The sequence below is a fragment of the Phocoena sinus genome, chromosome 1 (assembly GCF_008692025.1).
Source record: "Phocoena sinus isolate mPhoSin1 chromosome 1, mPhoSin1.pri, whole genome shotgun sequence".
In the NCBI taxonomy this organism is placed as follows: Eukaryota; Metazoa; Chordata; class Mammalia; order Artiodactyla; family Phocoenidae; genus Phocoena; species Phocoena sinus.
The window spans coordinates 145,963,022-146,191,449 of NC_045763.1; the positions used below are offsets into that span (position 1 = coordinate 145,963,022).

The window sequence follows — 228,428 nt, forward strand, 5'->3', positions numbered from 1 at the left end:
AAAAAATGAAAAGGTAACCTATGAGATGGGAGAAAATATTTGCAATTAATGTATCAGATAAAGGGTTAATATCCTGCAAAGAGTTCCTCCTGGACCCAATTCCAACGTATGTGTGTGTGTGTTGTGTGTTGTGTGTGTGTGTGTGTGTGTGTGTGTGTGTAGGCTTCCCCACACCAACAAGCAATTCTCAGATGCCAGGAGAGTGTCCAAAAATTCAACTCAGTTCTGACACTATCTACTCGGAGATAGGATCAGAAAGCACAGGTGAAGGGCTCAGTCCCACAAGGCCGCTGCCCTCCATTTCAGTTGTTACCTGTACTGCTGACCTACTGGCTATAAATAAGAGGTTCTCACGACCGTCTCCTTGGGCTTGATTAATTTGTTAGAATGGCTCACAGAACTCAGGAAAACCTGTTTACTCACTATATTACCAATTTATTATAAAAGGAAAATAAAGAATATGAATCAACAGCCAAATGCAGAGATACAAAGAGCGAGGTCCTGAACAAAGGAGCTTCTGTCCTCATGGAACATGGGGCCTGACATGGTGGCACATGGAAGTGTTCTGGTTCCCCAGTGTGGAAGCTCAACAAAAAGGACAAAAAAGCTGTCCTCAGAGACATGATTGACTAAATTGTTGGCCAATGGTGTTTGGTTTAACCTCAAACAGCTCTCTCATTTCTGGAAATCAGGGGGTGGGACTGAAAGGTCCAACCGTCTAATCACAGGGTTGGTTTTCCTGGCAACCAGTCTCCACCCTTAGGTGCTTCTAAAAGTCACCTCTTTCACATAACAAAAAACACTTTTATCACTCTCAACACTTAGGAAATCCCAAGAGTTTTGAGAACTGTGAGTCAGGAACTATAGATGAAGACCAAATATATATGAGAACTATATTTTGGTCTTCTGAATAACCAAATGTATATTTCTTAGAAATCATAATATCACAATCCAAAATACATAAAGAATTCACAAAACTGAATAGCAAAAACCGAAACAATCCGATCAAAAAATGGTCAGGGACTTCCCTGGTGACACAGTGGTTAAGAATCCTCCTGCCAAAGCAGGGGACACGGGTTCAAGCCCAGGCCCAGGAAGATCCCACATGCAGTGGAGCAACTAAGCCTGTGCACCACAACTACTAAGCCTGCGCTCTAGAGCTTGCGTGCTACAAATACTGAGCCTGTGTGCCACAACTACTGAAGCCCACACACCTAGAGCCCATGCTCCACAACAGGAGAAGCCTGCACACTGCAACGAAGAGTAGCCCCCGCTCACCGTAACCAGAGAAAGCCCGTGCACAGCAACAATGACCCAACATAGCCAAAAATAAAAAATAAATAAATTAAAAAAAAATGGGCAGAGGAACTGAACAGACATTTTTTCCAAAGAAGACATACAGATGGGCCAACAGGTACATAAAAACATGCTCAGTATCACTAATCATCATGGAAATGCAAATCAAAACCATAAGGTGACATTACTTCATACCGTTACTGTTGAATGACTATCTTCAAAATAAGAGATAACAACTGTTGGGGAAGACTTGGAGAAAAGAGAACACTTGTACACTGTTGGTGGGAATGTAAATTGGTGCAGCCACTATAGAAAACAATATAGAAGTTCCTCAAAAAACTAAAAATACAATTACCATATGATCCAGCAATCCCAGTTCTGGGTATATATCCAAAAGAAATGAAAACAGGTTCTTAAAGATATATTTGCATGCATTATTCACAATAGCCAAGATATGGAAACAACCTAAGTGTCCATCTACAGATGAATGGACAAAGAAGATGTGACACATATATACAATGGAATATTATTCAGCCATGAGAAAGAAGGAAATCCTGCCATTTCCAACAATATGGATGGACTTTGAGGGCACGATGCTAAGTGAAATAAGACAGACAGAGAAAAACAAATACTATATGGTACCATTTATATGTGGCAACTTAAAAACAAAGTCAGACTTATAGAAATAGAGAGTAGAAAAGTGGTTGCCGGGGTCTGAGGAGGGAGGGAATACGGGGAGATTGGTAAAAGGGCACAAAGTTGCAACTATAGGATTAATAAGGTCTGAGGATCTAATGTACAATGTGATCACTATACTTGATAATGCTGCACTGTAAAAATGAAATTTGCTAAGAGACTGGAACTTACATGTTATATTAAAAAAGACAAATATGTGAGGTGATAGATGTGTCAATTAAGTAGATGGGGGAAATCATTTCACAATGTATATATATATATATATCAAATCAATGTGCTGTACATTTTAAATATCTTATATATGTCTATTATACCTCAATAAAATTGAAATTTAAAAAAGTATAAACTATAACATGCTCCTAATCAGAAGGCATTCCTTTTTCTATCAATAAAAAAGTTTTTAATTAGAAACAAATTTTTAAAAAAATTTATGACCCAAACAAACAAAAGACTAGACAGATTGTCCATGTAAGGTATTTAGCATAATGCCTAACACCTAGTTAGTACTCCATAATAATCCCTTTCCCATCCTGACCCCCAAAGAAGCCCAGAATGTGATTCCAGATTAGGGAGGGCTGGGGACAGTTGGCCTGGTCTGATATGACCCTGGCTTAATGCAAGGTCACCCAATTGAAAGCCTAAGGTCGTGTGTATGTAGGACCTGCCGTGGCAGGAGTAGAAGGAGCACAGCATTGTCTAGGCCTAAAGGTGAGCTCTGCTTTCTCAGGGAAAAGCTCCAGGTGCAGGTGGAGTCAGATCAGGATGAGAGAAAGTCTGCATGTAAGTGACAGAATGTCAGGCAGTGAGGACAAGGGGGAGCAAGGTCGTGGGGTACACAGGGTAGGATCAGAACACTTGCTCAAGCACATGAAAGAGCTAGTTCTGCCTACATTTAATACGGGACTGTGGCTGCCTTTTTGAGTTTTAGGCGTTTAGTTCTCATATTTAGCCAGACTTTTAGAGTTGTTCTATTCCAGACTCACATGCTCACCCAGGATGAGTCTAGAAACGAACTGGCCATAGATGGTATAGCACCTTAAAATTACCTCCCTCCAACTCAATTCACAATATGAAAAAGACCTTGAAGCCACGGCCAATGGAATCCCTGAGTGTGTGGACAGCATCTGAATCGATATCTGTGGGCAGTGAGAAAAATAGTGTCATAAAAGGGGATGTTGGCACCAATTGTGTGTGTGTGCTAATACTACGTTAAGGAAAGCTTGAGCCTTATGGTAAACAGTACCTAGCAGGGTGCCTGGCACATAATGCACATTAGATATACATTTTTTGATAACTGAATAAATGAACAGATGCATGATAGACAGTTAATACTGACTGCCTATCTTGGTTCATGTGTTTAAAAATGAGGAAACTATTGTCATGTGTTTTCCTCCATATATAAAATTATATCCCTGATTCACCATTAAAAGACCATTCACAGTATTATGTGGTGTGGCCTGGGCTCTAGTCCTAGCACTATAACTGCCATGTGACCTTAAGTAAATGACTAATTTTCTCTGTGTGTGTTTTTTTTTTCTTTTTAATGTATAAAAAGAGGAGGTTGAACTGAGCACACGCTAAACCTCCTTCCAGGTCTGAACTTTAGAGATTATTCTGTGGTTCTGAGATAAGAGCTCCTGTGTGTAAAGTCAACTCATCCACAGAGGGACTAAACCTGTGAACTCTCTTACACTAGTGTTGGGCTGGAGCTGAACTGCCTTACAGTAGCTTGAGCCAGGCATCCTTAAACACAAGACCTGCAGAGCCCCTGAGTTCCATCAGTGGGCTTCATAGGGTCTGTAAACTTGCAGCCCCACCTCCACTCTTATAAGCAACATTTTGTGTATAAGTATCTTGTGAATTTTTCTGGGGTGCGTGTCCCTAGATTTCAGATTCCCCAAAATGTGGATAAGCCCCAAGTGGTTAAGAAATCCTTGAGCTTTTCAGAGAACAAGTGTAGAAACTTATGCTCCCAACACTATAGCATTTAATCTGATAAATGATTAAGTCCTGGTTGTAGCCACAGAAAACTAATGAAATTCAGAACAAAGGTCTGAGCATTTCTATGCACGAGACAGTCATTCTGACTACAGGTGGGTCATTGACAGATCAATGACAAGAAAAAACCATCAGAAGCCATGACTGCAGGACAATAATATTTGAGCTGGGTAGAATTCCACCCAGGTAGGGTTATCACAGAAAGGTATGTGTCAGAAAGTTTTCCAGTGTAATGATAATCTCTACCTGATGTAGTGATGTCCAAGACTGTCCCAGAGAGACAGGTGGCAGTGTTGCAGAAGGGGCGCATGCCTGTAGCCATCCATAGCTTGGTTCTTACACTGGCACAAACCAGAGGTAAGCAGGTGCGGGGCGGGCCAACTGAAAGAGGCAGGGACCCTGCTGAGCTCTAACCACTGCTGTGCTGTAGAGTTATGATTCAGTGCAAACCACTCAACCCTGCTGGATCCCAATTCCTTTATTTCATAGGGCTATTTAATATGAGAAGAGAGAACTTGAATTCCTAAGAAGAAATCCCAGAGAATTAACAGAGTTTACTTTTTAAGAAAAGGAGGAAGTATATAGGAAGTCAAGATAGGGGATTCACCTAGAGTCCAGACTTGGAGTCCCTGAATGGATCTAAGGGAGTTTGGGGGTTTAAGGTAACTAAAGACCTACTATCATAGAACCACGAGTGTCCCCAGGGCAGAGTCTTTGGAGCTATGCATTCCGCAGCAACTAATCCAAAGGCTTGTCCCAGAGGCTCGGAGGGCCAGTTAGCTCAAGATGCCATGGGGTCAGAGATTTGATCTTTGTGTTTATGTGACTGTTTCCACATTAGACTGAGCCCTAGTCCCAACCAGCAGAGTCACACATGTGCATTACTGGGGACACACAGAGGACTGGCTGCGAGAGTGTAGCTGGCATCCCCACCTTTGGAAACTAGCTCAAATACACTCTAACTCAAACTACACACCTTGACCCCTAAGGTTTAGAACAGCATATCTGTAAGTATCTTGCAGGTCATGGTCATTTTGCAGTCATTTTAAAGAACGTGTGAGCAGGGAGAGAAAACAGGGTTCACTCCTGAGGGCCTTAGGCTGAGGCACTAGCCTCGTTGTATTGACCAACTGGATTGACTGTTGATCTCCTTCAGGAAGTAAGTACTCAAAATTCCCTGTCTTTGGGGAAACCATAGAGCTTTTCTTTTTTTACAGGGCCTTTCTCTCTCAGCACCTCTCCCTCTGAGCAGGGCTGGTCATCTAGGCTCCAAGTGAGAACTGTAGAGGAGTGTCAGACACACAAACCAGAGGGCTGGGCCTTTGACGACAGCTCCCAAAATAAGGTGCCAAGCCCTACTTCTCACTTTCCCCTTGTGCCCTATGAGATGCTGGCACTGCCTCTGGAGCCATTACTCAGCAGGCTGAATGTACAGAAATAGGTCAGCTCTTCCCTCTGGCAGGGTCCTGTCCTGGCGTGGTGGGCCCAGGCAGGGCTGTGTGGGGACATCTCTTGGCCTCCCAGTCTCTCTTCCTGTCAGGCAGTAATCCTATTACAAGACGGAGCTTCACTTAACTGTTCCTAGGCCTTTGAAGTGTCTCCTTGCCCCTAGGCTATAGAGTACCAGTTAGCTGGTGAAGGCACTTCCTCACCTCCTCCATCTTTTCAATACATACGCTTTCCATCTTCTTATCCTAATGGAAACATGGCCTGCCCTGCTCTCTGGCCCTCTGCGGAGCAGGCAGCTTCTCTCCCGCACCTGGGTCTCGGGGTCAGGAGAACAGGCTGGCATTCTCTGAGCTGCTGGTATTTCTCCAGGTCATGGCTCCCCAACACCTTGTGGGCAGACCATCTTATCTTACAGGCTGCCCTGTCCATTTGATTGTCTCCTGATCTCCAGCACTCTCTTATCCTCCTCAGTGGCTTAACACCAGCCTCTCAGCTTTCCTGGCCACTTCATCCCAGGCACCTGTTTTTTGATCCTTCTGATACTCTGGCTTCACCATCATTTTGAAAAACTACAAATTTGACCCTAAATTCTGCCAACCTGTCACTCACTGTGATGAACGTAACCTGGGTACGGCATCAAAATGGACCATGGCATCTCAAATTCTCATAACCCTACTCTGACCACAACCTACTTAACTCTTTCTACCTGTCAAGGTATTTCACTCCTCACCTACTCACCCTTCCCAGAAACTCTTGCTTCCTCCACATCCAGCCTGGACCTCGTGGCCTGCTGCCTCCAGGCTGCTCACGGATCCCGCATTCTTTATTCTTCGCTGGGTCCTTCCTTGTTGACTCCCCATCTCAGGTAATCCCTAACTCAGATTTCTTTGCCTCTGCTCCCAGATTGCTGAGCTATGCTGGAAATTTACAAGCTTTCTGTGGTGTTTGAGCTCTCACAAACCATTCCACTGAGACCATGTGTGTCTTCAAATGAATTTATCTACGAAACAGAAACAGACTGACAGATATGGAGAACAGACTTGAAGTTGCCAAGGGGGAGGGGGGTGGGGGAAGGATGGATAGGGAGCTTGGGATTAGCAAATGCAAACTAATTATATATAGAATGGATAAACAACAATGTCCAACTGTATAGCACAGAGAACTATATTCAGTATCCTGTAATAAACCATAATGGAAAAGAATATGAAAAAGAATATATACATATACATATATATAACTGAATCACTTTGCTGTACAGCAGAAATTAACACAACATTGTAAATCAACTATACTTCAATAAAAAAAAAAGACCATGTGTATCTGACTCTCTTCCCTACTATTTGCTCTTCAAGGTAGGAATTTTGGCCCCTCAGGGCAACTGTAAAAAGTTAAAACTTAGCACTTGCCTGGCACTTGTCTGAGGACTTTATACTTACTAACTCATTAAATTCTCCAATGACAATGCAAGAATTACTGTTATTACTTTTCTCATTTTTTTGATGAGGAAACCGAGGCTCAGAGAGATTAAGTAAATTGCGTAAGGTCACAGAGTTACTAAGGGGTAGAGTTAAGATTAGAATCTCGGTGAGACATTATATTATGTCACATCATAAGATGATCATAAACTCTAGGAAAAGTCTGTTGACTTTCATCAGAGCTCCTTCTGTAGTTCAACAATCTTTTAAATCATCCCTTGTTCACTCTTAATTGGAGGTATATATATTTCAATTCTGATTCTATCATTTTTGGTCAGTTGAGACCAGAGACCAAAGGCATTGCTTCAGGAGTCCTGGTGAGCATCTAGAATCTTGGGGTATTCTTCCATTCTCTTCTGCCTCGTGTCTGACTGAATCAGTGCCCACGTGAGCTTCCCTCAGGACTCCATATACCATAACCCCAGATCCCTCCAACTTTTAGCTGGGCCACAGTGTCCTAGTCTCCATTCTCTAGGGAAGGGAGAAGATACTGCAATTCTCATAGTGGTTATTTAAAGCCATTTCCATGTGATCTGGCTTTGGAGGCCAGGACTTAAAATTCTCCTCCACTACTCACTAGCTTCCGTGGGAGAATGGTTTAAACTCAAAGAGGTTTAGTTTCTTTATCTGTAAAATAGGAATAATAACAATCCCCTTAGTAGGGTTGTACTTATTGAAGCGCCTAGCACAGACTGGGGCACAAACAGGCACATATTAGTTCCTTTCTTTCTCTTCCCCACACCCATTTGTTTCTTCATCCTCTGCAGATGACTCTGAAACTTTCCTTTTTAAAAATTTTTTTAATTTTAATTTTATTTATTTTTGCTTGTGTTGGGTCTTAGTTGTGGCTGGCGGGTTCCTTAGTTGCGGCTTGCTGGCTCCTTTAGCTGGGGAACGTGTGCTCCTTAGTTGCAGCTCGTGGGCTCCATAGTTGTGGCACATGTGCTCCTTAGTTGCGGCCAGCGGGCTTCTTAGCTATGGCTCACTGGCTCCTTAGTTGCAGCACGTGTGCTCCTTAGTTGTGGCATGCGAACTCTTAGTTATGGCACGCATGTGGGATCTAGTTCCCTGATCAGGGATCGAACCCACATTCACTGCATTGGGAGGCAGATTCTTAACCACTGCGCCACCAGGGAAGTCCTGACATTTTCTTTTTGAGTGAATTTCCTCAGTTTCCCTTATATCTGTATCAGAAATTTCTCATTCAAAGTGCAACTTTCCCAAAAATGAGTTGGCACTTTTAAGGTAAGGGCCTTAATGTTTTTCAGACCCTTTGTCATAGTAATCCCACCTCTAGGAATCATTTATGAAGAAGTAGTGGAAATGTGTATATGTATTCTATATAAGATTCTATGTTTTTACACACACGCAAACATGTCTATTGTGGAAATGGGACTTCCCTGGTGGTGCAGTGGTTAAGAATCTGCCTGCCAATGCAGGGGACACTAGCTCGAGCACTGGTCCGGGAAGATCCCACATGCCGTGGAGCAACTAAGCCCATGAGCCACAACTACTGAGCCCGTGTGCCACAACTACTGAAGCCCATGCGCCTAGAGCCTGTGCTCTGCAGCAAGGGAAGCCACTGCAATGAAAAGCCCGCACACCACAACAAAGAGTAGCCTCTGCTTGCCACAACTAGAGAAACCCCACAGCAACGAAGACCCAATGCAGCCAAAAAGTAAATATAAATAAATGAATAAATAAATTTATTAAAACAAACAAAAAAAGATGTTTGTTGTGGAATTATTTACCCTCGGGGGGAAAGATACAAGGCTTCTCTGTATTTTTGCTCATTATTTCTTCCTTCCCTTTTGCTTCTGAGAAACAAGTAACTCTTTTCCTCCCTAGATTCAACGAAAAAGTATTTTGTAAAGTAACTTAAAAAAAATTACAAAACTAACATATGCTTGTAGAAAAATCTAGAAAATAAATCAATCACTTGTGAGTCCACTCTCCAGTGCTGACTACTACTACAGTACCTTTATATTCAAATTCGTTTATACCTGTAAGAACAAAATTAGATATTATACCTATTATTTGGTAATATATTATTTCCTATCTTTTTTCTATCATTACAATAACATCTTTCCTAACACTCATATCTTAATTTATCTAACCAACATCCAATGATCGTTGGAAAATCTATTTTATTTTTTTAAACTTTAAAAAAATTGAGGTATAGTCGATGTACAATATTATATAAGTTTCAGGTTTACAACATAGTGAATCACAATTTTGAAAGTTATACTGTTTATAGTTATTATAAAATATTGGCTATTGTCCTGAGTTATTCAATATATATTTGAGCTAATTTATTTTATATATAGTAGTTTATACCTCTTAATTCTCTATGCCTCTCCTGCCCCACCCGCTTCTCTCTTCCCACTGGTAACCACTAGTTTGCTCTCTGAGTCTATTTCTTTTTTGTTATATTCACCAGTTTATGTTTTAGATTCCACATATAAGTGATATCATACAGTGTTTGTCTTTCTCTGACTTATTTCTCTTAGCATAATACCCTCCAAATCCATCCATGTTGCTGCAAATTTTCATTCTTTTTTATGGCTGAGTAATATTCCATTATATACATATCATATATATTCCACTTTATATGTGTGAGATATATATATATATATATATATATATCACATCTTCTTTATCCATTCATCTGTTGACGGTGCTTAGCTTGCTTCCATATCTTGGCTATTGTAAATAATGCTGCTGCAAACATTGGGATGCATGTATCTTTTCGAATTAGTGTTTTTGATTTTTTTTGGATTAAACTATTTTTTTTTCAAGTTTATACATAGGACTGTGGTGACTGCAGCTGCATCTTTGGACACTTCCTAAATTATATCCTTGCCTGTCTTTGTTTCTGATGCCATCCCTCCAAGCCTCCATTTCCGGGACCCTGAGCCATAGCATAGGTCCTTGCCTCTGGGCAGGCCCCTTCCCGTTGGCTTACAGATATTACAAACCTACTCCAGCACATCTAGGCTTCAAAACTCCCCCCCTTGATTCTTCTGGCCTTTCCCTGCATCCTGAAGGCTCCTCTGGCCTCACAGGTAGGGCTTCTTCCTCCTCCTTAAGGCGAAGTTCCCTGTGTTCTGGATTCCCTTCCTTCCTGTTATCCCCACTCCTGCCTGTAAACACTTCTTTCCTGCCTCCTTTCTCCTAGCCCACACATGTACTTAGTCTTTCCCAACCACAGGTCCTCGCCTGACCATGACCCTCCCCCGCCCCCAGTGTCCATCCCTTCTCACTTCTCTTCTCAGCCAAACCCCTTGGAAGTGGAAACTGCGTTTGCCATCTCCCCTCTCCTCCCTGACATGACCACCTGGCTCCAGTATTACCTTCTAAATTGTCAAATGCAATTGGCATTATTTGTTCTTCGTCTTGCCCAACATTGTTCAGATTTACTCCTTGAAACTCTGTCCTGGGCCATCTCTTCCTAAAATGGTTCCTTCTTAGTCACTCCTGTCAGCTCTTCTTTCTCTAATCACTCTGAAATGCTGGCTTCTCTCCACACTAACGGTCCTCAAAGTGTGGTTCCCAGACCAGCACCATCAACATGGCCTGAGAATTTGTTAGAGATGCAGCTTTTCAGGTCCCACCTCTGACCTCCCTCCTGAATTAAAAACTAGTGGAGTGTCCACTCAAGTTTGAGAACCACTGCACTACACATTCTCCCTGGCCCATCTCCTCTTTAACTATTCTTTTCACACCTAATACTCCTAAAATTCTTTCCACCTCAGACTGCTCTCCGGAGCTCCAGTTCTATACATATAACTACCTATAGGGCATCTCTACTCTCCCATCAGGGGTTTACAGGGAAAATAATTTCCTCCTGTAATCCTGTCATTTCTACTGTATCCCTTTCCCCCCCAGATGATACCACCATCTACCCAGTTGCCAGTGTCAGATCCTTGGATTTGATTCTTCTCTCGTTTACTTACCTAAAAAAAACACTAGTTTGCCATTTCAGGAGCATCTCTTAAATTGACACTATCCTCTAGTCTGCACTGCCATTGCTTCCTTCAGGTCCACTGCCTTTAGTGCTGGGATTACTGCAATCACCTCCTAACGGGGTCGACTGCCTGAAGCCTGGTTCCTTACCAATCTACTTCCCACACTGCTACCAGAATCATCTTTCTAAAATAAAAACCAGATCGTGTTTATCTCCTGCCTAGTCATTCAGTGGCTGTCTAGTGCCTTCCAGATAAAGTCCAAACTCCCTATAGTGGCACAGTGGGGGCTTTTATGCCCCGACCCCTGCTTACCTCCACTGCTACATCTCCTGCTGTTCTTTATGTGCTCCCTGTGCTCCAGCCCTAGGGGGAAACTGGAATCATCGATACTTACAGTTCCTCCAAAGGGCACTCTTTCTCACACCCTCAAACCATTGTTCGTGCTATTGTGCTACTTCCTTTATGAGGAATGCCCTTCCTTCACTTACCATCTGGAAATTTTCTTTCTTCTCTAGGGCTCAGCTCAGAGTCAGCTTCTGTATAAAACCTTCCTTGGATGCCCAGGCTCAGCTGGATGCGCCCCCACAGTCCGCACATCATGCCTTGATCAGAGACCTTATCACGTTGTGTTTTGTTCTCTTGTTGTCTGCCTGAGGAGTCTGCGAGTAGCTTGAGGACAGGTCCTGTCGTCGTTTAGTGCAATGCCCAACACACAGTAGGTGTTTAGCACATAGCTGTTTAATAGGAGAAAGACTGCTTTCTCTTTTCTTGAATCTACCCTTACTACCTATTTCCTAACCACCCCTATTTTTTCATTCCCAGCCATCTTTCGTCCCTATCATGCCACTGAAATAGCTCTGGAGAACAAAGATGTGCTGGCCTTATCATAAACTTCTGAGCAGCAGTTAGCTACCCAGTTCTCAAAGACTTCTCTTCCCTGGGCTACTGAGCAGACGCTTTTTGAATTCTCTTTACATTTCGGTCTGCACTTTCACTGGTTCCCTTCCTCATGCTTTTTGCAACTGCTCTACTGGGCACTATAGCAAGCACAGGGGTTGATGGCAACGGTGGGAAATGGGGCCCGGATGTGCTGATAAGCTGGCTCTCTGGGGAAAAAAAAGGCCCTGATTTGTAGCTTTTGTCTATTCCATGGTATAAATACTCTCACCAGACTGATTTCAGGCTACCAACATTTTAACAACCAGCTCACAAAATTCTTGAATATCTAATAATTGGCTTTCATGAGTATGAGCCAGCTCTAGCATACCACTGGGTATGCAGAAATGAGTAAGGCCAGTTTGACAACTAGGAGGGGATAATCTAGTGGTGGAAACATAGGAATATTGATTGGGTTGGCCAAAAAAGTTCGTTCGGGTGTTTCTGTAACATCTTATGGAAAAACCCAAACGAACTTTTTGGCCAACCCAATAATTCTAAGACAAATGTGATAAGCACCATTTAGTGTTTAAACAGGCACTATGGGGTTGAATGGAAGGAAGGTTTAATTAGGAAAATCTGTGAATACTTCCTATAGGAAGAGAGGGGTGTCTGAACTAGACCTTAAAAAATGAGGACTTTAAAGGCAGACATAAGGGGTTAAAAACTATTCCAGGCAGAGGAGACGCCTTGAACAAAGGCAGGATAGTACATTATTTGGAGGAATAGCTGAGTAGGACTGGGATGCAAAGAAAGTGGGACACCAGAATGGATTCTGACACTATCTAGTTTTGTGATGTTGGTCAAACTGGTTAACTTCCCCAGGCCAGTTTCTACACCTTTAAAATAAGAATCTGATTTCTATGGCCCATTTCTGTCTTGATTTGATGACCCACCTTGGGAAGAGAAAGAAAATACAAGAGTGGGAAAGAAGGAGAAAGGAAGAAATGTATATAGCGTGGAGTTTTTAGGTGGCTAAAGGCTGCAGTGCTGGCAATGCTGCAGGATTCCCTCCCACTGCCAGCTCCCCCCGCTAACTTTTGGCTTAATCCCAGTTATGAAAACCCCGACCCCATGTCTGAGCCATTGCACTGTTAGCTGAAGGCTCAGTTCTTTTCTTTTAAACTGAATGAATATACTGAATCCTGACAGTATATGTAGAAGCAATTTAGTTCATCCTTCTGCTTTGAGGGAACAGGGGATTTTCCTTTTTCCATAGAAAGTATCAAGAAGATCCCACAGGCTCCTCTAGTAACTCATTCCCTTTGAATAACTGTTATTATTGTTATTATCCAGTCTATCTAGAATTTCTCCATCCCCACCTCTTGCCTGTCTTCTCTAGAGATCTCATCTTCATTCCTTTAAACATTGTGAATCATAAAACATATACAGAAAAGTACATAAAACATAAATGCAAGGTATAATCAGAGCAGATAAGCATGTCACCACCAAGAGCAAGAGACAGAGACTTGCCATAACCTAGGAAGCCCCCCATGTATTATTTCCCAAGCACAACCCTCCAGAGGGAACCACTGTCTTGACCTAATGTAATAATCATCTTTGTTTTGCCTCTTACCATCCATATATGTATCCCTCAAATACTAGTTCCGTATCCCGTTTTTTAACACTTGATTTGAAAGGAATCATACTGTATGCATTCCTTTGTTCTTGCTTCTTTTGTTCAACATTCTAACATTCATTCACATTGTCATGTGTAGCTAGTTCATTCTTTTTCATAGTCTTCCATTATGAGTATCCCAGTTTATCCATTCTACTGTAGATGGACACTTGGGTTGTTTCCAGCCTTTGGCCAGTATAAACAATGCTGCTATGAACATCCCTGTACACATGCCCAGTGCATGTGAGTTCCCCTAGGGCACAGGGGTAGAATTGTTGGGTCATAGGCTCCGTGTATCCTCATCTTCATCCTTCATTCTCTCCCTTATATTCGTGGGCAAGCTTTATTCCACTTTTTCTTTCCTAAAGAATTTTAACTTCTGTGCCTTTGTTCCTGTTTTTCTAGCTTTTGATCCTGTTTGTCAGTCTTCTTGTGTTCTTATAACGTTATCAGTATTGGTTCAAGCTTCTCGACCTGTATATCACCTTCCTCCTGTAGTTAAGAATGATTTCCTCTCCCAAAGAGTAATTTTTTTATTACTCAAGTAGGAAATGTCTTTGGAGTATTCTGAGAGTTCTCTTTCAAACGTGCACAAAATGAAAAGCATATATATATATATGTATATATATACATACATATATATATATATATTTGCGGTATGTGGGCCTCTCACTGTTGTGGCCTATCCCGTTGCGGAGCACAGGCTCCGGACGCGCAGGCTCAGCGGCCATGGCTCACGGGCCCAGCCGCTCCGCGGCATGTGGGATCTTCCCGGACCGGGGCACGAACCCGTGTCCCCTGCATCGGCAGGCGGACTCTCAGCCACTGCGCCACCAGGGAAGCCCGAAAAGCATATATTTGATTAATAGAGGGCCAGAGACAGGCTTCTTTCTGTGAGTTATTATAGTATGGGAATTAGTACTGTGGGCTTTTGAGTCAGACCAATCCACAAGCTGCCACTTGTTGGCTATGTGTCCTTGGGCAAGCTACTGAACTTTCATGCTTTAGTTTCTGTCTAAATGTGGATCTGTCAAAATGTAGATAACAACTATAGTCACTTATTGGGTTATTGTGTGTATTACATGAAAGAATCTATAAGTTTGATTAAAAGAGGTTTATAAACTTGGTCATAAGATAGGGAGAAGTGAGCAAAGACAGGAATTCAGAATGCCTTCAGGATGTGTGTAGTGAGGGTACATACTATGAGTTTGTTTATACTGAGCCTAAGCACTCTAGCCACCCCTCTGTGGGGTGGCTTGCTAGGGGAGGCATGTGACAGGCTGCCTGTGGCCACAGAACAGAGTGAAGTGAATAGGCCATTTGGGAATCCAACTCACAACCCTGGCTTCATTTACTGTTCAGCTGGCCAAAATACCATGAAAAAGTGAATGGGATTAGAAATGCTGTCAAAGTAAACAGGAAGGCATGAGGACACCACAGGATAACTCGAGTTAACAAGCTGCTCTAAACAGCATCCTCTCTTTGTGCAATTTATTGTACAGGAGAGTTGTCTGGAATAGAAACCATTCTTAATCATTAAAAAACCACATTCTAATTTTCCTGGCTCTGCAGGCATTCCATGTATAATTCCAGACTTTTGTTGCTTACATTTCTTAGTTTTAGGAGGTAGTTTTCCAAAACCAGATACTTAATTATAGCTGCAACACTTAAAAGCCAATACCTCATTACCTAACTAGGAAGCTGAGAAATGTTTATCATTTCTCTTCCCCACTCAAAGGTTATTAATATTCATTTGGACTTGTCTGCTAGTCAACCTCTTTGTGAAGACATTGAGTTTTGGACTTGGAATCGTACTCCCACATAAAGCTAGAAAAATCTAGTAAGGCTTTTATGGAAGTAGCATTTCCAACTTGACACTAACTGTTGGACCAAATATTGACCCATTACCAGGGCAACAATGCCTACTGGATTTTAACTTTTCAGTTCCTATACCGCTATTATTTCAGTTACACTTCATAAATCCTATTATGCTTCTTTTCAAATAATTCTTGGAAAGTTGTGTTTGAGTGTACTGTAGGTGATGGGGAAAAGGTGGAAGAGAAATTAAAAAGAGGAAAAGACTGGTGCTGAATGATTATCGAGTGACGTATGACAGTATGTGCTAACTTCGTATCAGCATAGCAAGGCCAGGTGGTTTATTACACTTCATAAATCCTATTATGCTTCTTTTCAAATAATTCTTGGAAAGTTGTGTTTGAGTGTACTGTAGGTGATGGGGAAAAGGTGGAAGAGAAATTAAAAAGAGGAAAAGACTGGTGCTGAATGATTATCGAGTGACGTATGACAGTATGTGCTAACTTCGTATCAGCATAGCAAGGCCAGATGGTTTATTTATAGTTTGTTATTTCAATAACATATGTTATCTGGTAATATAATAGGGAAGGGCCCACTTGTGTATAATTACTTTTAAACTCTGGATTTAAAAGTAAGGCTGTTAACAGAAAGAAAAAAAAAAATCAGCCCTTTACATCTTCACCTGAATTGATAACTCTGGCACAAACTGATGAAGGGGTCCAACATGGAGGACTGTTCGGAGAGGAAGGTGCCAACTCCTAATAAGAGAATGCTACATTCTATAAGTTCTCGTAATTGGAAATCACGGTCTTGAACAGCAGCAGTGGCAACACAGATGCCAACTGAAACCTCAATGTTGGGTTTGTCCACCAAAATGTCAAACCTTCATGGCTGGTATTTTGGCACTGATGAAATAAAGGCACTAAGTATTATTGGCATTGAAAAAGAGCTCAGGGAAGAATCTCACTGAAGTGAGGGAAAAGAATCTAGAGACTTACACAGTACTCCTCAACCAAATGTTTGACTCTAAGTTTCTTACAAAATCAGAGCTACTAATACAGCAGTATAGCCTGTTTTGAGCTTTACCTCTTATGTGCCTACTCACTGGCGAGGGAACACAATAGCCCAACAAATGATCAAGACTTGGCTCTAAATGTCCCCCAGCAGCAGCTTCCTCCCTAAAGGTGAACACATCTTAAACAATGTAGCACAGCTGGGGGCAGCGGTCAGGAAATGGGAGGGTGGGCTTTGTGTGAGCAAAGTCTTTGGCTTACTTGAGAGTCCAGGCAGGGTGGGCTTTGTGTGAGCAACGTCTTTGGCTTACTTGAGAGTCCAGGATATAGATTTGCAAACCACAGCCTCTTAAAACAGTGGTTGAGGCTATATATGAAATAACCTCTGTAATTTTCATGTACACCTAGTGAGAAAGAGTCATGAATCTCAAACACCTGAGGAAATAGAGATTTTTTTTTCCTCAGGGGCCCATTTGCTCCTTTTGAAAAGTGCTAAGACTGGAGGACCAGGCGGAGCTTCCCAGGTGATTCTGATTTAGTTCCCCTAACTGAGGATCACAACTGTAGTGGAACAGGAATGTCAGAAGAACTGAAGTTACTTAAACCTTTATGTCCATTTATCAAATATGGTTAACAACCCCTGCCCTCCCTACCTTATGAGAATAATAGCTAACAGTAATCGTTCAATAAATGTAAGCTATTACGTGCTATTAGGCACTGTCCTAAGAACTGTACATGTAATAACCACACATCTCATGGAAACTGATTCACAGAGAGGTTAAGGAACTTGCCAAAGGTCATACAGCTAGGGCTGGAATTCAAAGCTATGTAGTCTAGAGATGTTTTTAACTGTTATTTACAGTGTTGTAAAGAATATATGAAACATGCATGAGGAAAGCATCTTACTTTGAAAAGTTAAGGGTGCTTTAAGTGGCAGTTGAATGAAGTTCCTGGAGGGAAGAGTCTGCATCTAGCCAGCACTTGCTACATTGTAGCTGCTCACAACTTCATTCAAAGGACCTGAAAATCTGATCTTTGCCTGTTTCCCTCAAATGCTGACTTTAGCCTATTGAAGCGCCACAGATAAAGTGACTCCTTTGACTACTGAAAATAAAGGGAGGAACTCTGCAGACCAGGTGCTTCACACAGGGCTTGGCAGGAGTGAATAAATAAGTGTTGGCTGAATTGAACATCTTCCAGGTGATGGATGTGTTGGCTGAATTGAATGTCTTCCAATCAAAGGCATTTGAAATGTGCTATTCATATTCTACAAAATGGCTTGAATTATTTAGAATGTCAAAACGGGAAAGGGCAAGTGGCAAGTTAAGGAAATTAAAGAGAAATGGGGTATAAATGGAATATTAAACCTTTGAAATTCAAAATTAAGAACCTGGTTATATATCCTTGAAGTCCTCTTTCTTGGCTTAGCAGGGAAGTGGGAGGGATGAGCTTCAGGGATGGAATAAGCCTATGCTTTAATACTGTAACACCTCTCATTTGTGTTGTACATACTGCTGTAGGCATACTGATCCAAACAAGCTGCCTAATGTTTTTTTTAAAGGCTGACTTGACTTTTCATAATTCTATAACAACCCTTACACTTTGTAGCATGTGCTCAAATGTAGCTCAGAAATAATACAGGTTTTTCTACCCCTTTAGATGACAAAGTGGGTCCTTATGGCAAGCTGGGCTTGTATTCCTGGCATTGGAGCTAATGAAGAATTTGACTCACTTCACATCCAACAAAATGTTGTTTGGCTTGCTTATAACGTGCAAACAATCTCTAAAGAGCACATTCACAATGCAGGTTTTTCCACAATTCCTAGGAATCTGATGCGTAACCGGTTAATCCGTGATGTGGCATGATCCGAACCGAGGGCAGGCAAAGGATCTCCTATGGAGACCTGTGTGGGAAGCGGTGTGATGCTCAACGGGGCCAGCATTCAGCCCTGTATGTAATTACAAAGCAGACACCTGTGCTGAACTGCCACAAGGAGGACAAGAACTCAGGTTCTCTAGTACGACACCCTCACCCAGTTTCTCTTCTGATGCACATCTGTAAAATGTTGCCCACACCACCTAGCTGTGAAACGGATTCTCTCTGTGAGACTGCTCGTCCTTTGCTTTAAGAGCAGTGTGAGAGGAAGTCCTGTCCCTTTTGGGACTAGGAAAAGCAGAAGACCAGACCTAAGAGCAGCAGTGTGTCGGCTACAACAGGCTCTCAAAAAGCATATGTTAAACTGCTGTGACCTATACAAGATCATTGCCACTGGCTAATTTCAACGTGAGGGTTAAAGCAACTCACACACACACACACACACACACACACACACACACACACTTAAAAAGAAAAAAGTAATGTGTAGACATGCATATTGCACAGTTGAGGTTTTAAAAAATGCCTCCTACACAGGGTGTCCCAAAAATCTTAAAGTTTTAAGTTATTAAGGCTGGGGATAGGGATGGTGGGCTGAACCTGCCTTCTGCCACCCCAACGGGGTAAGCTACACATGATTCTGATTTATCACCAACTGAAAGTGCAGCCTAGATTAAGAGACATTTTAAAGGACTAATTAGTCAACCCTTGCAAAAGTAAATTAAGGGCCTGTGTTGAAACAGCTAAACGGAAACTCTGATACAGCTTTGTAGCAAAAGCGCTTGGAGTGTATTCAAATAGAAAACCTTGGGCTGGAAATACTTGTTTCTAAAAAGAATTACACCACCCCACCCTCCTTTATCAAGTAATCCAAGCCACCTTAAACACTCAAGGTCTGATCAAGCAAGACATATTTTATGAAAACCTCTTTCAGCCTGAACTAGATCATGTCCTTGGGAATAAACAAATTTTATTCAATGAGCAAGTAGAAGGGATTCTTGATTACTGCTATAGTTCTTTTGTGTAGACAGACTGCTTCTAGGTTAATGCAAAAGCTCAGAAAAGAACATCAGATAAGGTAAAAGGCTTTATTATTCAGGAGCAGCTCAAAGTCTGACACTGACACAAGCAGGGATAATTATTATCTCATTACATTTGACCTTTGGCACCCATTTGAAGTACTAGTTTTCCAAGTGGGAATGTTACACTCAGTAGACTCTCAGCACAGTTTCTGACAGCCACATTTATCCCCAATTTTACTCAGCAGAAACTGTCAGATGAGCAGGGATACAAAGAAGAAAACCGCCTACTTTAGTTCTCTTTTTCATGGATCCTTTTCCCCACTGGCTTTCAGATCAAGAAAGATAGATTGCATTATTGGCAGGTATTGGTCATAAATAACACCTTCCCACAAACACACAAAAATCAAACATCAAATATAAGTAGAGTTCTTAAATATTCAGTTAATGCTACGGCATACTTTGTTTCGAAAATAGCATTTCTGTGGCTTTCCTTTATTTACCTTTCTCCTTGGATAAAACCAGGAGAACCCATGCTTAACTGACCCATGCAGTTCTTGTTACACCTTCGTTTATAAGAATCAAAGGAATTAAAGAGTTATCATTAAGAATAGATTTTAAAATGATGACAAAAGTATGAATAAAGTCTACACAGTCCTCAGGGATGTGGATAAAATGAATCAAGTTTCATGACTGGAAGGGGACTCCCTTCCAAGGACATAGTACATAGAAGTACACGGAGCTTGTTTCCATGAGGTTACAAAGGGCTAAAATATAAAACAATGGTTCATTTGAAGCTGATTGATACGTAACTGTTAAGGTAAGGGATACTCAAGATATTTTGCACACTATTAACTGAGAGTCAGTCTGTACACTCTCTCTATTAAATACCTAGAGAAAATTCTACGATGTTTGGCTCAGGGCTCTACTAGAAGATCATTGCTTTTTCGTATATAAAGAGAATCCAAAAAATCAAGTTAAAGTCAAGATTTACTCTTTAGGTTCTGGATTTTCAGTTAAGAACTACCTACTTTTATAAAAATATCAATAAAAAATCATTACTTTTTCTTAAAATCTGATGACTTCTTTTTTAAAAAAGTAGCAGCCCCTAGAGAACTGAAGACTGAATTCAAACTCCAGCTTCAGTGACTACTGATTCTATAAACATCTTCCTCCAGTAAATGGCAAAAACTATAACCTCTTCTAGAACGTGATGTTGGGTTGGAAACAGGTTGCTTGGTAAAAATATGAGAACCTTAGATCTCATGTGGGAGATATATACGGGGGGAAAAAAGACAAACATTTCTAGTGTTCTCCAAGTTTCTCCAACGAGCTGATATTTATCACTGCTTTTAAAATAAAGATGATTTTAACTTGAGATTGTATTTTAACACTGAATCAATATAAATTTGCTTATCTAAACATCACATTTTACCACATACTTAAAAAACCCCACAAAAATGTAGTGAAAAGATTATATATATTATATATGAAACTGTATTTGTTGGAAGCAGCAGAGACCCAGGGTCCTCTTCAGCAGCTGACCTTCACAGACAGGCCTCCTGCTGTGGCCTGCAGATACTTTCCACTGTGCCCAGAAAGTTTCAGAGTAACGAGAGACAACACTTGTTTTTTTGCCTCTATGACATGGGATGTCATTATTGTAGGGAGGATGCATAATTTAAAAAGTAAAGACTACTCATTCAAAATGTTACACAGTGACAAACTTACTTTATGAAATTTAAACACAGCATTCATTCCGAGGAAGCTGCACGGTACACCATGGCAGTAGAACCAGGCTAGGTAAATTTCGGAGTTGAAAGGATTTTCTCTAAAAAGGAAAAAAACGGTAGCTTTCTTAAAACCAGAGTTACAGAGTCACTCTGTTGAATTTTTTATCTTGTTTTAATGGGTCAAAGTTCAGTTAACTCACTCAGATGAGAATCTATAATTCTGTTGACTGTTCTGGACTACAGTAGCCATCTTGGGACTTTCTATGGAAATATGTACAGATTTTCCGCATGGAGCTGGGAGTAATGGTGACCTAGAAGAAGAAAGTTTAGATTCTAAAGATTTTCTAAGACAAAGTTCAGCTGTTACCTCAGCAAGTTATCACTAAGGGTATTTTAAGTTAGGATGCCTAGAAATTTGCTTATTTAGTCAGATAGATTTCAGTCTCAAATACTTTGATGGCAATGTCTCTTTCGGTTGATTTGTACTAAATACAGAAAAATTTAAGGCAGCATGCAAGGAAGGAGGAAACAGATTTTTCATGTGAACAGAAAATATTGCCAGTTAAGCCTCGTAATAGGAACCAAAGAGGTTACAATTACCATTCTCTTTGAAATACGTGAGTAAATCACCCTCCCAAATTTACAAACGAGATAGGTATTCAAATGGCAGATACTACCCTTTTCTGAAGTCTACATTATCAACATGTACATAAAGAAAAAAATTATTTTAAAGAAACGTAAGCTTCAAAGATTGAAATTATAAAGCCAGAAATATCTTGGACCAGCACACTATTCTTTAAAGCCTTTAAGGTGTACACATTCATGAAAACAATTTTTTATTGAAATTGCTTTTCTGCTAACACATAGCTCGGACTAGCTCCCTGAAATAAAATTCCTATAATAATAGGAATTTTAGCTAGGGGCAAAGATCAACTACAGGGATAATTTTGAGAGAAAAAAGGAAAGACTACTTATAGTTTGTTTTTTTTTTTAATATTCTGTAGCAGGTCTTGGAATTTGTGTTTGAAGTAATCTTTAAAATATTTCTACCTCCACCATATGATGATATAGCAATAAGACAACTCATCTGCAAGCCAAGAAATGGACCCTCACCAGGATGAGAATAGCACCTTGATCTTGGACTTCCCAGCTTCCAGAACTGTGAGAAATAAATGTCTGTTGTTTAAGCCAAAAAAAAAAAACCTTCTAGTTTATCTTTCCTAAAATTATGGGATAGGCTTCATGACAGTAGGAGGGGGATATGAACACTTATTAAACTAGAACTGGCCTAAGGTTATCTAGCTTCTGCCCTTTAAATGGGCAGATGTTACTGATCACGACTCCTAAATTGGGTTTCAATCGTTCTTCCACCTTCTCCCTAACACAGAGAAAGAGCTACTATGAACTACAGGAGAAACTTCCTTAACCCACCTCCATCCTTAACTTGCAAACTGAGTAGCAGAAGCTTTCTATTCCCTTTGAGTGGTACCCATAGCTCACCCAATGCTCACAGCTACTTCTGCCTCCACCATGAGTCACTTGGTTTTCAAGGTTCACAAAGCTATTTCTGCCAGCAATATCTGTTTTTGAAATTATCTAAGTTAAATAAAAAGATAAGTAAAGTTAAACTGAATGTTTAAAAAAAGGCAGATACAGGTGAGTTGCCAAAAATACCGGTGTGAGCAAGATGATCGTAAAAGGCTGGGGAAAAATCATAAAAATCTAGAAGGATTCTTCACTTAAATTGCTTTGTAAGTATCTTAATTTTGCTTTAAGTAATTATAAGCTGTAATTACATATTGAAAATCTATTTATGGATGTTGGCAACTTGTCCATGAATTACAGTTTGTCTATAAAAAGGGGAGAGAATCTATAAAAAGAGGCTGCAGGGGCTGGGGGGTAGGGGAGGGAATAATGTCAAACAAAGGAGAGGGAAGATATTTTTGAATTGACATCCTGGAGGATGAAGAAGGCTTTGATGAATCAGGCAATGGGGCTGAGGGGTATGGACCTTGACAGATGGGATTTTTTTTTTTTTGTGGTACGCGGGCCTCTCTCACTGTTGTGGCCTCTCCTGTTGCAGAGCACAGGCTCCGGACGCGCAGGCTCAGCGGCCATGGCTCACGGGCCTAGTTGCTCCGTGGCATGTGGGATCCTCCCGGACTGGGGCACGAATCCGTGTCCCCTGCATAGGCAGGCAGACTCTCAACCACTGCGCCACCAGGGAAGCCCGACAGATGGGATTTTAATGGAAGTAAATAGGGTTGCCAGATAAAATACAGGACACACCCAGCTACATTTGAATTTCAAGCAACAAATAACTTTTAGTATGAAAAACTTTTAGTATAAATATGTCCCACAAATATTTGTCCTGCATTTTTATGTGCTAAATCTGGCAATCCTAGGAATAAATAGATTTACTTTAAAAAAAAAAAAAAAAAAAAGCATTCTGACTTTTGAGACGAGATCTGTGCCTGCCCTGGCCAAGTTGGGAAATGCAACTTCTACCACTGCCAACTTACCGGGCCTGGAGAAGTCTTTCCACTCTGCCTCCTAGGGTTGGGGGTCTGGGATGATGGACTTCGTGGAGACGAATTCTCAGCCTTCCGTTTGGCTGCCATGGCCAATAACCAGTTTTTATTCTCTGGGGAGCTATTCTCTTTGCCTACCACTTCAGAGCCTTCTCCACAAGATCCCAAAGGAAGAGGTAGCGTTCCACAGCCTTCTGAAGCATAAGGACTGGCAGGAGAAGGAGGCTCTGTGACACTCATACTAGTCCCTTCAATCTTGCTTGGTTTGGTAGGACCTAGAGAGTCCTTACCAAGGTCTTCCTGGTTACCAGCAAGGCAGCACAGATCCAAATGAAGTTTTTCAACTGGGTCATCAAGCTCAGTCACACAGTTGCAACTCTTTACACACTTTTGTTTCACATTCTCCAGACAACTTGAGTCTAGCCTCCTCTTTACTCTATTTCTAGACTCAGAGCAAGTCACTGCTTGGGATGATTTCAGGCTCACAGGTATAAGGGCTTTTCTTGGAGACGTGATCTTGGTCTCAGAAGCAGGTGGAGTCATGGGTGGTGATAAGGAAGGTGTCCGGGTCATCCAGTTCCTAATGGACATCTTGAAAGATGAGGGTGGCTTGGGAGAGACAGAGGACATGGAGCCTCTTCTGCTGATGGGAGATCGGGTCTTGGCAGGAGGGGTTTTAAGAGAGAATGTGGCAGTATTTGAAGGAAGAGGGAGGTCTCCAGCACAGCTTGGAGCACAAGCTGCTGATGATGGGGAGGAAATGCATGGACTGCTCTTTACTCTGGGGGCTTTGGCAGGAGTACTCTGGCTACTTGTCACTGTTACTGAAAAAGAAAAGAGGGTCACAAAAATCAGAAGTGAAAGCCATAGAATACCTCCAAGTTCTCATCAAGGAAAATTATAGCTAACTTAATCATCCAGGGGTTGATTTCCCAGTGAGCAGATCACATAAGTCATTTGATTCTTACTGGACCCTTTTAGCATTTTCCTTCCCTTTTCCTAACTGCCAGCCCCCCAAACACCCTGCTGTAAAACACATACTTGTAAAAATCTAGAAATTACAGAAAAATTTAACAGCATCCAAGTGAACCACTTTTAATGTTTTTTCTATACTTGTGCATGTGATATAATACATCTCTTTTTTCTACACAAAAATGGGACCATGATGTACCAAATATTTAGTAACCTGCTTCACAACATATCATGAACATTTCCCACATTAATACAGATTTACATCACTTTTAACAGCTACAAAGTATCCTAAGGTAACAGTAAGACATTAGGGTTGTTAATGATATTTTGTTTTCATAAGTAAAGTTGCCATTAGCATTCCTGTGTATACTTCTGAGCACAGGGCAGAGAGGCACCGCACACTAAGGAGCATACAGGTCTACAATCTGGCACAATCACTATGTGACTTGGTACAACCGTTCACCTCTGCCTCGGTTTCCGTATCTATTAAATGGAGATAGTTTTTAATCTCCATAAGAAGTAATTCCATCAATTACTTGTTATCAGGCCTCATGTGGCTTTCCACCTTAATTTACAATTTATGATTTTCCACAAGCCAAAGAATGTCAAAGAACATTTCAGAAACTCAATGCACGCTCTCTGTAAAGCAAATCAAATAGTGGATAGAACTCTTCTCTATGTGTCCTGTCCCTTGTTTACAGGCAATGACAAATACTTCAGGCAAATTCTTATAAACTGGGACTTTCCTGGTGGCGCAGTGGTTAAGAATCCGCCTGCCAATGCAGGGGACACGGGTTTGAGCCCTGGTTCGGGAAGATCCCACATTCTGTGGAGCAACTAAGTCCTTACACCACAACTACTGAGCCTGAGCTCTAGTGCTTGCGAGCCACAACTACTGAGCCCACGTGCCACAACTACTGAGACTGCACGCTAGAGTCTGTAAGCCACAACTACTGAGCCCGCATGCCACAACTACTGAAGCCCTTGCGCCTAGAGCCAGTGCTCTACAAAGAAGAACAGCCCCCACTCGCCGCAACTAGAGAAAGCCCGGGCGCAGCAACAGAGACACAACACAGCCAAAAATAAATTAAAAAGAAAGTTATAAAAGAAAAAGACTACAGCAAGCACTTGAGATAGAACAGGTAAGGTTTCCTTCTCTTTAAGATAATCATTTTTGTCACTTAGTAATACTTGACCAGAGGTTCTCAATCTGGCTGCATAGCAGACTTAATGTGGAGCTTTATTAATAATACAGGTACTTGGCCCCTACCCCAGGCCTACTGAACAATTTCTGGAGACAAACTTTTAAAAAGTTCCACAAGTGGCTATGATGCACAGACAAGGCAGAGAACCATTCGCCCTGACGGTGCTATGAAATCTCTGGCTGAAACAGTGGAAGAATAGTAAACAACAGAGCAGGTGCTGACTGCGAAAAGTAGGACAAGGTAAAAGGGGCCGTGCCTTGGGATTTAAAGCCTTCTAGTTACTAGGTTAAAAGGGCCAGAAGAGAAGACAGGCAGTCCAGGACAGCAGTGAAGGGTTGGGGTGGCAATTAGAGGCTTGTGAAAGCATAGGGACATAATTTTCAAAACGGCAGTGTGATTGCAGCAGCCAATCCATTGCTGCAGGTTGGCTTACAGGGCCGAATGGCCAGCGCACCAGCCTTTGGCCCTTGCGTCAGGTTGTTGCTCTGTAGTGCTCTTCAGAGTTAACTCTAGCATCACCCAGAGACAGAGAAATCTAGGTCTAGCTCCTGGTCCAGGCTTAGTTTGAACTTCGCTTTGCTGTGCTGGGTTAAAGGAGGCAGTACTGCAAGGTGTTTGCTAAACTCTAAAGCATGAGCTTTAGAATCAGACTGCAAGGGTCTGAACTCTGATTCTACTACAACTTCACAGCTGTGTGATCTTAGGCAAGCCTAAGTTCCTTGAGTTTCAGTTTCGGTTGTTTGGGGAATTAAACGAGATAATCCAAGTAGGTCCTTAGAACAACTGTATTAATATTCAATAATGGCTAAATGTTATTAGTATGGTACAAATTTGGTCAACGTATGTAACTTTTTTGTGACTTGACCTCTAAAACTAAGAATAATTAATGACACACTAAAAACACCTAGTTAGGGACTTCCCTGGTGGTCTAGTGATTAAGATTTCGCTTTCCATCGCGGGGGGTACAGGTTCGATCCCTGTTCAGGGAGCTAAGATCCCACATGCCTTGTGGCCAAAAAACCAAAAAACATAAAACAGAAGCAAAACTGTGACAAATTCAATAAAGACTTTAAAAATGGTCCATGTCAAAAAAATCTTAAAAAAACAAAAACACCTAGTTAAAAGAAACATAATTTTCATCAAAAATGTTATAATGTTTATAGCCATTAACGCAGAAATTCCACCTCTGGAATCTATTTTAATGGGAGATGGGGACCCTAAATTCAGAAAAAAATTTTTTCCCACAAAACATTGGAAATAAAATGTCCAACTACAAAAGAAAGAATAGCTAGGTAAACTGGAACATTTACCCAGGGGATGATTCAAAATGTTTTGCTAATAAGATAACACGGAAAGTGCTTAGAATATCATGTTCAGTGAAAAAAATCCTCAAGAAATCCAAATATATCTGTAGTATAACTATGACTGTTAACAAGAAAATCTCTATGGATAAGGGAGTAAAATCTCAAAAAATAACTCTAAATGTTAACTGAAATTTTGTGTGAGTGGTGGCAATGCTGATGGCTTTTTCCTCATATAATTCATTTTTGTTTTTCAAAATTAGGGAGCAAAAAATACATATAAAGACAAGGCAGCAGAGGGACTTCCCTGGTGGCACAGTGGTTAAGAATCCACCTGCCAAGGCAGGGTACACAGGTTTGAGCCCTGGTCCGGGAAGATGCCACGGAGCAACTAAGCCCATGCGCCACAACTACTGAGCCTGCATGCCCCAACTACTGAAGCCTGGGTGCCTAGAGCCTGTGAGCCTAGAGCTCATGCTCCATAACAAGAGAAGCCACCGCAATGAGAAGCCCACGCACCGCAACGAAGAGTAGCCCCTGCTCACCACAACTAGAGAAAGCCCGCGCGCAGCAACAAAGACCCAACGCAGCCAAAAATAAATAACATTAAATTACTGAAAAAAATTAAAAACAAACAAACAAACCATATGACTGGTTAAAACCAACTTTCCACCTACAGTGTACCTGTACCTGTGCAGCAGACGCACAACCATGCTGACTGCTCACTTTCAATGAGTGAGTGCTGGCCTTAGGTTGACTCTTATGCCCAACTTCATATTTCCCTGGTCCATTTACTCTTCTATTCTCTATATGACTATTCCAGACTTTCTTTTCTCTACTCAAATCTCTATCACTTCCACCTCTCATCCTTATTCTCAGTTGATGATCCTCATTCCTATCTAAGAAAATAGAAGCTGTCAGAACAGTTGGAAACTTCCACAAGTTCTGACCATCCCATTTATCTACCTACCTTCACTCTGCCTATATTTCTGCCTTCTGGTTACTATGGATGAACTATCCACACCCCTGACAAAGGACTACACTTCAGCATGTATATTAGATATCATCCCCTCACTCGAGGACACTGGTCCAGCAAACTTTCCTGCATCGATTTTCCCCTTCACTATAGGATCCTTTCAGTCACATAAAAAATGCTATATTCTCATTAAAAACAAAACAAGGGGCTTCCCTGGTGGCGCAGTGGTTGAGAGTCCGCCTGCCGATGCAGGGGACACGGGTTCGTGCCCCGGTCCGGGAAGATCCCACGTGCCACAGAGCGGCTGGGCCCGTGAGCCATGGCTGCTGAGCCTGCGCGTCCGGAGCCTGTGCTCCGCAACGGAAGAGGCCACAACAGTGATAGGCCCGCGTACCACAAAAAACAAAACAAAACAAAACAAAATCAAAACAAACTTCAACACAGCTTCCTCCTTCAGCTACCACTTCATCTCTCTTCTTTCCTTTCTAGGAAGACTCCTTGAAAGAGCCTTCTCTTCTCCCATCCTCCTGAACAACACTAATGAGGCCACCAACACACCACCAAAAACTGCTCTCACTAAGGTTGCCCGCACTGCCAAATCTAAAGGTCAGTTTTTAGCCTTCATCGTACATTGCATGCCAAAAACATCTGACCTCTCTTAGTTTACACAATACTCTCCTGGTTCTTCTTACTTCTCAGGTTGTACCTGCTCCTTCACCTCTCCAATTTCTAAATATTAGGATGTTCCAAGGCTCAGACCCCAGACCTATTCTCTTTTCCATCTATAGCTACCTTTTACCAATATGATGATGAATCCCAAATTTACAACTCCAGCCCTAAATTGCAGAATTAAACATCTAACTGCCTCTCTGACATCCCTACTTAGATGTCTAACAATATCAAACAACATACCCAGCTGTTCCCTCCCCCAAACCTGTTCCTCCTGCAGTGATTCCTATATAGGTTAACGGCAACTCCACCCTTCTAGCTTCTCAAGCCATAAATTCTGAAGTTATCCTTGATAACTCTCCCTTACGTCCCACAGCACATTCTGTTGGCTCCATCATGTAAATATATCCAGATTTTGAAGACTTTTTGTCCTACCATTTGCTACCTCTTTGGTCTAAGTCACCATCATTGCTTCCTGCGTTATTTCAATGAGTTTTTAAATTAGCTTGCAGCTTTTACCCTGATCCCCTTACAATTAGTTTTCAACACAGAAGTTAGAATGATCAAGTTAAGAAAAGTCAGATCATACACTTCTCAAAACCCTCCAACAAAAGTCAGATCATACACTTCTCAAAACCCTCCAACAGCTTTCTGTCTGTCAGAATAAAAGCCAAAATCATACAAGAACCTTATTTTCCACTACTATTCCCCTCTTCTCTTTTGCCCGCTTTAGCCACAGGGACTACAGCTACATTATCCTCTTTGAGGAACACAAAATATGCCAGGCCTGCTCCTGCTTCAGGGCCTTGGCATTTGCTGTTTTGTCTGCCTAGAACATTCTCTAAAATATCCATATGGCTTACTACTTCATTACTTCAACTTTTTTACTCAGATACTATCTTTTCATTGAGGTCTCCCTGGGTACCTAATTTCAAATTTTAACAGCATGCTTTGCTACTCTCTCATTCCTTCTTTCCTTTTTCCCTAACCACATATTGTTATCTGACAAATTTTACTTCTTTAACTTGTTTGCTGACTCTCACACTAATATGTAAGCTTCATTTACATCTTTGGGATTTTGAATCTTTTGTTTATTGCAGAATCCCCAGGAACTTAGAACAGTGCCTAGAACATAGTAGATGTTCAACAAATACTTAAAAAATAAATCTACTGGTGTATTCCAGTGCCTTGTGTAGATGATAAACATAGTAGTGTTCAGAAAACATATATTAAAAAGAATGTCAATGAGACGGTGCTTTCCTCTGAAAACATACCAAAATAAGATCAAATCTAGCTCACCATCTGTACTACAGAACTAAATCAATCAAACCATTAAAAAACTTAGAAAAATGCATGGGATCCTTACCTAGGTCGGCTCTCGCCTCTCTCTTCTTCTGAGAGGCCCAGCCCACTACGGAGAGTTTATCTCCTCCTGATTTCTCTTCTAAGTCTCTATTCAAGCGCCAGACTTTCAGTGTATTGTCATCAGAGCAGGTAGCAATCTACAGAGAACCAGGAAGGGAGTTAATAAGTTTCAATCAAAGATTCACAACAAAGTAAAAAACAGGTATGTCTTAAGGGCTGATGATTAGAGAATTATTCTGCCTGATGTAACAGGATGTAGAAAATGTTATCTGAAAGGTCAGATACTTTCATTCCTTGCTTTCAGGAATCATTCCAGATTTCCAAAGTAGTGAATCCTTTAGCTTCTTCTTTATATACATTCTGCTGGTATGACTTTTGTGACCAGTGGTTTCTTAGCTACCTAAAGCTCTACTATAAAACCAGGTTCATTTCATTTTATTCTCAAGAAGTTGGGCAAGTCATTATCTTTATCACCTTCTGTGTAACTACAAAACATGTAATTTAATTAAGATGTCATTTTTACTCTTTCTCTTAAAAGATCAGTCAGTGTATGTCACTGACATTTAATTTGTATGACTTTCCTCTGACTTCCTCAAGTTCTGGCTTATTGTTAAAGTAATGGGATTATTCCCAAGATCTGATTTAGTCCATGACTCTAGTATGCTGTGGCAAGTAGAATGAAACCTTTCCCTAAGATTATTTTTCAGATAGGTAAAGGAGCAATCTGGGAAAACGACACGTTCACTAGACTGAAAAAAGTTAAAAATAACTTTTGCCCCTTTAAAAATATCTAACCATTCCTGATCTTGGTCCCAAGCCTTTTATGGCAGAGAAAGTCCAGCTTGAAGAGCTTGTGGCAAATGGCCACTGGTACCAGAGCTATTCCCCAGCATTTGTTTATATAATTTCTCTATTTCAGTAACTAAAGAGAGAGGAAAAAAAAGAACACACGTTCTCTTAAGTCTTGGTCCCCAAGAAGCTGGCAGCTTTTTCCTTTCCTCACTGGGAGGCCAAAAGAAGACACACATATTTAACTGCTCAAAAGAAATGCCTGGAATTCCCAGTTATTCTATAGTCTATAAACAAGTTATTATTTACAGAGCAACTACTAAATCTGAGTGTCTGAAAATTTATGTTCTTTATCTTATTTAATTCTCACAATATAAAAAGGCTTATACTCAAATAACCTCATCTACAAAATGGGAATAAAGTTATTTGCCCAAGGTCACCACAATTAAGTGGCAGAGCTAGAATTTAAATCCAAGTTTTTCCAGTTTCAAAGTGTAAATCTTTTTTTTTTTTTTTTAAAGCAGTCTTTTATCTTCCTAATTCTAGGCTCGGGACAAAATTATTTTAAAGAACCTTTTAAAAAGGTGGTCGTCAAATTGGTATGAGTAAACAGCCCTGCTACTTCCTTTGAGTCTTTTCTGTGCAAAGAGATAATGGCAATATATGATGGATGGAAAAAGATGATAATTAACTGAATAATAAAAAAAAATCATCTCAGTAAGTTCTATGAAGATATAAAATTCCACATTAAAAGCAGACGTTTCACTGGAAATCACAGGGAATCTTTGAGGGAAAATGCCATTAGGGTGTAATTTTTGGTGATTAAAGCAATGATTTCAAAAAAAGTCTATCATGAAGCTCATCACAGAAATGGTTATATAGGGATATAGAAATAAAAGGAAATCCACAGCAGTACTGGAAAGCTAGCAGGGATGCCATGAGTAGATCAGACCATGAGAAGATTCCGGTAGATAAAAAAACAGATGGGAATAATAGGCAACAAACCTTCAAAACATAATAGATAAAAAGGAGCTCTCCACAGAAGGGACATTTCCTGCAAACCCAAAATAACCCAAAGACCAAAGGTAGGCCCTGGAGAAATGAGTGGAACTCGGGCCACTATTATATGAAATCCCTACATGTATGTGGAGTTTGTTTATGTTTCTGGGATTTCTACCTTTCAGGTTTTTTACTTGTTTTTAGTATCACTATTAAAAAAATTTTTAAGTGAGTATATTTTCTTCTCTTCAAAGTGTCTAAAATACTTTGGAGCTACTTCTTCTCTAGTTTAGTCACAGACAGCCTAACACGTTAAGACTTCACAATAAGCATTTTTCAGGCATGTGAGAACCCAAACTGGACTGTGAAGAACAGTCAAGGTGTTACCTTTAATACACCACATTGATAATATGTAGAAAGTTAGAAACACTAGTTTTCACCTTAGATTTTCTTTTTACCTTCGATTTAAAAATGAAATTTTATTAATGTTAAAAACTTAAATCCTATGTTTAGGAAAGGAATGACTCTAGGGAACTAAGAAATCCACTTATTCTTTAGTGCATAATACAGTTTATCTATTGGTATAAAAAATAGAATATGTGTGATTAATGATGATACAGATTCTGGATGGCCTCTAGATCTTTTAGATGTCTATATAAACATAAAAGTCTGTATTAACTCTCAAGCTAACCTTGGAAAAACCTACAAACCTGTGATCTACTTTTTAAACCAACCACAGATTCACCTACAAACCTTTGTGAAGTCTGATGGACACCAGCACACAGATGTGACCTCTTGAGAATGACCCAGGAGCACAGTAGGAGGATGCCAAGGTATGGAGACCTATCACAACATCAAAAAGAAAAAAACAAGTCAGCAGAGCAGTGGCAGGTCTCCCAGACAGAGGCTTCGAATCTCTCCACATCTGTACCTTAGAGAGCTTTAGGGTTGTTACCAAAAGCCCCTAGACATGCCTATTTATACCTCAGAAAAAGTCCCAATGGGCAATGAAAGTATTTCTGTCATTAATCTGAGAAAACAGAATGAAAATAGCCAAAATAAGTAAACAATATGAGCTTAGATACCAGGACAGGTCTTATTTCAAATCAGGACAACTTAGCTATACGTATTTTGACTAAAATTCAAGACTGAAAGGGTAAGGTTCAGCAACTAGGTAGTACACTTCAAGTGGAGCCTAGACAACTTTAGATCTTCTCTAGTCAGCTACTTCCAGGAACGCTGCACTTACTAAGTCCTGAAGGTACCTGAGACATGCTAGCAGATCTCTTGGGACAAGAGGACAGTCTTTCTTCCAAAAGAAGACTCACTGACTTTTAAGAAAGCCCAAAGTTATACTCCTTCATTTTGAAGGGGTATAAGCTATATTCTACATGGCACTTTTTATCCATTTTGGAAAAAAAATTCCTCTAAAATTTTATTTAAGTTCATTTGCTTAAAGAAATCTTGAATTTTCAAGTTAAGTATTGCCACATCTCAATACATTTTAATGTATAAAGAAGGGTCACATTGTGCAGTACTACACATGTGACTAAGAATATTTTCACGCTCATTTGATGCCATTAGTGATGTGCATTTGACAGCTGACTCATTCAAGAGCTGTCAATCCCTATCAGAGGCCATGGGCATTAATCAGCACAACATGGAGTACAAACTCACACAGCTATTACTAGCACATGTTTGAAAAAGAGAAATTATTCTCTTTTCATTTTCCTGAGGCTCTGAATCATTGCTCATTTGTATGAAGAAAGTGGAGGCATTCTGGGAAGAATATTTATGAGAATTACTAAGTAAGCTTAATGGACTCCTCAGACTGTAGTTAAAGAGATTCGACACACTGATTCATAAGGTTACCCAACTCAATTATTACTACTCCTCTCTTGGGTTAAATGGCACATATGTAATGATTCAAAAAGCCGAAGAAGACAAAGAGCAGAATCTAATTTGCCTTGATGGGCTTTTTCTTGAGATCTAAAAGGACCTCATTTGCTGCCTACTCCTACAATGCCAGAGAACAAAAGCTCATTCTTTCACAAGGTAGCATGTTTTAGAAAAGACTTTCAAGATAGTCTCTATCTCAAGTCACAGAAATTCTTTATGGCCCCAGCCCATAAAGTTTCTCTACCCAAGGCCCAAGGAGTACTGCAAGCAGCAAGTTAAAAGGAAGAGGAAATCCTCATGTCCTCCTGACCCTCCCTGGTAACAACACATTATTTTACTCCATTGGTTTACTTGCCTGTTGCTTCTAGCTCTTTATTTCATGATCCTGCCCCTTCCTCATTTTCCTAGGCATTAAAATACCTAGGAAAACCTGACTGCCTATACCAAAGATTAAAATTAATATCAAGAAAAAACAAATATCCACCAATAGAATGCATGTACATTTCTCCATTTATCTATAGGATTTAAAAGAAAAAAAACACAAAGGGTAGACCTGTTAGAAAACCTTTTTACAATTTGATAATAAGGCAGGAATAATAATAGTAACAAAAGTCAGCATTTATTGAAATGATTACCATGAGCCAGGTACTTTACACAGCATTAAAAGTGAGGGGAAGGTTCCTCAAACAGTTAAACACAGAATTAATTACCACATGACCCAGCAATTCTACTCTCAGGTATACACTCCCAGGAGAACTGAAGACATGTTCAAACAAAAATCTGTACATGAATGTTCATAGTAGCTTTGTTCATAAAGCCAAAAAGTGGAATAATTTAAATCTCCATCAACTGATGAATAAATAAGTAAAGCAAGGTCTATACATACAATGGAATATTCAGTCGTAAAGAGGAATGAAGTACTGATACATGCAACAACATGAATAAACCTTGAAAACATTAAGTGAAAGCAAAGCCAGGCATAAAAGATCATTTATAGGAAATGTTCAGAATAGTCAAATCCCTAGAGACAGAACATAGGTTAGTAGTTGCCAGAAGCTGAAAGTGACTCTTAAAGGGTATGGGGTGATGAAAATATTTGGGAATGAGACAGTGGGGATGGTTGCACAATACTGTGCTTATGTGAAAAAAAAAAAATCACTGAATTGTACACTTTAAGGTGACTACAATGGTGAATTTTACATTATACAAATTCTATCTCAACAAAAAAAAAGTGGAGGGAAGGGCATGTTGTGGGCTGGAATGAGAACTGATGTCCAACAAGTTTTTATGAACGTTAGTAACAAGTGCTTTCACAGTTGAGGACTATCCTAGTATGGTAAACTATACTTGGTGACTACTTCAAAGAAGATTAATTTCTTCTAATGAAACTCAGGTGACTTTTAAATCCTTCATTTTTATTCAAATAAGTTTTTATTTATTGTCACTTCATTATTATAAAAATATTATCACAGGGCTTCCCTGGTGGCGCAGTGGTTGAGAGTCTGCCTGCCGATGCGGGGGACACGGGTTCGTGCCCCGGTCTGGGAGGATCCCACATGCCGCGGAGCGGCTGGGACCGTGAGCCATGGCCGCTGGGCCTGCGCGTCCGGAGCCTGTCCTCCGCAACGGGAGGGGCCACAGCAGTGAGAGGCCCGCGTAACGCATAAAAAAAAAAAAAAAAAAAAAAAAAAAAAAAATATTATCACAATGATAATTTCATTTTTTAAAAACCTCCCTCTACTTTCAAACAAGAAGAGATGACTATTAAATCCAAGAGACATTTAAACATCTATGCATTCTGAGAATGGTCAAAACACAGAAAATTGTCCTCTCTTACAAATTTTAGTTGTTATAGAATAAAGACTAACTCAAGGCATGAGAAATTCCGAAGTTAAAGCTCCCAGAACTATGAAGTAACTGGCTCTAACCTACAGACTTCATAAAACATTTTGTATACTTGAACATGCAAAAAAGATCAGCACTTTTCCTCAAAAAACCTCCTTACTCTGCCCAGTTAGAAACCAAACCTAATCTTCATTTTTGCCATGAGATCATTTACACTTCCTAAAGTGTCAGGCTCAATGTTTTGCCAATCAGTGGTAGAATGATGGTGCCAAATCAGTTTATTTATAACCACTTCAATACTATTCAGTGGCTCTATCAGAAATGAACCAGGGAAGGGGAGGTGGGTAGGGGTGAGAGGAGGACAAGGGGTAGGAAATTTAAAAAGAAAAATAACATAATATTAAATCTTTTAATTCTTAAGTCTTAGGCCTCAGTGTCAGAAAGTCTAATTATGTTACACCTCCTCTTTGCTGGCCAGTGGTGAGGATTAAAAGGCCATTCTCTTCTGTCTTGAGATCTAAAACTCCCTTCTTTCACCCTGTTTTCTTGGGCCCATGGGCTTTTTTGGCATAGGAGAATCCTAACACCTGAGAGAATTCTGACCTAACAGCCTGAATACTCAGCTTGTGTGCAATTTTTTTAAAACTACACCCCTCCCACTTTTCCTTATCATGGAAAAGAGAAACTGAGCCACCTCACTAGGCACATTCAATTTTAGGAGCAGTAAGTTTGCCAGGATCTCAAATATCAGAACCTGCACACTGAGTTATGTGTGGACAGGCAGGAGAACATCATGTTTGAACCACATCATTCAGCACCGACATGTGACCCAGCCTAGAATTCAGAAAGGGTCACCCATGTGTGTGATACCTACTGACTGAATGTCTGAAAATGGGTTACTAATGAACCACCAAGTATCTTTACTTCACGTCTTTAAAGAGAGGAAGCATCCCTCAACCCTGATTTACTGAAACCAAGAAGGAAAAAAAAAAAAAAAAAAAAAAAAAAGCAAGCATTCGTACTACAGCTAGGGAGGAACTTTAAGGCTTGGCAATAAAAAGAAAAAAACAAAACACAGAAAACAAATTAAAGAATTGGCAATAAGACTATACACATACATAATATATAATTATATATATAATTAAGAAGCTGATTTTAAATGATTTAAAAAAATGATCAGTGCCTAAAGTTTTTTTGTTTTTGCATAATCCTTTATTATACTTTTTGGTATGTCTGAAATTTTGTTTTTAAGAAAAAACTTAAAAAGATACAGACCTTGGTAGGAATAAAATCCTCTAACTAAGTTGGGAACCAAAGTAGAGAAGGGAAATGTAGGTAAAACAGTGAGGGAAGGGGAAAGGGAAAACCAAAAGACAATAAATACACAGCATAAGACCAGATTATGAGGCAGAAACATTAGTGCTAGTCACATAAAGTCTAAAGCTCAAGTCAGAAGAATTTTATAGACAGGAAGCTATGCAAAAACTCTTACCATAAGAGGGGGTTCTCAACTGTATATTTTATAAGCAAATTTTTCATTTTAAAAATACAACAAATGTGCTTGAAGAAAAAGAGGTAAGGTCAACACAAAGGCATCTTGGATAGAACAATATCTCCACCTTGTGACCATCTAGGTTATTGTTACTAAAGCTTTTGATAAGGTAGTGTTGCATTTTTGCAACTAGAGTTGCAAACCTAGAGGTATATAGAAAAAGCATTTTTTAGTACCTCCCTCAGGACCAGATAAAATTAAGCTGAAGAATTATGCTTCATACCTGACAGGATCTACCCCGTCCTGCATTAAAGATATGACTTTCTAGAGATTGGCAGTACTAAGAATGATACAATTTCCTCCTGAGGAGGAATTTGATAATATTGCACCTATAGGTCTATGAAGTTTTAGACATTATGACTCTAAAATCCAAAATGTGTGAACTCTGATCATTCAATTCACCAATATCAAGGAAGTTTATGATATTATAGGGCAATCTGGAAGATAATAATTTCTAGCCCTAGGAAAACAATGCCTTAATGCTCTTATTCCTTCTCTGAACTCAGACATTTCTATAATTAATTATTCCACAAGAGACATTTTCCAGTGGTCAGCAAGTGCTACTTATATTTCAATTTTCTCCACTTGACTTCAAATTGATAGCATTAAGTTTCTTAGCCTAGAGTAGTCACTTTAGAACCACTGTTTATTTAAAATGTAAAAAAAGAAATTATAAATTTCTGTAACAGAAGTGGGAAATCTGTAAAATAAATAAATAAATGAATAAATAATGCTATTAAAGATATACAAAACTAACAAAGCAACCACATCTATTTCAATAGCCTGAAGATTGGCCACTTACAGGAGACTAAAGAACACAATTATTATATGAATATTTTTGAGTGAGTGTTTTTTGCAAGTGTGATTCGGGGGTAGGATTCTAGGATCCAAACACTGTGTTTTGAATGAGAGTTTGAAAACACAGGGCAGAAAGGCAGAACAGCATGTTTTTCCAGGAAGCAGGACAAAGTACTTAAGATTCTTTCCAGTCCTCTGAATTCTCAACTTCCTGATAATCTGTAAAACTGTTGGAGGATATGGATTGTCAATTTCTAAGAAGCTGACCATGAAAGTGTGATATCTTCTGTCAGAATCAGAGTGAAGTTTTGGCTATATTAAGAGGCAAGAAGCAATTTTTACTAAACATCTGATACAGAAAAGTTAAAGTATGTGTTTACATTAACCTTACCTCATCTTGGACAGAAGAAATATTTGCAAGAATACTTCAGCCTCACCTTTGTGGGGAAAGTTTGGTAACTTACCTTCCAGATGTAGGCAGCTTCATCACTTGAGCCACTGACTAAAAACTGGTCATCTGGACTAATACTGGACTTAACATAAAAGGTAGAGTTCTGATGTCCATTGAAGATAGCCACTGCCAGAGGAAAAAAAATCAAATTACTTGGCTCTTGTTATTTCCAGTTTTCAAATAAATGAGGAGTATACATGTTCTAACAAGTTTTATTAGTGTACTGATTACTGAAGCAGATGGTCAAGCTAGTCACCAAATAAAAAAGAACTGGACACTGGCAGGGAAAGAATGGAAATCCTAGAAAGAGGCTTTATATTACACCCAATCTCACAATCTAAGCCCAAATACTTGGTATGGAGCTGGCTGCAGAGAAGAAAGTGATGAAAAATATTCTTAAAGGACAAGAATGGAGCTGGGGTCCAATCCTTTAGTAAAACGCCTTTATTAGACCCTCTCTCCCCACCCTAGGCTAGGTTTCTTCCGTTGCATTAAACATTCGTCTTTCCTCCTCTTAGACTTATCTTAAGGATAAATTTCATAAATATCGTTTTCTTTCCTCACTAGACCTTATAATGCTTTGAACAGAGGAGATCTTCAAACATTTGTTGTATGAACAGGTAAAAATCAATGAAAGGAGAGTTGAGATTTATGGATCGCTTATCTGAGATGTGGTAACATTAAATCTAGCACTTTAAATAGGCTGAAGCGGGGTAAGCTATATATTCATTTGTAAGATACTCCAACTAGGTTAGGTTTAGACTTCTCACTATCCAATCTAGCATAACGTGCTTGACAAGTTCTTTTATCCTAAGGAGACCAAAACCTGAGGCCTCTGGCATCAGAATACTACTAGGAAATAAAAGAAAAAAATCTCAGTCATTAGAAAATTTAAGGATACATTTAGGCAGGAAAAAATATTTCACTCCAATCTTCTAATGGAGGGGGAAAAAAGAATTATTAAGGGACTTAACAGCTTTCTGTAAGTACTCACAAAAATCCCTTCCTTTTGCTAGAATAACACTGGAAAAAAACTTTGTATTTATAGGCCTTTAAGAAAAAGCCTGCACATCAAATACTATTACTGTGAAAGTTAAGCAGGATATGAATCAATTCAGATACACATATTATAGAGCTACTATGATAGATAAATCCCCACAAAATAAACAGGCTCCTTTATTCTGACTACAACTCCAAAACTACAATTGTTCATCTTTCTCAACTCTTAGCTACGAATGGAAAACTATAGACCAAATTTCCCACTAAACTCGTAAGTATTCATTGCCCTCTGCTGGTCTAGGAAAGCCAACATAAAGTACACAGTAAATGTTTCAAACCATGTGAAAAATCCTTCTAAAACCTATATTGGCTTTAATTAGTTTAATTTAATCTTTGACAGTTCGGGCTTTTAAAATGCTTCATTAAAGTGCTTCAGAGTCATCTTTATGAACATCACTTAGTGTAATAAAATTCTGTGAATTAAAAGTATAGGAGATCAAGTATTGAGTCCAGGACCCTTTCTAAAGTTTTGAAAAAGACGAGCAATTACCAGATGTGTCACACACACACACACACACACACACACACACACACACACGTCTTTCTTTCAATTTCTAAGGAACATACCTATGTATCTACCTACCTACCTATCTATATATGAGAGCCAATCAAATTATTTCAGGAGCACAAGAAAAAGGTTACTAAATTATTAGTAAAGTGGCCTTGGGCATATTTGTTTTAATGGCAGAAGGACAACTAAATTCAAAGCCCCTTTTGGTGCCACACTATAACAAAATGATACAGAAAGAGCTCTTGGACATCTGATAATATAATTAGGCTTTTATCTTTTAGGGAAAAATTTGAAAGAGTCTGTTTTATATGGCTAAATAAATTAGAAGTTGTCCAAGTTCTAATTCTATTCACGAAGACAGCAAGCAAAGTTATAAAACCTCTTCCCTTTTCCAAATACTCTTATTCTTGTTTAGACGACGTCAGACCTAACCCAGGGCACTGAAAATACCAATTGGGTAACTGCCACAGATACCAAAGTCCTAACCATGGCTAGGGGTCAGTCTTTAGAAACTTCTCTAAGAGCCCAGCTAAATTCTGTACAATTTTAAGATTTCTTTTTTATCAGCACATCTTACTTTACTGGGAACTGGGTAGCTCTAGGGATTGGTTATAGAATTCAAAGTCAGTTTCTGACAGAGCTATACCTGAGAAGTAGGTTACAAAATATGCAGCTTGCTTAAATAATTGATAATGTTCTTAAAATGATGAAATTCAAATAACCCTCTTAGAGTATGCTTGAAAAACTCTGATTTTTTAAAATGTTATTTATCAGCTTTAAAGTCAGATCCCACTTATAATTTTCTTGAAGAAAAATAAAAAGGTGAGGTTAGGGAAAACATCCAGAGGTCCCCTAATTTTAATGAACAGCTCCCAAATAGGACAAAACCCGGGCAGAACAGCCTTCTCTATCCCACAAAAATTGAGATAATTTTAAGTATACCCAAAGGGGTATAATTTCGGGAGAGACTCACTATTAAGTTACCACACAGAGCAGGATTCTGTTCACTTGTAAAATCATCACAAGGTAAATACATCTATAAAAACATCACTGTAACTAATCGAAGACCCCAAAGTCCTTATATGTCTTCATAAATTTGGTACAGAAAAAAAAAAAAAAATCAACATTAAATTCTCATTAACAAAAAAAACCCTATTAGTTTCCAGGAAAGAGAATCTGAATGACTAAGCTCCTACCTGGAGAAGTCTTTAATCCAGTCATATTGAACATGTAGATGTTGTCATCTGTGCAGTTAGCAAATAAAGTAGAGCCAGTAGAATCCAAAATCAGACTTGAGTATCCTAGAAAAAGGAAACTTTAGTTAGCATGTGCTGATGAAGGAGAGTAGAACTGAGGTGAAAATTATCTTTTTAGATCATTTCACAAGAATCATCAGAATTCTTCTTCCCTAAAGTATATACAAACCAAAATTATTCTTAGGAGTTTCTATCTTTTGAACTTCAAAAAGATACTTCCATATATTAGTTTCTCAAGTCAACAGAGAATAATAGTTGCTGAAAACGAGCTTGATATTTACTTTAAAAATTTTAACAAAAACTTACATATCCAAAAAAGCCCTACAAAAAAGTCCTAATGAATACGCAAAGGCTTACCTAGTTTTCGAGTGCTGCTACCTGGGTACAGGAAAGACTTGGATGCTATGGGTTCTTGCCGATAAGCAGTATAATTCTTACGTAAATCCCATATTTTGATTACCCTAAAAACCAAGGTAAAGAAATAGTTATTTTATAGTCCTTCTCCAAGACCAATCAGTTTCAAGTACATATGAATGTGAAATGACTTTTAATCTAATTCCTCTGGCACATCAACCAGGTACAGTGAGGATATGTCATTGGGAAACAGACTGAACTATCTCATACTCTTGTCTCCAATGTCAGGCTAACAATTCTGGCAGACCGGAAACAGATGTGATCTGACCCACTGATGGGTTGCCCTGAGTTTACTTCAAGGGAGCGGAAAAGGAAGATGAAGGCTGACTGCTGATAGTCATTGTTTCATTGTTTTCAGAAAAAAGCACTTCCTAAGCCTTTAACATTCTGCATGTAACCTTTGACATCATTAAGTGTTAAGCTCTGTCCCTATGGTTATATCTCCATATATTAACTCCTTAAGTAATCTACTCTAAACAAATTTTCCTGTGAAATAAAGTATTTTTTCATTTCATCTATTGGAATAATTTTCTTAATTTTCTACATCTACTTTGTAGGCAACTTGAAAACACAAGCTTGGTTATAAAAGGGAAGTATCCTTGGAAGCAAAGCTTTCACAGCCATTTACAAATATAACTAATAACCTTTAGATAATTCTACATTTGTGCCTGAGAATTCAGTCCACAGAAGAGTTTAAGTGTCCAGAGGACACAATAGAAATTCTAGTTTATTAAGCCATCATATTTTAAAATTAAAACTTTTGAAGGGAGGGATGTCTTGGGAGATATGGGCAAAAACAGGGCAAAGAAGAGAATTTTAAAAAGAAAGAGCCCCTATACTCAATGAACTTAAATTCCAACAAAGCAAACAATCAAGAAGTATCACAAACTTATTTGGAAGCCAAAAATTCAGAGCAATCATAGAAGGAAAGTATATGAAAGTCTTTAGGCCTATCAATCTAGTTAGATTGCTCCCAGAAATGCCAGTTACATGTCCAGAATCATATTCCTCCTTTTAGGATATTACTAAACCAGAAAAGACAAAATCCAAAATACAGGCATACCTCATTTTACTGTGCTTTGCTTTATAGATATTGCGTTCTTTTATGAATTGAAGGTTTGTGGCAAGTCTATAGGTGCCATTTTTCCAAAAGCATCTTCTCACTTCATGTTTCTGTGCCACATTTTGCTAATTCTCCCAATGCTTCAAACTTTTTCATCATTATTATATTTGATATAGTGATCTGTGATTGGTGATCTTTGATGCTACTATTGTAATTATTTTGGCATTTTTTAGCAATCAAATATTTTTATATTAAGGTCTGTATATTGATTATTTTAGACATAATGCTATCACACACTTAGTAGACTATAATGTAAATATAATTATATAGTAATATAATAAACTATAATATACTAATATAAATACAGCATAATATAAATATAACTTTTATATATACTGGGAAACCAAAAAAGTTCATGTGACTCACTTTTTTGCGATATTAGCTTTATTGCAGTGGTCTGGAACCAAACCTGCAATATCTCTGATATATGCCTATAACAGAAATTCTGCTCCTCAAAATAAGAATCCTTGATTAAATTACACTGCAGAGGCAAGCAAGTTACCCAGCCAGCTTCTCTATAATAGCAGCAGCAGCCAACACTCCTCCTATGTGCTAGAAATGTGCTAAGTGTGATACATTATCTCATTTAATTATTTGAGCAAGAGTCCTAACTAGATATTTTCCAGTGTGATCTGTAATTCCTCTTCTCAGCTGGGTACTCACTATGTTGAAAGTTAAAAGCACACACATTGAATTATAATGGGTCTAGGTGACTTCCCCATCCCAGTTCATGAAAGACAGCTCACCAAAAGAACCAAGAAATAAAGACTCGTCTTACCCATCCACGGCTCCTGCTGAGACTAATGTATTCTCATCTTGAAAGAGGACCACAGTAACACTCTGCTGGAAATCCTACAGCACAAGGAAGAAAAAGAAAAGAAGGAAATCCTATTTTGGGTATAACAATCTTCACTATCAAGAGACCAAGGTGCTAAAATGATGGCTTTTTCCCCTAAACTGAGTATGACTAGATCTTGCCCTTCCAATAATCCTAGTCAGATATATATGCAGACCAAGAAGGAATTTTAGCAAGGAAGTGACCTAAATATCATGTTATATTACATAGTATGAACACTTTGACTCATACTCAAGAAAAAACTGGTGATTAACACAAGATTTTAGTACTTGTCTAAGTCTACTAGCTCTATTTGAAATCATCCCTACTGTCTACCCTTAGGAACCTCATTTAACCTGTACCTGTTTCATCTATAAAATGTTGCTGTCTATCCAGATTGTCATATACGAGTGTCTAAAGAATTGTGAATGAAAGATGGTTACATGCTATGAAAACTCTAAAGGAGCTAGTAGAGTTTTACCTCCTAATTGCTGTTAAGTTTTCTTGGCAAAGAATCTGATGAAAAGTCTGAAATGTTACTCATTTTAACTTCATCTGGCCTCCAAAAATCACATGCTAACCCTGTCAGTTTCCATTCATGCCCGTGTAATTTTAAGTCCTAATGTTCTAGCAACCACACGTCCCCAAAATATTAACTAAGACTCTACACACCAAGAATACTAGAAAAATAAACAAATTCAAGTAAAAACACTGGTGATTTTTCTTAAAGAAAAAAGCTGTATTATGGGCATTGTTTGAGCTTTGACTATAATATGCTAAAGAGGTACTATATTTTACCCCAATATTTCTCAAAATATTTTATAATCTTTTGCCAAATATTAAAAAACAAAAATAATAAAAAACCCATATCTTTTCTGCAGTTTGTATTATGAAAACAATAACAGGGATTCCTTTCCCCTACAGAATACTGTATCATGGTACTTAATATGCTTCTTCAAACTACCCATCTCCCTTTCCTAATGAATCACATCATACTGTAGATGATGTGTATGCAGGGAGATCTCTAGGGATGAGTCTCAGGAAACTGAAGTTTTAACATATTCCCCAAGTGACTCTGTTGCACACTAGAGTTTGAGTACCAGTACCATAGGTACTGAACTGGTATTAAGCAATAAGCCAGTGACATCAAGAGGAAATGAAGATTCTCATTCATTGACTGAATCTCTAGCTCCTATTTTATGCCCAACGAATTCCCTAAAGTGAGACTCTATGCTACTGTCAAGATCTGCACACATGTATACAGCTATAAAACCTTACCACAGAAGGAGCAAGCCCTTTTGAATTCTGTTTCTTCTTAGGTTTTGAAGGGGTTTGCTTGTCTAAGGTATTGTGAGCTCCACTGATTTGATTCACTTGCCTATAAAATCCATCTGAAAAATATTCCAAGGTAAATGGTTTAGGTTTCAGAACTTTATTCCCATGCTGAATGTAACATTTATATATAAGATGTCAAAATTAATTATATTCTTTATTAAATTAGTGAAATTAGAAGCCAGCAGGGCTACTGTACTACATCTCTTGTGGTGAGATTATGATGTATAAAAAGGAAATAAGCACATGGATATTTATAGCAGCTTTATTCATAACTGCCAAAACTTGGAAGCAACAAAGATATCCTTCAGTAGGGGAATGTATGAATAAAACTGTGGCATATGTAGACAATGATATATTATTCTGTGCTAAAAAAAAAATGAGATACCAAGCCATAAACAGACCTTAAATACGTATTACTAAGTGAGAGAAGGCAATCTGAAAAGGCTACATACTGTATGATTCCAATTATATGACATTCTGGGAAAGGCAAAACCATGGAGATAGTAAAAGATCAGTGATTGCTAGAGGTTAGGGGGGCATGCAGGATGAATAGGTAGAGCACAGAGGACTTTTAGGGCAGAGAAACTATTCTGTATGATACTATAATGGTAGGTATATGTCACTATACGTTTGTCACAACCAAGAGAATGTATAATACCAAGAGTGAACCATAATGTAAAGTACAGACGGACACTGGGTGATAATGATGTGTCAGAGTAGGTTCACCAATCGTAACAAATGTCCAACTCTGCCTGGACGTTGGACATGTCAACAGTGGGAGAGGCTGTGTAGGGACAGGAGGTATATCAGTACAGAGAGAACTCTTTGTACATTCTGTTCAATTTTGCTGTGTATCTAAAATTGCTCTAAAAAATAGTCTATTAAAAATAATGTTTTTAAAAAAAAGTGAAGCAAGGAGATGATCATTGCTTTCTGCTTAATGGCATCATGGGGCAATGTGAGTATAATTATATTTAATTTAATCCAATTCTTAAAAGTTCCCAAATTTTTAAAATTAAAATAAAAGATCATGTACTAATAATTTCAATTCCATCAATAATTTAGGTAAATGGCATTACAGTTCAGAAGACAATATGAGGTAAATATGGAGGGTAATACTTAAAACAATCACTAAGATCCTGAGAACTGAACAGAGCAGAATTGGGGTTTATGAACATGTGCCCCCTGGTGGTAATCAGGTGAAATAGTTGATTTTTCATTCAGAATTATTATGGGGCAATCCCACATATATCAAAATTAAAATGGAACTAGATTACCTTTTTTGTTGCACCTGGTGTCCCAGACCATAATGTTGCCATCTCTTCCACCTGTACAGAAGACAGCTGCAGACACATAAACAGTTTATCAAGAAGTTAACAAAACCAGTCAGTGACACATATACTTCAATTTAAATTTCCTAGAGTATCTATTATATGTTAGGTACTGTAATTGGCACTGGAGATTAAAAATGATAAAATATATAGCTCAACACAAATAAGAAAACAAAGCTGTGAAGGGAAAGGATTATAAAGAACTCAAAATGCTTATGTTGAGCAAAAACTTGATAGAATAATCCCTCTCTGTAAATTTTCTTTAAAACCACATGAAACACTATACTATAAAGTTGTAGTAAGAATAACGATAAACAAGCAATAACCAAAATATACTGAGTGCTTATTTTTAGACACTATCCTAAGTGCTTTTTTATAAATGACCTCAATCCTTGTTATCAACCTTATTAGGTGAGAATTATTATCCCCATTTTACAGATAAGCAAAACTAAGGCATAGGGAGGATATGTAACTTGCAAAGGTTATTATTTTTGGCAGTATGTATCCAGAGCCCATATTCCAAACCTCCAAGCTGTATTGTCTCAGTATAAAGATACAAACCAGATCCACATAAAGTTTGTGAAAGGCGTTGCCTCTGGCGATGGAAGGAGAGCGGTGAGATCAGGGGAGGGAACACAGGGGAACTCCAGTTTATCTGTCATACTTTATTCTTTAAAATTAAACCAAAAAATTCTGCTTCCTGTATGAAAGAGGGAGCAGTTATCAAATTGTAGGTGGATTAATTTGATAAGTGCTCTGGTCAAAATACAAAAAACAGCTACTTGAGGGTCATATAGAGATTGACCAAAACCATACAATTTTTGTAAGGGAGTCACACCTGAAGCAAGTGACTGGCCTAGGGTAAGTTCCTGATTTTTCGTGGTTTTACCTTGAGGGCAGCCACAGTTGTAGCATCAGAACCAGGCAGCCAAAGTGCCAACAAAAGGACCATCTTTCAAGCCAGAGGAACTAGGAAAAGAGGACAGGGGCAAGAAGAGCTGCCAGAGGAAGTGGGGAAGCCTGGAGACAGCAGAGAAAGGGAAACCCTAATTCTGTGTTTAAACTTAGCTCAAGTCTCTGGCTGACCCCCAAACCATATGTGCATAGGAAAGCTAAAAGCAGCTTCCAACTAAGGCTTAAATTAAAGAACTGAATTGAGATCCGATCTTCTGAACTGACTGCCTTCCCACAGGTTTGACTTTATGCTATTTGAGTCTAAATGATTTAACTGCCTGTTAAAACAAAAACACCAACTCTTTCCTGAGCAACATAACAGAATTCAGAGTCCAACACACCATTCCCAATGCCCAGGGTATGATCTTAAGTTACTTGCCATATACAGAGCCAGGAAAATGTGTCATTCTCAAGGGAAAAGAAATCAACAGAGGCCAGCCTCAAAACAACCCAGATGTTGATTTATCAGGTCTGGTTGTAAAAGAGATATTACTGTCAAGTGAAATAAAGAGACACTCATAATCAATGAAAACATGAGAAATCTCAGCAGAGTAACAAACAGAACTTATTGAAAACAAATGGAAATTTTAGAACCCAAGTCCACAACTTCTGAAATGATAAAATTCACTGGATAGGCTTAAGAGCAGAATGGAAAGAACAGAGGAAAACGTCTATGAACTTGAAGACAGATCAACAGAAATCATTCAATCTGAGGAAGAGAGAAAAATAAGATTGAACATTATGCTAAGCGAAAGAAGCCAACAACATATTGTGTGGTTCTACGTATACGAAGGTGCAGAAGAGGCAAATTATATAGAGAGAAAGCAGTCCAGTGGCTGTGTAGGGTTGGTAAGACGGAAAGTACTGCTAACAGGTTCTGGTTTCTTTTTGGGTTGATGGAAACATTCTAAACTTAGATTGTGGTGATGGCTGCAAAACTCTATAAGAAAATTAAAAACCAGTGAAATGTACACATTAAATGGGTGAATTTTATGGGGTGTTAATTATATCTCAAATTTAAGAAAATTGAAAAAGATGAAGAAAGTTTCAAGGATTCATGGGACAATTTCAAAAAGTCTAATACATGAGTAATTGGAGTCCCAGGAGAGAAAATTGGGCAGAAAAAAATATTTCAAGAAATCATGGCAGAAATATTCTCAGATTCAGTGACACATATTTGTAAATTTACAAATTCAAAAAGCTCAGCAAGCCTCAAACAGGATAATTTTGCAGGGAACCATGTCTAGACACATCACAGTCAAACTGCTGCAAACCAAGACAGAAAACCCCAAAGGCAGTCGGGAGAAACAACATAGTACATACAGGGAAAGGATTCAAATGACCAGAGTTCTCCACAGAAACCATGGAAGACACTGGAACAACACCTTCAAGTAATGAAAGGAAAAATCCCGTCAACCTGGATTTTATATCCAACAAAAATATCCTTTAATAGTGAAGAGGAAATAAAGGCATTTTCATTTTTCATATAAAGGAAAACAAAGGGGGTTAATTACAACCAGACTCGAACTGCAAGAAATGTTAAGGGACTTTCTTCAGGCTGAAGAGAAATGATTTCAGAGGACAGGGGAAAGATGGTGATGCTGAGGGAAATCATGAGTTCAGTTTTGGGTATGCTGAACTTGAAGTGCTTGTAGGAAAAGTGAAAGCTGGAAATACAATCTGGTTCAATATAAGTGGAGCAAAAAACAAAACAAAATTGGAATAAATGAAACTGTCCAGGGAGAAGGTACAGACTGAAAGGAGAAGATGGCCAAATACCAAATCTTGGGCCATGTCAACACTTCAGGTTAGGTAAAGAAGTGGAGTTCACAAAAGCAATTATGAAGGAATAAAGAGAAATACAGATAACCAGAGGGAGTGGTATCACAGATTCCAAGGAAGAAAACAATTTTCATGAATTTTAAAATAACTTGCCAGAAGTGTCAAATATTGAACAAGTAGAAGGCAGGGTGGTTTCAGGAAGGGAGATGGAATGGCTTGAACCAAACTGAGATGAGGACATTTAACCAGGTTTTGATTACTCTTAAGAAACTTAGAAGAGATAGGAAATAAGAAAGGATGATAGCTGGGCTTCCCTGGTGGCACAGTGGTTGAGAGTCCGCCTGCCAATGCAGGGGACACGGGTTCGTGCCCCAGTCTGGGAAGATCCCACATGCCGCGGAGCGACTAGGCCCATGAGCCATGGCCGCTGAGCCTGTGCGTCCCGCAACGGGAGAGGCCACAACAGTGAGAGGCCCGCGTCCCGCAAAAAAAAAAAAAGAAAGGATGATAGCTGAAGGAGAATACAAGGTTAAGATGTTTCTTTCTGGACAGGCCACAGATATGCTTGAGTTTTTCCTATGGAGAAAGAGCCAAGAGAAGGAAAGCTTGAAGACAGAGGAGCTGTGGGGATGTAAGTGATAGCATAAGGTCTTGGGGAGGATCAAGAATGTTTCTTAACCTTAGCTGCACACTGGAATTCCTTGAGGAATTTTAACAAAATAGACGCCTGGCCCACCCCCTAGAGATTCACACTTAATTGGTATTTTAAAAAACCTCCCCAATGTGTATAACTGAGTCACTTTGCTATACAGAAGAAATTAACACAACGTTGTAAATCAACTATATTTCAATCAAAACAAAACAAAACAAAACACCTCCCTAGGTGACTAATGAGTCAGGGTTGAGAACCAGTGCCCTAGGAAGAAGGATTCGCCTTAAACTGGAGAATGAAGAATGAGAAAGAAGGTGCAAATTTGAAGATAAGTTTGTAGGAGGGGAAATAGAAAAACACTTATAATTATTTTTAATTACTCACTAGAAGTTCTAACACCCATTTTATCACACAAAACACACATCTGTGAGCAACTGACAATTAGAGATGAAAACATTTTCCATGTTTTCAGGTGGTAGATATTTAGGGAAGGCAAATTCCACTAGTATAACTATGTCCTTTAGGATTATTTGTATCCTGCCCATGTAGGGCTGAAAGAACTGGATCGTGATCTTTCCTACCATGTTACCTACAAAAAACCACCCCCAAAAAAACCAACCCACTAAGCATTTATATGCTCCTCGGTTTTGTGTTTTGGTGTGTGTGCATTCACATCTCACTTCATTTTTTTTTTTTTCTGTACGCGGGCCTCTCACTGCTGTGGCCTCTCCCATTGCAGAGCACAGGCTCCGGACACGCAGGCTCAGCGGCCATGGCTCACGGGCCCAGCCGCTCCGCGGCATGTGGGATCCTCCCGGACTGGGGCACGAACCTGCATCCCCCGCATAGGCAGGCGGACTCTTAACCACTGCTCCACCAGGGAAGCCCCTCACTTCATTTTTATGCTTACAGTGTTTTTGTGAATTTGGAAATGAAGGTCCTGGGAGATAAAAATGACTTTGCCCAAGAATTTAAAGGCAGAAAGCAGAACAAAACACAGGGCTTCTATGTATGGCTGTAAAAGTATGTCCTGCACAAGAACACTTGGCTGAGGGGGTAAGGCCTAAAATCTGTGTTTTAGCAACCAAACGATGAGGCCTTGGGGGCAGTGTCCAACCAGACTAATTCACACTAGGGCACCTGTGAACTACTGGGAGCCATGATAAAGGTTACCACTTTTTCTACTAGACCACACTGGCATAGATTCAATGCACAGTTTTAAAAAGTAAGTAAAGGGACCGAAAGATATGGTGTTTCCCTTTTCTATTACCCTTTAAATAAACAAATTTACTTTAAGTACATTTTCATGACTTTAAATTATTTTTATAAATTTACAATAAACTCTGACACAGGAGTGTAGTAAACTAGAACACAAGCATACCTAACTTTATACAACAGATGTGTTAATGAAAAGTTATGCAGAGATAAAAACTATGTCATGTATTTCCTCTTCAAGGTTCCAGTCTCAACAGCAATCAACTGACCTTTTTTTAAAGTCCAAACCAGCTCAACAACTCAGTTTAGTACTCCTGAGTGCTCAGGTGAATAAACAAAAACATTCCTTTTAAAAATAGAATATTTTTTAATGATAAAGGGAACTATACTGTTTATTTCTATTATTCCGAGATTAAAATCAGATTGATCAGCCACTTCTTTGAGATGAATGTTTGCTGTCTCACTCTTATTTAGTGAGAAACAAATGGAGGAAGGAGAAAAGAAAACAAAAAAAACAGAAATGAAGAGCTCATTCAGATACCCCTGCTAAGTTTTTCCCCGGCTACTATAGTACTGTTCTGTATTATAGCCCTCTTTCTTATAATCTTCCTTCTCCATTATAATAGTTAAATAAATATAGAAAGATTGTGAGTAAATAACAGTTGAAAACATACCAGGGAACTGGGCCATTTAAAGTAATTACGTGGTAAATTTTTTAGGTAAAGAATCATGTCCAGTTTATCAGGTTTCCCACCCAGCCTCATACTCCATTTAAATTTTACAAGTAGAGTTAAAGTAACTATTTTACAAATGGAGTTAATCAGTGTCCAGTACAGGCTTTGACCTCAAAGGCCACTCAAAGTTGAACAGAGGAATTGTGGCTATTTGTGAATTTTTACCTTATCTGCAAGATTACAGAAAAAAATTATCTGAAGACACTTGACTTTCAGAGACAAGCTGGAGATAATATCCATTAGAATGGGACTAAAATCCAACTTAATTTCATTGAGGTTTCCAAGTCATATTAAGAATCTCAAACATCTATGTAGGTAAAGGAGCAACTTTGACAGGGGAAAGGGTGGAAACAATTACAGCTTATTATTACTTCACCATGAAAGAGGTTAAGGAGATGAAAGAGGGTAAGCATATACCTACCTTTCTCAAACTTAGAAAAGGCAACTGACTTTAGGCTGCACTGATGACCTTTGCATGTTCCAATCAGCTCACCAGCTTTTACATCCCAAAATTTGGCTGTTTGATCACCTGCTGCTGTAACCTTTCAAAAATAAGGTTTCACAGTTTAATAAAGCAACCCTTTACCAGTGTTTACCCAGATCCCAATAAAATGAAAGTCACTTACAAGCTTAAGTTCACCAGGGACCCAGGCCAGGTCAAAGACAGCATTCCAGTGAGCCATCCATTCTAAACAAAGAAAATGGTGAATGTGAACTGTCTAAACTATGTCTTGTGGTAGCTATACCAATAGCTGTTGAAGTGCCTTGAAAGCTGTAGTGAAAAGATCAGTGGTCAGCACACTCAGATCCATAGGCCAAAGAGAATTTGTGGACTTGCACACATAGCACATTTCCTTCATTACCCCATAAAACTACCGTTTGATATCAGATTGTTTTCCATGAGGGTATATATTCTCTAAAATGGAATCTTTATGAAACATTCTCAAAAATCTTCATCATGCTCTCTGTATGGAGTTTAAAATACTTTGGTTTGACATTCAAAATTCTGCTTGCTTCGGCCGTATCTCTTACTGTTCTCTGTATATCCTATTCCAAAAAAACTGGAGCGCTCCCTATATGCTCATTATATCCTATGGTTTCCTATCTCTAGGCCTTTACTAATGCTTTTCCCTCCACCTGGAGTGTCCTATTCCACCTCCACGGGTCTAAATACCACAGTCTGCCTCAAATGTCCCATCCTTCATGAAAAATTTTCCTCACCTTCTTTGATACATAAGAGCTCTTTGTGACACCTGCGGCGTTTTCTTTGTATTTCCTCTACATCATCTATAGCCTTTGTTTTACTTTAGTTATCTCAACACTTGACTTACTAGTTCCAGATTATTACCTTCCTAAGGTCAGTGGAACTTTGCCTTATGTATGTCAGATGTTTGTTCAATATAAATATTTTAAAGCAACATTTCCCCACATTCAGTATAATATAACAAATTTTAATTTTTTTAAAAGAAAAACTGTTTTTAATCCTAAAATGTATTTTTCTTAACTTTCAGTAAAGGCTTTGCTGCCGTTAACAGTTATCGACAGAAAGGCAGTCCACCATTTACTTTCAGCCTGGCCCCTAAACAGGCTTAATCAGAAGTGAGTATCACTGAGAATTTATTCAAATAGTAACTTCCTTGAGGCTTTATGAATTAAAAATGTTCAGACAGATATTTTAGACCCCGACTTACCTTTGACGCACTTCTTTCTACTGGTTTGTGATTCTGTGTTATATAACCTAACGAAGCCTTCTTCATTGGCAACTGCTAGTATATGCTCCATATTGGGAGCTAAATAAGAAATAAAGAATAAAATATATAAAGAGTAACAAAAAAATTTAAAGCTGAGTTTAAATCTATATAAACAACAAAATATAAATTAACTGAACAGCTACAATCTATTTGAAAAGGGGTAAGATGATTCTACCCAAATAGCACCTGCTATGGTAGAGAGGTTTTTCTGAATTAAAGATGGCTGAGGGATTCCCTGGTGGCGCAGTGGTTGAGAGTCCGCCTGCCAACGCAAGGAACACGGGTTCGTCCCTCGGTCCGGGAAGATCCCACATGCCGCGGAGCCGCTAGGCCCGTGAGCCATGGCCACTAAGCCTGCGCGTCTGGAGTCTGTGCTCCGCAACAGGAGAGGCCCGCGTACCACACACAAAAAAAAAGATGGCTGAAAATTTGCCATAATACCTAATTAAGTAAGTGACTCAAAAACACCAATCCTCAGGTTTCCCTGGTGGTGCAGTGGTTGAGAGTCCTCAGATAATCTCTTATTTAAAGAAGGGCTGAATCAAGCATGGTAATTAAACAAGACAAAAGTGGTACTGGCCAATAGCAAATAAAAGCATATGATATAGGCATGGCAAATAAAAGCATACGATACAAGCCACCAGCAGGCTGAACCTATTAATTTTATATTCCCTTTTCACAATTTTTTACTTTTCTTTTCTTAAACTTTTAACAGCAGGGACAAGTACTCTATTTCTGTTAATATGTTCCCCAATGCATTGTAGAAAGAGATAGATTCAAACAGGTCAAAAGGGGCAAAAATTTTCATGATGGCTGAACCTTTGCAACCCTTTCCGGATATGAGTTATAAAAACAAACAAACAAACAAGCAAACAAAAATGGTGCTATAAGAATCTTATCCCTTAGCAGAAATATGTAATTATGCATAGAGATTAAGAAAAGTCTATTTCATAAATCAGGGGAGAACAGTTATTAGAAAAACTCTATCATCTATCTAATTTACTTTTTCTTGAAAGGGAGACACCCCAAAATATTTCCCCTCTGAAGAGTGAAATAGATCATTTCTGACCAAGCCTAGCTTATACAGTAGTTCCCTTACCAGAAGAGAAGGTGCATCCAAAAGGAGGAACTGGGGCTCCTGTTTCTCCATAAGAAGTGTGCTCATCATTATAGTTGCACTGATAACCAGTAAGAAGGGACTGTAGAGGGTATTGTGAAGACCATCCTAAGGTAAGACAAAATTCCTTATAGAGTTCCAATATATCACATTTCAGTACTTTTAACAAATGCAGAGGTTATAAATTCATTTCTAAAAACTTTATATACTTAAGTATAGATCCACTCATTATCCATGGCCCTCTAGAACACAGTTTCAGGTATTTTCCTAAGGGGTCCTAAGGAAAAAATGAAAGAGCACTCTCAGCTTCTGGTGAGATACAGCTTTGGGCTTATCATCTTAAATGGAGACTCGTGCTAATACATTTAAGACTGCAAGAAACAAGTGGCCTTTGCACATTAGAAAAGATCTTACCCCTTCCCCCACCCTTTGGAGACAATCACAAAACACAACCACAAAGACTACCACAACCATTAAAACTGCCATTCTCATCAATTAAAATTTTATGTTTTCAGAGTTTCTAAATCATTACTGCAAACTCAAGTTACTAGCAACATCACACATAAGCCAATGGTCAGAGAGTTAAAGGAAATAAGGTATGTCAATGTGCCTACTGTAGCCCCTAGTATACGAGTATACGAGAGAGGAAGAAATTCAGGGTGGAGGGAAAGTTTATTCTGCTTGGGTCAGAAAGCTGATGTGTACTATGGTCCTAAAATAGTAAACCATCTTGATTTGTTTTATCATTTTGATATGTGGGTCAACATATTTTAAATATATAAAAGAAACATTCATTCAATATATAGTTACTGAGAACCAAATGTTTTAGTAAGCATGGGAGGAAACAATGAAGTTACAATCTAGAGAGCTGTCTAAATAATTAACAAACACTCTCATACTTTAGGGTACTTTCAATTCTCACTTTTCATAAAAAAAATACCATTGGGAGAAGAAATCTTAGCCTGATATAACCTCAGATAAATCTGGTTTTGCATGTTCATAGAAATAACCTGAAGAAATGCAAACGAGGCAAATAAATTCGGTCCAGATTTAGTAATTATTCCTGGGGGTATTACCTTAAGGCTAGATACGATTGTAAACAAGCCATTAAAGACCACTAAAAGAAGAATATGAATACAATAATTAGTTATGTGGTCGGGTTCACAAATATCCATCTACAGAATGAATTTTAAAACAAAAGCCTCTGTTCTAAAGTTATATAAACATACACTTGTAGTTTGGGATTAAAAAAACAAAACCAAAAACTAATGATCACAACTCATGAATTCAAAAGGAATCTTGAACAGTTCAAGTGGAACTGAAGATGATAAGCTCTGGAGACCTAAATTCTTTACAATTAAACAGTGACCCCTCAACTCTGTCTCATTGCCTACAAACTATATCCAAACACCAACAAATGGCCTAACGTGGCTTAGTAACTGGTCCCTATTTACCCCTCCACCTCTGCGACTGTGACAACACACACTTCATGGACAAGCCCCGTAAGCTACTTTTGGATCCTTATTGTTCTATTCTTGTTTCCAACAAGAGCGTTTCCCTCACAACACTCATTTGGAAAAGACTATTATTTCTTCAATGCACAACTTAAGCCCCTGGGGTTACATGCAGATTTTTCAAGGAGAATGAGAGCTGTCGGAGAACTAATTTCCAGATACTCAACTTCCATATATATATGTATTTCTAAAACTGACCTGTCTACAATGTCGAGGTCGAACCTTTTCCCCCTCTTCATCACTACCTTTCTTCCACTTTTCAAAAGAAAGGCATTTCCATGACCCAATCTTATACCTTGCATTGACTCAAGGTACAAAAACTCCTGGGACCCCATTAACAGACAATTGGATAACTCCTTTAATAAAGGCATCATAAACACCCAAATCCATCTCTTTAAAACATAGACTTTCAATAAATTTTTATTTTGCTTAATTATTTATTGAAATTAGTAATCCATATTGTTTTGATCAACGACATACTACTAAAAATAGTAATGATAAGTCAACCCAGAAGAAACTTTTAACACTTAGAGCTTTATGATCACAGAAAACATCAATTTAAACATATTTTTTTACACAGAGAAATAAGATAGCGTGATCAATAAAATGACTTTTCAAGCTTAAAATCAAATCACATTAGGATAAATTCTGTGGGAGAAATAAAGTAGTAATAAGCTCAAGGGGAAAAAACAACTATGTAGAATATCTAGCAGTTAGAATTAGTTCATACTTTTCAAAAATGATTGATGTGATTATTAAATCACTACAGTATTTACAGTCTATTAGATACATTTTAAAGACTGATGTAGCAGTAGCATTTTTATTTAAAAAGGTCATCACTCACAATATGGCCAGAGATGACATCCTTTGCATCTGTTTAAACTTATGATAAAAACTTTCAGATACCAATTTAAAAATACACAGAAGAGTAATCAGTTTCCATTTCAGAAAGATCATTGGCAGCAATGTGGAGGATAAACTGGAAAGAGGGAAACTAAGAGGACATTTGGGAGACTTGTTACAGTTCAGACAAGAACATATTATGGCCCAACCTAGGGAAATAGAATGGTAAGCATAGGACAGATCCAAGATATGGTGAAGAGGCAAAATCAGTGGGGATCCCGAGGAGGAAGGATTAGAGATTTTAAGGGGACTTCTCTGAATGCGTATCTTGAGGAAAATGGAGGAATTCTGATTGACTCTCAGGTTTCTGACTGTGAAGACCAGTTTAAAATAATGAGAGCATTTCCTAATATAGGTAATATAGCAGGTTTGGGGAAAAAGTGAGTTCGGTTTTGGGTATTTGAGTTTGAGATGCTTACAGGACTGACCATCTGGATGATACAACTCTTACAGGAATGGATGTAAAGTATAGGGAATGGAAGGTTGCAGGTAGTAATAGAAGAAACCCTGGTTACAGCTATGATCACCCATGGGAGTAGGTAGAAATAGAAAAGGGGCCTAGGATGGAACACCCTCATGGAAGGGGAAAGAAGAAGATGGTCCTATAAAGTTCAGTGCATTATATATAACAATGAATGAATTTCAGTGCCTCACACATAACAACGCATGAGTATTTGGGGGCTCAGGGGGGGCTGTCTCAAAACATGCCACAATGGCATATTGATTATTTTGCATTGAAGTTGCTTGAGAAGCAGCTGATACAAGAAGGAAACTCTGACCTCCCTGTCTCCCTGAAAAGGACCCCCTAATATGTCAGAGATAGGGAATTCAGAGCCAAGAAGCGTGTGTAAACAAACCTTGTTACTTCTTTTATTTTACTACCTGAAGCCCAAACTCTGTTTAGATTCTTCACTTAGTAAGCATCCCAAACCTAAGTTTCTTTGTCCTGTCAATTCCTCACAAATTTATTGTTTGTTTTTTTTTTTTGTCTGAAGAGTATAAAAGCTGCCTTGCTTTGGCCATTTCTTAGTCCCATTTCTATGAGACCTCCATGTACATGAATTAAAATTTGTTTTTCTCTTGCTAATCTGTCTTGTGTCAATTTTATTAGTCCAGCCATAAATACTCAAGAGGGGTAGAGGGGAAAATTTACCCCTCCCTGATAAGTATTTCTGAATTAGAGGGAAAAGGGAAGTAGACAGGATGTAGAATTAGGAGAAAATCTGTTACAAAATAAAGGCTTCACAGCTTGCTCCAAGTCACACAGATTAAGTAAGGAGTGGAGGTGGAATTAAACCTCAGCAAGTTTAACTCCAAAGACAGAGATCATAACTACTATGCTGTACTGACACTCATAACAGAAGATAGAGAAGTATCTTAAGCAAGGTCACAGGAGAGACAGAAAGAGAAGCATTTAGAGTATAATTTAAAGAGGTAAGGATGGTGGGGTTTTAGATTGGAGGCAGGAAAGTGGAGGAACTACTCTCCAGTCTCCTTCTCAATATCCTTCTCCTAGACCTATGCCTTAAATACAAAAAGTTCACTTCTCACATTATTTTCTTTCTGTTTTTCACATGGTTTCAAGCGGAAAGACCTAGTCCGTCTTTAAATGAATGAGATTTCATTTGCAGCCAAGCTTAGTCTGGGTAGTAATTCCCTTATCAGAAACTTACCAGAAAGTTTCAGGTTGATGACACCCAAACCTAAGCTCAAAATTCTTATTGCCAATGTTTTAATATAAGGAACTTCAAGAACTGGAGAGAATAAATCAGTTATCTATACACTAACATGGAAGTATTTCCAAGTTTTACCGTTAAAGAAACAAAACATTTTTATCCCATTTCTGTAAATGACAATACTTATTACCTCTGGCATTGAAGAACATTTGGAATAAGATACTTCAGTCTATTAATAATGGTCATTTCTGGGAAATGTGCTTATGGGCATTTTTCGCTCTATAACTACGAGTTTTTATGCTCATGTATTAATCAGGAGGAAAAAATTCTGACCATGCTAGAAGCAGATGTTCTGTCTTCTCTGCTTGACTGAGTTCCTTAACAGCGGGTCATAGTCACTGTTATATATAGCAAAGAGTAGGGCTCACTAAGGTTCCACAACAAATGAATGAATTAATCAATGAATATGAGTCTTGACGATCTCACATAGCTGTGGAGAAAACCACACATACTCCCATGAACGCGTTTTCCAGTTAATGTGCAAAACAGACATAGCCGTAATGGAGGCCAGTTAACTCAGCGTCCCTCCCTCCGTCAGCCTACACTACAATTGAAAAAATCCCGATTACGACTAAAAGTGTCTCGAGAGCACGAAAGTGCAGCTTTCTTCAGTACTCTTCGCTAACACGAACTCACTCTGCCTGTGGGAGAACTCGGCGGCTGGGAAACAGAACTGGAGTCGGCGTTGGTCCGAGGTGTTGTTCGGGGGGAGGTGAATCCCGCCGGCAACAGGCAGCGGTTAGGGCCGTTACTCACCATTTCTCGGGACGCCAAACTGGGGCTGGCGGAGTACCGAATTGAAGAGCATCTGGGCCGGAGGAAAACTTTCAACTGAGAGAAAAGCCGTGGAAATGCCCCCAGATTCAGCAGAAATCTTATGTGGCGTCCCTTAGAACACGACTAGTTATTGCCTCCAACTCCCGCCACCGTAAGCCCCGGCCACCAAACTCCCCGCCAAACTGACGTCACGCCCTCTGATTGGCTCCCGCCGCGGCGTCCGGGCGCGTCCGAGTCACTTCCCCCTTCGAATCCCCGCCTCCTTTTCTCCCAGCCGCGGGAACCTGGAGTTCCTGAGCTCCCTGAGCGCCTGCGCGGGGGGCCGCAGAGGCACTGGCGAACGGCGGGGAGACCAGAGCGCATGCGTAACACGGCTTGACAGAGCGCGGAGGAAAAATCCGCGAGAAGGTGGTGGAAGAAGATGGCGGTGCCGGGGAAGAGTTTGCAATCTTTCTGAATAGGCTAGTCGAGTAACTGTTCGGGTCATGGCGTCAAACTCAACTAAGTCTTTTCTGGCAGATGCCGGCTATGGCGAACAGGAGCTGGATGCTAACTCTGCCCTTATGGAATTAGACAAAGGTATTCGAAAGAGCGGGCTGAGCGGGTGAAACGCATGTGGGGGGAAGTGGCGCCCCCAGGCGGTGGTAGCCTCGGGAGAAGCCGGGAAGGCGCATGCGCGTATCTTGCCTGGGCCGGGGCAGGCGCTGGCGCCAGTGCTTTTGGTGAGTCCAGGGCTTTTGCCGCTTTGCGAGATTGCCGGGAAATTAGAGCGTTGTTAGATTGGCCTCGTACAGGTGAAAAAGTAGCGAGTGGGGGCCGTTTTGACCACTTGAGGGCACAGTCTCCCGATTTTCCAAGCAGTTTCTAAAAACGATAAATTGAAATTGTGAAATTATTTTTCAGTATGTTCAGTTGAGACCAGGTCTTCACCAAGGGTGCTGAATAATAATCTTGCACCAACTTATAACGATTCATTTGATTTCTGTAATTCTTACCTGCCGGTTATTAGGCAGGTTAAAAATAGGGCCAAGACCATCCGAAAATCAGAGCCCCTGCTCATTCTCTGCAGACGGATTCCACGAGTTCTATTTCCTTACGGGAGGTGGAGTGGTGGGAGCTTGGTGGAGTGGTGGGAGCTTGGTGTAGTAGTAGGAGCTTTGGATAGACTGAGTTGAATTCTCATATCGTTCATTTTATGATCCTGGACAGGTCACCTAAGTTAACCTAACCTTGTTGTTTTTTCTGTGCAAAGTGGGTAAAGTACCATTGAGCTAGCAAGATTGTTGTAAATGTTGTGATATAATGGTATGCAAAAGAAGCCTTTATTAAATGCAAAAGAGATTTGCCTTCTTTCTTAGATATGGATATGGGAGGCATGGGCAGATGCTTGTCAGTAAAGAACTGAAGTATTAAAATGAAACCTTTGTTTTCAGTGTACTTAAATGATTTTTATTGAATGGGGGAACCATTTTGTCACCTGGTATGCAGTTAATTTTTAATTAACTACAACCAGTGTGTAATATATTAAGAACTAGAGGTTAGAAGGATTTTTCTTAAAGTCCACTTTGAGCCACTTCCCAGCTCTCCGACTTGGACACTATCTTATACTTTCAGGGGACTCTTTATTTTGTTTGTTTTTTAACCTGTAAACATTTACAGCGGGTTCGTCTAGATAAGAGTTTCTCAGACTTTTTAAAAAAGCTTTTAACTCCTTTTGATCAACATAAAAATGCCACAGCACTCCAATGAGATATTCCTTTGGTTGAGTCACAGTATCTTTAGTGCAGGTCCATCAGCCAAGAAAATGATGTTGAGCTTTGATTTCTCAACAAATCTATGAGGACTTTTCCCTCTAAAATGTAAAGTCATAACATTAAATGTGTTTTTTTTAATAAATTTTATTTTTTTAATTTATTTTTTGTAGTTGAAGTATAGTTGATTTACAATGTTGTGTTAGTTTCAGGTGTACAGCAAAGTGATTCAGTTATACATATACATGTATCTATTCGTTTTCGGGTTCTTTTCCTTTATGGGTTATTATAAAGTATTGAGTATAGTTCCCTGTGCATTCTTTCTTTTTTTAAAAAATTAATTAATTAATTAATTTACTTTTTGGCTGTGTTGGGTCTTCGTTTCTGTGCAAGGGCTTTCTCTAGTTGTGGCAAGCAGGGGCCACTCTTCATCGCGGTGTGCGGGCCTCTCACTATCGCGGCCTCTCTCGTTGCATAGCACAGGCTCAGTAGTTGTGGCTCACGGGCCTAGTTGCTCCGCGGCATGTGAGATCTTCCCAGACCAGGGTTCGAACCCATGTCCCCTGCATTAGCAGGCAGATTCTCAACCACTGCGCCACCAGGGAAGCCCCTAAATGTGTTTTTTATACACTACATAATCTTTTCCTCCCCATTCTGATATTTCCTTCCTTATTACCCTCTTAAGAGTTGCAGGTCTGGATATCTAATATTCCTACTAATTCTGTAAAGACATTTTCTACCACTGTGGTCCAGGTGGACTCATCCCATAATGACAGTAGAGCAGTGGTGTGGAACAGAATTGGGATGGGACTTTGAAGAAATGAGAAATCTAGAATTGTTTAATTCCGAAAAACTTGAAGTTGTAGTAAGAAAAAGTATAACACAATTTTTCCTTCTTAAAAATTGGAATAGGAATATTTCAGATCTGTAAGAAATATATAGGTGGCTATTGAGTGTAAACCAGGTGTCTGTCCTAGATACTAAGTGATGGTGTTAAGTCCTCCCAGCAGTGCCTTGGGTGAGTATTTTACAGGTAGAATTTGATGTGGGGTTACTTGAATGCATGGATGCTCCACAGATACTGAGGGACTACTGTAGTGAGGAGGCAATTGTATCAGTAACAATCCAGGGAAAAGAGAATAGTGGCTTGGGCCAGGGTGGTTACAGTGAGGCTGTGTGAAGTGCTGAGGTTCTGTGTATATTTTGAAGGTATAGCCAACAAGAGTAGCTAATGAATTGGATGAGAATGTGAGAGTTAAGTAGTCAGGAGAAACTCAGAGGTTTTTGGTCTGAGCTACTGGAAGTATGTATTGCCATTTACTGAGTGGATGAAAATCAGATCAGTTTGAGACTGTTAAATTTGAGATGTCTCTTAGACATCCAGCTGGAGATGTTGGGTAGGCAGTTAGATATACAGATGTGATACTTGAACTACATTATAAAGAAGTATCTGTAGCACTAGTGTCAAGAAATACACTTGGGAAATGGTGCCATTTATAACCTGTTATATGTTTATAACCATTGCACTTTGTTTTGAGCATTTTGAGCAAGCGTGGCAGTAAGCAACTTGTTTCTGATCTCTCTAGGAATATATGGATGCTCTTTTTTTTTTGCAGTACACGGTCCTCTCACTGTTGTGGCCTCTCCCGTTGCGGAGCACAGGCTCTGGATGCGCAGGCTCCGCGGCCATGGCTCGCGGGCCCAGCTGCTCCATGGCATGTGGGATCTTCCCAGACCAGGGCACGAACCCGTGTCCCCTGCATCGGCAGGCGGATTCTCAACCACTGCGCCACCAGGGAAGCCCATGGATGCTCTTTTAAAGCTGACTTAACTCTGTTCATTTAGGATGTAGTTAGTAACACAGAAAAATCATCATTCATATAATAGCCAATAAGTCATTCAACAAATATTTACTGATCATCTACACTGTGTTAGGCACTCAGACTTGGGGCTATATTAGTGAACAAAGCAGCTTTAAGAAGCTCACATGAGGCAGACAGGGCTAGATCAAATATGGCCTTGTTAGGACAAGAAGTTTGGATTTATGCAAAGTGCATTGGGAAAACATTGAAAGTTTTTAAGCAGAGGACTGACATGGATTGGTTTACATTTTTGAAGGTCACTTTAGCTCCTATGTAGAGGTCGTTTTGCCTTCCCTTTTTAAAAGTTTTAAGCTGATAACCATGCTGCCTGAGCTGTGAAGACAGCAGAGTTAAGTGTCAAATCAAGTATAACTTATGTATGTATGACACATTTCATAATCAATCATTTCTATAATATAGGCATTACAAAGGACATATCTCCCATAATATACTCAGTGTAACTTTCACTAATGTAACTTCTACACTGTCAGTCTAAAGATTTTTAAGTCAGCTGATGGGAAGTTGTCCCAGTGATTTAGGAAAACTTATGCAAGATCTCCTTCACCCTGGGTGAAAAGGAGAGTCTACCTTAAATGACGTCACTCAGCCTATCTGCTTTCTGTAAGGTTGGCCTTGTTGGGGGGGGGGATGAGATCCAAGAGCAATGGGGAAGAGAGTGGTTTCCCTTTCTTGCACCTGGGCAATGAGAAGGAAGGAAATGTAAGGGGGTAGAGTTGCTGTCTGAGGTGTTGGTGAACTTAATGTTGCATGGAAAACTTGATGGTATGTTCAATGAAAAAGTTAATTGTGAAATAGGAAATTGATGTAAATCAGGACAACTGTCTGTTTTCCCTTAGATGCTGTCACTTCACCTATGTTCCAAAACATCTGAATTCTCAGACTGTGGAAGAGACCACAGGTTGCTTTTACTCTAGAGGTCCATATTGGTACAGATGTAGTTGGTATTATGATAAACAAATATGAGGCCCTGTGAGTATCCCCATATCGCCTACTAAAGAGGGAGGTCTCTGCAGCCACGTTTGTACCAAGTGACTAATTCCAGGCCATAAGTGATTCAGAAGTGGACATGTGACCCACACTGAGTCAATCAAATTCTTTCTCTCGAGAATCTGTACTACCAGACCAAACTTAGTGTGGCAGTATTGAGAAGTGGACCTGTAAGATCATGTAGAATTAAGGTCAGACTCTTAACTCAAAGCCACATAAAAACCAGCATTATAAAGGACTGATTCTTAAAGCCTGGCTGGTGATCCCTTGATGGACTATGAACTGATCCAAAAATCCAAGGCCCTTCTTTAGTTCTTACTGAAATCCATAGACTCATTTTTACATATGGCTAAAAGCTATTATCTTGTAACTTACAAAGTAAGTTATTAAATATTCCTAAAAATTGGTATTCATAAAAATAATTTGTTTATGATTCTAACTCAGTATTTGTGCATATTGCACAATATTGCATACATTCTCACCACGTATATTTACAGATTCTAAAGTTATTATTAATGCATCATCAGTTGAACTGACTATCCTATTAGTTGTTTTTATTCTTGCTTTTTAAATATAATTTACTGAGATGTTACTGTGATCAGTTTACTAAACTGTTGTGAGATTGCCTTGGTATAATGTGTGGTGCATACTTGTGTTTGTATTTCTCCCCTCCCCACCTCATTTTTAATGAATAGACTTTAAGATGTTATGGTTTAAGATGTTAGGGTATTATGGTTCCATTTTGAATCATTCTCACCCTTTAGCTAAAGCAAATGTATACAACAAATTCTCCTAAAATGTGCTTGTGTAGTAGTGTGTATTAGCGGTGTTCTTTGTAGTGGATATTAGTCATATTGGTGGTCACTTAACATCTTGTGAACATTCTATGCTTGAGGAATGGCCCACACCACAAGCACTGTCTCATCAAGGTGGAAGCAAAAGCTCACTTTCCTAGTTTCCCTTTTAAGAGCGCAGGAGAGAATTCCCTGGCTGTCCAGTGGTTAGGACTCCACGCCCTCACTGCCAAGGGCCCAGGTTCAATCCTTGGTTGGGGAACTAAGATCCCTACAAGCGGTGCGGCCAAAAAAAAAAGCACAGGGTGTGAACTAGGCTCTGCCAATCAGACAAATCTCCTCCAGGCTCTGTGATTTAGTTTAGAGATGCAAGAAGGCAGAGTTGAAGAGTACTTGCAGTTTCCTTGGCAGCATCAGTGGCTGCAGTGTCCATAGTGTACAGTAGTAGCAGCAATGGCTACTACATTCCTAGATGATAGGAGAGCTAATTCTAGCATCTGGTGCTTCCCAGCAACAATAGTTTACCTCATCTAATCAGTTTGGCAGTGTGGAGTTAGGTGTTCTTAGGAGTTTTGCCTTGAAACTGCTTATTACTTTAATAAACACTCAATAAAAACTCATTTCCTGCCTAATCATCAGAGTTAGCTTCTGTTGCTTGCAGCTAAGAACTCTGACTGATACATGCTACCTAGCAATGTATGCTGTTTTGAAAACTTGATTGATGTATCACATCCCAAGTTTACCATAATTTATGTTATTTCTCTTCAATTCCTTGGAATTTGTCATCCCTCAGAATTATACCACTCTGAAATCCCATTCAAGTATCTCTTCTTTAATCTTAACCTCTGTCCTCTAGTTGCTTGCTAGAAATGCATTTTAGCATAATAATTAGGACCAGATTGCCAGGATTTGAATTCCATCTCTGCCATTTATTAGCCGTTGTTTCTTAGGCAAGTCGCTTAACTATTCTTTTTTTTTTTTTTTTTTTTTTCACTTAACTATTCTTTACCTGTGTCCTCATCTTTAAAATGGGAATTATTGAATAATACCTAACTTCTGTGAGTATAGTGAGAGCTTAATACATGTAAAATGCTTACTAGAGTATCTGGCACAGAGTAAGCACTTAATATGCATGATCATCATCATGATTAACTGCTACTTTAACCATTCTTTATTTCATTCAGACCTCAGTATACTTACCTCTCTACTTCCCTTACCTCTCAATCCCTTTGTGTTTTTACTTCTTTATCCAGCTTAGATTTTACGGTCCCTCATTTCATTAATTTCATTAAGTTTCTTACCAGTACTTTAAATTCTCATCCAAGGTTCTATTTTAGTCATGTGTGCCCAAAGGCAGCCAAAAATTGCTGGAGAAAGTCATACAACTTGGTATGTGGCTTTTATCAGAAATGACACAAACCCAAACTGGCCTTCAACACAGACCTGCAATACTACAATGTTTCTTTAGTCAGGATTCTCCCACCTTCTTTAGTGACATTTCAGATCTTTCAATTTTCAAAAAAAACCCCAAACCCCAGAAATCCTGGGTTTTATGTGGAATCTCATTTCATTTTTAATATTTGACAATGAATTCAAAACCTTTGAAAACATTGTATCATAAAGTTACTCTTAGGGCCAGATTCAGCAGCCTACTAGTTTTCAGTCAAATAAGATTAAGTGGCAGAGGATAGCTTGAGGATCTACTCGCCTACCTTCGCAAAACAGCTAACTAGATGCGTGGGCCCCCCGTAGAGATTTGGTAGGTTGGAGAGGAACCCGAGCATAGACATTTTTGAAAAATTTCACAAATGTTTCTGATGCAGAATCAGACCTGATAAACCACTAGCGTAGCAAAATGTTCTGCACATTTTAAATGAGAAAAACGTTTAGAATAATGAATTTCATTGCTGCCAAATGGATTTTGACTGAATAAGCAATTTATGGACAACTTATTTTAGTTCTTCCTAGTCTGCCTGCATGTTGCAACTAAGTTGAGCACTGTTTAACTCCAGGCACTGAAAAGGAAGAGATCTCTGTTGCTTTGGTGGGAGAATAAAAAGTAAAATGTAGAAACAGCAATCACATCCTTCCACAGTGGGTCTTACGGTGGCATTCTTATGATCATTGGTCTTCTGATCAGGGTATTTTTCCTCAGATTTGTTGTAGCTAGCAACAGAAGTACAGTGAATAACCTCTTAAACTCCTCTAAGAATAAGATCTGCTTGTGCTGAGCTGCTATTTTCAGGTGCTTGGCTTATACTGGAGTTGGAATTGGCCTAGAGCAAGCAAGCTGGGTACCATACTGCCCCAGCCTAGGATTGTTGCTGCATTGCAGGCCTTAATGCACTTCTCTCTTCTCTTGTACCCTAGCTTCTGACCTTCTGAGCCAGCCTAGCTTTTCATTTCCTCTCTCATAAAACTCATATCAGAAAATAAGCGAGACATTTACTATTCTTTAGCTCATGTACCCTGATGGCTCTGTTATGGGAATGAGGGTCTACTTTATCTTAAAGAAATAAAATTTGACCACACTAGAGAAATCAAAACCTTTCTTTGACCAGATGCAAAATTATCTTTGGTACATTTTAAATCAGCATGTTTAAGTAAATGATTTGGTCTGTGGTTCTGTTTTTAAAGGGAAGGTAAAGTGGATCATATTCTGTTGAGGAGACTCCCTGTATGTAGAGCACTTCCTACTTTACCTTTTTCATTCCAACCAAGGTTAATTTATTACAAGCAGAACTTTACTATCCTTTGTATCACTCAACTCTTGAGAGAGAGAAGAGAAGGAAACAAGTCCAATTACTGTGGGTTCCCTTCCCCCAGCACACGTACATAAGCACACATCTCTTCCTTCTCTGTTCTCACACCTCCATCCTCACACTTGCCTTTCTTTTTCTCCCCTTCCCTTGTGTCCTTCAGTGCCTTATCTGTGTGTCCCTTGACCCCTTTTTCAAGGATACAGGAGCCATTGCCAGTAACCTACAGTGTCTCTGTTGGTACTGTGCATTTAGTGGGAAGAAGACTCCTACATCTTCTAGTGACAGTTCTTGTGTGTATGGAAGTTGGTGGGTGAGGGGTGTAGGGAGAAGGGAGCAGACAAAGAAGGGGTATGTTCTAAATATCTCAGTTAGAAATTAGAGTTAATTTTGAATTAATTTTCCCAGAGGAACTTTTATTGTAAGTGGTTATTAGATTATGGAGTACTATGAGTACTGATAGTGCTATATTTTTTCCTATGAGGAAATATTTTCCAAGTACCAAATAACTAACATGAGTGTACCTAGAACTTAACTCATTAGTAAGTTGTAGAAATTGCATGTGCAGATTTACTTTGTGGTTGTCTTATGTATTGGAACAAAGTGGCAACCAGTAAAGAGCCCTCTGTCAACTGGGGGAAAACCACACAATATAAGAGCTGTGATTTGAGTTTTATTCAGTGTCTTACTGAGGACTATAGCCTTGGAGACAGCCTTCCAGATAGCTCTGAAGAACTGCTCTGAAGAGGCAGAGGGAGAGGTCAGTATACATGTGATTTTGGCTAAGGAGTATGTGCAATCCAACATATGTCTCGGTAGAAGGTTACTGCTAGTCTAAGGAACAGATATCTCAGTTAATGATTTTAGTGCTTTTCTAAGTGTGGGAAGATGCAAGAATCTGGGTTCATAAAATTTTTTTTTTTCCTGAAATGTAACTATCTAAGGGCCTGTTTTGCCTGTTTTCCCTAAAGCACAGAGTGCCTCATCTTGTTCTTTGTCCTAAATTCCTTTCAGGGTGTGCTGTAGGTCAGCGACTTAATCTTTGTAGAACTGAATGGCAAGTGACATTCCTTGTTTTACACCTCAGACAAACATTTCCTTTGTCATTTTTTAACAGTGAACAAACTTTACTGAACAGAGATGTTCTAGGGCACTTATTCTTGTGCAGATATAATCAGCATTTTGTAAATGGCAAAATACTAAAAGAAAAATATTTGAAGGTGATACTGTTAATTCCATATCAAGATACTCATTCTTAATGAATTTTTTTAAGGATTGAATATTAACTCCTTTTATTTGTTGGATTTTTAAAAAAATCAGATTCATTGAGGGAATTCCCTGACGGTCCAGTGGTTAGGACCTGGCGCTTTCACTGCTGAGGGCCCAGGTTCAACCCCTGTTTGGGGAAATAAGATTGCACAAGCTGTGGGAGGCGTGGGGGAAAAAAAAAATCAGATTTCATTGAGGTATAATTTGTATATAATAAAATCCACCAAATGTATGCAGTCATGAAACCACTACCTAGAACAATTCTTTCACCCCCAGAACTTGCCCTGTGCCCCTTTGTGGTCAGTTCTCTTTCTTTAGCTTCTGGCAACCACTTTCTGCTTTCTATTCCCATAGTTTTGCCTTTTCCAGAATGTCATATACAGTAGTCTTTTGGGACTGACTTCTTTCACTTAGCATAATGATTTTGAGATCCACCCATGTTGTTGTATCAGTAATCGGTTTCTTTTTATTGCTGAGTATGAGTCCATTGTATGGACCACAGTTTGTTTATTCATTCACCAGTTGATAGACTTGGTTGGATTGTTTCCAGTTTGGGGCTATTACGAATTAAGCTGCTGTGAACATTTGCATACAGATCTTTGTATGGACAGATGTTTTCAATTCACTTAGGTAAATATTTGGAAGTAAGATTGCTGAGTGTATAATAAGTGTATATTTACCTTGATAAGAAATGACCAAACTGTTTTCCAAAGAACTGTATAGTTTTGCATTTCCACCAGCAATGTATGAGAGTTTTAGTTGCTCCATATCCTCTTGGCACTTGGTATTGTCGGTCTTCTTTGCCATTCTAATGGATGTGTAGTGGTGTCTTACTGTGGTTTTTAATTTACATTTCATGGATGACTAACAGTGATGAGCATCTGCTCATGTGCTTATGTTTGCCGTCCTTATTTCCTCTTTAGTGAAATTTCTCTTCAAATCTTGCCCATTTAAAAATATTAAGTTTTCTTTTTATTGAGATATAAGAACTGGGCTTCCCTGGTGGCGCAGTGCTTGAGAGTCTGCCTGCCGATGCAGGGGACACAGGTTCGTGCCCTGGTCCAGGAAGATCCCACATGCCGTGGAGCAGCTGGGCCCGTGAGCCATGGCCGCTGAGCCTACGCGTCCGGAGCCTGTGCTCTGCAACGGGAGAGGCCACAACAGTGAGAGGCCGCGTACTGCAAAAAAAAAAAAAAAAAAAGTGAGATATAAGAACTATGGATAAAGTTCTTTAAATATAAATTTCTATAAATATTTTCTTCCATATGTGGCTTGTTTTTTAATTCTCTTAACAGTATATTTTGAAGAGAAGTTTTTTGTTTTAATAAATTAATTAATTAATTAATTTATTTTTGGCTGCATTGGGTCTTTGTTCCTGTGCACGGGCTTTCTCTAGTTGCAGCAAGTGGGGGCTACTGTTCATTGCGGTGTGCGGGCTTCTCATTGCGGTGGCTTCTCTTGTTGTGGAGCATGGGCTGTAGGTGCGCAGGCTTTAGTAGTTGTGGCACACGGGCCCAGCAGTTGTGGCTTGCGGGCTCTAGAGCTCAGGCTCAGTAGTTGTGGCACGCGGGCTTAGTTGTTCTGCAGCATGTGGGATCTTCCCGGACCAGGGCTCGAACCCGTGTCCCCTGCATTGGCAGGCGGATTCCTAACCACTGTGCCACTAGGGCCACCAGGGAAGCTGAAGAGCAGAAGTTTTTAATTTTGATAGAGTTTAACTTATCACTTATTAATTTTATGATGTTTTTAATCTAAAAACTCCACTTTTTTTTATGTAAGAATTCTTTGCTTAACCTAAGCTTATACAGATTTCCTCTGTATTTTCTTCTATATAATTTATAATTTTAGGTCTTACATTTAGGTCTATGGTTCATTTTGAGTTAATTTTTGTATATGGTGCAAATTAAGGATTGAGTTTCTTTTTTTCTTTTCTTTTTTTAAATTTCCCTTCTGATTTCTTCTTTCACCCTTTCACTTCTTTCAGTGATTCATCTTATTGATTATTTATAAGTGTGTTGCTTAATTTCCAAATATTTGGGAATTTTTAAATATTTTTCTCTTACTGATTTTTAATTTAATTCCATTATGATCAGAGAACATACATAGTATGATTTCAGTCCTTTTAAATTTGTTGAGGTTTACTTATGGCCCCAAATATTTTATCAACTCAATCTTTTTTAAAAAATAGTTTCTTTTTCATTATTCTATATCTAAAAGTGACACTTTACCAAATTACTATTTCATATGCCATTTTTTTTTTTTTTTTTTTTTTTTTTTTTGCGGTACGCGGGCCTCCCGCTGTTGTGGCCTCTCCCGTTGCGGAGCAGCAGGCTCAGCGGCCATGGCTCACGGGCGCAGCCACTCCGCGGCATGTGGGATCTTCCCGAACCAGGGCACGAACCCTTGTCCCCTGCATCGGCAGGCGGACTCTCAACCACTGCGCCACCAGGGAAGCCCTCATATGCCATTTTTATTTTTGAAAAGGTAATGAGTTACAATTGTACTTTACTTAATTGTTAAGAATGATTATTACTTTACTGTGTAAATAATTTTACTCTAATACTGTGTTGATATTTGCTATTTTTGCCTTATTGTAGCCACAAATTTGTAAACTGTTCTTCCCTTTTTATGCTCTTCATAGGTCTAAGATCTGGCAAGCTTGGTGAACAGTGTGAAGCAGTTGTCCGCTTTCCCAGGCTCTTTCAGAAGTATCCATTCCCCATTCTCATCAATTCTGCTTTCCTAAAGTTAGCTGATGTTTTCAGAGTTGGGTAAGTCTTTTTAAGGCCTTGTTGTCCTAAAGCACATTGTTCATATTTCTTTATTTTATATTGTGGTCTGTATTCTTTTTGGCTTTTAGGACTTCCACATGGTTCATTACCATTTTAATGGATGCACATGGCAATTTGCAACAAATTTTGGTGTGAAATTTAATGGCATTTTAAGCAAAAGTGAAGGATATAAGTCAGAGAGTACTTATTTCTTTGGGGGACAGGATAATTCAAAATTAAGACAACCTTAATATATTATTGTATATTTCGGAAATATCTGTGGCTTTGTGCAGATAGTTTGGAGAAGTTTCTGATTTAACAGTTTATTTTATAACGTGAAATTACATGTTACATGAGATTATGGGTCACTGTGAAGTGCCTGAAACATGTAAGTAAGCACTGAATATACACCTATTTTTTTCCCTCTGCCATTCCCTCTCCCACTTCTTTCCGCCCTTCTCCATGCATTCACGTGCTTATACACACACCAGATCAGACTTGGAGAAATGATGTTGTAGAATTAGCTTGAGAGGAAGATGACCATCTCCTTGGTTATAATATGACTGAGGAGATTGAGTTTGGGGTCCAGGGCTTCTCTTTCTGTTACTACTGTTTTGGTGCCTTGCAGTAGGACTGCAGGCTTTGCTAACTGCTTATGCTTAGTACGCATCTCATGTACAGTTGGCCCTCTGCAACTAAGCATTCTGCATCCATGGGTTCTACCAACCATGGGTCAAAAGTATTTGGAAAAAAAATTCCAGAAAGTTCCAAAAAGCAAAACTTGAATTTGCCACACATTGGCAACTATTTACATTGTATTTACATTGATTTATATAGCATTTATATTATATTAGGTATTGTAAATAATCTAGAGATGATTTAAAAGTGTGTGGGAGGATGTGCAAATACTATGCCATTTTGTATAAGGGATTCGAGTCTCCAAGGGTTTTGGTATGGCAGGAGGTAGTCTGGAACCAGTCCCCCTCCCCACCATGGATATCACAGGATGACTGTACAGACTTTAACTCTTTCAGTGGTAAGACAGAGAATATTAAGATTGAAAAACATTGGCCTATTGCTAAAATTTATTAATATCATTAGTGTTGCTTTGATTCCTAATTAAATATTACTTTATAAAGTGGTCTAATTTATTTTATCTGTGGTTTTTCATAGAAACAATTTCCTGAGGCTATGTGTTCTTAAAGTTACTCAACAAAGTGAGAAGCATTTGGAGAAGATTCTAAATGTGGATGAATTTGTGAAGAGGATTTTCTCTGTGATTCATAGTAATGATCCTGTAGCAAGAGCCATCACACTCCGGTATACTCTGTTATGCTAATGAGTCACCACAAGATTGTTTGAGTTGTGATTATATATCCCCCAAAGGCAATATATTTACTTTTATCATTTTGAATATTAAGAATTTATTTTTATTTTTTCTACTAACAGTCACTGAGAAAATATGGTAACCATCCTAATCTGTAAATGCCTTGCAGCTAACCATCTATTATTACTGTTTTGGTAACTTACGTTTGAAATATTTCTCTTTGTGGGTGGATGTTCTGATCTGATAACTCTACTTAGTAAATGTGGCTTAGCCTCGGCTTATTTTGAACTTTTACCTTCCTGACCTTGTTCTACTGTTTCATGTCAGTTTTCTGTATTCATCCTTGGTTATGTGCTTGTTTTTGTATATGATAATTTATATTTGGACTCCTTGGAGAACGCCAGATATAACCATATTAGTTTCTTCAGCCTTTTCTTTTCTTTCTTGGCATTAAAACAATTTTTTTTTAAGTTTTGTTAGAATTTCATTTTGTAAGCCTTATATCCAGCTTGAACCAATATCCTCATTTTAGGTCTATCATCTATGAAATTATATGCATAATTTTTGGATTGTTTGAAACTCACTTTCCTAAACTCTTCCTTCCTCAATTCTGATATGAGCCCCAGGGAGCATTCTCCTCTCTTCTCTTGATACTGAGGAGAGATTTGAAAATCATGATACAAGTAATCACTGATGTTGAGAAAAAGACTGGGAAGTCTTACTTTTTACTTTGCGGATCTGCTTAATAACAAAAGTATTGAACTCGTAATGCTTTGCTAAAATGGACTTCTTTATACAACACTGGAAAATTGATATTTTGATGCTTTAATAATTTAAAAGTTTCTTTTACTGGGCTCTCTTTGGTACTTGGCATGTACTTCAAGGTGATTCTTAAAAGTTTTGCTTGTGTTAAATAAGCCATGTTAGTTTTTCTGACATATTGAAGTATGGAAAAGTGTTTAGAATTTGAGTCACTGCTTGACTTCTAAAATTGATACTTTATTAACCTGAGATTTATGGAATGACCTGTAAACTTTAGTTTTGGTAATTTAGCTTTGCCTGTTTCTTCCTTTTCTGACCTTGAGCTTATTGTATTTCCATTCTTCTTGGGTTTCTCTGTGCAGGATGTTGGGAAGTCTGGCATCAATAATTCCTGAGAGGAAGAATGCTCATCATAGTATTCGTCAGAGTCTGGATTCACATGATAACGTAGAAGTTGAAGCCGCTGTTTTTGCTGCTGCTAACTTCTCTGCACAGTCAAAGTAAGCGTAGGCCTTTTATAATTTGGCTTCCCAGGAAGAGGTTTTGAAGGAATAATTCATCTGTGTATGTAAAACACTAAGGGATACAGAAAAATGTAAATTGCAAGGTGTATTTTCCAAGAGGGTTTCCGTCATGTTGGGAAAACAGGACTTAAATCCATAAAACAGAAAAGTTAAGTACAGATGTTGGCATTAACTGTAAATGAAATTAGAGTTTCCAGAAGGACAGGATCAGCATGGGATTAGAGTAGTTGGGGAAGGCTTCACTGGGGAGCAGAAGCTTTGTCTACTGAACAGCCTTCCCCAGACATACAGTCCTAATAGTAAATTGCTGCTTTCTTACTGTCTTCTCAAGTTTAGCTTTTTGGCAGTAGAACTGTGCACGGTTTGACAGAGACAGTAACTTGAGTTGAAACCAATTTTAATTTCTTTGGGATGTCATAGTCTACTATCTTACAAAACAGTATATCTATGTGTGTGTGTGTGTGTGTGTGTGTGTGTGTGTGTTTTTTTGATGAAATGTTGACCATAGTTTTATTACTGTGTTTGACTTGCTTGATTATCCTCTCTAAAAAATATATATTATTCCCTTTAGTGACTGATGGGGAAGTAGCATTGCTTTCTGGAGGACATTTTGGTAATATGTATTTTGCTTCAAACATGTACATTCCTTTGAGCTAGAAAATCCACCTATAAGAACTTATCCTAAGGAGTCAGCAATGTGTACTGATATTTACTTACAAGGATGCTAGTTATAGGGTTATAGAAACCAAAAAAATTAGTAACAACTTAAATTCCAATGGAAATAGGTTACATAATAGGTTATATGATATTATAGATTTATTTAAAAAACAAGTATTTATATTTATGGAATAGAAAAAAGACTAGAAGGATATATATCGAAGTATTGCCTCTGGTTGGTAAGATGGTTATCTTATTTTTGTTTTCTTTTTTACAAATTTCTGTATGTCCTGCTAGGAGCAAGTTTTGGTTTTATAATCAGATGACTAATGAATTTTTTTAAATAAAAAGTAGCATTTACATTAAGAGCCTCTGCTAAATTTGGATAAGACTTGAAAGAGTTAATCACCAACAGTCTTCCTTTATATTTCATTAATACATGCACATTCTTCTCTTCAGCTGCTCTTATGAAGCCTTCAGAATTCCAGGATTACTCATTGGAAAAGGAGACTAAAGAATAGAAAGCATATAGTCTTTAATTCACTGATCGAAAGTAGTAGCTGTGGCAATAATTGAGGAAGAGAAATAATCTGAGTAAAGACAGTTCCTATTTGTGCTTTTGAAAGTTGGCATTTTTTTCTTATTGATGACCAGTAAACATTTAACAGTTTATGTAGAAGCAGTTTTTCACATACCAGGCTTCAATATGGTATACTTGTGATTTGTGATGTTTAAAAATACCAAATTAGTGCAATAGGAAAGTCTGAAGGACCTATCTAGATGTACCAGTGTGAATAAGCAAATACGTCTTTTTCAGATTAGCATTTACCTCTTCCCCCAGAAGTGATGACCTGGCTTGAGATCAAATATCTCAACCAATACTGATGGATTTTTATGTTAGTATCTCCATCAATTTTGGATCTTAAACAAATTTGAGAAACTGGCCAAAAAAGACCTTAAGAATTTATTTAATCCTGTTTCCACCTGTCTGCTACCACAACCACATGTGACTTGTTCTGAAAAAGGTTATAATTTTTAAGAGCTAGTCCCAGAGCAGGAGTTGCAAACCCAAATGCCTTCAGGGACCAGGGAGGCATTGTCAATGAGAGAAGTGACTTCACGTGGTGACTGTGGTGAACCGAAGGGTGCACTCACCATCTAAAAGGAGTAGCCCCTTGGTACCGGTAGGTGGTACCAGTGCAGGAGTGTATGACCAATGGTGTGACATCGGAATTTGGGGGTGGGGGGTGGTGGGAAGAAGCTGGAGAATGGGATTATTCTGTTTATTTCACCATACGAGACTATATATTCTTAACATATTCTTAATGCTTTAAATTAAGAATTTAAAAAAATATTATTAGACCAAAAAAAAAGAAAAAAAGAAAACTGCAGGCTTCTAACTTGCAGTTTATTGACCCTAGAGGAGTGTAACAGACTTTTAAACTTTGAGTTGTTATCAAAGTTATTATATGGTTAGTGGGACTTCCCTGGTGGTGCAGTGGTTGGGAGACCGCCTGCCAACGCAAGGGACACGTGTTCGAGCCCTGGTCTAGGAAGATCCCACATGCCGCGGAGCAACTGAGACCATGCACCACAACTATTGAGCCTGCGCTCTAGAGCCCACGAGCCACAACTACTGAGTCCGCACACCAGGACTACTGAAGCCCGCACTCCTAGAGCCTGTGCTCCACAGCAAGAGAAGCCACCGCAGTGAGGAGCCCGCGCACTGCAACAAAGAGTGGACCCCGCTCGCTGCAACTAGAGAAAGCTCGAGCACAGCAGCAAAGACCCAACGCAGCCAAAAAATTAAAAAAAAAAAAAAAAGATACTATTTTTTAAAAAGTTATTATATAGTTAGTGAAGAAATACTTAGTGAATATCCATCATGTCCAGACTCTATTCCAAGCACCAGGAATACAGAAGTAGAAAAGATGAATGACCTGTTGTGATGTAAACACAAAATAGTTTCAGCTGCTCATTAATGTTATGGAAAAATAGAGCAGTGTTGTCATTGTGATGATGACCTGAGTGAGCTGCTTAGGTAGAGTGATCAGGGAAGGCCTCACTGAGTAGGTGACATTTGAGCTGAAACTGGGTGCTGAAGAAGAGGCAGCAATCTAGAGGAAGGATACTCCAAGCAGAAGGAATAACAAGTACAAGAGCACTCTGAAATGTGAACAGGTCTTCTATGCATACCTAATAACACCTTTTGCCTTATACCTGAAAGACATTTGCAACTTACTTTTTCTTATCAAATGTGAGGCTGATATCAGAGCAGTAGTTTTGAAACTATTTGGTATCAGAATCCCTTTACACTCTTCAAACATTATTGAAGTCCTCAAAGAGATTTTTTTGTTTATATGGATTATTATATCAACTGATAGTTACTGTATTAGAATGAAAATGCCTAAATTTTTAAAATATTTATTAGTTCATTTAAAAAGTAACAAATTCTGGGGCTTTCCTGGTGGCACAGTGGTTGAGCGTCTGCCTGCCGATGCAGGGGACACGGGTTTGTGCCCCGGTCTGGGAAGATCCCACATGCCGCAGAGCGGCTAGGCCCGTGAACCATGGCCGCTGAGCCTGCATGTACGGAGCCTGTGCTCCACAACGGAGAGGCCACGACAGTGAGAGGCCCGCGTACCGCAAAAAAAAAAAAAAAAAAAAAAAAGTAACAAATTCTTAATATGTTAACATAAAAATATCTTTATGAAAATAATTATTTTCGAAAACAAAAATCAATTTTGTGGGAAGAGTGGCGTTGTTTTACATTTTTACAAATCTCTTTAATGTCTGGCTGGATTCTCATATCTGATTCTGTGTTCACTGTTTCTGTTGCAATGTTATTTTGGTTAAAATATGTGAAAAAAATCCAGCCTCACACAGATATATAGTTGGAAAAGAGAGGAGTGTTTTTAAAGGCTTTATAGGTAATTATGTATGTTTCTTTGATACTATACCAGAACTAGAAAGTGTTGGTTCTTAAAGGTTAATTGCCCTGTGAACTCTAAAACCACCAGTGAATATGTACTGTTACATTGAAAGCCATTGGCCTCTCTTACCCGTGTATGGTTTTATAACTTAGATATTGGTCTTCTGGAAAATATTGGTTCACTGTGTTATGCAGGTCTTCCAAATGTTGACCTTTTTCATTGTAAAATATCAAAGGATCACATTTGTTACTATCACCACTGATCTCATCAGGAAGGTCTGTGAATATTAAGCTGTCAAGCTCATGGTGACAGATACAAGTTTTCTGAAATGCTAATTTTTGCTTAGAAGCAGAGATTGGCAAAATATTTTCCCAGTTACTTTCCTTAAAGTTACAAGCTTTCTTTATTCATCTTTTTAGAAAATATCTGCAAATAGCCGACTCTGAATAATTATGGAATTTCATGAAAAAAAAATGGGTAGTTCATGTCAAAACTCAAATGACTGCATGGTACTTTTCCTGCAGACAACCACTGTGTACTTGATGTGTGCTTTCCATTTTGTCAGAGAATATTAAATAATATCTTAATGGCAGAAAATGTTTTATATAGACATCTAAACTGCAGAGGGGAAGTATTCCATGCCCTGTGTATAATTTATCATGACTAAAAGAGCCAAGTTACATCATATTATCTGTATCTTATTTCCTTACGTGTTATATAATGTTTTATCCCAAACATTCATGTTATTAATAATTTTTGCAACATTCAGTGATATTTCAATTGCAACAGACTCAAAAGCAACACCTTGGAAAATACTTTACACATATATAATATTTTTAAAATGCCTACTTTGTTTTTAATTTTTATTTTATTTTTTTAATTAAATATAGTTTGTTTACAATGTTGTGTTAGTTTTAGGTGTATAGCAAAGTGATTCAGTTATGCATATATATCTATTTTTCAGACTCTATTCCCATATAGGTTATTACAAAATATTGAGTATAGTTCCCTGTGCTATACAGTAGGTCCTATTTGTTATCTATTTTATATATAGTAGTGTGTATATGTTAACCCCAAACTCCTAATTTATCCCTCTTCCTCCTCCCCCTCCCCCTTGGTAAGCACAAGTCTATTTTCCATGTCTGTGGGTCTATTTCTGTTTTGTATATAAGTTCATCTGTATTATTTTTTTTTGATTCCACATTTAAGCTATATCATATTTGTCTTTTTCAGTCTGGCTTACTTAGTATGACAATCTAGGTCCATCCATGTTGCTGCAAATGGCATCTTTCTTTCTTTTTTATGGCTGAGTAATGTTCCATTGTATATATGTACCACATCTTCTTTATCTGTTCATCTGTTGATGGACATTTAGGTTGTTTCCATGTCTTGGCTATTGTAAATAGTGCTGCAGTGAACATTGGGGTGCATGTATCTTTTCAAATTATGGTTTTCTCAGGGTATATGCCCAGTAGTGGGATTGCAGGATCATATGGTAGTTCTATTTTTAGTTTTTTAAGGAGCCTCCATACTGTTCCCCCTAGTAGCTGCACCAATTTACCTTCCCACCAGCAATGTAGGAGGGTTCCCTTTTCTCCACACCCTCTCCAGCATTTATTATTTGTAGACTTTTTGATGATGGCCATTCTGACTGGTGTAAGGTGATACCTCATTGTAGTTTTGATTTGCGCTTCTCTAGTAATTAGCGATGTTGAGCATTGTTTCATGTGCCTTTTGGCCATCAGTATGTCTTCTTTCTTCTTTGGAGAAATTTCTGTTTAGATCTTCTGCCCATTTTTTGATTGGGTTGTTTGTTTCTTTGATATTGAGCTGTATGAGCTGTTTGTGTTATTTGGAGATTAATCCTTTGTTGCATCGTTTGCAAATATTTTCTCCCATTCTGTAGGTTGTCTTTTTGCTTTGCATATGGTTTCCTCTACTGTGCAAAAGCTTTTAAGTTTAATTAGGTCCCATTTGTTTATTTTTGTTTTTATTTCCATTACTCTAGGAGATGGATCCAAAAAGATTTATGTCAGAGAGTATTCTGCCTGTTTTCCTCTGGGAGTTTTATAGTATCCAGTCTTACATTTAGGTCTTTAATCTAAAAAATGGCCACTTTTAAATAATTTGGCTCTTAGTAAGATTCTATCCATATTTCCTACTGCGTTTCTACTACTTCATACTTACTCTGTTTTTCTAAAATTCAGAATATTTGGTATATATTTTATTGTTTACGTAAGTGATCGCTTGTGTGTTGAAAGCTTCTCTTAATTAAAAGTGCGTCCTAAAACATTGTAGACCGAGATAGTGACCTTGAGTCTTTCAGACAGTGTCATTTAGTAATGCACATTGCAACAATGCTCATAAATCAGAGCATTTTTCCTTGAAAATCATGTGGGAACAGCGTTGGTATAAACCCACTGCTGTTTGGAGTTTTGGTTTCAGTTGCATTTCTTACCCCACCCCTGGCACCTGACCTTAGGAATATTAGTTACGATTTGGAGTATTGCATTTCTCCTGTGCTTACTGTGTTCTGTTTCTTTTAAGTCCTCAGAAAACTGAAGCAAATTTAATTGTTTGGTTTTAAAGATTTTGCTGTTTTCTCTTTCCAAAGGGATTTTGCTGTAGGAATCTGTAACAAAATCAGTGAAATGATTCAAGGTATGTATGCTTCATTTGGTATTATGAAGTAACTTAATGGGATTTATATTAATAATAGCTGCTAACATTTATTAAGTACTTACTGTGTGCTAGTCACTATTCATTCGTTTATTCATTCAAATAATGTTTATTAAGTGTCTTCTAAATGCCAGAACTATTCTAGGTGCTTAGGATACAGTAGTACACAAAACAAAGCCCTTGCCCTCATGTAACCTACATTCTATTGGTGGAAGGGTTGGTGGTGGCAACAGATAAGTAAATTTATGACATATCAGGTGCTGCGGAGAATAAGTGCGGTAAGAAGGATAGAGAGTCCCCAGAGCAGATGGCAGGATAGAAGGGGGGAAGTTACTGTTTTATATATGTTCATCAAGGAAGACTTCTGATAAAGTGATATTTGAGTGAGAAATGCAGATATTTAGGGAGAAAACATTCTGACCTGGGGGAGAGCTGTGCTGTTAGGAGCTCTGGGACTCTCTTCACTCTGCTAATGTCCCTCCAGTATCTTCCAGCTGCAACAAAACTCAAATCCAAATTCCTCACTGTAGCCTACAAAGCCTTAGTATGCTAATCTCATCTTCCATACTGTGCTTCACATGTATTACCCCATTTACCCTCATAATATTCATAAAAGGAAGTTCTGGGGTTACAGCATTGCACAGCTCTAGAGAACACGACTCTCTTTGTGTATTTCTAGATGGCATTTCTTTGAATTGTGCAATTTGGCAGACTTGGATAGGTAATACTGTTACCTCTATTTTATGGAAAAGGAAATGGAGCCACAATAAAATTGCTTAATTGAAGACTAAGATACAGTGGTTGAGCTTTGTCCTGTTTCTGTTTATTCCTTTGTCTTTTTTCCCCTGCTGCCAGAAAAGGGCTGTCCTGCAGAAAGCTAGTTAGAAGGAAGCATCACTCATTCATTGAGCAGGTTTTTATTGAATGCCTGCTGTATCAGACAAGATCTCAACAGGAAACAGATGTCACACTTGAGCTGAGATAATTAGTAGGGTTTAATGAAGGAACCATTTACAAAGGTGTGGGCAAGGTAAACTATAGGGGATGATGTAGTCCTATACCCCTCTATGGTGCAGGACAGGGAGTGGTTACCAGAACCTGGAGTCACATCAAGAGGGCCACTTTGAAAAACTGACCTTCAGAATGATGTGACCTGATGTGACCCTGCAGAGAAGGAGCCAAGGAATAAATACTCGGTCCTGAGCATTCTTCTCTTCCCCTCTGCTGGGGCTCTCCACCCAGAGAGAAGGCAAATAGCAAGGGAGTTGATGTAAGCTATAGAGGTAAGCCTTCTAGGGTGCTGGAGGATTCTGTATAGCTTGAGTGGTGGCTCTATGGATATATTCATATGTAGAAATCCATTAATATGCATACTTAAGATTCATTTTTGTTCCATAAGTTTTATCTGTAAAAAATTAAAGTAGGGACTTCCTAGTGATGCAGTGGTTAAGAATCCGCCTGCCAGTGCAGGGGACACGGGTTCAAGCCCTGGTCCGGGAAGATCCCACATGCTGCAGAGCAACTAACCCCATGCACCACAACTACTGAGCCTGCACTCTAGAGCCCGCGAGCCATAACTACTGAGCCCACGTGCCACAACTACTGAAGCCCGCGTGCCTAGAGCCTGTGCTCTGCAACAAGAGAAGCCACCGGGGCCTCCCTGGTGGCACAGTGGTTGAGAGTCCGCCTGCCGATGCAGGGGCCGCGAGTTCGTGCCCTGGTCTGGGAAGATCCCAGAGGCCGCAGAGCAGCTGGGCCCGTGAGCCATGGCCGCTGAGCCTGCACGTCCGGAGCCTGTGCTCCACAACGGGAGAGACCACAACAGTGAGAGGCCCGCGTACCGCAAAAAAAAAAAAAAAAAAGAGAAGCCACCGCAGTGAGAAGCCTGCACACCGCAACGAAGAGTAGCCCCTGCTCACTGCAACTGGAGAAAGCCCGCGCACAGCAACGAAGACCCAATGCAGCCAAAAATAATTAAATAAAAACAAACAAATAAATAAATTTAAAATGGAAGTAAATGAACAGGGATTAGGAGATAGAAAGAGAGACAGGGAGAAAAACACAGGGGTAGGAATGAGGGCAAGGTGGCGGAAGGTTGGAGCTCAAGATATAGAAGTGGTGAGCAAGTTTTAGGAATAAAGTATCTTTAAATTAAATTTTAAGCTGCTTGTGTTTCTGCAAAGTAAAATCTTGAGTCTCCCTAAGCCTTCAGTAAAAATGTCTGTAAACACAAAGAGTCCCTCTGACTGCTGGATTGAGAATAGACTTGCAGAGGAGAAGGGGGGGATATGCGACAGGAATCTGCCATGGGGAAAAGCCTAAGTAGAGACAATACTTAGGACACTGTTGGAAGGGTCCAGTCAAGAGATGGTGGTGGAAATGGACCAATGTGATAGCAATGAAGGTGGAAAGACAGCCAGATTTGAGTTATATTTTGAAGATAGCAACCAACAAGATCTGTTGATAAATTTGGATGTGGGTGTGAGAGAAATAAGGGAATCAAGAAAGACTCCAAGTTCTGAGGAGCTGTAATGATGGAGTTGTCATATCCTGAAATGGGAAAAGTTGGAGGGGCAATTTCGTAGCAAAGAGCAGAAGTTCTCTTTGGGCTGTGTTAAGTATAAAATACATCTGAGACATCCCATTGGAGATGACCAGAGGTAATGGGATATACATATCTGAAGTTCAGGGAGCAGGGAGGCGAGGGGGAGGCAGTCTTTAAAAGCATATAGCTGGTAATAGAAGCCATGGGTTTATATAAGCTCACTCAGGGAAAGTACATAGGGTAAGAAGATAATATAGTACCAAGCCCAAGGAATACCAGAAATTAAAGTGTGGATAAAGAGGAGAATACAAAGAGATTGAGAAAGGACAAAAACCAGGAAGAGTGTGAAAAATCAGAAGCTATTGAGAAAGAGTTTCAAAGATAGACTGGTCATTCAAATGCATTCAGTACCTTAAGGATCAAAACAGTAATAACATAAGCCTGATATGATCCTGCAGAGAGAAAACCAGGGAGTAAATGCTCTGACCTCATTCTTCTCCCTCCCATCTCCTGGGACTCTCTGCTTTGGCTAAACTCAAAGAGAGGTCAAATAGTAAGGGACTTAGTTGATGTAAGCCACTGTTGGATGTTGAAATGATATTTATGTATTCACACTAACAGTTACTTCACAGTGGCAAAACCAGTGATCAGCAGAGATAAATTAGCTTTTGACATACGTGTGGTACATTATGATTGACAGTTTTTTGTTCACTGTCACCTCAAAGCCGTGCTGTAGAAGAAAAGACTTGTTTATGTAGCGCCAATGTTTTTTTTTTTTTTATCATCTTTATTGGGGTATAATTGCTTTACAATGGTGTGTTAGTCTCTGCTTTATAACAAAGTGAATCAGCCATACATATACATATGTTCCCATATGTCTTCTCTCTTGCGTCTCCCTCCCTCCCACTCTCCCCATCCCACCCCTCCAGGCTGTCCCAAAGCCCCGTGTAGCTCCAATGTTGACAGGAAAAGATGCTTTGGAATGAATCCTCATGGAGTTCCAGCTTTGTATGCTGTAAAGAAAGGCATTGCTACACAAAGTTCAGAGAGTTTCAGAACTGCTCCATACACAGTCTGTTCACATCCTGATCTTGACTTAGAATTGAAGGAAATAATTAAAATTGTAAATATAATCAAATAATCACCATTGGGTTTGTACATATACGTGTGTATATGTATACATGTATGTGTATATCTTTTAGTATCCTTTGGGAAGAAACAGGCAGCAAATATGACTGCTTTCTACTGTGCCTTTTAAGGGTATTTTCTACTATCAGCATGTAGTTTAATAAGCACCCACAACTTAATGTTAAGATACATACTTTTGAAAAAAAACTATTGAACTTGTTGATTAGCTCTAGTATATAATTATCTTTAATGTTATAACCATAATACCAATATACTATTTGTTTCTAAATGGTCATTTTGCTAATTGAATCAGACCTTTTAACTGTGAACTATTATCCAGGATGATGATCAGAAATCTCTAAGCATTCTTTCTGTATCTAGGTCTAGCCACACCAGTCGACTTGAAGCTGAAATTGATCCCTATCCTGCAGCACATGCACCATGATGCAATATTGGCATCCAGTGCTCGTGAGCTCTTACAACAGCTAGTCACATCCTATCCTTCCAACAAAATGGTGATTGTTTCTTTGCACACCTTTACTCTGCTTGCAGCTTCATCTTTGGTTGATACGCCTAAGCAGGTAATGTCAATTTTCTTTAACTGCCTTTTCAATAAACTTGCATATTAAGTATACGATAAAAAGTAAGTAACCCATAAGTTTTGATAACTTATCTTTGATAAAGATCAGAGGTTTCATTTCCTTTTGCTTGCTTTTTTCCTCTGTTCATAGTGCTAATTCTTAGGAGCCTTGAGAGAAATGAGGGGGAGGTGGGGGTATGTGGCAGAGTATGGAGTTGGCGGGGAAAAAAAAGGGAAGAATTGAGTGTTTGAGGCCAGGTCTTGTGCTGGAACCTTGCAAGTTAAATGATAGTATATTTCTATACAAGAGGAGAAAGAGGTCCAAACATGGGCACATAGCGAATAAATGACGGGGCTGTAATTTGAAATGAGCCCTGTCTCAAATGTAACTTTCACTAACTTACACTGCATCCCTAATGATAATTTCAGTGACAGTATCATTCATGGAGTGACTTATTTCCTTTGTAGATTCAGCTTCTATTGCAGTATTTGAAGAATGACCCCAGGAAAGCAGTAAAGAGACTTGCTATTCAAGATCTGAAATTACTTGCCAGTAAAACACCACATACTTGGAGTAGGGAAAACATTCAGGTATGCAGAGCTTTGAACATTAATATTTTATATAGAAAAATAATATAGCATTATAATAGAGCATATTGTTTTGCTTTACATTTTTATATTGGGTTGGCCAAAAGGTTTGTTTGGTTTTTTTCTGTAAGCTAGGCTCTAGTGGCACTTAGTTGTCTTTAACTTCATTCAAAACAATTTTGTTAGATTGTATGCGACAGCTGTCATATCAGCGTACATTTAATACAAGACTTATCAAAATTGGTGAATTTTTGTGTAGCCATTTTAATATTGAAGATGGAAGAAAAAAGCAACATTTTTGACCTATTATGCTTTATTATTTCAAGAAAGGTAAAAATGCAAAAAAAGATTTGTGCAGTGTATGGAGAAGGTGCTGTCAGTAACTGAACATGTCAAAAGTGGTTTGTGAGGTTTTGTGCTGGATATTTCTCGCTGGACGTTGCTTCACGGTTGGATACCCCAGTTGAAGTTGATAGCCATCAAATCGAGATATTAATTGAGAACAATTAACATTATACCCCACAGAAGATAGCTGACATACTCAGAATATCCAGTCAAGCATTGAAAATCATTTACACCAGCTTGGTTATGTTAATCGCTTTGATGTTTGGGTTCCACATAAGTTATATTTCCACATGCGATTCTCTACTTAAACGTAACAAAAACGTTCCGTTATTAAAACAAATTGTGTATACGTATAGCTGATTTCACTTTGTTATACAGCAGAAACTAACAGAACATTGTAAAGCAATTACACTACAATAAAGATGTTAAAAAAAAAATTGTGACAGGCGATGAAAAGTGGATACTGTACAATAATGTAGAACGGAAGAGATCGTGGGGCAAGCGAAATGAACCACCGCCAACCACACCAAAGGCCGGTCTTCATCCAGAGAAGGTGACGTGTTTATGGTGGGATTGGAAGGGAGTCCTCTATTATGAGCACCTTCCGGAAAACCAAAGGATTAATTGCAACAAGTACTACTCCCAATTAGGCCAACTGAAAGTAGCACTCGACGAAAAGTGTCTAGAATTAGTCAGTAGACTAATCTTTCATCAGGATAATGTAAGACAGAATGTTTCTTTGATGACCAGGTGAAAACTGTTACAGCTTGGCTGGGAAGTTCTGATTCATCTGCCATATTCACCAGACAATGCACCTTCGGATTTCCATTTATTTTGGTCTTTACAAAATTCTCTTAATGGAAAAAATTTCAATTTCCTGGAAGACTGTAAAAGGCACCTGGAACAGTTCTTTGCTCAAAAAGATAAAAAGTTTTGGAAAGATGGAATTATGAAGTTGCCTAAAAAATGACAGAAGGTAGTGGCACAAAAGGGTGAATATGTTGTTCAGTAAAGTTTTTGGTGGAAATGAAAAAGGTGTCTTTTAGTTTTACTTACAAACCAAAGGCACTTTTTGGCCAACCCAGTATTATCTTTGTCTTTTCCTAAGTGTTTCAATCTAAAAAATTTCTAAGAGCATTGTTGATATTGGTGGCAGAAGTTAGAAGTGGCAAAGTAAATATATAAAACTTCTTCCTTTTTTTCCGTTTTTTTTTCCAGTTTTATTGAGATAAAATTGACAGAGCATTGTATAAGTTTTAGTTATACAGTGTAATGATTCGTCTTACATCATGAAATTATTACACAATAAGTTTAGTGAACATCCATCATCTCATAGATACAAAATTAAAGAAGTTAAAAAACATTTTTTTGTGTGATAAGAACTCTTAGGATTTACTTTCTTAACAACTTTCATACATAACCTAACAACGGTGTTAATTATATTTATCATGCTATACATTACATTCCTGGTACTTATTTATCTTATAACTGTAAGTTTGTGCCTTTTGGCTGCTTTCATCCAACTACCCTGTGCCTCTGGTAACCACAAATCTGATCTCTTTTTCTATGAGTTTGTTTGTTTGTGTGCTTGCTTTTGAAGTATAACTGAGCTGCAACACTGTGTTAGTTCCTGTTACACAACATAGTAATCTTTTTCTATACATTTCAAAATGATCACCATGATAAGTCTAGTTATGCTGTGTCACCATTCAAAGATATTACTTATTGAAAAATTTACATCCTTTAATGTTTAGGTTTGTTTTAGTGAATTAGACTTGCCTCTCAGTTTCTTTTTAATTGTCCCATGGCAGCACCAAGGCTAATTGAGAAGCCCAGTTAAATTGTTTATTTTATTCTTGTCTCCTTTACTCAATTGAGGGAGAACAGTTTTGGTGCTGACTGTATTTATTAGAGAAAGGTACTGGATGGGTAACTTAGCGAACTGTATTTCTCCTTTTCACACAGAGGAAAAGACATTCTTAAGTTTTCTTTTGTAAATACAAGAACAGATTTCAATCTCTAGACTTTTAATGTGACATCTTTTGTAGCATTTCCTAGGTTAAATTAATGTTTTATATTTATTTTTTCTCAAAGTGGAACCCTATTTGTTTACCCATTACTGATGACAGATGCACCACTTTTAAAAAAATGCTGCTTAAAGTGAAATGGAAAATTGTCAGAAATAAATCTTACTTTCATGGACTTTATTATCTCTTGGTATGATCACAGCTACAGTGTAACAAAAACCTTTGAATTTCAGATTATGAAAACTGAGCTGCTGTGTTTTTTTGTTTGTTTGCAATTTTCTAAACATGTTTTGGTATATTATGATTGATAGTCACAAATACCCCAAGACATAAGGACAGTAATTAGTATTTGCACTTAATAGATGAGCAAATTAGGGTTCAGAGAGACTTAATATGCTTAAGAGAGCTTCTTAAGAGGACTTAATTAAGAATTAAGAGAGCTCTGTCCTCTTGTGTTTTTTTCTACTAAACATATTATCCCAGAAGAGAATGTGCTCAGTCATTTTAGGGAACCAAACCAAGTGAGAGCACTGTATTATTCTATCTCATTTCTTTCCTTATTTTGAGATAAATCACACATACAAAGAAGCATGTACAATGTATATTTAATAGTTTAAATAATAATTGTAAATCAAAACCCATGTAACCACCATCCAGCTAGAAAGAGAACACTGCAAAATCACAGAACCCTGCTTCCTTCTCTCACATCGTTCTCCCTGATCAGAGCCTTAATACCCACCCAATGGAAACCACTGTTCTGACCTTTGTGATAATCATTTCTTTGCTCTTTATAGTTTTACCATCTATATATATGCCTCCCTAAAAATATTGTGTAGTTTTGTTTGTTTTTACTTCTTTTGCTCAACATTATACTGATGAGACTCATTCATGTGATTGCATGTTTTTTTCCTTTAATTGATATACAGTTGTCCCTTGACATCTTTGGGGGCTTGGTTCCAGTACCCCCTGCTGAATACCAAAATCCTCAGATGCTCAAGTTCCTTGTATAAAATAGTAGTTTTTGCATATAACCTATGTATATCCTCCTATATACTTTAAATCGTCTTTAGATTACTTACAATACCTAATACAATGTAAATATTATGTAAGTAGTTATAAATAAAATGTAAATGCAGTGTAAATAGTTGCCCTTGCCATGCTCTGAAATGGTTAAGAGCTATGACATAAGAATTTTCTGTCTTCTGAGGGTATATCTTTAAAAGTGACATAAGTCCATCTGAACCTGGAACTTCTTCCAGGGATAGAGTTTTGAGAATATTTCTAATTACTTACATGGTTATTGCCCTATCAAAGGTTTCTACCTCTTGAATCAGTTTTGATAATTTGTTTTCCATTTAATTTATTTTGCAGATTCATGAGTATCAGTATAAAGAACCTTTATAATTTTTAGTATCTCCGTGTTTAAAATTTTGTCTTTATTTTATTCTTACTATTGTGTTTATGTTCCCCTTTTCTTGCCAGAAGCATGGCTTTCTTGTGCCTTTCAAGTGGTTGGTACATTTATTTTTATTCTTCTGTTTAATAATGAAAGCACTTAAGGCTATTAATTTTCCTCTTAGTGCAGGTTGGCCACATTCCATAAATTACAACTTTCAGTGTTCCCATTGCCATTAATTTGAAATGCACTTTTTTAAAAAAAATAAATTATTTATTTTTTGGCTGTGTTGGGTCTTCGTTGCTGTGCGTGGACTTTCTCTAGTTGCGGTGAGCGGGGGCTACTCTTCGTTGCAGTGTGGGGGCTTCTCATTGTGGTGGCTTCTCTTGTTGCGGAGCATGGGCTCTAGGCGCGTGGGCTTCAGTAGTTGCAGCACATGGGCTCAGTAGTTGTGGCTCGCGGGCTCTAGAGCGCAGGCTCAGTAGTTGTGGCGCACGGGCTTAGTTGCTCTGCGGCATATGGGATCTTCCCAGCCAGGGCTTGAACCCATGTCTCCTGCATTGGCAGGAGGATTCTTAACCACCGCGCCACCAGGGAAGTCCCTGAAATGCACTTTTTAAGTCAGATTTTGTGGTATAATTTATTTACAGAAACTTTTCTAGGTACACAGTTCTAGATATGCAGTTCAGATTTTGACAGATGTATACAGTTGTGTAACTACCACCACAATTGTGATATAGAACATTTTCAGATCACTCCAGAGTTCCTTCAGGCCCCTCTAGTCAGTCTTTCCCCTAACCCCTGACTAGTACTGAACTGATTTCTATCCCTATAATTTTGCCTTTCCAAATTATAAATGGAAGCATACAATATGTAGCCTTTTGGGTATGGCTTCTTTTGCTTAACATAATGCTTAGCATAATTCATCCATGTTGTTACATGAAGCAGTAGTTTGTTCTGTTTTACCGCTGAGTAGTATCCCAGTATATGGACCATAGTTTATTTATCCATTGACAGCTTCATGGACATTTGAATTGTTTCCAGTTTTTTGTTTTTGCTATTATAAATAAAGCTTTTATTGTACAGATCTTTGTAGGACATTTCTTGGGTAAAAACCTAGGAATAGAATTGTTGGGTTGTGTGGTAAATGTATGTTTAACTTTGTAAGAAACTGCCAAACTGTTTTCTATAATGGCTGTACCAGTTTACATACTAAGCGGCAATGTATGAGTTGTAGTTCTTTATCCTTGCTAGCACTTTTTATTGTATCGCTTTGTAATTTTAGTCTTTTGAATAGTTGTGTAGTGGTATCCACCAGCATCGTATAGGCTTGTCATCCAGATCTCTTCTTTAGTGAAATGCCTGCTCTAATCTTTTATGCTGCTTTTTTTTTCAGGTTTTCTTCTTGTTACTGAGCTCCTTATATATTCCAGATACAAATACTTTTATCAGATGTGTATTTTGCAGATATTTTCTGCCAGTATGTGCCTTGAATACAGTATCTTTTGAAGAACAGAAGTTTTTTTGTTTCGATGAAATATAGTTTATCAACTTTTTTTTCCTTTTGGGGTTGTATTTTTGTTTTTTATCTAGGAAGTTCTGGGTTTTTTTTGTTTTTTTTTTTTTTGCGGTACGCGGGCCTCTCACTGTTGTGGCCTCTCCCGTTGCGGGACGCACAGGCTCAGCGGCCATGGCTCACGAGCCTAGCCGCTCTGCGGCATGTCGGATCTTCCCGGACCGGGGCACGAACGCGTGTCCCCTGTACCAGCAGGTGGACTCTCAACCACTGTGCCACCAGGGAAGCCCCTATCTAGAAAGTCTTTACCTAACCCAAAGTCTCAAAGATTTTCTCGTATATTTTCTTCTAGAAGTTTTATAGTTTTAACTTTTATATTTAGCTCTATGTAATCCATTTTGAATTGACTATTGTATATGGTGCAAGGTAAGAATGGAGGTGTGTTTGGATAGCCAGGTGTTCCAGCACCATTTGTTAAAAAGACTATCCTTTCTCTGTGAATTACCTTAGCATCTTTGTTGAAAATGAGTTGACCTTATCTATATAGGTCTATTTCTGGATTCTGTCCTGTTCCTTTGGTCCGTGTATCTGTTCTTAAGCCAATAGCACACAATTTTGATTTCTGTAGCTTGGAATTCTGTAAGTCTTGGCATCAGGTAGTGTGAGTCCTCTACCTTTGTATTTATTTTGGATGTTCTAGGTCCTTTGCCTTTCCATACAAAATTTCAAACCAATTTGTCAATTTCTACAAAAAAGTCTGCTAGGATTTTGATTGGTATTTGCATCTATAGATCAATTTGGAAAGAATTGACATCTTAATAGTATTGAGTTTTCTAATCTATGAACATGGCATATCTCTCCATTTATTTAGATCTTCCTCAATTTCTCATCAGTGGTCTTTAGTTTTCAGCATACAAATTTTGCTCATATTCTGTGAGATATTCCTAGGTGTTTCATGGTTTTTGGTTGCAGAATCATCCCTTTGTATCACATCTGCTGATTCAGCCAACCATCAATGACTCAAAGAAGTATTCTAAAAAAAAATCCCAGGAAGTCCCAAAAAGCAAAACTTAAATTTGCCACCTGTCAGCAATTATTTACATAGCATTTACATTGTGTTAGGTATTATAAGTAATCTAGAGATGATTTAAAGTATGTGGGAGGATGTGCGTATGCAATGTATATGCAAATACTACACCAGTAGTCTTTGAGCATCTGTAGATTTTGGTATCCGCAGCAGGGAGTGGGGGATTCTGGAACCCCTGCGGGTACTGAGGGGTGACTATATTGTAAATGATTTTGTTCTTTAGTTTCCATGAGAACAGTTTTGATTTCCTCTTTGACCATGGAATTAGTTTAAATAATGTTTTTATCCCCTTTTTTCTTATTCTTCTTTTATCCCATTTATTAAGATGTAACTGACATGCATCACATACATAAGTTTAAGCATAATGGTTTGACTTACATTATGAAATGATTAACACTAAGTTTAGTTAGCATCCATCATCTCATATAGATAAAAAGAAAAACAAGAAAAAAAATTTTTTTTTGCTTATGATGAGAACTCTTAAGATTTACTGGAACAAGTTTCCTATATATCATACAGCAGTGTTAACTACAGTCATCATGTTGTGCGTTACATCCCTAGTACTTATTTTTCTTATAACTGGAAGTTTCTGTTTTTGACGTGATAAGCTTTTTATATTTGCAGATGGAATTTTTGTTGTTGCTAACCTTTTGTTATTAATTCCTAATTTTAAGGTTTCTTTGTGGCGCAGTGTAGGATCATTTTTTGTAAACAGTTCGTAGAATTTGAAAAGACGGTATACTTTCTATATAATGTAATATATATATTAAGTAATACAGATAAATATAATATATATATGTGTTAATATATATTTCAGTATAAAACTGTATGAAATCTTATTGATACTACTCAAGTATACTATATCTTAAATTAGTTTCTCTTTTTGATCTGTGAAGTTTTGATATTCATTAGCTTCTCATGCCAATTTATATGTAACCATTTTAATTTAAAAATCTTAATGCTATCTTGTTCCACAGAGAGAACTTTTATTAATGTAAAAGAATCCTCTCTCCTATTTAAAGCTGTTTTGGCCTCAAGTTCTTTATGTAATATTAATATTGCCTCTTGTTTATTTTTCTTTCCACATATCTATCAGGTCTTTGCCAATTTTGTTATCCTCAACCTTTCTTTGTCATTTAGGTTTGATTCTTATAAATAGCATATAATTAGATTTACCTCTTTAGACTTAATCTGAGTTTTTTAGTAGTGTAACTTATTTACATTTATTGATGTAACTGAGTTTTTGTACTTTTATAAACAGTCTTATTTTAGACTGTTTACAATGTGTCCTTTTTTGTTTCCTTTGTTTCATTACTTTTTTATTTTGATCAAGTTTTCACTGTTCCTTTATTCTCTAGTGAACTAAAAAGATTTTATCATGGTAATTAAACATTATTCTTACTTTACCTACCTCTATATTTTATATATTAATGTAAGAACTTGTGTATCTCTATTAAGAATGAAAAGTATGGTGGTTGAAATATTGCAAATTTTAGCAGGCTTAAATTCTCCTCTTTTCTACTCCCCTTCATTCCCTCCTCCCCTGTATGTTGTTAAAATAATCTGAAATTTAATTACCAGTTACTTTTTTTATACTACGCAGTTATCGTATGAAATTTTTTAAATAATATTTGCATTGAACTTCACAATCACATTAATGGTTACTTAAGTGTTAACTGTTTTGTTGATTTCACAGCTTACGAGTATTTCTTCAGTATACCACATCTTTACTGAAGTTTTTTGTTCTGATTTATCTTTATCTTTCTTGTGGCTTTTTTCTTTAGTTCTTTTTAATTGAAAATACATGTTATTAAATATTTGTCTCTCCCACAAAGAATTTTTTCCCACTGTGCCTGAAATCTGAGCATATTGATTTTAATTAAATGGATGTGGTCAAATAATCATTTTTTCAAAGCTTGGGTGTATTTTTGAAAATATCGAAATAGAGCAGAAGAAAACAGTTCTAATGATTTAACCTTTACAAGGTAATAGCTTGTTGATTTCAAATTTAAATTTTACTCTGTCACCAAGAGTAATTATTTTTCTTCAAGGTTTTCCTCTCTCCTCCTTTTCCTTCTTCATTCTTTCCTTTCTTCCTCTCAGCCAGTCTTATCACTGCTGATTGATTTTTGAGTTTTGGTATTTCAGGTGCAAATTGTGTGCATTCTATTGCTATTTTTACAGGTGTGTTGGTAGGTATTATAATTTCCACCTGTAATCAGATATTCCGGGTTTAAAGGAAATACTTTCGTTCCGAATGTCTTAAAAACCTGAAGGAAGGAAGGGCCTAAATCAAGGCCCAAGTATAGCATATTATTGTTAAGGTAGTCAAAAACAAATAATTTCATAGGAACAAAAATATTTTTTCATGTGTTTGTAGTTCTCTTTGGATTTTTTTTATATGTCTTGCTATAATATCCATTTGTGTTGATCAGTATTAATAGTTTACACTATTCTGGTGTTATTGTCTTACCTGAAGAGGTTGATTTATGCAACCTGTCTGTTACACAGCAAAAGATTATTTGTTCTGGGTATTCTCAAAGGTGTAATTTTATTTTTGACTTGATCTCTCCTAAGATTTCTGATTGTATCTTACCTGATCCTAGGAGAAATGACAAGTTAAACATGAGAATTAGCTCTTTTAATAATCTTTTTCTTTTTGTAGTTAGTACAATGGAGACATAGAAAATCTAGAGGTATTATGTCTCTGGCAGAGTACTTTTGTTTATTTATTTTTAATTGAAGTATGGTTGCATACAATATTATATTAGTTTCAGGTGTATAACGTAGTGATTCAATATTTAAATACATTATGAAATGATCACCACAATAAATCTGGTAACCATTTGTCCTCATACAGAGTTACTACAGTATTATTCACCATGTTTCTTATGCTGTACATCACATGCCGTGACTTATTATATGACTGAAAGTTTGTACCTCTTAATCCCCTTCACAGAGTACTTTTAACATGACATTTTTCTTTATTTTGAAGATTATCAACTTTTTGCCGTGCTTTTCTGGAACACATCCCTGGTGGCCAGTCCCATTCTAGAGTAGAGGAGAAGCCCCCATTTAGGAGCTGACCCAGAAAACAGTAATTCAGGACAGAGCCTCAGTTGAGCAGTGAGTTAAACCAGCCTGGAGAGAGAAATTCAGACCAAATAGTCAGTGACAGTGACAATGGTGGTGTGTGAGAAAGGGAGCTCCATTTGAAGAGTTAGATTTTTCCTTTTTGTTCATTTGAAAAGTGGTCGTGGTAAGAACAATTTTGTAATAAGTAACATCCTTGAAACAGAAACTTGAACCATATTTCATCGTTGAAATATGACTGATGTGCTATTTCTGGGGAACTTTGATGTGCTCCGTTAAGCTTACTACATTGAATTAATGGACCTTTAAACCAGTATGTAATTACAGAGAGCATTTTAGGTATCCAGTACTGTGCAAAGTGACAGAAATGAGAAGGTAGATAATTTTATAGATTTTCTAACACTTTGTTCAATTTTTTAAATGGTAAATCTTTTCTTCTTTAAAATTATTAATATCATCTTATGTAACATGTCTCAACCTTCTTGATTATCCCAAAAGGTTAAATATCTGTATACATAGAGCACTTTATAAGACATAATTTTGAATATGTCTTATAAAGTGGACAGGACATAACCTATGGGGCTATTTGGTTAATAATTTTATTCCCAAGTACAAACTAACAGTACAAGCCAGAACAATTTAGGCAGTAAAAAGTGGATAAATGGAAGTAGCCTACATATTTAAATAAATAAATTAAAACTGTAATATTACCTAATGGCAATGACTTTTTTTTTCTTTTGTAAAAAAGCTTTCTTTTGAACTTCAAAAATAGTGTCTATATCTGCTTTTATATCTTCATTCCCTACTCTTTCTTTAACACACTTGCTTATAGGTCTGTTTCCTTATTACTTTGCTTAGTTACTTAAAAGATCACCAGTGTTCTTCTTAATGCTAAATCTAGAGCCTTTTTCTGCCTTTATCATCTTTCCTTTTGATACATTGGACACTGTCAGCCTCCCCCTTCTTTGGTCCTTATCTGTCCTCACTTACTCTTCCCACTCTCTGAACTGTACCTTCTCTGGATTCTTCACTCCGCCTTTTCCTCAGAGTTGAATCTTTGAGTTGAATTCAGTCTAAGCTCCTTCTTCCATTTCTTCTCTGCCACTCTGAGGGCTTCCCTTAATATAAGCACATGTGTCCTCTAACAATCTAGTCCTCTTACCTGAGCTCAGTTGCTCTCCAGCATAGTAGCTTGCAGAGGTTGTGAAGTGCTTTGACTCTCAGTAGCTGTTTAATCTTACAGACGATAGATGTCACCGCCCGCCTTTTATTTTAAACTTCACTTCCTTTCTTTGCCAATATATTCATGTGTCAAAATTCAAATGCTACAAAAGGCTATATAGTAAAATATTTCCCACTTTTCTGCCATCCACTCAGCTCCTTTGCCCAGTGGTAACCAGTGTCTAATTTTTTATATGTTTTTCCAGAGATGTATAAATTCTGTATAAATCTTTACCCCCATTTTACAGACAAAGAAGTTGAGACTCAAAGATTTCAGTAAGTGGCTCAGATCACAGCGATGGTGAGCTGCAAAGCCAGAATTCTAATGAGAGTGTTCCAGTTAAAAATCTGCAACATCTCAGATACCAAATGCCTGGTGGATATTTCCTCTTGGACTTCATATCTCTTCCTGTTTTCTGTTGTTATTCAAAAATTAGTTTAGCCGCATAAATTCTCAGTCTTTGTAAATGGAACCAACATTCTCTGGTCATCAGTTATGATATTTTATAATAATAATTGAATCCTTCTTGTTCATTCCCTCATATACAGTCTCCTTCAAAATGTCTCTCATATTTATCCTCTACTCTCCATTCCTGCCACCGAGTTCTAGTTCAGGCCATCACCAATCACCACCTGCCTGGATTACTGCCATAAGCTACAGGATGGCTCCTTACCTCTCAACTTTCTTTGTTAACTTGTTCTGTTTACCATTGCCAGAATAATCTTCCCAACACTTTAGATGACGTTATTCCTCTCCAGTGGCTTCCTTTTTCCTTTCTCATCCTGTTTAAATTACTCTGCCTAACATTCAAGGCCCTCTATAATCTGGCCTAATCTTCCCTACTCAATATTTCTCTCTCTTAGCCTTCAATCCCTTCTGTATATATCTCCTCTTACCGCAAATAAACACTTCATATTCTGGCCTTATTGCCCCAGTTCTTGTTTGTATCACATAGACTGTCTTCCCTTCCATTACCAAAAACCTATTTTGTGTTTCAAGTCCATTTCCATGCCTTCCACAGTACTGTTTGCTGCTGCTGCTATTTTTGTTATTAACTAAGTTTTTCTTTCAATTGAAAAAGTATACATGCATGTGATAAAAATTAAACAGAGTTCATAGGTGTGCAGTGAGCAAAATATAAGTGTCTTCCATCTCTTCCCTCAGGTCTCCTCTGTAGAGGTGATCACTATTACTAGTTTCTTAGGTATCCTTCCTGAATTTTTTCATCCACACGCAAGCATGTGTATGTCCCATCTTTTTTCTGCACAAATGCAAATATACTCTATGCATGTTAAGAACTTTTTGTCACTTAAGAATGCATCTGAGGGGGGCTTCCCTGTTGGCACGGTGGTTAAGAACCCACCTGCCATTGCAGGGGACACAGGTTTGAGCCCTGGTCCCAGAGGATCCCACGTGCCACAGAGCAACTCGGCTCGTGCACCACAACTGCTGAGCCTGCGCTCTAGAGCCCGCGAGCCACAACTACTGAACCCGAGTGCCACAGCTGCTGAGGCTCATGCGCCTAGAGCCCATGCTCCACAACAAGAGAAGCTGCCACAGTGAGAAGCCCGTGCACCGCAATGAAGAGTGGCCCCCGCCCACTGCAACTAGAGAAGAGCCTGCACACAGCAATGAAGACCCAACGCAGCCAAAAATACAATAAATTAAAAAAAAAAAGAATGCATCTTGGGGAACATCTCATATTAGCACATAAATCTACTTCATTCTTTTACCAGCTGTGTGGTACTGTCCTCTTTATTCCCAGTCCCCCACTGATGGACGTTAGAGTGTTTCCAGTATTTTTGTTGTTGCCATTTACATTGCTCCATTGACGAGTTTGTTAAAAAAAGTTGCCTTTGTGAACATAAATTTCTAAAAGAGGAATTTGGGGGGCTCAGTGATATATATAATGTTTTATATTGCCAGTTACCCATCAATGAGATTTACACCCTTTTAGCGTTCTATCAGCAGTGTGTGAGTGCCTATTTCCCCCACGCTGTTTTCAGTGTTATGTATTATTAAACTTTAATCTTGGCCCATCAGATTGGTGAAAGCAACTCATTTTAATTTAAATTTTTCAAATTATGAGTTAGGTTTAACATCTTATATTTTAAAAACATTTATATAACCTCTGTGAACTACTGATTTTTCTTTTGGGCTGCTTGCCTATTTACTACTAAGAACCTTTTATATATTAAGATTATTGGGCCTTTGTTGATCTTACATGATATAAATTTTTTTCCCCAATTTTGGCACTTATCTTTTCACTTTTTCTTTTCCCATGTTAAATCTTAGTGCTTTTTTACAGTTTTGGTTTTTATTTGCCATAAAAGGAAACAAGAATCAAGTTTTATTTTATTCAGATAACTGGCCAGTTGCCCTTGAACTGTGTATTGAATAGTCTCTGATTTGAAATGCCATTATCATATATTAAATTCTGTGTGTATTTGAATCTATTTCTGGGACCAGTTCTCTTTTGATTTCTGTCCACAAGTAGGAAAAACTTATTTTATTCCTATAGATTACATTTAATATTTGGTAAGGCTTGTTTTGTTTGTCCTTATACTTTGTCAGAATTTTCTGCATATTTTCTGATTTGTAAACAGGTATCTAAGTTCTCCCCTCCCCCCAAGATTCTGTTGATATTTTTATTGGGGTCATATTAAATTTATTGTTTAACCCTTTCCAAAATTTTATTGAAGAATGTTTTCTTTTTTTAAAAATTTCTTATTTTTTTGGCCACGCCGTGCGGCCTGCGGATCTTAGTTCCCCAACCAGGGATCAGTCCCACGCCCCCTGCAGTGGAAGCGCAGTCCTTAACCACTGGACCGCCAGGGAAGTCCCTGAAATTTTATTTTTATTTGTTCCCCTAGTCTTTCAGTTTTGCTCATTTTCTGAAACTTTGTGAGAGAATGGGAGTTGTTTAATTTAACAGGACAGTTATTTGACCATTTACATTACATGCAGGAATGTTATAGAGTCCTAAGAGTAACTATACAGGAGAGCCAAGACTCACTGTACTAGGAACACATATTCAAGGTTAACTACAGTGAAAAAAAAACTAGCATCTTGATTTTGGTAATACTTCAGATCACCTTAAGTCAAGAGTAGAGTAAATGACCTGAAATGGAGGAGGATAGATAGATAGCTCACTCATTTATTAGCTAGATAGAATGCTATACTCTCTACTATTTAAAAAAAAAAAAAAATATATATATATATATACACACACACACACACACACACACACACACATATATACATATGAACTAATATCTGTCAGGTAAGCAAAATATATTGGAGGTCTGCTTGTGAGGACCTAAATAGGGCATAATTCATAGTGATTCTTAATAAAGTCATTCATGATGACTTTTTTTTAATAAACTTTATTTTTTTAGAACAGGTATAGATCTACAGAAAAATGGAGACTAGTACAGAGGACTCCCACATACCCACATCCAGTTTCCCCAATTATTGATATTTTACATGAGTATGGTATATTTGTTACACTTCAGTGAACCTATATTGGTACATTATTATTATTAACCAAAGCTCATACTCTGTTCTGATTTCTTTAGTTTTTACCCAGTGTCTTTTTTTTGTTCCAGATCCCATGTAGGATACAACATTATATTTAGCTAATGTGTCTCCTAAGGTTCCTCTTGGCTGTGGCAGTTTGAAGTTTTTTATCATGGAAAAAAAGATATAATTTTTCTAAAAAGCTAGAAAATTTAAAACGAGTAGACAGTTTTAAGGTATACTGATGTTTTAACTTCTGTATTCCTTTCTCTTCTGCATTTCAGGCACTCTGTGAATGTGCCCTCCAGACTCCTTATGACAGCTTGAAACTTGGAATGTTGTCTGTTCTTTCCACGCTGTCAGGGACCATCGCTGTCAAACATTACTTCAGCATAGCTTCAGGTAAAGAGAAGAAAGGAGATAATATATGGATAACATGCTAATCCTTTATTCATGTTGATATTTCAAGTCGTTTCCTCTGTAAAGCTTTAAATCAGGAAAGGTTTCAATTTCATATGGTTATATGTTACGAATTTCTTTGAAAATGATTTCTTAACTAATTCCTAAGATAATAAAATCTTGCATCTTTGATCTTAACTCAAGGCTATAGTTTTTCTCAATTTGCCCTTTTTTGCATTATATGTGGATGAAACAATATTTTTGAGGGTGCTTAAAATAGCTGGTTTGCTTTTTGTATGTCTCTGACTTAAAATGCAAGTGTATTTCAAAGGCCAAGCGGTGGTGAATTTTAAAAGCAAATGTCATGTGCTTCCTTTTAGGCATATGTTATCCTTCCGGAAAATGATTAAAATAAAACTTTACCCCAGTTCAATAATGCTTTCCTCATTGCCTGTTTAATATGATTTAACTCCAAAATGCGTTTGTTAATGCCCTGTGAGGAGCTTGCTTACGTAACAGACTTAAGGCTAAAGTTTTTTGTTGTTTTATACTCTTGGAATGATGCACAAGAAATATAACATTAAGTGGATGAGGAAGACTTTTCTCTTACTAACTTTCTACCTTTTTCTGCTATTGGTTGAACCTTTTGAATCCTGTGAATTTATCTTAGTAAATTGTTTCTAAGTAAAAAAATTGAAAATAATTTTATTCCAAAAACAATTGACATAGAAAAATGCTCACAAATATTATATTTTAAAGGTAGAAATTAGAAGTATCTACTTATCCTGATTATATATGAATTTTTAAATTGTATTGGTGTGCATGGGGGAAAAAGATGTTTTAAAGTATTCCCAAAAGTTAATAATAAGGTCATGCTGGTTTGTGGGTTTGGGGATGATTTTTGTTTTTTTCTTTGGGTTTTTCTGGGTTTTTCCCCAAGTTTTCTTTAACATCTTGATGAGAAAAAAAAGGAAAAAAGTAAGTTCCAAAACATGTTTGTAAATTTATAGATGAGTCTGCATTGTCCATATCACGTGGGCAAGAAAAAGAATGAAGGAAATTACAATTTCCATGGTTTTGTAAAGAGAACTCATAGGTTCATCTTTCAAATGTTTTGCCTATTTAAAAAGCACTGAGGTTTTACCTAAGCTAGTACTTTTATGTCAAGCTGGAAATCGATAAGGTGACCATATGTCCCACACTGCCTGAGATAGTCTTGGTTTATGCCTGTTGTTATTTATGATAGTGTCCTTTTCAGACCTCACAAAATATGATCACCCTTAGTGTAAAAGATTGCAGTTGATAGGAATCATGGAAAATCAGCAGGGGAAAGGAAGACAGGAATGAGAGACCCCGCTGAGAAGTTGAATGAGCTTTAATCTCCTGATTCTTCCTGAAGCTCACTCACTTATAACTGAGAGCTTCTCTACTATGAATAAAAACATTCACGACATAAACCTTATGTTACAGAATTTCAGGTGTGACTTTTAAAAGTTACTGCAACTATAGGATAGAACTTAACATGTAAAGCACAAGGCCAATGCATAACTAACAGGTTTTATTACCTCCATGGCAAGATGCTTAAAATCTTTAGGCTTCAGTTTCTTCTGTAAAAATAGGTTGTTGAATCAGATGATCCCCGGGTCCTTTCTAGCTCTAAAATAATAAATTCTTATATAAACCTTTTGCAGTATAACTGTGCCAGCAATTGAAGTGGGAACAGCAAACTTAAAACTTTTGTTTCTCTCCTCTCTTTGCATGTAAGGTTTTATTTGACAAGAAGACTTGTAATGACTCCATTTTAATGAGAGACTATTTGAATGCCCAAGATACAATCTATAGTTGTTTTGGCTTTTGCTGTATTCTTTAGTCAGTTTTTATTAATATTTTTGTGGGAAAGTATATTGATTTTAGATTTTAATCATTACAAAACAATTAGCATATACTTATTCTAGGTACCTTGACAGGAGAAAAAGAAGTGGTGATGTATATTGATCATGGGGTAGAGGAAGAAAATTTTGTTGAAATTTATTGTTAGAGACTTTCTCTTGAAAATGATAAAAATGAACCTATAAAATGAACTGATCTGAACTCTATAAATGAATTAAATCTGTACTACTTTTCTCTTCTTGTTTAGGAAATGTGGGTTCTTCCCCTAGATCCTCTGATTTAGTCAAATTAGCCCAAGAGTGCTGTTACCATAATAACAGGGGCATTGCAGCTCATGGAGTGAGAGTCCTAACTAATATTACTGTCTCTTGTCAAGAAAAAGGTAAGTTTGATCAAGACTGATATTATGTATAAACTTTTAGATTGGAGTTTCACCAGAATCCTGTGTGTATTTAGTTTTTTAATCCCTTATTATTTTTAGCCTGTGTGCTTTTATCTATTGGTTGCCTCCTCCTGAATGTTCTTCGGGCAGATTTTCTCAAGACTGCTTAATCCTTGGGGGGGAAAAAAATGAGGGGGCTTCCCTGGTGGCGCAGTGGTTGAGAATCCGCCTGCCAATGCAGGGGACATGGGTTCGAGCCCTGGTTCGGGAAGATCCCATGTGCCGCGGAGCAACTAAGCCGTGCGCCACAACTACTGAGCCTGTGCTCTAGAGCCCACAAGCCACAACTACTGAGCCCACGTGCCTAGAGCCCGTGCTCCGCAACAAGAGAAGGCACCGCAATGAGAAGCCCATGCACCGCAACGAAGAGTAGCCCCCGCTCGCCACAATTAGAGAAAGCCCGCGAGCAGCAGTGAAGACCCAACACAGCCAAAAATAAATAAATTTATTTTAAAAAAAAAATGAGGACTTTAGGATTGGGATTGCGAAATTGAAAGGTTTTATGGAGCATTGCCCATTTCCTCCCATTGCTTACCTTTGCTTATAACTATCCAGTGGTATCAGTTTGTTCACCTGTAAAAAAAAAAACCTAGAAAATTTAGGGAAAAAAAAACCATGAAGTTATCGAGTGGCTTAAATAACAGACAGTTTCACCTAGGGGCAAATGAATTAACAGAGCAATGCAAATTAAATTTTCATGGAGTTTATCTCTAGGTATCTATAGCATTAAATGATTTGCACAATCAAGAAGGATGTGCGTAGAAAATAATGCATATATTTTATTGTATTCCTAACGTCTCTTGACCCAAACACTTAAGGAAGTTCATGCCGGTGTTCAAAAACAGGAAGTGCATTTTGGATGTTTCATCTGTTACAGTGCTTATTTTGATCTTTGTTAAGAATCAGCAGTCCCTCTTATCCCCACCAGGCTTCAGCACTGCTTGTTACTAGTCCCTTTGTGTTCCTAGCAACCTGACCTTCACTAGACATTGTTTGCCAAGCCCCTATTAGTTATTTGAATAACTAATCTTGTTTTATTTTTCCATAGTAATAAGTATTTTCTACCATTTAACACAGCAAATTGCTGTATGTCCTCAAAGCTGACATATTCATTTATTTATTTATTCATTCATTCATTTATTTTTGGCTGCATTGGGTCTTCATTGCTGTGTGCAGGCTTTCTGTAGTTGCAGCGAGTGGGGGCTACTCGTCGTTGTGCTCGAGCTTTTCATTGCGTTGGCTTCTCTTGTTGTGGAGCACGGGCTCTAGGCGTGCAGCCTTCAGTAGTTGTGGCATGTGAGCTCAGTAGTTGTGGCTCATGGGCTCTGAGCACAGGCTCAGTAGTTGTGGCACACAGGCTTAGTTGCTTCGTGGCATGTGGGATCTTCTCGGACCAGGGCTCAAACCTGTGTCCCTGCATTGGCAGGCAGATTCTTAACCACTGCGTCACCAGGGAAGTCCCAAAGCTGACATACATTAACCTAAATGTGGTTAAGTAATTTATTCAGAACTTTCTAGAAACTTTAGAGAAATTTTAACCCAAAGGTAGTGAAAAGATGGTATAGTACTGCTATTACATGAGACATCTAAAGCGTTCATTTCTTTATGATCTGACTTAAAACATTTATAAGATTAAGTGGGGTCTTGATTATTTCCTAAAAGTAGTTCCACTTGCGTGAGAAAGTTGCATCCTAGGTGAAAATGGACCTGCATAATTTATGTCTTGTTTGGAAGATTGACACATGCTACATGGTTTGCTAGTTTTTTCCTTAGCTAAGCTGGTGACACTGTTTCAGTTAGGCTTTATTTATACCTTTGTGGCTTTAGAGCTTGGTTTATTGTATGTGTGTGTATTTTTAAAAAAATATTAGTTTCAGGTGTACAACCTAATGATTCAATATTTGTATGTATTGTGAAATGATCACCACAATAAATCTAGTTAACATTTGTCACCATACATTGTCATTGTAAAGTTTTTTTTTCTTGTGATGAGAACTTTTAGGATCTACACTCCTGACAACTTTAAAATATGCAATAGAGTATTATTGACTATAGTCACCATGGTTTACATTACATTCCCATAACTTACTCATTTTATAACTGGAAGTTTGCACCTTTCCACCCCCTTCACCCATTTTGCCCACCCCCAACCTCCTACCCCCCAACTCTGGCAACCACCAGTCTGTTCTCTGTATCTATGAGCTTGGTGTTTGTTTGTTTGTTCTAGATTCCACATTTAAGTGAGATCATACAGTATTTGGTTTTCTGTGTCTAATTTATTTCACTTAGCATAATGCCCTCAAGGTCCATCCATGGTCACAAATGACAGGATTTCCTTCTTTTATAAAAAATGGCTAAATAATATTCCATTGTGTGTGTGTGTGTGTGTGTGTGTGTGTATGTGTGTGTATATATATATATATATATATATATATACACACACATACACACCTACATACCACATTTTCTTTATTCATACATCAGTGGACATTTAGGTTGTTTCTATATCTTGGCTAGTGTAAATAATGCTGCAATAAACATGGGAGTACACATATCTTTTTGAGTTAATGTTTTTGTCTTCTTCAGATGCATACTCAAAAGTGGAATTGCTGGATCATATAATAGTTCTATTTTTAATTTTTTGAGGAACCTTCATACTGTTTTCTGTTGCGGCTGCACCAATTTATATTCCCACCAACCGTGCACAAAGGTTTCGTTTTCTTTACATCCTTGCCAACACTTATTTCCTATCTTTTTTATAATAACCATTTTAAAAGGTGTGAGGTGATCCCTCATTGTGATTTTGATTTGCATTTCCCTCATAATTAGTGATGTTGAACATCTTTTCCTGTACCTGTTGCCTATCTGTATGTCGTCTTTGGAAAGAAGTCTATTCAGATTCTCTGCCCATTTTTTAATCAGATTGAGTTATTGTGCTGTTGAGTTGTATGAGTTCTTAATATATTTTAAATATTAACAACTGCTTATCAGATATATGATTTGCAAATATTTTCTCCCATTCAGCAGCTTGCCTTTTCATTTTGTTAATGGTTTTCTTGGCTGTGCAGAAGCTTTTCGGCTTGATACAATGTATATATTTTTATAATCTTCAATAAAGTAGTGGAAATATACAAGTCTAAAGATAGCCTTTGCATTTTAGAAGTAATGCCACATGTACTTTTTCAGGAAGGTTAGCTTTATGCATTGAAGTATTTCCTATATTTTTAGACTCCTTAATGTTTTCTTCTTCTAAGTGTGTGTGTGTGTGCATTTAATCTTCTCTACTTGACCGCTAAAAAAATTAGTGTTTTTCCTATAGACCTTTTGGCACTGGAACAAGATGCTGTCTTTGGCCTGGAATCCCTTCTGGTACTTTGTAGTGAAGATGATAGCCCAGGTGCTCAAGCCACTTTAAAGGTGAAAACATCAGTTATTTTAATATAATGCCTGTCTTCATTGCCTAAAGTGTGGATTGGCAATCTCTTTGTAAAGGTTCAGATAGTAAATATTTTAAGTTTTGCAGACAGTACACTCTTTGTCACAACTGCTCAGTTCTACTATTGTAGAGAAAAAGTAGCCATGGACAATGTGGTTTTTTTTTTTTTTTTTAAAAAAAAAAAAAAAAAGGAAGGGTGATGGTGTGGCTGTGTTCCAGTAAAATTTTATTTACAAAAACCAGCAGGATTTGGCCCAAGTGCAAGAGTTTGTCGACTCCTGGCTTAAACAAATATTTGCCCTTGATCTTCACTTTCAAAACTAGCATTTTGACTGTTATTATTCCAAAATATAGGCGAGCTTTGGCCTATTTTGCCGTCAGTTGAAAGTGTTTATTATTATGGCTTGAGGGAAGTTGTGACTTATTTTAGCATGTTAAGAAAAGGTATGATGTAGTCATAATGATGTACAGTAAAGATACTAGTACCATTAAATAAAAGCTGATAATCAAGGGGTGGTGAAGGAAGTAGACAACATGTGACTGGCAAGTCCACAGAATCCCTTTGGAACCACAATACATTTATTTAAAAAGTTTAAAAAGAAAGCAAACCAAAACCTTTCCCAGCAATCATAGGTGTCAATAAAACACTGGACTCAGCACAGTGGGACATATATGGATGGTCAAGAAAAGTCCCTTTGTTAGAGGAGCTCTCCATAAGAGGATACTGATATTTATATAAGGGGTTGTAATACCAAGCAGAATGTCGCAAGTTCTCTGGTAATATAAACAAAAGTGCAATTCTAATTGAGAGGACAGAGTGGGGAGTGATTAATTTCAACTAAGGGTATTAGGGAAGACTTGAACAAGTAGATGTCATATGAATTAAGCCTTGAAAGACAGGGTAGAATTTCAGTATTGAGGAAGTATCATTTGAACCTGAAGGACCACTTTTATGAAAGACAGGAAAGCAGAAATGTACCTGTTATGTTGGAAGAGTGATAAGTAGCCCACTGTGGCTGGTTGAGGTAAAGGGAGATTAGAAGGTAGTTTGTAGCTCCATCATGGGGGATATCAAATGTCAGGCTGAGGAACTTTGGCTTGATTCTGTAGGTAATGAGATCTTAAAATTTTGAAGTAGTGACCATGCTCTAACTTTTGTTGTAGCTATTATTGTTATTTAAATATGTCTATTATGTACCAAACTTTGTTGAAGGCTTATATATACATCTTTCACTGTTTACAATAACCCTAACTAGTGAAATTTGTATTCCTCTTATAGTCATGAGGAGATTAAGCCTCAGAGAGATAAAATAACTTGTTCACACACACTTAGTCAAGGGCAAGCTGACCTTAAACTCTGGGTCTGTCAGACCCTAAAGACATGATTATTCTTCCTAACACACTGAAAGCTACATGGTTGTAGCGTGAAGGATGGATTAATGGGCCCATCTTTTCAAGAGATTGGAATTAGGGAGACATTTATGTTGTAGTAGAGAGAATGAAAGGGAGCTAAATAGATGGGTATTAGAGACTTGACAAAAGTAGAAATGACTAGGTTTAGCAACCTGTTGGCTATGTTAGTTAGAGGACTTCTGGGTTTCTAGTTTTGATGGCTGGGATATTAGGGATGTGATTAACCGGCCTGCATAGAAGCTCTGAGACCAACTGATATTTAGATTTCTGTTGGGAAATAAGAGAAAATTAGAAGCCTCCTCCCCACTTCAGTGTGCTGAAGTCACCTAGGGCACCTTTTTTAAACTGCAAACTTTCAGTAACCCAAACACCAGGAAAAAAAAGGTTAATTCATTAAGTTTGGGATGGATAGGGCCCAAGAATCTGTATTTTAATTAGCATCCTAGGAGATGCCATTATGGGTAAGTTTACAAACCACACTTTAGAAGCAGTTCTTGAAAAGTAATGAAAGTGCCGTAATATGACATTCAGTTTGGCATTTATTTGGCCTTTTCAGCATTATTCCTTATGATGTTCATCTCAAGTCTTAGACTGAATAGTCTTAGATTAAAATGAGTGTTTAATGTACCATCCTGTCTTATTATTTTAGTTTTAAACATGGCACACTTGCAGATCTTAATATGGGATTCAGTGTCATGTGTTTCTTATTAAGAAAAATGTCATGCCTACAAAAAACCCTTTTCCTTGATTTTTCCTAGTAACTTGTAGAGTTACTTTCTTTAAAGCTTCACTTCATATGAACCTGCAGAATGTAACTGGTCCATCTTCTATTCAATATGCAGATCGCTCTGAATTGTATGGTGAAGTTGGCCAAGGGTAGGCCCCATCTCAGCCAGTCTGTAGTTGAGACCTTGTTGACTCAGTTGCACAGTGCTCAGGACGCTGCCCGGATCCTGATGTGCCACTGCCTGGCCGCCATTGCCATGCAGCTGCCTGTGTTGGGCGATGGAATGCTCGGTGACCTCATGGAGCTCTACAAGGTGATCGGAAGATCAGCCACAGACAAGCAACAAGAACTTCTGGTAAGGAGCCACTTTTTGAACCTGCTGTGGAAGAATAGGATCTGGTCTAGTGGGAATTACTTTCAGAATTCCACAGGTTAAAGTAATTAGCTGAGACCAAGAGCATGCTGAAGTCAAAATAGGGTTGGGACCTGGAGCTTTTTACCATTTCCTCTTTTGGTATAGAAAGCCCTATTTAGTTCACAGGTAAAACTGCTTTCTTCCTAAGCCCTGTCAAATCAGCTTAGTGTAGCCAAAGCCTTCAATCTGATATTTTTGTTTTATTACAAAGGACAAAATGAAAATGAAGGTTTTTTTTCTTTTTTAATATAAGACAAATAAATAATGAACCAAACCGTGTATTGTACTTCCAAAAATGTGAGTTAAAGACCTAGTGATATCAATGACCATAAATTAACCCAATTCCTCTTTGCCAATCCAGGACCTCTTCAGCTGTTTAGGATCCAGTTTAGGTTTCAGTACAGTCTGGGGGCTGGGAAAGGTACATGCTTAGAAAAAAACAGAAGGTGTGGAAGCTGTATGATAATGTTTAGTTGAAAGTTCTCCAGGGCTGAGAGTAGACTACGTTCTAAATATGCATAAATTATATGTAAGCTTTAAAGTAGCCACTCCATATTGTTTGTGGTCATCTGGCTTTATGGCTTGGGAAAAAAGCTTAGTGAAATTACTTACTCAAGCCCATTTTATGTTTAATCCTGCAGGGGGCATTGTGTAAAAGATTGCCCCCATTTCATCATTTGCTATCAGTAAAGGTTACCCAGATGAGTAAGTGACAGTGGTCGTGGGAATCAGGCAGTTTTTACAGTATGTATGGATCCTTGTATGTATCAGCTTTGGAATACTGAGAAGCAGTTAGCCAAGTTTATTTTTCATTGAAGCAGCATTTCAATTAATGTTTTTTATTGCTTTTTTCTTAGTACTACTTTAAAGCAACTTTAAATTATGAAACATAATATTCAGAAACACATAAGGAATAATATGATGAAAGCTTTTGCATCCATCACCTAGGTGAGAAAAAAGTGTTACTAGTACACTTGACTTGTACCCCGCTGTGTATCTCTCTGATAGTGTCGTCTTCCTTCCTATCAGGATAGGTAGCCACTCTCCCGAATTTGGTGTTTGTCATTCCATGCATGTTGTTATATATTTACTACCTTAGTATATATCCTAAGTGATATGCAATATTTTGGGCATATTTTTAACTTTGTGTTCTCATACTGCATGTAATCTTTTGCATTTTGCCTATTTTTGCCTGTTTTGTATGAATCGTCTATACTGATAAGTGTATTTCTAGTTTATCCACTTCACTGCTCTATAGTATTTCATTGTGTGATTATATCATAGTTTATCCATATTTATGGGCATTGTTTCTAATTATTTGCTGTTATACACAATGCTCTGAGCAAAGGAATAAAGTGGAAATTTTATAAATGTCAAAGGAAGACAAATTTTGTTCGTTTTTGATAGGCTCTAATTAGTTTTTAACGCTTTTGGGTAAAGTTATCTTTGACATTGCATAGAGTTAATGATTTTCTTGACTTTCTTACTTCTTGCTCGATGTTAGGTGAGCTTGGCCACTGTGATTTTTGTAGCCAGTCAGAAAGCACTGTCTCCTGAAGTAAAGGCAGTAATTAAGCAGCAGCTTGAAAGCGTCTCCAATGGATGGACTGTATACCGAATTGCCAGACAGGCATCCCGAATGGTACGTAGTATCCTTCTATGTGAACTGGGTTGGTGAAAATGGCAGATTACGAACCTTAGTTTGTGTGATTGTTACTCCTAGTCAAAACTAAAGATGAAGGTAGAAGTACTTTTTAGTCATGCGATTAAAAGATGATGAAGGAAAGGACCTAATTTTTAACATATACACAGAGAATGGTATATATGTTGTTATGGGGAAGTTCCATGGGAATTCCAAAAATATGAGCTCTTTCTGGCTGTAGGTTGTTAGCAGCACTTTCATTTTGTCCTGTGCTCCCGTAAGCACAGCTCCCTCCCACCCACGTTTATATTCTCCCCTTTCAGTACACCATGTCGTTCTTCCCTTTCCCTCTCCAACTTCATCATTCTTATGTGGAAACGGGAAAGTTTTAGTCTTCTGTTCCCTCTCAACCATATGGAAATCCTAACAATTTTTATTAATTTTGTTTGAGAGGAAATATAGAGCTTGGATAGTATAGAAATTCTTTGGGATAAGTCCAGAGAACAAAATTTGAGAAGCATTATTCTAGGTGATTGAAGCACATGTTCACATTTTACAGTGTTTCTCAAATGGGAGAAGAAGCACTATTGACAGGATATTTCTTTATTATACCCAACTGTCCCAAGCATCCAAGCACTGCAAGACAGTGAGCTTCCCTCGCCCCCATGCATTAAAAGGCATTCACATCCTCCCACAACTACCCTTCCCTCAGTCATTTCCAGAGGGCGCAGTGCTCCTCTTGGTAATCGCTTGATGGAACTTAACTGCAGTTCTCCCCACCCCACTAAATAGCTCATACAAAATGACATACAATAAGTATTTATACTTTCTATATTTTGAACTAAAGTTCTAGACATGGGTTTATAGTTACTTCCATTCATTTTCTCTTTGGCACTGTTTTGGTAAAGAACTTCAGTCATTATGTTACATAAAAGCAGCTCAGCATGTTTTCTCTGAAGAAATACTTAGACTGAGTCTCACAGAGTTATAATGTGAGGAGTGATTGTTAAAACTTATCCAAGGTTTGGGTTTCTCTTTTAGCAGCTACATCAACTAATTCAAGTGTAAGAACCTCATTATCCTCCCCCCCTTTTTTTTTCTTAGGGTAATCACGACATGGCCAGAGAGCTTTATCAGAGTTTGCTGACTCAGGTTGCCTCAGAACATTTCTACTTCTGGCTGAATAGTTTGAAAGAGTTCTCACATGCAGAACAGTGTCTCACTGGGTTGCAAGAGGAGAATTATAGTTCAGCACTTTCTTGCATTGCTGAGTCTTTAAAATTCTACCACAAAGGGATTGCTTCCTTAACGGTAAGTTCTCTTAATTCTCCTTTGGTGATGATGACTTGTGTGACAATGGTCTCCCTTTTCTTTTGGGGCTTATCCTCTTTTAACCTTGAAAAACCTGCTGATATATATGTATTTGGCAGTATTACAAGAATAAATAGGACATGGAAGTAGATCATTAACCCCTCCCCACTTTTTAACATTCATAGATTGGTGAACATTTATCATTTTGTTTTTATCAAGTATCAGGTACACATGTGAAGAGGATTGCTGAATCCATGCAGGAAGGATAAAGTGGAGATAGGGTCCTCCCTTTCCAGACTCCTGTTAGTAAGACCCCAGCCTGGGTGACTGCTACCGTCAAACATAAACCCTCGACCCCATCTCATACCTGGCAACTACTCACTAAGAGACTAGAGTTTCTTGCTTTGTAAATAAAGAAGAAATTATGAGGGATGCTAATGTCTCACCTTTTATCCCACTGTGATATCCTCCTATTCCAAATTAACAGTCAGCCAGCTACTATTCCCTTTTTTTTTTTCCCAAGAAAGAAAGGGTGTAGCAGAGAGAGCAGATCCTTAACACTTCCTTGAAACTAGTTATATTCCTAAGAATCTGTTCCCTAAAATGTGCATTTCCTGTATTAATGCAAGGACTTTTTCCCCTTAAGAGTAAAGAGTTTATGTAATCAGCATTAAACATGTTTAAAGTATTGTCACATGACTTTAAAAATTGTATATATTTAGATGGGGCCATAAAACTTTTGCTACTTGTTTTTTTTTGGTGGTTTTTTTGTTTTTTTTTTTTGTGGTACGCGGGCCTCTCACTGTTGTGGTCTCTCCCGTTGCGGAGCACAGGCTCCGGACGCGCAGGCTTAGCGGCCATGGCTCACTGGCCCAGCCGCTCCATGGCATGTGGGATCCTCCCGGACTGGGGCACGAACCCGTGTCCCCTGCATCGGCAGGCGGACTCTCAACCACTTGCGCCACCAAGGAAGCCCCTACCTCTTTTATATTTATCACATAATCTAAAATATTTTTAATGGTGGGCCATGCAAAGAGAAATGTTTCAAAGTAGAACAAAGAATAAACAGATGTCACAAAAGAGACAGACTATTCAGATTACTGTGGGTACCTATCTTTTGAAGAATGATTTATTAACTGCCATTTTAAAACAGGAACATAGGAATGGCTGCCCTCCATTTTAAGGGGTAGCACTGACTGCAGTGATTCTCTCCTCTTGATTATCTTAGGAAAAGATTGTTGTTGCCTATATCAGGCTAATAACTACCTTAGAAATGAAAAGTACAGTTATTGCCTCTGATCAGTAGGGTAATTTCATTTTCTAGTTGATGTGGAACAGAAATTGTTAATCATGCAGTACAGTAAATGGTAAGAACTGTGAAACAGGCTCACAAAACAATGAGGCAGATAGAATTAATATTATGAAAAATCCCATTGAATATTTAATAGTCTTTTAATGATTTGTGTGTATGTGTGTTTAATGAGGCTTGGCAGTAATTAAGGACTGAATTCTGATGTAGGAAGAAAGTACCCAGTTGACAGAAGGCCCTTGTCTTAGTCTCTGTTCTGCCATTAACACAGGCAAGGGCAGGTTATTGGGCCTCAGATCATCTTTTGAAATGGAGTTCCTTTATTCAACACTGTAAGCACTTGCTATGTGCCAGACACTGCTTTGAGGATAAAAGAAATCAGGAAATGATTCTCCACTTGAGAATAGTCTGAAAGGGAAGGCAGTATGATCCATACAATCATTTGGAACTTCTCACATTTCTGATTGTACTATACTATCCAGGGTTTTGTTTTGTTTTAAGGTTTTTAGAAAACCTGTTCAATTGACAAGTATGGATTTGACGGTAGCTTTCTGTCTTTTTAATGAAGATGATTTGAGCATGAATTGCCCTTTTACTCTCTGACACATGAATGTTCTAATTTGAGGTTGTCAGCTATGAGGATTATACTTTTTACCTTCTTCAACCAAACTAAAGAGAAGTTAAAAATTTCTGTGCTTGTGGGGCCGCTATGGCGATGTTGGGTGCCTAATTTCCCAGTGCAGTGATTAATGATAGTTATCTTGCTTCTTAGAAATAAAATTGTAAGAAGTGTTTGTATTAGTTTTCCATGGTGTGTAACAAATTACCACAATTTAGTGGATTAAAACAACACCCATTTATTATTTTACAGTCTCTATGAGTCAGAAGTCCAGGCATGACTTAACTGGGCCCTCTGCTCATGTTGTCACAGAGTTGCAATCAAGGTGTCAGCCAGGGCCAGTCTTGTCTGAGGCCTGGGCTCAGGGTCCTCTTCTAAATTCGTGTAGTTTTGGCAGGATTTATTTCCTCACAGCCGTAAGACTTGTGGAAGCTTCAGGGCCCACAGGAGAATCTCTTACCTTCAAGACCCTCTTTTAATGGACTCACCTGATGAGGCGAGATCTACCCAGAATAATTTCCCTTTTGATTATAAAGTCAGCTCATTAGGGACCTAAATTACATCCTCAAAATCTATTACCTTTGTCATATTCCATTAGATAGAAGCAAGTTACAGGTTCTACCCACACTTTAAGGGAGATATATAAGGTGTGGAGACTGGGGCGGGGGTGGGAGTGGTGGCATGAGTTAGAGGAACGATTTTAGCAATCTGCCTACAATGGTGGGTTTTTAATTTATTTTTTATTTTATTAAATATTGAATAGGTATGATATCTACATATATATTATGTGAGGTATATAAAAATATCAAATATCCAAGTATACCTAGCACTCAGTTTAGGAAATGGGATATTACCATTTTCTTTAAAATTCATGTGTGCCCCTCCATGTTTGTATACCAGTTCCCACCTCACAAAGGTAACCACCATACTGAATCCTTTTTTTGGTAAGTTTGTTTGATTATTATTTTTGGCTGTGTTGGTCTCCATTGCGGCGTGCGGCCTTCTCATTGCCGTGGCTTCTCTTGTTGTGGAGCACAGGCTCTAGGCGCATGGGCTCAGTAGTTGTGGCACATGGGCTCAGTAGTTGTGGTGCACAGGCTTAGTTGCTCTGCAGCATGTGGATCTTCCCGGTCCAGGGCTTGAACCCGTGTGCCCTGCATTGGCAGGCGGACTCTTAACCACTAACCACTGCGCCACTAGGGAAGTCCCCATCCTGAACCTTGTATGTACCATTCCCTTGCCTTTCTTTACAATTTTAACATGCTTTTCTTTAACTCTTAAGGTATTGTTTTATGTTGCTTGTTTTGAATTTTATATAAAAAGGAATCATGTATTTTTCTTTGACTTGCTTTGGTTATCTAAATTATATTCCTAAGATTCATCCATCTTGTTGCATAAAGCTTTAGGTCAGTTTCACTGCTGTATACCCATGTATTATATGATTATACGTCAATTTATTTTCCCATTCTAATGTTGATGGAAATTTTGATTTTTCCAGTTTTTTGTTATTAAAACATTACTGCTGTGAACATTCTTGGACATATTTTGATGCACCTATGTAAAGGTTTCTCTGGGATACTGATTCTCAACTGGGGATGATTCTAGCTCCATTTGGCAATGTCTGGAGACATTTATGGTTGTCACAACTCACCAAGATGTTAGTGGCATTTAGTGGGTAAAGGCCAAAGATGCTGCTGAACATCCAGCAATGCACAGGACAACTCCCCTCAACAAAGAATTATTTGGTCCAAAATGTCACTAGTATACTGAGATTGAAAACCCTTCTCTAGGGCAGTACTCAGTCAGAACTATGTATCTGCCCACTGCTCCAATTTAGAAATGTGTGAGGATGTTTCTGTTTGTCCCAGTGATAGAGGGGTTGGAGGGACTGCTGTTGGCCTAATGCTCAGTGGCTGGAGATGCTTAATCTCCAGAAATGCTGAGGATACTCCTGCCCCTATTAAGAGATACCGATCTAAAATACTACCTTGGAGTGGAATTGCATAAGGTATATACATCTTCAATTGACTAGCTGATACCAGGAGTTTTTTCCATAGTGGTTTTACAAATTTACAATCCTTCCAGTAGTGTATAAGAGTTCCTGTTACTCTACATTTTCCCCCTCACTTGGTATGTTCTGGAAGTTATGATTGGAGTTTCCCAAATTACTAATACAATTAAACTTTATATATCTATATATTTGAGGTATGATTGATATATAACATTGGATTAGTTTCAGATGTACAACACGACTTGATATTTGTATATATTGTGAAATCACTACAGTAAGTATGGTGACAGTTAACATCTGTCACATACATAGTTAGAAAATTTTTTTTTCTTGTGAAGAGGACTTTAAGATCTACTCTTTTAGCAACTTTCAAATATTCAATATAGTATTTAAAAAAATTTTTTTTTCTTCCAGTTTTACTGAGATATAATTGACATACAGCACTGTATAAATTTAAGGTGTACAACATAATGATTGACATACATACGTCATGAAATGATTACCATAATAGGGTTAGTGAACATCCATCATCTCATATAAATACAACATTAAAGAGATAGAAAAAACAACTTTTCTTCTTGTGGTGAGAACTCAGGATTTTACTCTCTTAACAACTTTCATATATATCATACAGCAGTATTAGTTATCTTTATTGTGTTGTATTTATATCCTTATATCGTTATATCCTTAAGACTTACTTATAACTGGAATTCTGTACCATTTGACTGCCTTCGTTCAGTTCTCCCTCCCAACCCCCACCCAGCCTTCCACCTCTGGTAGCCACAAATTTGATCTACTCTTCTATGAATTTGTTTGTTCATTTGTTTATTTACATTTAATGACCTATGAAATTCAGTTCCTAATGCGCAGCATACCGATTCAGTATTTGTGTATATTTCAAAATGATACTATGGTAAGTCTAGTTGTCATCTGTCACCATACAAAGATGTTACATAATATTGGCTATATTCCCCATATGGTACATTACATATCTGTGGTTCATTTATTTTGTAACTGATAGTTTGTACCTCTTAATCTCCTTATCAGTTTCCTCTCCCCACCCTCTTCCCCTCTGGCAACCACCTCTTCTATCTGTGACTCTCTTTCTGTTTAGTTATGTTTGTTCATTTGTTTGTTTTTTTAGATCATACAGTATTTGTCTTCGTCTGTCTGATTTATTTCACTTAGCCTAATATCCTCTAGGTCCATCAGTGTTGTCACAAATGTCAAGATTTCATTCTTTTTTATGGCTAATATTCCATTGTGTGTGTGTGTGTGTGCATATATATATATATGTATATATATATATGCCACACCTCCTTTATCTATTTTTTCTCTTGATGGGGACTTAGGTGGCTTCTGTATCTTGGTTATTGTAAATAATACTGCAGTGAACATAGGGATGCATATGTCTTTTTTAATTAGTGTTTTTAATTTTCTTTGGATAAAAACCCAGAAGTGGAATTGTTGGATCCTGTGGTAGTTCTGTTTTTAATTTTTTTGAGGAACTTTCATACAGTTTTCCATAGTGACTGCACCAATTTATATTCCCACCAGAAGTGCACAAGTTTCCCTTTTCTCCACATCCTCTCCAACACTTGTACTTGTGGTCTTTTTGATGGTAGCCATTCTGACAGGTGTGAGGTGATATCTCATGTGGTTTTGATTTGCATTTCCCTGGATGAGCATCTTTTCATGTGCCTTTTGACCGTCTGTGTGTCTTCCTTGGAAAAAATGTCTATTTAGGTCCTCTGCCCAATTTTAATTGGATTTTTTGCTTTTTTTTTAATGTTGAGTTGTTTGAGTTCTCTGTATATTTTTGTATATCAACCCCTTGTTAGGTATATTGTTTCCAAATATCCCATTCAGTAGGCAGCCTTTTGTTTTGTGATAGTTTCCTTTGCTGTGCAAAAGCTTTTTAGTTTGATGTAGTCCATTTGTTATTTCTGCTTTTGTTTCCCTTGCCTGAGGATGGCATAACCAAAAATATATTGCTAGGTAAGACAGAGGATACTTAGCTCAATAAGACAGTATTCTGTCAAAGAGTGTACTTCCTGTTTTCTTCTAGAAATTTTATGGTTTCAGGTCTTACATTTAAGTCTTTAACCCATTTCGAGTTTGTTTTTTGTATGTAATGTTGAAAAAGGAGTCCAATTTGATTCTTTTGCATGTAGCAGTCCAGTTTTCCTAACACTATTTATTGAAGATGCTGTCTTTTCCTCATTGTATATTATTGCCCCCTTTGTTGTAGATTAATTGACCATATACGTGTGGGTTTATTTCAAGGCTCTCTATTCTGTTCCATTCATCTATGTTGTCTGTTTTTGTGCCAAAACCATACTGTTTTGATTAATGTAGTTTGTTTGTTTTGTTGGGGGTTTTTTGCGGGTACATGGGCCTCTCACTGCTGTGGCCTCTCCCGCTGCGGAGCACAGGCTCCGGACGCACATGCTCAGTGGCCATGGCTCATGGGCCCAGCCGCTCCGCAGCACGTGGGATCTTCCCAGACCAGGGCACGAACCCGTGTCCCCTGCATTGGCAGGTGGACCCTCAACTACTGCGCCACCAGGGAAGCCCCGATTACTGTAGTTTTGTAGTAGAGTTTTAAATCAGGGAGTGTGATACGTCCACCTTTGTTCTTCTTTCTCAAGATTGTTTTGGCTATTTGGAGTCCTGTAAGGTTTCCATATGAATTTTAGAATTATGTGTTCTAGTTCTGTGAAAACTGCCATTTGATATTTTGATAGGGATTGCATTGAATTTGTAGATTGCCTTGGGTAGTATAGGCATTTTAACAATATTAATTCTTCCAAGCTATGAGCATAGCGTATCTTTGCAGTTTTTGGTGTCATCTTCAGTTTCCTTTATTAATGTCTTACAGTTTTCTGAGTACAGGTCTTTTCCCTCCTTAGATTTATTCCCAGGTATTTTAAATTCTTTTTGATGTGATTATAAATGGTATTGTTTTCTTAATTTCTTTTTCTGATAGTTTGTTTTTTAGTGTATAGAAACAACAGATTTCTGTGTATTAATCTTGTATCCTGCAACTTTATTGAATGCATTGATGAGTTCCTGTAGTTTTTTGGTAGTGTCTTTAGGATTTTCTATATATAAAATCGTATCATCTGCAAACAGGGACATTTTTACTTCTTCCTCTCCAATTTGGATTCCTTTTTACTTCTTTTTCTTGCCTGATTGCTGTGGCTAGGACTTCTAATACTATATTGGATAAAAGTGGTGAGAGTGGGCATCCTTGTCTTGTTCCTGATCTTAGAGGAAATGCTTTCAGCTTTCCACCATTGAGTGGAGAACAAGCTGTGGCCTTGTCATATATGACCTTTATTATGCTTAGGTATATTCCCTCTATACCCACTTTTGTGGAGAGTTTTTATCATAAATGGATGTTGAATTATGTCAAAAAGCCTTTTCTGGATCTGTTGAGATGATCATATGGTTTTTATTCTTCAGTTTGTTAATATGGTGTATAACATTGATTTTTGAACCATTCTTGCATCCCTGGCATAAACCTCACCTGATCATGGTATATGATCCTCTTAATGTATTGTTGGATTCAGTTTGCTGATATTTTATTGAGGATTTTTGCATCTGTGTTCATCAGTGGTATTGGCCTGTAATTTTCTTTTTTTTGTGGTATCTTTGTCTGGTTTTGGTATCAAGGTGGTGCCAGCCTCATAGAATGAATTCAGAAGCATTCCTTCCTCTGCAGTTTGGAATAATTTGAGAAGGATAGGTGTTAATTCTCTTCAAAATGTTGGTAAAATTCACCTGTGAAGTTATCTGGTGCTGGACTTCTGTTTGTCAGCAGTTTTTTAAATTTCCAATTCAGTTGCATTACTGGTAATTGGTCTGTTCTTATTTTCTGTTTCTTCCTGATTCAGTCTTGGGCAATTGTACATTTCTAGGAATTTGTCCATTTCTTCTAGGTTGTCCCTTTTATTGTTGTATAATTGTTCATAGGAATATCTTATGATCCTTTATATTTCTATGGTGTGGGTTTGTAACTTCTTTTTCATTTCTTATTTTATTGATTTGGGCCTTTCTTTTTTTTTCTTGATGAGTCTGGTGAAAGGTTTGTCAATTTTATTTATATTTTCAGAGAACCAGCCATTAGTTTTCATTGATCTTTTCCATTGTTTTTTTTAGTCTCTATTTCATTTATTTCTGCTCTGATCTTTTCCTTCTATGATTTCTTTTGTGTATGCCTTTTGAGAGTGGAGTCTCTATTTCCCACTGTCCTCTGGCTCACCCCAAAATAAGCCCTGCTGGCCTTCAAAGCCAAGCATTCTAGGGGCTCCCGGCTGGGAAGCCCAGTCCCGGCTGGGACTCAAAGCCCTTGCTTTTTGAGGAGAACCTCTGCAGTTTGTAATTAGCCTCCCATTTGTTGGTCACCAACCCGGGGTATGGATCTTGACTATACCATATTTCCACCCCTTCCTACCCATCTCTCTGTGGTTCCTTCTTTACATCTCTAGCTGTAGAAGTTCTTTTCTGCTAGTCTTCGGGTCACTTTCATTGATACTTGCTCTGTAAATAGTTGTAATTTTGATGTGCCTGTGGGAGATGAGCTCAGGGTCCTTCTACTCTGCTATCTTTGCCTCTCCCTCACAATATAGTCACCATGCTGTGCATTACATCCCCATAACTCATTTATTTTATGGCTGTACTTTTTGACCCCGTTCACCCATTTCATGCACTTCCCTACCCCCACCTCTGGCAACCATCTATCTGTTCTCTGTATCTATGAGCTTGGTTTTTGTTTTTAGATTCCACATATAAGTGAGATCATTTGGTAATTGTCTTTCTCTGTCTGACTTATTTCACTTAGCATAATACTGTCTAGATCCATTTGTGGTGTTACAGATGGCAAGATTTTATTCTTTTTTATGGCTGAATAATACTCCATTTTGTGTATATATACCACATTTTCTTTATTTATGTATCAATGGACATTTAGATTGTTTCCATATCTTGGCTATTGTAAATAGTGCTGCAGTGAATATGGAGGTGCAGATATCTTCTTGAGTTAGTATTACTGTTTTCTTCAGATAAATACCCAGAAGTGGAATTGCAGAACCATATGGTAGTTCTGTTTTTAATTTTTGAGGGACTTCCATACTGTTATCCATAGTGGTTGCACCAGTTTACATTTCTACCAGCAGTGCACCAGGATTCCCTTTTTTCCACATCCTTGCCAACACTTGTTATTTCTTGTTTTTTTGATAATAGCCATTATAAAAAGTGTGAGTTGAATTTTGTGCTTGTGGTTTTGATTTGCATTTCCCTGATGATTAGTGATGTTGAGCCTATAGGGCATCTGTATGTCTTTGGAAAAATGCCTATTCAAATCTCTGCCCATTTTTTAATTGGATTATTTGTTGTTGTTGTTTTACTATTGACTTGTATGAGTTTTTAAATGTATTTTAGGTATTACCCCTTTACTAGATACATGATTTGCAAATATTTTCTCCCATTCATTAGGTTGCCTTTTTATTTTGGATGTTCTAGATACCAATCTTTTGTAGGTTATATGAGTTGCAAATATTATCTTCTGATTTGTGGCTTTTTATCACTTTAAGAAATGTTTTCCCTTCAAGTCACTACCTTTACCTTTCTCTGTAGAAGGCACTTTTGATTTCTAAAGCTATAGATTAGTCTCGCCTTGTTTTTCGTTATTATTTAAGGACTCATGCAGTATTATGCTTTTGATTCTAGCTTCTCTGCTCAGCTTTATATTCGTGTGATGCATTCATGCTTTTTGTTGCATATTGCAGTAGTTTGTTCATTTTCATTTCATTGTGATATTCTTTTGGATAACTGTTATAACAATCTGTTTATCCATTTTATTTTTGAGAAACATTTGAGTTATTTCCAGGTTGGGGCTATTTAGAATAATTTGACTTTGAACTTTCTTACGCATATCTTTTGATATAGGTGTGCCTATCTTCTGGATGGTAGTGCTGTGTCATAGATATACTAAGTTCAGCTCTAATAAATACTACCAAAAAGTTGCCTATGGTGGTTTCCAGTTTATACTACTATCAGTATAAATGACTTTTGGGGTTCATAGTACTTCTGGGATATAAGGCTTGATGACTTTGATCAGTTATGGAACATTTGGCCATTATCTCTTCAGCCAATGCTTCTGTCCCTTTCTTCCTCATTTGGGACGTAGTGCACCCATGTTAATTCTTTTTACCATGACTCATAGATCTCTTATATTCTCTTCTTCATTTTCCACCTTTTTATCTCTCCATACTTAACTCTAAATATTTTCTTCTGACCTATCTTCCATTTCCGTAATTCTCACTTACGTTGTGTCTAATCAGCATGTCAGACTCATTCATTAAGTTCTTAATTTCATTTATTGTGTTTTTTCCAGTTCCAGAAATTCCATTTGGTTATTTTATATTCTGTAGTTCTTCTCCAGGACTCTCTATCTTGTCATTTAAGTTCTTTAACATATTGATTGTAGTTATCTTGAAATTCATATATGATAGTCTGTTATCTGGATCTGTTGTGGTTTGTGTCTTTGACCTTTTATCCCCCTTTTGGTTTGAGGAATTTTGTCTTTGTTGTATACTCAGTTATTTTTTTAGTTAGTTTTGGACAGTGTGTGTGAAAAATTACAATGATTATATCATCCTTGCTTTTGGCAGGCAGTTAGGCTAAGGGCAGATTACCCTAATCCAGCCAAGGATTGAACTGATTCAGAGCTAAGCTTCAGTCCTTGGAAGAGCCAGTATATTTTTGGTTCTCCTAACTCCTAGGGTATAGCCCTTTGAAGTTACAGCCAAAAGCCTGAAGTGTTTTCCACAGCCCTCTTAGTCTTATGAGACTGCTGAAAGCTCTGCTCAGCTTCTCACACTCCCAGGAGCAGCTTTCAAATTAGCAAATAATCACCAGATGTCAGTCTTATCTTCTTGGATTGCCCATCTCTCCATGATTTTGGCTCCTTGTTGCCTTAGTAGCTCTTCAGTGCTTTTAGATAGATGTTCATAATATTTAACTCAGTTTTCCATTTGTTCTTAGCAGGAGGTCTGGTTTTAAACAATTTAGTCTACTATTGCTTTAAGCTTGGCTTACTCTTTCAAAAACTGAGCTTGTATTAAGTGAAATAATCCAGTTACAAGAAGACAAATATTATATGATTCCACTTAAATGAAAGTGGTCAGTATCATAAAAACAGAAAGTAGGGTGGTGGTTACTAGGGGCTTAAAGTCCATTTTTTGCACTGTGGTTCACTCTTGGTTGTCACATGTTCTTTACCACAGTATATATAAATATTTTTAACTGAGTTTATTAAGTAGCTTTCCTTTCAGCCACATTGGGTTTTTTTAGCTGCTCCATATAGAAAACAGAATATGTACCACAAGTCAGAAATTCAGTGAAGTAGCATTATATGTGTGCTTAACACAGATTTACCTCTGTATGTTTAGACTTTTAAAAAAATCAAGAAAGAAAGAACAAGAATGAGGGAAAATAGCTATTTAAATAATGGGGACGCAAAATAGCAGTTTAAGTAGTGGGGACAGTTCTTCTCAATTAGCTTGTACCCCAGGGCTCTGAGTTTGCTGTTCCTTCACCTATGTTAAATTTACTGGAAGTAGTTCCTTCTTGAGGAATTTTCAGGGATAATTTTGACTGTATACAATTTTTGCTTTACCTGCTGACCTTAGAACCCATTTCTGTTTTAAGCTTTAGCCCCCATGTAAAGAAGAGTAAATAACATCCCTTTTATTTCTCATTGGCATTGTTCATAACACTATAGTCTAAATTTTATTTTTATATGTTTTCTGTCTCTCATGGACGATATTACCTTTTTAAAGTCTTTGATTGACCTTTATCACAAGTTTATCTTTTCTGTGTTCTTTTTGAACATGCATACTATATCTAACATTGTTTTCCTCAGTATAACACGATGTAAGATGCACAGTCACTTTCAAAGTTACCATCTTATATCATCAAATATTTCTTGTTAGTCAGAAATAAATTCAGAGTAGCAGTAAATCTTTTTCATTATAACTACATCTTGCTTCGCTTTCAGTTTTATAATGCATGTTAGGACAATATTGCAAATGTTTTTTTGTCTGGTAAGATGGTCTACACTGTATATATATCATATATACCCACTTGTATCCCTGACCCTTCTAAAGTTATTGATAAGCAGTAAATAAAAAATAGCAAGTAGCAGCTTAAGGGGCAGAAGAAGGGGGAACTTATCTTCCTATAAGAGCAAATCAAATCTCCAAGAAATTAAAAACAATTGAAATAGTCTCTTTAATATCCCTAATGTGCTGTTTCATGATTAGAACAAAACATCCCAGAAGTTTGAAAACCACAGAATTCAATATATTGATTATAGTTATTACCTCTAGCTTATATAATTTTACGTAGGTGTAACTTTGCAATTTGAGAGGGATACTAGAGCAAGTGTTTGTTCTTATAAAGGATACAGGAAGTGGCAAACTATTTCCTAGAGTAAAATATGAATTCCACCAAATAATAAAACTATAATTTGACACTTTAAACTAGAGAGAACTACACTAAGGTCAATACTTGGTCAGATGGATAATATTGTAACTTAATTCTAGAACCTCAAGTCACACACCAGGCTCTCCTGCTAAAAGAAGAGTGTGAAATACTATCTAAGAACAGCATCAGCATGTTTTAAGCGAGTCATGTCAGGGAAGAAAGTTAATTTCATTACGCCTCCATTTATTGTTAAGTTAGCATTTTTTTTTGTAAGTCAACTATACTTCGGTAAATTTTTTAAAATCTGAAAAAGAATATGTATATGTATAACTGAATCACTTTGCTGTACACCTGCAACTAACACAACAGTGCAAAACAACTACACCTCAATTAAAAGATAACTGATATTAAAAAAAAAACTACTTTTCTAATAATACTAAGACGGTCCTTGCCTTTTCACGGGGACACAATGGTACGTATATATATCACCATCTTTATCCATTCATCTGTTGATGGATACCTAGGTTGTTTTCACATCTTGGCTATCGTAAATTATGCTGCCATGAACATTGAGGTGCATCTATCTTTTCAAATTAGTGTTTTTATATTCCTTGGATAAATACTCAGATATGGAATAGCTGGATCATATATGGTAGTTCTAGTCTTAATTTTTTGAGGAGTCTCCTTACTGTTTTCCATACTGGCTGCTCCAATTTACATTCCACACAACTGTGATTTTTAATATTGTCTAGTGAAATGGGTCAACATTTGGAATAACTGCACAATTCAGTGAATTAATATTTTCCAAATGACCAAATGGGCCGTGTTACAAAATCATGTGTGGGTAATTAGATCCATCCAAAGTGCCAGAGAGACCAGTGGGTTTTAGTCTAACAGCAGGAAAGGTACATTGCAGTGCTTCTGGAGTCCACATTGCAATGAACCTGTAAGGAACATTCACGTGTCAGTTTTGGTGGAGAACCTATATAAACGCTTCTCCATTTTCCTGCTACACATCCCTGTGAGATCAAATTTTCTTAACAGACATCAACTAAAATAATATATTACAAGAGACTGAACACAGAAGCAGCTATGAGAATCCAGCTGTCTTTTATCAAGCTAGACATTAAAGAGATCTTCAAAAATATGAAACAAGTCCCTTGTTATCACTAGTCATTTTTTGAAAATAATGATTTTTCATAAAATGTTATTTATTGTTGAGTAACATGGAGTCGGTTTCTTATTGTAAGTTTAAATGAATGAATAAAAATCTTTTAAAATCAATCTTTTAGTCTTAATTTCTAATATTGTATATGTTTTCATGAACCCAAAGCCAGCTGCGAAGTGGGACAGGGCAGGCACTGGCTGGGAGAATTCAGGGTGGTAAAAAGGGACTCATTCCAATCGCTCTGGGAGATGTAAGTCTAAACTTCCCAATTCCTCATTTTTAGGAATTTCTTTATCTTATACATTTAACCTCTTAAGTATTTCATAAGGTAGGAGGGGAGAGAAAGACAGCTAAAGAAATTGGGAAGCAAAGGAGTCTTAAAAATCACTGATACTGCCTCACACCCATGAGGGTACAGACCCAAAAGAACTGAAAGCAGGAACTCAAACAGATATTTGTACATCCATGTTCAGAACAGCATTACTCACACTAGCCAAGGGGTGGAAACAACCCAAGTGTCCACTGAAAGGTGAATGGATGAACAAGATGTGGTCTATCCAGACTATGGAATATTATTCAACCTTTAAAAGAGAAGGAAGTCCTGTCACCTGCTACGGCATGGAGGAACATTGAGGACATTGTGCTTGGTAAAATAAGCAGGGGCCTCCGAGTAATGTTTAAATCAGATCACTCTTCATAGAAAACAATAAAGAGAAGTTGTATTCTGCTTATTAGTTCCGTTCTCAGACCAGGAAGTGGATGCACAGCCTGGCTGGATGCTTCAGGCAGAGGTGGGCTTCATCCACCCACCACCCTGGACCCCCTACGCTGGTGGCAGCGATCAGAACAAAGTGAGCTCGGCCCTGCGAAAGCTCGTGTTGTCATTACTTTGTAACTTCAACGAGAAACAGATTTTTACATACATGACATCACAGACCATGCCTCTTGGACCGTTACCCAATTTAGAAACTGGGCCCAATCACGAAGCTGAAGCAGCAGCTGGTTTGGGAAAGTCGCTGGTTGCAAGCGAGCGGCTGGGTCACCGTGCCACTTGCAGCTGCGTGGCCCGAGGAGGTCTGTTCTGGTCCTGCTCAAAAAAGTCACCACCCAGCTCTTCTCGGGAGCAGCCAACTCCAGAACCTGTGGTCCATCTGAGGGGTGGGCAGCCATCATGGTGTGACCCACAACGAGACCAGGGAGAGGGGACTGCTGTGAAATAGGAGCTGCGGAACGAAGCTTCGTGCCATCGACACAGCTGCACTGGGGCAGGTGGTTGGAGCAAAGCTCTTTCACTGGCAAAGTTGTCCAAAGGCTGTGCAGTCAGGGGAGAGCCAGGAATCGTTGTCCTCTACCACGGTGTTTCGTACTCTTTTTTTTTTTTTTTTTTAACTGGACAATATAGTTTAATGTAGCAAAAATCTAGGGAACGATCCTGTGTTTCAGTTAAGGCTCTGGGTGCCTGGAGGGAATCACTGACGGCACTTGCAGCTCTTCCTCTTTTCTGGAGATGGCCCTTCCAGCCACGTGTTCCCGTCCTGGGTCAGCTTCTTCCTGGAGCAGCGCAGGAGGCCTTCTCCAGACAGCGATCCCACATAGGAGGAAGATTTCTGCAAAAATGGACAGTCGGCCAACACCCGTGCCTCTGCACTAGGGAAGGCGTGCCCTTCCCTTAACGTCTTGGAGCGCGCGACCACCGGCGGGGCCCGCGGGCTCAAGGCAGCACCGCCTTTGAAAGTCCACCTTTAAATACAGACCACACTTTCCGGGTCGCTCTAAGGGAGGCCACTTCACCTGCAGACGGGGCCTTGCGTGGATCACCGGGGGACAGGTGCCTGAGGGTAGAGCGCGAGACCAGAGGCGAGCGTGCTGCGGTGGCTGGAGCCCAGACCAGGGCTAAGGGCGCCCGGGGTCAGGCGGGTCTCTGGGCACAGCCGCCGCGCTCGGGACGCACGTGCGCATCGGCGGGGAAGAAAGCGGGTGGGCGGGGCGGGGTGCCGCGGGCCTGTACACAAAGAGGGTGCTGCACAGAGTAGGGGCCTGGGCGCCAAACGCCCGCGCGGCCCGGCCTCTGAGGGCAGCCCGGGTCTGGCCGGGCCCCCGTGGCGCCCAGGCACGCGAAGAGGACTCCGAGTTAGCATATTTTTAGTACGCCTTTTGTTGAAAGCACCATGCTAGGTTCTCCACTAGGACAGTTGATAAATAGTTAAATGTCTTAGTTCTCTGCCCACGCTGGCTTGACTTATATTCTTTGCTCCCTTTACCTAGCTAATGCTACTTTTTGCTATTCAGGACTTATCCCTGACACCCCTCCATTCTCACTGAAACTTGTGTGTTATAACCTATTCCTTGGTGGCCTCTCTGTGCATCTCAAGTGTCTAATGAGACATTCTTTTTAAAATTAATCTGGGCTAGTTATGGAAGAAAGCAGCCATGAGGCAAAATGCTTTTTTGTTTGTTTGTTTTTGTTATTGTTGAAACTGCCTTTTTACTGCATTTAAAATATAATCCGGAACCTTGCCTGTGGTCTGAAGGCCCCACGTGGTCTGGCTGGCTCTTGCCTCACCTCCGCCAGCAACATGCTTTTTTAACAGTGACGGTCTAACAATATATTTCTCCTGCCTTCACCTTTCTTTTCTCCCCATTCCAACTTTTTTTTTTTTTTTTTTTTTTGCGGTACGCCGGCCTCTCACTGTTGTGGCCTCTGGCGTTGCAGAGCACAGGCTCCGGACGCGCAGGCGCAGTGGCCATGGCTCACGGGCCCAGCCACTCCGCAGCATGTGGGATCTTCCCGGACCAGGGCACGAACCCATATCCCCTGCATCGGCAGGTGGACTCTCAACTACTGCGCCACCAGGGAAGCCCTCCCCCTTCCAACTTTTAAAAATTCTGTTTAATGATTCCAGCATGCGAATTTCAGGTTAGAAAGGTAGGAAGGTGATAAGGGATTTTGGGGGGAATGGTAATGTCTGTGAAGCATCCCTCATATGATATCTTACAGATGACGGTCTAGTTAACCCATGTCTTGTGGGATCTTTGCAAATGTAGGAAGTAAGGAACCTGAGTGTTGATGGAACATAGTTTTTCAGAGTTGATGCTAATGACAATAAGTTTTTCTTTCTAATATTACATCCTCCCCTAATAATGTAGGTGTTTATCCATCATCATTAGAACTACTGCACTTTTGCAGACTCTGACAAATACTTTGTCCTTCAGCATCTTCCTTTTATGCTTACCTTGTATTAAATATAGCTTGTTTTTATTCCCCAGGCTGCCAGTACACCACTGAATCCTTTAAGTTTTCAGTGTGAATTTGTAAAGCTCAGGATTGACCTTCTCCAAGCCTTCTCTCAACTTATCTGTACTTGTAGTAGCCTCAAGACAAGCCCGCCACCTGCAATTGCCACAACAATTGCCATGACCTTAGGGAATGATCTCCAGCGGTGTGGTCGCATCTCCAATCAGGTATTTCTTAACTTTATTTTCAGTGCAGTTTTTATTTACACTTTAGAGGTTTTTGAGGTTGTGAGATGAAAAATTCTGAAACTTAAAAATCAGCGGTTTGACTCAGAGGAAACATCAAATACTTCTAAACTCATCTGTCTTACAAAAAAACAGGCTGAAGTCTTATTAAAATGACAAGAGTGATTGATGATATCTCACTAGTTGCTACATGTTTATATAAAGAAAAAGGACATACATTTTAAAGAAACTTTGGGAAGTTTATAACTATATTATTTATTTTAGTGAAACTTTGAAGAAGCTAAAAATGCAGTGTTTTTTGTTTCTGTACATTATGTGTAAATTATAATCTTGTACACATTTGTAGTTTCATTTGCCATCTTTGTTAATTTTCTTTAATAGGGTTTATAAAAATGAATAAATTGAAAATGAAAAAGTGTTGAAATATTTTTTCATTTTTATTGTTTGAGGATTGTTTTCTTACGTTTTGACTTTTGTGTTGTTTATACAACACAAAAGCATATTTGTTTATTTATCATAATTGATATTTTTCCTTCTTTATAGATGAAACTGTCCATGGAAGAATTCCGAAGCCTTGCTTCCCGATATGGGGATCTTTATCAGGCATCTTTTGATGCTGATTCCGCAACTTTGAGGAATGTAGAACTGTATCCTAAACTTGCCCAATATTTCTTGTTCTTTGGAAGTATTCTTTTAAATGTAGAGTAAATATTTCAGATATGCTTAACTAAAATATACATATACATTAGATAAGCCTACAGATTTACCATAAATAATAATTTCTATTTTGAAACCTAGTATGAGCAGTATAATTTAACTTCTTTACTTCAACCAGGCTTTTTAAAAAGTGGTGACTCAGTGGTGGTCTTTTTCCACCTCTGGGAAGAGCATCCAAAACCCAGGTCCAAGCAGTGTTGAATACTTTGTGCTCACTTGAGCTACAATGGACAACACAAAATATTTTTCCACCAGAGAACCATTTTCTGTCTTGCTTCACCTATCTGTTATTCACAGCTAACAACCTTAGTTCCCATCACCTTTATTAATGATATATTCAGTCGTTTCAGTCATCACTTATGTTCCCTAAGCCCCCTTTAAGTTCTCCGTATTTTCTTACTAGCAGCTTCAGATCCTTTTTGAAAGGAAGAAGGAGATAAATTGCTTTTAAGTTGCAGACCTATAAATCAGTAATTCCTGGCATTTTGGTTTAGTGATTGAAAACCTGATGAATGCTATGGATCCTCTCCCCTAAAAAAAAATGCATATATGCACATATCCCCCAAAATTTGCATACCATTTCAGGAGAGTTAACAGATCCCTTGAGCCCCAGCCTAGGAACCTCCAGGGTAACTGCTCTACAGACCCTTATTGTGGTGGTGGTTTTAAACTTTTCATCAGTGAAACCCCTATATCCAAGATAGATAAAAAAGTTTCTGTGATTGAATCACAGAGCCTGTTGCTTGGTTCCTCCTTCCAACATTAACCTCTGAAGTACTCTTCCTGGAACTATCACAGACAACATATATCCCTTAAAAAGAAAAAAATAGAGCCACAGACTATTTGAGTCAATAACATGTGGTTACCTTCACTAAGAATACGATTTTTGTAAGGAACGGCACCAAAACCGGAGGAGAGCGTAAACAAGCTTTATTTGGGAACACTCCTGGGTGAGGTTCACTGGTCCGAGAGAAAGGGGCCAGAGAAGTTGCGCCCGGGTGTGGGCGCGAACAAAATTTATAGGGGTGGACGCAGGGGAGGCACTTGCTGTGTGAAGCAGCCCCTTTTTGGTAATCTTTTGGATGTTGTGGCAATGTTGGGTGTCGGTTGCATCAGCCTCAGAGCCGTTGGTTCCGCCCCTCAGGGAGCGGGAAGACCGGTTGGTTGCATCAGCCTCCTCGGCGGGGGTTCCGTCTGGTTCCCTGGGCCCTTCCCCGGACCTGTTGGCCTTACAATTTTCATCTTGCCTTATTTAGTATTCAAATAATATAAAGTCTATAGTACATTTCTCTATTATCATGTATAATATATAACCTTAACATAATGCAGACAGCAGCAGAGCTGTTTACTGATATCTCACGCAATAGAAGCCCTGATTTTGGATCCAGAATCAGCAAGGTATTTAAAGTTTATATTACAGAACACTTTCAAATATGTTATCTTACCTAATCATCACAACAGTGTTTTGGAAGAGGTTTTATAGAGGAAGAAACAAAGAGGAAGAACTTCTCTAGCATTTGCCTAAGGTTATATAGCTAATGACAAACCTAGATTTTCTGTTTCCATTGTTTACTTACCTCCTGTGTTCTGTTTTCTAAATAACTAGGAAGAAGTTCTTTGAATTTGAACATTTTCTTCTGGTATATGATAACTAAATTTTGGTGTAAAAAATTGAGTTAATAGTATAATTAAGCTTGAACTTGAAATTTTTATTCTTTGGTTTCCCAAACAAAAAGAGATTCCTCTTTTTGCTTTATTAAAATCCTTCTCCACTCTCTAATTAACTGATTAATTGTTCAAAATATTTTTATTGAAGAATGGTCCATTATTTTTTCCCACTATAATATTCTGTTTTAGAACATGTATTTTCAACTGTATATTTCCAATCTAGTAAGGCCTGTGATTCTAAGATCAGCTTCCTCAAAGAGAACATAATCAACAGAGCATTTTAAATTTCTCTATCCTAAAGCATTGACTCACCATTTTTTTCCAAGGCAGTACCAAAATCCTTGCCTTCTGTTTTAAAGTGCTATCTACTCTCAGACTAGGCCACTTGGCTATTTTTTTTTTCACTCGTCTGATTCATTTTAATATTTCGATGACATACTAATTTTTACTTATTTTTCCATTTATCCTTCTTTGATCTATGTTCATTTTCCCCTTAGACTTCCAGTGTTTTTGTTTTGTTTTGTTTTTTTTAAGCTTCTCCCTTTTAAATTTCAAAATGTTCTCTAACTTCCATATTTTTCAGTCTTTGCCAGTTAATTGATACCTCCAGGCTCGCGCCATTTCTGATTATGCCTACTCATCTTACCTCATAGCACACAAATGTCATTGTACTGTTGGTTGACATAAGAGAAATTAGTATTTTTCTTGATTGATTTTTTTTAACACATGGTCAGCAGGGATGGGGTGAAGGGAGTTACCTAGCCAGCTCTCAAATCCTACTCTCACTATCAACCTCTCCACTTCCTACCACCTTTCTTCACTCTTCTCCATCCTGTTTTATCCCCTAAACCCACTCCCCTAGCCTTTGCCCTTCCTAGCAATGAAAAATTGGAAAAGAAAGATTGTACCTTGAAGGAGAGCTCTCTGGGTTTCAGTCGTACTGGTGTACAACTGCAAAGAGTAGGTTCCTTCTGAAACTTCTCTTCTTGATACTATATATTTTGTGCCTTTCATATAAAGAAGGACCTGCTGCTAAAAAGAGCCTCAAGAGAGTGAAGCATGACATTAATAAAATTCACTATAGTTTTTACAAAAATCTGTGTGTATCTTTCATAGCCTAGAAGGATTTTGGGGAGAAGAGACCTTGTCTTATCCAACTTCGTATCTCTAGCAGCTAACATTGTGCTTGAGCCAGTATCAGTAAGTGTGGGATAGGATGGGGTTTATGTTTATAATTATAAATGTTATTATCTGCTCATACCAACCTTTTAGGATTATTAAGAAAAAATATTTTGAGGTGCTTGTCCATTACATTTTTCTATTCTAGCTTTGCACTTAACCTTTCTTTTTACTGCCTAAATATAATGGAATGGCTTCTGGTCATGAAGCCATTCACGTATGGGACTTTTCCTTCTATTGTAAACAACTAGAAACCTGGATTAAATATGCAAGTTTAAATATAAGTTTAACTGTTTTCAGACATTGGACAACAGGGAGACCAGGAATGTAATTCCTCAGGGAAGGGACATAAATAAGGTAAACTTTACACTAGTCCTTGCTTTCCTCTGCCTGGAGGCACTTTTTAGACTGCCTTTCAGGCAGGAGTAACCAAATTAAAACATGGTGGTCTTGCTTAGTTGAAGAGATAGATATCAGGGTTCACAGAACAAAGGAAGCTAGAATTTGCAGGCCAAGTACAGGGGTGGAGGAAGCTTCCCAGAGGAAGAGTGCTATGAATCTTTGGCTGAATGCTAAGCTGTACATATATTAGGGGAAATCCCACAAGGCCAGGCAAAAAACAGCTACTAGGGAGGGAATAATTACCAGGAAGCTGTAAACTGAACAGTTCCCAGAGCTTATGCAGAGCTGAGAAATGTTTGAGTTCCAACCGGCCAAACTGTAGAGACCTAATTGAACACTCAAGGCATTCAGAAGAGACACTAGAATCACACCACCTTAGTAATCAAGCTAAACTAGCCCTAAAGTGAAGACTAGTCTAGACCTGTCCTAACAAAGTTTAAGTAATCCTTCAAAGAGTCAGGATTATGACAAGTAATGGCTGTCCACCAAAACAAAATCTTAACATTCTTTGAAGACAACAAAATCCAAAAACTCAAATGTATAAGGTCCACAATTTTAGCATCCAATCAAAAATTACTGGTCATGAGAAGAAGCTGGAAGATGTGACAGATAACCAAGAGAAACTTCAGCCAATTAGAAAAAAGACTCACAAATGACAGATGATGGAATTAACAGACTTGGACTTTAAAATAGTATTTTAGTACTATTAGTATTTTCAAAATTTTAAAGATAGAAGATAATGAACAAATTTAAAGGTTTAAAAAGAAAATGGAACTTCTAGAGCATAAAAATGAAATATCTTGATTTTGCCTTTATTTTTGAAAGATAGTTTTGATGAACATAGAATTCAAGGTTGATTAGGTTGGGTTTAACAGTAGGTTAAATACAGCAAAAGGAAAGATTAGTGAACTTAAAGACATAGCAATAGAAATTATCCGAATTGGACAGTGAAAGAAAAAAGACTGAAAAACAGAACAAAGTTAAAATTGCCAGTGAGACAGTGTCATTTGTACTACTATACATGTAATTGGAAATCTTAGAAGGAGGGGAGCAAGGGACAGAAAAATATTTTAAGTGGCTGAAAAATGTTCATGTTTAATTAAAAATATAAACCCACAAATCCAAGAAGCTTAACGAACCCAGAGTGGCATAAACATAAAGAAAATCACAAGGCACACATTATAATCAAATTGCTGAAAACCAGTAATAAAGAAAAATATAAAGCAGCCAAAGAAAAAAGACTATGTAGAAGGGAATAAAAATAAGAATTTTTTACTAATTCTTATCAGAAATAATGCAAGCCAGAAGACAGGTGAAGCAACATCTTTAAAGTCCTGAAAGAAAAAAAAAGTAACCTAGTATTCTATATTCAGTAAAAATACCCTTGAATAATTAAGACTAAATAAAGACATTTTCAGACAAAATCTGAGAAAATTTGTTACCAGCAGACCTAGACCTGTACTATAAGAAATGTTAAAGGAAGTTCTTTAGGCTGAAGAAAAATTATTTGAGATGTAAATTCAGATCTACAAAGAAGAACACTAGGAGTGGTAAATATGTGAGTAAATAAAAAAGACTCTCCTCATTTTTTACTTTTTTAAAAAAATATTGCCCATTTAGAAAAAAATAACAATGCATTTGGGAGTTTATAACACGTAGAAGTAAAATGTGTGACGTGAGACAAATGATGGGGGTGGGGGTTGGAATTAATACAGTAGTAAGATTCTTACATTTTACATCAAGTATATATTATTTGAAGATAACTTGTGGTAATGGAGGATGAATAAATTCTAGAGCAACCACTAGAAAATAAATAAGCCAACAGAGGTGGTAAAATGGAATACTTTAAAAAAAAACCTCAGTTAATCCAAAAGAAGGCAGGGGAAGAGAGAGAAAAAAAAAAAACAGTGAACAGATGAAAAAAGAAAATAAATCACAAAATGGTAGATTTATACCCAGTCATACCAGTTATTACAATAAATGTAGATAGTCTTACTCTAAGTAAAGAGATTATCAGACAGCTAAAAAAGCAAAACCCAAAGTATAAGCTTACCACAAGTAACCCACTTTATCGTTTATTTATTTATTTATATCTCATCTTAATTCATAGGTTTATTATGAGGTTTTGTGGGCTGCTTATTTTAGTTTTTATTTCTTTAACATCTTTAATGGAGTATAATTGCTTTACAATGTTGTGTTAGTTTCTGCTGTTTAAAAAAGTGAATCAGCCATATGTATACATATATCCCCATATCCCCTTCCTCTTGTGTCTCCCTCCCACCCTCCCTATCCCACCCCTCTAGGTGGTCACAAAGCATTGAGCTGATCTCCCAACTGTACAGCTGCTTCCCACTAGCTATCTGTTTTATATTTGGTAGTGTATATATGTCAATGCTACTCTCTTACTTCGTCCCAGCTTACCCTTCCCCCTCCCCGTGTCCTCAAGTCCATTCTCTTTGTCTGTGTCTTTATTCCTGTCCTGCCCCTAGGTTCATCAGAACCATTTTTTTTTAGATTCCATATATATGTGTTAGCATACGGTATTTGTTTTTCTCTTTCTGACTTATTTCACTCTGTATGACAGACTCTGGGTCCATCCACCTCACTACAAATAACTCAATTTTGTTTCTTTTTATGGCTGAGTAATATTCCATTGTATATATGCATCACATCTTCTTTATCCATTCATCTGTCGATGGACATTTAGGTTGCTTCCATGTCCTGGCTATTGTAAATAGTACTGCAGTGAACATTGTGGTACATGTCTCTTTTTGAATTATGGTTTTCTCAGGGTATATGCCCAGTAGTGGGATTGCAGGATCATATGGTAGTTCTATTTTTAATTTTTTAGGAACCTCCATGTTGTTCTGCATAGTGGCTGTATCAATTTACATTCCCACCAACAGTGCAAGAGGGTTCCCTTTTCTCCCTACCCTCTCCAGCATTTATTGTTTGTAGATTTTTTGATGATGGCCATTCTGACTGGTGTGAGGTGATACCTCCTTGTGGTTTTTTTTTTTTAAGTATTAATCATCTGCTTTTTAAAATTATTTTTATTTATACAGCAGGTTCTTATTAGTCATCAATTTTCTACACATCAGTGTATACATGTCAACCCCAATCGCCCAATTCAGCACACCACCATCCCCACCCCCCGGGGTTTTCCCCACTTGGTGTCCATACGTTTGTTCTCTACATTTGTGTCTCAACTTCTGCCCTTCAGACCGGTTCATCTGTACCATTTTTCTAGGTTCCACATACATGCGTTAATATACGATATTTGTTTTTCTCTTTCTGACTTACTTCACTTTGTATGACAGTCTCTAGATCCATCCACGTCTCAACAAATGACTCAATTTCGTTCCTTTCTATGGCTGAGTAATATTCCATTGTATATATGTACCACAACTTCTTTATCCATTTGTCTGTCGTTGGGCGTTTAGGTTGCTTCCATGACCTGGCTATTGTAAATAGTGCTGCAATGAACATTGGGGTGCATGTGTTTTTTTGAATTATGGTTTTCTCTGGGTATATGCCCAGTAGTCCTCCTTGTGGTTTTGATTTGCATTTCTCTAATGATTAGTGATGTTGAGCATCCTTTCATGTGTTTATTGGCAATCTGTGTATCTTCTTTGGAGAATTGTCTATTTAGGTCTTCCACCCATTTTTTGATTGGGTTGTTTTTATTTGATATTGAACTGCGGGAGCTGCTTGTATATTTTGGAGATAATCCTTTGTCAGTTGCTTCATTTGCAAATACTTTCTCCCATTCCGAGGGTTGTCTTTTTTGTCTTGTTTATGATTTCCTTTGCTGTGCAAAAGCTTCTAAGTTTCATTAGGTCTCATTTGTTTATTTTTGTTTTTATTTCCATTACACTAGGGGGTGGGTCAAAAAGGATCTTGCTGTGATTTATGTCATAGAGTGTTCTGCCTATGTTTTCCTCTAAGAGTTTGAGTGTCTGGCCTTACATTTAGGTCTCTAATCCATTTTGAGTTTATTTTTGTGTATGGTGTTAGGAAGTGGTCTAATTTCATTCTTTTATATGTAGCTGTCCAGTTTTCCCAGCACCACTTATTGAATAGGCTGTCTTTTCTCCATTGTATATTCCTGCCTCCTTTATCAAAGATAAGGTGACCATATGTGTGAACCCACTTTAAATACAAAGATACAAATATATTAAAAGTAAACAAAAGGATGGAAAAGGAACCCTAAAAGCTGGTGTGACAGTATCATACAAAGTGGACTTTAGGACAAAGACTTGATAAAGAGCTACATTTTACCGTAACAGGGGATCAATTCATCAAGAAGACATAATTCTAAACATTTATATACTTAGTAACAGATCTTCCAAATATACGAAGCAAAAACTGACAACTGAAAGGAGAAATAAATCCACAATTATGGTTGGAGTTTTCAACACTCCCCTCTGAATAATTACTAGAACAACTTGCAGAAGATTTCTTAGGATATAGAGGACTTGAATAACACTACCAGCCAACTTGACCTCATTGACCTGTATGCCCTACCAACAGCAGCATACACGTTCTTTCCAAGCGCATTTGGAAACATTACCAAAGTAAACCATATGCTGAGCTACAAAACAATTCTTAGTAAATGTAAAAGCATTGAAACTACGTAGAATATGTTATCTGATAGAATTAAATTAGAAAATCATCTCTGGAAAATCCCTAAATGTTTAGGAATTAAACAAGACTTCTAAACATTCCAATCGGTAAAAAATTAACAAGGGAAATTAGAAAGTAAGTTAAACTGAATGAAAATGAGAACACGACGTATCAAAACTTGTGTGATGCAGTTAAAACAGAGCTTAGAGGGAAATTTATAACTTTAAATGCATACATACACACACAAAAGAAAGTTTAAAAGTAATAACATTAGTTTCTATCATATTAAAGCAAGAAAAAGCAAATTAAACTCAAAGTAATTAGAAGGAAAGAAATAGTAAAGATGAGAATGCTAGTCAGTGAATTATAAATAAACAGTAGAGAAAGTCAGTGAAACCAAAAGCTGGCTCTTTGAAAAGATCAATAAAGTTGATAAGACTAGCTATTCTGCACAAGGAAATAAGAGAACATAAATTACCAATATTAGAAATGAAATAAGAGTACCATCACAAATCCCATAGATATTAAAAGCATATTAAAGGAATAAATAACTTTGTGCCAATAAATGTGACAGTTGAGGTGAACAGGAAAAATTCACATATTCTACATAGACTTAAAAATCTTTAATAAAACATGTACAAATTGAACCTAACAAAACTCTAAAGGATAATACATTAAAACCAAGTAGGGTTTATTCTGGAAATTCTAGGTTTGATATTAGAAAACCAATCAGTGTAATTCACCATATTGTAAAATAAAGGAAAAAAACTAAAGTCGAGGACTTGCTAAAGATTTCAAGACTTAGTATAAAGTTCCAGTAATTAAGACAATGTGATATTGGCTTAAGGGTAGAATGGAGAGACCAAAATAGTTACATAGGAGTATTACTTGATTTTTGACAAAGATGACAATCTGTTTTTTTCAACAGATTGTGCTGGAACACACTGTATAGGGGGGAAAGAATCTTGATCTTACCTCACACCATACATAAAAATTAATTCCAAGTGTATCACAGATCAAACTGTAAAAGATAAAATTCCCAACTTTCTAGAATACTACTTGGGAGAAAATCTTCATGACCTTGAGATCAGCAAGTATTTTTTCAGGACACAAGCAGCAGTTACTGTACAGAAAAAATTGTTTAATTGGATTTAAAATTTTTAACTTCTGCTCTCTGAAAGATGCCATTAAGAAAATAAAAAGATTGGTTGCAGGGTGAAATATTCTCAAACATATTCTATCAGCATATTAAGAAAACCATACAACTCAAGATAACCCAATTTTTAAGAATTGACAAGAGATTTGAACAGACACTTCAACAGAGAAGATATGTTAATTCCAATAAGCACATGAAAAGATGCTTAACATCATTAGGTATCAGAAAAATACAAATTAAAATCACAGTGAGATACAACTAACACCCACTAGAATTGCTAAAGTTAAAAAGCCCTTTAATACCAAATATTAGATGTGGAAGAGCTTGAATTCATACATTTTGGGGACTGCAAAATGATTCAGCCGCTTTGGAAAACTGTTCGGCAATTACCATATGACCACCAGTTCTATTTCTACTTCCTTAAGAGAAATGAAAACATATTTCCACAGAGACCTGTACACAGATTTTCTTAGCAGCTTTATTTGTAACAACAAAATCTGGAAAGAGCCAAATGTGTCAACAGGTGAGTGGGTAGATAAATTGTAGTATGTTCATACAGTGGAATATTACTCAGCAATATAGATGGGTGACCTGTTGAAATACACAAAACACATTAATGACTCAAAAATGTTGTGCTGTAAAGGAAACCAGGCACAAAATATTACATATAGTATGATTATTTATATCCAGTATTAGGAAACCTCTCATTTACAGTGATAGAAAGCTAATCTGGTTGCTGGGGGCCACAAGTAGGGATTGACTAGGAAGGGTGCATTTTTACGATTTTGTAACATCTCAATAAAGTTTATTAAAAATAAATAAAGGAATACTCCTTTTGTAGAAGGTGGAACAGTATATTCTGATTTTATACCCTTTTATTTGCAGGTCACTTTGTCAGAGACTTTTAAATCTTTATGCTTTATTGTGTGGTATAGTTTTCCTTAAAGTCTATCACTAAATGAGGTTCAGTTCTTGTCTTAATAGAACTTAAGATATAGTACAGAGTAGGGAACTAAGCTTTGGAGCCAGGCAGATACACATGTACATACAGCTAGGAGTGAGTATGAATATAGACATGTTCTTTCATCTCCCTGAGCCACATATGCATAAACTATAGGTAAGTAATAATGCCTGTCTCTTAGAGTGGTTGTAATGGTTAAATGAAAACGTATGTAAAGTACCCAGCTGAAGTACCTTGCACATGGTAGGCATTAAAAGGATAATAAGGGAATAATAAGAATAGTGTTAACCCGACATAGTTAAGTTACCTATATTGCATTTTCAAATAGCCCTCTTGAAGTTTAGTTAGAATGCAGGAGTTTGCCACCTTTTCCCATTTAGAAATACTTTCAGAAATGTCTTTGGGTTTGAGGCAGTAGAAAAAAAAGAAATCTAGGTAAAACGTTTTCCAGCACACTCTATATGCTAGTTCTCTGCTGAACATTCTTGTGCATTTCACCTGCTTGCTTTAGAGTCATGCCATTTCTCCAGTTATGAATGCCCTCCGAACTTTCCATCTCTTCAAATCTTATCCATGCTACTTGCATAGTGATTTGTCCAAGACCGATCTCTTCTGTGGCATTCCTCAGCTCCCTCTATATTCTGATTACTTGCATATCTTTACTGGTTATTTGGCACTTGTCTGCTGACTTTATTGATAGTTTACCTTTTCAGAAATGCCTTATGTCTCTTTCCGCTCATGGCAGGGACAAGGTTTAATTAAACATTTTTATACTAGCTAACAACCAAAGTGATTAAGACTTGTATAATTTGAAGTCAGGTCTGGATTTGAATTCTGGCTTGTCGCTTACTAGTTGTGTGACTGAAGGCGAATTACTTAACATCTCCAAGCCTCAGTTTTCTCATCTGTGAAATGGAAATAACAGTGCCTACTTCATTATTTTAAAGATTAAATGAGACAGTGTGGAAAGTACCTGACACATTTTGACATTAAATTAGTTACTATTGGGCTTCCCTGGTGGCGCAGTGGTTGAGAGTCCGCCTGCCAATGCAGGGAACACGGGTTTGTGCCCCGGTCCGGGAAGATCCCACATGCCACGGAGCGGCTAGGCCCGTGAGCCATGGCCGCTGAGCCTGTGCGTCTGGAGCCTGTGCTCTGCAACGGGAGAGGCCACAACAGTGAGAGGCCTGCGTACCGAAAAAAAAAAAAATTAGTTACTATCTTGGTTGATTGATTGATATTAATTTTTGACTTCAGTTTCCAGGAATATGGATCTACAGGAGCAGCCCATGCTGATAGTGAATATGAGAGAAGAATGATGTCTGTATATAATCATGTCTTGGAGGAGGTGGAATCACTCAATCGGAAATATACCCCTGTTTCTTATATGGCAAGTCACATTTGTTTTATTGAGTTTTATTATGTGGAAGTGAGTTTTTGTCTGTCTCTGGCACTTACTGTGTGTGACTTCAACACATTAACCTCTCTGTGCCTGTTTTTTGTTTGTTTGTTTGTTTTCTTTTGCGGTACGCGGGCCTCTCACTGTTGTGGCCTCTCCCGTTGCGGAGCACAGGCTCAGCGGCCATGGCCCATGGGCCCAGCCGCTCCGCAGCGTGTGAGATCCTCCCGGACCGAGGCACGAACCCGTGTCCCCTGCATCGACAGGCGGACTCTCAACCACTGCGCCACCAGGGAAGCCCCCCTCTGTGCCTGTTTTGTAACAGGGTTAGTACAGTACCTACATCATAGTATTGTTGTGAGGATGAAATGAGATAATCCATGAAAGCACTTAGCACATCTGTAGCTGCTACATAGTCACACTAACATGTCAAATCTGCTCTACCAGAATGCAGATAAAACTTTTTTTTTCCTTTTTTAACAATTTAACTAAAGTTGCAATTGTTCTCAACCTTGGCTACACATTAGAATCACTTGGAAGCTATTTAAAAAAAAAACATCAATATCCAGGCCCCACCCAGGCCAGTTATCTTTGAATCTCTGCGAGGCCCAGACCTTAGGATTTTTAAAAGCTCCCAGGTGATTCTGTCATGCCACCAGGGTTGAAAACTATTGGCCAATTAAAATAGAAAGAACTGGGCTTATTTTCTGACTATCAGTAAATCAGTTCCTGCCGGGTGATGCTACTGCTGTCCTTTAATACTCGTGTCCACTTAGCCTACTGAATCTGCTACCTTTGGCACTGTTGAACATCTGCTGTTTATCCCCTGACTTCCCAGTCACAGGACAGACTGACACTCTCACCCAGATTTCCTCCTCCCTGTCTGGCCATTCTCCAGTGTTGTATTGAGTTCAGGTTCCTATAACAAAATAGACATAGTGGCTTAAACAGCAGACATTTCTTACAATTCTAGAGGCTGGAAAGTCCAGACTCAGGGTGCCAACCAGTTTGTTTTGTGGTGTGGGGTCTCTCGCTGGCTTGCCAGCTGCTGCTTTCTCACTGTGTCCTCCCGTGTTGGAGAGAGAGGGCTTCTCTTCTCTCCTTTCTCTTCTTATAAGGGCACTGATCCCATCACAGGGGTCCCACCCTCATGTCCTCATCTAAACTTAATGACCTCCCAAAGGCCCTCCTCCAAATATCAACACATTGGGAGTTGGGGCTTCAACATGTGAATTTAGAGACGACAGCACATTCAGTACATAGCACTGTCTTTGAACTTTACACCTTGGAGAGTTTCTCTTGCCCTGCCTACACATTGGATACTGGTATTTCCTGTAGCTCTCTTCTGCCTCCTGCTGTTCTCATTCTGAACTCACCATTTATCAGGTGTTCTAGAAGAAATTGACAGGATGTGTCATTAAAGAGTTAAATTAGATTTTAAGGTTAGATACTTTCATATGCACGCTGCTTTCCATGTAAGATTGTCAGTACATATTTGCTGAATTGAAATGACACAGGTAGCTGTTTGATACTGAGATTGGTTGCTAAGGAAGATTGTAAAGATTATCTTTGTAGGAAGTAGACATATTTATGTGAGACATTGATTAAATTATTTACATGTATTTCCTCTAAGCTCCACCCTAGGAAATTAAATAGATGCCAGATAGTACCTTGAGTTTGATAGAGTTCAATCCACTGCGTCTAATGGAAAGAATGGGATTTTTCTGCCCAGTAGGTACGCAATACAGAGAAAAGAGCCCTAGGGTCAGATTCTACCTCTGCCACTCAGCAGGCGTGATTTTAGACAAATTTCTAATACCCTTTTCTATGATATGGAAAAATATCTACCTCATAGGGTTTTTGTGAAGTTTAAATGGAATAATGCCTAATGCCTGGCACAGTGCCTGGCCTGGCATATAAGGAGTGGTTAATAAATGTTGATTCCCTTTTCCCCCTTTCCAAATTGTATTTTATAGATTTGATACTTTCCGAACCCAAAATTCAGTTTAACAAGTATTTATTGAATCCTGAGAATAGAAAAATGGCAAAGAGGCTCTTCCCTCAAGTTGTCCGTAGTCTGATAAGAAAGATTTTGTAAACAAATACAATACAATATATGTGCAATAATAGAGGTCTGCACAAAGTAGAGTTGTAGCACAAAAGAGAAAGTAATTCATATCAAAGGATAGGGGAAATGGGGTGAGGGTGCACATCAGAGGGAAGAGGTATTTGCATATGAGTTTTTCAGGCAGATAAGGAGGTGTAGAGAATTTCAGGCAGGGAACAACATGTTCAAAAGCAGAGGCATGAGGACTTCCCTGGTGGCACAGTGGTTAAGAATCCACCTGCCAAAGCAGGGGACATGGGTTCGAGCCCTGGTCCAGGAAGATCCCACATGCTGCAGAGCAACTAAGCCCGTGCACCACAGCTACTGGGCCTGCGCTCTAGAGCCCGCGAGCTACAACTCCTGAGCCTACGTTCCACAACTGCTGAAGCCCGCAAACCTAGAGCCCATGCTCCGCAACAAGAGAAGCCCGCGTACCGCAGCGAAGAGTAATCCCCACTCGCCGCAATTAGAGAAAGCCCGCGTGTAGCAACGAAGATCCAAAGCAGCCATGAAGATCCAACGCAGCCGTAAATAAATAAATAAATTTATTAAAAAGAAAAAAAAAGCGGAGGCATGAAATAGCATGATGTCTTCTGGGAACAGTGGGTTATTGCTGCAGCGTAATGTGCAGGCTCGGGACTAGAGAGGTCGGTGGAGGCCAGATGGCAAAAGGCTTTTAACACAGTCTTACGGAGTTTGAACTTTATCCCATAGACAATGGGGGCACTCTTTAGGAATTTTAAATGGGTGTGGGAGAGAAGTGGTTAAGCTAAGACTGTACACTATTGTTATGTAGAAACAGAACAGGTAATGGCCTGGAAGCCATGAAATTAAAGGAAAGAAGAGTGGTTACAAGACTTCTGCAGTAATCCAAGGTAGGGGCCAAATTGATAAAGTGGGAGCAAGAATGAGAAGAACAGATACATAAGAAAGATTATTTAGGTGTAATATTTTCAAGGCTTGGTTTTGGTTTTTTGTTTGTTTTTTGTTTTCTTTAAATTAGATGTGAGAGGATGGAGACATGACCTCTGGGTTTCCAGCTTAGGTGACCAGGTGCACAAATGGTTGATCCTTGACTGAGACAGGATACAGAGGGATAGTGGAAGAAGGTGGTTTCATTTTTAAACATGTTAAACATTGGCAGTTAGATAATAGGTTTGGTGTCAGAAGGAGACAGGCTGGAACGCATGTAAAGTTGAGGTGTCGTGAGCATATAGATTCTTAAAGTCCTGGGAGTGAAGAAAACTGCCTGTGAAGAACAAACGGACTGAGAAGACAAAAGGACTAAGGAGAGCATCAACACTGAAGGAACGTACAAAGGAAGAGAATCTTAGGAAAGAAGATGGAGCAGGGAAGAATCAGAAGTGAGGGCAGGGGCCGTTAAGTGGAATTTCATGGAAGAAGAGCATTATCAGGTGCCACAGAAGTGTCAAAAAATACAAAGGCTGAAAAGTATTCGGTTTGGCAATGAAGGGAGTATTCATAATGGGATAGTCCTCTTACCGGTTTACTAATCATGATATGTGATTTCACATCTCCAGACTGGTACTTTGATAGTAATCTGCAACTAACATACGTGTTGAAGTGTGCCCAAGGGGCTAGTGGTCTTAGAGGCAGTCCTGCTTTCCCAGTGGGGAATTGCAAAATCCGCATCTATTCTTTTAAAAGGGAAAATGGTACCTTTTTGCCCGGGAACAGCCTGAGGTCACTTGTGGTCCTCTAAATCCATTCTTTAAAGATGTTTCTCTCCTTAAATACTGTTGTGGCATCAAAGGTTCCACCACAAGTAGGATGTCCGGGCAAACGCATCTCAGATCCCTTGTGGCAAGAAGATGAATAGTGCCGTTTTAGCAGTTAAACCTGAGTAGACCCAGTGTCTCTAAATCCGTGTTGTGGTAATCTCAAGTAATAGACCTGGCATTTATATTAGGAGTCTGTCAGGCACAGAATGTTCAGTAATCTGAAACCAATGAGGAATGGATTCTTCTGGCTTTTAGCCTTAATGCCCTACTTTTTAAAAATGTTTATAGCAGAGGCACTAGGTGATACCCTGCTTGGAAGCAGGAACTTAAAAGGACAGACAGCACTGTATAGTGGAACAGTTTTCAGCCTTGTGGCATTTTGGGGGCCACTGAGAGAGGAGTAGACTGAGGAGGGGATGGTAGACCAAGCAGGAATGGTTCTGGGTCACCCAAAGTTACAGGTGTTCTGGTACTGTACTTTTTTTTTTCCTATTAAGTTTGCAAATCATTGGTGAAATAAAACAAAATCACTGAGTGACCTAGTCAGGTGACCTAGGTTCCAGTCCCAGCTTGTTCCATTAGTTGTCTGGGTGACCTGTGTCATCAGCAAAATTGAGGGTTAGACTGGGTGATCTTTAAAATAGCTTTGATGGTATCACAAGTGTATACTTATCTCCAAACTGATTAAGTAGTATGCATTAAATATGTCCAGCTTTTTGCATGTCAGTGGTACCTCAAGAAAGTAGTTGAAAATAAACAAATAAATAAATAAAATCTTTGAATTCTTAAATTCTGGTTCTATGACCCCTTTCACTAAGACCCGAAAGATTCATTAGAGTAGTTCTATTCCTCTTCAGTTAAGCTGGGATTTTCAAAACTCAGTTAAATTTGTGAAATAGATTTTAGAAAGAAGGTGTTTTATTTAAGTTTCAGTGATCTATAGAGTTGGACTATATGGTAATCTGTAATCTGAATTCCAGTAAGTTTCCACCGTTGCTCTATCTCTGGAGACTCATGGCCACATGAACAGGGAGGCTACCTGGTAGAGATGGGATGAAGAATGAGGCAGTTCCAAGCCAAAGTTCCACAGGGATTTGGACTCGAGCCTCAAATGTCAATATTTTGCTCTAATTTTTTACCATATACCTGCTCTTTTTCATATTTTGTCACGTGATAGTTACTTTATATTTTAGTATCTGAAATAACTGTATATATCTAGTAGCTCTAAGCTCTATAGAAACACAAACTTTGCACATTGCTTGGTCTTGAGGAGTGTGGGTTTTCTCTGTCATTTTTTATTGAATATATTTCAGAATAAAGTAAAAATCTGTAATTGTCCTCCTTGACATGAGTGATTTGATAAATGTATGTAGTTCCTGAGTGTTATGTCTCTTAACCTGATTGGTGTGTACTTTTGTAGTAATTTTATGAGCGTTTGTAGTTTTTACACTTCTTCCTGAAAGTAACTATTTGTTGATGAAATTTATTTTCATTTGATTTTTCTTTTCTTTCCCCAGCATACAGCATGCCTCTGCAATGCCATCATTTCTTTGCTGAAAGTTCCTCTTTCATTTCAGAGATATTTTTTCCAGAAACTGCAGTCTACCAGCATCAAGGTAATATAGGAAGAACAATCAGGTTTAATATAGTTTAATACCTTCTTCTGAAGATTGTAGGGGGCATAGCTTTGCTTCAGGATCTTACCTTTGGTTTAGACAGAACTTATACTCTTCAGTTGTAATCAACAAGTGATTTGGGAGTTAAACCCTCTCCTCTCCTTTCTTTCCTCATAGTGCCAAATGCAGTGGGACAGGCACTTGGGTACCTTGAGCTCTGTCCCTGTCTTCAAGAATGAGTTGGCTGCTGTTCATCATAGTAGCCCACAGGGATCTTGAGCTGAGTCCATGTCTGATCAAACTATTTAAACCCAACTTAGAATGAATCAGGTCCAGTAAAACATCACCAGCCCTATCTCCAAAGCACTTTTGTCTACAAATAACAAATTTTGAGAAGCTGGGCAATGAGTAGAGTCAGTATTTTAAAATATTTAAGCCACTCAAAATTCAAAAGCTATTTTGATTCAAAGAATGAAATTGTTGGGAAAGGGGGGAAATTGTCATTTGTAAGAGATTCCCTGGATTATCCCTATCAGTAAATGTCTTCAGTGCACTTCTGCATCCATTTGAATGTTTTTGATTACAAATAATAGAGCATTCCATTTGAAAATGACCTGAATAACAAGGAAAATTGATTATGTAGATAAGAAGTCCTAAGGTAAGATGTCTTCAGGGTTCAGTGGCTCAACAACATTATCAGAAAGACCCAGTTTCTTGCGTATTTTTATTTAAGCAAGATTTGAGCTTTCTTTAATTAAAGGGTATTTAGGATTCTTAATATGTTTTTAAAGAAAAACTGAGAGGTTAAAAATGTCATTTGGTTTATTTGTGGAAATTGACTTTTATACCATTCTGACTTGATAGCGTATGTAATCCTAGAATTCTAGATTCATTTACATTTGAATTTAGTTTATTTAAAATTACCTAAGACCATAGAGACAGCAGCTGGACATGAAAATTTATATAGTGCATTTCCATACTAGAGTTGGTTCATTGTCAAAGGAATGCCCCACCTCAGAAATTGGGAGAACAGTGCCCTTGCTATTCTCTAATCCTCTGTTTCCCTCAAACAGAACTGGGGCTGGGGGTTTAAAAAAACAAACAAAACAGTGGTATTTAAAAGGAGGCATTAGGGATAAGGAACCCTTGACTTTAAAGGTACATCTGTCTGGTTGTCCCAGCACGGTCAGGTCATTGCGGGGGGTGTGTGTGTGTGTGTCTCTGTGTGTATGTATGTGTGCCTGTGTATGTACAAGTAACGTTTTAATCTATAATCAACAATTAGCACAGACATGTTTGTTGTAAGGAAACTCGCTTTTGGTTGTTAGCGTTTATTTTAATGTTGGCTTTCCAGCTTGCCCTGTCACCATCCCCCCGGAACCCTGCTGAACCCATTGCTGTCCAGAATAACCAGCAACTGGCGCTGAAGGTAGAGGGAGTGGTCCAGCACGGATCTAAACCAGGACTCTTCCGCAAAATTCAGTCTGTCTGTCTGAATGTTTCTTCCACGCTGCAGAGTAAATCTGGACAAGACTACAAGGTAATTTAGAAAAGAGGCAGAGTTGTGATGCAGGTTTTATCAACTCATTGATGGAAGTTTTCCCGTCTTTTTCATGGTTAAGCAGATTGTAGTTATACCTCCCAAGGGATCAGATGGACATAAGTTAAAAGTACGTATTAGGGTGTAAGGGGGCTGATAAACAACACTTCTCTTTTCCCTGCCCGAACCAGTTGATAGACAAAGCATCCAGGCAGGCAGAGATCAAAATATGAGTGTCACTACTGTTAGAGCTGGGGAGAAACCTAGCTCAGGTGCCTGGCAGCAAGGACTGCCTAGCCTTGTGGCTCTGAATTGAGTTTTCCCACCAGCCTCTGCCAGTATACACAAGAGCCTGCCCCTATAAAACTGAGAGGAGCAGTACCCTGAAGCCCAAAGAAGAAGGGAGAGAGAAGGTGCTTAGCTCCCCAGGCCCAGTCCCCACCCCACAACTTACCAATCAGTAGGATGCACCTTCTCCCCTAGAGACCAGTACTGTTCATCTAATGAAAGGTCCCTCCACATGGAGGGAAGCATCAGGAATGGGGAATAACTTCTCCCTAACCCCCTGACCCCGAAAGAACACATCTATTTATTTTTCCTTTGTTTTAAGTAAATTTTAGCATGTTCCAAGAAAAGTATACTATATTGGGCTTTCCTGGTGGCGCAGTGGTTGAGTCCACCTGCCGATGCAGGGGACACGGGTCCGTGCCCCGGTCCGGGAGGATCCCACATGCCCCGGAGTGGCTGGGCCCGTGAGCCATGGCCACTGAGCCTGCGCGTCCAGAGCCTGTGCTCCGCAATGGGAGAGGCCACAACAGTGAGAGGCCCGCGTACTGCAAAGAAAAAGAAAAAAAAGTATACTATATTGACATACAGTGATCAGATGAAGTAAAATCTTTCGTTAAGGGTTTAACCCTAGAAATTTGCTACTTTGAGAAATCATGAGGTAGGTTAACCAAAATCACGCTTGCTTTGTTAGCCAAAGCTAAGATTCTGAATCTGTGCCTGTGAAACACCAATGTTCCAAATGTAGAGTGTTCCTTTCTTTAGACATCTCTTTCCAGTCCCTTGGTGGTTTACCCACAGTAAATGGAACAAGGGAACAAGTGCAGTTGTATGAACAGAGTTGTTTAAATGTCCAAATTGGTTATGTCTGGGTTTATTTGTAGGCACCCTTGAACTGAGGTCCAGAGCAAGGAAAGGGGTATCAGTAAAGATAAAATGAGAGCATTTTATTCTCTTTGGTGGTTTTAGGCTAAAAGGCCAAGGGAAGGTCTGGTTTAAGCCATTACTACTTTCCTTACTTTGATAACTTTCTCTCTCTCTCTGGGGCTCTGTACCCACTCTGAGAAGGCTCAGCCTTCATTCTCTCCCTCTCTTTTGACTTCGAGGACACAAAGCATGGCACCTTATGTAGCCACTCAGTAGATATTTGGTGAATAATGAAAAAAATCATTTACTGTATTTAGTACAACTCTCTTATGTTTCAATGATCTCTCTTGTCACAGAAGATCATAAGGAGAACTTACATAGTCAGCTTATCCCTGTCTGCAGCTCTCTGCTCATTTTGAGTTTGAAAGAACAGTAACCATGATTCTCTTTGTTCTTGTATATAGTGACTTTTACTGTTTTTAAAAAAACCATTCAAGTCGAGAAGTACTACTGATCTTCTCATTGTTGACTTACCTCTCAAGAGGCACTGGTTAAAGTCAAGAAGCTGACGTAATAAGCCAGGTAGTACATGATTGCTTTGTAATGTTACTTGCAGTGAGTTTGCAACTTAAAATGCGTCATGCGTTCAGAGTGATCAGGTTGCCTACTAGGCCCATTTCTGGTCCTTTTAAGGAAGTTCTTGTTTGGTGTGCATATTCTTTACAGAAATAAAAATCCTACAGAAGTTGAATGTGCAAACAAAAAACAAAAAAGGACTTATAAATAATTTTAAGATCTTGAATTTGTGGTGACTTCATTTCATTAATGTTACAGATCAGTGTCTCTGGAAAACTGACCTCATGATAACTGCTTATTGAGACACGAAGCTTCAGGGCACATTTATATAATTAATTACACAACAGAAATACACACATAAACATAGAGCAATCTAATCAAATATTCATTCTGATGACCTGTATATGCATTCTTAGAATAAGTGTCTCTCTTGACATACTTCATCTTGGGTACAAGAAGAGGTACACCTGCAGGTGTTACTCTGTTCTTTGAAGGACAGAGGTATGAGTATCTAGCTAAATATATAAATGAATTCATAAATCTGTGTTTCATAATATGTTGTACTGCCCGTCTGAACAAAACACTGATTTTTAAGTAAGCAACATGCAAGTTCTAAAGTTAATTTGTTAAAGGAGGGAAGAATCACTACATTACTTAAGTAATATAAAATCAGACTAGCTAGGAGGGGAAAAACCATATATTTGCATAGCATTATGTTCTTTTTTAGTCTTTCAGATTTTAAACTCACTGAAACAGGTAGTTGCATCCAGTTTCTTTAGAATATCTCTTCACAGGTTAAAGAAAGATGGGAATTGGAGTTGGGGTTGGGTGAACAAGGAGAGAGGAGGAGAAATTTCTCTTTTACGCTCTTAGGGTCTCTAGCTAGGCCTAAGATTGAACTGACCTTAAGGCAGATTAACAGGAAAAAAGAAAGCATGCCAGTTTTATTGGAATTTTACATATATATGGGAGTCTTCACAGGAGGCTGAAGACCCGAAGAAGTGACCAGAACAGAAAGCTTAGGTACCTTTTAGTCACACAGATGATAAATTCCTGACAAAATGGCAAGACAGAGGGTTTGGGGCTAGGGACAGTAAGTAAAATGACTAGGAGATCTGTTGGGGCATTGGGGGAGACTAGTGGAAGATACGGGTTATTTTCTTAGGTTGGTTTGTACAGATCCATCTCAACATCGATTCCCAGTCTCTGTTGATAGTCTTCTCTTTTTTGGTGCAGGGAGGTTTACCTTTCTCATGGAAAATTTGATTTATGTTTTAGGTAAAAAGGGGCAGGTCAGAGAGCCCTTTCTGTATCTGTTGTTTTTCAAGTGCCTTTAGCTCAAAATAATCGCTATGCCACAGCAGCGTATTTGGGATGGCATGTTCTGAACTGCTTCACAAGGCAGAAAGGCCAGCATCAGAGGGGTTGAGAAAGCTCCTTCTACTCAAGCTCCTTCTAGTGAGGAGGCAGTGTTACCTGATATTAAGAGTACAGGCTCTGGAGTTAGCCAGACTCTTGACTCCAGTCTAGAGTTTTGTTATCAGATGCCAACGTCATCACTCATTATCTGTATGACCTTGGAGAAGCTACTTAACCTCCCCACCTCAGCTTCCTCGTTCATGAAACAAGGATAATATTAGTACCTACCTCTTGGTTGTTGGCAAAGATTTAAATACCACTTAAAACAGGTCCTGGCTCACAGCATGCACTCAGTAAACGTTAGCTATTGTTATTTAACGATTTTTTTCATTCCAGATACCCATTGACAATATGACCAATGAGATGGAGCAGAGGGTTGAGCCTCATAATGATTACTTCAGTACTCAATTCCTGTTGAACTTTGCTATCCTTGGCACACACAACATTACAGTGGAATCTTCTGTGAAAGACGCCAACGGCATCGTATGGAAGACTGGTCCCAGAACCACCATATTTGTAAAATCCCTGGAAGACCCTTATTCGCAGCAGATTCGCCTGCAGCAGCAGCAAGTCCAGCAGCCGTTACAACAGCAGCAGCAGCGAAATGCCTACACGCGGTTTTAGCCGTGCAACAGAGGCACTACAGACTTTCCAGGAACGGAGCAAATTAGCGAAAATAGTTTGCTTTTTCATATGGATAAAGGTACAAAAGTTAGAATATGGAGTCCGTTTATTCATTGGTTTCTGTGATAGAACATTCTGAAAAAACATTTCTTTTCTTAAAAATTTACTTGGAGAAATCATTGGGTTCCTAACCAGAAAGATTTTTTTCCCCTTATTTCTTCTTAAACCAAGTCCTTCATCTCCTGTTCAGCACTTTCATTGTTTTGCTATTATTACTTTTATTTCTGCTGAGCCTTCTCTTTTTCTTTCAGGAAAAGTCACATATTGGGATCATTGAATTAGTAAATTTGACTGCTTTCCTACCAAAATATATCACTTGCTGCCTGACATAGACCTCTAATTTTGAGCTGGGCCTTTGGAAGTTCTGACCAGTATGTGCCGGGTTTACCCAGGGTAGTAGAAACTGAGTACTCCCGTAGTTGGACTTGAAAGTGTCCCCTGAAACATCCAGTGTTGTGGATTATGAGAGCCTGCAGTCTAGCAGAAAGGAAACATCCTGCTGTATTATTTCAACTGTTTACCTATCTATTCTCTGCTAAAGCAATCGTAATTTATTGTTTTAGTATTTAATTGACCCAAAGAGCAGCTAACAATTACATAGAAAGATTGGAAATTAATAATTTGTTTTTTCTAATATATGTGCAATTTTATGTAATACAGACGTTTTTTATTGTTTCTAAGAATGAAAAACATCACATTTAATGTTAGGAGGGCAGATCTTTTCCTTTGATTGGTTTAGATTCTTCTTGGCAAGTTAGGTAACGCTAACCTTGATTGTCTAGAAACAGCAGAGTCTCTTTATAATACACCCTCAGGTAGTTGGGATGCTCAGGGAATAGAAGATTTCTCGTTAGCCAGAAAACCCCCTTTTTTTCTATGTCAGTACTGGTTGAAAACCATTATAAAATATAATAATAATACACTTTCTTAACACAGTATACTACATGTAATTTAACTGTTCTTTCTTGATTTGGGATTGTTCAGTGCTTCAGGATCATGATTTCTAGACATCAGGGATCACAGGATTGCAGACACTGATGATATGGGCACTTGGGCTGGAAGTAGCTCCCAAGGTGAAGCGCAGGGCACATTCCCTGGAAGTTTTCTTTTAAAATAAATCTCTCAGTTGCTTTGCTCGTTTTGCCGTTTTCTCTTTAAAGTCGACATTGGCTCAAAGGAGGGATAGAGTTTAAAGGGAAAAAAATGAGTTTGGGGGGTTTTTGTGTGTATGTAATGTGGCCTCTAGGGGTGAAAGTGATTGGCAGGCAACTCGTGTCCCTCTAAGATCTCTTGGCTTCATGAGCTATTGTCCCAGCACAGCACTTCTTCTGCCAGTGGCCAGGGCATTGTCATAAAACGTGTGTAAATCTACAGTGTCCACTGTGGTTGATGCCCAGATGTACGCAGTACATGATGTGCACAGGCATGACAACATCTGGGAACATAAGCCTTAGGAAGAATTGCTAGAGAGTAGCGGGGGACGTGTGCAGGACCTCTTGCCCTTCTACCAGGTGTGGCAAGAGCTGACCGGAAAGCCTAGGTTCCACTGTAGGCTCCAAAGAGTTAGCCCTGTGACCTGGGCAAGTGTCATCATCTCTGTAGACGGAAGTTTCTTTGTCTGTAAAATGACTGGATTAGACAGGACCTCTTGACTCCAGTCTAGAGTTTTGTTATCTGAAAGACTAGAGACAAAAAAAAAAAAGTTCTTTCTTAAATTGAAAAAATCTTTTTTCTTTTCTTTTAAAGTGGCTATTTTTTAAGAATGAAATTTTACAGTGTTAATTTTAGGTTTCTGGTGCTGTTTCAAGGCAGAATTGTCTGAAAAGAAGCAAATTTTGTAAACTACCAATTCCCCCAGTTCACTTTGAGACCTTCCCGTATTTTATGTTCTTAAAAGACAGGCTTTTGATAGCTGTAGTTATAAACTGATTGATCTGGTATATTATAGAGCCCCTGGCACAAATTGGAAAGGAATTATTAAAATAAAAACAAATCCAAACAGTTTGGAGTGATAAGTAACTCTGTGAAGCAAAAAAGGTTATTTTATTTTAGGATGTCCATTAGATCTGGAATTAGGACACTGATTTTATTTTTGGTATAATATCTACTGCATTTTTGGCATCAACTGTTAAACAGTTATTTGAGGTGGGGGGAAACTGTGTTTATAATTTCAACAGTACACTCATGAATGAAAAGGAAAAGAATACTCAAGGAAAGATGCAGAAAAGAAAGATAAACATACTGATTGTGAAGTGAACATGTTCCCTGATTTTAGAAATATGAGTAATAAGGGCACTGGCCGATTGATTTAAGAAGACAGGACTGATTTTTCCCAGTATTTAGTGACTTTGCAGTATAACCTGGTGGCTAAAAACCCAACCTTTGGAGCCACTCTGTCCAGTTCCAAACCCTAACTCTACCTAGCTTTGTGGCCTTGGATGAGCTACTTAATCTCTCTATGCCTCAGTTTCCTTATTCCCCAGATCAGGAAGCATAATAGTGCTTCATGGGTTAGGTGTGAGGATTAAGCAAGTTAATACAGAATTGATATATATAAAGCAGTTAGAATGTGCCTCGCGCATAGTAAGCAGTACACATGAGTGTTTGCTGTTATTATTACCGCTATTATTATCCTCCCTAGTATTATTTTTCACAGTGTTAGATCAATTCTTTTTTTTAATAAGTTATTTTATTTTATTTATTTTATTTTTTTGGCTGTGTTGGGGTCTTTGTTACTGTGTGCAGGCTTTCTCTAGTTGCAGCGAGCAGGAGCTACTCTTCGTTGTGGTGTGTGGGCTTCTCATTGCAGTGGCTTCTCTTGTTGCAGAGCATGAGCCCTAGAGCATGCGGGCTTCAGTAGTGGCAGCATGTGTGCTCAGTAGTTGCAGCTCACATGCTCTAGAGCGCAGGCTCAGTAGTTGTGGCGCACGGGCTTAGTTGCTCCACGGCATTTGGGATCTTCCCAGACCAGGGATCGAACCCACGTCCCCTGCATTGACAGGCGGATTCTTAACCATTGCACAACCAGGGAAGTCCATAGATCAGTTCTTAACCTTAGCATTTTATTTATTCAAAATAAAAGTTACCTTTTCTCTGCTAGTCAACACACATTTAGGCTATCTTCCCTCATATTCATTTTGGGTACTTTGATTAAGAACAAAATAGCTTAATGTTGACCTAAACAAAATGGAATTTCTGTCTACTGCAGTGCTGAAATCCTATTTAATTAAAATATTTAAAGAAAAACATACAAAGAAAATTATGAAAATACTTTCCAAAAGTACTGATTACCTTCAGTGGTAATGGCCATAGTATATTGACTATTTAGAAACTAAGGTACTATTGTAGTCCAACTTAAACTAAGAGATCTTGTGATGTGGCTTTCCAGCTCAAACCCACCAAGGTAGCAGGTAATTTGCAACTGAAGGCTGTCAGTCACTTTTCACATTGAAATATGGTTCAGAGAAGAACAAACCAGCCAAGCAAGATCTTCAGTCTAGGGTCCCAGAGGTGTCAGTTTAAGTTCTATTTATAAGACTCACTTGCCATGGATCCTTGGATAGGTCACTTGATCTTTTTGTGCCAATACATGGCAGCAGTATACTGAGAATAAGATGACCCTGCCATCTGGTATACAGAGTATAAGCAGAGCTGTCTGACAGAACTTTCTGAAATGATGGAAATGTTCTAAGTCTGTACTATCCAATATAGCCACTAGCCACATAGAGCTGTGTATCTAAAGTAAGCCTAGTATCTAAAGTAAGCCTAGAGTAACTGAATCGTTTATTACTTTTAATTCAGTTAAACTTAAATAGCCTCATATGGCTACTGCCTGTAGAACTGGACAGTGCAAGAGTAATAAGTGAAGAAATGAGATTCACTTCTACCTTAGGACCTAGATAGTCCTTAAGTAGGTTTTTAGATAAGGTGTCTACATTGGAGTTATTTGATGCACCAAAGCTTTCACGTGGAAGAGTGTGGATGACGAGGAAGGCATCCGGGGTTCGTGTGTTTGCTTTGCTTCAGATAATACAGTACTGTGTTGCTCAACCACCTAGCCCTGTTCTCTCTATAATGTGCCCTTGGATTTAGGTTTTATCAGTCCCCAACAGTAAAAGTTTGATGGGAGTACTGAGAAGTCCAGAAGTCTGGTGAATTGCCTTGGATTTCCTGCCAACAGCACTCCAGGAGGCGGTGGTCTTCCTTTCCATTTCTTGCCCAGGAACACAAAGACCTTTCCATGGGCTGTGTATTTTATTGGCTTAACTGGCATTAGTCCACTATCCTGTGGTGCCTCCCAGTCTACTCACTCTATGAGCGATTTGATGTTTAATTGTAACAGATTTAAACAGAGTGTAAGTCATGTTTTTTTTCTTAAATAACATACCAAGATCTGGAGTCATTGATTTTCACAGTATAATGAAGAATGCAAAATGTAAATTTACTTATTTCAAATCTACTACAGTTATAAAACATTTTTTCAGTCTATATCTTTTCCCTTATCCTCCTGCTTACTTGCTAATCTCTCCCAGAGCAGTTCTGTCCTGCACAGTCCAGTTTGTTGTGCAATAATTGCGTTCTTTGCTTATCATTTAGGTCTCGTTAAAGATTGAGACTTGGTGAAATGAGTTTGGGGATTGTCTTCTTCATAGATCATGACTACGGGTCTCGCTTTTGTCTAGTGATACTTAGCTGGCAAACTGAGACTAAAAATCTTTTTATTGTTGTTTCCAGATAATTTTTTTCTTAATAAAATTATAAATGTGAGATAATACCAGATGAATCAGAACAATCAGGAAGATGAACATCTACCCAGTACCCTCAAAATTCAGATTATAAGCAGAGAAGAAATACTCTCTACCTTTTGGTTTTCTCGGGAGATTTCGTTTGTGGATTTTGATGAAGCTTATTTGTGGCTTATTTGTATTTTAAAGAAAGAAATTTAAAATAGAAGACTGTGACAAGTAAAATAGAACTGAGTTAGACTGAGGAATTATGAGACGATACCAACGTTTGCTTTTCCTGTTTCCTAAGATCATGGAAGGTGAAAGTAGGCCGGGCTGCCTCAATTTCTACCACTCCCACCCCCAGCTCCCCCATTGGAAGCAGTGAGGCTAAAGATGCTTTCTGTTTATGTGTCATCTCACACTTAGGAGATGAGCAAAGTGATGGCGACTTGTTAACACTTGTGTCCCCCATCCTTGCTTTCCCCTCCCACCCCCACTGCCAGCAAAGGCAGCCGGTCCTGTGATTAGGAGGGTTAGTTCTGAAATCCCCCCAGCCCCTTCTTCCACTTGACAGGAGAAGTAGATGAAAAGCCTACTGTAGAAGTGCAAGTTAGAGAGAGGGGCTTTCCTGACAATGCCGGGCCCTGAACTGGGGTGAGAAATGCAAAAGGAAACTGACAGGGAGACCCCTCAAGCAACTTGCAGTCTCATTTGACAGAAAAGACCTATTTTTAGAGAATGTGGAGAGGGCTTTATAAAAGCTGTTGACAGAGCACAAAAGATGCCGTTTCTGAAATTCTAGTAGCACCCCCCTTATATGTAACAGGACAGGGTCTTAGGTAATTAGAAAACTGGCCATCATGTGGCATTTTCTCCTTTTCCAGCACTTCAAATGCAGTGTCCTTTCCTCCTCAGAGAGCCTCTTTTTGATATAAGCAGAGACAGTTGGGTAGCTACTACTTGGAAGCCAGAGAGGAACGAAAGAGCATTTGGAAAAAAGGTACACTCCTAAAGTGTGAAGTCAGTATTTAGCCTTGAGGAGATAGGAGCTTACACTCAGAATTAAATATTGTCTCCTGTTGCAGAAACTACTGCTTCTGGCCAGGCCGTTGGAGGACACGAACCCCTCAATGTCACGTTTCAAGGTATCAGGGCATTAGGGAGAAATGACTGTAATCACAGAATCACTTAAGCAAGATCATATCTATCCTACTTAGTGGTTACAGTGTCCCCCGGGATGCTCAAGAGAGTATTAGCCCTGCCTGGAGTTGTCTCTCTCAGGGAGTAAGCACGTCTGGAATCTCCTTGAGGGCCCTTGGTGCAGGAGGGGGCCCACGCGTCTCCCTCAAGCACCGCCTCCCCCTGCCTCTCTCCCCTGCATGCTGGCCAGGTTAGCTGATGGAAAGCACTTTTCCCTCATCCTAAGCACCAAGGTAACTCAGCTGACATCACAGGGCACTGTAGCTCAGTCAGCATTTGTCCATTCGTCTGAGCAGGCGTTTGTGAGCTCAGATTTCTCAGATCTGTGCAAAAGGCACAGCCAACAAGGACACAAACAATTTTGGAAACAGGTGATCTTTTATTCTTCACCAAATGTTGATTGAACACATACAGGGTACCAGGAACTGGGAATACAGTCAAAGACAAGTTCCCTGGGTTCACGGCCATGCCACTGCTTGTTTTTGCACAGGCTGTGGGAAACCCACCCTGGCCTTGATTATGCCAGGGCGGCCTTAGCTTCCTTGGTAGTTGATCATTTTCTCCAGTGAAAGTGGAGAGGAATGTGTTTAGACAGGACCATCCAGATCAGAGTCGCTGCTGTTTCCTGTGTGGCCTTTGGAAAAGCTCTCTCAGCCTGAAAGTCTGCTCCTTTGGTATCTAACCATCTTCCCAGTTCACTAAACCTTTCCTTACATCCCAGCTAAACCCCTCACGGCAGTCTTAACCTCCTGCTTCAATTCTGTGTTTGAGGGGATAGAAAGCTCCCCAAAGCCTTGGTCATAGGGAAATAGCTTTAAGCAGAATGCAGCCTCCCCTGACCTCAGCTACACCACACTGAAAAACCCATCTGCCCCTCCAGACCCAGCAGAAACCCTGGCCCTGATTCCTCCAACCAGACATGGTGCTCCGTCTCCCTCTGTGACCAGTATCAAATCCAGTCTCGTGCATGTTCTGCTGCCTGACCCCTGGGGTTGGCATGAATGTGGACAAATGGTGGCTGAGATTACCATGTCCTGTTAGTGGGAACAAACACCTCTGTCCACTGTCCCACACCCCACGTCAGCCCCCTGGCTGTTCTCCGAGTCTCTGTTTACTCCCATAACATCCCTGTGAGCCTTGGCTTCTTCGTCTGTGAAATGGGGCTGATACCTGCCTGTTGAAGAGTTGTGAAGATTAAAGGTAATAATACATGCACAAAGCCAGCTACTGGCGGGCCCACCAGACGTGGCTTGCCTTCCGTGTCAGTGGTGGAGTGGTCAGCGTGGCCTGGTGGCCCAGAGAACCCCGGGGAAAGAAACGTCAGCTTCCTAAAACAGTAATGTTTCAGATCATCTCTGCCTTAAAGGTGATGTCCCAGGTTTGAGGACTTCAAAGGACAAAAATTGACGGCTGAGAGGAGGGGGGTGGTGAAGAGGTTATGTTTGCTCTCGCCTCCTAAGTGTGTCTGTGTGTGTATGAGATATGTGTCTAGGCAGGGAGAAGAGCTGGCCTACTTTGGAGGATGGGGGACTGTCCTTCACGGTGTTGCCTCCCTCCTGTTGCCACTACCGTCACCCTAGTTCACAGCCTCATTATATCTTCCTGGAATATCACTTTCACTTCCTGTTTTTCCTGCTGCTGGTGTCTGCCACCTCTGAGTAATCCTTATTCCCACTGCTTCCCAGTTCACTCACCTGGTTCAAAATCTTAATTCCCATTGGGTTCCATATACAGCCTGAATTCTTCAGTATATCATTTAAAACCCTCCACAGTGAGACTCCAGCGTGGCAGCCAGGCCTCACCTCTCACCCCATCTCTGTGTGTATCCCAGCCTGTAATAAAACTAGCTTCCTGGGCATCCCTCGAGCTTGGTTTGCACACTCTCACCGTCGTGACTTTGTTCATATTTTCCCACCACCTGAAAACTCTTTTCCATCACTGAAACCCTTGTCCATCCCTCCGTGTTCTGATTCTCCAGCCAAGCCCAGGGTTCCTCCATGACCTGTATCATGTTCAATCTTGTGTGGAGCAGTTAGCCTGCCTGGCCCTCGGAGTCAGCATAAAGGTGGACGTGTAGTGGCTAATGTGACCGTGTCCTGCTGATGAGAAAAAACGGCTCCCTCCGCCGTCCCACCCCTCGTGACTATTCTCCGGCCCCCAGCCCTGGTTCACATCCCTGTGTGGAGCAGTCCCAACTGGTCTGCCTACTGACTCAGTGTTCGCCTCGGAGGCAAGAGATATAGGGAAGGCTTTCTACTATTTCTGAGCTGCAAGCAGTGTCAAGGCAGGAGCACACACCACTGCCATTGTGGGGGTCCTGGAGTGCAGCTCAGGTTCTGATCTGAGGTCTGAGGCAGTAGGGAGGGAACCAGAGCCTAGACTTGCAAGAAAATAAAAATTTTTTAAAAAGGCCTGTTCATCCGTTTTTTGTTTTGTTATGTTTTTTCCAGCCGCGCAGCTTATAGGATCTTAGTTTCCCAGGGATCGAACCCAGGACCCCAGCAGTGAAAGCCCAGAATCCTAACCACTGGACTGCCAGGGGATTCCCATCATCTGTCTTTTTCTTTAGAGTCACCTTCACTTTCCTCCTGCACCAGCCTTCTCTTGATCAGAATTTGGACTATGTTGTTGCTTTGGGTGATTTGGGTTTCACTGTTGCCAGCCAGCTTTTTTCTGGGGTACCTTCCTCCCTCCTTCCCTTTCTCTCTCCCTGCCTTTCTTTTTCAAGGACTGATTGAGCACCTGATACATGCAAACACTGCAGCAGGTGGAGTCCCTGCTCTCTGGAAGCTTTGGTTGGTGGTTGTCATGTGTGTAAGCTTGATCCATGTTTGTCCACAGTGCCAAGGTGCTGAGGTGCCAGTTGCACTGAGGTGAGACTTGAGCAGTCCACTCCATTGTCCTTCTCATAGACTGAGCTCGTGTATAAAGAGCTGCCTGAAAGACCCTGTGGGAGGTGGAGTGGGCAACGTAAGATGCCAAGGAAGACAAAGGCAAGGAGAGGAAGGCAGAGGTGGCCTTGGATTCTCACCACTCTAATCCAGAGCCAGGCGCAAATCAGACTCGGGAGGTCCACACTGATGCTTTCACTCCTCTGCAGGTCACCTGTTAGATTGCCGGCCAGCTCATGTTTTCCCCTCACCTCCCACCCCCCATCTGCTTTCCTTTATACTTCTACCCCGCGAGCTTTGGACCACAGACTCCCTTTGGATGGCTGGACCTGTGACAGGTAACCTTGGGAGTCATCCAAGACCATGTTTTTTTGCTATACGTACAAACAATAAAAAAGGACAGCCCAGCTGAGTTCCTGTCCAAGGTTCCCTGAGCTGCCCTTACGTCCTTATAATGCAGTGAAATATTCATCTTTCTGCTTTTCATTTGGACATTCCCCAATATGTGATCTTTCCCTAGTCAGAGACATCCACAATGCCCTAAGGAGAAGTGGAGGGTTAAAGCAATACGCAAAGACAAAACAACCCAATGTTCAGTCTTTTTAACATCCAAAATAAGACATTGAGAGTAAAAAGGGATAGCGTTTTGGCTGTAAAAACAGAAGAGAGAAAGAACAGTGAGATAACCATGGCTGTCGCTTTAGACGTGTTGACATTCTCATTGTTTCCTGAACCCCAGTGCATCTCACACCTCTGCACCCTTGTGGCACTTGGCATTCAGTGTGCGTTGCTTCTTCTCCCCCACGGTTCTGCTTAGCAAGCTCAGTCCATCTCTGTAGATTTACCCGGGTTGAAAGTCCTCCTCTCCAAGAAGCTTTCCCTGAAAGCCCCACAGAGTTGGGTGCTACCCTAGCCTTCTGGTCTACCCTCTGCTTACGTGTATCTCCCTGCTTACGTAGCTATCTCGCCTTCTGTCTAAACTGTGAACATCCAACGGGAGGATTGGGAGTTCATCTTTGCATGTCTGCTGTCCAGCATGGTGCTGCATAGTAGGCAGTCATTTGAGTTGAATTACTTAATGCAGAATTCAGTTTCTAATGACCTAGCCTTAATAGAGTTAACTGGTCCTAGGAGCCTAGCCACTGAGAACTAACTGTAAACTCAAGAGCTATTGCATAACTAATGCTGGATATTTCTGGTCCTCACCTCAATAACTCAACTGGTTAGGTGACCCTACTACAAAGGACCCAGCACTCAGGCAGCCTAATAATTCTGCAGCCAGTGTTGCAGAGGTGCCCTTCCTAAACTAGTGGCCTAGCCCTGACCCTACAGCCTCCGAGTAGGAGTCAGAACTGGGCTAGACTCCTTTGTGACCAAGGCGAAGCTTTGTCATCCCTGTCTCTGGTCTTCAGTTTCTCTGTCTGTCGTGTGGTTGTGGTCCTAATTAGAAAGCTCTTAGAGGATCCTGAAAGGACTCTTATTGTACAGCTGCACAAAGGGTATTATGTCACCGTGGTATAAGAGCACGGCAAATAATATGAACTAGGAATAATAAGGGCACTTATTCCCAGAAGCACATTGGTTTAAACCACAAAAGCTCCTTGGCACAGGGCTTGAGGATTGTAAAACCTGAGCAATCAACAACCCCTCGGAGAGGGGAGCCCATGCCAGCCTACCGCTGGAGAGTTCATTTGGTCGTGGTGGGTGGGCTGGTGTTTTCCCTCAGGTGTTCTCACTTTGGTGAAATTTCCCTGCTGGAGTGAGCCCAGCCCATTTGCTGGGTTCTCAGGCGAAGTGGCCATTACTTCCGCATCCCTTCTGCATAAAAGAAGCAAAGAATTGGCCTTAGCAAATCTCAGTTAACTTTTCATTCTCTGTAGGGTGAAGACAGGTCTCTAGATAATGGAAATTTCATGGCCACTTTTGCTTCTAAAATCTGTGTAGCCGAAAAGTCATCTGGGCCACACCTTGACCCGCCGTTGCTACCTCTGGTCAGAAACTTGGGAAAACCAGCCAGATGCACTGTGTCTATGAAAAACAAAGTCACCATAACAACCTGGTCATCCTGGAGTGGAAAACGATGTTTAAACATGGCTCTGACAGGAAGAAGGGCAGAATCTACGAAGCAAAATAATGGTGGCTCCTGGAAGAGACAGGCACATGTGCTAGTGGCTCCAGAGTTTCTACCCAGGAACCTTGATGGGTGAAAGTGGGCTTGGGAACCCGCTTGCCATGTTTGCATAGGACTATCTGAACTGGGAAAACATCAGCTATTCATAAGAAAGAAGGAGGTGAATGTGTGTGGGCATGGGGTGCTGGTGGAGGTGAAGAGGGGGTGGCTAAAGACCTCAACCCTGCTCTGGAAATCAGCATTAGGCATGGGTAAAGATTCATCCTATATATACATGAAAGAAGCATTTAAACATGCAACGAGAGTCAGGGAACTTGGCCTCTGGGACCAGCTTTGCCACAAACTGACTAGGGCAAGTTATTTTCTAATGTAGGCTGTAGTCAGGGCTCTCCTGGCTGCCCATGGCTCTCCAGGAGGTTCTGAGGACAGATGTAGGACAGGTGTGATGTGTAGGACAACCAAATAAACCTTGTCAAGCCAACGTCAAGTAAAGGCCACTGGTCACCTGGTTTACCTGGTCAGGTCACCTGACCTTGATTTCATTGGCCTGGCAGAATCCACCCAGTCCAAATACTCAGAGGAGTTATACACCTGGGGAATGTATGTAGACGACAAAAGGAAGAGGTGAGAAACACTAAGTCTGTGTGGCTGAAAGAAAACTGCATTGTTTAATCATAAATTTACCCAGCCAACCATGGATGTGATATGATAGGACATGACATGACATATGATATGGGATGATAGATGATATAATGATATGATGTGTTGGCTTCCAATTTCCTTCTGACTAGAAACCTGGAAAAGCCCCTTAATCAAGCATGACTGAGAGATGGGTAGAGAGGGATAGGATTATACATGGAAAAAGAACAGAGGTCGGGGTCACCCCAAAGTGTCTGGCATCCCAAATCTGCCACTTACCAGTTGTGCAATTCAAGGCACATTGCTGGAGATCACTGGGTCTCAATCCTTTCATTTGTAAATTAGAGAAAACACCACTACCTCATAGAGTTGTGAGGATTAAATGTCAACACAGATATAAAGTATGTAGGAAGTACTAGATGCCCAGTACCAGCAGCTACTTGCTTGATTCTTGTTTGTAATACATTCTTCTTCCTCTTGCACGTTCCCAGTTCTCTCAGTCCTCTCCTGCTGTCCATGTCTCATGTCAAACTGGGCAGGAGTGTTCTTTTAAAAATTTAAGGTGCCTAAATAAGTATGGAGAAAATTCCACTGTTAGACAGTTGTCCCAACTCTTGGACAGAGTCCCAACAGAGGCCTAAGTCACCAGCCCCAGCCTTTGCCTGCAGTGATAGGACAGTGGTACATGGCCACAGGGCCCCACTTGAGGGAGGAGTCGAGCAAAGCCAGAGGGGTTGGATGGAGATAAGCAAGGGTCAGCTGCCTGAATTAGGGATAACTCCTCATGTTGCTTCCAAGCCTGAGATACCATGATTCTTAAATCTTTCTCTGTCTACTTCATTAATCCATATAGACCAGCTGACTCAACCAAGGTCGCATATTGAGCAATGGCCAGGCTGGGGTTAATAGCTCTGGTCTTTGAGCCATTATCACAGAACTGGCAGAGACCTTGAACCCATCCCAGAGGAAAGTTCAGGGCTGTTCATGGAGCGTTTGATGGGCCAACAGCATACCATATTGATTTTTTAAATATTCCCTGATAATTTTCACATCAAATAGTTTCTGCTCTGTTAATTCATTTTTTAAAATATTTTTTTTGGCATCTGTGGGCAACACAGAGTGTCCATTAAGTTCTCATTGAAGGTATTTATTTCCTTCTCTAATGACATTTCCTAACTGGAAATCAGTAGTGGGAGGCTCTGGGCAGGACGTCCTGGCTTTCGCCTTAGCTGGATGCCAGTCTGTGTTAAATCTCCAGGCCACCTGCCAGACAGTCTTGTGATTGAACTGGAGAGTAGGAAATAGTGTGAAAGTGAAACAGGCAGAGGCCACAGGCAAGAGTAGCTTGAGACAGCAAATAACACAATGGTAAGATGAGCAGGAACAGGATCAGATCTTCCCATGAACACATGGAGGTGTGGAAAGATGAGCAACCAGAGGGGAGCAGCACCACGGAGACAGGAGGACTGGGTGTGGGCTTGAAGCAAAGAAAGGAAGCGGGGAGCTCCTTAGGGTTCACCCAGTGACATTTGTCTTAGGGTTAAGTTATGGAAGCAGAGCCACTATGAGTCTTACGGAATAAGGAATTTATTAATACTATAAGAATTAGGAGCTGGGCAAGTAAAGAACTGAAAGTTCTTTCTTTCTTCTGAAAGTTCGGTGAAGGATCACCGAAAAGTCATTCACCAGCCATGGTGCGGGTGAACAAAGCAGAGCTTACAAGGAAGAGCAAGGCAAGTCTGGCTGCTGGACTGGGGCCACCAAGGGGCTGGGGTGCAATCTTTGGAAGGACGTGGCTCTTTGTAGCTACTGCCTCTGTGAGTTGGCAGCAAAGCATCTCATGGTATATGGGGGCGTCACTGTTGGTCAGCAGGGCCGGCAGTCACAGAGGAGCGGGGAAGAGCAGGGACACACACGAGCCTGGCTGCCTCTCGGTGTGTCCCTCACCAGCTCCAGCCAACAGTGGCCTTCAGAGCGTGATGGCTACTGTTTCACCGCCACCACCCACATGCAACTTCCCTTTTGGCCAACTTCTCACAGAGAAGGGGGTGCTGGGAAATATTACACCAGAACCTTCCAACGCTGCTCTAGGAAAGACAAGAGCACACTCAGCCCACCGATACACAGAGCCTCACATTTTTGAAGTTTCAAAAAGTGTATGGTAGAGAGGAAAGCTGTCAGAGTATTTCTGTTCATCAAGACTCTGGGTTGCAAGTGACAGAAATTCTAAAACTGGCTTAAGTGAAAAAGAGGCTTTGAGGCTTTGGGGGGTGGAAATACTGGGGTAGCTCAAAGAATCCAAAGAATTCTTTGGATTAAGAATTAATCAGAGGGGGACTTCCCTGCTGGCGCAGTGGCTAAGAATCCGCCCGCCAATGCAGGGGTCACGGGTTCGAGCCCTGGTCCGGAAAGATCCCACTTGCCGTGGAGCAACTAAGCCCGTGCGCCACAGCTACCGAGCCTGCGCTCTAGAGCCCGTGAGCCACAACTACTGAGCCCGTGTGCCACAACTACTGAAGCCCGTACGCCTAGAGCCCGTGCTCCACAACAAGAGAAGCCACCGCAATGAGAAGCCCACGCACCGCAACGAAGAGTAGCCTCCGCTTGCCGCAACTAGAGAAAGCCCATGTGCAGCAACGAAGACCCAATGCAGCCAAACATAAATAAATAAATTTATTTTTTAAAAAAGAGTTAATCGGAGGGAACTCAACACCATAAAACATACTCTCTTTCCTCGTTTCCATGTTTGTCTCTCACAGCCTCACCTCTGGATGGTGGCCTCATCCTCCCATCCTTCTTATGTGGCAGCTCTGGTGTCACAGTTATATAGCAATTTGACCGGAAAGAAGAGTTTCCCCACCAGCTTCATTTAGAAAAACCCCTGATTTTTTAAGGGGGGAGGGAGGGAGTTGGTCCTTAGATGAATCCTCAGACCAATTGCTGTGGCCGGATGAGTGGGCTGTTGTTACGGTTAAGCTGGGGTCACATGTCCACCCCTGTGGCCCCAGAGGAACAGTCCAGGGCGCTTGGATCAGCGGCCCGGAACCGTACGGAGGGAGACAGAAGCGGTTCCCCCAGGGAAGGAGGCTCTGTCCCCAGAAGAGGGGAAGGAGGTGCTGGGCAGACAGAAGTAACAGGGTCCACCTTGGTGTCTTAGGGGCTGAATGAAATGCTCTTCAAATGTATGCTTCTCATTCCTACCCATTTTCTTTAATGTTGAGGCCACTGCAGCAAATTTCTGATTACACCGCACTGGTACTCCGAAGAGAACTGCTATAAGGAAGGAAATACTACCTTGTAAAGCGTGATGAGCAGGTAATGATAATCACCTCGGAGACCTAGAGATTGAGCAATTTGCTCAAGGCCACTCAGTTATTTAAAAAGGAGAGCTAGGACTCTGACAGCTAGTCCCAAGCAGAACATTAGCAGTCGGGTTTATAGAGCACCTGTGCAGATTTGGGCCACTGTGAATCCATTTTCCAGAGCCTAATCAGATTGTTTTCCTGGACCTGAAAGAACAGACTGGGGCCAGAGTGATTACTCAGTGGTCAGAGGATAAAAGACCTGACTTAGAATCTGACTTCAGCACAGAGGCAGGTGGAGATGATTCATGGTGTGTGTGTAGACTGCAAGGTAAGAGAAATGTCACTGAAGTCATATACATCTTTTCTAGAAGGAAAGGAACCTGAGATTAGTGTTTTGAGTGCCCTGAAAAAGGCAGACAATTAGTTATCAACTCTAAACAGAGTTTAAAATGTGCAGATAATTCTAAGACTTCTTTTTAGCTAACAGTGTAATTTATTTCTCCTCTCCTGTTTGTCTTTTATACTTTGTCAGTGGTTTCCTCACTTAACTGTGCATCAAAATCACCTATGGAGCTTAAATAAAAAGAAGACATACAGATGGCCAAGGGGCACATGAAAACATGCTCAACATCACTAATTATTAGAGAAATGCAAATCAAAACTACAATGAGGTGTCACCTCACACTGGTCAGAGTGACCATCATCAAAAACTCTACAAACAGTAAGTGCTGGAGAGGGTGTGGAGAAAAGGGAACCCTTTTGCACTGTTGGTGGGAATGTAAATTAATACAGCCACTATGGAGAACAGTATGGAGGTTCCTTAAAAAACTAAAAATAGAGCTACCATATGGCCCAGCAATCCCACTACTGGGCATATACCCTGAGAAAACCATAATTCAAAAGGACACATGTACTCCATTGTTCACTGCAGCACTATTTATGATAGCCAGGTCATGGGGACAACCTAAATGTCCAACTATAAGTGAATGGATAAAGAAGATGTTGTACATATATACAATGGAATATTAGTCATAAAAAGGAATGAAATTGGGTCATTTGTAGAAATGTGGATGGACCTAGAGTCTGTCATACAGAGTGAAGTAAGTCAGAAAGAGAAAGACAAATATCGTATATTAATTCATATATGTGGAATCTAGAAAAATGGTACAGGTGAACCTACTTGTAGGGCAGGAATAGAGACATAGACGTAGAGAATGGACCTGTGGACACGGCGGGGAAGGGGAGGGTGGGACGAATTGGGAGATTAGGTTTGACATAAATACACTACCATGAGTAAAACAGATGGTGGGAACCTGCTGTATAGCACAGGGAGCTCAGCTCCGTGCTCTGTGACGACCTAGATGGGTGGGATGGAGGGGGATGGGAGGGAGGTCCAAGAGGGAGGGGATATGGGTAGACATACAGCTGATTCACTTCACTATACAGCAGAAACTAATACAACATTGTAAAGCAATTTTACTCCAAAAAAAAAAAAAAAAGCTTCCCAGTCACCAGGTCCCACCCTCATTCCCCCCATCCCTGCTCCACCACCATACCCCCTCCTCCAATTTCAAGCTCCATAGAGGATCCCAATGCACAGGAAGGAGGGAGGAGAGCTCATGGTACAAAGGGCTCTCTCTCCCTCAGAGATCCTGCATGCTTTTCCTTGCCCCACAGCTGTGGGAGCAAGGCCAGGCTGGAGAACCACGGATACAGCAGTTAAATGGTGTTTTTAAGGTCAGACAACTTGTAAGTTCTGGAACCAAGTGGACTGGAACCTGGATTATTCTGCTTGTGATCTAGTTAGAAAGGGCAACGAGGGCTTGGTCTTGACCCCTAGTGGAGTAGTAGCAGGTAAAAGAGGCCTGACTAATAAGGATATGTCTACTTCTATAAACAATCAATCAGAGTAGCACTCTTAGGCAGTATGCAGAAATTAGCACCTCTGACAGGCAGAGCCCTTCCTTGAATGTACCGTTCATGGACTCCTTCCTCACTGAATGAAGGTGCCATTTTTCCTGTTTTGGCAATTACTGCTGTGTGACCTTTGGAAAGCTGCTTGACTTCACTGTTTTCTTGGTTTCCTCATCTATACAATGAGAGTGTTGGGCTTGGGTCCTTTCTGCTCCTGTGCTACATTATTATATCTCTTCAGTGAAGAGCCCTTGGGCATGATGTGATTGCAGAGCTGAAAAGAGCTCTCTGTTTTCTTAATGTCCATTGGACAAAACTTTTTATGTTGCAATATGATACAAGAAAAAGCATAAAATATGGTGATCCCTGGAAAAGATGTCTTATGACTCAGTCGCAGGCAAGTAAAAAATGAAAATGTTTGACAGCAAAGGGAGTAGGAAGTATGCAGAACCAGTAGGCAGGGAGGCTGCAAATCCATGAAGAGGAGTGGGGATGGAGCTGAAGAGGGCCCTCAGGCAGAGGCTGGAGTTGACAAGAGAGGGGTGGCAGCAGCAAATGTAGCTGATTTATTCCACTTTTGCCTGAAGAATGTCAGTCCTTGATGGATTATTGGATGAACATTTGAAATCTAATCCCTTACTTTTGCCTCAGCCCTTCTGGAAGGGCTTAAGATTGTTTCCCCTACATTTTCCACCGTGAGCCCAGTAAACATAAAATAGACATTAGTGTTCTTAAGCTGAACGGAGAGCCCAGGATGTTTGAAAAGGTCTTGAGAGTCTGTGCTGTCACTTCAATCCAAATCAGGAGCGGAAGGTCACTGTGGTAATCAGTTCCTTAGGAAGCTGACCGAGATGGAGATTGTGGGCAGGAAGTTTACTGAGTGACCTTGGCAGCCATGCCTATGGGTGACCGAAGGGAGTAGAAATGGCAGAGGGGTGAATTGAACTGTGATGCAGATGTAACAAAGGTCTCAGGTCAACCCTATGGGAGGGTTCTTCAGAACTGGCTCACCTTGAGGCCAGGGGGCTGCGTCTTCATACTTCCTCATCAACTAGTCCCTGGACAGGCTATGCTTCTGGGGGAGATATGGTCTTGGGTCACCTGTGAACTATCATCCATCCCAACAGTTGAGGGAATGAGTGACTCAGTCTTGAAGAAGGTATGTGTGGGCACACCACAGCATCCACTGTGAAAATTAACCCAATCTCCTCATTTTATAGATAAAAACAGTCCAGAGATGAAATCATATATCTGGTTAACAGCAGAGCTAGGACACCTCTCAAAGGACTACCAGAAAATTCCCACAGACTTAGTGTACATGAAATTTGGTATGGGATTTGACAGAGCTATCAATATCGATGAGGAGAAGTGGAGATTAAATCAATGGTTCCCAAACCTAGCTGTCATCAGAATGATATAGAGGGCATTAGAATGCAGATTCCTGGGCCCCATTTTCAGAGATTCTTTTACTGGAGGGTCTGGGGCAAAGCCTAAGAATCTGTATTTTAACAAGTGCCTATACAATTTCTATGTGGCCTATCTCCCAGCCTGTGCTCGGGAACCAGTGGCTAAGATAATAGAACCCTGGGCAGATTCCAGTTTGTTGAACAATCTGTACTTAAAGAGTATTGCTAAATGATGGCCCTCTGGATGGACATCTCAGGTGGGTTCAAGGGGGTTCACTCCTGAACTCTGTTCTATTCAACAAATTTTATCAACAGCTTGATGACTTTAACATGCTATATATCCAATGAAGAGAATTTCAAAACTAGAATAGATTGCTAATACTTTGGATAATTGACTCAGTGCCCTTAATTATGACTTTGTAGATTGATATTTATTGACCTTGAAAGTTGTTCATGTATCTTAAACGAGAGGAAGCAGCAGGAGGCAGTGGGATATGGTGGTTTAGAGCACAGACTCTGGAACCTGAGGGACTGTATGGATTCAAATCCCAGAACCATCACTCACTGTGTGGCCCTGAGCAAGTTTCTTATTCCCCTGTGTCTCAGTTTCCTCATCTGTGAAATGGGGACAATAATATATACTCATAGTACTTACTTCATAAGGTTATTGTGAGGATCTGTAAGTTAATATGTATGAAGAATTTATAACTATGCCTGGCACATAGAAAACACTGTATTACCATTTGCTGTGATTATGTGTCATTTTTTTCAGCTATCTGTTGCTGTTGTAACAAACTACTCCAAAACTTAGTGGTTTCAAATGACAATTTATGACTTTTTATGATCCTGTGGATTATCTTGTATCACTTGGTCCTGACTGGGACTCTGGGATAACTGGAAGGTCCAAAAGGACCTCACTTGCACAGTTGATCATTGATACCGGCTGCCAGCTGGGAGGGAGCTCCGTGTGTTCTCAGACACCGGCTTCAGTTCTCCAGGGGGCTATTATGCTTCCTCATATGATGGTTGGCCTCCAAAAAGAGTCTTTCAAGAGATGAAGGCAGAAGCCAAGATCTCCTTAGGCCCAGCCTTGGAAGTTACCCTGTGTTACTTCCACCACATACTATTGGAAGTAGTATTAAATACTATTTAATACTATTAAAACCAGTCACAGGGGCTTCCCTGGTGGCGCAGTGGTTGAGAGTCCCCCTGCCGATGCAGGGGACACGGGTTCGTGCCCCGGTCCGGGAGGATCCCACATGCCGTGGAGCAGCTGGGCCCGTGAGCCATGGCCGCTGGGCCTGCGCATCCGGAGCCTGTGCTCCGCAACGGGAGAGGCCACAGCAGTGAGAGGCCCGCGTACTGCAAAAAAAAAAAACAGTCACAGGCCCAGCCCAGAAGCAGGGGAGAGGTAATAAATGCCATCTTTCAATGAGAAGAGTAGCAAAGAATTAGCAGCCGTCTTTAATCTGCCACAGAAGTTTAATCCCACTTTTGTAAAACTGTGTATGTGTTATACATAGAAAATGATGTCTAGAAGAGTATATACCAAAATGTAAACAATAGTTATCTTTAAAGGGAAGGGTTACAATATAGTGGTTATTCCCTTCATGTTTTGTTTTTTTGTTTCCCTGAATTTTCCATGATGATGTATATTACATTTATTTTTTTTTAAGTAATTACCATTTTTTGAAAATATGTATGATGATTTTAAAACTAATACGAGCCAGAATTATGATGGTTCTCCAACCGAAAGAAAAGCTAGCTCAAAATTACACAGTATTAAAAAAATCACAGTCGCTAGATAGAGAACAAAGGTCCCAATCCCACTCCCCTCAGCAATCGGGCCACACTGAGTCTTATGGGCTGGGTTCTGAACCCTAAGAAAGGAAAACAAAGAGAAACACCACATATCAAGGTGCCAAAGGGTTGACAAAGTGTCTGTAAACCATTTCTTGTGGAGAAGGACTTGAGGACACTTGGGTGGAAGAGAAGAGGCTCAGAGGGGACACGAGAGAGTGAACCGGGCCCTCATTCTGTGAGCGAGGAAGTCTGCCTGGGGGAAGAAGTGTTACTGCCCAGGGTTCTTGGCCTCCTTAATAGAAATTTGATCAGAGGCCAAACAAGAAATTCAGGCATGGTTTTACTGGGGTCCCTGCTGCAGCAGGCGTGAGTGAGAACAAGTAACAGGTTCCCTTCCTAGCTTGCTCCCCAAGGTGGGACAAGCTGGTTCCTTACATGGGGTGAGGGTAGGGGTGTGTCCAGGGGTTGGGCCGGAGGGGCGGCTTAGGTTTTCCCACCCCTTTGTGGTGTTACGTGCAGGGGGCATGAGCAGTGCCCTGCCTTTGCTCCCGACCCCCTGTTTTTGCTCCTGGCTCTCCAGAAGTGGCAGTTGGTCTTTTAGGGTTTTTTGTATCTTTTGGCCAGAATTTGCCTCAACTGTGCATGCACAGCAGTTATTTTTAGTCCCTTATAGTTTCTTTGTATTTTGTAGCTCAAGGAGACTTTTGTCCAGGTGCAAGCACTATAGCACTGTAGCAGAGGGTCCCAGGTCCCAGGCCTGTCTCAGAGGCATTAGTTCTGGTCCTACAGAATTAGGAACATTTAATGGAATTGACACAGAGGTAGATTTGAGATTCTTCCTACAAAGAAGAACTCCCCAAACTGTAAAAGATAAAGCTGGAGTGAGATTTCTAGGATGGTAACAAGTGGAGACCAGATGCCCATGTCTCAGGGCAGGAATCCTGCCTTGCATAGGTGCCTGACCGAGACCTACCAGGCCCCTTCCAAATCCCAGGTTCTGTGCCTGTAGGCCTACAGGAAAGTGGAAATAAAACACACGACATTTAAACCTTACCCTGCCTAAGGGCAGTGGCCTGAATTAAATGAGTTCTTGAGATTCATTTTATGGGTCTATAAATGGATATTGCCCTTGACGTGAAAACACGATGAATCAACAAATATTATCAAGTGAACACTAGATGCATGGCAATGTCCTGGGTACTCAGATGTAGTCTCTCAGCCCACAGGTCTAAAGTTTAATAAAGAAGAAAGACATATAATCACCGTATAAACTTAACACTCCTAAGAACAGCCATTACCTGCTGGGGTGGCAAGGGCCCCAAGAGTAAATGATTGGTTCGTAATAGCAAAGAAAGCTTGGGGGCAAGTGGGAATGGGAGCTTTAGGCTCTAACTGTGAGATGAGAGATGAGAGGGATGGGGCTGAGGCAAAGAAAGAGGGACCTTGCCCTGCATCTTTATGTTAATGTGAACGTCTTTGGTGGAGGAAAGAAGGCTGCATGCCAGCCTCCTGGAGTGGGTTTTCCTAAAAATAGATCACATTCTCTCTTTATTGACTCATAATAATTATAATCACCTCCATTTACTAAGGACATGCTGTATGGTAATTGCTTTACATATATTAACTCATCAAATCTGTTTGATGACCAGGTAAGGTGTGACTATTATCTTCAGGGTCTAGAGTCCCTGAAAAACTATGGTTGACCTCCTTTGGGGTGCCTGCCCAACTCACGAGAACCCTTGCCCCTTGCCCACAGAGCTAGCTCCTGGCAGATTTCTGTTCAGCATGAACCCTGCACTCCTGGCCTCAGCTGAGTCAGAGCCCTCGCCCAGGCATCTGGAACTGTGTCCAAAGAGAAACACGGGATTTCCCTGGGGTAGGACCTGTAAGATGGAAGCAAGGACACTGTGGGTGGCCATATTCGGCTATGCTGAGAGAGGGGGAGAGACAGACAGACAGACAGAGAAACAGTTGCCTAGAGAGAAGCAGAAACAGGGAGAATGGTTCCTGGTGGGCAGCCACCCACCAGTTCTGGTCTTCCCTGGGACCTGGATGCCTTCCTGCCCTCTGGTGTTAAGAGACAGCCCTATATCTTTATGTTAAATTGACCTTTTTCACTTATCCTAGCTTGAGTGTCTATTACAGCTAATAAGTTCTTACTAATACAAGTGTTTTGTCCATCTGTTAAATAAGGAGCCAGGCTTCCAGGAATTCCCTGGTGGTCCAGTGGTTAGGGCTCCGTGCTTCCACTGTAGGGGGCATGGGTTCAATCCCTGGTCGGGGACCTGAGGCCCCACAAGCCACAAGGTGGTGTGGCCAAAAAAAAAAAAAAAAAGGAGCCAGGCTTCCAGCTTATTTTTGTCTACCTCCAGAGTCTCAACTGTGGGGACCTCCAGCTCCTTTGTGTTTGCTCCAGAGTGGCAATTTTAGGGTAACATTTCCTGAAAGGAGGCTTAGTGGGACAGCTGGCTTTTTGCTTCATCAGGGTGGCTCCTGTGCCAGCTAGGTGTCAGCAGTATGATAACCAGCTGCCCTGATGAGGGCAGGAGGCTCCCAGCAGGAGTCCATCTCATTCCTAAGGTTCACTAGTTCCCCAACATCACATTCTCCCCTGGAACATGCACCTTTCTGATATCGTTGTTGCATCCCAGGTGTCAATGGCCAAACAAAAAGTTGCTTTGGGAGCTTGGCTTTCTAAGATTATAGCAGCTGCTCTGGCACCACAGCCCCTGAGCCTGCTCTCTACGTGCTGCTGCATCCTCACTTGTCACAGCTGTCACCCTGGCCACCCCTTCTCGAAAGCCTCCTCTTGACCTCTGCCCACAGACTCCACAGATGGTTAGAATCAAGCTGACCCTTGTACCCATGTCTACAAAAGCTCTGATGACATATCCGTGCTTTCGTTTACTTGACTTCCTGCCTCCTGCTTCTAGCTGTGTGGGCAGGGTCTCTGTGTCCTATTTGTTTTTGTGTCTCTAGTGCCTATTGCAATGGATGGCACAGAGTTGGTATTGAGTAAAAGTTTGAATCAGTGAATCATTAAACAAATGCATTTCTTTCACTGTCTCTTTATTCTGACATACTGACTATGCTATGTTTTATTTCACGAATAATGTTTCTTTTAGGACCATTCTGTCTTCCCCGTTTTTTCCTTGTCCACCTGAATGACTGTAAAGCAAAGGCCTTCCTCCCACTTTCCTTCTCATAACTAGCACAAGGGTTTGCAAATAGCTGATGTGTCAATTCATGGGGTGTGTGTGTGTGTTGTATTTGTTTTACAGAGCTCAGAATAATAATCGTAGTGCTTATTCTCTCACGAGAATTTCTTAGATGGTGATGTCTTTTTTTAAAAAAATTAATTAATTTTTGGCTGTGTTGGGTCTTTGTTGCTGCTCATGGGCTTTCTCTAGTTGCAGCGAGCAGGGGCTATACTTTTGTTGCGGTGCGCGGGCTTCTCACTGCAGTGGGTTCTCTCATTGTGGAGCACGGGCTCTAGGCACGTGGGCTTCAGTAGTTGCAGCACGCGGGCTCAGTAGTTGTGGCTCACGGGCTCTAGAGTGCAGGCTCAGTAGTTGTGGCACACAGGCTTAGTTGCTCTGCGGCATGTGGGATCTTCCTGGATCAGGGCTCGAACCCATGTCCCCTGCATTGGCAGGCAGATTCTTAACCACTGCAACAGCGATGTCTTTACTGTTCTGTCCTTTTCCCTCCTTTCTGTGTGGCCAGGCACCTCCTGACAGTGGACATAGTCCAACACAGGGCTTTAGAGTCAACATGAGTGAACTTTGGCCGAGGCAACCCAGGCAGGACTTTACTCAAATATCTAGATATAGAAGCATCTGTTTAATTATCCTGCTGAAACTTAGGAAAATCTATGACATCACATTCCTGCACTTTCCAACTTGCCTAAACGGAGCAAACAAGAACCCGAGTGGCCACTGGGAGATCACACTGTTCCCGCTAGTCTGGCAGCAGGTGCACACAGCGCAGTGGGTGAACTCCCCCTGAACAACGTACACCCTGCCTTTGCCCCCAGCTACTGCAACCCTGACAGGCTGTGTTGCCTTTCCACTACAAGCAGAGAGAGTGGCTTAACAAGATGGGATTCGAGCAGATAGTCAATGAGGCTAGAGAAGAGAGAGGTGAGAAGAGGCTTGCCAGCCAGGAGAGGTCTTGATGAGTGAGAAGTGGCTGTTCGTGTGTTCTATTGGCCGCCACTGCCTCACGGTGTTCAGGGTACCGCTCCCCAGGGGGCAACCCCAGGTGCTACTTTGGTGCTGCTGCCTTTGTTCTCTGAGTCTCTGGGCTGCATCAACTCCCTCCACTATCCTGGATCGCATCGTCTTTTCTTAGGTAAGCCAGGACAGCCCCTGGAGACAAATTAATACTCTGAAAGGGAACTCACAAGGCATAGGAACTGACATTTAAGTGCCTACTTTATGCCAGGCAGGGCGCTGGGTTTTTCTTTCTTTTTTTCTTTCTTTCTTTCTTCCTTCCTTCCTTTCTTTTTCTTTCTCTCTCTTTTCCTTTCTTCCTTTCTTCTTCCTTCCTTCCTTCCTTTGTTTTTCTTTCTTTTTTTCTTTCTTTCTTTCTTTCTTTCTTTCTTTCTTTCTTTCTTTCTTTCTTTCTTCTTTCTCTTCTTCTTCATCTTCTTTTTTATTGAAGAACATAGCTGTGAATTTTTATAGATGTGAAATTTATAATGAAACCTGCACAATTAATTTCCTTTTACTATGTCTGGCCTGCTAGAAATTGTTAAGATCACAATGTTCCACTGTTTCAGCCAGATGCTTGTGAAATTATGTGGCTTTTTCATAGATAATATACATGAAAGGGGAACTTCTGGTATTTTTGGTCTTCTACATAGCTCTGACTTTATGGCCAAGAACCTGAGTCTCAATCTATTTCCAGAGCTGCCAAGTAAACTGAAGACTTGAGATTGAAGATTTGGGGGTAATATAACTCGAATGGCCCACCCAAATCTGTTCTTTCTTTTATCCTTGTCACATCTCCCAGCCTTCCTTGAAGTTAGATATGGCCAACAGGCTAAATAAATTTCCTCCAAAGGAATGTGAGTGGGTCCACTTCCAGGCCTACACTTAACACCTGGGTGTGTCTCCTCTCCAGTCTCTTACCCCTTCGCACACACTGGGACCCTGGCAAGGCACTGACTGAACCTTGATTACGCAGATAACATCAAGGCCTAGGGGTTGGAGAAGTGGCTTAACAAGATGGGATTGGAACCCTGAGCGAAGGAAGTTGGATCCCTGAGTGATCAGGCAGAACAGAGCCACCCTGGACTGTTACCTGAGAAAGAAAGAAACTTTTGTCTTCTTAAAGATGTGGGATTATTGATGGGTCTCTTTGTTACCCATCTATAACCTTACCCGAACTAATATAGAAATTGTTTCCAAAAGTATGGTATTGCTGTTACAAAAACTCAAAATATGTGTCATTGTTTTTTACTAGAGAGATAAGAAATTGATGTTTTTTACTGGAAAGCCAGTGTCTTGTTATGCTGAGGCAAAAACATTTGACAAGAACATCATCTGTGATAATTTGAAGGACAGACCACTTGCCTACCAAGCCCCTAATTCTAAAGGAAGTAATTGCATAAAACTCCATTATCAGTGTGTACTAGCTGCTCCTTCCTGCTTTTTAGTAAGATATTACAACAAGTGCAGGCAAGAAATGACCAGATTGCGGAGTATGTCCAGAATCGTGGATCTTTACAGAGTCAGACAAGTCAATTTCTTCTTTACCCCAAGCAAGAAGAGCTAAAATTGTGGTTGTTCAAAGCATTTTTCAAAGGGTCATTAAAACTTCTCAGCCAAACCAAGAGCCAGGCCTGTGCCAAAGATGAGACTAAGGGACTAAGGATCTGGGACGTCCCTAGTGGTGCAGTGGTTAAGAATCCGCCTGCCAATGCAGGGGACACGGGTTCGAACCCTGGCCTGGGAAGATCCCACATGCCGTGGAGCAACTAAGCCCATGCGCCACAACTACTGAGCCTGCACTCTGGAGTCCCCAAGCCACAACTACTGAGCCCGCGTGCCACAGCTACTGAAGCCCGCACGTCTAGAGCCTGTGCTCCGCAGCAAGAGAAGCCACTGCAATAAGAAACCCTCACACCGCAACGAAGAGTAGCCCCTGCTCGCCGCACCTACAGAAAGCCCGCACACAGCAACAAAAACCCAACGCAGCCCAAAATAATAAATTAATTAATTTTTTTAAAAAAGGGACTAAGTGTCATTTCAGATGGACTCAAGGTAGCCATCATTCAAATGAGAGAGAAAATCACTGGTTGATCAAGAAAGCAAAGAAGTAAAGCAACTTAAAGACCTATGTTCGGAGAAGAACTTGGGAGTGGTGACTGACTCATGGAACTGACTGAAGCCTTCTCAAGTTTCAAGGCAATTACATTCTCAAACTACAAGCATTAAAAAAAAAAAAAATCTCCAGGTGTTTAAAGCAGAAAGCAACCCTTGGACCCCAACATTTGCACCAGTAGGAAGCCGGCTGTGAAATCTGCATAGCTCCAAAGATGCTGTGAGAGAGGAAACAGATAAAGAAGGAGCTCCCAGAAGGCGAAGCCATCCGCCATGAAGGACAATGGCCATATCTCTTCCATACGCTTTTACTGCCAGCTTGGCTCAAACATGTGGTTGCGTATTGCTCTTGCTCATTCATTTTCGTTGCCCAATAGTCTTTCATTGTAAGAATATGCCATAATTTATTTAGCCATTCTATCATGTATAGCTATTTAGGTGGTTTCTGCTTTTTTTCCTATTATGTTCTGAACATTCTTTTACACGTTTCCTGGTGCACTATGGACAGATTTCTCTGGGGTACGTTCTTAGGAGTGCTGTTGATGAGTCATAAGGTACTCAGTAATGCCAAACTCTCTCAGAGTAGTTGTAGCAATTATACTCCCTCCTGCAGTGTATTTGTGTTCCCCTTGTTTCATAACCTTGTCTATGTTATTTTCAGATATTTTAATTTTGCCAATCTGGTGGATATATAATGGTGTCTTGTTGGGACTTCGTTCACATTTCCCAATGACTAATGAGGCTAAATACCTTTTCATATTGTTTATTGGCCATTTGGACTTGCCCTTTGGGGCCTATTCAAAATTTTTGGATAGAGCTATTGGGTTGTGTATCTCTTTCATGTTAAGTTTTAGGAATTCTTTTATGTAACAGTCACTTACCTAATGTTGCAAATATTTTCTCCCACTTTATGGCTTATCTTTTCACTGTCTATCTGGTCTTTTGATGAACAGAAGTACTTAATTTTAATGTGGTTGAGCTTAATTTTTTCATTCCTCTTTATGTATCCCTCTCTATCTGTGGTTCACGTTCAGAATCTCTGAGAGATGATTTACCTAGTTAGCCAAGCACAATATAAAGCAATGTGGTTGGATGATACTCTCATGTAAGACCATCTCCTAGGTCCGGGGCAGCTTATGGATGTCTGCTTTAGGATCACTGCCAATCTCTGGCCCATCTGCTGTCCCTAAGATAGGGGAGTACCATTTAAAGCAATAAATGATGGGGGCAGGAGGAAATTAGACACAGGATAAGATATTCAAATCAAGAAATACTGGGCTTCCCTGGTGGCACAGTGGTTGAGAGTCTGCCTGCTGATGCAGGGGACACGGGTTCATGCCCCGGTCCGGGAAGATCCCGCATGCCGCGGAGCGGCTGGGCTCGTGAGCCGTAGCCGCTGAGCCTGTGCTTCTGGAGCCTGTGCTCCGCAACGGGAGAGGCCACAACAGTGAGAGGCCCGCGTACAGCAAAAAAAAAAGTACTAACTGACAATATAGCTCTTAATAATCTACATCCAGAAATGAAGAAAATAAACAACAGAAAACTTCTTAGAAATTATATCATTCCATGGGACTTTGCATCTCAAATATTTGGTGATTGAATACTTAATAACAATAATCCACCCTAAAATGTGACTTGTAGATCGCTTATTGATTAAATTATGTGATTCCAGTGTTATCCCCAGGAAGTAATAAGCTTAAAACTTCATGAAAGTATGTTGAAATGATAACCACAATTGCCATCTAAAGGTCGAAGTCCAAAGTCTAGAAAAAGGAGGGTCAGTGAGTTTAGATTTGCCTGTGTTCATCCAGGAATTTCCAAGAGAGAGCTGGACTGGATAGACATGAACCTTCCTGTCACTTCGGGATGCTTTGTTTCAGTTTTAGAAAACAACCCACTCCTCCCAAAAGTTCAGATGAGGAGGGGAGCTGACGGAGATTTGTGTGGAGAAAATTGCTCTGCAGGCAAGATCCAGAGAGCCAGCAGGGAACCATGTTAGAATCATGGGCTCATGCAACCCACAAGCATTTATTGAATGCCTGCCATGTGACAGATATACAGTGGATACAAAGTCGAAGATAGAGTCCCTGTATCTGTTAGGACTCTTCCTACTACAAGTTACTTCAATTTAATAAATAATTTTTTTGGCTCATGTAAATGGATGTTGAGAGGTAGGGCAGGCTTCAGGGATGAATTAACTGGGTGGCTCCCAGCTCATCTCCCCTCTGTGCATGGGCCTCCTCTTCGGGTTGGCTTCCCACATTGTGATAAATGGCTCTTCTAGATACCAGGATTTACAAAAGAGAGGAAAGCTTTTATGAAGTTTCACTGTTAAAAGCATAGACCCTGCTTTCCCAGAATTACCTAGCAAAGTTCACCTCATTTTCCACTGGTCAGACTAGGTCACATATTCCTTTCAAAACCAATCTCCATGTGGAAAGAAATGTCAGGCATTGACTGATTCAGAAACCCAGGCCTAAGCTAATTGCCTTGACAGGCAGGATGGGATTACATCTAGGCAATAAAAACCTACCTCTTTAGCTGGAGGGTAGGGGTTATCTTTCCCCAAATCTAATAGACCAGAGAGTAAATACTTGAGTAAAAATCAGGGTACTGGCAGGGAATGGCAGAAAGGATGCTGTGCCATCTCCCTATTATAGCCTCAGTCTGCAAGAAGCTTAGAGTTGGGGAAGACAGGTTTATAATCTACTTATAATGAAAAACGACATGAGAGACACAAAGTGCTTTGGGAGACTAGAGAAGACCGTTTATAACGCCTGAGGGATCAAGGAGCTGGGTCCACACAGATACATTTTTTTAAGGATGCTGAAGGAGAAATGCATTCTGGGCTAAGAGTGTTGGATCCAGAGCACAGGAACGGAAGTGTGGTTTAGAGGAAGGAGGCAGGAAATTAGTTAGATTTATAGTAACATTGAGATATCCAAATGAGAATATCCGGAGAAAATTTGGGAACAGACAGAGATGGAGAGGTTGTGTTGGAAGCCATCAGCGTAAAGAAAATGATGATAATAAGAGTTACCTTTTATTAAATATATATATTACATGTAAATTTTATTATATATTATTTTATATTAAATATATATGTCATACCTGTTCTAAACACTTCGTTGGTATTATTTCTTTTGATTCTCACAATCCAGTACAGGTATTCTTGTCTCAGTTTTACTAAGAAGGAAACTGACACTCAAAAGAGTAATCTACCAAGGCCATCCACGTGATCAATGGGTGAATAGGGTTCAAACGCAGATACTTCAGGGGTCTGGGTGCTGGAGCTATGAACGTGGATACGGTTATTCAGGAATGTGTTTCCAATCTTGTCTCCAAATGCAATGATCCTCAATTTATGTGGATACCTTGACCTTTTTTTTTTTTTTGCGGTACGCGGGCCTCTCACTGTTGTGGCCTCTCCCGTTGCAGAGTACAGGCTCCAGACCCGCAGGCTCAGCGGCCGTGGCTCACGGGCCCAGCCGCTCCACGGCATGTGGGATCCTCCCGGACCGGGGCACGGACCCGCGTCCCCTGCATCGACAGGCGGACTCTCAACCACTGCGCCACCAGGGAAGCCCTACCTTGACTTTTTAGTAATACATTTGTTCAAAATTATTTTGTTGTCATAGCTGTTTTTTCCCCCCAACATCACTGGGATCTTTTTGGCTACAAGTATCTAAAAACAGTGACTCAGCAAGCCAAAGCAAAAAGAAAAATTATTATCTCATATAACAAGAAGTCTCAAGGTAGGGCAGCTCCAGGATTGATTACTTCAGCAACTCCATGTCATCAAGAACCTTGGTTATTTCCATTCATTCTGTATCTTCAGCATGTCAGTTGGGTTCTTAAGCTAATTCATCTGATGGACAAAACGTAGCTAGCTGTCAGAGTTTAAGTAACTCATCTAAACCTGCCAACTTCCAAGGGAAAATGTTAGACCATCTCTTCTGGTGTGTCCATTTTTCGTCATGAAGGAACCTTTCCCCAAAGCCACCTGGCAGATTTGCCCTCACATCTCGTTGCCCAGAGTTGTATCACACACCCATTCCTAACCAATCACTAGTGAAATCACTAGCAAAGAGAACGGGATTACCTAATTGGCTTAGTGAAGTACATGACCACATGCATGACAGTGGATTGACATACATACATACAGACAGACATAAATAAATAAAATATCAGGGTTCCCTTGGAAAAGGGAAAGCAGTGGGTTGGGGATGGATGGATGGGGTAGTCGTAGGAAGATGAAGATGGCAATAAGGACATTGAATAGTCAATCAACATGTCTGTTACATTTTCATCTACATTATGCTATCATGCTATCATTCTCAATAGCAATGATATCCTCCCAAGAGGGTAAAATATTGGTTGGGGTAGGACTTTATTCCTTTTCTATGTAAAGCACAAATATACATATAGTACATGAATACATGAATATGCAGTATAGCTATGCTATTAATATTTCACGGGGATGTAGATTAGGGGAAAGATGTCTAAAAAGGCTCCCGTGGGGCAGGAGGGGGATGGTAATAGTGAAAAAAAAAAAGTGGAGAAACACTGAGCTACATCACTGTGACTTTATCCAGATTTGGAGGCTCCTTGAGTTTTCTCCTTGAGTTTTTAGTTGTGCTGAAATACCTCCGTGTAGCAGAAGGCAGCATTTTAAGGAAGTATGCAAACAAGAATTGCTGTGAGGCATCTAATGGTAGACGATGATTATTATAACACAGTGATACTCTGTGACCTTTCAGTGTCTTCTATCTCCCTCTGGTCCAGATCTGTAAATATAATAGCAGCCACTGTTCACTGACTCTTTTATTTATGTCACTCTGCTGAGTACTCGACAGGCATTAACTTGTTAAATCTTCACAACGATTAGCAAAATGAATGCTACTGTTATCCCCATTTGACAGGTGAGGAAATTGAGACACGGGAAGATTAAATAATTTTCATAAGAAAGTGGTTGAATGGGGATTAGAAAAAAAAACTATTCAGTATTGAAAATGTCAAAATGGAAACCTTCCACAGTAGCGCAGGATTGTGAAAATGGTTGTGTAAGCTGAAACCACGCAAAGCAATCTTAATAAACAATGAAAAAGTTACAGTTCATTTGTGACCTTCAAACATTTTTGTCAGAACATTAAAATTTCCCTTACTGTCCGTTGTAAATACATAGGGAGATGAAAAAAAGAGTAAAGCTAATATTTATTTAGTACACTATAATTTAAAACAGTAGACACTTTGAAAAGGAAAGTGTTTATTTCTTTGTAAGAAATGTATCAAGAGTAGTTTGAACAGTGCTTTCCGTTGTAAATACATAGGGAGATGAAAAAAAGAGTAAAGCTAATATTTATTTAGTACACTATAATTTAAAACAGTAGACACTTTGAAAAGGAAAGTGTTTATTTCTTTGTAAGAAATGTATCAAGAGTAGTTTGAACAGTGCTTGCCTTCACGTCACACAACGACTAAGCATATTTTCTATGCCTTGGTGAATTGTCATGCTCTTTCTAAGTGTAGATCAGCTTCCAACACTTTGTCCTTTGGGCTTTCCATGTTGTGAAGCACCTCCAAGAGTACCTTCAATGTGAAGGTTTTTCCAGGTGTCACTTCCTCTGGAATATCATCTTTTCTTCACAACCACTGTTTTCCCTGAGTTTGCCTTCACTGACTCCTCTGGCTGTGTCCATAGCCTTGAATGGCGTCAATGTCGACCTCTCCACAGTCGGCTATTTATCTACAAGTTCACCTGTAGATAAGCTCTAATTTCATTTTCAGCGTCATCACTGTTCATTTCTTTGGTGCATTTTCATTTCTGTTGGCCAATCTCTCTTTTTGATTATCCATTTTTGTAAAATGTCACATAGGTTTATCACTAGGAGACAAGGAGGCAACTCAGCACATGCTTTGTGTCTGTGTGTAAACTTAACAACAGATGGACAGTGACCAATAACCAAAGACAGACTTTGAAAGAAGTGTTGTGACAGATGGCTGATGATAATGGGCACCTGCTTTTTATGCAGTAGTTTGTGTACTTTATGCAATTACTCACAGTTAATATCCTGTGGTCACTGAAATTTGAGCTGTGTTGCGGGGAGACTGGTGCTATTTAACTAAACCATGGTAGCTGCAATCCATGCATATCAGAACCATGCAAAGTGAGGACTGCCCGTATATACAATGTACGCAGATTGGTCTAATAAACCCCATATATCCATCACCCGGTTTCAGCCATTGTTAACTCATGGCCAGTCTCATTCCGCAACATCCCCACTGACTCTCCCCTTCCTGCACTATTTTGAAGCAAATCCCAGACATCTCATCATTTCATACATAAATAGCTATTTGTAATTTTAAACGGGGATTTGAACTCAGTTCTGTCAAATTCCAGAGCCTGAGCTCTTAACAATTACACCCTACAGCTTCCTGGGGAAGGTAATAGACCCCCAAAAATGGAATGCCATGTTACAGTATTTGCTCTTTTCATGCTGACAATGACCCTGTGAAGCATTATTGTCTTGACTCTTTCTGATGAGGAAACTGAGGCACAGAGGAGCAGAGTAACCTGTCCAAGATCACATAGTGAATGAATGAGCAGTTGAGTCAGGCTTTAACTTCAGATCTGCTGACGCCACGTCCCATTCTCTTTCCTATGCATCACAACTGCCCTGCGGGTGGTTCTTAAACTCCCGTCGCTGAATTTCTCCTGTACCCAAACTCTTGTGCCAATTGGCCTCCCAGCTATGGCCAAGAACTACGGAAACCACATATTACTTCCTTCTCTCTGCACCTCCAGTCTTACTGGAATATGATTTCAATGGCAAAACCAAAAAACAAACAAGGACTCAGCGCAAATCCTTGTGTAGGTGTGGTCGTCCTCACCCCCCCCCCCCCCCCCCCCCCGCCCATCCTGGTTCCCACTGGCACTGAATCCATTGCCAGGGCCACACTTGCTACGGGCTCAGGAGCCTGGTTTGTCAACCATCCTCCTCCGCAGATGTCTTCTGGGCCACTGACTCCAAGAAAAGCCTCATGGAGCAGGTTACTGGACTGAAACCAGCTATGCCTACACACTCAGGCCCATCAGAGCCCGAGTTAAATCACTGTCTGCTTCCTGCTTCAACACCTCAGCTCTGGACTGCACCATTCCCCCTGCTGAGCCTCTGTCAAGGGAAGGAACATTGCCTGGAGGTCTCTGATAACGTGGAAACAGCGAAGAGAAAAAGCAGGAGGGAAGAGAGGAGGGGAATGAGAACAGTAACCCTGCGTGTCAGTTGAATGGCACCTCTCTGAACCCTGCCACTAATTCTAATGGGACTTGCTGTGACCCAGCTCCTAACTCCTCAGGCACTCGAGAGAATAGGCCTTATGGCCTCGCAGTGCTAGCTTTCCTTTCTTTTCTACTACAGCTTTCTGATCTCCCTGTGAACCTTCCTTCTGTTCCAAATCAAAAGCATTTTCTCTCCTGCTCCTGGAGAGAGTCAAGCAGGGAAGGGTCCTTTCAGCTCCCTTCGGCTGCCGTTCCCCAACAGTCTCAGAAGTGACTTTAGGTGTGGCTGGGACAAGGGTATTTAAGGAAGGAAGGAGGAGGCTCCAAGAGCAGAGGGACTGGGAACTGCCCAAAGAAGGAGGAAATGGATGGCTCAGTTTAATGTCTATTTCAGTACAAGGCCCTGTCCCCTTGCCTATGGCATCCCATCCATTGAAATGGACAGTTCCTATTTTGTGGGCCCAACTTCTGCTTCCTTCCCACCCGCACCCCCCAAATCCTTATTTTTGGTAACAGCATTTACAAATACCCTTTCCTCTGGGGAATTTTCTCTCTCCACTTTACCAGAAGATTCTGGTGGGACTGTCCATCACAAAACCCTTCTCCCTTCCCTGGGGTAAGCTTGCAACTCAGATCTGGCCAATCAGAGACTTCCTTGGACTTGTATATGCTGATCGCAGAAAGAGAAGTCCTTCCCCGCTCTGGGTTGCTAAGCAGAAATGAGATAAACTATTTACAGGCACTGCCACCACTTGAATGGAGGAAGCTCATTTGTAGGAGAAGATGAGGGCAATACAGAAAGAAGCAGAATTGAGTGTGTGTGTGAAAAAAGAGAGACATTGAGAGATATATCTCTATCTCTCCATGTCTAGCGCTCCATCCATCCTTCTATCTGTTTATGAGAGAGAGAGATCTGAAAGTCTTAGAGTCTCTGGATTAAATCATAATGTAAACTATTAATACCTCTGTGTATCAATACTTTTCTTTGTTTGGGGTTTTGTTTGTTTGTTTGTTGTTTGTTTTGGGTGAAAGGTTGAGTTGGGTTTTCAGTACTTAGGATAGAGACAATTCTAACAGAAGGCTGATCCCCCAACTCCACTGCTGGCATTCTGTCAAGCTGTCCCCTGAAGACAGGTGAAACCTGGTCCTACCCCCAAAGAAATGAAGTCTGCAAGGGAATTAGACCTTCATAAACCACTATAAAGCAAGACAGAACGCAATGTTACAAAAGAGACACAAATGAAATTCAGTGGGATCCACAGGAAAGGGAGCGTGTGAGACCACAGTTGTGCCTGAGGTCAGCCCAGACCCAGCTTAGAGGGATTCCTGAATGTGTGAACGCCCAGTCTTCCAAAGTCTCTTTGGGCTTTCATGGTCACTGCCATTTACTAATGTACAACCAGCACTTATCACAGCCCTGAACAGAAACCTCTGGCTGCGAGCTTCGGCCACTGTTTGCAGAGCTCAGTGTTGTTTGTGCCCCTGCCTCTCATATTTACAGTTACTCTGAAACCTTTGCTCGGAACAGCCCCACCCCCTCCCATTCATTACCGCTGCTCTGCTCCCTGATCCGTCAGACTCCATTGCTTCCTGCTACAAGCACAGCAAGCCTGCAGCTGAGTAGGGGGTGGAAGAAGATAAGTGTGGACATTCATTTCCCAGGCATTTATCAAGGGGAACGAGTTTGTACATGCCACTTACAAGCTATTTGCAAGATGCGCTGTATATTCAGTTGTTTATTCCTCAAGTGTAAGACAGTGGTTTTCAACCTTTTCTTTTCCTCCTTGAGCCCACTTTAAGCTGGGTAAAATAGCCCACAGCCAGTCAACCCCATCCTTTCTCACGTCCCAATGGAAAAATAACTCAGGGATACTATTGAGGGGCCATTGTAAAGTATATTTGGGGGGGATTAAGTGTCAATGTGCTTTAGCAACTAGGGCATACATGATTCATATTCAAATTGCAATGCATAATTGTCTTTAGGTATAATTACTGGAAAATTAGAGGCCAAAAAATACAGTTGAAGCAAATATGCAACACTAGTCGCTTTAAGGCTAACCAAATCGCAACTAACTTGATAATGATGAAGCTAAGTTAACAGTAAATTATAATTAAAGCAAGAATGGCAGCAATTGAAGACCTTGACCCAAATATGGCAATACTGACTGTAGACTAATGACAAAGCACTGGTCTAGAGACAGTCAGGTGTGGGCGAGGCTCCATCAGAGCTTTCCCTGGAAGCCAGACTTCTTGGTGGGATACTAAATTAGAAATTAGAAATCCTCAATAAGAACTAGTATCTCATTGATTTTGGTTTATGAATTCCAAATTAGATTTTATCTTTTAATAATTCACTTATCAAGCTACTAGAGGGTAGCTCCTAGATGTACATAAAAACTGGAGTGTATGGACTTGTAAGTAGTTTGTCTGTAAGGACTAAAGGGAAGAGTCGCTTTCTTGGGTCTGTTTGACGCCCGTCAGGTTGGCCTTGGGTAGTTTTGAGAATCAGTGGTTGGAAGGCTCTGGAACACAGCTGAATTTCTATTCACAGGGTCTTAGGCAAAACCAGGAGCAAAATATGAAAGTTGAGAGTCAGGGACATTTATTCCAACTCTCTTGCCTTCTACAATAAGAGTTTGCTGGGACCTCAGGAGGAAGGGGAGTGTTTTAACCTGACACTCCCAGTTAGGTTAGCACGGAGGTTAATGTGCCTTGGAAGTTTTTCATATTTGCTGATTATAACACAAACCTCAAAGCAATGAAGATGGATGCTGGTGACTTACAGAAGAGTTACAATGTTTTATTTGTGGCTAAAAAATTAAGTGAAGGAAAGACAGGTAGCAGTCTGTCATAAAACCTAGAATACCAGTTTCCAAAGGGTACAATGTCGTGGTATTTCTGCCTTAGAAAATAACACTTTACAATTGCATAACACTTTTAACCTTTGAAAACATATTTACATATGTTACTTTGATCTCCAACCAGGAGGTGCAATTTAAATCTCAGGTGACTGGAGGCAGTTTGCAGTTCTCTGACCTCCTTTTTCTTTCCTCTTTCCTCAACACTCCACTTCCTTCTCCTTGGGTTCACATCCCTCCTAATATATCCTTTCTCTCTTGTTCTTTCTGTTCCATTTCTCAGTGGTTGCTTTAGTGGCTGGCCCAGGCCTTGCTTATTCTTGAAATGAACCTACAGGAATTTCTAGGGTCACTCAGAGTTAAAGAGGTGGCTGATCCTGGAATCAAAGTCTAATTCAATCTAGATCTTTTGGTACCTCTTCAAAAAATCAAAATATTTGACTTTTTGGTGTGTTGAAAAACAAATTCACTGAGTAAATTTAAGGACCCAATTGGTTTTATCCAGCGATTCAGGAATGGGGCAGCATCACATCCAGAGATTAGAAAGGAGCTCTGAGGATCATACAAAATGGAAGGTTTTTATAGACAGAGGGGGGCAGGCAAAAGAAAGAGTGATTACCACATCCTTCTTTGGGGGATGGGAGGGGTCTATTGAGGGAATTACCACACTACTGCTGACCAGGAAATTCCAGATTGACTGGTTTAAAATTACATTCCTGGGAGAGGCTGAAATTGCAATTAGGTAGGTACTAAGTTTTATTTTGGTGACGTGGGTTCAGCACAAGTGACTCCATTTGGGCCCTGTTGTTTTGTTTTTAGAAAGTGAATCAGGTAGAATGCTTCACTCCTGGAGAGTGACCCTAGTGAGTGAGTTTGTGAACTGTGAGTGACTCATGCATAGCATAGGCTGTCTCCTGCCTCTACCTCACTGAGGCGGCCAGCACCAGCTTCCATGTATCTTTGTTAGGAAACCTACAGTTCAGTAATTTGGGGATTGTTATGGGTTGAGCTGTGTCCCTCCATGCCCCATCCCCCAGTACTTGTGATGAAGCCATAACCCTCAGTACCTCAAAGTGTGAACTTATTTGGAGATAGGGTCTTTAAAGAGGTAATCAAGTTAAAATGAGGTCAATCGGGTGGACCCATATCCAGTATGACTGGAGTCATTATCCAAAGGGAAATTTGGACACAGAGGCAGATTCAAATAGAGGGAAGACAATGTGAAGAGACACAGGGAAAAGCCAAGGCAACGAGAGAGGCTTGGAACAGATGTTTTCCTCACAGCCCTTAGAAGGAGCCAGCCCTGCCAATACTTTGATCTCAGACTTCCAGCCTCCAAAACCCCTAGCAAACGAATACAGGGAGCAACAGAGCCCAGGGGACTAATTTTACTACCTCCTCACAGAATTATTTTAAGAATTAAATGAGCTAACCTAAGGAGGTAAAAAGCCTGTACTCAGAAAACTATAAGAAACTGATGAAAGAAATTGGAGGCAACACAAACAGATGCAAAAATATACTGTGTTCATGGACTGGAAGAATTAATATTGTTAAAATGACCATACTACTCAAGTCAATCTACAGATTCAATGCAATCCCTATCAAAATACCAACGGCATTTTTCGCAGAAATAGAACAAATAATTTTAAAAATTGCGTGGAAACACAAAAAACCCTGAGTAGCCAAAACAATCTTGAGAAAGAACAGAGCTGGAGGTAACAAGCTCCCATTATCCTACAAAGCTACAGTAATCAAAACTGTATGGTACTGGCACAAAAACAGACACATAGATAAATGAAACAGAATAGAGAGCTCAGAAATAAACCCACATATTTATGGTTAATTCATCTATGACAAAGGAAGCAAGAATATACAATGGAGAAAAGACAGTCTTTTCAATAAGTTGTGCTGGGAAACTGGACAGCTACATGTAAAAGAATAAATTAGAACATTTTTGCACACCATATACAAAAATAAACTCAAAATGGATTAAAGACCTAAATGTAAGACTGGATACTATAAAACTCCTAAAGGAAAACATAGGCAGAATACTCTTTAACATAAATTGTAGTAACATTTTTTTTTGGATCAGTACCCTAAGGCAAAGGAAACAAAGGCAAAAATAAACAAATGGAACCTAATTAAACTTAAAAGCTTTTGCGCAACAAAGGAATCCACTGACAAAACAAAAAGAAAACCTACTTGAACGGGAGATAATATTTGCAAATGATATGACCAATAAGGGGTTAACATCCAAAATATGTAAACAGCTTATACAACTCAATATCAAAAAGCCAAACAACCCAATTAAAAAATGGGCAGAATGGGGCTTCCCTGGTGGCGCAGTGGTTGAGAGTCTGCCTGCCGATGCAGGGGACGCGGGTTCGTGCCCCGGTCTGGGAGGATCCCACATGCCGCGGAGCGGCTGGGCCCGTGAGCCATGGCCGCTGGGCCTGCGCGTCCGGAGCCTGTCCTCCGCAACGGGAGGGGCCACAGCAGTGAGAGGCCCGCGTAACGCATAAAAAAAAAAAAAAAAAAAAAAAATGGGCAGAAGATATTTAGATGGCCAACAGGCACATGAAAAGATACTCATTGTCACCAATCATCCGAGAAATACAAATTGAAACCACAGTGAGATAACATATCACACTTGTCAGAATGGCTATCATCAAAAAGACCACAAATAAGGAATGTTGGAGAGGGTGTGGAGAAAAGAGAACTCTTGTAGACAGTTGGTGGGAATGTAAATTGATGCAGCCACTGAGGAAAACAGTATGGAGGTTCCTTAAAAAACTAAAAATAGAACTACCATATGATCTAACAATTCCACACCTGGGTATATATCAGAAGAAAATGAAAACACTAATTAAAAAGATACATGCACCCCAATGTTCATAGCAGTATTATTTACAACAGGCAAGATATGGAAGCAACCTAATTGCCCATCAGCAAACAGAAAAAGAAGATGCGGTACATATATACAATGGAATACTACTCAGCCATAAGAAGAATGAAATAATGCCATTTGCAGCAACATGGGTGGACCTAGAGATGATCATACTAAATGAAGTAAATCAGACAAAAAGACAAATATCATATGATATCACCTATATGTGGAATCTAAAAAAATGATACAAATCATTTACAAAACAGAAACAGACTCACAGACATAGAAAACAAACTTATGGGTACCAAAGGGGAAAGGGGGTGGGGGAGGGATAAATTAGGAGTTTGGGATCAACATATACACACTACTGTATATAAAATAGTCAACAAGGACCTACTGTATAGCACGGGGGATGCTATTCGATATTCTGAAATGACCTTTTGGGAAAAGAATCTGAAAAATAATAGATATATGTATATGTATAATCGAATCACTTTGCTGTACACCTGAAATTAACACAATATTGTAAATCAACTCTACTCCAATGTAAAATTTTAAAAAAGACAATTTTCCCATAAAAAGACGAAATTTTGAAATTTGCAACAACATGGATGCACTTAGAGGGTATTATGCTTAGTGAAATAAGTCAGAGAGAGGCAAATACTGTGTGTTCTCACTTATATGTGGAATCTAAAAAGCTGAACTCATAGAAACAGAGTAGAATGGTAGTTGCCAGGGGCTTGGGGGTGGAGATGTTGGTCGAAGGGTGCAAACGTCCAGTTAGAAGATGAATAAGTTCTGGGGATCTAATGTACAGCAAGGAACTATAGTTAACAATACTGTATTATATACTCGAAAGGTGCTAAGAGACTACATCTTAACTGTTCTTACCACAAACACCACCACCACGAAACGGTAATTATGTGAGTTGATGGAGGTACTAATTAATCTTATTGTAGTAATCATTTCACAGTATGTATGTGTATTAAATTATCACATTGTACACTTTAAACTTACACAATGTTGTATGTCAATTACATCTCAATAAAGCTGGGAAAAAAATGCAATTTTTAAAAAAGAGGTGACTCACTAAGGGTGCTGACCTTGTAGCCTAGGCTGTGCCCATGAACAGTCAATCGTACTGAGCACTCAAAAGGAAGGTCACCCTCACATGCTGTTTTGGGGGCCCCACCAAGTAGACAGTGAGGCAAACTGTGAGGAGAAATAACATTAAAACCAATAAATCAGAGCAGGGATATGCAAAGCCCCTTTAAAAATCAAAAAATGAAAGGCTCCTGGATATACAAAACAGGAGTCTTATTTGATTAATATATTAGCATAACTCAGTACAGAATGATTTCCCCTGGGGCTGAGGTGAGGAGTGGGGATTGTCAACCAGAAACTTTGGTTAGGAAAGGGAGAACTGAGGTGCCTTTGTCAGCTAAGCCCGGCTAAGAGTGCCCAGACTGGGGATGAAGATATCAGACTTTCCTGGGAGGTCTTTGATGGGAACTAAACCCCAGGGCCCATCTGGGAATGGGAGAGTCCAATGTGGCCAGGAAGTAGTGCCAAGGTAAGGCTCAAATATAATAGAGTGATTCAGAGTAAGAATCCTCTGCCTCTGTGAAACCCGGTGTCGCAGTTTGCATTTAAAAAGGATAAAGCACAGGAAAGAAAATCTGTAAAGGTCCTTGTGCTTTGAGTGAAGAATTAAGGATCTCTGGCTGGTGCTTCTTGTCTGCAAGGAACAGGAAAGGCATCAAACTTGCCAGACTGACCCGCCTTTGGGATTTCACCATCCCAGGGAGTGGTAGCCATCCTTTTGTCCATTCATTCATTCATTCAGACATTTTTGAGCCAGATCTTGGGGACACAAAAATAAATGTTAACTACCAGTCCGACTAAGAACCTTAACCTAAGGGATCTGTATAATCTATAATCCAGTTCAAACAAGCGTCTTGTGGCTTCCCCAGGGGATTAGGAAGGGCAGCTATAACACGGAGGAGCGCAAGGTTAATCGAGCAGAGCAGAAGCCGCGTAAAATGCCAGTCCACCTGGGGACCTGTGTCCAAAACCTCACAACTTCTTGCTGTGCACATTAACTGGCACACGTTACAGCAAAAATACAGCCCCAGTTAGGCTACAAGCACTGCCACTGACAAGCACTTAGCCAAAATTATCATGAGCTAAGCAAGGTTAGTTAAGCAGATAACTGGAAAAAAAAAGCACAACCTAAAAGCTGAGAATTATATTTTACTCTGTGGACTTACTGAGGACCTAAGTCCAGGAGTCAGACACTCAGATGGCTCTGAGGGACTGTTCCAAAGAGGTAAGGGAGGAGCCAGCGTATATAGGAGTTTTTGTTGAAAAACAAAGAAACAAACAAAACATGTAGTCCAACATCAAAAGATTACTGCTAATCACACAAACAGACATCTCAAGTTAATGATTTTAGTGTTTTTCTATGTATGGGAAGATGCAAGAGTTTGGGCTCATTGAAGTCATTCCTTTGCCATGCTATGCACCTTAACTATTTTAGCGCAGTATCCTGTTTTTCTCCATCTTGAATCCCCTCAGGGCACACGGTCAGGGGCAGCTACAGTGGCTGATGGCTTTATGGGCACAACATCCTTTGTTTACTAAAATGGCGGGTGATATTCTTTGTCCACACAGATCTTTCTAGAATGCCTGCAGGGGCCTTTCAGATATGTTCACCGACTGCCCCATTGGCTGGCTTCCCTGACTGAGCAATCCCTGTTTGGTCCATAAACAAACCAGCCCAAAGTCATCCCAGGATTCTTAGTCTAGATGGCACTTTGCTAAGACAGTGCCCTATATTTTCAAAATCTTGTCGTTGTTCAAGCCAGGTTGTTCATTCCTTGTTCAAGCATGGATGTCAAGACTAGTGAACCTAAGAGCCAGCTTTCTGCAATCAGAGCAGATGGAGAAAGTGTACTGTTTCCCTGCCAGTGCTTTGCATGAATTTGTATATTCCAACATACAACTTTCTATGCTGAGGTTCAAAAGCATTTATTCAAGTAGGCAAAATTAAACAAAGCAAAGCACTTTAGCCCTATTCCAGATCAGGGCTCATTTCCCTACCTGCAAAATACAGACATTGGTCTTTTTCTTAAGGATTCTTTTTTTAAAATTTACTTATTTTATTTATTTTTGGCTGCATTGGGTCTTCGTTGCTGCGCACGGGTTTCTCTCTAGTTGTGGCGAGCGGGAGCTACTCTTCATTGCGCACGGGATTCTCATTGCGGTGGCTTCTCTTGTTGTGGAGTACAGGCTCTAGGCTCGCGGGTTCAGTAATTGCGACTCACGGGCTCTAGAGCGCAGGCTCAGTAGTTGTGGCGCATGGGCTTAGTTGCTCCGTGGCATGTGGGATCTTCCTGGACCAGGGCTCGAACCCGTGTCCCCTGCATTGGCAGGTGGATTCTTAACCACTGCGCCACGAGGGAAGTCCCCAAGATTAGTTTTAATAATCTTCATTTGTTGGGTCCTTCCACGCTAAGAGCCACTGAATTATATTGACCTGAAACAGCTGATTGAGACCCATTGGAATGTATAGTAGTTACCTATTGCTGCATAACAAATGACTACACAATGTAGTGGCTTCAAACAACAAATATGTATCATTTCAGTTTCTTTAGGTCAGGAATTCGAGAGCAGCTTAATGGAGAATAGTTCCGCTCAGGGGCTCCCATGAGGTAGGAGTCAGGATGTTGATGGGGCGGCAGCCATCTTAAGGCTTGACTGGGGCTGGAGGATCCGCTTCTAAGATGGCTGAACTCACACAGCTGTTGGCAGGATGTCTTGGTCCCATGCCACAGGGACCTCTCCTCATGACATGGCAGCTGGCTTCCCCCAGAGCCAGTGATCCAAGAGAGAGTGGCCAAATGAAAGCCACATGACTTCATCCCAGAAGTAACACAGTTACTTCTGCCATATTCTTTCCATTAGCAGGAGTCATTAACTCTGGCTCCTAATCAAAGGAAGGAAGGTCAAGCTCTCTTCACCTGTTGAGGGGTGGCAGATCAAAGGACTAGTGGACATAATTCAAACCACCACAGAAGGGAGTGGGAGGGAGTGCTACATAAGGCTATAGGATGAACCTGGAGCAAAACTGTAAATTGGAGTCTCATCTTGTTGCCAGTGTCACCCCAGTGGCCAGACAATCCCCATCCCTACTTCTTTGACTCAGCTTCTCAGGTGTGTTCTCACCTCTCCTCATCAGTCCACCTCAGCCCATTCCGTATGTTACCTCTCCCTATGGAAAACTGTGCCCCTGAGGAGATGGTCAGATAAGCCGATGTACTAAGCACCCCCCTTCTGCCACCCCCCAGGTAATGCCAGCATTTTATTAGAGGAACCTGACTTTGCTGTGAAAGTAAAAGCTATCCTTCTGGAGAAAGAATGAATTTAGAGGCAGCTCCCTAGAGGACATTGTGGGATAACTGCCCAATGTGGTCACAAATATAGAGTCTCTTACAGGGAGCTTGCATGCAGCAAAGACTCAAGAATAAATGTCCACCGTGCTACATTCCCCCAAGCCTGCTCCGTTCCCTTCCAACCTCTGACGTGGGATAAACTCCAGGGCTGGTGGTGGTACCCTCCAGAGAAGTCCTTCCCATCAGCCTCTGCTTCCGATCCTGCATTAGGACCACAAACCCAAGAGAGATGCTTCAAGCCCTTACTGAGAGATCACAGTTCTGCTCCCCAAGCTCCCTTGTTCCTTTCTCCCCTATTTCATCAATTAAACTGAACTACCTCCCATCCCAGAGTGGACAGCAGACTCAAACCAGTTTCTTGGAGTCCTTCTGGGTTGGGCCTCTAGAGCCACCATTAATAACTGTGTACTTTCTGGGACCAACCAGCCAGGCCTGGATCCACCAGGAACACAGGGAGCTGGACCTGCAGCTGGTCAATAGTTCTCAGATTTGCCTTCAGTGGTTGGTGCCAATCACCAGATGATGTTCTTCAGGTGTCCAAAGAGAGAGTAGAGCCGTCTAACAACTAGACTGAGTGCCAAGGGGCTAGATCTCTTCTAGTGCTTGCTTCTTCTCCTCTCCTTTACCCTTCAAGGTTCAGGCTCTCCTGACCTCAAACCAGACAATTGCAAGGGCTTCCCTACTGTCCCTCAGGTTCTGCTTAGTACATTTCAAACCACACACTGATTCTGGCTTGCTCATCTCAACAAATTTCAGTGGATCTTTGATTATTCTCCTAAACTAAGGATGCATTCTACTCCCCAGTTTTCTAGCCCTTCCCCACCCCTTGACTTCCCATATGTGGTTATCATCCAGCCCTTGTCTGACACTTGCTCACTTTTTACTATGTTGTTCTCTCATCTGTAATGTTTTCCTTTCTCATCTTACCTCCGTGTCTTTCTCCTTCAAATTTCTTCTCACTTTTGCATCAAGCCATATCTCTCATAAACATATACAAATAATTCTGACCAAAATTTTAGCAAATCAAATCTAACAGTGTATAAAGGATAGTGTGTGGTGACCAAATAGGGTTTATCCCAGGAATGTAAACTTGGTTAAGCTTTTGAAAATCAACCAATGTAATTCATCCTATTCATTTTCTATTGTGTAAAAATTATTACAAACAGCTCAAAACAACACAAATTTATTATCTCCCAGTTTCTGTAAGTCAGAAGTCCAAGCATGGCACAGCTACTAGATTCTCTGCTCAGCGTCTCCCCAGGCTGGTTATCAAGGAATTGGCCATAGCTGTGCTTCTCACATGCGGCTTGGGGTTCTCTTCCAAGCTTGGAAGAGCCCTTTATTGTGCCCCTTTCCATGGCCTATTTTATTGTAGAAGTTCTTGTGCCTTTGTCTTATCCCCACCTCATCTGCTGTGCTAAAGGCAGAAACTGTCTTCTTCATCTTGGTTTTCTGAAATTGAACCAAGAAGTCCCAAAGTGCTGGTACTTTCCACTTCAGCATTTTCTAAGAGTGACTAAAGAGAGAGTCATTTCAGGTTATATATTTCTCCCATTTTGCCACCGAACTTGTCTGCTTTCCTCCCATTTGGCAGTACTTTTCCCAGTCTGGTAGTCAGCACTTCTGACAGCTGTTTGGCATGGCTTTCAATTAAAGGCAGCCATCTGTAAAAGGGACATTTGCCACACAACCCATTACTGCTCCAGAGATGGTGATAGTAGCAACAATTACTATTACCTGTTTACCGTCTAATGGGCAAGGCACTTTTTTTTAAAGGAATTTGTACCCCAATATGGGTCTGTCATTTCTGGATAAAACTTTCATTTTAAGAAATTGCATCCAGCAAATTGAACTAGTCATAGACATATCGGGAACTGGGACAAATACCCAGGGCGCTGTGGCACACAGTTCAGAATGGCTCTATACATCTTCCCCCATCTCAGCTGTACCTACTTTGAGTCCTTTTTGCATTTTATTTTCATTTCCAAGTGATGGGAGCAGAGGATTGTGGCTATAGGAACCACCTGGGGCTCTCCTTCCCTTCTAGAGATCTCTATGGATGAAGTGAGTCAGTCAAGGATATTCAGGTATATAATAGCAGTTAATAGCTCAGACTTTGGAGCCCAACTGTCTGGGATTGAATCTTAGGACACATTTCTTGATATACTGTACCTCAATTTCCTCATCTATAGAATGGGAACAATAATAGTACTTACAAGCTATTCTAAAGACTAACCAAGTTAGTTAATTTAGAACAGTGACTGACACATAGTACTTGGTAGTAAAGGTTAGCTATTATTACTATAATAATGATAAATTATTATTATAATATTCAAATAATTGGAAACATTTTGAAAAATGCTGATGCTCAGAGCCCCATCCTAGATCAAAGCTTCTCATCTGTGATACCATGGGCATTCTTGATTGGATAATTCTTTCTTGTGGGAGCTGTCCTGTGCATTTTCAGATGTTTAGCTGGGACTTCCCTGGTGGCATGATGGTTAAGAAAATGCCTGCCAATGCAGGGGACATGGGTTCAATCCCTGGTCTGGGAAGATCCCACATGCTGCAGAGCAAATAAACCCCTGTGCCACAGCTACTGAGCCTGTGCTCTAGAGCCTATGAGCCACAACTACTGAGCCCACACTCCACAGCTACTGAAACCCAAATGCCTAGAGCCTGTGCTCTGCTACAAGAGAAGCCACCACAATGAGAAGCCCTTGCACCGCAGCAAAGAGTAGTCCCCGCTCACTGCCACTAGAGAAAGCCCGGGCACAGCAACGAAGACCCAATGCAACCAAAAAATAAATAATTAAAATTAAAATTAAAAAATAAAATACTGATCCTATTAAAAAAAAAAAGATGTTTAGCAACATTCCTGGCCTTTAGCTATTTGATGCCAAAAGCAAATTTCCCCTCATTTTCAGTTGTGATAACCAAAACCAGACATTGCTAAAAATCCATTAGGGGGGGAAATTGACCTCAGTGGATATCTATGGCCCAGATCAATGAAATCATAGTCTGGAGATGGGGCTTGGCCATGGGTCTTCCTAAGGCCAGATCCAGATTTTGTGGGGCTTGAAGCTTATACAATTTAGGGGTTGCTCTTTCAGAAAAATAATACAAATTACAGGTATGGAAGTGAATATTCATTTAGAATGAGTAAAGAAATCACAACAAAATACTGGTGACTTGGAGATTCATATCCCTTTCTTTTGGGATCAATGTAGGTAATTTACCAGCAAAAATTCTTATTGATAACAACCTGGCTTTCTCTCCCCACCTAGAATACAGGTGCCCTGGTGTTTAAGCGTCCTGAGAAAGCTTTATGGGAAATTTACCTCTGGGTCTTCCTTTGCTGCATGCAGCACACTGCTTTGGACAGAGGTCCAGCTGGGTAGAGCAGGCACAAGGCCCACGAGACCTAGTTACCTTCATCACAGTTCAGAAAACTTGGCACTGGGAGGTAAGTCAGAGGTGGGCAGGGAGTACAACAAGAGGAAATCAAGATTGTAACCCCAGCTGGAAGTCTGGAGAACCATGACCCTGGCAATGAAACAAGTAGTTCCAACAACTGTGTTGAGTTTTAATTTTCAACCTCAGTATTGAGATCCTGGGCAAGGTAAGTGGTCAAAATTCAGGACTAGGGGTGGTGGGACCAAGGCCATGAGGAGAGGTGTGCTTCACAGGTCAGCACAATCACCTTCCACCACTCCTTAAGAATGCTGAGTCCCAGGTCTGCCCAGAAACCAAAGAAACTGGGCAATGGATAAGTCACATGGGCACCTAGCAGCCATAAGTAGGGAGCCCGTCTCTTAGAGAGTAGACTTCCTTCTTAGCCCCATGAAATGAGGTTGTAGGGAGAGACTAAGCCTATAAATACTGAACTCTGTTACAGACTGAAAAAAATCATATGCTGAAATTCTAACTCCTAATGTGATATATTAGGAGGTGGGACATTTGAGAGGCAATTAAGTCATAAAAGAGGAGCCCTCATGAATAGGATTAGTGCCCATATGAAAGAGACCCCAGAGACGTCCCTTGCCCCTTCCATTATGTGAGGACACAGTGAGAAGATGGCAGTCTGCGAACCAGGAAGTGGGCTTTTACCAGACACTCACTCTGCCGGCACCTTGATCTTGGACTTCCCAGCCTCCAGAACTGTGAGAAATAAATTTCTGCTCTTTAAAAGCTACCCAGTCTATGGCACTCTGTTAGAGTAGCCCAAATAAAGACAAACTCCCTGCCTCAGTTAGGAAGGACTCCAAAACTGGGTGTGAGGAGGAGCAGCTAGGACTGGGTATAGGAATAAGCCCTCAACCCTAGCTGTGATGTGCTGGGAACTACAGAGGAAGAGAGAAAGGCCAGGGCTGACACAGGGTAAAGGCCACTAAACAGAGGCTCTCTTGATCTTGTGGATGGAAAATGGGGCTAGGTGAACTTTCCAGCTCTTCATGACATCATCATGGTTGCCCATGGAAGCATCTTGGAATCTGCTAAGATAAAGGGATGAAATTAGGGGTTTTCTAAACTCATGAAATCAAGAGTTGAACTGTGAAGTTAGCCCACAATTTGAGTTGGCTAGATACTCCTTTTATCAGAACTGGAGACGAAGACCATTTGACTGTGAACTTTGCTCCTCAATGTTAGATGGGTAGACCAAAGATCACATAGGCTATTTCCATGAATTTCCACTTTTAGCACACTTAATAGAGTGTCTATATTTTCAACATTATTACTGCTATCATTTCAGTAACTGAGTCCAGACAAGTACTATGCTTTCTTTCTAAGAAGGACAGATTCCTTTTCATTCAGAATTCCCCTGGTGTAGAGTTGTGGGTAAGGTTTTTGGGGAGATTGATTACAGCCTGTGTGATGCATGAGGGTCAAAATAGAAGAAGGCGTTTCTCAGATGCACTCCCCTGATAACTGTTCTCATATCCTCATCCTGTGTTCCATTTATCCATGAGTATGGCTGCATGTGCTCTAATCTTTATGTTATAAACCACCAGGGAAGAAACAATCTGTAAACTATGGTGTGTTTAGCTGATACCCTAGTCAGACAATGAACCAACAGAATCCCCATCCTGGCTCCAAGTGTTCTTCTAACCATGGGTGTTTGAATCACTCAACTAGCCTAGAAAAGTAATTTTAACCAGTGATTTCTTCCCCTTCCCCATTCTTTTATCAAATATTTTATCGAAGTATGTATTGGGACATGAGTCCATCTTCCTCTGTCTTCTATTGCCCACTCATTGGGAATCCTGCAAATGGATATAAAGTGGTCCAAAGCAAGCAATGATAAGAGAAAAAGCAACAATTTTGGATAATTTTCAAACTACAACTTCAAACCATCCCTTAAGCAATGAGGACAAGTTGCCTAACATTAGAAGTATATCTTTTTTTTTTCCAAAATAACCAAAGTCTTTCCTGTCATATTCCCTAATTCTAGGAACTCATTCCCTATGGGAAGTTGCTGTCTTATTCTTCTGGGTTTTCAGGTTTGTTATTTGCAAAGAACAACATTCAGCTCTTTCTTAGGAAGAATTATATCAATTCTTTAACACTACCTCTTTCCATGCTTTCCCTTTTAACCTCTCTGATACATGTTAGAAGGCTGAGATATCACCCAACTCCCCAGCAAACAAGTTGCTCTATCCACAGCACACTAAAAGGAAGGTGAAGAAGGAGTTGGAGCATCAGCTGTGTCACTCATAAGATCTTTGTAGTTGCTGTTTTCTTGTGTTGGGAGCTGATTCCAAGTCTATCAGAGCCAGGCCTGTCTGGCTTCAACATCCATACCCTATCTGCTCTCTCCCATTGCTCATTCTCACAGGAGAAGGATGAGAAGGAGGAGAAATTGGAGGAGGAGGATGAGGGGAAACAGAGATGCTAAATGTGGTTTGCTTTTGAGGGAATTCAATATCAGTTTTTCATACTTTTGAATGTAACTCTCCTCAAGATATTATTAATAATTAATAAGGTAATATCCTATAAATATCTATAATAGCTACCTCAGAGAATTGTTGTAAGACTACTATTAATATTTAATAAGGTAATGATACCTTACTAATACCTAGGTATTATTTAAATCTACTTCACAGGGTTGTAGTGAGGAATAAAGGTAAGTATATAAAGTGCCTGACACATAAATGATATTTATTAAATAGTACTTATTACTGATAACATGAATTTGGTAGAAACACATGTTCCAACTCTGGAGTCAGACAGACCTGAGTTTGTGTGACCTTGAACAACTTATTTAAGATCACAAATCCTCAGTTTCCTTATCTGTAAATGGTAGGAAATAGTTCCTACTTCATAGTGTTGCTGTGAAGATTAAATGTGATAATGCTATGATATTTAGCATTGTGCTTGTCATGTAGCAAATGCTAAATAAACATTAGTTATTATGTTAATATTGTTATGAGGAGCTTATCTCTCTGTTTTTGTTTGTTTTGTTCCTGATATCATCACAGATGCTATAATTTCCTTGTCAACGACTCCACATGCCTTTTTCCCCTCTTTTGGGATATCAATGCTTTTGAAATTCTGAAATCAACTTGGAAGAATTCCAATGGATTCTTTCCTTCTGATTCTCACTGAGTCTACTTTTATTATTTCTTTTAAATTTTATTAATTATTTTATTTATTTAATTTATTTTTGGCTGCGTCGGGTCTTAGTTGCGGCAGGCAGGGATCTTCGTTGAGGCATGCGGGATCTTTTGTTGCAGCATGTGGGCTTCTCTCTAGTTGTGGTGCGGGTTTTCTCTCTCCAGTTGTGGTGCGCGGGCCCAGAGTGCGTGGGCTCTGTAGTTTGCGGCTCAAGGGCTCTGTCATTGAGGTGCGTGAGCTCGGTAGTTGTGGTGCCCGGGCTTAGTTGCCCCGTGGCATCTGGGATCTTAGTTCCCTGACCAGGGATCGAACCCGCGTCCTCTGCATTGTAAGGTGGATTCTTTACCACTGGACCACCAGGGAAGTCCCTGATTACGTTTTTTCCTCTTAAATCTATGAGTCCTCTCTCTTGGCCGTCACTATTTTAATTTAGGAACTCTTGGTGCACAACCCATTATTCAAACCCAGCACATCTTGTAACTTGGAAAACTGTTCAAAAGCAATCATGCACTTGATTATAACCATCATATTAGATTCATGTCTGCAGCAATTTTTTCCTCCAATCTTCCATTTTAAGCCCTTCATTACCATGAGTGAGAACCCACCATTATTTTCCCAGCAGTACCTTTTCCCAGGTATTTGGATGGCTTTCTTTCACCTGTGGCTGTCATCCTACTTTGTCTCTATTTGTTGCCCAATCATTCTTAAAACCTGTTTTTTTTTTTTTCTGCCTGTCTTCCTTTCCTTTGCAGCTTCCACTTCTTTTTTCTTTTTTTTTATTGAAGTATAGTTGATTTACAATGTTGCAGGTGTACAGCTAAGTGATTCATATATATATATTCTTTTTCAGATTCTTTTCTATTATAGATATTACAAGGTATTGAACATAGTTCCCTGTGCTATACAGTAGGTCTTTATTGTTTATCTATTTTATATATAGTAGTTTGTATATGTTAATCCCAAATCCCTAATTTATCCCTCCCCGCCTTTCCCCTTTGGTAACCATAAGTTTGTTTTCTGTTTCTATGAGTCTCTTTCTGTTTTATAAATAAGTTCCTCTGTGTTATTTTTTTAGATTCCACATATAAGTGACTCTGTCTGACTTACTTTGCTTAGTATGATCCACTTCTTTTTGAGGCTATAATAATGTGATTTAAATGATTGTACCATTTACGAAACTCCAGCTTCCAAATTAAAGAATATGCTGAGTGACTTGGCTAGCAGAAAGACATAAGTATACTATAATATATATATAATGATTATGTTCTAAGCTATAAATTGAGTTTTTATACATAAAATTTTACTTTAAATATCCTAAGGGAATTTGTTTTCCATAGCAAATTCCTCTTTAAAGAAGATAACTACCCACTAATTTATGTTTGCATATAAAAATATGAGAATGTTGATATTGTGTCAGATCTAGAATTCATTTGGGATTCTGTCTCCAGGAAGAGTTTGTGAAGATCATAGCTATCAGACCTACTTGAAAGTTGAAAGAGACCCTACAACTTAAAGTTTTTTGGGTCCCTTAGCCATAATTTTTTAAAGTAATCTTACATGAAAAATAAATAGGCTTCTGAATAACCTAATGAATTAGTCATATTTATTTGTCTCTGTGTTCTTCCAAAATCTCAAAAGGTTAAAGTTGGGGCGGGGGGGACTTAAAAAAAGAGACAAATCTACAAGGACAAAGAGAACAAGTGAAAATACCACAGCAAATGAGAGATGTTAACAACATTTTGGAAGATGGAAAGGGGATAGGTGATAATAAATGACTTAGTAAAGAGGAGAAGGCAGAACCACTAGTGCTTTCTGGGAGATAACAAGAGCCAAACAAATACCATGCAGTACCCCAGAAGGAAATTGGAGGTACTGGATTGGGGTGGCCCTGAAAACCAAAGGATTGAATGAAGGTTTGTATAAAGAAGAGTTCCAAGATAGCCTGCTGTCCCTGCCTAGGTACAAGTGTACACCTCCCCCATCCCACTGGAATACTAGATAGAGGTTTACTCGCTGGTGAGGCTGACTCAGAGAGGTTTTATGCTCTGGGATCCTTGATGTGGCTGAGGTCAGAGGGTGAAGCACCTTACTAAAAACAGGGAAATTACATGAGAAATGAAGAATGCCTTTGATGGGTTCATTAGTCAACTAGAGATGGCTGACATGGCTGTACCCTGTGAAGTTATCCTTCAAAAGTGAAGAAATAAAGACTTTCTCAGACAAACAAAAATCGAGCTAATTTGTTGCCAGTAAACCTGCCTTGCCAGAAATGTTTTAAAAAATTATTCAGAGAGAATAAAAATTATATAGATCAGAAATGTATCTAGATAAAGAAATGAAGAGTTTTAGAGAAAGAATATAGAAAAATAAAAAACAAAGCTAGTTCTTTGAAAAGATTAATAAACTTGATAAGCCTCTAGCCAGGCTAACTAAGAAAAAGAAAGAAAGAAGATACAAATTACTAATATCAAAAATGAAAGAGGAAACATCACTACAGATCCCATGGATTTTAATAGTATATTAAAGGAACACTGTGAACAACTCTATGTCCACAGATTTGATAACCTAGATGAAATGGACCAATTCCTTTAAAGACAATCTGCCAAAACTCACACAAGAAGAAGCAGACCATCTGAATAGGCCTACAACTATTAAAGAAGTTGAATCAATCATTAATAACCTTTTAAAACAGGAAGCACCATGCCCAGGTGAGCTCACTGGGGAATTTTATTCAACATTTAAAGAACAAATTATACCAATTCTTTGCAATTTATTCCAAAAGACAGAAGCCAATAAAACACTTCTAAACTCATTCTATGAGGCCAGCATTACTCTAATATCAAAACCAGTCAAAGATAGTACAAGAAAAGGAAACTATAGACCAACAATGGACCATGAACATAGATGCAAAAATAGTCAACAAATTGAATCCAACAATGTACGAAAAGAATTATGTACCACGACCAAGTGAGATTTATCCTTGGTAGGCAAGGATGGATCAACATTTGAAAATCAATTAAGGTAACACATCACATCAACCGTCCAGGAGAGAAAAATCATATGAACATGTGAATAGATGCAGGAAAAATATTTCGCAAAATTCAGCACCAATTCATGATTAAAAACTCAGTGTGAGAGACTGGACATGTGTAAGGCAAGGATTATATGGGAACTCTCTGTACTTTCTGCTCAATTTTGCTGGAAATCTAAACCTGCTCTGAAAAATAAAGTTTGTTAATAATTAAATAAGTAAAAAAGATAATGTGTACATGTGAGAGAATATATAATATTAGTATTTAACTTACCATTCACTTTGACATTTGTCTCTTTTTCCTAATACATAGTTATTGTTGAAATAGTGTCTAATTGGAGACCCCTTTGAGATCGTAAGACTCAAGCCAAAGGGTCTTCCTAACACCAAATGCCAACTCCAGGCATCCTTTGTCCTCTGGCTTTGGGAGCTTTATTCATAATGCTAATCTCAAAAGTTAAAGGCATTTTCCAATCAATTTAGCTTCCCTAATAACCCATTATGAACCTGAATATTTTCCATTAGAATACATAAATAAATTGTAAAAAATTATACCATTTGGCATATTCATACTATATAGTCTTTAAAATAAATCTATTAGATATGTGTATTTAAACATCGTGTGTCAGACAAATGTTTGTTAGAAATGCTAGATCTTGAAAACATATTTAGTGACAATACCAAGTTGTACAGTATTACATATAGCATGCTATTTTTGCATTAATTTGTATTTTTAGTCACATTATTTTATGCAGAGTATAAAAGCACAATAATAGTAACAAATGGAAAGGAAGAAGGTGGGTAGGATGGGAGAGAACACAGGAACTTCAACCTTATTGTCAAAGTTTTCAAAGGAATCTATTTTGAAACTTGTGGTTTTACCCTGAAGGGCCCTGAGGGGTAAAACTTCCGTAAGTTTCCTACCCATTTGTAAGGTAGTGCTTTCATTTCACCTTAAGTTGCACTTTCAATTTTGAGAGGCTTTCTGAAATTTGTAAATTTAATTTTGTTCGCTCTGTCTTTACCATTGCAATTTTATAGGTAGTACCCATGAAGAGTACATTTAGAGTTAATCAGATGTAGGACTAAGTCTCAGTTCTATCACTTGTTAGTGGTTTGGTGTAAAGTTAAGTTATTTAATTCAGTTTCCTTGTCTGTAAAATGTTGGTAACAAAAACATTCCTCTCTGGTTGTTGTGAGGTAATATATGTAATAGTGGCTGACATAAAGCTGATATTCAATAAATGTTAGCTTCTTTAAGGCTTAAATCACATTCTTTCTTAGTCTTTGAACTATTTGTAGAATGAATGCATTAATGAAGGAATGCTAGGAGAATTATGTAGTCAGTGATGAAGTAGGTACAATGAGACAGCAGGTTAGAGATTTTACATGGAAATATAAATAATAAGGTAAAACGTTAGTTATAGTTCATTGATAAGTGTGTTTTAGAGATAAAGGAAGAATAAGTGAGTACTTTCAAGCACACCATTGAAGACGCGGCTGATATATCATTGTAAAATGTGTGACGCAAGAAATTAATTAAATTGTTTCTACTAGTCTCAGACAACCCTCAGTAGCAAGGATAGGTCTAGTTATGTCATATGATAAATCACATAGTTTATCAGTATAAACAACAAAATAAAAGTCATGATCCAGAGTTACTAAGAATAAAAAGGGGTGGAGCGGGGAGTTGTGTAAGTGAAGCATGAAGGTGTGTTGTAGGTTTGAATGTAATAGCAGCTGTGGTTGTTATGTGATCTTCTTCTGAAGTACCAAGGTAATAGACAGATAAGCCCCTTAACTAACAATCAGAAGTATCAGAAGAGTAGAGGTTTTGTTTCCTTTTTTGACCACTCTAGGTTCTAAGGCCTTTTAGAACAGAAATTGGCTAGACAAATACTTCTCAAAGTAATCAAGTATTTTCAAAGTGTAGTCTATGTCATTCATAAGAAAAAAATGGATATCATGTGTCTCCAGAGGGGATATTCTGATAAGGACATATCAGTTATGAAGGATTCTTGCCAGAACTGCATAACTCAATTCTAATCACTAGAAAACATCAGTCAAATCCACAATAAGAAACGTTCAATAAAATAATTGTTTTGTATTCTACAAACAATGTCAATATGACAAAAACAAAGATAGGCCGGGGCACTGTTCCAGATTGAAGGAGACAAAGGGAGGTCACACTAAATGCTATATGTAATACTTGGAATGGATCCTGTTTGGGCAAAAATAGTTGTTATAAAAGGCATTATTAAGGCAATGATAAAATAGGAAAATGGATTATATATTAGGTAAAAATAGCTTCTCAAGGTTAAACTTCCTGAATTTGATAACTGAAGAGTGTTCATGTAGAGAGAATATCTTTATTCTTAGGAAATACAGACTGAAGATTTAAGGAGTAAAGGGGCATGAGATGCAAATTACTCTCCTTTTTAAAATTTTTATAGAAATATAGATGATTTACAATGTTGTGTTAGTTTCAGGTGTGAAGCAAAGTGTTTCAGTTATACATATATTTATTATTTTTACACTTTCTTCTATCATAGTTTATCACAAGATATAGAGTATAGTTCCCCATACTATACAGCAGGTCCTTATTGGTTATCTATTTTATACATAGCAGTGTGTACTTTTTTTTTTTTTTTTGCGGTACACGGGCCCCTCACTGTTGTGGCCTCTCCCGTTGCGGAGCACAGGCTCCGGACGCGCAGGCTCAGCGGCCATGGCTCACGGGCCCAGCCACTCCGCGGCACGTGGGATCTTCCCGGACCGGGGCACGAACCCGTGTCCCCTGCATCGGCAGGTGGACTCTCAACCACTGTGCCACCAGGGAAGCCCAGCAGTGTGTATATTTTAATCCCAAACTCCTAATTAATCCCTCCCCCGCCTTTCCCCTTTGATAACCGTAAGTTTGTTTTCTATGTCTGAGTCTGTTTTGTAAATATGTTCAGTTGTATCGGTTTTTAGATTCCCCATATAAGCAATATCATATGATATTTATCTTTGTCTGACTTACTTCACTTAGTATGATAATCTCTAGGTCCATCCGTCTTGCTGCAAATGGCATTATTTCATTCTTTTTTATGGCTGAGTAATATTCCCACATATTCTTTATCTAGTCCTCTGTTGGTTGACACTTAGTGCAACCTACTGTTAAAAGATTTAGAAAAAAATTTTACATAGAGAGACAAATAGAGAAAAAGAGAGATTGATAAAACAAATGTAGAAAACTACAAAAATTGATGAACCTTGGTAAAGTATATATGAGAGTTCTCTGTGCTCTTTTTGCAATTTTTCTGTAAATTTGAAATTATATTAAAATAAAATTTCATTTAAAAAAGTGCCCACGGATCAGTTGACTCAGAATCTTGGAGTATATTGCTTGCTACTGATGCAACTTCATGAGCCCTGCCACTGATTCAGAAATTCTTGGGTAGAGCCTGAAAGTTTTCATTTTAAAAAATCATTCCTGGTGATTATTACGCATACTAAAGATTGAAAAACACTTCAAACAATTGTCTTAATTTAATCAACTAAATGCCTTGAAGAATACTACTCCTCCTCCTAATAGCTAAAATGTATATTATGCTTATCGCATGGTAAGGACTATACATATTTGTTCAGTTCTGTGAATTACTATATACTCTTTTTACAGATGAGGAAATGGGGGCATAGAGGGGTTAAGTAGATTGCCAGGGCCACATGCTATTAAGGGATGGAACCAGGATTTGAATCAAAAGCAAACTGACTATAGGGCCACACTCTTGCCACTAAGCTACTGAGCCTAACAATGGACATGTTGTTTGTCTCATAAAGTCAGTTCTTAATCACACATTAAGGAAGGAAGCAGTGGTGCAGCTAAAGCAATGAGCATTATGTTAAGGAATGGAATGCCCCCTGCCAGTCCCCCCGTCCTGGTGACAAAGCCATGGCTCTGTGACTAAGGTAAACCACAGCCTGTGTGTTCTTCCTAATCACTACTGTGACTTTCCCATCTATCTCTCAGATCCTCTTCAGCCAGCAGGTACGTAGGCTGGGTGAGACCTGGATATACCTTCATCAAAGGTAGATCCACCTTAGAGTGAGAGCATTTCTCAATGAGGTGGAATGTCATCATAGTTTTAAACTAGGAAAGGAATTACCCCTAACAAAACCAAAGAAAAGAAGTAAGTATTTCCCAAGGGTACAGCTCAGCTGGTTCTGCTTCCTCTGTTCTAGGGCACTGCCACCCCTCTGAGGCCCAGTCCTCTGCAGGGGAAACAGCCAGCTCACAGAAGGAAGCCCGAAGAAGTAGCTCACTGGGCTCTCAACAGTAACCATGTAGAAGTCAGTTAGGCAGACACAGTCTCACTGCTAATAGGCACAGAGCTGGACTGGAAATCAGTCTTCCAACTCCAGAGACTGAGATCTTTCCATTAAACCTTGCTGCCTTCTGAATGAAAGAGAGGAATACTGACACTATTTTGGAATCATGATCTCATATATTTATTTATTTTAAAAAATATTTATTTATTTAATTTATTTGTTTTCCTTATTTGTGTGTGTGTGTGTGTTGGGTCTTAGCTATGGCACACGGGATCTTTGTTGAGGCATGAGGGATCTTTTTGTTAAGGCGCACGGTCTGCTCGGGTGTCTCTCTAGCTGTGGCATGTGGGGTTTTTTCTCTCTCTAGTTGTGGATGCGGGCTCCAAAGAGCTGGGCTCTGTAGTTTGCGGCACGCATACTCTCTCGTGGAGGCGCGCGAGCTCGGTAGTTGTGGTGCACAGACTTAGTTGCCCTGCGGCATGTGGGATCTTAGTTCCCCAACCCAGATCGAACCCGTGTCCCCCACATTGGAAGGCAGATTCTTTACCACTGGACCACCAGTAAAATCCCCATCTCATATATTTAGGTAGGTTGATAAGGGCAACCCTCGGGGTAAAGAGCAAAACTGGATTTTTCAGCTGCATCTAGTTGAAATATAATGTGTAAAGAATTAGTAGTGAATTTTCTTGTTGAGAAACTCATCCTTTCTAGCTAGAAAAAGGAAAAGCTTTCAGCAAAAAATTATATCACTATTTCTTTATTAAATGAATTAATTAATTTATTTTTGGCTGTGTTGGGTCTTTGTTTCTGTGCAAGGGCTTTCTCTAGTTGCGGCGAGCGGGGGCCACTCTTCATCGCGGTGCGCGGGCCTCTCACTGTCGCGGCCTCTCTTGTTGCGGAGCACAGGCTCCAGACACGCAGGCTCAGTAGTTGTGGCTCACGGGCCCAGTTGCTCCGCGGCATGTGGGAGCCTCTCAGACCAGGGCTCGAACCCGTGTCCCCTGCATTGGCAGGCAGACTCTCAACCCCTGCGCCACCAGGGAAGCCCCTATATCACTATGTTGAAGGGATTGAAGATCCACCCCCCCAGCTCAGCCCCGCCACAGTGCAATTGTTGCAGTCTTTAAGAACATTCAGGGGATAGATGACATGACTTTATAGATAGAAAATCCTAAGAAATCCACTTTAAAAAAACTATTAATGAGTAAGGTTGTAGGATACAAGATTAATACTAAACTAAAATCATTTTCTATATACTTGCAATGAAAAATTTGACAATGAAATTAGGAAATCAATTCTACTTACAACATTATCAAGAAGAATAAAATAATTAGGAATAAATTTAATATGAGAAATGTGAAACCTATACTCTGGAAACTACAAAATGTTGTTGAAAGAAATGAAAGGAGACCTAAACAAATGAAAAGACAATATTGTTTAGATGGCAGTACTTCCCAGGACACTACAAATACAACACAATCCTTATCAAAACCCCAGTTGGCTTCTTTGCAGAAATCAACACGCTGATTCTAAAATTCATAAGGAACTTTAAGGGACACAGAGTAGCCAAAACAATCTTGAAAAAAAAAAGAGCAAAGCTGATATATTCACACTTCCCAATTCCAAAACTAACTACAAAGCTACAGTAATTAATACAGCACAGTCCTGGCATAAGTAGAGACATATAGATCAATGGACAGAACTGAGAGTCCAGAAGTATACCCTCATATTTAAGGGCAATTGATTTGACAGGGGCACCAAGACCATCCAATGGGAAAAGAATAGTCTGGGACGACTGGAGAGCTACATGCAAAAGAATTAAGTTGGACCTCTACCTCACACAATATACAAAGATTAACAAAAAAATTTAGGAACTAAAACTTAAACTGTTAGAAGAAAACAAAGGTGTAAATTTTTGTGGTCTTGGATTAAGCAATGGTTTCTTAGATATACCAAAATCACAAGCAACAGAAGAAAAATTAGATAAAGCGGACATCATCAGATTTTAAAATTTTTGTGCTCTATCATCAAGAAAGTAAAAAGAAAATCCACAAAGTGAAAGAAAATATTTACAAATCACCTGTCTGATAAGGGACTTCTATTTATTTATTTTAAAAATTTTTATTGGAATATAGTTGATTTACAATGTTGTGTTAGTTTCTGCTGTATAGCAAAGTGCATCAGTTATACATACACATATACATATATCCTCTCTTTTTTAGATTCTTTTCCCATATAGGTCATTACACAGTACTGAGTAGAGTTCCCTGTGCTATACAGTAGGTCCTTATTAGTTATCTATTTTATATACAGTAGTGTGTACATGTCAATCCCAATCTCCCAATTTATCCCTCTCCCCCTTCCCACTTTGACAACCATAACTTTGTTTTCTACATCTGTGACTCTATTTCTGTTTTGTAAATAAGTTTATTTGTACCATTTTTTTAGATTCCACGTATAAGCGATATCATATATTTGTCTTTCTCTGTCTGACTTACTTCACTCAGTATGACAATCTCTAGGTCCATCCATGTTGCTGCAAATAACATTATTTCATTCTTTTTTATGGCTGAGTAATATTCCATTGTATATATGTACCACATCTTCTTTACCCATTGCTCTGTCAATGGATATTTAGGTTGCTTCCATGTCCTGGCTGTTGTAAATAGTGCTGCAATGAGCACTGGGGTGCATGTGTCTTTTGGATTATGGTTTTCTCTGGATATATGCCCAGGAGTAGGATTGCTGGATCATATGGTAGCTCTATTTTTAGTGGTTTTTTTTTTTTTTTTTTTTTTTTTTTTTTGTGGTACACTGGCCTCTCACTGTTGTGGCCTCTCCCGTTGCAGAGCACAGGCTCCGGACGCGCAGGCTCAGTGGCCATGGCTCACAGGCCCAGCCGCTCCGCAGCATGTGGGATCTTCCCGGACCGGGGCACGAACCTGTGTCCCCTGCATTGGCAGGCAGACTCTCAACCACTGCACCACCAGGGAAGCCCTATTTTAAGTTTTTTAAGGAACCTCCATACTGTTCTCCATAGTGGCTGTAGCGATTTACATTTCCATCAACTGTGTAGGAGGGTTTCCTTTTCTCCACACCCTCTCCAGCATTTACTGTTTGTAGATTTTTGATGATGGCCATTCTGACTGGTGTGAGATGATACCTCATTGTAGTTTTGATTTGCATTTCTCTCATAATTAGTAACGTTGAGCATCTTTTCATGTGCTTTTTGGCCATCTGTATGTCTTCTTTGGAGAAATGGCTATTCAGATCTTCTGAAGGGACTTGTATTTAGAATACATAAAGTACTTTTACAACTTAACAGTAAAAAGACAGTTAGCACAAATTAAAAAGGACAAAGCATCCGAATAGGTATTTCTCCAAAGAAAATTTACAAATGGCCAATAAGCACATGAAAAGGTACTCAACATCATCAACCAACAGGAAAATGCAAATCAAAACTACAATGAGGTACCAGCTCACACCCATTAGGATGGCTATAATCAAAAAGAGGGAAAAAAGCAAGTGTTGGCAAGAGTGTGGAAAAATCAGAGCCCTTATACATTGCTGGTGGGAATGTAAATTGGTGCAGCCATTTTGGAAAACAGTTTGGCAGGTCCTCAAAAGTTTAAACACGGAGTTACCATATGACCCAGCAATTCCACTCCGAGGTAAATAACCAAGAAAATTCAAAAAGTATGTCCATGTAAAACTTGTAATGAATGTTCATTAGCAGCATTACACATAATAGCCAAAATACAGAAGCAGCCCGAATGTCCATCAACTAATGAACTGATAAATAAAATGTGGTATAACTAGACAATAGAATATTATTTGATAATAAAAAGAAATGAAGTTCTAATACATTCTACAACATGGATGAACCTTGAAAACATTATGCTAAGTGAAAAAAGCTGAACACAAAAGGCCATGTATTGTGTGGTTCCATTTATATGAAATGCCTAGAATAGGAAAATTCATAGAGGCAGAATACAGGGGAACAGCTTCCCGGGATTGGGGAATTTGGGAGCAAACAGGGAATGACTGCTAATGAACACAGGGTTTCTTGCTGGGATGATAATAATGTTCTAAAATTGATTTTGGTGATAGCTGTACAACTCTGTGAATATACTAAAGATGGTTGAATTGTATAATTTAAATGGGTGAATTGTGTAGTATGTGAATTAAATCTCAATAAAGCTTATATATATTTACTATAAATCTATAAAGCTGTTTTATATATATAGGTATATATAATATCAGTATCTACTTATTGATATATATATAGCAATTTAAATACATATAAATAGAACCTTCAAGTCTGTGTCTTTTCCTCCTTTCCTCTTAGAAACAGCATTTATTCAACAGGTCCTGTTCACTACTTAGAAGTTTGATGGTTTTTAAATAGTAACACAAAATGAGGAAATTCCTAGTAACTCTTTTATTTAATGTGTCTAAGAAACATAAATTAAAACTTCTCTAGATGATCAACAGCACATAAAGGTAGCTGCAGATAGGTTTCCAGCTGATGAGGCCTTCCAATGAGTCTGAGGGGAGAGAATGCAGATCAGAAATTTAAAGTAAAGAGGAGACTGTATTTGAAACAAGACGAATGGGATGGGAAGCTGATCAGGGATATATGAAAGGATTTCCAAGTGGCTCAGGACACCTGGTTGAGTCTGGAATCCATAGCGTGTTAATACCACCCTTCCGTTCAGAGCTGTGTGATTTTTTTTCAGCTGAACCCAACAGCCCCCATAGGAGTATGACCAAAAAATGGACTCAGGAACCATCCCAGGTTTTGCAGGGCAGGTGTAATTTGAAGACTATGGGAAGGGCAAGTTGAGGGGAACGATGAGAGCAATTAAAGTGAAAAGCGAGGTAAGAGAAGCCTAGTGGAGAGAGATGGAGAGGGAGAAAAGGAAAGACTGGGGAGTTTTAGGGGAGCACGAGTGAGAGGATCAAGCCGAAGAACAGGAGATTGTAGCCAGAGGCTGGAATACGGAGATTCAGGTTTCATAACTGAAGCAGTCTGGGTGGTGACGAGGTCCAAGGTGACCCTGACAGTGGGTTGTGGCTGGGTGGGTGCTACTCTATCCCCAAACTGGCTTCCTTAGAGCTCCTAGATGTTGGGGCAGCCTTTTAGCTGTTTTGACTGAATTAGTTATCCTCAGGTATGGAGGCTGGATTTATTGCTACCTTTAAAAGGCAGACAGAAACATGCCTGCTCCTGCCACACACATATTTGACCCCCAAATCATCCAAACTCATCCTGGTCACCGCCATAAGATTTTCAGAATTATTTCATTAACATTGTTTTTAGTGTTTTGTTTTTTTTTTTGCGGTACGCGGGCCTCTCACTGTTGTGGTCTCTCCCGCTGCGGAGCACAGGCTCCGGACGCGCAGGCTCAGCGGCATGGCTCACTGGCCCAGCTGCTCTGCGGCATGTGGGATCTTCCCGGACTGGGGCACGAACCCGCGTCCCCTGCATCGGCAGGCGGACTCTCAACCACTGCGCCACCAGGGAAGCCCCTATTTTTAGTGTTTTTATAATGAAATTAATTTAAGTTAAAAGTGCTAATTATTGCAAAGTAAAATAATTGAGCTCCTATAGAGTATAATTTAGTAATATTAAGATATGCTACTTATTACTTTGCTAAGAAAACATTTATACAATTTACAGGTGTAATAAACACTAACAAAGAAGTTCCTGCAGGTTTATTAGACACTTTAGATTAAATATAAACGGGAAAAAAAACATAATTGTGTTTAAGTATAAATTTTGATTCTACAACATCAAGCTTTTTTCATCATTATTTGCTTGGTTCACAATCCTAACCTTTCATTTCCTAAGCTACCAATTAGTTTTATGGTGCAAAAAAGAGGCAGCAATTAAGAAGTTATAGCCAACAAACACATGAAAGGATGCTCAAGGTCACTAATCATTAGAGAAATGCAAATCAAAACTACAATGAGGTATCACCTCACACAGGTCAGAATGGCCATCATCAAAAAATCTACAAACAGTAAATGCTAGAGAGGGTGTGGAGAAAAGGGAACCCTCTTGCACTGTTGGTGGGAATGTAAATTGATACAGCCACTATGGAGAGCAGTACAGAGGTTCCTTAAAAAACTAAAAATAGAACTACCGTATGACCCAGCAATCCCACTACTGGGCATATACCCTGAGAAAACCATAATTCGAAGAGTCATGAACCACAGTGTTCATTGCAGCACTATTTACAATAGCCAGGACATGGAAGCAACCTAAGTGTCCATCAACATATGAATAGATAAAGAAGATGTGGCAATATATACAATGGAATATTTCTCAGCCATAAAAAGAAACGAAATTGAGTTATTTGTAGTGAGGTGGATGGACCTAGAGTCTGTCATACAGAGTGAAATAAGTCAGAAAGAGAAAAACAAATACCGTATGCTAACACATATATATGGAATCTAAAAAAAAATGGTTCTGATGAACCTAGTGGCAGGACAGGAATAAAGATGCAGACGTAGAGAATGGACTTGAGGACACGGGGAGGGGGAAGGGTAAGCTGGGACGAAGTGAGAGAGTAGCATTGAAATATATACACTACCAAATGTAAAATCGATGGCTAGTGGGAAGCAGCTGCATAGCACAGGGAGATCAGCTGGGTGCTCTGTGACCACCTAGAGGGGTGAGATAGGGAGGGTGGGAGGGAGACGCAAGAGGGAGGGCATATGGGGATATACCTATGCATATAGCTGATTCACTTTGTTATACAGCAGAAACTAACATACCATTGTAAAGCAATTATACTCCAATAAAGATGTTAAAAAAAAGTTATATGTACTGTTTGCTATTCCTACTAAAAAGGTAGAACATCTTGCAAAGAATGTTAAAATGATCATAAAACTACAGTGACAATTATAAGTAAATAATAATTTCCTGGCAATTCCCTGGTGGTCCAGTGGTTAGGACTCTGAGCTTCCCATGGCGGGGACCATGGTTTGATCCCTGGTCAGGGAACTAAGATCCCACAAGCTGGGTGGCATGGCCAAAAGTAAGTAAATAAATAAATAAAAAGCAAAACCCCCCCGCAAAAAACCTCAAAAGCAACTACTCAACTCTGCAACTGTAGGATGAAAGCAACTACAGACAAAATGTAATCAGATGGGGGGAGGGGAGCTGTGTTCCAATAAAACTTAAAAAAATTTCCTTAAATGTTATCAGTTTAGAAATATCGGTTAAGAAGTAAGAGAAGCAAATGATTACTTGGAAATACTGTCAGACCACAAGTTCTCATACAAATAAAACCTAGATCAATAACTCATGGTAACTATTGGACCACTTTCTAGTAGGAGGAAAAGTACTTTAGAGGAGGTGAAAGAGTTCCTGGCTTCATTTTGGGGTTAGGTGTAGTTGTTAGGCTATAAAAAAGATTGTTTTCTTTGGGGAACACATTGATCTAAGGTGATTTAAATGGCCCTTGCCTAAAGGCAGCAAGTTAAGGAGCCATAATGTTTTCTTTATAGCCTTTGATTCTTGAAACCAAGGCTTAGACTAGATAGTTTGTACTTTGGCTAAGGTGATGTCCTTTTGGGTCTACCCTAGTATTTCAGTGCTTAGAAGAATATAATCAGAGGAGCTCCTATGTGGGATTTGCAGTCCAGATTTCACTTTTGAAAGTGAAATAACTTGAGTTAATCCATGTAGTCTTGAGTTAATCCATGTGGTCCTGGAAATAGCATTTCCAACCTCTCACCATGTCCTGCCAATTTTACGTCCTAAATTTCTCTCAAATCCATCCTCTTCCCCTCAACTTCACTGCCACCACCCCAGCCCAAGCTACTGTCTTCTTTTGCCTGGATACTCCAACAATCTAACTGCTCTTATTAATTCCATTCCTGTCCTCCTATACTTGGTTTTCCATATGGCAGCCAGACTGTAATCTTTAGGAAAAATTAGATCACTAAGGTGACCAACCTCTTGGTTAGCCCAGAACTGTCCCAGTTTTAGCACTGAAGTCTCATATCCCTCAGTCCCAGGCAAACCGGGATGGTTTGCCGTCCTAGGATTCTGCTCAAAACCTGCCAGCAGCCAATCATCCTTGGGACAGAACCCTTTATGATGGTCTACAAGGGCCTATAGGACCTGTCTCTTGCCTTCCTCTCCAGCTCATCTCATACTAGGCTCCCCTGTGGGCTTACCACTTCAGGTACACTGGCTTTATCTTATTCATGAGAACTTATGCTGCTCCTTTCCATCTCAGGGCCGTTGCCTTTCATTTCCCTGCTGGGGATGTACTTTCTGCCTCCTTTCACTTAGGTAACTCAGGTTCATCCTTCACATCTCAGCTGAATCCTACCTCGCTCTGTTACTCGCCTCTAACACAAGCTCTCAGAACATTTTGTTTCTTTCCTTTTCAGCACCTACCACGGTCATATCATTGCTCATTAGTAGTTTAATGTCTGACTCCCATACCAGGCTGTAGACACTGTGAGTGTAAGAACGTGTGTGTTTTTGTTTATCATTGTAGCTTTAACTCCTAGAATGTGCCTGGGACAGAAAAAGGGCTCGGTAAGTATCTGCTTCAGTTCCAATGCTAATGCCACAGGCTAGCCTGAAGACTTTCTGAAGCATTTGCCTGCTTGTAGTCTATTCACCTTTTAAACCATGAAGTCCACTACTGCCAAACTTATCTTCTAGATGTAGATACCCTCTGACTTTTCACAGCCACTGTGTCCCATATTGGTCTGTTGCTATGTCCCTGTATATAATTAGAAAGAGTATATTTATTAAGAGCGTGCTGTACACCAGCACTGTGCTAGATACTTTATATAATCTATTTGCTCCTCATAACCACCCTTGAGGAATGTTCTCCCTATTTTACATATGAGAAGACAAAGGCTTAGATTAGGTAACTAATCTATTAGGGTCATAGGGCTGGGGACCTGGAACCAGGATGGTGCCTGATGCATAAACACTTGCATTTTTGGCTTTCAATTACATGTTTTATGAATTCGAGTTAGGTTTGGCTGTGCATGACAGAAAAGTCAAAGTATAATATTAGTGACTTAAGGAAGATATAAAATTACATCTTTCTCATGTTAAAGAGACCAGAGGAAAGCAGTCTGGGGTTAGAATGGCCTGATCACCAGGGACCCAGAGTCCTCCTATGTCACTGTTTGCTCATGTTAGCCTGTGACTTCCAGCTTCTGGTCCAAAATTGTTACTTGAGCTCTAGTTACCCTCATCCCTATTTAGTTAACAGGAAAGTGGGAGATGTAAAAAAGGATGTGCCCCCATCCTTTAAAGGTACTTTAGAGAAGTCACAGCTGATATAAACACTTCTGTTTATATCTCATTGGACAAAAGATAGTCATATGATCACACTGCCCTGTAAAGGAGGCTGGGAAATGTAGTCTACGTCTTGGCTGGCTATGAGCCCAACTTAAAAAAAGAATCCCCTGAGTCAACTATACTACAATTAAAAAAAAACTTCTTGTAAAGTAGAAAGAAAAAAATGGATTGGGGGAAATAACCAGCATTGTCCAAACACATGCTATAGCACATTCTACTTCTGATTTCCAAACCATCTACAATTTAGTTTCCTCCTACATAACCTTCTTGTTTTCCGTCCTTTACTCCCCTAAAACCTTTGCCATAATAGGGCAGTTCACTTCTCTGTCTCCCAGACAAATCAAGCTCATTTTAAGTTTTACTCTCCTTGCTCTCTTTCCTTCTTGGGAAGGCCTCCTGTCTGCTTCCATAACACCTCCCATACTTTGCCCACCCGCTCACCTCCTCCTCCATGGAGGTTCCACTGACTATTCCAGTCAGTATACTTTCCCCTTGTTAGAACTCCAATTGCAAACATCAAATGTCCACATAGCGTCGAGGCATTTCATTATCTTCTATAAGTCTTTTCTATATTACCTTTCTTTCCCCCAAATAGAATGGGAGAAGCAAAATTCTGGGCACATGGAAAACACCTAATAAGTAAATACTTGTTGATTAATACATTAAAAAAGTCTTGTTTATATACTCAAACACTTACCTAGACCTCTGGTTCATTCATGATTGCAAGTTAGTCTACACAATGGGACTTCCATGGTACCTATTCCATGAAAATATATTCATCTAATGAATATTTGTTGAGCACACATTAAAGGCCCCCATGGAAGAAGGCTTGCTCCAGGTTATCCATTGGTAGCTCTCACCTGGTTTCAAGTTTTGAGGTGATGTATGTTGTTCGTTGTATTGCAGCTCACTGCTTATCAAATGTTATGTACACACAAACCACCTGGGAATCTTATTAAAATGCAGATTCTGATTCGGAAGATCAGGGCAGAGCCTGAGATTTTGCATTTCTAATCCATCCCAGGTGACACCGGTGTTGGCAGCCCACACAGTAAATAGCAAGGTTTGTAGGGACCTTCAGAGCACCTGCCTCAGATCACGTGAAGATGCTTTTTAATGCTGAAGATCCCCAGACCCCACACCAGACAGACTGAATCAGAATCTTTGGGATGAGGCCCAGGAATCCACATTTTAACAAGCTCTCCAGGAGATGATTATATACACTAAAGTCTCAAATTAAAAAGAACTGCAGATGTTTCTCATGATTAGGCATATTTAAAAACATTGAAATAGAGTAGGTACATTTTCAGAAGAATGTCATTCAATTCAACATGACGTGGAGTTGCTGAAGGTTTACCAAAACCTCATGTAAGAACTTAAACTATAGAATTACTATAAGTTGAGTGGCTCCAAACTTTAAAAATCCCATCCTTTTGTTGCAGGAAGGGGGACCCCTTCCAGGGCCTGAGAGTGGGCGCTTGTCTAACACTTGGAAATGAATTGTCCGAGGAGACACACTTACTGACAAAGCAAGAGACTATCGGGAAGAGGCGCCCAGGCGGAGAGCAGGAGGGTAAGGGTGGGTTCACGTGGCTCGTAGTGTCGGGTTTTACGGTGATGGGATTAATTTCCTGGTTGTCTCTGGCCAGCCATTCTGACTCAGGGTCCTTCCTGGCGGCGCGTGCAACCACTCAGCCAAGATGGATTCCAGCCAGGCGGATTCTGGGAGGTTGGTAGGACACGTGGACTGGCGTCTCCTCTCTCCTTTTGACCTTTCCCGTATTCTTCTGGTTGGTGGTGGCTTGTTAGTACCGTGTTCCTTACCAGGATCTCCTGTCGTAAAATAATTCATGCAAATTGTTACTGTCTTTGCCTGGCCAGGGTGGGCGGTTTCGGTCAGTGTTCCCCCTAACACTTGAAGAGGCAGCATTTTAGCCTCACTCTTTTGCCGATAGCCTTGTTTAATTCACAGTACTTAAAACGGGAGCTTGTGCTGAGAAGACCTCATAATAGGAAACCAAGAGATGAGGGATTCTTTGTCGACGGTTCCCAATTTACAATCAGGTTCTCTTTCAAGAGCATGTGGGTTTGCATTTCCCCATAGAAATAATGTTCTAGGTGAGAGGAAGTAGAGAGGCAGGGCCTGCCAGGTTTTGGGGTGATGGAGGGTGGAACCCTCCCTCCAGGGCCTGCGGCTGGCTGTGCTGGGAGGGAGGAGCTGGGATCCCCCCAGCCCTACTCTGAGGTTTCTCCAGGCTGTGTGGTTGCCAGTAGCTGATTCTTAATAATTTAGATCTTTATGCTTTGAAGACAGAAGTTAAGAGACACAAAGGATTTGAAAGCATGTTTTATAAACTGTTTCTTAAAGACATTTCAAGAGAAAACCACTTGTAAAGAAATTATTTCCTTACCCTATTTACTTCGTTCAACCAGTAAGTACCTGCCTACTTCAGGGGATTATTGGTAACACGAAGCAAGGGGTGTGTGTGTGTGTGTGTGTGTGAGAGAGAGAGAGAGAGAGAGAGGGAGAGAGAGAGCGCACTTTGTTGACCGCAAGGCACTGGGAAAATGCAAGGTGGCATGATTTTCATTACAACAGTCTCAGCCAACCGGCTCAGTCCCCAAGATGACAAATCAATCTTAAACACACAGTTTGAAAAGGAGCAGGGTGAAAATTTCTGCTCAAACCCCTTATGATTTAAGCTGATGAGAACTTCGGAAAGAGCCAAGCTGCACTGCTGAAGACTTGAATAAGAGGGGAAATTTAACCCAGATAAGGACAAGTAATAACGCTTTAGAGGAAACATTAAACACGCTATCAGACCTGAATGACTTGTTAACTTCTGATGCATCAAATCGTCAGAGAGCAGGTGGAGCAGAGAAAAGGTAGGCTGGGCAGGGAAGCTGGACCTCTGTAACCTGGCTAAGGGACTGCATGGGGACCCAGGACACCATAGAGGGTCACCAACCATTGGCCAGAACTGAGTAGTTTCCTGGGCTGTGGGACTTTGAGTGCTAAAATGATGAAAGTCCTAGGTAAATCAGGAGTTGGTCGCCTTAAGACCACAGCAGCTGTTTCTGGTGCTCTCTGGGATGAACAAGCCATGTAACTTCCCCATACCTTCTTTCCTCTGTTCATAAGTGAAATTATCCTGTGTTCCTCTTCCACAGGGGAATTCCTCTTCCTTAACAAATATCACTAAATTTCACCACCCCAATGACAGAACAAAGTGTTGTTTTTTCTTTTTTTTTTTTAATTTGTGGGAAAACCCATAAACATAGGATACTTATGAGTTAAAAGCTTCCAGACAAGTTAGGAGTCCGTTGTCAATGGTAGGACTTGGAATTGTGAAAGAAAGCTTCAGACATGTGACTCCATGGGATCTCCTGAGGATAAATATGAGGTCAGAGGAAAGGGAGAAGAAGCTAGTACAAAGCAGATAGGGTACTCTTTCCAGAAGGAAGTCAGTACTGGGAAATTCTGTGGACACAGTCCAGGGAAATTGCCAAGGTGGAATTCAGGTTAGCTGTAAGGAGAGCGGTTTTGTCTGGAAGCTAAGCAGAATCCAGGACCCTGAAAAGACCTAACTTTTCTGAGGGTCTAGAGAGGCTGAAGAAAGTAGATTTGGCTTTAAACTGGAGGATGGACTGTGGAAGGACAGAATGATTGAAAGGATCAAGCTACTGAAGGACCATCAGAGAAAGAAGTGAGAAGGAGGGGCTGGAACTTGTTTGCAGTCTGAGTGGGGTAATGTGAAATTATGCACCTGGAACTTCTCAATCTGTACAGTTTATATGCCGAGACCTCCCTGTACTGCAGGCTCAGAATCAGGCAGGTAATTGTGCTATCCACTGCAACAAGCATGCAGAAGGGATGTGTGAGAGCAAAGAATTAAGTCAAAACTGTGGGGTGCTCTCTATATAAATGCAGTAGTTATTCAGAGAAGGGACTCTGGAGTCCTGGACAAGAAGAAGGACAAGAAGACAGCCTTCCCATGGTTGTTAAAAGATGGTCAGAGAGAAAGAAGGATGGCTTTCCAGGTAGGGGAATAGCCAAAGCAAAGCTACAGAATGTGTTTGTTTAAAAGTAGAGAAGGCTGGGCTTCCCTGGTGGCACAGTGGTTGAGAGTCCTCCTGCCGTTGCAGGGGACACGGGTTCGTGCCCCGGTCCAGGAAGATCCCACATGCCGCGGAGCGGCTGGGCCCGTGAGCCATGGCCGCTGAGCCTGCGCGTCTGGAGCACACGGGAGAGGCCACAACAGTGAGAGGCCCACATACCGCAAAAAAAAAAGAAGTAGAGAAGGCTGGTTAGGAAGTAAATGAGAACTGAAGTAGAATTTGACAATGTTTCCCAGCCTTTCATTTCACGGCAGTCCTTGACAATGGTGAAAATAGGTTGGGGTAAATGGAGGCCACCAGTTTGTACCTTAGAGTGCCAAGCTCTGCCTTGGGAACCTCACTGAGACACAGCAGCGTGCATGGCCCGTTGGTTGATAAACTTTAGGATAATGAGTGAGGAATCTGGTGTTGAGGTCCTGAAGTAAACCAGACAGAGAGAGTCACACTTGATTTGCTAGGACATGTAAAAGCAATGTCAAAACTTGAGCAGGAAAATAAAATGTTAAAAATGGTACTTTAAGCCAAATACTACAACCACATCATCTAGGATGGATTTGGAGTAGATGATAGCTTGAGAATGAGGAAGGAAGATATTTTAATAATAAAAGGGGTAATATTATTTTGTACAATTAGTGATTTAGCTGAGGTGCTTCTAGCCACTGAAACAATCTTTTTTTTTTTTTTGCGGCTGCATTGGCTCTGCGTTGCTGTGCCCGGGCTTTCCCTAGCTGCAGAGAGCAGGGGCTGCTCTTCGTTGTGGTGCGCGGGCTTCTCATTGTGGTGGCTTCTCTTGTTGCGGAGCTCGGCCTCTAGGTGTGTGAGCTTCAGTAGCTGTGACTCGCGGGCTCTAGAGCGCAGGCTCAGTAGTTGTGGCGCATGGGCTTGGTTGCTCCTCGGCATGTGGGATCTTCCCGGACCAGGGCTCGAACCCGTGTCCTCCGCATTGGCAGATGGATTCTTAACCACTGCGCTACCAGGGAAGCCCGAAACAATCATTTTTAAAAGGTTGAAATACATCTTAAGATGAAGTATTAGCAACATTTATTGCTTCTGGCCATGGTTTGGATAATGATGGTGATGATGACAATGATGATGATGTCACCATTCAAGGTATCCTACTGTCAACTTAAAAAAATGAAATGATTTAGTCTGAATAAATTAAGTAAACATTGAATTCAATTTTTTTTCCTACCAAATATAAGGCACTAAGCTAGACATTGGAAAAAAATGAGAAAGACAGGTGATATGGAACCTCTAATTTTAGCAGAGAACTGAAATATAAAACATCCAAGCCTGTTACAGTATGGTAAGCATTGGGATATAAGAATGCACACAGAGGAAGAATGAATTCTGGGGGTGGGGCTGGGGGTATGGATCCTTTGATATCTTAGCTGGACCACGAAGATGAGTAGAATCAAAAAGACACAGAGAGGAGAAATTCCCTGGTGGGGAATTCCATGCTTCCACTGGTTAGGATTCCACGCTTCCACTGGTTAGGATTCCACGCTTCCACTGCCGGGAACCTTGGTTTGATCCCTGGTCGGGGAACTAAGGTCCCACAAACTGTGTAGTGCAGCACCACCACCCCCCAAAAAAAGCACAGAGAAGGGAAAAGCATGAACAAAAAAATGCATGAGCTCGTATGTGTGAAGTTGCACAGTGCATCCTTTCAAGACGGTGTGAGAAGGGAGTGATAAGAGATGAGGCTGGAGAAGAGTAGCATCCTCTGAAACTTCCTCTCAATCTCTCTTTCTCTCACCCTTTTGGTGGAGAGTGGCTTTTCTACCAGCCTCTCCTAGAGAGGCACTGTAGTTTGTGGTCAGGAGAATGGGCTCTGGAGCCTGAGAACTGGGAATCCTGTCGCAGCCCTGCCACTTGCTGGCTGAGTGACCTGGGGCAGATCACTTAATCTTTACACCAGTAAAATGTAGGCCCTTATAAGGTCTTTGTGAAGAATGAATGAGTTGATGCATGGAAAGCAAGCACTGAGAACAGGGCCTGCAGTGTTGAAAGTGATCAATAAGTGTCAGCTATTATTACTATTTTAACATAATCATCAACAACATGTCATTATTTTAGTTATTATGTTAGGAAAAGACAATTTTAAATCTGAATTTGTCTTATTCTTAGGGGTACTACATGATTTCGTAGGTTCTGTCAGCGAAGGAACTTGCTGAAATAGCCTCTCCAAAATATCTTATAAGAATACTTCTCCACTACAGTACCTGGGAATCTACCAACAGAAATGCTTTTAAGGAAGTCCTTTATAAAATGTTAATACTTCAGGAAGAGGGAATGTGGGTTTTAGCCATTAGCAACTCAGCAGGGATTAGTTTACCACACTAGGCAGGAAAGGCTGGGCTGAACTAAGGAAATGCAATGTTGGATAGGTGAGAAAGAAGGTTCTAGCTTAAAGAGTGTTGTCTGTTGGGGGTGGAGGTCTTAGGTGGGGTCTTCAGTGCCCCTTGGAAACTAGGTACCATTTCAGTATCAAGAGGGGAAAAGGGAAATTAGTCGAAGAGGAGAGGGACATAGAGAAGAAGAGAGAATTGTTTACTTCACAAAACTGTTTAGGGTCAACCTTGTTAATAACAAGAGTTGCTGAAATGGCTTAAATAAAACTGTAGTCTTGTCTAAAACATTTTAAGGTTATAAGTCCTAACATATTTTATGTAAAATGATTATGGATACTAATATAGAAGAAAACTATATATTATATATTTCATATATTTATATATATTTAGGTATATATATATCTCCCTTTTTGTTTGAAGTTAAAGCTGACAACAGTCAGAATGCATGACTGTCTTGGGTGCTAATTTCTAGGTTGCAACTGTTTCTAGTGATGTGGGAGGCCGGTATCAAGTCATTGCATGTTTATAAAACTGCTGGTTGGGTTTCCCCTGAAGAAATATGAGGAAATATTTCATTGGCGCTTTAGTGCAGAACCCGGTAAAGGTAGGTGAAATGTTTTTATAATTGCCACCAGGAAAAAGAGAGAGCCCAGGAGGATTCTTCTGCCCAAGGGAGCTCCTCCCTGGTTATAACCTAATTTGTTGGATGTATGTGGACCAGATGGGTGGAATTAAACCTTCCCAGGTGTTGTGGTTAGATTGTTTTAAAATGTCTGGAGACCCTTGGAAATGCGAGAAGTCATATTTCTCTTTCAAAGGACCATCCTCTTGTGATTCAAATGTGGGCTTTTGAAACTGAAACTATAAGTCTTGTGGCTATAGGGTGGGGTCTCCTTGTTTTCCTTCTTCCCCTATTGGGCTATACTATAGGAAGATGGCAAAATTCTTAATTTATGTTTGTGTTTTGATAAACCTGGCTCTAAGGTAGTTGGATAGGGGACTGGAGGCTAGTTAGTCATTGAAGAAGGCCCTTGCTTTCTATAGATCTTCTACCCTGAACAACTGGCCATCCCAACCTTCTTGTTACAGTCGTTCAGTGCATATATGCATCTGTCTGCCTGTGGTATTGTGAAAATAAGCAACAGAAAAATCTCAGGAGGCTGTCTCAGTAAATTGAAAGCTGGCGGGGCAAAAAAACCATATAGGCAAGAGGGAGGTATTATATGTAAGGTAAAAGAATACAAAACATATATCTTAAATGAACTCTGAAATACAAGAAATAAATATAAGCGTCATCTGAAATTGTTCCCTGAACAATTGTTCCCTGAAGAAGCTAGACCAAATGCAGTTCCTTATCCATGGTAGGCACTGAATTGTCTGGAAACTGAACACGCTGCTGTGGTCAAGAAAGTTAAAAAGATAAGCCCTCTCATTCATCCTGGGCAATGAAACAGGACATACTTACACCTGAAACACGATGTGCTTAGCTTGAAGATAAGTCTAATGAAGTTGGAGCCAGTCAAGAGTGGACTAGCTGAAAGATTCAAGATTAGGGTTTCCACATCTCTCCCATAAAAAGCCACTGAAATGGCAGAATTCTGCAGTGTACACAGTAGAAGGATGATGTTATGGTTGAATTGTGTCCCCCTAAAATTCATATACTAAAACCATAACCCTCAGTACCTCAGAATGTGGCTATATTTGGAGATAGGGCCTTTAAAGAGGTAATTAAATTAAATGGGGTCACTAGGGTGGGTGCTAATCAGTGTGACTGGCATAAGGACTGTTGTCCTTATAAGAAGAGATTGGGACACAGAGACAGACACCAGACACCTGCATGCACAGACAGATGACTATGCGAAGTCACAAGGAGAAGATGGTCCTTCACAAGCCAAGGCAAGAGGCCAGAGAAGAAACAAACCCTGCCAACACCTTCATCTTGGACTTCCAGCCTCCAGAACCATGGGAAAATAAATTTCTGTTGTTTAAGCCACTCAGTCTGTGGTATTTTATTATGGCAGCCCTAGCAAACTAATACAGATGAGAACAGATATGATTAAATGATTTAAAATCATGAAGGGTCAAGAAAAGGATGTGATTATCTCAGGATACCTCTAGGTCAGAGTTTCTTAAAGCATGGTCTGTATACCCTACCTGCATCAGAACCACCTATGACACTTTTTAAAAAGCATGTTCTCAGGCCCCTGTGGACCTAGAGTATTAAAATTTTCTGGTATGAGGTCCAAGAATCTTTTTTGTAGGCACCACAAGTGATGTTTTGCATGCTGAAGTTTGACACCCACTGTGCAAGGTCTTGCCCAACCTCTGGCCCTTTTCTGGGCATGACTGATTGGTACTAATTACATCTCAGCAAGTGCTGGAGTATCTGAAGCTCTGGCAGATGCTCTGTGATCCAGGAACCGGGTACAGATCACATGGTAGGTTATCTCTCTCCAGGTGTCAGCCAGTGTTTGCCAGTATGTGAGGAATGCTGAATGGGATGGACCTAATGGAATCTTAGGGGAGTTTATTCTTGATTCTTGGAAGAATATATGCCTTACCTGTCTTACCCACTTAAAAGTATAATGATATATTTTAAACAATAATCTACAGTACATATATTATTTCTCTCATGAGATTTATTTAAAGATTCTATTGCCTGGCACCTAAATTCTAAGAGGAAATACAAGGAATAGAAAGGTCATATTTAACTTTTCCATTGCTATACATCATTTGATCTTATATAGAAAGATCTCTGACAAGGTCTATGCCTTTTTATGCCCTGTACAGTTAGAATATAATATTGGTGAAATAGATAAGCAACATATATAAATAAAAACAAATGAATAATAAATGGAAAGAAATCTAATAAATTATTTCAGCCAGGCTCTGTGCTTTCATATTTCCTCATCACCCAAGGGAATAGAAATAGAATATATTTTTTCACATGTTCGTAAGGCGAGTTTTCTTTTCTTCATCTGTGAGCCAAAGAGGAGCTGAAGTTAAGGGTTGAGAGAGAGAGAGAGAGAGAGAGAGAGAGAAAGAGAGAGAAGTCGTTGAGAGTCCAAAACAAACACAGTGATAAACATTTTATAGGCGGAATAAGTGGCATTCTGATTTAAACATGGCAGTTCACTAGGAACACAAAAAAATGCGCACCCCCTACCCCCATTTAAGGGATATAACAAGATTTTATACATTTTTTTCTTTTTAATACTGAAATTTAGGTAGGCCATATGAGAATGTTCAGATGGGCAGGCCATTGAGCTATTTCTCTATTTTTCTTCTGGTGGTCCAACCTTTGAAACAGAATGCAGCTACAGTACCTCGGGAATAACCAGGCCTGTCCGGGGTACTCATGGCCACAAAATTTTGAGCACTTACTCTATGACTGTCACTGCCTACGTGCTTTCCCCTCCTTGACTAACTAAATTTCAGTGTTTCTGTGTGGACCGCCCATTCCCACTGGATTCTTTTGGGGGCGGAGGGGGCGAGAGGATGGATGGGGCATCATAATTGTCATTAATGTGCTTCCAGGTGCTTTCCAGGAACAAGAGTTCTGGCACTTAACATGAATTGATTTTAAACTCTAGACCTTAATACTCTGGGGAGATTCAGAAGAAAAGCCATGAGAGCAACTAGGTTTCATTAGGAAAGAAAAGAAGACATTCAGTCTTCAAGGAGACAGCTTTCCAGTTTGGGCAGCGATCGCGTTTGTCAGGAGAGAAAGCCTTAACAATGAAAA

At 39.7% G+C, this 228,428-nt stretch overlaps 2 protein-coding genes across 6 annotated transcripts; one reads left to right on the forward strand and one right to left on the reverse strand.

Annotated features, from left to right (window-relative positions):
* Positions 1-19,209: 19,209 nt before the first annotated feature.
* DTL (denticleless E3 ubiquitin protein ligase homolog) lies at positions 19,210-59,427 on the reverse strand. Of its 3 annotated transcripts, XM_032638328.1 has the most exons (18): positions 59,223-59,383; positions 54,296-54,421; positions 53,137-53,235; positions 52,072-52,133; positions 51,867-51,987; positions 46,055-46,120; positions 44,721-44,833; positions 43,386-43,459; positions 41,428-41,531; positions 41,011-41,115; positions 38,258-38,370; positions 32,453-32,542; positions 29,913-30,048; positions 23,415-24,247; positions 22,393-22,488; positions 22,006-22,051; positions 21,093-21,203; positions 19,210-20,990 (listed from the first exon to the last, which is right to left on the reverse strand). In XM_032638328.1, the coding sequence occupies exons 1-17, from the start codon at positions 59,272-59,274 to the stop codon at positions 21,154-21,156; spliced, it is 2,286 nt and encodes a 761-aa protein (XP_032494219.1). In that variant the 5' UTR covers positions 59,275-59,383; the 3' UTR covers positions 19,210-20,990; positions 21,093-21,153. The 3 variants fall into 3 exon arrangements, with proteins under 3 accessions (XP_032494219.1, XP_032494209.1, XP_032494229.1); XM_032638318.1 differs by lacking the exon at positions 22,006-22,051; XM_032638338.1 differs by lacking the exons at positions 22,006-22,051; positions 22,393-22,488 and having other exon boundaries at positions 59,223-59,427.
* Positions 59,428-59,505: 78 nt separating this feature from the next.
* INTS7 (integrator complex subunit 7) lies at positions 59,506-167,460 on the forward strand. 3 transcript variants are annotated; one of them, XR_004350821.1, is made up of 22 exons: positions 59,624-59,822; positions 71,328-71,457; positions 72,631-72,777; positions 73,909-74,046; positions 80,275-80,321; positions 84,394-84,593; positions 85,061-85,183; positions 99,670-99,787; positions 101,922-102,056; positions 105,436-105,533; positions 107,808-108,047; positions 109,612-109,749; positions 110,854-111,060; positions 127,928-128,122; positions 128,684-128,787; positions 130,187-130,255; positions 140,107-140,239; positions 145,615-145,713; positions 147,068-147,253; positions 150,737-151,103; positions 165,894-165,987; positions 166,510-167,460. XR_004350821.1 is itself a non-coding variant. In XM_032638297.1 (20 exons), exons 1-20 carry the CDS (start codon positions 59,729-59,731, stop codon positions 151,022-151,024), a joined length of 2,889 nt encoding a protein of 962 aa, XP_032494188.1. In that variant the 5' UTR covers positions 59,506-59,728; the 3' UTR covers positions 151,025-152,220. The 3 variants fall into 3 exon arrangements, 2 of the variants coding, with proteins under 2 accessions (XP_032494188.1, XP_032494199.1); XM_032638297.1 differs by lacking the exons at positions 165,894-165,987; positions 166,510-167,460 and having other exon boundaries at positions 59,506-59,822; positions 150,737-152,220; XM_032638308.1 differs by lacking the exons at positions 165,894-165,987; positions 166,510-167,460 and having other exon boundaries at positions 85,079-85,183; positions 150,737-152,220.
* Positions 167,461-228,428: the final 60,968 nt, after the last annotated feature.

Bases quoted from the DNA above. Each gene is read 5' to 3' on its own strand.
- DTL (XM_032638318.1), bottom strand. From the start codon at position 59,274: ATGCTCTTCAATTCGGTACTCCGCCAGCCCCAGTTTGGCGTCCCGAGA. The intron at 51,988-52,071 runs GTAAGTGACTTT...TATTTTTGAAAG, and splicing joins TCCCTGGTGAACTTAAGCTT to GTTACAGCAGCAGGTGATCA. The intron at 32,543-38,257 runs GTAAGTTACCAA...ATGTTGTGATAG, and splicing joins AAGCTGCCTACATCTGGAAG to GTCTCCATACCTTGGCATCC.
- INTS7 (XM_032638297.1), top strand. From the start codon at position 59,729: ATGGCGTCAAACTCAACTAAGTCTTTTCTGGCAGATGCCGGCTATGGC. The intron at 140,240-145,614 runs GCAAGTCACATT...TTCTTTCCCCAG, and splicing joins ATACCCCTGTTTCTTATATG to CATACAGCATGCCTCTGCAA. The intron at 147,254-150,736 runs GTAATTTAGAAA...TTTTCATTCCAG, and splicing joins AATCTGGACAAGACTACAAG to ATACCCATTGACAATATGAC.